Source organism: Tursiops truncatus, chromosome 13, assembly GCF_011762595.2.
Source record: "Tursiops truncatus isolate mTurTru1 chromosome 13, mTurTru1.mat.Y, whole genome shotgun sequence".
Taxonomy (NCBI): Eukaryota; Metazoa; Chordata; class Mammalia; order Artiodactyla; family Delphinidae; genus Tursiops; species Tursiops truncatus.
In genome coordinates, this window is record NC_047046.1 from 7648442 (window position 1) to 7931024 (window position 282583).

At 50.0% G+C, this 282583-nt stretch overlaps 7 protein-coding genes, 1 long non-coding RNA gene, 1 other non-coding gene and 1 pseudogene across 61 annotated transcripts in view; 5 read left to right on the plus strand and 5 right to left on the minus strand.

The window, feature by feature from the left end:
- Positions 1 to 5494: 5494 nt before the first annotated feature.
- LOC109552615 (uncharacterized) lies at positions 5495 to 29673 on the minus strand. The gene is made up of 4 exons (XR_012325110.1): positions 29563 to 29673; positions 27379 to 27569; positions 24483 to 24677; positions 5495 to 9192 (listed from the first exon to the last, which is right to left on the minus strand). It is a non-coding gene; the product is annotated as an uncharacterized lncRNA (long non-coding RNA).
- HPD (4-hydroxyphenylpyruvate dioxygenase) lies at positions 22097 to 31934 on the plus strand. The gene is made up of 14 exons (XM_019950574.3): positions 22097 to 22164; positions 22284 to 22310; positions 22847 to 22909; positions 23249 to 23353; positions 23985 to 24027; positions 24167 to 24249; positions 25236 to 25325; positions 26264 to 26367; positions 26761 to 26838; positions 27375 to 27537; positions 27672 to 27743; positions 29578 to 29700; positions 31375 to 31491; positions 31566 to 31934. Exons 1-14 carry the CDS (start codon positions 22162 to 22164, stop codon positions 31674 to 31676), a joined length of 1182 nt encoding a protein of 393 aa, XP_019806133.2. The 5' UTR covers positions 22097 to 22161; the 3' UTR covers positions 31677 to 31934.
- Positions 31935 to 36001: 4067 nt separating this feature from the next.
- On the minus strand, positions 36002 to 58890 carry SETD1B (SET domain containing 1B, histone lysine methyltransferase). The gene is given in 17 exon segments (XM_033836834.2): positions 36002 to 38669; positions 40746 to 40883; positions 40963 to 41082; positions 41169 to 41300; positions 42441 to 42607; positions 43473 to 44732; positions 46062 to 46535; positions 47091 to 47196; positions 47284 to 47624; positions 47711 to 47972; positions 48403 to 49230; positions 52804 to 54042; positions 55258 to 55370; positions 57465 to 57735; positions 58367 to 58465; positions 58716 to 58874; positions 58876 to 58890. Coding segments are annotated over 17 exon segments (5898 nt in total). The 3' UTR covers positions 36002 to 38495.
- An 819-nt stretch (positions 58891 to 59709) lies between these two features.
- Positions 59710 to 84224, plus strand: RHOF (ras homolog family member F, filopodia associated). Of its 16 annotated transcripts, none has more exons than XM_073790026.1 (10): positions 59710 to 60118; positions 60410 to 60452; positions 61850 to 61954; positions 63895 to 63985; positions 67529 to 69605; positions 70251 to 70420; positions 70710 to 70797; positions 81191 to 81300; positions 81388 to 81522; positions 82637 to 84224. In XM_073790026.1, the coding sequence occupies exons 5-10, from the start codon at positions 69290 to 69292 to the stop codon at positions 82799 to 82801; spliced, it is 984 nt and encodes a 327-aa protein (XP_073646127.1). In that variant the 5' UTR covers positions 59710 to 60118; positions 60410 to 60452; positions 61850 to 61954; positions 63895 to 63985; positions 67529 to 69289; the 3' UTR covers positions 82802 to 84224. The 16 variants fall into 16 exon arrangements, with proteins under 16 accessions (XP_073646127.1, XP_073646128.1, XP_073646130.1 ...); XM_073790027.1 differs by having other exon boundaries at positions 59710 to 59999; XM_073790029.1 differs by lacking the exons at positions 59710 to 60118; positions 60410 to 60452 and adding exons at positions 62059 to 62095; positions 66177 to 66246 and having other exon boundaries at positions 60629 to 61954.
- TMEM120B (transmembrane protein 120B) lies at positions 82168 to 144808 on the minus strand. 13 transcript variants are annotated; one of them, XM_033836836.2, is made up of 14 exons: positions 144116 to 144801; positions 139695 to 139782; positions 132633 to 132747; positions 109913 to 110031; positions 108018 to 108134; positions 103933 to 103992; positions 103214 to 103309; positions 97365 to 97454; positions 89814 to 89879; positions 89237 to 89298; positions 87912 to 88004; positions 86976 to 87040; positions 86551 to 86619; positions 82168 to 85855 (listed from the first exon to the last, which is right to left on the minus strand). In XM_033836836.2, exons 2-14 carry the CDS (start codon positions 139712 to 139714, stop codon positions 85769 to 85771), a joined length of 1059 nt encoding a protein of 352 aa, XP_033692727.1. In that variant the 5' UTR covers positions 139715 to 139782; positions 144116 to 144801; the 3' UTR covers positions 82168 to 85768. The 13 variants fall into 13 exon arrangements, with proteins under 13 accessions (XP_033692727.1, XP_033692726.1, XP_073646123.1 ...); XM_033836835.2 differs by having other exon boundaries at positions 82168 to 85919; positions 144116 to 144798; XM_073790022.1 differs by lacking the exon at positions 87912 to 88004 and having other exon boundaries at positions 82168 to 85919; positions 144116 to 144802.
- A 7471-nt stretch (positions 144809 to 152279) lies between these two features.
- MORN3 (MORN repeat containing 3) lies at positions 152280 to 166290 on the plus strand. 2 transcript variants are annotated; one of them, XM_073790061.1, is made up of 6 exons: positions 152280 to 153540; positions 157151 to 157308; positions 158825 to 158984; positions 162628 to 162812; positions 163050 to 163133; positions 164872 to 166287. In XM_073790061.1, exons 1-5 carry the CDS (start codon positions 153396 to 153398, stop codon positions 163125 to 163127), a joined length of 726 nt encoding a protein of 241 aa, XP_073646162.1. In that variant the 5' UTR covers positions 152280 to 153395; the 3' UTR covers positions 163128 to 163133; positions 164872 to 166287. The 2 variants fall into 2 exon arrangements, with proteins under 2 accessions (XP_073646162.1, XP_019806095.1); XM_019950536.3 differs by having other exon boundaries at positions 152282 to 153540; positions 163513 to 166290.
- A 1015-nt stretch (positions 166291 to 167305) lies between these two features.
- On the minus strand, positions 167306 to 181783 carry LOC101317509 (calcium release-activated calcium channel protein 1). Its single transcript, XM_004332666.4, has 2 exons — positions 181208 to 181783; positions 167306 to 168317 (listed from the first exon to the last, which is right to left on the minus strand). Exons 1-2 carry the CDS (start codon positions 181508 to 181510, stop codon positions 167709 to 167711), a joined length of 912 nt encoding a protein of 303 aa, XP_004332714.3. The 5' UTR covers positions 181511 to 181783; the 3' UTR covers positions 167306 to 167708.
- A 12557-nt stretch (positions 181784 to 194340) lies between these two features.
- On the plus strand, positions 194341 to 194441 carry LOC117307774 (U6 spliceosomal RNA; annotated as a pseudogene).
- Positions 194442 to 205480: 11039 nt separating this feature from the next.
- KDM2B (lysine demethylase 2B) overlaps positions 205481 to 282583 on the plus strand; it is a 122557-nt gene continuing 45454 nt past the window's right edge. For 2 of the 25 annotated variants that reach the window (XM_073790041.1, XM_073790042.1), the window contains exons 1-12: positions 206991 to 207020; positions 207687 to 207831; positions 210787 to 210865; positions 212056 to 212102; positions 231617 to 231795; positions 232082 to 232188; positions 242753 to 242846; positions 243845 to 243998; positions 251037 to 251152; positions 256841 to 256967; positions 259082 to 259563; positions 276391 to 276477. In XM_073790041.1, the coding sequence (XP_073646142.1) occupies positions 207006 to 207020; positions 207687 to 207831; positions 210787 to 210865; positions 212056 to 212102; positions 231617 to 231795; positions 232082 to 232188; positions 242753 to 242846; positions 243845 to 243998; positions 251037 to 251152; positions 256841 to 256967; positions 259082 to 259563; positions 276391 to 276477 (1632 nt within the window). In that variant the 5' untranslated portion in view covers positions 206991 to 207005. The other 23 variants (XM_073790043.1, XM_033836854.2, XM_033836855.2 and 20 more) reach the window with 23 other exon arrangements.
- TRNAE-UUC (transfer RNA glutamic acid (anticodon UUC)) lies at positions 213300 to 213371 on the minus strand. The gene has a single exon. It is a non-coding gene; the product is annotated as a tRNA-Glu (tRNA).

Below are 282583 nucleotides of genomic sequence, written 5' to 3' on the forward strand. Positions count from 1 at the left end.
ATCTACACGGCGCTTGAGGGTTTACAAAATAGATTCCTCATGCCCTGTTTCACAAAGCCTACAAGCTTGGGTTCAAATCTGGGCTCTTGCCTCTTACTGCCAGTAGTGACCTAGGTAAACTACTTCACTCCTCTGAGCCTCAGTTTCCTCATCTGTGAGTTGGTTGGGTATTGATAGCAATCTATCTCATAGTGCTGACATTTTGCCAACAAATATTTATTGAATGCCTCCTTTGTACCATACACTGTCCTAGGTACTGGAGGGGTAAAGTATTGAGCACTGGACTCAGTGCCTGTCTCATATTAAGGTCTCTATAAATTTTAGTACAAATAGTATTGATGATGACAGTAATAGTAATACTAATAATTTATCAAATACTTACAGTGCATCACACTGTTCTAAGGGCCCTATGTGTATGAATTCAACAACCTCATAAATGAGGATTATTATTACCCTCATTTGACAGCTGAGAAAACCATCTCAATAATCCACTTGCCCAACTAGAAAAATAAACAGCCCAAATTTGAACCCAGCTTAACCAAATGGTGAAACTTAACATCTTAACATGTCCCCCCTAAGATTTTGCACTGAAAAGGATACACCATCATCTATGTCGTAGTCAAACATGTTTGCCCTGAATCCGGTCATGAAAAACAAGCAGACAAACCCAAATTGAGGGACATTCTTCAAAACAACTGTCCTGAACCCTTCAAAAAGGTCATTATTGTGAAATATCCACACAGAAACTAGGCAATCACTTAGATTAAGGACTAAAGAGACACAACAATTAAATGCAATATGTGATCCTTGATTGGATCCTGGTTCCCTCAAAAAAAAAGAAACAAAAAAAAACACTATACAGAACATCCTTGGGACAACTGGGGAAATTTGAATATAGTACCAATGTTAAATTCCCTGATTTTGATACTCCTATTGGGTTATTTAAGACAATGTCCTTAGAAAATGCACCCTGTAGTATTTAGAGGCAAGAGAAGCAACTTACTTTCAAATGGTCCACAAAAAAATCTCTCTACATATGTAGATAGAGTTGTAGACAAGAGAATGAAAAGGTAAATGTGACAAAGTGTAAATCATTGGTGACTCCGGGTGAAACATATAGGAACATTCTTTGTACTATCACTGCAACTTTTATGTAACTTTGAAATTATTTCAAAATAAAAAGTTGCTAAAATAACCTTTACACAGAAAAAAGTAGAACTGATTACATTAGGCCTCCTACATTTTGTTCAATTATCTCTTTTTTTTTTTTTTTTCAGCCGCACCATGGCTTGCGGGATCTGAGTTCCCCAGCCAGGGACTGAACCCCAGCCACTGCAGTGAAAGCGCCAAGTCCTAACCACTGGACCGCCAGAACACCAGGGAACTCCTGCCTCAATTATCTCTTAAGTAAACATTTCTAACACTGATGCAAGAAAAGAAAAAAGAGAGAGACACAATAACTAGCTGCAACACACAATCTTTGAATTTTAAAAATAAAAAACTGGGCTTCCCTGGTGGCGCAGTGGTTGGGAGTCCGCCTGCCGATTCAGGGGACGCAGGTTCGTGCCCCGGTCCGGGAGGATCCCACATGCCACGGAGCGGCTGGGCCCGTGAGCCATGGCCGCTGAGCCTGCGCGTCTGGAGCCTGTGCTCCGCAACGGGAGAGGCCACAACAGCGAGAGGCCCGCGTACCGCAAAAAACAAAAACAAAAAAACAACAGCTTTAAAAGACATTATTAGGGGACTTCCCTGGTGGTCCAGTGGCTAAGACTCCACGCTCCCAGTTCAGGGGGCCCAGGTTCCATCCCTGGTTGGGGAACTAGATCCCACATGCATGCCACAACTAAGAAATCCGGCATGCTGTAACTAAGACCTGGTGCAGCCAAATAAATTTTAAAAAAAAAAGACAATTGGTGAAATTTGAATATGGACTTCATATTATAGTGTATGGTTATTAAATTTCCTTAGTAAGATAATGGTATTGTGATTATATTAGAAAATCTTATTCAAAGGAAATGAATGCTGAAGTGTTTAGAGGTTCAGTGTCATGATTTCTGAAACAAATTTGCAAGTTGCTCAGGAAAAAAAGCTATACACACATATGTATGTATGTATGTATAAAATGAGAGAGCGAGAAAAAGAGGCAAAGTAAAATTTGAAATTTATTTTTCCAAAAAAAAATTGTTTTCCTATACAGTCGGAAACCAGAGCTATTGTTTAAGTCACTATATTAAGTTGTTATTATTATAATGGACCTAGATCCTGTCCCTTCATATGCTTTCATAGCTCTCAAAGCCTTTCCATCACCTCCACCTCTGCTCTCATCTCACCACCCCAGATTTCCGAGGCCCCTCAACTTGTCTCAGCTGCCAGCTGCCGCTTCCATCCGTTCTCCACACAGCAGCCAGAATAACCTACCCAAGGAATAACATGGTCACTCCGCTGCTTAAAAGCTTTCAATGGCTTTCCAGCACCTTTTCTTATCCCTCAAGACCTTTCTGATCCCTGCTTGACTTTTGACCCCTACGCCCGCCCCCAACACACACACACACACACACACACACACACACACACACACACACACATCCAGCCACACTAAACTGCCAGCAGTTTCTGGCACATTTATTGCTCAGTCTCTCTCAGCACTGGGTCTTAGCACCTGCTCATCCCTTCTCTAGGACATCATCTCAGGTCAGGCTGGTTTCAGCTCCTCCTTTAAGATCCATCCAGCTCTGGACTTCCCTGGTGGCGCAGTGGTTAAGAATCTGCCTGACAATGTAGGGGACACAGGTTCTAGCCCTGGTCCAGGAAGATCCCACATGCCGCGGAGCAACTAAGCCAGCGAGTCACAACTATTAAGCCTGCGCTCTAGAGCCTGCGCATCACAACTACGGAAGCCCGCGTGCTACAACTACTGAAGCCCGAGCACCTAGAGCCCGTGCTCCACAACAAGAGAAGCCACCGCAATGAGAAGCCTGCACACCGCAACGAAGAGTAGCCCCTGCTCACCGCAACTAGAGAAAGCCTGCGCACAGCAACGAAGACCCAACACAGCCATAAATAAATAAATAAAAATAAAATAATAGGATCCATCCAGCTCAAACATCACCCTCCTGGGAATCATCCTCTAACCTGCTCCAAACCTGGACTGTTTACTGCACTTTCCATCTGGTATCATAAATGCATGTTTACCTGTGTGTCCCACGCACTGAGGACTCAGAGGCTGTGAACTGAGGCTTAGCTTCAGATATCTGGCTGAGTGTTTAATCAAGGATTCTAAGGGAACACACGGAGAGAATAATCTGCTCCTTCCCTATTCCGATTGTTCTGGTTCATCTTTTTTTTTTAATTTTTATTGGAGTATAGATGATTTACAATGTTGTGTTAGTTTCAGGTGTACAGCAAAGTGAATCAGTTATGCATATACATATATCCACTCCTTTTTTTTTTTTAGATTCTTTTCCCATATAGGCCATTACAGAGTATTGGGTACAGTTCCCTGTGCTATACAGTAGGTCCTTATTAGTTATCTATTTTATGTATAGTAGTGTGTATATGTCAATCCCAATCTCCCAATTTATCCCTCCCCACCTTATCCCCTGGTAACCATAAATTTGTTTTCTACACCTGTGACTCTACTTCTGTTTTATAAATAAGTTCATTTGTACCCTTTTTTTTAAGATTCCACATGTAAGCCATATCATATGATATTTGTCTTTCTGTGTCTTCAGCGTACTTCACTCAGTATGGCAATCTCTAGGTCCATCCATGTTGCTGCAAATGGTAATCTTTTGTTCTTTTTTATGGCTGAGTAGTATTCCATTGTATATATGTGCCACATCTTCTTTATCCATTCCTCTGTCGATGGACATTTAGGTGGCTTCCATGTCCTGGCTATTGTAAAGATTGCTGCAATGAACATTGTGGTGCATATGTTCTGGTTTGTCTTACCTGCAGTGGCCACAGGCAGGCAACATAGCCTTTGTTTTACAAAGCTACCAAGATGTAGGAGAACTTAAATTGTTTGCCTCTTCCAAACATCCATACCTTCCTCATTTTCATTTCAGAACAAGAAGGAGGCCAGGAGAAAGGGAATTGGGAAGTAGACCCGAGAGCTACCCACAAGACCTGGGCAGTCACAATCATATTCCCCGCCTCCAGCACCCTGCAGATCTTCCATATTTTCCCTCTGCCCTGGCCTACTGGGAGCCAGGCAAACTGGGAAGTCAATAACCCTCAGTACCTGCATCTATAAATCAAGAGGCTGGACTCCAAGTTCTTTTTTTGGGGGGGGCGGGCCACACCCCGAAGCTTGATCTTAGTTCCCCGACCAAGGATCAAACCCGGGCCCAAGGCAGTGAAAGCATGGAGTCCTAACCAGTGGGCCACCAGGGAATTCCCTCCAAGGTCTTAACTGGTGGCAGGTTTGTGTGAGTTGGCTCACTGAGAGTTTTAAGAATTTTAGTTGCCGAGTCAGTTCAGGGCCCCATCATGAAACAGCGGGCATACTCAGAAGGGTATTTAAGGTATGTTTAATGAAAAGGTTATTTACAGAGTCACCGGCAAGTTTAAGGGAGCAAATAAGGGATAATGAAACCAGCTAGGACTGGCAACAATGGGGTGGGCTATCACCCTCAGATCTGAAGGGGCAAGGGGAGGGAGCAGTTTGGGATCCCAGAGAGGGTCGTAGCCACCCATAGGAGTGTGGTCTTCAGTAGAGGAACACAGCTAACGTTAAAAAAAATCTGAGGACTTCCCTGGTGGTCCAGTGGCTAAGACTCCATGCTCCCAATACAGGGGGTCCGGGTTCAATCCCTGGTCAGGGAACTATATTCCAAATGCCGCGACTAAAGATCCCACAGGCTGCATCTAAGACCCAGAGCAGCCAAATAAATATTTAAAAAATAACCTCTGGCAGAGGGGGCTCCCCCACCCCCCATCTCCCCACTGCCAGTCTCCTCCCGTCTCCTCTCATCTGCTGGAGCCTCTGATTGCCGGAGAGCAAAGGGGCTTAGGGCGTAGAGTAAGACAGAGAGCGAAGAGCCTTGGAGGGGCACACAGAATATCCAGCACAAATGCCAATACTTAAACATTGGGGAAAGTAAGGTGCAGAGAGCCACATAGTGCATGATACTGTTTTCATACAACAAAGTCATTTCCCCCTTATATGTGCCCGTAATATGCTTGTATATGATTGCCTAAGCATGAAGCAAGGTAGGGGATTATACATGTGAGATCGTTAATATTTAGTAGCTGGGCAGAGTAGAAAGGGCAGGAGAGAAAGCAATTTAGAAAATAGGATATTTGCTAATATGAATTCAGAGTAATTTAACACAGGAATAATTGTTTAAGAGCACAGAACTGTAACTTCAAGTGAGATAGATCATTGTAGATGCTGTTTCTAATGGCAAGATTTTGGCAACAACCTAAACATTTGGTTCTAGAGTTGGTTAAAATAATCACGACACAGCCTTTCAAAGAAACACACCCACACTTATGATCAACACAGGTATTTATTACCATGAACAGTGTTTACAAAATATACACAAAATGTCACAGAAAAGTATCATATGTTTATACATTTTTAGAAAGTGGTCTGGGTGGATATGCCCGAATTGTCCATGGTGGTTTTCTGTGGTTGAAGGATTATGAATGGGTTAGTTTTCTGTACTTTCTTTTTCCTTTTTTCTCTTTTTTTCACTTTTAATTATGTGTATGTTTTTCTATATCAACTTGCATTAATTCTGTTACAAAAAACAAAATAAAATATATATCTGAGCTGGTTAAATAGGTGTGGTCAGTTTGTGAAAATTCAGAAAGCCATATACTTTTTGCATTTTTCTGTGTATTATTAATCTTTGATAAAAATACTTTCTATCAATATCAAAAAACACACTCATAAAAAATGTTAGGGGCTTCCCTGGTGGCGCAGTGGTTGAGAGTCCGCCTGCCGATGCAGGGGACACGGGTTCGTGCCCCGGTCCGGGAAGATCCCACATGCCGCGGAGCGGCTGGGCCTGTGAGCCATGGCCGCTGAGCCTGCGCGTCTGGAGCCTGTGCTCCGCAACGGGAGAGGCCACAGCAGTGAGAGGCCCGCGTACCGCAAAAAAAAAAAAGAAAAAAGAAAAGAAAGAAAAATGTTAGAATACAATTTTTTTTATTGAGATGAAAGCCACATGACATAAAATTAACCATTTTAAGTGAACAATTCATTTCATACATTCACAACGTCGTGTAACCACCACCTTTATCTAGTTCCAAGACATTCTCATCACCCCAAAAGGAAAACCCCATACCCATTAAAAGTGACTCCCCAGTCATCCCTCCCCCAAGCCCCTGGCACCCACCAATCTGCATTCTGTCTCTATGGATTTCCCTATTCTGGGTATTTCCTATTAATGGAATTAAAACAATTTTTCGGGGGGGGCACACCGCGAGGCTTGTGGGATCTTAGTTCCCCAACCAAGGACTGAACCCAGGCCCTTGGTAGTGAGAGTGCGGTGTCCTAACCACTGGACAGCCAGGGAATTCCCCAAAACAGAACAATTTTTAAATCAATGGATTTCACATAAAAATTCAAATTTCCAGCTTCTCTTGAACAAAATCTGGCCAAACTAGCCCACATCCCCACAGGGGATAACTGGCTGTAGCTGAGTAATCATCACTCTTGTCGACAAGGCGTGAGCCTACGACTCCACAGTTCCACCCAGCTCTTCTCTCTTCTACGTCACTCTCCTGGCTTCTGGGGCATTTGGGTTTCAAGACCCAGGACTAATGACTACTCAGAACCCCCCGCCTTTTTTAAAAAAATATATTTATTTATTTTTGGCTGCATTGGTTCTTCGTTGCTGTGCGTGGGCTTTTAATTTTATTTTTTATACAGCAGGTTCTTATCAGTTATCTATTTTATACATATTCATGTACATATGGCAATGCCAATCTCCCAATTCATCCCACCACCACCACCACTGCTGCTTTCCCCCCTTGGTGTCCATACGTTTGTTCTCTACATCTGTGTCTCCATTTCTGCCCTGCAAACCGGTTCACCTGTACCATTTTCCTAGGTTCCACATATATGCATTAATATACGATATTTGTTTTTCTCTTTCTGACTTACTTCACTCTGTATGAGTCTCTAGATCCATCCATGTTTCTACAAATGACCCAATTTCATTCCTTTTTATGGCTGAGTAATATTCCATTGTATATATGTACCATATCTTCTTTACCCATTTGTCTGTTGATGGGCATTTAGGTTGTTTGCGGGCTTTCTTTAGTTGTCGTGAGCAGGGTCTACTCTTTGTTGCAGTGCGTGGGCTTCTCATTGCAGTGGCTTCTCTTGTTCCGGAGCATGGGGGCTTCAGTAGTTGTGGCAGGCAGGCTCTAGAGCGCAGGCTCAGTAGTTGTGGCGCACGGGCTTAGTTGCTCCGTGGCATGTGGGATCTTCCCGGACCAGGGCTTAAACCCGTGTCCCCTGCATTGGGGGGCAGATTCTTAACCACCGTGCCACCACGGAAGCCCTCAGACCCCTTTCATCTGTAAAAATCTTGAAGATCTCCAGATGCAGGGAGACACACCAGAAAAAAATGAGAAACTTGGACTGGGAGTAGAGGGAATGAATCCCAACTCTACCACTTATAGTATGAGCCACTTAGCTTCTCCAAGCCTCAGTTTCCTTAACTGTAAAATGGGTATAATAATAACACCTACTTCATAGGGCTGTTATATTAAATGCAAAGCATTGGACACATGGTCACTTCTATTCCTGTAGGTACCAAAGACTCATAAGAGCGCTCCCTAATATTCAGAAATGGAAAAAGGGAGTTCAGAGAGGTTAAGCAATATGTTGAAGGCAACACAGCAAATCGGAGGCCAAAGCTAACTCCCCTATTGCCCTTGTGAAGAATGAAAGTCAGTGTTCCGAACTGAAGGGTGTCAGATGTTCAAAAGTTTAGGGACTTTGGATGGTAGGGACACAGGTTCAGTTCGAAAGGGATCAATGGCTGATCTTGAGTAACTGCACCCTGGGCTTATGCAAATAATGGAGCAACTGACGAGATAGTTGTTTGGCCAGAGAGGAAAGAGAAAACCCTTTGATGTGCCCTGGGCCCTGATGTCATAGCAGTTGCTCCTCCTCCAGGGCCACTGATGTCCTCTGCCCTTTCCCCAGTCATGGGGGCCTCCCGCCCCCTAAACCTCAGGCAAGCAGAGCAGAGCAGTTCCTACAGGCTCAGGAGAGCCCACTGTGAATTCTTCAGGAAGTTTGTAAAAAAATTTTTTTAAATACCAGATTACTTAAAATTAAATTACGTATATTAAAAATTACATTAAAAAGCAGAAAAAAATTAATATAAACTTACATCTAAATAAACTATCATGAAAACAAAGGTAATAAATGCTCAAATCTCATCATTTCCTAATTATTTCACTACATTTTAGTACTACCTAGGCTTTTGCCTATTTTTCTGTGTGATATGTTACTACTTATACTGTTCTCAACTCCAAGTTCAAACTACTTTACGTTAGTAGTTTGAAACTGGCCATAGGGGTACTTATACCACAGAATTCAGCAACTGCTACAAACTAATGCTTAATTGTTGTATTGATTGTCTAGGGCAGGGGTGAGCAAACTATTGGCTCTCTGTCCAAATACGGATGCTTGTCTGTTATTTTGGTTTTTTGCTCACAGCCTGGTTTTTGTTTAATTAATTAATTTTTAATTTATTTTTGGCTGCATTGGGTGCGTGCAGGCTTTCTCTAGTTGCGGCAAGCAGAGGCGAGTCTTCGTTGCAGTGCACGGGCTTTTTTTTTTTTTTTGGCTGTGTTGGGTCTTCACTGCTGCCCGTGGGCTTTCTCTGGTTGTGGCGAGCGGGGGCTACTCTTCATTGCGGTGCGCAGGCTTTTCACTGTGGTGGCTTCTCTTGTTGCGGAGCACGGGTTCTAGGCGTGTGGACTTCAGTAGTTGCAGCACGCGGGCTCAGTAGTTGTGGCTCGAGGGCTCTAGAGCGCAGGCTCAGTAACTGTGGTGCACAGGCTTAGTTGCTCTGCGGCATGTGGGATGTTCCCGGACCAGGGCTCGAACCCATGTCCCCTGCATTGGGAGGCAGATTCTTAACCACTGAGCTAGCAGGCAAGTCCCGACAATTTATTATTTGGGCAAGTCTTCATCTTATTGAGTCTCAGTTTCCTCACCTGTAAAATGGGAGAAATAATAGTGAGTTGAGAAGATAAAATAGGCACAGTGCTTGGGAGTGGCACACCCAGTGGGGAAAGGCAAGGGGTGCTGCCCACCCCAGGTGCAGGTAGCAAGGCTGGTCATGGAATGGGTTCTCCAGAAGCAGAGGCTGAGACAGAGTTTGGGGTACAAGATGTTTTTAGGTGTCAACACCAGTGAAATGAAGGGGGGAAGCCAGACTGGGGAGAAGGAGTAGTCAGTGGTGGAGGCCCAACAGGCCTTGGCCAACCCCAACCAGGGGCTCTGGAAACAGACTTGTGGGTCTGAGTTGTCCCCCACTGGGCTGAAAGGGCCACCTTTCCACCCCTGCCTTGTTCAGCCACCAGGTGTGGGCTGCCCTGGGAAGAGGCGACCGCGGGCAAAGTCCGTGCAGCTGCGGGAGATCCCATAGGAGCTGATAGCCAGCCACTCCCCCCATGCCCACCCCCGCACTTGGGCAGCAAGTCCTTCCTTGAAGGGAGGTGGAACAGAATATCTATCTCCATGCCTACCCCAGGGCTGCACTGTCCACAGAGAATTTTAAAATAATAATAAAAACTGCTAGAAGTCTGTTGACTTTATCATTTTGTGCCAGCAAATCTCAACAATATCAATGCCAGTGGCTGAACAGACAACTGCCACTGCCCCCCACCTTGCTTCCTGATATTGAATAAGTGCTCATAGACAGTGTTGTTGTTGTTACTATTATTCTTAGTCTTAGTCTCTTTGTGTTAGTCAGGATTAGTGGTTGTAAATACCAGAAATCCAACTCAAAGTAGCTTAAACAAAGGAAGGGAATTTTTTTTTTTTTTGGCCATGCCGCGCAACATGGGGGACCTTAGCTCCCCAACCAGGGATTGAACCCATGCCCCCCTGCAGTGAAAGCACGGAGTCTTAACCACTGGAGCATCAGGGAAGTCCCAAGAAGGGGAAATTTTGGCTCACCCAGAAGCATGCCTGAAACAGGTCACTCAGATATCAGGAATCTGTCTCCTTTTCTCATCCTTGCTTTTGCTGTGCTGGCTCTATACACAGGCACATTTGCCCTCCATGGAGTCAGACATGGGCACCACAGCACCATTCAATTAGCTCAGAAAACCCAGAGCTCAGAGAGAGGCTCTTTCTCAAGCAAAAGTCCCAGGGCAAACCCACATTGGCTGGCTGTGGTCAGGCACCCAAACCTGAACCAATCACAGAGATTCTCATTGGCCAGTCTTGGCTCACATGCCCCCAAACCACATGGACAGAGAAGGGAAAGGGATGGTTCCTCAAAGGAAAAGTGAGATGCTGTAGTTAAAGGAGGAATGGATGCTGGAGAGGCAAAACCAACAAAATCCAGGACACTGCTCAACGCCCCAAAGCCAAGCACAGAAGACAGCCTTCTGTCCTGGGCACATCAGACGCTGGGCACCCATTGCTTACACAGTTTGGGACACTGAGACTCAGAGAGGAGCTGGAAGTGGCCCAAGATCACATTGTCTCCAGAGCCCAGGGATCCCGTATCCCATGCCATCAACTCTCTGGACCCTCCAGGCCACCACTGATGCCTGGTGATAAAGCTGCCTGTCACCCCAAAGCTCAGGCACGTGGGCTCTGTGCCCCAAGAGATAAGAACCAGACCCACCCAGCTGGCCCTGCCCCACTGCACTAGCCCTGATAACAGCTGGGCACCCTGGCCAGCCCTCACACCCTCTGTTCCCCAACTGTTATTTCAGCCCTGTTGGGGAGTCTGTGGAGCCTGACAGAGGATGGGGAGGTTCTATCCACGGGCTTGTGCCTCTGAATCCTCATTAGTTCTGTCTGTTTGGGAGTCTGGAGTTGTAGATTCTAGGAAACAGGGCACAGGGCTGTTTAACTGTTTGGGGGTCCAATTTTCAAATGTAAAAAAAGCCTTTTGGTTTATTTATGTTCCTCAAATATAATAAAGAATCACAAATAGGCCACTGGGCCACTCCAGTCCAAGCACAGCAGCTATCCACAGCTTTTCCCTGAGCTGACCTTGAGCAGAAGCCTTTAAAGTCCTGATGATGTTGCAACTCTGCTATAAAATCTTCAAAAGCTCTTCATTCTCTCAAAGATAAAGCCCAAGCCCCCTAACCTGATATTTGAGACCCTCCCACATTCCTTATAATAATAAGCATAATCGGTAACTGTTAATGGAGTCTATCGTGTGCCAGGCATCAAGCAAAGCACTTTACGTACCCTAGCTCAGATGATCCTCGTAACAACCCTATGAGGGAGGTACTACTATAATTCCCATTTTACAGATGAGGAAACTGAGGCTCAGAGAGGTGAAGTGACTTGCCCAAGATTGCTCAGCAGGAGTCCCCACCTCTGCCTACACCAGGGCTTTGCTCCCCGCTAGCCTGTCCACAGAGCCCCCCTGCAGGCCTGCAGTGCTCCTACCTCCCTCATATCCCCTCCCTGCACCCCCGCCAAGCCAACCCTTCCCAGTCAGCCACACGCCAAAGGAAGAGGAAGTTTCTCCAGGGTCCAGGAGGCTGGTTTGCTCCTGCTGCTTGAAAATGGGATTGGGGTCATTCCCAAAGCATTTTCCAAAAACGACGACAGCATGGTGGGAAGTGGCTAGCATATAGACTTTGGAGAGAGTCAGGCTTGGGTTCAATTCTCAGTTCTGTCACTTTTTAGTTGTGGTCTAAAGGACACGCCTGTAAACCTCCATTTTCCAATCTGTAAAATGGGGATGATAGCCCCTATCTCACAGGGTTGTTAGAGGATTTAATAATTAAAGGGCATAGGGACTTCCCTGGTGGCACAGTGGTTAAGAATCTGCCTGCCAATGCAGGAGACACGGGTTCGAGCCCTGGTCCGGGAAGATCCCACGTGCCACGGAGCAACTAAGCCCGTGTGCCACAACTACTGAGCCTGAGCTCTAGAGCCCGCGAGCCACAACTACTGAGCCCGTGTGCCACAACTCTGAAGCCTGCGCACCTAGAGCCCGTGCTCCACAACAAGAGGAGCCACCGCAATGAGAAGCCCACACACCGCGACGAAGAGTAGCCCCTGCTCGCCACAACTAGAAAAAGCTCACGCACAGCAACGAAGACCCAACGCAGCCAAATATAAATAAATAAATTCATTTTAAAATAAAAAAAAGAAGAATCTGCCTGCCAATGCAGGGGACACAGGTTTGAGCCCTGATCCAGGAAAATCCCACATGCTGTGGAGCAACTAAGCCCGTGCACCACAACTACTGAGCCAATGCACCACAACAAAGAGTAGCCCCCGCTCGCCACAACTAAAGAAAGCCCACGCTCAGCAACCAAGACCCAACGCAGCCAAAAATAAATAAATTTATTTATAAAAAATAAATAAATAAAATAAAAATAAAGGACACAGCACTTAGCATGCTTAGTCTAGTGCCTGGCACATAAAACAAAGCGACCAGAAAATCTGAGTTTTTGTTGTTCTTATTATTATCTTTTTTTAAAGTGCTCTGCTTCCAGAGGTGACAATTTGAGACAGATCACACTCCTTCAGCTGAAGATCTTTTAAGTTAAAAAATCAGCCCCCCTCCTTAGATACAACACCAAAAGAAAAAATAGATAAGTCAGACTTCACCAAAATTAAAAAATTTTGTGCTGCCCATGATTCCAGCAAGAAAGTGAAAAGACAACCCACAGAATGGGAAAAAATATTTGCAAATCATATATTTGACAAGGGACTTGATTCCTGAAAAGGGAATACATAAGGAACCATTACAACTCAGTAGTAAAAAGACAAATAATACAATTAAAATGTAGGCAAAGGATATGAGCAGATATTCCTCCAAAGTAGGTATGCAAATTAAAAATAAGCACATAATAATCAACATCGTTAGCCATTAGGTAAATGCAAATCAAAACCACAATGAGGGGACTTCCCTGGCGGTCCAGTGGTTAGGACTCCGCGCTTCCACTGCAGGGGGCATGGATTTGATCCCTGCTCGGGGAACTAAGATCTCACAAGACGTGCAGTGTCGGGGGTAAGGGGTGGGGGAAACCACTTCAATAAGAGATGCAACAGCTAGAATAAAAAAGGTAGATGACAACAACTGTTAGCAGAGGATGTGGGGAAATTGGAACTCTCATGCATTGCTGGTGGGAATGTAAAGTGGTGCAGCCGCTGTAGAAAACAATCTGGCAGCTCCTCAAAATGTTCAACACAGACTTACTCTATGACCCAACAATTCCACTCCTAGGTATATCCACAAGAGAAATGAGAACGTATGTCCACACAAAAACTCGTATGCTAACAGTCCTAGCAGCATTATTCATGATAGCCAAAAATCAACTCACCAATTGATGAATATGGATAAACAAAAATGTGGTATATGCATATGATGGAATAGTCAACCATAAAAAGAAATGAAGAACTGGCACAGGCTACAACATGGATGCACTTTGAAAATATTGTGCTGAGTGAAAGAAGCCAGTCACATAGGACCACATATTGCATGAGTCCATTTATATAAAATGTTCAGAATAGACAAATTCATACAGACGGAAAGCTGATTAGTGGTCTTCTAGGGTTAGAGGGCAGGGAAACTGGAGAGTGACAGCTAAGGGGTATAGGATTTCTTTTTGGGGATACGGAGAATGTTCTGGAAGTAGGTAGTATTGATGCTTGCAGAACATTGTGAATATACTAAGTGTCATTGATAGTAAATTTTACATTATGTGTATTGCACCACAATAAATTGTTTTCTTTATTGAAAGATAATATCCATCCTGAAAGTACACAAATCTTAGGCACACACATCTCAATGAATGTTCACAAAGTGAACACACTTTGTAATCAATATTCCCAGCACCCCAGAAACCCTCATTGTGACCCTTGTGGTCACTGTCCTCTAAAAGGGCTTTAAGGGAGTTCCCTGGCGGTCCAGTGGGTGAGACTCCGCACTCCCAATGCAGGGGGCCCGGGTTCGATCCCTGGTTGGGGAACTAGATCCCACATGCCACAACTAAAGATCCCGCATGCTGCAGTGAAGATCCTGCATGCCGAAACTAAGACTGGGCGCAGCCTAAATAAATAAATTTTTTAAAATAAAAATAAAAGGACTTTAAGAAATAGAAATGACCTCCTTCCCTGCTCCCACACACCTCCCTCCTCTTCTTAGAGGCCATACTCATTTGGGAGTTTCTTGTTTTGTTTTCTGGACTTACCTACTCACTGACAGCTTATTATGAAGGACAAAGACATTTTTTTTTTTAAGAAAAAGGACTTTTTCACACCAACTTTGCGCCTTTCCACTCCCTGCTTCCATACAACTTATTTTAGTTGGGTTTCAATTGCTTTTATTGCTTTAAATAAAATTCTAGGGACTTTCCTGGCGGTCCAGTGGTTAAGGCTCCACGCTTCCACTGCAGGGGTCACAGGTTCGATCCCTGGTCAGGGAACTAAGATCTCGCATGCCTCATGGTGCAGCCAATAAATAAATAAATAAATAAATAAATAAATAAATAAATAAAATTCTGAAACTTCTGTTTGAGGTAACATGTTTCGAGAGCATAGCATAAACTTTTCTCTTTGTAAGATGAAGGAAAGTGTCTCTAAGCCCCTACTTTTTTTTAAGTTGCAAGTTTTTTAAAAAATAAATTTATTTAAATAAATTTAAATTGGCTGCGTTGGGTCTTTCGTTGCTGTGCGCGGGCTTTTCTCTAGTTTCGGCCAGCAGGGGCTACTCTTCGCTGCAGTGCACAGGATTCTCATTGCAGTGGCTTCTCTTGTTGCGGAGCACAGGCTCTAGGCGTGCGGGCTTCAGTAGTTGTGGCTCGTGGGCTCTAGAGTGCAGGCTCTGTATTTGTGGCACACGGGCTTAGTTGCTCCTCGGCCTGTGGGATCTTCCCGGACCAGGGCTCGAACCCGTGTCCCCTGCATTGAGGCAGATTCTCAACCACCAGTGAAGCCCAGTCCCTACTTTTATATTGTCTTGTAACCAAGACTCAAGTCTTGTTCGATTTGTCAGTCAGCTGATTTTAAAGAGTTAATAAGAAGTGTTAACAAACTCTGGTAGACCAATGCTACGAAACTCTTCTCAAAAATGAAAAGAAATACAGTCCACATAGAGGCATCAACATGGAGGACCCTCAAATGCATGATGTTGAGTAAAAGAAGCCAGGCTCACAAAGCTGCTTGCTGTCTGACTCATTTATACGACATGCTGGAAAAGGCAAAATTATGTAGACAGAAAATAGATCAATGGTTATCAGGGAATGGGGTGGGGGAGGGATTGACTATAAAGGTACACAGCGGTGAATGGGGGGGGTGGGTATGTTTCTGGGTAATGGAATTGTTTTATATCTTGATAGTGGTTGACAGTCACGTGACTATATGTTTTCAAAACTCATAGAACTGTACGCTGAAAAGGGCGAATTTCACTCTATATAAATTACACTTCAATAACTATGACCCTCAAGAAGCCATTTTAAAACTTCTGAAATCATGTAAATCATGCAAATATTTTGTGCTGCCGAACCAGAAGGGAAATTAGACATGAAGAGAAGGAAATAAACTACAGCCTGGGGTGCTCCCAAAAGAAGAGGATTCCAAAGGGCAAGGCTGAACTGGTTCTCTTTATTTAAATTCCATTTGGGACTGATTCACTTTGCTGTACACCTGAAACTAACACAACATAGTAAATCAACTATACTCCAACTACACTTAAAATCAACAAATACTTAAAGTTATAAAACTTAAATAAATTCCATTCAGTGGCTGACAATCAATGACATGTTTTACACTGTGGAAAATTCAAATAAACTGAAAGAACAAAATTTTAAAAGATCCATAAACAGTGGTTTTTTTCTACAAATGGTAAGTTATAAAAAGTTATAAAAGGCACTGTTCTGTGCCTTTTTTTTTTAACTTAACAATGTATCTTGAAGGTATTTCCCCACCACTAGATAGAAAGCTTCTTCATTCGTTTTATAGTTACTTAATGTTTCCTCGTATTTAACCAACCCCCTGTTGATGGACATTTAAGTTGTTTACAGTATTTTCGATGATGGCAGATGAACCAAGACAAATGAACAGGCTTATAAATGAGGGTGGGGATTCACGTGGGTAGTAGCTATAGCGTGAGATCTTATGCCTTTTTTTTTGTTTTTTTTTTTTGCCATGGACATCTTTGGAAATCCTGCGAAGCCTCTGCCTGGTACAATGTACCAAAACTCCGGACTCCCAGAGGCAAGCAGATGATCTGCATAAGCCACATTGTGGAGTTTAAACCTGATGAGCTTCTCTTCTCAGTAGTTTGTCAATTACTCCTCAATAAAGCTGGGGTCGGGGGGAACAGCAGCTTCTCTTCTGCTGTAGCAAAACCAGAGAGCTGTGTCCCAAGTTCAGGAGACAACCGAGGCCCTCCCATGCCCTTTTTGTCATGTTGGCCTTAGAACACAAGCTGAGTCCCTCAAGAATATGCAAGTCATGGCAAACTGTCTCTAAAGTCAGACGTGATTTCACAGGAGCTCATTAGCAACTAAAGACTGTTTCCAAACCTCAAAAGTGTATCTCCATTTAGAGATTGGCTCTCTTTTTTCACTGTCTCCTTTTTATTCTCAGAAGGATCCAATAGGCAAAAATCATAGTAATAATTGTTCTGTTTCCGATACTCAAAGAACTCAAATTCCAAGCTGCCCATGTGGCAAAATGCAAGAAAGTTTTGTCCCAGTGATGCTTTTTTTTTTTCTTGCAGCTCTCCCTAATGATGATCCTTCTCATACTTACGAAATTATAATCATGTAACATTTTATATCTGCTTTAATCGTACATCCATATGTAATAGCTATAAAACACAAAGCCATTAAAAAAAATTCCTCCCCCTTTATTTTCATTGCAAATCTATTTAAACCCCTAGCAATAAATTCAACATTCACGGCAGGGGCGGGAGGGGGGCAGGGGGTCGGGTGGGCGAGGCTGTGGCAGCAGCAGCTAGAGCATCCCCCCCTGCCCTTTTTTCCCCTCTGGTTTAACTAAAGCTTTTCTCCAGCTCTGGGAACAGATTTAACTTTTTTCTTCCCCCTTAGAGGAAAAACTAATGCAAACTTTCAACATCTGGGGGGCCACCTAAAGCTCACCTTTGGGAACGTTTGGGCTGTTCTTCCTCCTGTCTAGAGGAGAGAACAAAAAACCAAAGGCAACACCCACACTGGGCATTTCCCCCTCGTTTTGGTCTGTGCAGCCTGGAGAAACCACGGGGATGCAGCTAGTCAGCTCTTTTGGGGCTCCATCTGTTGCCGTCAAACCCCAGAGGTAATTTTTACCTCACAACAGGTTCGGCTGTAGTTAAGCTGCTATCTCACACTGCCGGCAACTCCACAACCACCCAGGCATCAAAGGCTGGTCAACCATCCCAGGAGGCCACGCAGGCCACCCGAAGGTCCCTGGCAGGTACTGAGTGCTCAGCAAGGTCTTCAGAAAGGAGCTCAGGGCCAAGGCCACCTTGGTCATGGTCATGAGGAAGAAGAGAGACAGTATTACACAGCTAGGAAACTCACATTCACATCTTAGGAAGGACATCCCTTGCAAATCCAACCTTCCTTTCCCAAAACAGTATTTCTGCCATCTTTCAGTGAGTCGAGGGTCTGTCAGGAGAATCCCACGGCTGCCACCACTGTGTCAGGGGTTCCCAATACCACCCCCAAGTCTGATGATGTATGAGGAAGGATCACAGGACCCAGCACATAGTCATACTCACGGCTAAGTTGTATTACAGCAAAAGGAGCAAACTCAGCCCAGGGAAAAGAAGTGTGGGTAAGGTCCAGAGGAAACCAGGGGCAAGATGCTAAGGGTCTTCTCCCAGTGGGGTCGCACAGGATGCACTTATTTCCTCCAGCAAGAGGTTATGAAGTGTTTACCAGGGAAGTGGGCCTGAGCCTAAAGCTCCAGGGTTTTCATGGGAGGCTGGTCACGAAGGCACCCACTGCACAGCACGCACCAAAGTCCCAGGCTCCCAGGAGACAAGCAGGTGTTCGGCAGAAGCCACACTGTCTGTACAGTTTAGGCCTCTTATCATTTCTGGGGATGGTGGGAACCTTCCTGAAACCCAAGTTCCTCGATGCCAACCAAGGCTCAACCTCGCAAGCAGGTCTTTCTACAAACAGCAGCCTCAAGCCTGCTGTGTTCACCCTGTTCTACACACCAGGGCACAGTGGAGGGTGAGTCAGTGAGCCCATCTGAATAGTGGGCTCCTTGAGCAAGGCCTCTGGAACCCAGCTGCTAGCTCAGGAGGGGCGTAAACTGGCCACTCGGGAACGAAGAGCCCAGACAGCCACACCCACCCGCCGCTAACCTCTTCTCCAACTGGGCCCAGCCTGAGAGGGAGCATCTGGGAGGGGACACGGGGTCTCCAAAAACTGGGTCCTGCGGGCCCCCCCTCCCCCACCCCTGCCCACAGATGGGGGAGGCACCTAGGGGTGTATCCCGAGCGTGACTGAGACCCACAGTGTTTCCGGGAGCAAAGTCCAGAGGGTAGGAGGGACAAAGACAACAGCCCTGGCCAGCTGAGCCGGACACTTGCCTTTGGCATCCAAGGCTGCTGCTGACACGCTTCCTTGATTCAGCAAACACTGACTGTGCCGAGGACACAGGCCAGGCCAGGTTCCGCGAGCGGGGGTTTGAGTCAGCTGCCGAGGTCCCCCTCACCCGGGACGGGAGGGCTGCGCGGAGACACCTGCCCACCGTGGAACCTTCTGGCCTGTGAGCGCCACTCTGGGCCACTTCCACCCCCATTTTCTCGGTTGGAAACCTAGACCCGGGAGACCAAGGTGGGCACTGAGGGCAGGCTGGCCCAACAGGGGCAGGATAAGGAGGTGGGGCCTCCTCGCCTGCCTCCAGATTTGCCCAGAAAACAGAGAAAAGGAAAAAGGTGTCTGGACTGCTGGAAGGGGATCCAGCTTCAGAAGCAAATAGGCCAGAGCTTGGATCTCTGTTCTTACCAGCTCCACAACCCCAGGGACATATGTTCCCTCTCCGAGCCTTGGTTTCCCCATCTGTCTAGTTGGGGGATCAATATCTCCCATTTGTCTAGAAGGCAAGACAGAGGTGAAAAGTGTGGGCTCTGGAGTTAGAATAGCCTGATTTCCATTCCAGCTCTACTCTGCCACTTGCTAACTGGGTGGCTTAGGAAAGTTCTCTGATTGTCCTGGGCCCCACCTCGGGGGTTGCTGACTAAAGCTGACCCATGGCAACTAAGCAGCTGAACCTCTGACCTGGGGCTGGGGAGTTCTGAGAGGGCTTCCTGGAAGAGGTGGAAACTTGAGAGTGGCCCAGGGGACCTAGCAGGTTTTGCTGAGGAGGGTGGGGAGGGGGACTCCTCCCTGCTACAAGCCCCTCTCTGCTCACTGGTTGGTAGGGAAAGACATGGGAGGCAGGGAGGGAGGAGGGGGAGGAAGAAAAGAGGGGAGTAATGTCAGGCACCTTCTTGCTGTTTGTCAGTTTTTCTCATATGAGAAATGAGAATGTTGGATTGAATGATCCAAGAGGTCATAACTTGCCAAGATTATGTTTTTCTGTATTAAAAAAAAAAAAAGGCTTCTCACACCAAAAGCAAAAGCAAAAATAAACAAGTGGGACTAGCATCAAACTAAAAAGTTTCTGCACAGCAAAGGAAACCATAAACAAAATGAAAAGGCCACTTACTGAGTGGGAAGAAATATTTGCCAATCATATATTTGATAAGGGGATAACATCTAAAATATACTGAATATAAAGAACTCATAACTCACTAGCAAAAAAACAAATAATCGGATTGAAAAATGGGCAGAAGATCTAGACATTCTTCCAAAGACATACGTACAGATGGCAAACAGGTACATGAAAAGATGCAGAACATCACTAATCGTCAGGAAAACGCAAATCAAGACCACCATAAGCTATCACCTCACACCTGTTAGAATGGCTATCATCAAAAAGACAAGACATGGGCTTCCCTGGTGGTACAGTGGTTGAGAGTCTGCCTCCCGATGCAGGGGACACAGGTTCATGCCCCGGTCCGGGAAGATCCCACATGCCGCGGAGCGGCTGGGCCCGTGAGCCATGGCTGCTGAGCCTGCACGTCCGGAGCCTGTGCTCCGCAACGGGAGAGGCCACAACAGTGAGAGGCCCGCGTACCGCACAAAAAAAAAAAAAAAAAGACAAGACATAAGCATTGGCAAGGATGTGGAGAAAAGGAAACCCTTGTGCACTGCTGGTGGGAATGTAAATTGGTGCAGCCACTATGGAAAACAATATGGAGACTCCTCAAAAAATTAAAAGTAGAACTATGATCCAGCAATTCTACTTCTGGGTATATATCAAAGAAAACAAAAATACTAACTCAGAAAGATATCTGCATCCCCATGTTCATTGCAGCATTATTTACAATATCCAAGATATAGAAGCAGCCTAAGTGCCCATCAATGGCTGAATGGATAAAGAAAATGTGGTGTGTATATATATACACAGTGTAATATTTTTTCAATATTTATTTATTTATTTTGGCTGCGCCAGGTCTTAGGTGTGGTATGCAGGATCTTTAGTTGCAGCACCTCAGATCTTTAGTTGTGGCATACGGGCTTCTTAGCTGCAGTATATGGACTCAGTTGTGGCATGCATGTGGCATCTAGTTCCCCGAGCAGGGATCGAACCCGCGGCCCCTGCAGTGGAAGCGCAGAGTCTTAACCAATGGACTGCCAGGGAAGTCCCATAAACTTTTTTTTTTTTTAGTTTAAATAAATTGGAAAGAAAACCTATGAGTTATTTATAATTAGGACAAAATAAATATTACTCTCAAAAGACAACAACAACAAAAACGGCTAATGCAGGACATTTAGGGAGCCAAAATGCAAGAGGGTGGGGTGGGGTTGGCACAGTCCCTGGCTGAGACTGCCAGCTTCAGGGTCTTGGAAGAGTTTCCAGGCAAAGAGGATAGTTGATGAAGTCAGTTCCCCAGGAAGATGTCTCAGCAACAGAGTTTCTGGGGACGGACATGGAGCTAGAGGCAGGGGGCTGTCCTGGAGCCCTCAGGTAAATGCCACAGCTGGCCAGCAGTTACCACTCCATCTTCCAGGAAAGTGAGCCTTGAGGATTAGGGTATGGGGGATGCTGGGGAGGAACCCAGGCCTTCCTCCTCCCAGGGCCGTAAGCTCCCCCTTCCCACCACTCTGGGCCAGGAGTAGGGCCACAACCTCTTTCCCAACACCCAGGCTGTGGCAACGCCAAGGCCTCCCTATTCTCCATCAGCCCCCCACGCAAAGCCCCAAAGAAACATAACTAATCATAACCAGCATTAACAGAGATCTTACTGTGTGCCAGATTCTATTCCAAAAGCTTATGTTTATCTCATTTAATGCCCTGCTACACTACTATTGTTCCCATTTTACAGATGGGAGACTGAGGCTTAGAGGAGTTCGGTAACTTTCCCCAGTCACATAGTATGTAGACCTCCAGGATCCAAACCCCCACACCCATGCCTCTAACCACTATTGAATACAAGCTTTTTACCTAAATATAAACCATACACTTGCTACGCAAACAAGTGGCTGGCTTCAAGACCAGTCCCTAATCCCCCTCAAATTCTCCCTGAATAAGAATGCTGGAGCCACCTCTGCACCCAAGCTGGCCTTGGCTTCTCAGCTTTGGATTCTGGAGGGCAAAGATCACAGTCCCAGCCCAGGGTCCTGGAAAGAATGTGCCCTTGGCTTCTGGCCCCGGCTCTGCCCCCAACTGGCTGGTGGCCTTGGGCGAGTCACTCCCCCTTTCTAGGCCTGACAGCATCACCCTGTCCAATGAGGCCGTGCCTGGATCAGAGGCTTCCAGGCCTAGGAGCTTCCAGGATCACCTCCCACCCCCAGGAAGGCCAGGAGGCCAGGGGCGGGACTTGCTGGGTGTTAAATATTTCTGTCCAGCACTCTGCTGGCCTCTCATCCCAGTCTTCCCAGGAGGAAGTGTGACCAAGATCAGTCATGGTAAGAGCCTGCCTGGAGCCATGGCAGCTTTTGCCAACGGCCACGGATCTGGAGTGAGATTTCCAGAAGCACCTTGTGTCCAAGTTTCCATGTCTTACTGTCCTTTTCTTTCTCCTTAGACGACTTACAGCAACAAAGGAGAGAAGGTAAGCAGGAGGGGAAATGTGGGGTCAGGGCCCCGGGAGACCGGGATGCTAGCAAAGAGCAGAAGAGGAATAATAGCTACAAGGGTTACGTGACGTTCTGGATGCACACTCAAGTTCATCTCTGCCCCCCCTGCCACGTCTAGACTGAGCTGGACTCAACCTTGCCCTCCTAAGAAAAACTTTTACCTCTTCTTAAATTCCTGCCAATCCCTTAATCCTGTCTGGAAGTTCTTTCTAAGGTCTAACTTAAATCTGTGTCGCTGCAGCATAAGGCTGTTTCCCCCTGTGAAACTTGGGCAGGCCTCCCAGGGGAGAGGGGGGCTCACCAATCCTGAGCCCACAGGAGCTCAGTTTCTACATGAGAAACCTTTCGAGGCTTGGCAAGCCTTCAGGGCAGCAGGGTGGGGCGGGCTGGCTTCTCCTCAGTTCTTGGATTGAGGGTGGGACAAGGGAGGTGGCTAGGGGACACCTCTCCACTTGCACTTTTCTAGACCCACTTCTAGGGACTAAGCCTTGCCCCTTCTCTTCTTCTGCAGCCTGAGAGAGGCCGATTCCTCCATTTTCACTCTGTGACCTTCTGGGTTGGCAACGCGAAGCAGGTAAAAGCTGGGCAAGGTGTTGGGAGTGGATAGAGGGCAGGCAAGGGGGCCTCTAGGACAAGGGCAGGTCTCCAGCTGGGTCTGTGATTGGGCCCTGGGACGGGAGGATCAGGGCCAATGTTGGGAGAGTCCCAGGATGGACAGTCACTCTTTGGATCCTAATTACACAATCAGGGCCACGGATCCCAGTGGGAAACTTACCTGAGATCAGCGTGGGCCAGGGAGCAGGCTTTCTTCCCAGGAGGATCTCGGCAGCTGGGGCAACAGGGCAGATAGGCTTGGGGGACTGGGGGCCTGCCCTTCGACCCTCACGGGCCCGTCTGCAACTCTGTGATTCAGGCTGCGTCGTACTACTGCAACAAGATGGGCTTTGAACCCCTAGCCTACAAGGGCCTGGAGACGGGTTCCCGGGAGACAGTCAGCCACGTGATCAAGCAAGGGAAGGTGAGTCTCCGCCCAGGACCCTACCCATCCAGGAGGGCCATCTCTCTCCCTGCTGGTCTCTGAGCTCCCTGACAGCTCTGGCACCTCTGGGTGCAGGAGGCCAGGAAGCCCTTCCTCCAGGCGGCCCAGTGCTCTTCCAGGCTGCCCGGTGTGGTTAGCGGAGCGTGCACTGAGGTCAGCCTTCACTGGGCCCTCCACCGGCACCTTCGTACGACATGCAACAGGGACCTTCTTGGTTTGGTCTACTTCTCGGCCTGGCCCGACGCTGGTCTCACAGACGTTCAGGAAAAGTTGGCAAAGGCCTCAGACGTCAGACTGGAAATCTAAGCAGTGCCCTGGTCCATGGATCCCTGGGGCTCTCCCCACTGGGAGGCTTGACTGGCAGCTCATCCCAAGGCCCCAGGAGGGTCTGTCACGGGAGAAGCCCCCATCCCTCAGGACCAGAGGGGAAGCTAAGGCTGAGAAAGGACAGGAACCCAGGGTCAACAGTCCTGCCTGGCTGGGAAGAGGGGTCTTGTCCTAATGTCCCACCAGGGGTATCTCACTGGTGGGCAGGGAGGGGGGCCGGGGATGCACCTCCAGAAGCTCACCTGAGCCACCAGCCACACCTCCCTTCTGCTCTACATCTTAGATTGTGTTCATCTTCTCCTCTGCCCTCAACCCCTGGAACAAAGGTGAGGGGGCCCCAGAGGGTTCGGGGTGCCAGGGAGTGGAGACATGGTTTTGTGGGTGGGGGTTAGGGACACAGGGGTGGATCAGGGTTCAGGGAGGGGCCATGACTCCAGCGCCACCTGCCTCCCCTGCCGGCCACAGAGATGGGCGATCACCTGGTGAAACATGGCGACGGAGTGAAGGACATTGCCTTCGAGGTGGAGGACTGTGACTACATCGTGCAGGTGAGGCCGCACCTGGGCTGGTGCGGAGACGAAGCAGTAAGGCTCGGCCTGCCCTCTGTCTGCGACAGGGACCCCCATCAGTCAGGGCTGGAGGACACTGCCACGCTGGAGTGATGTGCCCAGATGTTGGCTGACACACACCTGAGTTCCAGTGACACCCTGCCCCTTAGTAGCCGTGCAACCTCTGTCTGAGCCTCAGTTTCTGCATCTGTAAAATGGGGATAACCACCTACCTCGCTGAGTTGTTACAAAGAGGAAACGAGGTCACAATTATCATTTCTTGGGCCTGACTGTACCAAACGCTGTATTCAAGAGGCAGTTTAGATGTTCAGAGTGTAGATTCCAGAGGCAGACTGCTGGGTCTCTATCTTATTAGCTGTGTGACTTCAGGTGAGTGACTTAAATTCTCTGTGCCTCAATGTTCTCATCTATAAAATAGAGACAATTATAGTGCCTTTCATGTAATGTTGCTGTGCAGATTAAAGAGGCTAGTACTTACAACAGTGCCTGACATGTGATAAGCATAGACATGCAGTAATAAGGTTTTGCTAAATATCAAATACATGATTCATGCATGTAAGGCACTTGGCAGAGGGTATGACACATAGTAGGTGCTCCATAAATGTCAGCTTGTATTTGTCTTATCCAACCACCCTTTTTACAGATGAAGAAACTGAGGACTAGAGAGGGCGAAGGGCCACAGAGTGAGTTAGCACAGGACAGGCAGGACAGACCCCCACCCCCACCTGTTTTGTCTTAAATAGCCCCAGCTCTGGGCCTGGACCTCAGTTTCCCTATCTGCCAAATGGGCATGAGCCATGGGTGTCAAGGGCAACAGCTAAAGTTCGCTGGAGTTCCTGCCTGGGGCTGGAAAAACTGGAGGAGGCTGCGGTAGGACCACGCAGAGGGGATCCAGCAGCGGCAGCCAAAGGGTCCAGCACTGAGGGTCCAGCACTGACCACCTCCCCACCCCATCTCCTCTGCAGAAAGCCCGGGAACGAGGCGCCAAGATCGTGCGGGAACCCTGGGTAGAGCAAGATAAGTTTGGGAAGGTGAAGTTTGCTGTGCTGCAGACGGTGAGTTAACCTCAGTGCCCCACGTCTCCTGCTGTCAGCACCCACTTAGATGCCAGGACCCCCCTCCCCAGCCCCTGACTCCATTATACCATCCCACACTTGTGCCTCAAAGTGCAGACATTCTCCCTGGACCCTGATCTCCTGTATTCTTGGCTGGTGTGCAGAGGCTGAGGAGGGCTACCAGTCACGCCTCTGGGCTTCCCTTCCTCCCCAGTGGGGGATGATAGCATGGGGATGCAAGGAAGGAGATGCGTGGGTCTGGGGAAGAAGGTGGGAGGGAAGCCCCGCCCCACTCAAGCTATGTGACTTTGGGCAAATCACTTCACCTCCCTGGGACTCCGTTTAAATGAGCAAGTTACCACCTGCGTGGTCCACCTGTGTGATCTGCCACACGCTAATTAACCGTTCTGTGCCTGTTTCTTCAGCTATAACTCCTCCCACAGTCATTTAAAGGATCAAATGAGATGATTCGTGTATAGCACTTAGAACAACAGCGCTTGGCATATCACAGACACGCAGCAAAGATTACCAAGTCTGTTTAGCACCTGATACAATCATAGGTCCTTCCTCCTCAAGATTTAATACAACTCAAAGATTGTTAGAATGATTGAAAAGGCCCTTCCATATAATTAGATCCAACACCCTCATCATCTTCATTCAGGCAACACATTTTAATCGAGCACCTATTATGTGCCAGGACAGCATCATGAGCAAAACGGCATCCCCGCCTCCACAGAGCTTCCGGTCCTGTGGGGCAGACAGACTGTCAAATTCCCAAATGTCAGACTGCAATTCATTTTGGAAAGGGGAAGTGACTTGCCCAAAATCACACTTGGAGTTAGGGCCAGGTCTGGGTTGGAACCCAGGGCTATGTTGGCACCATGAAATGCAGCCTGGCCTCAGCAGGGGTGGGACCTCAGGCTGTTCGCCACCCACAGTATGGGGATACTACACACACCCTGGTGGAGAAGATGAACTACACCGGCTGGTTCCTGCCTGGATTCGAGGCCCCAGCATTCGTCGACCCCCTACTTTCCAAGCTGTGAGTGCCCCTTGGGGCAAGGGTGGGGTGCCCTCTCTTCCACGCAGAAGGGACAGAGTATCTTGGTCCCTGCTGGGGAGCCCCTGAGCATCCCAGGATGGCTTGAAGAGGCAGCATAGAGGCCAAGAGCCTAGGGTCTGGAACCCAACTGCCTTGGTTCAAATCCCAGCTCTGTCACTTACTAGCTATTTAACCTTGGCAAGTTATTTTTCTAAGCCTCAGTTTCTTCATCTGTAAAATGGGGCTAGTAACAGTGCGTGAGTTGATGCAGATAGTGTGTCTATAGTAAGTGCTATGGAAATAATGAGCAGTTACTGTTATTGAGGGGCTGGTGGAAGGAAGAGATTTAGGGAGTAGCCTTCTCCTCACCCCCTAACTGCCTCCCTCTCCCAGGCCCAACTGCAGTCTCGAGAGAATTGATCACATTGTGGGAAACCAGCCTGATCAGGAGATGCTGTCTGCCTCAGAATGGTGAGTCCCTGGCCCAAGCCCTTCCCACATGTGTGACAGGCCCACTCCCAGGTGTTGTCAGGAAATAGAGCACGAGGTGGGGCCAGGTTAGTCTGAGGTCACTGATTCATCTGTTCCCTGAAAAACTGTCACCATGGAGACCAGAGGATTTAAGGCCCAAAGTGACCCACCGGTCCTCCCTCTGAGGAACCTTGGGGAATCAACACAGGGGGTGTCACAGTCCAGGGAGGCTTGGAGGAAGGCTGTCACTACCCAAAGAGCACGTGTGTGCAAATTAGAAGCAAGTACCCTTTCTCAAAAGCACCTCCATCTGTTGGAGCGGTGCCATGTATACGGATCTTGTTATCAGATGCTTTACTTCCACCCAAAGGAAAATTGTCATAATAAAGGTACAAACCTATGATGTGCGTGATGTGAAAGGTGGTACCCTTTTTGGAGCCTGCTCAGGGAACAAATTCTGGAAGGTGGAATAGGGGCAGGGGGCAGGTCCCAGGCCAACATCAGAGCCATTGTGCCCTTCCGGCCACCCCCCACAGGTACCTGAAGAACCTGCAGTTCCACCGTTTCTGGTCCGTGGATGACACGCAGGTACACACGGAGTACAGCTCTCTGCGGTCCATCGTGGTGGCCAATTACGAGGAGTCCATCAAAATGCCCATTAACGAGCCAGCGCCGGGCAGGAAGAAGTCCCAGATCCAGGTGGGGCCTCCCTCGGGCCCCGGGGGCCTTGGCTGGGGAAGAACGAAGCAGGGAAGAGGTTTGAGGGCTCTTGCAGGGGCAGGGGTGTGGGTGACGGGGCCACTGACAATGGTTTCCTTGCTCCCCTCCCACAGGAATATGTGGACTATAACGGGGGCGCTGGGGTCCAGCACATCGCTCTCAAGACTGAAGACATCATCACAGCGGTTAGAAGCCCATTCCTGGTCCTAATTCACCTCCCATTCAGCTCCAAGCCAAACTCTGCAAACGGAGTCAGAGGCTGGGGATGGGGGTGACGAGTGGCAGTCCTGGGTCCCCTTCGTCAGCCCAGACGGCTGACAGGGCTCCCTTACTGGCTCGTGCCATTCATGTGCAGGCATATTCCCACCCTAGAGAGTTTGGTCTCTCTGCTACAGAAGTAGCAAGTGCCAGAGTAACAAGAAGCCTGGGCTCTAGACCTGGTTCTGCCAGTAACGTACTATGAGTCTTTGGGGGATTCAACCCCCTCTCTGGGCTTCAGTTGCATCAAATTGAAAATGAGGATATTAAGCTACAAGATCCACTAGGTCCCTTCATCCAAACTAAATGTCCTGAGTCTATGGCTCCAGCCCTTGGGGAGGCTGGGTCCTACCTGTTCTTAATGTGGCAGTACGACCAAGTGGACAAGAGCCTGGCCTGTCCCATTCAGCCCCAGCCCAACCAAGAATTCACCATGACCATGGCAACTTCATTCATTCATTCACGCAATAGATGCTTATTGAGCACCTACTATGTGCCAGGCACTGTTTCAGGTACTTGGGACACATTAGCCAACAAGACAATAGTTTCTACCCTTACGGAGGCACAAAACAAAATTAGTAAAATATCTCTGTTAGATGGCAGTGAGTGCTCTAGAGGAAAATCAAGCAGGGCCATGGGCGAGGGAGGGTGAAGGACATTTTTTTTTTTTTAATTTCAAGTTTTTCTTTTTCTTTTTTATTTATTTATTGTGGCTGTGCCAGGTCTTAGCTGCGGCACACGGGATCTTCGTTGTGGCACGCGGGCTTCTTAGTTGCGTCATGTAGGATCTTGTTCCCTGACCAGGGATCGAACCCAGGCCCCTGCACTGGGAGGGCAGAGTCTTACCCACTGGACCACCAGGGAAGTCCCAGGACTTTGTATATTTAAATTATGCGGTCACCAAAGTCCTGGCGCTAAGAAGGAGACATTTAAGAATGCAGAAGACATTGGGCTTCCCTGGTGGCGCAGTGGTTGAGAAACTGCCTGCCGATGCAGGGGACACGGGTTCGTGCCCCAGTCTGGGAAGATCCCACATGCCGCGGAGCGGCTAGGCCTGTGAGCCATGGCCGCTGAGTCTGCGCGTCTGGAGCCTGTGCTCCGCAACAGGAGAGGCCACAACAGTGAGAGGCCCGTGTACCCCCCCCAAAAAAAAAAAAAATGCAGAGGAGAGAGGAAGCAGTGGAAATCTGGGGAAAGCGCCCCAGGAATAAGGGACATCCAGGGTAGAGGAAGGTTAAAGGAACAGCTGGAACAGAATGAACAAGGAAGAGAAGGGTAGGAGATGCGGTCAGAAGGTAGGAGTGGGGGCAGATAGTGAGGACTTTAAATTTGACTCTGAGACACCACCGTTGGTAAGCAGAGGAGTGACATGATTTGACTTGTATTTTAGTAAAATCCCTCTGGCTCCTATGTTGAGAATAGATATTAATACTTAATCTCTCAATGCCTCAGTTTTCCCAGCTATGAAATGGGGAGAACAATCATCTAAATGTCTCAAAAGATTAGTGCATCGACATAATGAGACAGTACATAGAAAGTGCTCGAGAGAGGCACGTAGTGAGGTCCCATAAATGTTAGTGATTGCTGTTCTTCCATCGGGACCCACAAGGCCCAAAGAAGGAAGGGGATGAGGTCACACTGCATCCTGGCAGTTTGGGGAAGCTGGAGTAGGGACCCTGCGTCCTCCTGGCCCAGCACTTCCCCCTGGCTGGGAGTGTTGAGCATGGAGAGAGGATTGACCTTTACCCTGCTCTGAGACAGATTCGCCACTTGAGAGAGAGAGGCATGGAGTTTTTGGCTGTTCCGTCCACATACTACAAACAACTGCGGGAGAAGCTCAAGTCGGCCAAGATCCGGGTGAAGGAGAATATTGATGTTCTGGAGGTAAGGCCTCGAACAGGATCCTCAGTCAGCCGAGAACAAGCCCTGAGTTCCATCTTGCCTCACAAATGCTGTCTCAACCTTGCATCAGGCACTGGGATGCAGCCAGGAAAGCAGACCAGGTCCCTGCCATCATGGAACTTGCATTCTAGTGAGAAGATAGATGACAAATAAACAACACAAACACCATTGGAGAGAGAGAGAGAGTTGGTGCTGTGCAGAAACTTAAAACAGGCTATGACAGAGAGTGATCTGGGGCTGCTACATAGGAGGCAGTCAGGGAAGGCCTCTCTGAGGAGGTGACATTTCAGTGAAATCAAGATGATGAAAGGGAGTTGGCTGTGTGAAGACCTAGAGAAAGAGCAGTCCTGGCAGAGGGAACAGCAAGTGCAAATGTCCTGAGGTAAGAGCAAGCTCTGAGTATTTGAGAAACAGAAAGAGGGCCAGAGTGAATGAAAGGAAGTGTTTGAGGAGTGGCCCAGGTCAAAGAGGTAGGCAGGAGCCGATTCCTCTGGTAGGCTATATAAGAGTTCGGATTTTGTTCTTCTGTGGCCAGAAACCATTGGAGGTTTTTCTGGTTTTGTTTTTGACATCTTTATTGATATTTAAGGCACAAAACATACATCATTTTTTAAAATACACAATTCAGTGGTTTTTGGCTCTTCACTGTATTATGCAGCCATCATTGAAATCAATTTTGGAACATTTTCATCACTCTAAAAGGAGACCTGAAACCTCTTAGAAACCACCTCTCAATCTCCCCATTCCACCTCCTCACCCTCAGCCCTAGGCAACCACTGATCTTCTGTCTCTATAGAGCTGCTTTTTCTGAACATGTCATATAAATGGAATCACATAATCTTTTGTGACTGGTTTCTTTCACTCAGCATCATGTTTTCAAGGTTCATCCATATTGTAGCACGTGTCAGTACTTTGTTCCTTTTTATAGCTGAATAATATTCCATTGGATGAATAGACCACATTTTGCTTACCCACTCATCAGTTGATGGACATTTGTTTCCACTTTTTGGCTATCATGAATAATGCTATGATCATCTGGGTAACAAGTAGCTGTGTGGACATACGTTTTAATTCTCTTGGGTAGATACCTAGGAGTTAAATTCCTGGGTCGGTCATATGGTAACTCTACTTCTACTTTTTTTTTTGCCGTACGTGGGCCTCTCACTGTTGTGGCCTCTCCTGTTGCGGAGCACAGGCTCCGGACGCGCAGGCTCAGCGGCCATGGCTCACGGGCCCAGCCACTCCACGGCACGTGGGATCTTCCCGGACCGGGGCACGAACCCGTGTCCCCTGCATCGGCAGGCAGACTCTCAACCACTGCGCCACCAGGGAAGCCCCACTGGAGAGTTTTAAACAGGGGAGTGAGATGATCTGATTTTGAAAGACCCCTGAATGTGAGGAAGATGGATTGTAAGGAGGCAAGAGCAGAAGCAGGGAGAGCTGTGTGGGTGCTACTTGGGTGGTCCAGGCCAGCCTTGGGTGGCTAACACAGGGGCTGAGGCGGGGAGGTGGAGGTGTCTGGAACTGCTGCAGAAAAGGGTCTTTTCTTGGCTTTGGGGGTGCAGGAGCCCCCATGGCCTTTCTAAATATCCCACCATTTCAGGCTAGAGGGGCCAGCCAGCCTCCCCCTTACCCAGTCCCCTGTCTCCCACCTAGGAGCTGAAAATCCTGGTGGACTACGACGAGAAAGGCTACCTCCTGCAGATTTTCACCAAGCCCATGCAGGACCGGCCCACGCTCTTCCTGGAAGTCATTCAGCGCTACAACCACCAGGTACCACTAAGGACCGCCTGTCCCCAGCGGTTGGCTTTCTGGGTCCGCAGCTCACCTCCTTTCTCCCGCTCCAGGGTTTTGGAGCCGGCAACTTCAACTCACTGTTCAAGGCCTTCGAGGAGGAGCAGGACCTGCGGGGCAACCTCACCGACATGGAGACCAACGGGACTGTGCCCGGCATGTAGGCCGCTCTGGTGCCGCCTGACCCACCGAAGCCCCGCCCACCTGCCGGCGCACGGTGGGCCACGCCCCCTCGTCCTGGAACGCGCCCACTCCACAGGCCCTGAACAGCGAGCGAGCCCTCCTTACTGGCCGCTCCCTTTAGACCCCGCCCACCAGCCGCCTCCGGGACCTCCCACACACACAAGACTCCGCCTACCTCCTAACTCGCCCTCTCGGTTGGGCTGTTCAGTCTCCCGCCCTCCGGAATAAAGCGGACTGGGGTCCAAGGCGGTGTCCACGTGTTTGTGCCGGGCTGGAGCAGTGAGGTTCTTTGGCCGCCAGGGGGAGCTCAGGGCGGCAGCACTGTAGGAGACATCCGCGTTAGGAGTTCAGAGGCTGCGGGAGCCGAGGAGGCGCCGGGGGTTAGCGCTGGGCTGAGTAGGACCGCGCAGGTTGCGGGGAGTTCTGGAACCAAGAGGTGCAGAGGGCCTACACGCTAAAGGGAAAGACAGACAATAGCGTTTTGTAGAGTGGTAAATGCTATTAAGAAAATAAAGCGGGTGATGAGCTTGTGTAGAGGTGAAGGTGGGAGGAAGGACTAATGTCGATCGAGGGAAGGCCCCTCTGGGAGGTGACATTTGGGAGCCAGCCATGGGAAAATCTGGGGAAAGAGCATCCCAGGAAGAGGGTACAGCAAGGGTAAAGGCCCTAAGGTGGGACAAAGCTTGGCAGCATCCTGTCTGATGGCGTTCTGATCTCCAAGGATGAGCTGTACCCAACTTTGCTGCCCTGAACCCAAACCTCTGGACTTAGGAAAGTGTTAGTCCAGGGACTTTGGGTCATCATCCTCGCTCAGCACCCATGGCACATGGTTCCTGGTGTGAGAGCTGGTAGAAGGGATCTGCGCCCCTCAGCTTCTGCCCTCTACCAGCAGCACGGCAGACACCAGTGCCTACTCCCCCACACCCCCTGTGCAGCTCTACTCCCCCCAACCCTGCTCCAGACGTGGATTCCATTTGAAGAGAGCCTAGTTCATACTCAAGTGTGAATGGCCCTTGCAAAAAAGAGTGACACAGTTGGGAAAGGAGCTACTGGTCCTAAAACAGAAGGAAAATTTTCTTCAAAACTGGAGAAAAGGAGGTGGGGGCAAATAGGACCTCTTCTGCTTCTGATTTTGATTTTTTCTTTCTCTGCTTTTCTTTTTTTCCTTCGTTTTCTTTTCTTTTTCTTTTTCTTTTTTTTTTTTTTTTGGCTGCACCGCACAGCCTGTGGGATCTTAGTTCCAATCAAGGATCGAACCCTGGCCCTGGGCAGTGAGAGTGCGAAGCCCTAACCACCGGCCGGCCAGGGAATTCCCTACTTCTGATGCTTGACAACCCTCCCTGGGGAGGAGTCAACTCAGAACTAGAAGCAGATGGATCTCAGTGTAAGAAAAAAAAATCGGAGTTGTTGTAATGGAGGAATTGGGAGGAATTTTTCCACCCCCCTCAGGTTATAGAAATCAGGGCTTCTAGGATCATGAATTCAGAAATGAAAAGAACAGCAGTGAGAAACCAGAGGAACAACGGCAGGTCCCAGGCCAGTGCTGCTGGCCAAAGATACCCTCCCTCTATTTTCCCATGGTTCATGCAAAGAAGGGAAATTCTGTAACACAGGGGGCTGCAAACTGGTAGCTCACGGGCCAGATCTGGCTCACAGATGTATTTTATTTCGTCTGCCTGATTTTAACAAATTCGAGTCAACCTTTCAGAAGGTCAGGATATTTCACATACAAACTCTACGGTTCTGGTTCCACCTGGGACAACCAGGCAGTTCTGGCCTTGCCTTCCTGTGCAGTGACAACCAGCTGGCACAGGGCAGTAGGTGCCTCTTCAGATGGGGCATGGACAGAGCCGACCCTCATTAGCTGAACACAGACTAGGGAGCCCCACTACCTTGTCAGCCGCTTACTAGCTGTGTGTGGTCTTGGGCAAGCTACTTGATCTCTCAGTGCCTCGGTTTCCCTTGTCTGTTAAATAAGGATAATACCTCCTAGCGCTACTGTTTTTTGGTTGTTGTTTTTTGTTCGTTTTGTTTGTGGCTGAGTGGTATGCAGGATCTTAGTTCCCCGACCAGGTATCAAACCCCGGGCTCCCTGCAGTGGAAGCATGGCGTCTTAACCGCTGGACCGCCAGGGGAGTCCTGCACTACGGTGAGTTTGATATCAAAGATGTTTAAAACTGTTGCTGGCACAGCCTCAGTGCTATGTGTTTGCTCTTGTTATTTCTAGAGAGGGGCCTGGATGAGGGGCTCTCGCCCAAGTCTACCTGGCACCTGCCCCTCTCCAGCACAGCCCCGTCTGCTCTGACGCAGACGTGTTGAGTTGAGGCTTCGCTTTGGCCCCCACAGCAGAAGCAGTGAAGAGAGGACTTTCCCTGTGGGACTGAGGGACAGAGGGAGAGGTGGATGCATTTGAATACCGTAGAAGAACCATCAGCCTTGGTAGCTGGGGGAAAGGAGAAGCCCAGGATTTCCAGCCTTTGAGCTTAGGTAACCAGCGGCAGCAGTTGTGGGTGGAGGCGTGGGATAGAAACGCCATTGATCGAGGTGGAAAATACAGCAGCAGGTTGGAGAGGAAAGCTGAAGGAAGCTCAGATTTGCACATGTGTTTCTTTGGTGAGCCTTGGGCTGGACGCCCTGGGTTGTCCCTGTGCTGCCCTGCAAGGCTCTGCAGCGTTTGCCTCCCCCACTCCCCCACCAGGTCTACCTCTCAGAGCTCATTTGCTTTACTCACCCTTCCCCGTCACTCAGCTGCAGCTACACAGGCCTCCTTGCTGGTCCTCAAGTACACCGGGCAGTCTTCTGCCACAGGACCTTGGCACTCACTGTTCCTTCTGCCTGGAATACCTTTCCCCCAGGTCTCCACAGGCTAACTCCCTATCTCCTTTGACCTGGGTCTCCACAGGGCTGACTCCCTTTTCTCCTTTGAGTTTTGTTCACATGTCAGGTAAGTGGGCTTCCCTGACCACCCTGTTTAAAGTTTCGCCTCTCTCCCACTGACACCCACTTCTCATAGCTATTTTTCTCCTTATCATAGCATTTATTCTTCATGTTTGCCTGACTCACCCACAAGGACACAATCACCATGAAGACAGGAAGTACGTTTTCTCCACTCCTGTAGCCCCAGTGCCTAGAGGAGTACCTGGCACATAGTAGGTGCTCAATAAATATTGGTTGAATGAATGGCCAGCAGCTGCCCCTACCTTCTCTTTTCTGGCCCTGCCTGTCAACTCCTTTTCTGTTCCCACGAATCCAACTCTAGTGGTGTCCACCTGTCTGGATGGACAATTCCAAGAAAACAGCCCACCAATGAGACACCTCCCTTGCCTTCATTTCTTTGCTCGCAAGTAAGGCTGCAAAGAACGTCCTTGTACAGTATCCTTGCCTGCTCATGGCTCTCAGGTTCAATTCCTGACAGTGGAACATTTGGGCCAAGAGTTTATGTGCATTTTAAATATTGATCATTAACATGTAATTTTTCCTCCTAAAGGTTGCAGCAACTAATGCTTCCACTAACGGTGCGTAAGTGCCCCTCACCCCGCGCTCACCAACACTGGTATCTGCCACTTGACAGGGGAAGTGGTATCATGGTATAATTTGCGCTTCCTTAGTAAGAAGTGAACTTCTTTTCAGTCACGCTGCTTTTTGCTGAGGTTCTGAGCCTGTCCTTCTCAAAGATAAGTGGACATCGTCTAACAAACTCTCCGTGGGTCCCTCAGTTACCCCACCACTGGATCAGGCAGAGTTGAGACCTATGGGGCACAGAACCTGTGGAATACCCACAACACTGCATACATTTAATTCTTCTCAACTGGTGACTGTTTTATCAGCCCCCTCCTGCCTCACAGACCGGAGTGATGTCCCCTTAGTGTTAATCATTTCTGAGGAACCACCTTTCCAAGATCTTCTAGTAATAGAAATAGGATATTTGATCTTGTTTCCTTTAATTGTAGACCATTAGCAGTGTTAGATACCTGAGGCTTTAAGAAGAGTTCTAGAAGGAAAACTTGAAAGCTGTGGAAGGTCTAGTCTGACTATAACTTGTCCCAGTTCAAAGAATCCACCTACAGGCTTAGAGTTTAAGAACAGCTGGTCTTACAGTGCTGTATGTCAATTACAGCTCAATAAAAGTGGAAGAAAAATATATATAGGTTTTTAAAAAAGCAGATGGTCTGAATGTACCACACCCCACCTAGCTCCTTCCACCCCTACCCCTGACTACCGGAGCACCCACTCCTTAGCGAGCAGGGTGTGCCCCCAACAGAAAGAAAGAAGGAGGAGAAGAGAGAGGAGAGCAAGGGAGATGGCGTATCTGTAAGAAAAGTCAGTATATTTATGGTTTGCTTTATAAAAGTTACTATAATACAATGGTACATAGTATTGAATTCACAAAAATATGAACAAATATTTACAGCAAGACACACCCACAACGGAAACACTTCTCTTCAAAACAAGTTACGTACGATGAGAATCTATATGCACAAACATCCCTAAAACTTACGGGTTCTCTTCTTTGCTGGAGGAGGGAGGCGGCGGGGGGCAAGGACAAGAAAAAGAAAAAGCAGAAACCCCCAATTCTTCAAAAGCATTTTCATTTTTCAATGAAAATGAAGGCATTGAAAGAAAAATGAGTTGACACATTTCTGGCTATTGCAAGCCATTTCAGGGGTGGGACGGGGGGGGTGGTGGTTCCTGGGGACAGGGAGGGTCCAGGCCCTTGCTCGCCCGTAGGGAAGGCTGGTTGGGCAAGGTGAGGCCAGAGTGAGGGGTGAGGCAGGACCCTGGACCCTGGTTTCCTCACATTACCCCTGCCCCACTTCTTTTACGGGAGGAGGGGACAGACTGAAGACAGCCCCTTGGGGGCTCCAGAAGTAACTTAAATCGGCCATCTCTACAAACTACACATTTCCTCATGTGAAAAATAAATATTTCCTCAGTTGCACAATGAGGCAGAAAACCGCAAAAGGAAGAGAAGGTTGCCGCTGTGCCCAGGTCCCCCTCCGTGTCTTAATGCCACCGATTTCATGAAGATTGAAACCGGTGGGCATAGTCTCAAACAGAGAGGGCATGGGGTAAAGAAATTGTAAAAAAAAAAAAAAAAAAGAAAAACACAACAAAACCACCAACGACAAAAAAAAAAGAGAAAAATAACAATTCTTTGTACAGAATTTACATGATAACAAGCTTGACACAAGCTGAGATACCAGAGGCTCCGGGCCTGCATCTGCAGGGTCGGGGCAGCCCCGCCGGGAGCTCTCCCGTCTTGGTGAGGATGACTCCTGGTCACAACAGTCACTTTCCATAAATTATTTACATGCCTTCTTTGCTTTCTGGGGTGCGGGGGACTTGCTTGTGTGTGTGTGTGTGTGTGTGTGTGTGTGTGGTTTTTTTTGGAAGTACAAAGAAATAAGCAAAAAAGTCTTCCCACATGTTTCTACAAGAAACAATGTTCCCGAAAAAAAGTCCTTTATGGCAGCCTATGTACAGAAATCTGTTCTGAACTTCAAAAACCTATTTTTCCCCCTTTGTTTTGATTTTATACACGCACAAGAAAAAAAAAAAAATCCGTGGAAAGGAACTCTAAAGATGATGCCAAGGGTTAAAAAAAAACCAAAAACCTGTCAGACGTAGATCTGAGTTTTTAAATCTTTTCCAAGATTTTCCTTTCTCTGGGAGAAATAAATCTTCTCACTCTGAAAATAAATATGCTCTTGACTTCTTGGGGCGAGGGGCTTGCTGGCAGGGTGAGTCAGGCTACAGGCTGGGGGCGAGCGGGTGAAGCTTATAAGCAAACAAAAATACGCCACACGCGCATTCGGTCAGGCATTCGGTCAGACACCCGTAGTGGCGGGACTCAGGACCCGCCTGCCCTGGTGGGAGGTGCTTCTCTCCCCTGGGGGTGAAGGTGAGGGCAGGAGAGGGTAAGTAAACACAACCCTTCCAGCTCCCCCCAGCCCCCGCCCCCCCCGCTGGCATTCGAATGAGAAAGTAAACACTGAACCCAAGATTTGGGGGGTGGAGGGGTGTGGGGTGGCAGGGAGAGCCCCAGGGGAAATTCCTGCCTGGGACCAGCGTGGCTCCACCAGGGTCTGCTGGGGGAGGGGGGAAGGTACCCCCAGGCTGCTGGGGAAGGAACAGACTGGAGGGGGGTCGGAAAGAGGGGGGTCTTCTCACTGAGTCCGCCGCCGGCAGAGAGCGGGCCTTCCGTAGTGTTCTGAGGTCAAAGCCGCCTGGCCCGACCCCCCTCCTCTGCAGCACCTGGCCCGGCGCCCGGGCCCGGAGGGTTCCAGAACGTGGACCGACACACCATCAAACCACGCAGCCCCTGCCTGGGGTCCCCACTCTCTGATTCTGCCTTCACATTTCAATGGTTAAAGCGTCTTTTCTCATGAAGAAGAAGAAAAGAATGAGAAGACGAAAACAACGTAGCAGCATTCATGGGAAGAGGCTGACCGGGAAGGGAAGGCTGGACAGAGAAGACAGAGAGAAAGAGGTGGAGGAAGGGGAGACGCCGGGGAGGTAGGGGGGTGGGGGGAGACATTTACACCGGAAACCAAAGTCCCGAAAGGAGCATTTCTTTAAAAAAATGAAAGAGACATGGGCTGAGAGACAGAGAAGCCCTTTCCCACTGAGGGGCCGGAGCTGCGGTGGGTCCTGGGGGTAGTGTTGGGGGCGCCAGGCCCTGGCACGGCTGCTGGGTAGAGGGACAGCACCTGAAATGGGGGTGGGAGGTGGGGTCTGGCCCCGGGGCCAGGGGTCCACGCTCGGGCGCCGGGGGCGGCTGACATCCCCAGGCACCGGGCCTAGTTGAGGGTCCCCCGGCAGTTCTCGGAGCCGCAGAGGCAGGGGATCTTGACGTCCTCGATGGGGAACTTGTAGTCGTAGGTGATCTCCTCGTTGACATTGATGTGCTGCTTCGAGTAGATGACGATCTTCTTCTGCGACTCCACGGTGATGACCTTGGCGTAGCAGTTGGGCTGTGGGTGGGATGTGGGGGGGAGGGTGAGCCGACCCACCTGGGACCCCACCCGGGCCCTCCCTGACCGCAGTCCCCCAAACCCGACTGAGCCCCGTGCTCAAGGCCTGATGTACTGGCCCCATGACCCCACTGCCCACTGGCCACCTGCCCTAGGCCTCGGCTCCCCCATCTGGCAGACCAGGGCCCCCTGTCTCTGATATTAAATAAGAATCATGATTGTCATAATAATAAATTTTGCAGGGAAATATCCAATTTACTTTTATACCGCAGGTGATCCCCAAATTTATGTTTCTAGCCCAGGCCCTACTTCTGAGCTCTAGAGAAGGGGTCAGCAAACTCCGGCCCCCGGCTGCCTGTTCTTGAAAATAAAGTTTTATTGGCACACGCTCATTCACTACATATTGCCTATGGCTACCTTTGTTACAATGGCAGTTAAGTAGTTGCTATGAGATGGTCTGGGCCACACGGCCAAAAATACTTACTACCTGGTCCTTTACAGAAAAGGTTTGCCTGCCTGCACTCCAGGCCCCCAGATCCAACTAGCTGCTCCATATCCACCTTTTGGCAGCTCAAGGAGACAACTTTGAGTCAGTAAACTCAGACCTAGGGAGCGGCCATTCCACGCACCCAGTCCCCCAAGCATCTGCCCCCCGCCTCCCCTCTAGCAGTGCTGGATCCAGCCCACCACGCCCAGCGGCTTCTGCCTCAAAGGGCCTCTTGATTCTGTCATCACTTGCCTGGACTGCAGCGGCTCCCGCTGCCTCTCTGAACTCGGAATAACTCCTGACCCAGCTGCCAGGGAAATGTTTCCAAAGGGACAGCAAATCCCGTCACCCCAGGGCAATAGCCGGCCTCGGCTTTTAGAGAAAGTTCTCAGCTCTGCTTACAAGGCTGAGTGACCCAGCCACCACCAACCCCGCCAACCTCATCCTCTCACCCTGCCCTCTGCCCCCTACCTCATCCCACTGCCCCTCAAACAGGTGTTCTCCCTCCCTGCCCCAGGCCTCACCTCACTCAGTCATTACTGCACCCGGGTAATTCCCTCTTACCCCTCAGCTCTCACAGGAGACGCACAGCGAAGTCCCTACGGGCCCCAGGGTATGATCAAGTCACAGTCATGCGAGCTGGCACGTACTGAGCGCCCGCTATATCTGCACAGAAGGCCTGCCCTCGGTAACCCGCTTGGTCCTCCCAACACCCCTCGAGGAGGGACTGTTATCATCCCAGTTTTACAGATTAGGAAACTGAAGCACCGAGACATGAAGTGACCTGCCTACAGTCGCTCACTAAGTAGCGATGCCAAGACCTGAACCTACAGCCAGGGGTGCCTGTCCTCCATTTGAAGCTCCCCGTGCTTATATTCACGAGAGGACCACCCTTGTTATCAACGCCCAGACCTGTGCCATGTCAGCCGTCAGTAGCCGAGTGTGACTCTTTAAGTTAAATTAAACACTCAGTTTTGGGGGCTTCCCTGGTGGCGCAGTGGTTGAGAGTCTGCCTGCCGATGCAGGGGACACGGGTTCGTGCCCCACTCCGGGAGGATCCCACATGCCGGGGAGCGGCTGGGCCCGTGAGCCATGGCCGGCTGGGCCTGCGTGTCCGGAGCCTGTGCTCCGCAACGGGAGAGGCCACAGCAGTGAGAGGCCCGCGTACCGCAAAAAAAAAACACTCAGTTTTTTAGCCACGCTAGCCACGTTTCAAGCGCTCAACACCACACGTGTATATCAGTGGACAGCAAGGATGCAGAGCACTTCCGTCACTGTCGAAAGTTCTACTGGCCAGCAATACCCCAGAGGCATCGAAAACGCCCAGCACGGGGAAGGAACTCTGTTAATACCAGCTGTATGGACCATGTCACGAGCACCTCTGGTCTCATTATGCGCATTTTGCAGATGAGAAAACTGAAACTCAGAGGAGAACGGCTCCTTGGATAAGGCCTCACACCTCCACCTCCCTCCCCGCTATCCTTGTGGGCCCCGAGCTCGGGAAGGAGGCCGCGCCGGTTCCTGTGCCCTCCGGTTGCGGGTCCTCCTGGCACAGCAGCAGGGGCGGCTGCCCCGAGCCGGGCACTCACGTTGCAGCTGTGGTTGATGAAACGCGCGAAGTTGCCGCACTTGGTGGCGTCGATGATGGTGTCATGGTCCACCCGGAACATGTAGCTGCTACCGATGCCCTCGTCCTCGTAACGTTTCTCCCGCATGTCCGCAATCACCTGGCCAGGAAGAGGCCTCAGTCTGGGCGGGGCTGGCCGCAGCCCCACCCCGACACCTGTCCTGGCCGGCAGCGCTTACCTGGCGGATGTTCTGGCCCACGTACTCGATGACCATCTCGTCGGCTGCGATGGGCTCCATGGCGAACAGGCCCCAGTCGTGAATGTGACTCTTGCAGAATTTGAGCTTTTTCTTCCGGAACTGGGGGAGGGAAGGGGATGGGGGTGAGAGCCCTGGTTCCGGATTCTGTGGCCGCCCCGGCCGCCCCAGGTGGGGCCCAGCCTCACCTTGAGCTGGTTGAACTTGAGCAGGTCACTGTCACAGCTGCCAGTGAAGGAGGACAACAGGCGGCGCTGCTCGGAACGCCGCTCCGAGCCGGCCCGTGTGGAGGCGTGAGGCTGCGCTGGGATGCTCATGCCCTGTGAGGATGGGTACAAGGATGGGGACGGCGGGTGACGGATCAGAGAGGGGCGCAGCCGCCTGGGGGAGCTGGCCACAGGGAACCCGCATCCCCGTCTCATCCTTGGCAACCCCACCGTGAGCTCTGTGGCCCTAGCTTCCCAGCTTCCTTGCTCCGAGCTTCCTAATAGCCACCTCTCCTCTACGGGGTCCTTCCCGTCGGAATCTGAACGTGATCAAGTTCCTCTAATCTTAAGACGACGCAGCGTTCTCTTCACTCTTGCTGTCGTTTCCCTTCTCAGCTAGATTTGAAAGCATCTCCGCTTTTTGGACAGAGATGGTGGGTGTCTGTCTACCTAACACCCCGTGGCTTCATTCAAAATCACGGTTCTTCCCAGCAGCCTCGCATCCCTTCCCTCTCTTGGCCTCCCTCTTCCTCTGTCCCCACCATTGACACCTGGAGCTTCACTCCCCTCCAGATGTTCTCCCGGGTCGGCTCACCCCTGCTGTGGCCTTTGGCTAACATTTCCATCCTCATGATGCCCAAATTTAGGTCCCCAGACCAGACGTCCCTCTCCCAAGCTCTCTACTGTACCCATATATCTAACCGTCCGCCAGACCTCACGACCTGGATGTTCCACAAACCCCGAAACTCAAACCATCCCAAAGTGGGGGTCCCACCTTCCTTCTCACCTCAGTGCTTGGCATCCAGGTACGCAGTCCCCAAGGCCGGACCCAGCAGCGTCCCACCCCATTCTGCCTCCTGTAACCAGTCAGGCCCCCCAGTCCCATCCATCTGACCTTCTAATGTTCGAATATTCCTGAGAGTCTTTCAAATGCATCTTCTTTTTCCCACACGGCCCCCCATGTCCAACCTACCCAATTTATTTCCTTAATTTCAAGAAGAATGAAGGAAACTTCTGGAAATGCAACTCAACTCTGTTCGTATCCCTGATTAAAACCCTTCGGAGGCTCTCCCCTACCCGCCCCTCACCTCACCTCTCACACTTGAGCACCCAGGGGAGTGGCATGCTTCGTGCTCCATGCACCGGCCCCTCTGGCTCCACAACCGCTCCCGGTGCCTGACACCCCCTCCAGGAGGGCCCCACCCTCTGCGCAGCCCGGGAGGCTCCGGGGTGTCCAGGCCCCGATGGCCGTACCTGGGTGTCCGTGGGGGGCTCGTCGGTGCTGGCGCGGCTGCTGTTGAGGTATCTGAGCTTGTCCTTCTTGTCGATGGTGTAGAAGCCCTCACTGCGGGCGCAGCCTGTCACGTGCTCCCGGATGCCGTCGTCCCGTTTCTTCTTCTTAGCTGAAGAGAGGCTGGTGGGTGGGTGTGGGTCAAGGGCCACATGGACATTCTCGGAGAGCCCCTCCCAGTCCTGCCTGGAGACCCGCCCTCCCGGGCCTGGCCTCTCCACCCTCAGACCCATCTGCAGGAGGCCGAGGACGCCCAGCTCCACAGCCCACACCTACACCACTTCCCTGCACCTGCCCACTGGCCAACTCCACCGTGGTCAGAACTCTGACAGGTACCCAGCTGCATGGCCTTGGGTGTTTTTTTTTTTTTTAAAACCACCCTCTGCCTCAGTTTCCCCATATGCAAATTGGGGATGACGATGCCCCGTGGAATGACTACAGATGCTTAGGCTGCTTAGCAGAGTTCCTGACACAGAGTAAATAAACTCAATAAACTCATTTGGTACAACAGGGATAAAAGCAGCGCCAACTTCATAGGGTTGTGGTAACAACCGACTGTGGCGTGGCATCGTGGCTGAGAACGCAGATTCTGGAGCCACATTTGCCTGGGTTCAAATCTCTACTCTGCTACTTCATAGCTGTGTGACTTCGGGCAGGTAACTTAACCTCTCTGAGCCTCGGCTTCTTCAGATGTAAAATGGGAATAATAACAGCCCCTACCTCACTAGGCTGTTGGGAAGATTAAATTAGGCGATGAGAGGGAGCCAGGGAGAGTGAACCTTCTGTCAGCCCCTGCTTCTGTCATGTTGTACAATCACATTGTTACATTTAGCCCCCAGACCTGCCAATTCTGGCACAGAGGGCAGTGTTTAAAAGTGCCAGTGATGACTCTGTACAGAGCCTGGCACGGTGCCGGCATAGACACTGCTCCGTAAGTGACAGTGATGTGCGCTATCCTGGGAGGTGCAGCCCCCCCACCCTGCCTGGCAGGATATAGGGATGGTAGACCCAGAGCGTGTCATTGAGCCAGTCCATGCCGTTGTCCTGCTGCAGCAGACGCTCGTAGGTGACACACAGGAAGCGGATGTCCTCCTCGTCGATGCCGCCATTCCAAATGTCATACAGGATGGTCATCTCCTCAAATTCTGAGCGGGGCCGAAAGAGGGGCTGCGGCGGTGAGAGCTCGGGGGAGGCTGAGGCCACCAGGTCCTCGTGGCGCTTCTTCGGTGGCCGGCGCCAGGGCCCCCGCACCTTGGCCAGGTCCATGAACTCCTCGGTGATCTCGTCGCGCCCACGGGGACCCGGAGGGATGGCCTCAGAGGGCCACTGGTTCTCTAGCTCCTTAAAGGGCAGCTTGGTGGGCTCAACAGGTGGCGGAGGTGGGGGCGGAGGAGGCTGGGGGGGCAAGGGTGGGGGGGGAGCCGGGATCCCCGCGTTCCGGAAGTCCAGGGTCACGGTCCGGGGGTCGTGGGTGCTGGGGAAGACAGGGGTCTGTGGCTGGCCTGGCAGAAGCAGGAGGTCCCTGCCCAGGGGGGGCCCTCCTGGCGCCCGGACCAAGGGCCCATCCAAGGAGAGCACAGCCGGCGGGGATCGCCGGGGCCGGCCCGGCTTCCTCTTGATGGGGGGTGGGCAGGGGGCCAGCGGAGCAGGCAGCAGGGGTGGCAGCTGGGTGGGGGCCCGAGTCTGGGCCCGCAGGACGGGTACGGGCAATGCCAAGGGCAGGGGCAAGGGCAAGGGCAGAGGGAGCGGCAGGCCTGTCTCCAAGAGCACAGGGGAGGCCAGGGGGCCAGACCGGTCATCACGCCGGCCAGCTGGGAGGGGACAGACAGGCAGGAGCAGGGGCCCACCAGGCTCAGGGAAGGTGGGTGTGAAGCTGAAGTCCCGGCCAGGTGTCCTCGGGAGGCCCCCGCTGCTCAAGCCGGGGGATGGGGATGGGTAGGAGAAGGGGCTGCCTGGCAGCTGCGGGGAGCTCAGGGGCAGGCCACTGCTGCCCCCCGACGGCAGGGGCTCCCCACTCGGTGTGGCCGGCACGGCCTCTGCGCTCTGCGACTTGGCCAAGCTGCCACAGAGGCCTGGAGTACGTGGGGGCTGGTCCTCATGGGGAGGCTCCAGAGGGACTGTTGGGAGCGGGAGGTCTGGGGTCTCGGGCTCTGGTGGTGGGCTGGGTGGCCGGGGTGGTCGAGCGGGCGGCAACGGTGGCTGCAGGGGTAAGGAGAGCAGCGCGGGGGGTGCAGGCTCCGCTTCCAGGTTGTTCTCTGCAGAGAGGTGGGCAAAAACCAGACCTTTATTATTTGATTCAGATGTCCCTCAGCGCCCTACTCATGCTGCCCTACTATGCACTTGACACGTCTCTGGGTATGCACTCATACCCTCTGGGTCCCTAGGGGTTCTGTGAGTATATGGACTGTCCTCCTCCAGCTAAGCCGCTCAAGGACCGCTCAGCACCCGGCCCAGTGTCAGGCACACAGTAGGTGTCTGATAAATGTTGGTGGAAGTAAATCAAAGATGCAGGAGACATGGTTGTAGCCCTCAACACTGTCTTTAGAACGGTGTTCCTGTGAACCGGGAACATCCCATGGACCAAAAAAATGAGCTCTATCAAATAAAATCCAACAAGTCTCTTTGCTGCAGGACTTTTCAGAGCCTTTAAGGTTTTCTCTTAGCATTTATCTCTACTGTCACAGAATACATTTTCTAACTTATCTGCTGTCATCCATCACCCTGCCCCAGAGTGTAAGCCCCAGGTATTTTTGTCTGTTTGGTCCACTGTTGTATTATCAGTTCATAAAACAGTACTGGGGACGACAATAGAGGCTCAATTAATACGTTTAACAATATTCAAAGACCTGTGGTTCTATAGCCAAATAACACAGAATTAAACAAAATACAACGGGTTTCTTTCCTCAAGGACTATTACCGGTACAAACTAACCACATGTGGCTATGTAAGTTTATACTAATGAAAATGAGACAACGTCACAAATTCTGTTCCACAGTGGCACTCTCCACCTTTCAACTGCTCTTAGCAACACAGTGTCTAGTGGCTACAGTATTGGACAGGACAGAGAGAGAACGTTTCTATCACTGCAGAAAGTTCCATTGGACAGCGTTGTTAGAGCCTTTAACATGCTTTGTGCAGCTCCACCAAGATGGTGGAGGGGGCAGCGTCCATGGCCTCTTCTCAACTGGCCCAGCACCCCGAGGCCTTCTCTGCTGCTTTCTGTCACTGAAATGACCATACACACCTGCATGCACCCACACGCCCTCTCCTGGGAGCATCTCATGGGACTAATTAATGGTCCAAGGACTAAACCCCAGGGAAATACTGACAGAGGAATGGTGACAGCAGCAGACCCCTCTGGGATCTAACAGGTGCCAGGCTCCATGCTGGCACGTCATAAGTCATCTCACTCTGCCCTCCCATATGACCTCATAGGGGAAGCACAACACACGGATCCCATTTTACAGATGAGGAAACTGACTAGTTAAGGTGAAGTGATTAGTATAAAGGAGGCTGGGCTCACTCTCACGGTGAGGACATCCTGCTTCCATGCCCACCGCCCTCCCAGGGGCTGCAAGTGTTACCTGGGGTGGGCTCCGGGGATGGCAGGGGCCGGGCCTCCATCTCTCCAGCAGGGGGCTCTGGAGACAGCAACCTGGCCCCTTCCTGGTTCAGGCCTGGCTCGTCGGGGGGCTCCTTGCAGCCAGCCAGCTCCTCGACACCCACAGGCAAGGGAGGCTCTTCCAGCATTGGGGTCCGCGCCTCGGAGGCTTCGTCCTCAGCCTCGATGTCCACCTCCTCTTCTGGGACCAGCGACTCCGTCACGGGTGCTCCTGTGGCCACGTCCTCAAAGTCCTCGTCAGGGGCAGCGGGAGCCACGCTTTCTTCTGCAGCTGCCTCCTCCCCTTCCACCTCATCTTCCTCCCCTGCTGCCAGTTCTTCTTCATCTTCGGAAGGTGATGAGGAGGACCCGGAGCTTGATTCGAAGTCAGAAGACTCAGAGCTCTCACTGGAGGACTCAGCTCCAGCCTTGGAGGTGGCGATGCTCACTGTCTCCTCTGGGCGGGGGACACAGGCAGGGGCGCTGTCATTATCTGCTGTGCTCCAGCCAGGTACTTCACCAAACGTCTCACAACTGGCGGCACTGGGCTGAACATAGCCCTCAGGTGTGTGTGCGTGTGCGCGTGTGTGTGTGTGCGTGTGTGCGTGCGCGCGCGTGCACGTGTCGGTACTAACTAGTCATCACGTTTTTTTAAACTGAGGTGAAATCCACATAACATAAAACTAACCGTCTTAAAGTAAACGATACAGTGGTATTCAGTATATTCACAATGTGGATAACTAGCCCTTGTCTAGAAGAAGCCCGTTCCCTTTAGCGATCACCCGTCTATCCACTGTCCCCTAACCCCAGCGACCACTAGTCTGCTTTCTGTCTCTATGGATTGACCCCTTCTGGACACTTCACGAGAAAGGAATCATAGGCCATGCCCTGTTTGTGCTTTACTGAGTTCACACTTCAAAGTCAAGAGATCTGCCCCCAGAGTATAGCTGACTATTGCACGGGCTCTGCGCTCTGCAGAGGAACCCCGGGCTGGGCCGGGAGCCCCGCTCACCTCCATCTGAGTCCCCTTCTTCCTTCTCACTCATCTCCGACAGGGCTGCGTCCTCGTCGTCATTCTCAGACTCGTCCCTGTCGTCGCTGTCTTCATCATCGTCATCCTGGGGGGGGGAGGGACGGAGGAAAGGTGAGCCGAAGGGCCTCCTCCCCTGGCCCAGCACCCCAGGCCTCCCCAGCCCGAACGGTACCTTATCGGACAGGGATGAGGTCGAGGAGGAGGAGATCTGGCTCCTGGGGCCTTCCTCCTCCTCCTCCCCCTCCTCCTCCTCCCCCTCCCCCTCCTCCTCCGCGCTTTCTCGCTCCTCCTTGTCGGAGGCTGAGGATGAGGGCGAGGTTGTCGAGGACTCCGAGGACGAGGACGCCGACGACGATGAGGACACCGACAGCGACTCCTTCTCGTCCTCCTCCCCGCCACTGTCCAGCTCCAGGGGCCGGGCTGGCCGCCGCCGCACACCCACGCCCTTGGGGTCCCGCTTGGCGAGCTCACAGGGGGCATCCGCCATGTCGCGGTCCCGCTCCCGCTCAGACTCTGTGGGGAAGGAGGGCTGTCAGAGCTGGGCCAGGGGCGCGGGAGAGGAGGAGACCCCAGCACCCGGCGAGCAGAGGGGCGCAAACCTTCATCCTCCTCATCCACGGAGGCTGAGGGTCGCAACCGCTTCTGGTCGCCAGACGAGGCGGTGTCCGGCGGCTCTTTCCTCTTGACCTTGAAGGAGGGCAGGCGGATGGCCCCGCGCAGCCCAATGCTCAGGCCCAGGCCCTCGTAGCCCAGGCCCTCGCCCTTGCCCCACGACTCCAGCAGGCAGGAGGCGATGCGGTCCTTGGGCTTCGGCCTGTCTTCGTCCTTGTGCTCACCGGACTTCACCGGGGTCAGCGAGGCCTGGGGTGCAAGAGAGGAGGGGGAGGTGACCATGGTTACGGCGCTGCCACCAGCCCTGTCCCCTGAGCAGCCTGCCGTCCTCTCAACAGTGACAGCCACGTGGTAACTGGGCACTTCCTTTCCTGGAACCTACCTCATTTTGTGCCGACTACTCAGGACGCCCCCAGGGCCCCACTCTGCCTCCCTGACCCTCGGCTTCCTCACCTGCAAAGCGGCTACTACCGCTGCCCGCACCGGAGCAGGGGCCCTCGCGCTTTGGAGGTTGGAACCCAAAAGGAACGCATTGTAAGTACACACCTGTGTCATCGACACACTGCTTTCACAAAATAACACTCACACTATTCTGCTTTGGGGGTCTGGGTGGCGGTGTTTCCAGTACGTGCCTGGGGAGGAGAGAGGCTGCCTGGCCGGGTCTCTGCCGCCCACCCACCTTGGCCATCCGCTCCTTCTTGTCCCACCACTCGTCGAAGGCCCGGAAGGCCACCACCTCCACCATCTTGCGGTTCAGGTCCCGCTTCATGATGGCCTTGAGCTCTTTGAGCACCACCAGCAGGACACCGTCCACCGTGGCCTTGTGCGGGTCCTCCTGGCGTGGCACATAGCCTGGTGGTGGCACTGACGGGTCAAACTTGGGCAGGGGTGGCCAGGGCTGCCCGCGGCCGGGGCCAGTGTTGCTAAGGGAGAAGGGGCCCCGGTAGGGCGGCAGGTTGACGAACTGCAGCCCAGCGGAGGCGGCTGCGGCTGCGGCGGCCATGAAGGGCGGGTAGGGGCAAGCGCCCTGGCCCGTCATCAGACGGCTCAGCATTTGCGTCTGCATCTGGAAGGACATGGGCATGCCGCCCCACTGGCCGCCCAGCACATGGCTCATGTCCACCTGCATCACGGGAAACAGCCCCGGTGGGAAGGGCGGCAACGGCGGCAGAATGGGCGGGGGTGGGACACCGGGCGGTGGTGCTGGCAGCGGTGGTGGGGGCACTGTCACAGCGGGGTGGGCTGGGGGCGGTGGGGGCGGTGGCGGGGGCAGAGGAGGGGGCATGGGGAAGCCAGGCTGGGGCGGGGGGGGCGGCGGGGGCGGGGGCAGTGGTGGGAAGCCAGGAGGCGGGGGCAACGGCAAGGTCGGGGCCAGCACAGAGGGAGCTGCCACAGCCCCCGTCCCGGGGGTCACCACCATGGGCTTGGGGCAGTCAGCGCTGGTGATGGGGGCCAAGGGCATCTCATCATCTGAGATCTCCATGTCCTCCCCCGAGGACTGCTGCCCCTGCAGGGAGAGCAAGGAGAGAGAGGTGAGGGTGAGCCCGGGTGGCCCAGCAGGCTCCCAGATCCCCCTGCTGAACACCCGCAGGTCAGAGAAGAAGCCTTCTACAAGACAGAGAGAGCAACGTGGCTTCCGCAGCTCTGATCCTGGTCCCCTCCCTTGCCAGCCACGTGGCCTCAAGCAAGTGATTTAATCTCTCTAAGCCTCAGTCTCCCCATCTGCATGATGAGCACCACAGTACCTGCCTCAGGGGGTTATCATGCAGATTCACTCATTCATTCATTCAACAAACATTTGCTCAGCACCTGCTGTGTACCAGGCACTGTTCCAGGTGCTAGGAACACAGTGGTGAACAAGACAGACGAAATTACTGCTGTCTTGGAGCTGAACTTCTGGAGGGACAAGGCAAAGGATAACTAGGAGGAATGTGAAATATATAGTCCTTCATGGAGAAAAAGAAAGCTGGGAAGGGGAGTGAGGTGTGAAGAGGGAAAAAGATTGTTTCAATTTGAGAGACTCTGTTTCAATTTGCATTCAGAGAAGATAATACTAATAGTTGAAACTTCTCTAGCCTTTTCTACAGGCCAGGCACCTTTCTAAGCACTTTACGTACCTTAACTCAGTTAATCCTCAGAACAACCCTGTAAAGTAGGTCTGTTATCACCAGTTTTAGTGATGAGGAAGTTGGAACACTTGAGAGCTTAAGTAACTTGCCCAGGCCACACAACCACTAAGAGATGGAGCCCGGATTTGAACCAGGAAGTGGCTCACTAGCCTTTGTTCCCAGTTGGCCTGTAGTCTTCACTGTGGCAGAGAGGGCCTGGCAGAGAAGGTGACACGAGCAGCGGGGGCGTTTAGCAGTAGTGAGGGTGCACGAATAGGAGGTATGTCTTTACGTTTTTCCTTAGTTACTCTTTTCATATAGTCTTAGTACGGGCCGCGGTGGGGCTGAGTGTTGTCAGCACATAATATCTCGTATTTCTCATCCGCACCCTAACCTCACAACGTAGGGCTCTAGTCCAATCCCTTTTGACAGGTGAGGAAACACACTCAGAGAGCTATACATAAATCACTGGCCCAAGAGGCCCAGCCAGTCAGAAAGCGGGCTGGGATGCGAGCCCAGGGTGCCTGCTGAGCGAGGCGTCAGGGGGTTGTTGTGGGAATCCAGGACCGTGGCACCACGTGAATGGGAGGAGTCGAGCATGACCTGGCTGTGAAACGGGAAAGGACTTCTTTTCATTCAGACATGGGGCTTTGGGGAGGTGGATGCAGAGGCCTGGAACTGGAGGGGGGCACGGGGTCCACAAGGTAGAGGTGGAGCAAGAAGGCAAAGCAGGGGTAGGGCGAGGAGGGATGGGCTACCCCCAGGCTCTTGTGTCAGGACCCAAGGCGAGAAGGGGGCTCAGGCCCTGGCCTGGATGAACGTGGCTGGGAAGACAGAGCCTTTGTAGGTTGCCAGGGAGTGCATTTGAAGGCTGAGGGGGCAGGGTCTGTGCAGGCTGCAAGGTCAGAGGTCAGACGTACAGGTGAGGGAGGCTTCAAAGGGAAATGGGGGGCGGGGGAGAGAGAAGAGGAAAAGCAAACCTAAGGCAGAAGAAAGCCCCCGCTTTTGCTCTGTCCCCTCTACAGACACACACACTCTGCCTCTCGGGGTCCCACACACATGCTGAGGGAGGCTCTGGCAGGCTCAGCCTGATACTCAGGGACAGCGCCAGATCAGTCCTGGACAGCGCCCAGCAAGGCAAGCGCAGCACGCATAGGGTTAACGCCGCCACGGCTGCCAGCCAATCACAAGGAGACCCTGATCCAGCCCAGCCCGCGGCCCTGCCCCTCCCTCCGCCCCTCCCGCGTCCGGGGGCGGGGGGCAGAGAACCGGCGGGAACTGGCGGCTGAATATTCGGCATCAGCTCCAGCCTTGCTTGGAGCTTCCCAGGTGGCACCTCACTTAAACCGAGATTAGTGTGAGGCAGCTACTCTCACTATCCCATTTCACAGATGACGAAACTGAGACTCAGGCAGGGAAAGTAACTTCCCTAAGGCCACATGACCAGTAAGTGACAGGGGTGGGGCTCAAGACTTAAGGACTGGAGCCGGAACTTTTAACTATCAGCCTCTGTGAAGAAAGGGAGTGTCCCCCTGTGCTGCTCTCCCATGTGGTCAGCCTAGGCTGGGATTCCCTCGGGTTCAGGCCGGAGGAACCCGGGAGCTGCTCTCCCGACTGTCAGCAGGGGGCTCCCGAGGGCCATCTTGGAGGTTATCAGTACTCCCGGGCTTCCCTGGGCTGATGTCCCGGGGCATCCCCGACCCCAGCTCTCTGGGCCTCAGTCTCCCCTTTCCTACAGTGACACCGTGGGAAAGCTCATTCCCTCTGGCTCCTCTGGGCTTCCCGGCCCTGGATCAGCCAGTGAGCATGGTTAAATAAACATCCCCTAACCTCCGGCAGGAGAGGGAGGGAAGAAGGGAGGATGGCAGCAGGGCCAGCAGCCCCCCCACCTCTGCACACCTGTCAGCTCTCCCTGCCTGAACCCCTTAGCGCCAGAAACCACTTCCCCAGAACAGCCTGGAGGCCCCCAGGAGCCCCAGCCACCTGCAATCCCCTCCCAGGCAAGCCAAGTTCCTCTCTGTTCTTCCCTGAGGCGGCCACATCGGCCTAATCAAAGGACTCGGGGAGGAGGGACCCTCCTCCCTACCGCCCACGGGGGGCGTAGAGCTGTGTCTGAGCTCCTGCTGTTCATGCCTGCCAGGCCAGGAGGGCCAGGGCAGGTGCCTGGACCAGGAGGGGGGAGGAGCAGAGCCAAGGAAGATGACGGAATCCTCCCCCAAGGGAATGTGGCATGCAGCAGCACCCACCCCAACCCTCAGGCTGCAGTGAGACCCCAGAGGAGGATCTCTGGGTGGGCAGAGGGTGGGGGGTGGTCAACTCAGCCTGGTTCTGGCTGTGGCCCTCCCCCGGGCTAGCCCTTAACTCCTTCAGTCCTGGACGCAGGGGGAGAGGGAGGAGGAACATTTCAATGTCCTCCCTGCCCACCATGGTTTCCCATCTCTTCAGAGGGCACCAGGTTCTAGGAGACAGTGCTCCAGAGCTGCCACCTGACCTAGCTCAGCAGAACACTCTGGCTGATCCCTCTTCCCAAATCTGCCTGAGTGTCAGGACCAGTCCTGATCAGGTCCCAGCCTCCCAACAGAGAAGGAGGCCCCAAACCATCACCACAGTCCACCTCTCTGGGATCTCAGCAAACTCCAACCAAAGAAGCTCAAGTCAGAATTTATCCCCAGGAAAAGGTCTTGACTTCCCATACCTAGCAAGGAGAGCAACAGATCTAGGTCATGTTTCCCTTTTCACCAAAGCTGCTAGGGAGCTCAGAGCAAACCAGCTGCTCAGTCATAGCCCCTGGTGCTTTTCGTATCCTCTTTTCATTCTCTTTTTATTTGTGATCTGTTATTTTGGCTGCTCTAGCCCTGCTGCTTCTGTGTCTTAGCTAGTTATCCGACGGGGAGAATGTTTCAAGGAGGAAAGAGGGAGCCACAAGACAGACAAAACCAATCCCAGACAGAGATGGACAGACACCATGGTACCTCATCCATCTTCTCTGAGGTGGGGGTCCTGTCTCCAGCCAGGTCCAAGGCCACCTCAGTTGTCTGACCCAGAAGACCGGTAGGGTCTGGGGGGCCTGGCTCGGGTGGGGGCCGGGGCCCCAGGCCCAGGTCAAGCTCATCATCCTCATCCGAGTCGGGCAGTGGTGTGGGACTGATGTCCTCCAGGCCGGTGCTGGATGGGCGTGAGGAGGGTGGTGTGGGGCCTCGAAAGCCAGGCTGAGAGTTAGCGCCAAAGGGGGCCAGTGGGGAGAGCTGGGAGGAGGAGGAGGAGATAGGGCTGCCCTCCATCTGCAGCTCCGTGTCTGAGTCCTGCTCCCGAAGGAAGGGCAGCTTGGTGCGCTGCTCCTTCAGCAGCATCTCGATCCGTGAGTCCAGGCTGTCGTGGGGCTTCTCGGGCCCTGCAGGCGACGACTCCAGCGTGGGCGTACCAGGACTGTCACAGGGCTCAGGGCTCCAGCCGAAGGTCGGCCGGCCGCCCAGCTCCATGCTGTTGGCATCAGGGGGCGGGGGTCCAGGTGGCGTGCCTGGCTTCTCCTTTGTCAGGGGCTCAGTGGGCGGCAGGGGCGGGGGCACAGGTACTCTCCGGAACTCCCCACTGTCACGGGCCCCAAAGGGGGTTGCGGCAGCGGGCTCCTCAGGGGGCGGGGGGAAAGGGGGTACAGGAGTCTGATATGGAGAGAAAGCCGACTTGAATGTGACTCCAGGAGCGGAGGCTGCTTGGGTAGGCGGTGGAGTGTGGGCAAACGTGGCTGAATCCTGTGGCTGGGCCTTGAATGGAGGGCCACTGCCGCCCCCACTGCTGCTGACTGCCCCGAATGGGAGGTCCACGGAGCCCCTGAAGGTGGCTGTGGCCCCTGCCACTGCGGTGACTGCAGAAGAGTTGTGGACATAATGATGCTCGTGGCGGCGGTTGTAGGCGTCCGTGAACTTGCTCTCGTGGCGCCGAGCCTTGAAGGTCACTGTGGGGTCCTGGCTGAAGAGGTAGGAGGGCGTGGGCTGGCGGCTGGAGTAGCTGGAGTCCTGCGAGAAGGGGGTGCCCAGGCGCGGCGTGAGCGGTGTGCCCTGTCCGTAGGAGTTGGGCGTGTCCAAGCGGCAGCTGGAATAAGCAGTGTCCTGGGAGAAGGGTGTCCCACCACTATTGGGGGTGACAGAGGATGAGCCAGAGCCACAGCCTGCAGACAGGCCACCATCTTTGAGGCGCTTCAGGGCATCTGACAGCTTGAGAGAGAGAGAGAGAGAGGTCTGAGATCACTGGGGGGAAAACATGCAATAGAATGGGACTGTTTTCCCCTCTCACTCCAGCTACCGGGGAGCTCGGAGCCAAACTGGTCACTCTAGAGCTGCAGCATAGTGAATGGAAGCAGCGGTGGCAGAGGGAAGGGGGGAGATTTAAGAGGAGTGTCTGGATGGTCCTCACCTTCTCTAATCTTGGGGTAGCCAATTATCCTCAGAGAACCTTGAGGGTTTTTCCTAATCCCTAAAGCAGAGTAAAGATAAGACCCTGACATCTTGGTGTGAACTGGGATTTCCTTCCTGCCCCAGGCTGTCAGATATCAAAGACCTTCCAGGTAGAGATAGCAGAAGATGGTCTTGGAAGTGAGGGGGCGGCCAAGGGCCTTGTCCCTCCAACCTCTTGATGTTTTAGGGTTTAAATAGTGTAACACGTAGGGCTTCCCTGGTGGCACAGTGGTTGAGAGTCCGCCTGCCGATGCAGGGGACACAGGTTCGTGCCCCGGTCCGGGAGGATCCCACATGCCGTGGAGCGGCTGGGCCCGTGAGCCATGGCCGCTGAGCCTGCGCGTCCGGAGCCTGTGCTCCGCAACGGGAGAGGCCACAACAGTGAGAGGCCCGCGTACCGGAAAAGAAAAAAAAAAGTAGTGTAACACGTAAAGTGCCTGATAAACAGCTGACAGCTTACTTTGCAAGTAAGCAAAGACTGTTCACTCTGGAAAAGCTATTCCAGAGGGTGGCTGGGTTGATGCTGGGGTAGGAGCTGGGATGGGAACCTCCCCATGAGATGGTGGTCCAGGTGAGGTCCTGGGAGGCGGTGGGTGGGGAAGGAATCCATCTTGCTCTGGAAGGAGGGACTTGAACTCGGCTTTCTGGGGGCAGGGGTAGAGGGGTGCACGGGACACCAGAGACTAGGACCCTGGACACAGCAGTGTTTCAGCATTAACGTGGAAAGCACGTGGACTCTGGATCTCTGGGATGGGAATCCCAGCGTGTGCAGAGAGAGGGCTGGGGGCCGTGCCAGAGGACAGCTTTGGCAAACAGGGCTTTCAGACCCCCTGCTGGAAGCCTTGGTGGGCACAGCCAGGCTCCTTTCCTGGTGTCTGACACTGGAGATGGTGAAGTGGGGTGGGGGCCAGCCACATCAAGGGAGCTGGTGATGGGGTGGGGAGGCGGGGAAAGGACTGACAGCCATAAACCCACCTGCAGGGTCTCATTCACGATTGGAGAGACAGCATCCAGCTCGCCCACTGGGAGGGTTTGGGGTGTGTATCGGCCCGTGACCAACAGTTCGTAGAACCGCATGCGGGTTTCCCCTGTGGAAAAGGCAAGGGAGGGAGGACTCAGTGAGGCTCCAGGATGGGGCAGCCCGCACAGGTGGGCATCCTTGTAGGGCCCCTGTGCCTGGGGCCCCTGTGCCTGGGACCCCAGGCCTAGGGAAGCTAAGTAACCCTGACCAAGTTCCCACTTCTCTCTCTTTGTACCTCACTCCGGAGTCCGATCTGTTCAATGAAGCTCCTAAACTGTATGATTTTTCTGATCCTGAGATTCAGAATTTAATGCCTCGTGGCGCTGGGACTCCCCCAAATACAGAAATGCCAGCCTCAACACAAAGCCCCTTCCTGTCACCTGGGCCATGCCACCCAAAGAAAGGGGTAATCCCCATCCTCTCACCTTCCCACTTAACATCCAGGGCCTTGTAGCAAGTGAAGAAGAAACCCAGTGACACAGGAGTGACAGTTTTGTTGTTAACTCTCTCAGGTGCCTGTCAGAGTTTGTAAAATGCACTCTAGTACTGCGTTACTGTGAACTCCACAAGGTCCTCCCCCGGCCCACTGAACCACTCTGGTAACCCTCCACCCCAGCCCCACCCCCTGGCAGAGAGAGGCCTCTATAGACCAGGGGGCCAGATTATCTATATTTATAGAGCCCTCTGAGGCAGCTGCTTACATATGCAAAGGAGACGCATTCCTTGAGTTACTCTTTACCGGTCTCTTTCTTGAAATACAAACTTGGTGGCAGTCTCTAAGGGCCTTTTCTTTTTTCTTTTTTTTTGCAGAAATGAAATTTTGGTGAGGGCTGACTACTCCTTAAAATGGGCATGTGATGGGAGAGGGGCTCTACATTTGATTCTCAGGGAGAGGTCAGCCTGCAACCACCCAAGGGGTCTCCCCAACAGACTTGAGAAACTAGAGAAGGGGGGTGAAGGGCGCTGTGACTGGAACAGGAACCTGGCTTGTGCCCTGAGGAACCTCAGAATTAGGCACAGGTTTGGCAAGAGTTTATAGGATAACTGTGCCCACCCAGAAGCAGTATCCCTCCGCATCCCCAAGCAAGGTCTTAGAGACAGTCAATATGTGCTCATTATTAAAGGCAAAAAAGAAAGGATTACATTTTCCAGTCTTGGGTTTGGTGTGCCCGGGTTGCCCCTAAACCCCGTGCTCACGAAACCCTTGGAAGCCACTCACCTAAACCCTCCCATGCAGCGTCTCCCAGGGGACGTCCCAGGGGCTCTGGACCCAACAGTCCCTGCCCAGTCACAGGGCTGGCTGGGCCTCAGAGCACCGGGCACTTTCTTCTATATTGGTACGAACTTCTCTAGAGAGGTCACAGGCAAACTTTAGGGGATGCCCTAGAGTCCTGCCAGCCCCCCAGCCAGCACGGAGGAGAAGCCTCCCAGGACCCTGAGGGTGGGAGGTATGGCTTCCCCAGCCCGGCTCTCCCAGCAGCCGCTCAGAGGCTCGGTGAGCACAGAGCGGGATTCCGCTGCTTGGGAGGTGGTGCTGTCTCTTTAAGAGAGAGGAGGGAAGACAGTGTCAACCCTAGAGCACCGGGAGCAGCCCGCCCAGCTCCAACGGGAGCATTATCAATGAAACCACACTCTGGGCCCAGATTGGTTCCCACTTCCAAGGGGAAGGGGCGGCCTGTGGGGGAGGGGCACTCCAGATCCCTGGAGGACTCTCTTTTTAGTGGAGGGACGTACTCTTTGGATATTTAAAGGCGTTCTAGTGGCTCTCCGTCAGCGCCCCCACCACAAATAAACGAACCCTGCTTTCTCTCCTAACACAGACGGCAACACTGGGGACTGCCTAAACCCAGGCCACCAGGGCTCCGCGCGGGGCCCGAGGGGGTGTCAGCGGAGGGGAAGCCTCCGGGTGGTCCCTTGGGGTTCAGTGGCCAAGGACCGGCACATTTGGTAAATTACAGCTTGTCTCCTAGCAACAGACAACACATTTGGCTCCACGTGACTCTACCCTCAGGAGGGGGCAAAAGAAAAGGTTGTAGGGGGCACCTAAGGAAGAGTGAGGGGCTCCCCAACACTGCAAGAGGGGCTCTGGGAGAGGAGGGGGTCACACTGACAGGTCCTGTGGCTCCTCCGCGATGGCTGTCCTGAGCGGGCCTCCACTCACCTTTGGTGTCCAGCTCCACGTGGATGATATTGCCCATGACCGAAGTGCTGTGCAAGTGCTGAACCGCCTCCTTGGCTCCCCTGACCGTGGCAAAGACCACTTTGGCGATGCCCAAGTGCTTCTTGGTCTTGGGATTGTACAAAATCTCCACCTCCTCCACCTCCCCATACTTCTTGCACATGTCCCTCAGGAAGTTTTCACGGATGTTATCATTCAGCTTGGCAAATGTCACCTGCTTCGGAGGCACCGGGCCCACATAGAACTCATCGATCTGGCAGGGGACGAGGGGGAAGGGAGGTTGAGAACACTGAAACCGAATGGAAAACACAAAATTCCCCACTCGCCCGCCCTTTGAAAACAATGAAAGGTAAAAAATAAAAATTTTTTTTTGGAAAAAAAAATGCACGCGGGCGGGCCCGGGAAGCGGAGGATTAAATCGTTTGGAACGTGGAAGTCCTCTGGGTTCGAAAGGAAAGGGGAAAAAGAAACAGTTTCTCTTTCCCCACCCCCTACTCTATCCTCCTCTCCCTGCTGCCAGCGCAGGGTCGACCCCTTGGGCTAGGAAGTTGTACCCCTAAAGCCACAAGGCTGGGAAGGGGGGCGGGTCCCAGGGCCGAGCCCTTGGGCTGGCAGGAGCCAGGTGGGGACCCGGAGCCCCCAGCTGGGCGGGCAGGATACTGTATCAGCGCCTTGATTACAGTTTCACCGAGTGTTATTCTGTTTGCAGTAGCCGAGAGGGGACACCCCTCTCTTTGCCATCTCCCCCTCCCCGCCAAAACTTCCCAGGCCCCGGACGGCGGGAACTCAGAATCCGGCTGGGCTCGGTCAAGACTGGCGTTATTTTCGAATTCGGGGCTTGGGGAGGGGGGTCAGGGGCGCGGGGCAGGGGGGAGGGGCCCTACTTTGAATTTGGGCACCGACAGCTCCAGCTCCTTGTTTTTGGTCCAGATCCCGACGACCCGGGGATCTTCGACAATTTCCACCGGGCGGTTGCTGGACATCTGTGGGGAGGAAGCGGTGGGGGGGGACGTAATGGGTGGCCTGGTCCAACTCCCCAGGGACAGGGGCAAGCCCCCCCCCCCCCGCCCTTCTCCAGGCACTTGTCAAACTCCAGGACTACGGACCCGGCTGACAGTTGGCCGGGTGGTCAGGAGGGGGGTCCCCGGGCCGATCGGATCCTTCCGCCCCCACCCTCCTCGCCACGGCTCGGAGGGTGGGTGCGGGCGGCGGGGAGGCGCGCCGGCTACTCACCGCCAGGCTGAAATGCTGCCCATCGTAGCGGTACAGTTTATGATGCCCCTTTTTCAAAGCCGGGTCAATCATCAACTTGTAACTTCTCCAATGGTGGTTCCTCCTCTCGCCCGAAGGGCCGGGCTGCGGCGGGGGCTGCTGGTGGTGGTGGTGGGGGGGGGTGACTGTTCTCCATGCCGTTAACCCAACCTGAAAACGAGCAAGTTGTTGTCGTCTCCGCCGCGGTGGCGGCGGCGGCCGCTTCTACACACACGCGAAGGAATCAAATCGTCCAGCCCCCACCCCCTCCCACCTTACCAGCGCGCCCCAAAAGGAGCTGTCTCGCTGGCTCCCCCCAAAATAAGAATGGAGCGAGAGAATAACCCTTCCGGAGAATTAGGCGCCCGCCCGCTCGGCCACCATCTCGGGGCGGCTGCGAGGGGCTCCCGGGGGCCCTTGGTGCAGACTGGCGGGGCCCGGGGCACCCGGAGGACCCAGGCTCCGGCCCATGGTACCCGCCCGGCCGCCCGGCGTGGCGCTAGCTCGCTCGCTCCGCCCGGCTCGGGCGCGGGGTTCGCGGCAGGCCTGGCGCCGCCCGCCCGCCCGACCGCTCGGCCGGAGCGGGGGCCTGGGCCGGGGCTGGGGGCTGGGGGCTCGGGCCGCCCGGCTGCCGGCAGCGGCCTCTCCCTCCCCGAGCCGCGCTTACATCCCCGCCGGGCGCCGGCCTCCCTGCGCCGCCAGCCAGTACATGGTGTCCCCCGCGGGAACCGAGGCCGGGGCGGCCGGACTGGGGGCCGGGAGGGGGGAGCGCCGCCGCCGCGGCTGCCGGGCCCGGAGCTGCTGCCGCCGCCTCTGCTGCTGCTGCTGCTGCTGCTGCTGCCCGGGAGGCGGCTGGCGGCGGAGGCTCGGCTCCCAGTAGCCGCACATCCCACAATACACCGCTAAGGAGCCCGACCCGAGCGCTCACCCTCCTCCTCTTCCTCCTCCTCCTCCTCTTCCTCCTCCCCTCTCCTTCCTCGCCGCTTCCCCAGGCACTCTCCCGGCGGCGGCAGCTGCGCCGCCAAAGCCCCGGGCCCCAGCGGCCCCCCACCCCTCACTCTCGCGCTCCCACACTGCCTCCCCCCTCCCGGGGGGAAGGCCTTTTAATTTATTTATTCTGCTGGGACTTAGGTGGGGGGCTTGGCTGGCGGGGGAGGGGGTCTCCCCGAGCTCTACCTCCCGCGGCTGGGGTTACCCTCCGAGCCGCGGCCGCCGCGGCGTGCGCCTGGGGCCTCCAAAACTGTTTCCAAACTGCCAAAACCGGAGGTGGGCGCGTGGGGGCTCAGGGGAAAGGGCTGGGTTTTGGGGTGTGTGTCTGATTGTGTGTTTGGACGCTGGGAGCCGTGAGGGGCGGCAAGGAGGCTCCAAGACGAGTTGCAATCGAGGTATCTCGGCTCCGGCTTCCTCTTCTGCCCCGCGACCCCCTCCCCCCAGAGCGGAGCTGGGGAAGGGAAACCAGGATTTTAACCAAATTAGCATTCACATTCCTGGGAGGATGCAGCCCTTGCCTGGACCTGGGTGATAGAAGCGTTTTTCTGTTTTTATTTTTGGAGAGGAGCGCCCTGTAATTGTGAACACATGCTTCTCTCCCCGCACCCCCCCTTCCTCCAGTCACCGACGAAGGAGAGAGTCCCCCTTTTTTGCATTTATCTTTCCTTCCCCTTTCTTTATTAAAGGTCCGGGAGTGGCGGCGGCCAATCAGCGCGCGGCTTCCATTTTGTGAGTTCAACTCCAAGGCTCCCGGGCTTCGCGAGGACGCGTTTGTAGCCCCCTCTGCCTCTCCTGTCGGGCGGCCGAGGCGAGGAAGTCGCCTCGCTGGGGCTTCGTGGTGGTGTATTTCACATTGGGGCTCTTTTCGGGGTTTGTAATTTGGCCGTGGGTAGGTAATTGGCTGGAGCAGGGCGGCAGGGTGCGGCAGCCAATCAGCGCGCGGCTTCTATAGGGCTTGAGTTATTAGACGCTGCTCTCAAAACATCCTTCATCAGACACCAAGGAGAGGCCAACAGATGAGGGGAGCCATTTTTCTGCAATGGAATTAAATGGCCAAGTGGGTTTTTCCTTTGTTGCAAATGGGGAATGTTTTTCCTTTGACTCCACCATCCAGTTCAGGACGCCTCAGTGTTGTGTTTAACATTTGTCAACAGGCTAAAGGACTCACAATTGGAAGAATGAAGAAGACTTTTTAAAAAGATCTGGATTTTTCCTTATGACTTGGAATCCATCTTTGTCTTGTATAACTAGGTCATAGCACACCATTAATGTCAGCAGTTAACAATTTTGAATTCCAAAAAACCTAAGTAAACGACATATTTAATTTTTTTCCTCTTTTTTTTTTTCTTGGGTGGGTGGGGGGAGCTTGGAGCTGTCTTAATCTGTATTCTCTTGACTGAACAATAAATTTTTATATATATATAGTTTCCTCTATTAAACACTTAAACCTGGCCATCTTATTAACTCCTTCTGCTCTCTTTTTAACAAGGTAATGTTTTAAATGTATAGTTTTAGGACTAGCGAAATGGCAGCAACAAAAAATTGTAAGCAGTCGTTACTCTTTTAAGTTTTTTAAAAACCTTTTACATTGTAAGTACCCAGTCCATTCTGTCCTTACGCAGTGCAGTTTTCATTGTTAATGTTGCTGAGATGTCCTTAATTTTCTGAACCTTCATCTGCATGTATGTCTTTGTCGCTCTTGTCTAACATAAAACAGTTAAAATGCTTTTAGACGATTTTGCTTTTATACAGCTAGGGTTTTAGCTTTAAGCTTTTGAAAATGTTTATAGCAATAAATGCTAGTCAGCTTTCTTCCCAGTAACATGTACACTTTCTTTGAAAATCTATCTATTTGAAGAAAAACATCTCTGTTTTTCTCGTCTTGGTAGGGGGGGTGGGTGAGGGAAAGGAAGACCTCTTTGTGTAAAGAGACTAAAGCCGTCACAGGAAACTAGATTAAAACTGGAAAACAAGTCCTAGCTGGTTCGAGCCAAACACCATCGTTAACTCGGGGGTATTTTCTATGGTGGTTGGGATGGCCGGTGCGTCTTTTGCCTTTTGTTTGATTTGACTGTGTATTTTCGCCTTTTGTCTCTTAATGACGGTCACACCATTGCTATATCCAGAGCAGTAAACAGTCCTCAGCGAAGCCGCCTTTTGCCAACCCAACCCTGGAAAATTTGCAGAAGTGGAAGGAGCTGAAAATGCCATGAGAGTGTAACTTTAAAAAGGTAACAACAACAAAAAAGACACCACCACTACTCCAAATATTCCCAACTAAACAATCCCCCTAAAAGATATTTTTTACAATAACACCTCCAAAACCTCCGCCCAGCTTGATCTTCCAGACTCCATGGCACCGGGCTGAGCGGGTAAGTAAAAACAACAACAACAACAACAACAAAACTGCCTTTTACCCCTTCGAGGAAATGTTTTTTCGAGCAGGCCAAGGGCTGCAAATGTTTGGGAGCTGAGGGGAGAAGGTTTCAGGAGCTTCATGTTTGGCAGCCGGATCGGGAGGGGTGGGGGGGTGGGAACGAGGAGGGCTCTTCAGACCCTTTTGCCCCTTCTGCCCCGGAGGCGAGAGGAAGGTCTCCCCAGCGACGTGGGGCATCCACGGAGCCGCCTGCGCTCGTCCTCGCTTTTCTAGGTCTGAGCCTTGGGGGGAGAAGAAATTGAAGTGCTTTGGGGAATGGGGGCACAAAAGCCGAGGAAGCCTCTCCTTCCGGGCCTGGGGTCTCTTTGCCTTTTGATTGTGGGGGTCTCGCCCTCCGAAGCCGGCTTTTCGGGGCTCCGGGGTGCGCCTGCGCTTCCTGAGCGAAAAAGGACAAAAGGCCGGCGTCCATGTTGGCACCATGACGCAGCATCTCTCCCGCCTGCAGCCCGAGCGCTGCCTGTGCTCCCGGCCGCGCTCGCTCCTCCCTCCCAAACACGAGTTTTATTTTCAGGTTCAGAGCAGAGCCGCCGGCTGGGCCGGGGCCGAGGCCGAGGCCGGGGCAGGAGCCAGGGCGGGACTGCGGGTGGCTAATGGCGGCCGCTTTCTTCCTTCCTCCCTCCTTTCCCGGTTGTCGTTGGGAGCCCGGAGCAGGCGGCGGCCCCTCGGCCGGGCCGGGCCCCGAGAGCCCGCAGGACACAGCGCCCCGGGTCGAGGGGTGGTCACGGAGGCCGTTTTGGGGGCCGCAGGCCTGGGGGCGTCGCGCGCCGCGGCTTTCGCGCTCGCCTCTGCCGGGCGAGGCGGTCAGACGGGCGCCATTTCGCGCGCCGCCCGCGGCTCGGGCGGTGGCGGCCGCCGCGCGCCAGGCGGGAGGAGGGAAGGAGGCGGCGGGGCCGCGGGTGGGGGGAGGGGAGGCCGCCGCGGCGCCGCCCGCGTTCCAGGCCTCCGCCTGCGGGGACGCCCCTGGCCCGGGGAAACCTCGACGAAGAGCGCGGGTTCCGCAACGTCCTCGGACCCCGCTCCCGACCTGGGGGCCCCCGGGGGCACGAGGAGGCCGGCGCGGTCGCGGGGTCTTTTCTCTTCCCTCCCGCGCGGGAGCCAGTAGCAAAGGGCCACCGGGGCAGTCGGGGCCTCGAGGCCACCCCCTGACCCCGACCGGCTCCTCCAGAGGCCGTGGACTTATTCCCCGCGGCCCGGCCCTGATCCCAGGCCGTCCCTGCTGCCCACCCCGAGCTTCGGCGCCCACGTCCGGCTTCCAACCGCCCTTTGATAGCCGAGCCCGAGGGGCAGGTGGGCCCCTTTTGTCCCCACTTGGGGCGTGAGGCCCTCACGCTGGCCGCCGACGTCCCTAGGTGGCCGTCCAGGCACAGCCGGCCAGCCGGCGCTCTGGAAGGTGGGGTGGGGTTTGAGGCCTGGGAAAGCCGAGCGGGCCTTCCCCGGGATCCCCAGAGGCGGAGGGCTCTGGGGTAAACCCTCGCATCTCCGGCCCTTCCTGGGGGAGGGGATGCGGACGGGGCGGGCCTTTGGAAATGCAGATGAGCCGCCGCCTGCTGCTCGGCGCCCCGGCTGAACCTTGGTGATTCATCCACACCCCCCTCCTATTCATTCTGGAGTGAGGGCTGCCTTGGCAGCTGGGAAGGGGGGAGAGGCATTTGTAAGGCTCCCCTTCCCTCATGGAGACCGTATCCGGTTTGTGGCCATCGACGCCCTAAAACACCCTCCGATTTTTCCCCCCAGGATCATGACCGGAGAAGGGGCCCGGTACCCCCAGAGTGGACCGTCCTCCTTTGGACAGAAGCAGGCCTAGTTTGACAGTCCTCCCACCAAGGTAGGTGTGAGCCCTTTCCCAGCCTGCGAGAGATATTTGGGGGGCTTTGGCCTGGAGCCCAGGGAGGGCGGGCACCCCAAACCTGCTAGTCTGGTTCTGCAGCCCTTCCCCCCCACAGATGTGTGGGACTGAAATCGGCTGCCTGCTGGGCCTGCTTGGTCCATCCATCCCCGCCTGTCAGCTTCCGTTGTCAGGAGTTTGGGGCGTGCAATTCTTTGCCATATTTAGGAGCATAGGAGAGGCTGCACTTGCATGTATTAGGTTGGCCCAAAAGTTAGTTCGGGTCTTTCCGTAACATCGTACAAAAGCCCGAACGAACTTTTTGGCCAACCCAATATTTCCCAGTTGTGTGTTTGGTGGGTGGAGTGCCCTGGATGCCTCTTCTGAAAGACACAGGCAGCTGCCAGGAAACCGGGCCCGGCCCTGGCCCTCCCTTCCGGCCTCCGCTGGGGGCGTGTGGGGTGACTGTGTGAGCTGGCCTCTTCCCCTCTGATGTCTGGCTGCTAGGGAGGTGAAGAACAGAAAGACCTGAGATCTGGGCCAGCTTTCTTTAAGAAAGAGGTTTCTTGACTCTTCCCCTTCCAGGGAATTCCCACGATTCCACCTCACCCAGGCCCCCCCCCACCAAAAAAAAAAGAAAAGAAAAAGCCCTGTTTGTAGAACGGGAGAAACCCGGATTTGAAACCTGGCTAGCCATTTCACCTGCTGTGACCTTGCGTAAGCAGCACAGATCCTCAGCCCCAGTTTCACCATCTGCACAGATGGGTCAGTGATTGTCAAAGTTGAGTGTGCAGCCGAATCACACGGGTGGCTCATTAGAATCGACTCCGAGGCCCGGTCCTTGAGTTTCTCATTCAGTAGGTGGGGCCTGAGAGCTTGCATTTCTAACAAGTTCCCAGGTGATGCTGATGCTGCCTTGTGGAGACATTTTGAGAACCTTTGGGCCAGGTAACACCTGGGGTGTTGTGAGGATCCAAGCATGTGCTGTTGGAACCCCGAACTATTTCTTGGTGCGGAGGTGTCGCTTCGTAGAGATGGCAGCTCTCTCCTTATTCTCCTTACGCAAGCTGACAGCATGCAGTTTCCCATTCTCTTTATCTCCAGGAAGCTCCGCAGCTGGAGACAGTGCGGCCCTTGATCTCTGACCCCTCTCCCACGTGATCTTTAGTTTGTGATTACTTTGATGAGCCATTTGGGTCCAGGTGCTGCTGATTGCGCCGCCTCCCCCGTTCGGGCCGAGGCTTGACTTCCGGGTCTAATAGGCTCTGCTCACTTTTATCCCGTCCTTCAGTTTGGGGGCTGGAGTGAGGACTGGGGGAGCCGTAGGGCTTGACCCAGAGGTTTTGTTGGGGGCGTGTTGGTGCTTAATCGAGGGAGGCTCTAAGGCAGGCAGCTGTGGGTTTGACTCTCCCCTGTGCTGGTTGACCTTGGGCGAGTCTCCTGTGTAAAGTGATGATAATGAAGCCTGCAGTAAAGGGTGGAGGGCGGATTAAGTGCGATTAAGGGGGCCGGCCTCACAGGCTTCACACCAGTTGGCCCCCCTTCGGAGGTGGCTGCGGGGGGTGGGGCTGGGCTGTCCGAGAGCTCCTCCCCCACCAGCCCACCTCGTAGCACGTGGCACAGCCTCAGGGCAAAGGGGAAGGCTGACATTCTGCAGGCTGGGAGCCAGCTCCATTTTTACTCCAGTGTGTGAGTTGGGATGGTGGCTTTTCCTCAAGTCCACAGGCTGTTGTTCCATGATGGGTCATGGTTTGGGGGGTTCCCCCCACCCGGAGAGTAACGTGACTCACCCAAGGTCAGGAGGTCACCACCGGCAGTCAGGATGAGATTCCAGGTGTCTTCCAGCCCAGCACCTGTGTGCATGGCACCCCCTAGCCCCAGCTGCTGGGTTATTCTGGGCTCCTGCCAGTGCTAGCTGTCTGCTGGCGTCACCGCCTGGGAGCTGGGAAAGCTATTTGGTTGAAAGTAACCAGCGTGGTACTCTTAGGTCCTTCTGGCTGTCATGCCTTGGCGCCATGAGGGTCTCCAGATAAGCTGGATTTGGTCCATGCTGTCTTTTGCTGGGGGGCAAGGGGTGCAGCCGACCACACCTGGCACCAGACTCCCTTCCCCCTACCCAGGGTGAGCACGTTGTAAAAGTTGGCGAGGCTCACATTATTAGTATTATACGAGCCTTTCCCTCCTTCCACAGTCTGCCCCAATCCGGCGGTTTAAATTCGGCTCTGCCATTGATGAGTTCATTCAACTCCCTGGATTCTCAGGTGACCTTTCTGCCCCCTGAGGGTGTCCTGCATCCCTTCTGATAGAGCCCTTGGGGCTCCACGGGGCTGGGGTCTTTATCTCCCGTGGGCGTTGGATAGTTAAATAATTGATTTAAACCTCTCCCTCCCAGCAGCAGCTTGGAGGGTTACAGCCAGTTCCTCCACTCCCGCCCTCGGACCAATTAGGGAACAATGAGGCGCTCCATTGTGGTCCGGGTGTGATTCTTGGAAGGGAGAGGGGTCCCGATGACCTGGAAGGATCGTACCCCTCCCCGCTTCCTTTTTTCACCCCCTCTTTCTAATTTCTTTGTCTGGCACGCCAGTACCTCCTAGGTGAAGGGAGGGGCGGGGCAGCCTATCAGTCCTCAGACTGGTTCCTCTGCCGAGAGCGTGGCTCCACCCACCGGTCGCCCAGCAAGCTCGGGGCGGGGCTGCTCCTGGCGCCCAGCCGGTGGAGCCTGCCTGGAGAGGGCCACGCCAGCGGAAGGGCGGCCGGAGGTGGCCGGACCTGCCTTCCTACTGGACGCCAGGGGCCCGCCCCTTCCGGCCCGTTGGGCGAGAGCCGAGGCGTGGAGTACGACCTTTTGGACCCCCTGGGTGGAAACTGAACCTCTGCCTGGACTGTGGAGATGGGCACCCTGCCATCTCAGAGGCCGCCTGGGTCCAGTGCTGTCTCCATCTGGCCAGTGACCTCGATGAGTTCCTACCCCTCCAGGAGTCGTGGTCTCTCCTGTGAATCAGGAGGAGGACGTTGGCAGATAACCTTTGACCTGTCTCTCAGTCTGGCTTTGTGGAGGTAGCTCTTTGTACTCTGGTGGTGACTCCCCTGAGCCCACCACCACATGTTGAGCCTGGAGAGAGTCCTGGGACAGGGATAGACAGCCTTGATCCCCCAGGCTGCGCTGGGCCACCTCCCATCCCTGGGGCCCCAGAGGATGGTCAGTTACTTCTGTCTCACGTGGGGTGGATGACCCCTCAGGTGTGTAGTGACCTCCCAGAGTATGCTGAGGCACCAGGGAAGTGGAAGCCATTAGCATTGTCGTTAACGTCCCCGTCCTGACCTGTGCTGGCCAGACCTTGCCCTGACAAGACAGAAGTGGATCTGGCCCTACTTCTCTCTTGTGGTCAGTTGGCCTCACTAGATCCCAGGCCTAGATGTGAGCACAAATCAGTTCACCCCCGCAGATGCCACCTGCCAGCTCCCCTAGGCTTCTGTGTCTCAACAGCTTTGTGGCAAGAACCAGTTTAAAGAATTTTTTCTTACCCTCCTAAATCTCTCCAGGAATTCCTGGTGAATAGAAGAATGGCATGGGTCCTCGGAACATTTTGCAGGTAAGGGAGTAGGGCTCCCCGGGCCTGTGGGTGTTCCCAGTGCCTCAGCTGGCCTGCCCTGGCACAGCACCTCCAAGGAAGCTCCGAGCAGCTAGCCTGGCTGCCGGGTATTTTTAGCTACAGATCCAGCCCCTACACCACCACTGGAGCCAGGTCCAAATCAAACACGCTCCAGGCAGGGTGGGGCTGGGGCTCTGTGCCAGCCTCGCAGCCAGGCAGGGGTGGGTGGGCAGGCTGGGGCCAGTGTCAGCTGTCCTGCCTGGACCTGGGCCGGCCTGGGAAGACCTGCTTTCGTGTAAGTCATTTTTTCTGTTATAAGTTGAAATCCATTAGTTAGACAGAAAAGGTGGAAACCGAGGTCTGAGGATTTTGAGGAAAAGTTAAGTGCCCTCTCCCTACGGGCTGGAGCAGTTCCCACAGTTTGCTCAGAATGGGCAAACTCTAAGTGAGTTCTCTCAAGGCCCTTCCCAGATGAGGTAGTCTTACTCTCCCAGTCACTCCCTGAGCTTCAGGGTATCTGATGTGAGGTCAGGCCTGTGCCTGGCTCAAAGGTAAGTGGTCCTCCCCTCCCTCAAAGCCCTCTTCCGTCCTCCCTCTCCCTGAGTGATGGCTTCCTCCCCCTCCTCTTCTGCCAGCCCCAGGCTGCCACTGTGTAGAGATGGCCCCAGCTCTGTCCTCACCAGCCAATCACAGCTCCCCCCTGGTCACCGGAAAGAGCTTTGGCTGGGCTCCTCTGTTCAGAGCCTCTGTCTGACACCCATCTTGAGCCTGATAGCCAGGCCCCTGTGATCTAACCCTCACCACCTTGACAACCATGTCTGGCCTCCCTCCTCATGCCCCAGCCACCGCCAAACCTGATGGGGTTTCCAGCCACCATGCATTTACTCAGGCTGGGTACCCATCCTACTTCCACTGGCCCTTCCTGCAAGCACTGCCAAGCTTAGTTCATGTGTTGCCCAGCTCTCAACTTCCTCTGAACCCCACGGGGGCTCCGGTGTCTGAATTGTTCTTGTCTCGCAGACTCCTTTAGACTGCTTCCCCCAGGACTGAGTTCCTCAAAGGCAGGAACACAATTGCCTCTCAATAAACGTGTGCTGCAAAGAAGGAATGAATGAATTGCTGTATATTTGTCTAGGGGTGCTTGACCCAGCAGATGCCCTCTGGCCCGGTGACAGAGTAGGGCTTTCCGCTTAAGAACCTGGAGCTGGGTCTTCTCTTCCCAGCTCTGGGCTCTTTGGGGGCTTCCTGGGGCAGTCTCTGCTGCCATCTGGTGGTCAGATTATGCCTTGCAGTCTCTGAAAACGTTGACCTGGCATTTATGGTGCCAGGTTGACGATTTCCTTTCCGAAGTAAAATTTACCTGATCCTTGCTGAGTACCTGAAAGTGGGGAATCTTCTGGGTGGGATGAGGGCAAGAAGATCCTGAATCCTGCCAGCCCTTCTCTGAGGAAACTGTCAGATGTCCTACCCCAGCTGGGAAAGATTCTGCTCTCTCACCTAGCCATGTCCCAGTGCCTGCCTGGTACATGCCTGATCTTGGGGGTCCCTCTGCCAGTCCTGACCACTGGCCTGGTTTGTGCAAAAGACAGTCCAAGGGAGGGAAGGGGTGGGAGGCAGGGGTGGTTTTGCCCAGACGCCCTGATAGTACCTGGCCAGAGTGAATGCTCAGTAAATAGCAGTTTGGTTCCGGGGGTTGAGGAGAAAGCTTGGGATGAAGGATATGTGGCTGCTGGCTGGAGAACACAAATTTCTTGGTGGGAGCAGGGTTATCAGTCTCCAAAGTGGACGGAAGGGGGCCCAGCTGATCTCAACTAGATTTACCTTGACCTTCCCCTTCCCCTTCTCGACGGCGTCTTGCTTGGTTCCCACGCCTCTGGGCCTTGCTAGAAAGAGGTTCCCGCCCGCTTGGTTTGGGGCCAACCCTCGAAAGGGTTCTGGGGCCACTCACCTGTTACCAAAGTTGCCGCGCCGAGGCCATCGCTCGGCAGAGGGCGCCAGATCTCCACCTTTGGGAGGTGGGGTGATAGGTAAGCGGAACCGCTATTCCCCAACCCACACACGGGCTCACTCCCATAGGGCCAGACCACGTGGGCAGACAGGACCCCTATGCCAGGATCTTTCTTGGAACCACCGACGCTACCTTCTGGGGGAAAACAGGTCAGAGTGGACTTCCCCGAGGCCACATAGTTGGGGCGGGGAGAAGCTGGGGGGCTTTTCCCAGAGCTTGAGACCAAGGCTCCTCGAACCCGAGGGCTGGGGGGCAGTCCGCCAATCAAAGAGACCCTGCCCGATGGAGGAGGCCGAGTCGGCCAATCAGAGGGTCCCTGCCTGAAGACAGAGACTGCCAATCAAGGGTGCCAGGCGGGAAGGGGCGGAAACTATCAGATCTTGCTGGTTGGGGTGTGGGGGGCGCCGTGACTCGCAGGAGAGATGGGAGCTGCGCTTGCCGCTGAGCACTCCGTTTCTCAGTTGCCTCAGTTTCCCTGGGAATGAGAGGTGAAGACTCTGGGCCGAGAGCCTAGCAGGAAGGAAATAGTCTGGGAGGTCGACCCCGGCTGGCTGCCTGGCGGAGGAGGTGCCGCCTTCGAGGGCGGGGCTTCTCTTAGCCCCGCCCTAGGGGCCAGCCCGCGCCCCGCCCGCCCCGGATCGCTCAACCTTAGCGCTCTCCTCAGGGCGCCGCCGCCAGTGCTGCCTGCTCCCGGCTATGGACAACCCTGGGGCCCCAGCCCCGACTGCCGCCCCGGGCCCGGGCAAGAAGCAGCTGAAAATCGTGGTTGTGGGCGACGGCGGCTGCGGCAAGAGTTCGCTGCTCATGGTGTACAGCCAGGGGTCCTTCCCCGAGGTGAGGCCCGCCGGGGGGCTGGAAGCAGGCTGGGGGCGAGGGAGACGGGCTTGGGACCACTGGGGGTGAGGGACAGACCTCAGCCTGCGCCCCGAACCCGGACCCCAGGTCCCTGGCGTCCTGCGCACGGAGAGGCGGCCGTCACCCCGGGGCGCCCCCTCGGGAATTCCAGAGCCCAGCAGAGTGAGGGGGGCTGAGCCGGATGGGGTGAAGGTGGGGGTGGGGATCCAGTCGGACCCTGGGTCCCCGCCGCACCTCTTAAGAACCAACACTGCCCGTTCTCCGACAGCACTACGCCCCATCCGTGTTCGAGAAGTACACGGCCAGCGTGACCGTGGGCAGCAAGGAGGTGACCCTGAACTTATACGACACCGCCGGTGAGTGCGTCTGCGCGGCGAGGGTCCTAGGGTCCGCCAGGAGCGTTTCCCCTGAGGGGCATTCCCCGCCGGGCATCCCCGCCCGCCCTTCTGCCTCTCCCGGGGCCCTGACATCCCGTCACTCCTGGAGGCCGCGGAGGGGCGCTGGCTGGGAACCGGTTGACCACCGCCTGACTGGGTGGTGCTGGAGGCCGACAGAGGCGCCCCATCTGTAAAAGGAGGGTATTTGGAAGAGGTGAGTTCCTGAGCCACCCTCTTAGCGCTGATGTTCTGAGGGCTCACGGGTTCCTTCCTCTCCTATGGCTCTAGAAACCGTGGGCTTTGCTGCTGCTTATTATGGTTCCAGGATTTCGTGTTACATGCTGTGGTCTCTTAGGATTCCGTGGGCTGCAGATTTGAGTCCCCTGGTGCTAGGGTTCAGTGGGCTGCATTTCTGGGTCCTATGTTCTAGAATACTTTGGGCTATAGATCAGAGCCTGTGACTCCAGGATTCTGTGGCCAACAGCCCTGAGGCTCTAGGGCCCTAGAGCTACACATTCTGAGTCCCATGTGTCTGGAATTCCATGGACTATGGTGCATGACTCTGAATTCTATGGTCTATAATTTTGAGCCTGTGGTTCTAGGATTCTGTGGCTACAGTTCTGTTTCTTCCTGGCACTGAAGAAGGAACAGAGCTCTAGGGAATGTACGTTCAAAATAAGGTTCTCTCTGCCACCTGCAGCTCCTAAGGCAAGTGTATTTATGCTAATTGCGTCACAGTCATCAGCGTTCCTATTGTTGGGGGATGGGTGGAGGAGCACAGCCAACGGGAGGATTTGGGTAACACTGCTGGTACTGGTACCCTTGGGGAGCTTCCATCCTGCCCTGACGCCCCTCTGGGCTGAATCAACTTTGGGGAGCAAAGCTCAGGGTCCCAGCTGGGGCCTCACCCAGCCTCTGTGACTCAGTGTTCAGTAATTTGCAGGGGACTATGTCATCAGGTGTCCCTTCCCCTGTCGGCCAAGCCTTGTATGTATGAGGTCAAGTCTTCCAGCTTGTCTTGGATAGGGCCAAAATCCAGGACCACCCCCTCCTGCCCACCGCTCCATAAGGCTGCCAGTAACATCTCTCATTCCACTCTGGAGAGGTTCAGGAAAGGGCCTCTCCCAGCCCCAAACCCCTCCTTCATTCCTGACTTTGCCATATGGGTGTGTCCCCCCTATAGTGGCCTCTAAGGGCCCTCTCTTGTTGGATGAGGGCCCTGCAGGGCTGCCCCCAGAACAGGGCCATGCCTCCAGCCCCTTGAACTGGGAAAGCCAAAGGCGTCTGAGGAATTCCCAAGGGCGTGGCCACAAGAGCAGTAAAAATCGTGGTGTGTCTGGGACACTTTCAGTTTCACATGTTTCCTGTCCGGGACCCAGGTGGGGGCAGGTTCATTAACCCCACTTTGTGGGTGGAGTGCTGGTGGGGCAGGGAGAGTCAGAGGGAAGATTTCACTCTCTTCCTTCCTCTGCCCTCAGGGCTTCACCGCAGCCTCCCTCATCGGACCCAGAGTAAGGATCACTTCTGGTCTTTCTGGCCTCACCCAGAGAAAGATGCTCAAAGAACTTATCAGCGTAGATTGTCCTGTAGAGGTTCTGGAAAGCTTCTACTTGGTATAAGGAATGATTTTCACTAAGAGCTACTGTGGGAGGGATGGGGAGAGCTCCTTCCCAAATCACCAGGAGCAGTGACCACTCAGGGCGATGATTACCTGTCCACAGCTTCCTGCCACATGCTTTGGAGTCAGACCTGGGCTTTGATGCTGGCCCCCCTGGCTGCGTGTCAGTGGGGGCACCTAGGCCTCAGTTTCCTTCTCTGTAATCAAGGCTAAAATAGTTGTGAGGATTACATCAAATTCATGTGACATGCAGCACTTAGTGCAGGGCCTGGCTTTTGCAAAGGGCTCACTGTCATTGTGATTTTTTAACCTCCTGCCATTCAGGCCCAGGCCCCAGCCCAAGCCTATTCTTTTGAACCCGCTGCCTGCAGAGCTCTGTGCCGGCCCCCACCCTCTGCTTTCCCAGCAGGACTGTTCCAGGCGGCAGAAAAGCAGAGCTGGGGTTTGAACCTCTCAGTGGCATCCCTGGGGGAGTAGACTGGCCTCACAGTCAGCAGGACGGCCCAGGAGGGATATTCTGGGGGGAAGAAACGTGGCTGTTCCCTCAAGGGTGTCCCGCTGTGACTTGGGAAGCCCCACTGTCAGGAGGAGCATGAAGGAAAGCCTGGGTCACTCCTCTTCCACACGCCAGTGCCCAGCGTGGTGCTTGTCCTAGAGCGAGGCTTGTGGAATGAATGAATGAAAAAGAAACCTGGGTGCAGAGACACCCCTGGAGAAGGTCCTTTGTGATAAAGGTGATGAGATTCGTCTCTCTCTCTGGGGTGGACAGATATCCGAAGAAAGTGGCAGAAAGAATGGCCAGGTGATCAACTAGAAAAAGATAGAGACAGGGTGAAGGGAGTGGCCCAGGTAGAGATGAGTAATGGTGGTTTTATTTATTTATCTATCTGTTTATTTATTTATTTATGGCCCCGTTGGGTCTTTGTTGCTGCGTGTGGGCTTTCTCTAGTTGCGCGAGCAGGGGCTACTCTTCGTTGCGGTGCGTGGGCTTCTCACTGCGGTGGCTTCTCCTGTTGTGGAGCACGGGCTCTAGGCATGCAGGCTTCAGTACTTGTGGCTCGCGGGCTCAGTAGTTGTGGCTCACGGGCTCTAGAGTGCAGGCTCAGTAGTTATGGTGCACGGGCTTAGTTGCTCCGCGGCATGTGGGATCTTCCCGGACCAGGGCTCGAACCCGTGTCCCCTGTACTGGCAGGCAGATTGTTAACCACTGTGCCACCAGGGAAGCCCCAAGTCTAGTAAAGGTTATGGTAGAAGGTTCTAGAACCTGATGGGCTAGACCCTATGGTGGGAGGTGGGGGGCAGGGGAGCGAGCATCTTTCCAGCCAACCAGTGGTGCTCAGAGCTGTGGGATGGGGTGGCCCCCCCCCCCCGAGAGGCTGAATTTCTCCACACCCAGGACCTCAGCCACAGGGGTCCGTGTGGGAGGAGAGTCTGGCTACTTGTCTCCGTCCTGCGGAAGCAGTTACAGACACCACTGCGGCGGGAGGGTGGATGGAGGGGTGATGGAGCTCTCAGTGCAGTGCGCAAAGGTGAAGGGGGCGGGCGCTGTGAGCACCCATTGCCCTAGCAGCTCATCTGCCTGCCCAGACACCCTCAGAGGCAGGAAGCTGCGGTGAAGTCTGAAGTTTCCTGGGCAGAGAGAGGGGAGGTGGGGGCGAGGTGGGATGTTAAGACACCAACCGGAGACAGAGCTATCTGGGCTTTGGGGTGGGGCATCACAGGACTGGCTGGAGTTGCCCCGGGAGGTCAGGGAGCTGTGGTCCCCTTCCCAGCCAGAGATGGGAACAGTAGGAAAAGTGGGGCGCAAAGAAGTCGCTGAGACAGGAATCACGGACAAGAGGGGTGCCTAGGAGCCAGGAGCCCTGGAGGCGGGGGAGCTGACGCTGTGGGTCTATGGCGCATGCGTGGTCTGAGCTCCAGACCGCGGTTAGGAGACACAGGTGGGCGGGCCCCAGTAGCACTAGTAAAAGTGGGTTCCTCTTCTGGCAGCTTCCCCTTCTCACGCTGCCTGCACCCCTCCCTCCCCTGACCAACACCCCGGCCAGAGATGGGAACCACGTGCCTGTAGATGTCCTCTGGCAGATTTGGGGACCACTGTGGCCCAATGACACCCTCTCCTCTACCCGGCACCAGGTCTTAGAGACCATGCCCCCGGGAAGATGACTGTCATGGCAGAGCTTCCCACAAAGGAAATAACGCTCGCGTGAGCCTCACTTCCTCAGGCCCTGCGGCACCGCCAGCTTCAGGAAGATGGGCAGCTTCCGGGGGAGCTGTGGATCAGAAGACCTTTCCTCTCCAGAAGCAAATGTGTCCTTTTGCACATAACCCGAGGGGCTTTTTTTTTTTTTTTTTTTTTTTTTTTTTTTTGCGTTATGTGGGCCTCTCACTGTCGTGGCCTCTCTCGTTGTGGAGCACAGGCTCCGGACGTGCTGGCTCAGCGGCCATGGCTTATGGGTCTAGCCGCTCCGCGGCATGTGGGATCTTCCCGGACCGGGGCACGAACCCGTGTCTCCTGCATCGGCAGGTGGACTCTCAACCACTGCGCCACCAGGGAAGCCCTCGGGGGGCTTTTTTAACCTCTCAAGCCCATCTGCAGAGGCCAGAGTGGGACCCCTGTTCGCCTCTGGGCAGATGACTTTGCCCCCTTTAAGCCTGGGCATCACTGTGAGTAAATGGGGAGGGTAATTGTATCACCTAGTGGATGGGAGGCCTCCTAGAGCTCGTGGGTCCCAAGATCTGCGGTTAGAATCCCCCACCCAGGTCCCCATTCAGTTTCTATTTCAATAGTAACCGCAGGCCCACACCTTCGCCCAGCATTGCTCAGCCTACAAGTCCTTTACTTCCAATATCAAGGGCAGGATTATCACCCCCTTTTTCAGATAAGGAAACTGAGGCCCAGAGAGGGAAGGTGCCAAGATCATGGAAAATGAGTCTGAGTGGAGCTTGGCTCTCCTGACTCATAGGGGTGGGGTGTCCAGGACACTCCACTCCTCCCAAGGAGCCATGAGGTCGACAGCACCCAGAAGTCCATAGTCTGCAGGCGTGGTCCCTATGTGGAGGCTCACACTGAACTCCTGGGGAAAGCTGAGCCAGGCACAGTCAAGTCAAGAAGACAACTGGGGGCTTCCCTGATGGCGCAGTGGTTGAGAGTCCGCCTGCCGATGCAGGGCACACGGGTTCGTGCCCCGGTCCGGGAAGATCCCACATGCCGCGGAGCGGCTGGGCCTGTGAGCCATGGCCGCTGAACCTGCGCGTCCAGAGCCTGTGCTCCACAACGGGAGAGGCCACAAGGTGAGAGGCCGCGTACTGCAAAAAAAAAAAAAAAAAAAGAGAACTGGGAAGAGGCGATGGGATCTGGGCTGGCTACCCATCCTCTCCCAGAGTCCCTCCCTCTCAAGATCCCCTTGTTGGCAGCCTTTCCTCACTGGGTCAGGGTTGGGGCTTGTAGAGTGAGGACAGCTCCCTATCCTCTGGGGTGGATTGAGAGAGAAGCACCCCAATAGTTCTACCTATGGTCTTCTGTCCTTTATGAAGCTTCCCTTTGGCTGTGTGACGTTGGGCAAGTCACTTCACCTCTCTGTGCTTCAGTTTCTGCATCTGTAAATTGGTGATAACAATAGCAGTAGTGGGAATTCCCTGGCGGTCCAGTGGTTAGGACTCTGCGCTTTCACGGGCAAGGGCCTGGGTTCAATCCCTGATCGGGGAACTAAAATCCCACAAGCTGCATGACTCGACAAAAACAAAACAAAACAAAACAAAAACAGTAGCCAGTAGTGAGGAATCATAGTGAGGAGTGATGAGTCTATGCAGGTAAAGGGCTTTGAATGGGGCCTGGCATGTGATGAGTGAGAGCGCTGCCAATAAATATTGTTGATACTAAGCATTTTTACTGTTATTATCGAGGCTCACCTGCTCCTCACATACGCATTTCACAGATGAGGAAACTGAGGTCCAGAGATTAATTCCCAATTAGGAAGGCTTCCCGGGAGGACTGGAGCTTTTACAGCGTCTGGGCAGGAAACTGGCCTTGGAGCTGGGAACCGCGTTGGTGCTTCAGCTCACAGGGAGCCTGTCAGTGACCTTGAAACCTGCAGCCCCACCCCCAGCCACGTGGGCTCCTAACAGGAAGAACTTGCCTGCCCAGCTTCCCGGGGGGGGGGGGGGGGGGCGACTGCTTAAATTAACACGGGTGGGACTTCCCTGGCGGTCCAGTGGTTAGGAATACGCGCTTCCATTTCAGGGGGCACGCGTTCGATCCCTGGTCGGGGAACTAAGATCCCGCGCGCTGCGAGGTGCGGCCAAAAAAAAAAAAAAAATTAACGGGTGATGGAAGTGAAATGCCCTTGCAAACCTGAAAGCCATAGAGATGATTATTCCACTTTATTCACCGGCTCGTTTGTTCGTTCGTTCATTCCCCAAATGTTTATAGAGCCTGTGTGCGCCAGGTGATCTAACAGTGAGGAGTACAGAGATGGCCTGTCCTCAGGGTCTTACGTGCTCATGAGGGACATCTCCCCCCACAAACAAAAACAACTGTGATGTCAGGTAGTGATACTTGCTAGGAAGAAAAATAAAGCCATAGCTGGTCATGGGACAGACTGCAAAGGAGGCTCTTGTTTCAGAGCGGTCTGGAAAGTTCTCTTGGAAGAGGTGGCATTTCTGCAGAGACCTGAAGGAAAGGAGGGAGTGAGCCATGCTATTACCTGGGAAGAGCCTTCTAGAAGAGGGAACAGCAAGGGAGAGGCCCTGAGCCAGGAGCAGGCTTGGTCTGACTTCCTCATTCAACCCACTGCAGTCTGGCTCCGCCCTCATCAAGCTTGCTGCAGTCAGCACAGGCCCTAATTGCAAAGCCCAGTGGCATGTCTCAGCCCTCGTCTCTGCTAAGTCTGACAAGAGATGAACAACTTCTCAACCACCCACCAGCCAATAGTGACTGGACACCTACCCTGTGCCAGGAATGATTTTTAGACAGACATGGACCCTGCCCTCAGGGTGCTTACAGTCTCCCGGGAGACAGGCGGTAAACAAATGTGTGAGTACAGGCTGTGGATGGACTTTGCGTGGTGAGGGAAGGCCTCTCTGAGGAATCAGCCGGGCAAGATGGGAGGAGACGTCAGAACACCGTAGCCCCATTTTACAACTGCTTGTCTCCTCCTGCCGTGTTTCTAAAAGGGAATCAGAGTGTATGTGAGGCCAGAATTCTGAGCCGCATCATTACATCGTAGAGGCCCAGAACCTGTTTTTGCACACTACAGAGCAGAATAGAGCATTGCTGCGTATCAGCAGAAGGAACGCTGGCCTTGGACTTGAATGAATGTGGAGTCAGGCCTGGCTCTGATTCGGTGACCTCAGAGGGGTCAGTTCACATCTCATGTTTCTTTATATGTAAATGGGAGTATTCATAAGATCCCTGACTAGCACATCAGGCAGGTGGTTGTTGTCAAGGTTTCCTTTGTTTTGGCTGCGTTGGGTCTTTGCTGTTCTTTTTCTTTTCATGGGTCTTCGTTGCTGCGCGCAGGCTTCCTCTAGTTGCGGTGAGCGGAGGCTACTCTTCATTGCGGTTTGCAGGCTTCTCACTGCGGTGGCTTCTCGTTGCAGAGCACAGGCTCTAGGCACGTGGACGTCAGTAGTTGTGGCTCGCGGGCTCAGTAGTTGTGGCTTGCGGGCTCTAGAGCGAAGGCTCAGCAGTTGTGGTGCACGGGCTTAGCTGCTCCGCGGCACGTGGGATCTTCCTGGACCAGGGCTCAAACCCGTGTCCCCTGCATTGGCAGGTGGATTCTTAACCACTGCGCCACCAGGGAAGTTCCCGTAAAGGTTTCTTAATCATTTATAGGCAAAGGCACTCTAAAAAGTGTGATGGGAGTTCCCCAGTGGCCTAATGGCTAGGATTCTGGGCTTTCTCTGCCAAGGGCCCAGGTTCAATTCTTGGTTGGGGAACCAAGATCCCAAGGCCGCGCGGTCGCCAAAAGAAAAAGTGTGACGTATAAGGTGGCATTACCAGTAAGTAGTAGAGAGAAGGCAAGTATCTTGAAAAAGGAAATACTGTGGATGGTCAGTCTGAATGTTTAAAAATGAAATGCTAGGAAGGAAATGGGGGAAAAAATGAGGGAAAAGCATTCCAGGTGTGGCACAAGACCTTGATAGGTTTGAGAAACAGCAAGGAGGCTGCCTTGGTTGTACTGCAGCGAGTGAGTGGGGCAGGAGGAAGGGGGATGAAGTCGAGACTGGTGGGCAGCAGGGTCATGTGGACCACTGGGAGGGGCTTGGATTCTCTGCAAAGGGCAGTAGGGAGCCACTGAAGGTGTTTCAGTTGAGGGGAGAGGGGTGTGATTTTACTTGTGTTACCATCCATCCAGCTGCCAGGTGGATAATGGATTGAGGGGCAGCAGGAGGCCAGGGAGGAGGTGGCACAGAAGACTGACGGTGGCTTGGATGAGGATAGTGCCATGCCGTCCAGCAGAACTTTCTGCAATGATGGAGATGTTCCACACCCGCACTGCCCATTACGGTAGCCACTAGCCCCGTGGGGCAGTTAATTACTTGAAATGTAGCCAATGCAACGGAGAACCTGAATTTTTAATGTTAATTAACTCAAATAGCCACATGGGGCTAGTGACTACCCTATCAGAAAGATGTGGACAAAGGTCAGGAGAGGGGACATGTATGGGAAGGGGAGATGGGCTGGAAGAGCACGTTGGGCCGGTTTCCCACCATCTTACAAGGATCTCTCCAGCTTTCTGGTAATGAGGGCAGGAGGGCCTGAGTCTGCGGGGCCCTGACTACCCCTCACCCCTTCTCCAGTGTTGAGGGAACTTTGGCTGAGTGACAGCACAGACAGTCCTCCCGGCCCAGCCATCATGAGATCTGGGTTCCCAGTCACTGCACACCATCAAGGATCCCTGGGCTGAGGAGGGCCAGTGGGAAAGGAGATGGCGGCCGTGTCCTGTCATCAGCAGGGGTCTGGGAGCAGGATGTGTCCTGTTTGTGCTCTTGGGAGAGGCTGCTTGTCCTGAGAGGCCTTTGGCACGGAGGGATCAGAGGGCAGGTGGCACCTCCCTGGCACCCACAGGCTAGAGGAAGGGGCAGGAATTCCTGGGCTCTGAGTTCTGTGTTCCCTGGAAGGTAGTCACCGCCTGGGTCTTTCTGCAGAGGTGGCCAGGGGTCGCCATAGGGCCTGAAAGACTCTCAGTTCTCACTGTGGTAGTTTTAAACAAAAAATAGGGCATGACAACCACGCACAGTGTGTGATCCCGGGCCTGCTTCTGAACTAGGGAAAAAATACTACAGGACATTATTGGTGAAATCTGAATACAGCTTATGGATTGGATTAGAAGAGTACAATGTCAGTGTTGGTTTCTGAGTTTCATACTTGTCCTGAGTAGGTGAGAGGACGTCCTTGTTCTTAGAAAAACCGCATAGGAACTCTCCCGTGGGGGTGGGGGTGGGGGTGGGGGTGGGGGCGGGGGCGGGGGAGCCGAAGGTCTGCAGTTCCTTCTCACGTGATTCAAAGTGTATATATACAGATAAAGCAAGTGGGCAAAACGTAAGGCCTCGGTGAATCTGAGTAAGGGAGTTCTGTGCTCTCTGTTGTAATTTTTCTGTAAGTTTGAAATTGTCAATATAAAAAATTACTAAAAAAGTTTTTTTTTTTAAACCAACCGTCGCCCAAGCCCAGCCTTGGGTTCTGATTCAGGTGGTGCTGGGAGGGACCGAGTGTCAGAAGTTGTCAGTTCTTCCTGGTGAGTCTGGTATGCAGAGGGGTTGACAGCCACTGTGCCGAGTGGACCTGGATGGGCGCACGGTCTGTCACCTCTAGCATGCCCCCACCCTCCTCCTAGTGTTGGCAGGAATGGCAGGAGGAGCTCAACCAGAGGCCATGCACCTCTCAGCCGGCGGGAGGGGGGGCGGGGGGCGCACTCCACGGTTGACTGCAGTGTCCTGGGCCTACCCAACCCCACTGGTCTGAAACTTCAGGGAGGGGAGGCTTCACTTCAGATTTGGCTTCAGAGTCTGCGCTATTAACCTGAGCACCAGGGATAAGGATGGGAGGGAGGGGTGATCATCACTGGCATGATTACTAGCAGTTTTTCCAGCACTTACCCTGCAATCAGGCCTATCTCTGATCACTGCATGGCTATTTTTTTTTTAATATTTATTTATTTGGTTGTGATGGGTCTTAGTTGCAGCAGGCAGGCTCAGTTGCAGAACGTGGGATCCTTTGTTGTGGCACGTGAACTCTTAGTTGCGGCATACATGTGGGATCTAGTTCCCTGACTAGGGATCGAACCTGGGCCCCCTGCACTGGGAGCGTGGAGTCTTATCCAGTGTGTCACCAGGGAAGTCCCTGCATGGCTTTTATCTCGTGTAGGACTGCGGGCTGCCACCTCTGTTTTTTTTTTTTTTTTTTTTTTTTTGCGGTACGCGGGCCTCTCACTGTTGCGGCCTCCCCCGTTGCGGAGCACAGGCTCCGGACGCGCAGGCCCAGCGGCCATGGCTCACGGGCCCAGCCGCTCCGCGGCTCGTGGGATCCTCCCGGACCGGGGCACGAACCCGTGTCCCCTGCATCGGCAGGCGGACTCTCAACCACTGCGCCACCAGGGAAGCCCGCCACCTCTGGTTTACAGACGGGAAACCGAGGCCTAGAGTCTCTTGCCCAGGAGACCCCCAACCCCTCCTGCATCGGAGCCCAGACAGGGGACTCAGGTAGAGAAGTAAGTGGTACCTCCCTGACCTCCACCTGCTGTCTGGTTTCAGGGCAGGAAGATTATGACCGGCTGCGGCCCCTGTCCTACCAGAACACCCAGCTCGTGCTCATCTGCTATGACGTCATGAACCCCACCAGCTATGACAACGTTCTCATCAAGGTAAGGCCCCTCTCCCAGCCTGCCTGCCTCTGGAGGAGGGGCTACGGACGGGGCCCCAGCCCTGATGCCCGCCCTCTCCTTCCACAGTGGTTCCCGGAGGTCACCCACTTCTGCCGTGGGATCCCTATCTTGCTCGTTGGCTGCAAGACAGACCTGAGGAAAGACAAGGAGCAGCTGCGCAAGCTCCGGGCGGCCCAGCTGGAGCCCATCACCTACACGCAGGTGGGCCAGGGGCCCCTCCCCCGCCCCGCTCCGCTGCACCCCATCGCCAGGAGCCCAGGACACAGCCATGGCCAGAAAGCCTCCCAGGTCTTTGGCCTCTGCATTTGGTGTGCCTTAGCAGCCTTTCGGGAGCTGAAGCCAGCAGGATTCTAAAAATAATGATTTTCTTTTTTTTGCCGCCCCGAGCAGCTTGCAGGACCTTAGTTCCCTGACCAGGGATTGAACCCAGGGCCACGGCAGTGAAATCACCAAGTCCTAACCACTGGATTGCCGGGGTTAAGAATAATAATTTTTAGATATTAATAATGATAGGCCACTTGCCTGAGCACTTTACATTACTTACCTCATGTAATCCTTATAACCTTGAGGCAGGTACTATTAGCGCCCCCCATACTACAGAGGAGAGATGGAGACTCAGAGAGGTTAAGTAGCTTGCCCAGGGTCACACAGCTAACCTGAAGTGGAGCCAAGATCCCATCCCAGTCACTCTGGCCCCAGAGCCTGAGCCCTTAACCACCACCCTGTCCCATCTCCCCAGAGGCCTGGAAGGGCAGGCCTGCGTTGGAAAGCAGGGTTCCTTTCATGAGCCTGACCAAACCCTGCGGGCTTCTGGGTGAGGCATGGCAGAATAAAAGGAACACGAAGGAAAACTAATGAAGTTTAATAAAAAGGAACAGGCATTAATAAAGTTGTGTTAGAAATACTGTTTTTACTCTAATAGCCAGCTCAGTTGCCCTAACTGCGCTTTCGGGAAGAGCAGGGGAGAGAAGCACGTAGGAAGCCCTTTTGTCTTGAGGCCTTCAACTCTCCTCACAGGCCTGGCAGACACAACACACCACCCCAGTTCTCGGCTGAAGTCAGCCCCCGTCTCTGCCTGAGTTCAGGGGAAGCGTGGGCAGGAGGCCAGGACAGAGCTCCCAGCAGCTACAGCCCACAGGCCACACCACACTGGCCTTCATGGTCCATCCGCACACACTGGGGAGTGCTGGCCCTGGGGTGAAGCGTCCCCACACCGAGGCCTCCGCCCCCAGCAAGCCCCCAAATCTGTGAGGGGTCTCACAGGAGACCGCATGCTCCAGGCCCCTCGTCTAATCGCGGCCCCTCCCCCCACCAGGGCCAGAGCGCCTGCGAGCAGATCCAAGCTGCCCTCTACCTGGAATGTTCTGCCAAGTTTCGGGAGAACGTGGAGGACGTCTTCCGAGAGGCCGCCAAAGTTGCCCTCAGTGCTCTGAAGAAAGCACAGCGGCAGAAACAACACCGCCTGTGCCTGCTGCTTTGACACCTCCCGGCGGGGCCCACGGCCCTCACGATAGAACTGAGAGGACGCAGGTCCCCAGCTCCAGACTACTCCCCGGATCCTGCACCCTCCCCAGCTCTCGAAGGGCACTCGGAGTCGGGCGTCTCCAGGGCCTGGTGTCTAGAGCCTGTGGCCAGGCTCTTGGAACATTCTGGAACTCTCTCCTTTCCCAGCTGGGGCTCTGACCACGAGCTCCCCTCCAGCCTGCATGGTGGTGGTGAGCGAGGGTGCTGGACTCAGTCCCTCTGTACCCTGGAACTAGCATTTGTCCCCAGGACTCAGGAGTGCCCTCATCACTACCAACCCCCAGCTGTGTGTCCCCTTCTGCACACCCAATAGGTCCTCAAAGCCTGTGCTTGAGATGAGAAATGACGTCTGGTATGAGGATAAATGTGGACTTGGCAGCGTTCCACACGGCCCCCAAGCCTGCTCTCCCCAGTCACCCGCCTCCCTGGTTTCCTGAGATAGGCACGGCTGCATCCTCCAGCTTCTTGCTTCCTCCCTGCAGGAACTCAGGCACCAGGATGGGACCGAGGCCTATCACAAGAACACAGGCCCCAGCCCCAAACGTGGGGGGCCGGCACCAGCCCCCTCCCTCCTCCCTGCCAAACAGAGGACTTAAGTCTCAGCCCTCGGCTTGGCCGCCATCTTTCCAGAGCTGGACGCACATGAGGCAGAGAAGAACCTCTCTCAAAAAGCAAAAAGTATTATCTGGCTGATCCATGTGACGCTTGCTCAGTGTCTCCTCACCTGCAACCCCTCCGCTCGCCACTACTTGCCAGAAACCCGAGATGAAAAGTGACACCAGCTCCGAGTGATCTTGGGCAAGTCAGGTCTCTCTACAGACTGTCTGCAGAAGGACGGCACTGGCTCGTTTAAAGAGTCATCGAGCTCCCGTCTCTCACAGCCTCCAATTCTGCCAAGATGTGGAGATCTGGAACCAAGGCCATCCTGGCCTCCTGCGAGAACAGACTTGATTAACCCCCAGTGCAGATTCACTGAACCTCCTAGAAGGTCTGGGGTCAGGGGCCCAAGAGTTTTGAAACAAGTGCCCCAGGTGATTCTGATGCCCCAGAGGTTGAGAGCTGGTGGCTCCTGAGTAAGCCCAGGGATCAGCGTTACCTAAGATGAGATAATGGCTTCAGGTGGTCCTGCCATCCCCGGTATCTCCTGCCTCAGCCTCCTCCGTTGCCCAGTGCTTCAGCGCCCACTAGGCCTGAGAAAGAGACTTCTGAAGTCTACCCCACCCCACCTAGGTTCCCCAAGGCCCTGCCGCGCCCTGGGGAATCAAGAGAGCATTCGGTCCAAGGCTCCGTGGACAAATGATGGTCTTGGACAGAGGTCCACAAACCACAGTCTGTGGGCCAAATCTTTATTTTTATAAATAAAGTTTTAGTGAAAAACAGCCCATTCGTTTACGCGTTGGCTGCTTTTGCCCTCCAGTTGCAGACTAGACTAGAGTGAGAGACCATCTGGCCCTCAAAGCCTAAAATGTTTGCCATCTGGCTCTTCACAGAAAAAGTTCGCCAACTCCTAGTCTAGGGCAAACCCAAGTGCCTAAGGGGCCAGATGGGAGACCCAAATGAGTGAAGTAGGGCAGGGATGAAAGGGAGTGGTGGGGCCTGTGGCAAATTAGAAAGCAAGCACCCCACCCTAGACAAGGCAGCTCAGCCCAGCCAGATGCTGCTCTGTGGGAATGTTTCTAGATCTTTCCATTTCTCTAGGGAAAGTGGAAATCTGGATTTTTATGTGGAATCTTACTGGGGGGAGGGGAGGGGAGGGGAAATTTCATACTTTAAAAGTTTAAACCCCTTTGACACCCAGAGCATGATTAGGGACACCATCTATGTACTCTGGTCGACAGGGATTTCTAAGTAAGTCGTTAAGGACGGCTGAGGCCCATATGAGAAGACGCAGAAAATGTAGCCAAACTGTTCGCTTCTTCACCCTCCCCACAGATACAGAACCTAACGTGAGGTGACCAACAGACCTGCCCTGGCCTCTAGAGTGTGGCCGCCGCCTCGAAGTGAGCCTGCTCAGACGCCCCCCACGTTCCAGAAGCTCTGAGGTGAAGGGAGGAAGCCTAAGCGTGGGTGACCTCCACGCTGGCTTACGTCCCAACCATTGCCGAGGGGCTTGACCCCACGCCCTGAGTGCTCACGGAGAGAATCTGGGAAGGTGGGCTGAGGGGTGGGAGTCATGAAGCCCCCAAAAGTGGACCCAAACTTAGAGAGAAAAAAAACAATAGCCCTCACACCAGCCAGACGATGCAGGGGCGCCCTCTGGCGGTGACCCTCAGAAAACCCTCCCGCCTCAGGCCAAGCCCTGGGCCTGTGGGAGGCAGGGCCACCTGGCGGCCAGCAGGCTGAAGACTCAGGAAGCACAAAGAGTACGAGGCACAAAGACACGGACAGCGGTTCTCCGAGAACCTGAACACCCGCGCGGCGGACGCGCGGAGGCCGGGAGCTTACGGCAGAAGCGGTGCCCCGGGGAGGGCGGCTCCCCGGAACACGGAAGGGCTTCCTTCCACCCGCCTGGGACTCAGTAAGTAGCAGGTCAGCGGAAACCCAACCCCAGCGAGGCACGTCCGAAGCCCAACCTGAAGGGCTCAAACGACAGGATGGGGGACAGAGGGGGACCCTGAGGCTAAGCCTCCCCCACCCCCCAGGAAGACTGACGCAGTCTCGCGGAGAGCAGCGGGGTAAGAAGGCGGCAGATTCTAGGGAAGGGGGTGAGCCGATATTAAATATGTCATAAATAGGGAGGCTGGGGCGGGCTAATACTGCACGGACAGGTTGGGGTCACATTCCTCTTGTCCGGCCGGGGACCGGGGCCTCGGCTCTGCTCCCAGCGATGCCGCTGGCCCCTGAGGTCACTGCTGCCAGTGGCCACTGGCACTGGTTGGGAGGAACCCGGCAGCGAGGGTGTCGCCAGGGATCCCCTGCAGTCTCAAAGTCCGGGGGTCGAGGGGCGCCGGCCCCGTGGCTCACGGCTTCTTGGCCTCGCTTCTGTTCTTCTGGAGTTTGGTGTGCACGACTTTGAGTGTGGTCAGGAAGTTGCCGAGGAAGAGGACAAGGAACGTAAGCGCCAACACGAACACCTGGGCGGGCGGCATGCAGAGAAGGGGGTGCCCAGGGCAGGGAAGGCGAGGCAGAAAGCACAAGAGAAAGAAGGCAAAGGCCGCGCCGGCTTGGGTCAGCTCTCCTTGCTGAAATGCCCCCCGCGCCCCCCGGGAGCTCAGAACCCCCTTGGCACAAGAGAGATCTGGGCTAACTGGGTGAAGGGTGTGAGTCCTACGGGGTCAGGCAGAGTCCTGGGGGGCTCCTCCCGCGGCCCCCCTCCTAGCGCGAACCTCCTTGGGTTTCTCAGACCACTGAGGGGCTCCCTGGTCTCCCGAATTCCCTCCCACGGTCTCCCAGGCCCCAGTTGCAGCGAGCTCTGGACTGCAGGGCCCTACAGGGCAGGCAGGGGGCAGGGGGAGCTGAGGAAGGAATTCTCCCCAAGCGGCCCCAACCTTCCTCAGGAAACCCCCAACCAATACGCACACACGCTCCACACACACACCACAAAACACACACACACACACACACACACACACACACACACACACACACACACACACACACACACACACACACACACACACACACACACACACACACACACACACACACACACACACACACACACACACACACACACACACACACACACACACACACACACCATACCTGCCATTCTCTGCATTCCTCGTGGCTGGAGAGCTCAAATAACGTGATGGCATTGTAGAGCTGCCAGAACTGCAGAGAGGGGAGACAGGCACTGCTCAGCCCACCGGAGTCCCCTGGAGACCCACGTGGGAAAGCCCAGGGAGAGCGCCAAGCCCCGCAGCTTCTGCCGTCAACTGCCCTTGAGACACTGACAGCCCCCCCAAAATGAACCTGGGGCACCCCGCCTGGGGTTGGGCGTGCTGGTCCCGAGGGCCGATTCCGGCTCTTGCCTTTGGCATCCCTGGACACTGGGGCCGTCTCAGCCCCAGGACCCCGTGGGGCCCAGCTCGGGAATGGCTGGTGAGAGAGGGAGAGCCCTGAAGACCTTCTGTTCCCGGGAGGTCTGCCCAGTGTAGGGGATACCCACAAACTCCAGGGGGACTCACGTGGCCACAGAACAGGAAGGGCAGAAGGAAGGTGAGGCCTCGCCACATCCAGGACTGAAATCCTTCTGTGGGGAGGAAGGAGGGAGCGAAGGGCCCGTGTGAGGTGGCCCAGGCAGGCCAGTCACTCTGAGATTAGCCAGGTTCAAACGCACGGATGGGGGAGGGGCACAGCCCTCACCTCCTCCAGGTGGGTGAGCGCTCACTAGGAAAGTAACCCAGGAAAAAACATGCAGAACACCTGCCACCAGGCCTGACTGCCCTCACGCCTCAAGTCACCGTGAACCAAGTGGGCTGACAACTCTTACAGAACACTGATGTGCCGGCACTAGCTTTCTAGTAATTTCTTTAATTTGCACGGGATTTTGCATTTTATAATTGGCTTTTGCATGCATCACTTCAATCGAGTCTTGATGAAATAGAGCCTACTGTGCAGAGTAATTCGATGGAAATGACCATCTTAAAAGATAGAAGGTTTTTATTAACCACACTTTCCCCTGAAAGTTTAGATGAGGAGTCTCCGATTTTTCCTAATGGGGCACCCACCTTGCTGAGTGAAAGCTAAGCACACATAAATTGCATAAGTGTAAAAACACTAGCCTAAGATTATGTACATCATAAGACACAGACACAAAATATCCATTTAAAAAGAAGCTAGAGGCCAGCATCCAGGGCCTGGCCCACAGCTGGTCTCGCACTTGTCAGCTGAAATGGAATCCCACGACGAATTATGAAAAGCAACTGTGTTAGTGTATATATGTCAAACCAAAGAAAAAAAAAGAAAAGCAACTGGGGTGAGGTCGGCAGACTGGCTTCGCGTGTGGCAGGTCTTGTCAGGTTCTTACTGGCACCTGTTCCCAGTGAGGAGTGCAGGGCGAGGTCTGGGGGAGCAGGGAGGGCCGGTGCTTGCCCCTCCACCCCCCAGGCTAGGCTACTCACCCACCGTGAGGTCCAGGTGATTCCTCTCCCCTAGGGCCCGCAGCCGGTAGAGGCAGCCCCTCTGGTAATAATATTGCAGGAACTGGACACAGCCTGCAGGGGGAGCCCAGCGCCCAGCTCAGGGACTGGAAGACCCAGCGACACCTGCACTGCAGGCTGGCAGGTCTCCATTGCCCAGAGGGTACAACCTCCTCCCACCCGCAACACAGACACAGACACAGACACAGACACACACACACACAGACACAGACACACACACAGACACACACACACACACACACACACACACACACACACACGCGCGCGCGCGCGCGTCTGAACCTGCTTTTATTCCTTCAAAGAGAGCTCAGGTTATCTGAGACTGCAACTAAGCCCCAACTAGGCTAGAAACTTCTGGAGCTTTCCTAGGCATGCAGTTGGCACTCATCAGATGCTTGCTGGAATGGTGGCACCATGCTGGGAGCTGTGTGCTCCCAGCACCAAGACATGAAAGAGACAGTTCCATACAATGGGGTACTTTGTAGTCACTAAAAATTAAGGAGGCAGAATTCCGTGTTGACGTGGAAAAATACCCACGATAATTGTTAATAGAATATAAACTAGGTTATAAACAAAGCTGTGTAGAGGGATCCCATGTTTGTAGACTACACATAATGCAGTATATGTGTGTATATATATATATTTATGAATAAAAATGTTTGAAAGGACATAGATCAATTAACACCCTAAGCGTGGAATTATATGTAATTTTCCTTCTTGGCTTATGTTTGTATTTGCCTGTAAGCAGGGTTTTATTTAAAAATTAAATTGTATTTTTTGAATAGGTAATATGCACTTGGCATCAAATTTAAGGGGAACAAACAGTAAAGAGAGTAAAACTCTCTCCCTGTCCCCCAACCACCCAATTTCTGCTTCTCAGAGGTAACCCCTCGTTGTATATAAATCCAGAGCTATCTTAAATGAGAAAAAGAACATAAATTTCCATTTTGAGGAAAACAGAGTTAGTGCCCCCAACACCCCTCAGTTCCTGAAGGGTACAGTTGGTCCAGTTCTGATCCAGGGAAGAAAAAGGCAGTGGCTGGAGATCCAGGGCGTGGGTGTGGGTCAGACATTGCTCTCTTAAGGCCAGGGGCTGGGCAGCAGGATGGAGTTGATGGGGGGTGGATGGCTCCTTCTGGATTTCTGGGACCCTCCCCTGTCCCTGGCCGACCAGGGACTTCCCCCAGTCTCACCTCCCTTCCACACAAGACACACCCTTCACAAAACAGACTCCATCGGTGAAAGCCACACCAAGCCTCCCCTGAATCCAAGCAAGAGACACTCACTCTGGAAAATGGAGAACGCTAAAAACTGATCGCGAAACTTCTGATAAATCAGTCCGTTAGGCCTGCAGAGAAGTGGGGGAAAAGCAAAGATGAGCCCCCGCTCTGAAACCATTTGTTCATCCCCACCCCATCTCTCTTCCAACCAGAAGAGAAAAGAAGATTTAAAACCCAATTCTACCTTCTTTATCGCCATGTCCCTGGGGCTGGACCAGGTAATTTCCATCACTGCTTTAATCCATTCTACAACCAGGGGAGTGCAGGCAGGCATCTTGAAGCCTAAATTCCCACCGATTCCCCCTAACCCTCCATCAGTCACAGCCTCGTCCCTGTGCTTGTTCTGTCCAGACTCGCTTGCTGTCACCCCGGCCAGGAGGCAGACAGGACGTTCCTCGGAGAAGTCCCCAGCCGACTTGGGGTGTCCCTGCAGCCCCATCGTAAGCTCACGCTTTACGTCATGGCCCAGATGTCAGGCCATAAGGCCCCTGCATCTGGACCCCTCAGCCACCACCAGTGCTCAATTCACTGGCTCCTTGGGGAGAGTGAGCAGAGGCCCTGGGGCACAGCGGGGGACACTCACCAGGTCAGCATCACTCCAGACAGGAACGTGGACACGTAGTGGTGAGACACCCACCAGCCTTTGATTCTTAAAAGAAGAGAAAGAAAAGGAGCTCAGGCCGGGAGAGAAACGCAAGTGTCTCCCTGCTTCCCAGCTTGTGTCTGCGGGGGGGTGCCCTGTGACCCAGAGATAGCTCCTTGGAGGAAGAAACGTACCCACGCCAGGACTTCTCTCTTTCTGTCCAACAAGATGCACAATCACACAGAGACCCAGAGAGGCACTCGGGCCTCCAGCAGCTTCCCACTACCCTCAGAACACATCCCTAACCTCCTCATGACCCCAAGCCCCGCCTCCCCGTCCCCCCTCCCCCCACCCTAAGAGGCTCCAAGCATCCTTTTCTTTGAATCTGCCAGGCCCATTGCTACCTCGAGGTCTATTATGGGCTGAATTGTGTCCCCCCCGCAAATTCCTACGTTGAAGTCCTAACCCCAGTACCTTAAAATGTGAGTATATTTGGAGACAGGGCCTTTCAAGAGATAATTAAGGTTAAATGAGGTCATAAGGGTGGGGCCCTAATCCAACAGGGCTGGTGTCCTTAGAAGCAGAGGAAGAGACACCAGGGGTGAGCGGTCTCAGGAGAAACCAATTCTGCTGGCACCTTGATCTTGACTTCTAGCCTCCAGAGTCGTGAGAAAATAAATTTTTGTTGTTCCAAGTCCCTTAGTCTGTAGTATCTTTTCATGGCAGCCTGAGCAGACTAACAAAGTCTTTGAACTTGTTGTCCTCTCTGCTCCAAGACCTTGGCCTGCCTGGCTCCTGGTCCAAGTTCAAATTTCGGACCAACTGTCACCTCCTCCAAGAGGCCTTCCCTGACCACCTTATCTAAAACAGCTAGACAGGGGCAGAACAGGAATAAAGACGCAGACGTAGAGAATGGACTTGAGGACACGGGGAGGGGGAAGGTTAAGCTGGGACGAAGTGAGAGAGTAGCATTGACATATATACACTACCAAATGTAAAATCGATAGCTAGTGGGAAGCAGCCGCATAGCACAGGGAGATCAGCTCGGTGCTTTGTGACCACCTAGAGGGGTGGGATAGGGAGGGTGGGAGGGAGACGCAAGAGGCAGGAGATATGGGGATATATGTATATGTATAGCTGATTCACTCTGTTATAAAGCAGAAACTAACACACCATTGTAAAGCAATTATACTCCAATAAAGATGTTAACAATAAATAAATAAAACAGCTAGACAGCCCCGATCTGTAACACACTACCCTGCTTCATTTTCTTCATGGTGCTCGCGCTATCTGAAATTATTTTCTTCTCATTTGTTTCCTGAACCCCGTTCCCTGCTCAAAAGAGCAGGGATTTTGTCTGTTCATCTGTGACACCTGGCTCAGAGCAGGTGCTCAGTAAGCGTGTTGAATAAACACAGAACACTTGCACACGTTTATGCAGAGCTGTAGCTACCTACGTTACCCCACACAGATGCAGAAAGACAACGGGCTGTACACGCTGCATCTCGCACCATCCCCGACGCAGCTTCTCTCTGGGAGCCCCATGCCCTAGGCTCATCTGCTCCTCCGTCTACAGCAGGCCCTCGCCCCAGTCAGTCCAGAAGCTGCGGGAACCGTGCCGTCAGAGCCCAGCGGTCCCCCAGCTCAGGGCTCTCACTCCACAGCAGGACAGGGAGCCTGGCTGTCACCCGCTCCGCAGTGTCACAGGCAGCCTTTATCCTTCGAAGTCCCCGAGTGTTTCAGGCCTCTGCTGGGCTCCCCGGCCCCTCTCCAGGAGCTCAGTTATCGGAACATGATGTGGCAGCAATCTGCCCTGTCAAATGCACCCTGGGATGCCAGGAATTGGGACCCCCGAGGCATCCACGTGGGAGTAGCACTCAACCTTTGTCTTTCCAGAACTCTCTCGGGAGAGAACTGGAGTGCAGCCAAGTGGGGAGATGGGGTCCAGGGCGCTCCTGCTCACCAAACGGTGGCACCTGAGGGTCTGCTGGTTTGGGGGACGAGCTGCTGGATTAGACTTTTCTTTGGAACTAAAATCATCCTGCAACTTGCTTTCTTGTCTCGACTCCCAGGCAGCTATCTGTGGACCTGTCACTGACTTCTTAAATGCGACACGACATTTCAGGATGTGGCTCTGCCGTTCCTGAAATGTTGCTATCATGCTCCATGATGCCACGACACACTGTGGAAGCCCCCCGTGCGATGACGCTGTTTCTCCACGGCAGCTACCAGGAAGTACGCAGGATGGCTGGGTCGGTGGGCACGTGCGTGGTTACTTCTCAAATTACCCTCCAAAACGGCTATCCCCATTTCCACTCCCATCCTCAGTGGAGCCTGTCGAGCTCCCCAAACCCTCACCAATGTTGGATACCCAGTTTTAAAATTTCTCCCAGTCTTATTATGTGACGATTGGTGTGTCGTGGAGGCTTTAATCTGCATTGTCCTCATAAGTGGATCTGACTGCTCTTAAAACCTTCCAGCCCGAACACAGACATCATAAAAGCAGGAACAGCATCTTACCCCTGTCTTCTCTTTGCAGCCCTTCAACAGTTCTGGCCATTAAAATAAAAAGAAAGAAAGAAATGAAAGGGACCTCCCTGGCGGTCCAGTGGTTAAGACTCTGTGCTTCCAATGCAGGGGGCGTGGGTTCGATCCCTAGTCAAGGAACTAAGATCCCACATGCTGCAGGGTGTGGCCAAAAAAAAAAACAAGTTCTGGCCATAAACTGGGGGTTAAGGCAATGGCCTGTGGATGCTTGAGGGGCTGTGCTGACGAGCAAGGTTTTAGGTGGCTCTTTATTCCCACCACTAACAGCATCAGGTAAACAGTAGGTACTCAAGAAATGTTGAAACGAAAAAAGTGATGTCCAGGAGGTGCAGCTGGTCTAGATGCCACCAGCACAGAGGTGACAGGAGACTGATGCAGGTGCCACGGGAGTTCAGGGACAGGATGAGACATCCGTCCACTTGTTTGTTCCCAGTCTCCCCTTCCCTGTGTCCCTGTCTTGCCCGTCAAGAGTCTACAAGGACCCCTGGCTCTAATTTTCTGACTGAAAACACAGCTGGCCCCATCCTTAGCCTTTCAGCTTGAAGAGCTACCAAGAAGTTTCTGCAAGCCCCGGAGGCCTGGCAAGCCCCACTGTCCTTTGTCCTACCCGCAAAGGTCCCTTGAGAAATGCCCTCTCTGTACGGGAACGGCTGGAGGCAGACACAGGCTCTGGGCCACAAGCTTGGCTGGGCAGCAGCTTTTAATTTCACAGCTCACTGTGCCCAGAGCCCAGCGCTGACAGATACCACCAATAAACCCAGCTCAGCGGCATTGGGAGAGGCTAAAAATGGCCTCTTCCCAGCGTGCGCTCAGCAGCCCCATGGTCCATCTGCACACCCCAGGGTTCTGGGCTGGTTTCGTTCACATGTGTGTGTCTATACGACAGTCTTACTGTGATGTCATTCAGACACTGTACAATTCACCCATTTAAAGTATACAACTCAGTGGTTTTCAGTATATTCGGAGAGTTGTGCAAACACGACCACAATCAGTTTTAGGACATTTTGTATCACCCCGGACAGAAAGCTGCACCCGTTAGCAGTCACCCTCTGGCCCGTTCTGCCACAGAAACGAAGCCTGCAGCAGCCTGTGGGCTTTTTAAATGAGCAGACGGTAGATGCCCCAGGAAGGGTGGCACACTGCATGGCCAGCATGTAGGGACAGCATGTCCTGGTATCTGGGGATTGTGGCCGGAGAGCTCCCTTCAGGGCCCTTCAGCCATGTTTGCGTGTGTGCATAAGACCTGGGCAGCAGTCACTATTCAACCCCTGGCTGGCTTTGAGCTTCGGGTCAATCTGGGCGGCTGGGAGAATGGCTTCTACACGGAGGCACCCTCTTGCCCCTGCCACCCCTACACCTCTGTATCCTAGGAAAGGCCCTTATAAAAACCCATCAGATCTAGGCATTGGTGGGGTTGGCTTGCCAGAAAAGCCAGCGTGATTCCTGATTCATTATTCATTCTGGCCCGGAACTAGGGCAGAGGACATCTGTTTTGCCTGCCTGTCAATCACTCCCTATTCTGGTTCTCCCCCTTATCGTTCCTTCGGGGAATCACCTCACCCCCACACTCAGTCTGGGTGGCTCAGTGGAGCTAAGATAACTGGGCACATCACCCAGAGCCAGCCAATCAGGGCTCTGCATCCCTCCAGCCACAGTGATTGGGGCAGGGATGAGCATGTGACCTGCACCTAGCCAATTGGAAGTCTGTCTCAAGATCACCCCTAGGCCAGTAGAGGAAAGATGCTCTTTCCTCTCGGACTGCTGATCTGGTAGAATGCTGGCCTGGGCTGCTGGGAGCCAGTGAAGGAGATAACAGAATAAGGAGAAGGAGGGGGGCTGTTACATTGTTTGAGCCCTTCTGACCTCCTTGAACGATTCATATGCTCCCATAAATACCCCTCATGTTTACTCCTATCAGGTGGTTTTCTGTCATTTGCAAAATTTGCAAGGGAGGTTGACTTGCTTATTACACTAATTGAGCTAATGAGCTACATCTCACATGGGAAGCATCAGACACAAACCAAGGGTGGCTCCAGCCCATGATGGGGGGCATCCTCCCCACACCCCACCTCTCCAGGCCTTCTTCCCCCAATACACCCCTAATTCAGGTCTTGGATGCAACTGGGAACAGGACGAAAAAGGCCCCGTCAGGCCAAAACTTGGGCAGCAGGCCTTCAGGAAACCCATATGGCTCAGTTCCAGCTGTCTTTCGAACACAGGTATGGCTCCAATGACCTTCCCCTCATTGCAGAGCTTGGGTTCAATTCATTTCTACATAGACCCTGGGGTGTTTACTGGGTATCGACTGTGAGCTCCAGAGGTAGCCCTGAGATGCTTCAGAAATAAGAAAGGTAGTATTCATACCAATCCGGACCCACTCCCTCTTCCTCACTGTGCTTTCTTGAAAGGGTTTCTTAGCTATTCCCTAATAAGTGCCAAGTGTGAGGGGAAACCTCACAGGCATCTCCCTTGCCCGCCCCCAGGAGAGGAATCAGCTCTGAGAAGGAGCTGGGGGAGGATGGAGGCTGAATACGCAACAGATGTTGAGGATGAGTCACAAGTTTTAATCACCCAGATTCCATCCACCTGCCGTGCCTCCCTCCCCCACAAACTGGCCACAACTCCCACAGTCATTCCAGAAAACGAGACACCTTTACGGGCCCACCCCACTCATTCCACACTCCCACCACCAACACATCTGTTGTCCCATCAGAGCACAAGCCCTAGGGAGGCCCCAGAAAAGGCCCCATTAAAGTGTCAGGAAAGTGAGGGGGCTTTGGAACCCCACTTTCCCCCTTCAGCCCTCCTCCCTGTTTTCTGGGTGTGCCCCACACTTGCAGGCACCTCCACTCAGTCCTGCTCCCTCCTCTCGGGGACCACCCCCGCCTCCCCAACCACATCCACAGAAAAAAGTGACCAGGATAACTCTTACTAAAGTGTTAGTGACTGTTAGAGATGTAGCATGTCCCTGAACACTCTTAATATGAGTCCAGCAGAAGGAGGAAACTCCAAGGCCGACAGCAAGCCCAGGGATGCACAAAGACAATTAGTAACAAGAAAGCCTGGCCCATTGTTCTGGGCCCATTTCCCCACTATGTACTACTCTGAGTCCCCTCCGACCCCACCCAAAAGCTGGAAGACACTATTCACTACAATTAAGGAAAACTACAAATGTTATTTATTTGGTAAGATTTTCTACTTCAGTGTTTCCCAAAGCATGGGGCATGTACCACCAAGTTTTAGATGGTACCTGAGTGTAACACTAGATGGTACTGAATCACGTGGTGAGAAGTCATGTGTTCTGTTCTTTCCATTCTCCTGATTAAGTGAAGGAGAGAGTCTCAGTTAAATGCTAGGACACCTTTAATGCCTCTTGAGATCTGCTCATCTCCCTTTTTACACACATACACACGCTGAAGAGAAATAGCAGGCCTCAGGAAGGAAGATTACTGACTTCAATAAATTAGACAATGAAAATGAAAATCTATTTTTACACTATTTCCTCTTTCCTGCAATTGATGCTGCTTTTCCATGTATGGTGATGAAATAGTTTCCTTTTAAAATAAATTAATGTTTATTTAAGTAGAAAAAAAAAGGAAGGATGGATTTAAAATGTGAGAAAATTATCATCCAGGTGATATTGGACATGGTAAAAATGGTGTGCATGGGACAAGAATGAATGCAGTTTGAGAAACACTGATCTTTTCTAAAGGGCTACATGCTACAGGGCTGCATACCTAAGAACTGCTGTTCCCCTGGTCCTTACCTCTCGGCTCTATGTTCAGGGTAAGGCCCGGCAGGGCAGGGATATGCCATAAGAGACCACTGGGCAGAGAAGTAAGATGGTGGCAAATTATTTGGGGGTTTGGCAAACACCCCAATCTTTTTTTTTTTTTTTTTTTTTTTTTCCTGCGGTACGCGGGCCTCTCCCGCCACGGAGCACAGGCCCCGGACGCGCAGGCCCAGCGGCCATGGCGCGGCATGTGGGATCCTCCCGGACCGGGGCACGAACCCGCGTCCCCCGCATCGGCAGGCGGACTCTCAATCACTGCGCCACCAGGGAAGCCCAAACACCCCAATCTTAAACACACAGCTCCTGGCCGTTCCTTACCAGCCCCCAGGAAGGAGGAAGTGGGGAGGGGTGGGAGGTTGTTACTTTTTGTTTCAGGAAAACAGGGACAAGAATGGTGTGCAGAGGTTCAAATGGACACCCCCAAAAGGCATCCGACCTGTGGAAAATGGGTCCTGCAAGTGGCAAGTCGTGGATCTTAACTCAGTCCCGAGACTCTCATTGCCCTGTGAGAGGACCATCCACTTTTCTCACCAGAATCCATTCAACCTTCTGGTGACAGTACCCTGATTTTCCTCTGCGAAACCATTCCTCTCCTGACACTCAGCTTCTAGGCTTTCATTGACAGCCCTGGGGGTGGGCACAAGGCTCACAACCAGCCAATCACAGCGGCGCATTCGCTGGCCACAGCGATTGGTTCAGAGATGGGCACGTGATCAGTGAGTGCCAGCAGGACCCAGTGAGACTCTTGGAAGAGAGGAACGTGCCCTATTTTGCTGGGAATGCTAGAAATAAAGATGTGAGCCTGGAGCTGCCGGGGGCTCCTACCTGGAATCTGAGAATAAAAACAGCACAGTAGAAGGCAAAGGTGAGAGACAGAGAGACACTGGGTCCTGATGACATTGTCTGAACACCTGGATTAAGCCTTACCTGAAGTCAGTGCCAATGGACCCATTCCTTGATATGAGAATATAAATTTCCTACTGTGTTAAGTAGTGCATTTGAGTTAGGGTTTCTTGTAAGCAAGAGACTGAGCACAGCAAATGAGGTGCAGCAGCCGATACCGTTTTCCTCCTCCCTGGGTCTGAACGGTCATGAATACCCCACCCCCACAAGGAGGAAGGGAACGCAAGGCGAGGGTGACAGCCCTCACCTCCATGACAGATTTCCCTTTGGCTCCCCCATACCCGCCACAAAGCTGGGCCCCCAATTACCTCGAGCCGTTGCTGATGAGAATACTCTCCCGAATCGTCAGGGTGCAGTAATACCATACCAGCAGGAAGTTAAAGACTTCGTCTGTCACCCTGGCATAGAGAAACAGCGCCCGGGTCGGAGGGGGCAGGCATGAGAACCAGGGACGGCTGTCCCCGCCACCACAGCTGGACAGCAAACCAGGACGAGAACCGCCCACAGAGGCATGCCTCCAGAAACCCCCAGTGACCCCGGGAAGGCGGCGGCGTGTCTTCTCTCCACCTAGAATGCCCATCCCCCCGCTCACCTTTCTACATGAATCCTACCCGCCCTTAAGGCTCTAGCTGAGGTTTCCCCTCCTTCCTTGACCGCTCAGCCCACGACAACCTGTTTCCCTTCTAAATTTGACATCTGTCTGATATGAAATTTCCGGTGGGATGACAAGAGAAGGACTTTAAGCAGGAAACCTAATTTGCAATTTTAAACTATCTGCAGTGTTAACTCCAGTGTAAACTCCTTCCATCCCCTTAAACCGTCTGTAAACTTTGCTGCACATACAAAAAGATGAACTTAAGAACTCCCTGGGCTTCCCTCGTGGTACAGTGGTTAAGAATCCTTCTGCCAATGCAGGGGACACGGGTTCGAGCCCTGGTCCGGGAAGATCCCACATGCTGCGGAGCAACAAAGCCTGTGCGCCACAACTACTGAACCCGCGTGCTGCAACTACTGAAGCCCGCGTGCCTAGAGCCCGTGCTCCACAACGAGAAGCCACTGACCGCAACGAGAAGCCTGCGCACCGCAACAAAGAGTAGCCCCCGCTCGCCGCAACTAGAGAAAGCCCGCGCGCAGCAATGAAGACCCAACACAGCCAAAAATAAAATAAATAAATTAAAAAAACCCCCTGCCTCCTCTACAGTGGGCAGAACAGGCCTTAAAGGCAGGCAGAACATGGCAGCTAGAGTCGTGCTGTGCCCTGGTCAGAGGGGAGAGCCTTAGACATGCTGTGCGTGACCTTGACTGGCCTCAACTTTGCCATCTGTACAATGGGAAGGTTGACCCCCTCCATGAGCATTCCTGGGTGAAGGATCCTGGGACAGAGCCAGCAACAGACAGCCCCTCAGAGGGCTCCCCTGCCACTGGCTCTGTCTGACGGGCCCTCGATAAAGACTCTATCTTTGACCCCAACAGGAAGCAGCTCTGTACCTCCTGGTGTCACACAGATCCATTTGTCGTGGGAACAGAAATGACTGCATGGGGAGGGAGAACACCCCCGATCTCCTCCATTCTATCCCTGAACTGGGAGATCCTTTTCCCCAACTACAAAGGCCCTGGGAGGGAAATGGGAGGATACAACTTTAACAATAATAAAAGACGTTGGGAGACGTCTGGGAGAGTCTGTGAGAATGAAGATGAGAGACTCCTAATTACTTAAATGTGTAAAGTCCCCAAAGAAGAGATGACAGTTGAGTAGGGCCTTGAAGGTTAAATATACGGAAATGTGCTTTCATTAGTGTTGATAATAACTAAATTTGACCTGTTGAAATGGATACTTGTACCTATTATGCTCACTTATATTGTTCCACTTTTTATTTATTATGTACTTATTTATTTGTTATCTTTTGGCCACGCCGTGTGAGGCATGTGGGATCTTAATTCCCCGACCAGGGATCGAACCTGCGTGCCCTGCATTGGAAGTGTGGAGTCCTAACCACTGGACCACCAGGGAAGTCCCATGCTCCGCTTTTTATTTTGTAGACAATTATAGCACAAATGCTACATATTGCATAAATGTGTATATTAAAATATCTGTTTAAATCTTAGACCAAATAATCAATTTGATATACTAAATGCTGTCTTTAAAAAAGACATTGGAAGGTGTCTTTTAAGCTATGTGACCCTGTTTCATGGTCACAGATGACAGACTCTCAGCCCCGCTGAACCACTGCCTGCAGAGGTAGTCTCGGGAGGGTCAGGAACAGACTCTGGAGACACGGGGCCCGAGTTCCAAGCCAGTCTCTGCCTCTTCCCAGCTGTGGGACCAAGGACAAGTCAGTGATTCTCCCGTGCCGTCACCTCCCCATCTGTAAAGTGGGGAGAGTCACAGCACCTGCCGGGTAAGCTGCTGTGAGCATCAGCTGAATCTAGAACAGTGCCTGCAGCCTAGGAAGAGCCACGGGTGTCCCGTCATCATAATTCGGGAAGCACCACAGAGCGCCCAGAGTCCAAGAAATGAGTCCATATGCCTAACTCTGAGGAAATCAAAGGCCTACTTGACTTGAACAGGAAACGGGGGAGTGAAGATGGCCTCCCACTGCAGAGGGTCACTTAGATATCTCCAGACAGGAGGCAGCCCCAGAAGCGAGCGGTGGTTACCAGCATAGTTTCCACTGGTCCCTTCCTATATCAGTAAAGAGAGGAGTGAAAATAGTTTTATGGCCCTGGCACGTTAGGGACATGCTTGAGGTGCTGGTCTCAGTCTGCCCTGCCAAAGTGTTTGAGTTTCCTGTTGCTGCTGTAACAAATGAGCACATACTTAGTGGCTTAAAGGAACACATTTATTCTATTACAGTCCTGGAGGTCAGAGTCTGAAATAGGTCATCAGGTCAGAGCCGTGTTCCTTCTGGAGGTTCCAGGAGAGAATCCACTTCCTTGCCTTTTCCAGCTTCCAGAGGCCGCCCGCATTCCCTGTCTCATGGCCTCACATCACTCTGACCTCTGCTTCTGTCATCACATCTCCGACTCTGACCCTGCTACCTCCCACTTACTAGGACCCCTGTGATTACACTGGGTCGCCCGGATAATTCAGGAGAATCTCCCCATCTCAAGATTCTTAACTGAATCATCTGCAAAGATCTTCTGCCATGTAAGGTCACGCGTTCGCAGGTTCTGAGGACTGGAACACGCACATCTTTGGGGACCGTTATTCAACCTGACACACTAGGCGAACACTAACTACTGGGAACTTGCAACGCTGCAGGCATTTTACGTGGACGATCTCTCTGGACCCTTGAACAACCCCACAGGGCTGGCTCTCATGGCAGGTGCATGTACCCCACCCATTCCCATCTGCATGGCTTCCAACAGCCGGAACGTGCAACTCCTGGTGCGCCTAGAGGCTTTCTCAGGCCACCAGAGCTCACCCTGCTGGTGCCAGAGGCAGAGCAGGAGGGCAGAGGGATTAACACTCTCTGGAGTCAATCCTTCCTAGACTGACAGCAGTCGGAGGATAAATACCACCTGCTCCTTCGCCCCTCGGGTGGGATAAGTGAGACACATCCTTCGTTGTCCCACAGTTCCCCAGCAGCACTGAACTCCAGGTGCCCACAGGATAACCCTTCCTTGTCTCACTTCCATTCCCCTACCAGTGTTTCCTAGGATCACCTCCCAAATAAACTATGGGCACTCAAATACTTGTCTTGTGGGGGTGGTTTCTTCTGGGGGAACCCAAACTAAGACAGTACTACTTCCCATTTTACAGATGAGGAAACTGAGGTTCAGAGATGAGCTGCCCATCCAGGCCCCCTCGCCTGCCCTATTTTTAACCCACAGAAGGCATAGTGGGCTAAACAGTGTCCCCCCCCCAAATTCATATCCACCCAGAACCTCAGAATATGACCTTATTGGGAAATAGGATCTTTGTAAATGTAATTTAGTTAAGATGAGGTCATACTGGGTTACTTTTTTTTGGCCATGCCGCATGGCTTGCAGGATCTTAGTTCCCCGACCAGAGATTGAACCCGGGCCCTTAGCAGTGAAAGCGTGTTGTCTTAACCACTGGACCGCCAGGAAATTCCCGAGGTCATACCGGGTTAGGGTGAGCCCTAAATCCAATGACTGTGTCCTCATTAGAAGACCATGAGAGAGACACAGGGACGATAGCCACGTGACGACGGAGGCAGAGGCTGGAGTCAGTCTTAAACCAAGGGAACGCCAAGGACTGCCGGTCACCATCAGAAGCTGGGAGAGGCAAAGGAGGATCCTCCCCTAGAGCCTTCAGGGCGAGCACCGCCCTGCCAACTGTGATTTCAACCTTGATTTCAGCCTTCTGGCCTCCAGAACTGTGAGAAAATATATTTCTATTGTTCTAAGCCACACAGCTTGTGGTGCCTTGTTACGACAGCCCCAGGAAATGAATACAGAAAGGGATGGGAGACATGGAAATGCCAGGCCCTCAGTGAGCCTTAGATCTCGACAACACACCACAGGTTTGTCCTTTGAGGGCCCTAGAGGCCCCAGGGCAAGGCAATCTGGTTGCACATCAAGAACTTCTACCCCTTTCAGGGGGCATGTGAGCAGGCGTTACTGGCGTGAGCAGCCTTTGCCCTCCAGGGAAATGCGCCAGGTCTGAGGCAGCAGGCCGCCACGGGCCCAGGGCCTGAAAGAGCCTTTGTTTGGACACTCAAGTGGGCAGACCAGCAACTGGACTCCCAGCCAAGCGCCTGTCAGGAAATAAACCCTTGACACGTGGGCCAAATGCCCAAGCCACACTTGGGGAGAAAAGCCAGGGCCAGAGAGAGGAACGAAACCCCCGGGGCAGCGCAGCCTCAGCTCACTGGCCTCGTCCTATGCTAACAGAGCAGCCGGCACTCTCAACCACAATGCTGGGTGCCAGGCACTGGGCAGAGCCACGCACCGTGTTAACACACTGAATTGTCATGACAACCCAGGGAGGCAGGGCCTGGTGTCACCCTCGTTTTACAGATGGGGAGACTGAGGCATCCAGAGGAAGCTGCCCATGGCAACAGCCAGTAAGTTTCAAAGCCAGGATTCAAACATGGGCAGTCTGTGGTCAATCTATTTCCTTCTTTCTTTTCTTCCTTTCTTTTTATTTCCTTCCTTCCTTCCTTCCTTTCTCCCCACCCTACCCCCCACTGCCTTTCTCTTTGTAACTGAGATATAATTCACATACCATAAAATTCACCCTTTTAAAGTATACAACTCAGTGGTTTTCAGTATATTAACAGAGTTGTGCACCCATCACCACTATCTAATTCCAGAACATTCTCACCACTCCAAAATAAAAACCCATGTCGCCCAGAGCAGTCATTCCCCGTTTCCCCTCCCCGCAGCCCCTGACAACCACTAATCGGTTCTCTGTCTCTATGGTATCTGCCTATTCTGGACATTTCATACAAATGGGTTCATACAGTAAGTGACCTTTCGCATCTGGCTTCTTTCACTCAGCATCATGTATTCAAGATTCATCCATGTTATAGCATGTGTCAGTACTTCATTCCTTTTTGTGGCCAAATAGTATTACATTGTATGGGTGGACCACTTGGGCTCTTTCTTAACTACTACGTTAAAAGGTCGCTTCAGCAGCCGTTTAGTAGATACTTGTTGGACAGATGTAGGGCAGACAGGACTGCTATTTCCCATAAGAAATGGTCCTTCCTGGGCTTCCCTGGTGGCACAGTGGTTAAGAATCCGCCTGCCAATGCAGGGGACACGGGTTCGAGCCCTGGTCCTGGAAGATCCCACATGCCGCGGAGCAACTAAACCCGTGCGCCACAACTACTGAGCCTGTGCTCTAGAGCCCGCAAGCCACAACTACTGAAGCCTATGCGCCTAGAGCCCATGCGCCGCAACAAGAGAAGCCACCGCAATGAGAAGCCCGCGCACCGCAACAAAGAGTAGCCCCCGCTCGCCACAACTAAAGAAAGCCCGCGCGCAGCAACAAAGACCCAACGCAGCCAAAAATAAATATATTTAATTTTTTAAAAAATGAAAGAAAAAAAAAGAAATGGTCCTTCTTTACCCTACACCTTATCACACCAAAGGCTGTAGATGCAAGAGAGATCTTGGATCCCTCTCTCATGGCCCTCTCCTCACCCCCGTATGCCCACACACACACACCACCACACCCCATCACCTGTAGTGAAGGACAAATCGACATGCCACAGCACCCAGGAGCAGGATGATGGTCAGGTAGAGCTTGAACTTCTCATACTCATCCTTGTAGGCAAATCTGCAGAGACAGACACCCCCAGGAAAGGTCACATAACTATAGCCCACCTGGGGGAAGGACCCTGACCCCGTCAGATCTTGACCTGCTGATCACACTAAGGGAGAGACTTTGAATTAACGGTGATGATTAGTTAGGGAAAGAGGGCCAGTGTGCAAAGCTTCCATGTCCCTGGACTCCTGGTTTAACGTTCCAAGCCTGTGATGGGCAGGAAGCAGAGACAGGGTCTCCTCCCCCGACCAGCTACTTCAGTGGAAAAGCCACGGCTCCATTTCCCCTGGTAACTGATGGATTTGGGGTGGACAGGACTGGACTGCCTACCTCCCAGGAGGAATGTGTGTAACAAGGCGTGGAACGGAGCAGGGGCCATTTCTCATGGGAAAGTGGCAGTCCTGTCCACCCCAGGTATTGACTCTGTGAAAGGAAGGAAGGAAACCTCCCCCAGGTGGTCTACCCACTGAGGAAGAGACCTCAGAGTCTCGTCCAAAAGACCAAAGCCAGACTCCCAACTGTGAACGTTTTTTTATTTATGCAAAAATACTAGCTTGGCCCCATTTCTCCTGAGTTGCAAGAGCAAGATGCCTGGATTCTGTAAAGCCAAGTGGAGGGTTGTCTGGGATACTTACTTGGCCTGGTTGCTGAGAAGGGTCACATTCACATTGCCGAGAACCAGATTTAAGTAGAGCCTGGAAGGAAAGACCTGTGAGGGTCACCATGTTAACAGCCCCAGGAGTGGTCCCCAACCAAAAATATCCAAGCTTAATAAGCATAGCACTGAGCACCGGATATTAGAAAACAGGGTGCTAAGCTCAGCAGTAAAAGCCTCATGTGGAGCGAGAATGAAAATGATTAAGTAGAGAACGTGACAGCTGTGACATGACCTTCATGACTAACCCATTTCTCCCCATTTCAGCTGGCTTAGAGACCATGTTTCCTAGCCTCCCTTGCAGCTAATGTGAGCACGTGACTAAGCTCCAGCCAATGAGGTGAAGGCATGTGTACAGTTTCTAGGTCAATTTAAAAAGGGCTCTTCCTAAGCATACAAATCTTAAGTATACAACATGATGAATTTTTCAATATTTACATATCCACGTAACCAACACCCAGATCAAATAAAATGCTTCTAGCTCCAGGAGGTGCCCTCATGCCCCCTCCCGGTCAGTAAACCGCCCCCCCCGCAAGGATGCCCACTGTTGTGTTAGCTTTCCCTGTTTCTGAACTTCACATAAATGTATACAATGTATTCTCTTTTATGTCTGGATTCTTTCCCTCAATAATAAGTCTGTGAGCTTCATCCACATTGTCTGCATCAGTGGTTCCTTCTTTCCCGTTGTGTATATTATTCTATGGAGTGGAGGTACCACAATGTAATTATTCATTCTACTGTTGGTGAACATTTGACCTGTTTTCAGTTTTTGGCTATTATGAATAGAGCTGCTGTGAATGTTTTTGTTTTTTTTTTAACTTGAGATATAATTCACATGCCATAGCATTCACACTTTTAAACACTTTTAAAGCATACAATTTAAGATGAATAGATAAAAAAGGATGTGAGATATATATATATATATATATATATATATATATATATATGAACAATGGAATACTACTCGGTCATAAAAATGAAATGTCATTGGCAGCAACATGGAAGGACCTAGAGATTATCATACTAAGTGAAGTAAGTCAGACAGAGAAAGACAAATATCATATGATATCACTTATACGTGGAAACTAAAATATGATACAAATGAACTTATTTACAAAACAGAAACAGACTCACAGACATAGAAAACAAACTTATGGTTACCAAAGGGGAAGGGGTGGGAGAGGAATAAATTAGGAGTTTGGGATTAGCAGATACAAACTAGTGTATATAAAATAGATAAACAATAAGGTCCTACTGTATAGCACAGGGAACTATATTCAATATCTTGTAATAACCTATAATGGAAAAGAATATGAGAGAATATACAAATGTGTGTGTATAAAAATGAATCACTTTGCTGTACACCAGAAACTAACACAACATTGTAAATCAACTATACTGCAATAAAAAAAAATTATGATTATATTATGTACATATGTGTGTATGTACATATATATTTTCATCCCCCACTCCCTTCTAGAATGTAAGCTTTGAAAGCGCAGAAACTTTGACTTATTCAGAGCTTTATCCACTGTACATAGAATGGTGCTGGGCACAAAGTAGATGCTCATGAAACTTGTTGAATAAAATAAATATTAAAAAAATTTTTAAAAATAAAGTATGCAACTTAGTGGTAATCATTTTGTAATGTACAGAAATATCAACTCACTATGTGTACCTGGAACTAAAAAAAAAAAGAATAAATAATAAAGTGAGCTCATAAAAATTTTTTTAATTAAAAATAAATTATACAATTTAATGGTTTCTGATATATTTATAATGTTGTGCAACCATCAGCATCACCTAATCCCAGAACATTTTCATCACCCCCAAAAGAAAGCCCATACCCACTATCAGCACATTCCCCACTCCCCCCAGCCCCTGGCAACCACTAATCTACATCGCATCTGTATGGATTTGTCTATCCTGGACATTTCGTATAAACGGACTCATGAAATATGTGGCTTTTTGTGTCTAGCTTCCTTGCTGTGAACATTCAGCACTCATTTCCACCACACACACACACACACACACACACACACACACACACACACACACACACACACAACCAGGAGTGGAATTTCTGGGTCGTATGGTATGTATGTGTTTGGCTTCAGTAGGAAATGGCAAACATTTTTGTAAAAAGGGATCTGCTTGCCCTCTGCTGCCTGACTCTTCCCTGTTTCCTGAAAATGAGATGGTGTGAGCCGGCTTTGGCCATGTAGCTGAGGACAACTCCCCAAGCGGGGGTGAAGTAGTAAGTTGGAAAAGGACCCTGAGTCCCTAGGTGACCTTGGGAGCCCACCACTCTCGGCCTTCAGGAGTCCACTCACCTCTGGACTGTGGTGTGTAAGAGACAAAAACCACGCATGTTTGAGCCATTGTGCCATTAGGCTTCTGTTACAATAGCCTGTACTCTAACACACTAATAAAGGTGCAAATAAAGGGTTATGAGATCTCAGGGGAAGAAGGGTTAATTTCACAGAAGGAGAGAGAGGGGGTTGGAAAGGCTTCACTGAGGTGGTAACATGTGAACTGGGCTTTGAAGGATGAGTAGAAGTTTGAGAGGAGAAAAGGGAACAGGAAAGCCTTCTTTCTAGCTATGAGTAAATTCTAGGGGCATTTCCCATCTGGTGTACCTGGAGCAGAGGTGTGAAAAGACCATCCATTTTTCCCACCTAGCATATAGTCCCCACTTCCTAGAAGGGCAGTACAATTTCCCTTCAGAGAATCACTTTTCCCCTAGGCTCTAGGGTAAGGCACATGACCCAGGTTCAGCCAAGGTGGTGCAACTTCCCGATTGGGTCAATAACGATCATGTGACACAATCTAGGCCAATAAGAATCAGTAACAGGACGTTTCCCAGAACTACTAAAGAACAAAGAGGCATTCTCTACTGGATTTGCTAAGTGGGTAGGATGCAAACCCAGAGCTGCTGGGGCTAGCTTGTAGAGAAAGCCTGCCTAAGAATAAAACTCATACGCTGGAAAAGAGAGTGAAAAGAAAGCTAAATGAGGGACACAGCCTAACAGTATCATTTGAGCAGCAGGATCCAGCCATACCTATAGATACACCTGGACTTTACAGTTACAAGAGCCAATAAATCCCCTATTTTTAATTAAGCAACTCTGAGTCGGGTTTTCTGTCATTTACAGTCCAAGGACTCCTGACTAATGTAACATGCACAGAGGACTAGGGAGATTGGAGCTGGGAAAGTGGATCTGAGCCACACTCTAAAAGAAGGTTATGCTGTTTCATTCTGTAGAAAGCTATCGCCACCCAAAGCCTAGAGTTTTTAACCAAATACAGCAAAAAAGAAGACAAGAGGAAGGGCTCTGGTAGAAGGCTCTGACTTAGGGCTAGGCCAAACCAGGAAGAAAGTCAGGGTGCTTCCCAGGACGTACTTTTAGCTGCCCACGTCAAGTCATGATACAATACTGTAAGGATCTCTCTCTGGAACAGGGTGGCGGTGATGTCACTTGAGGAAGGAGATGGGACTTCTCTGAAGGAGGAAGATGGAAAGAACACAAGCTCTAGAGTCAGAATGTCTAGTGTTCACATCCTGGCTCAGCCAAACCCGGTCTGAGCCACCTGGGCAAGATATTCCCTAATGTCTCTTCTCTGAACCTTGAAGAATGCAGATTCCTGGACCTGACTCACCAGGTTGTTGAGGATGAAGTGAGTGACATCAGGAGAGCCCCCAGCACGATGCAAGGCATACAGCACGCTCTCCATAAATGTTTGTTCTCTTAAGAGAGAACACCTTTCCTCTGGAGCCCAGGTGGCATCAGGCATGTGGCAGATCCTGGGAACCAGATCTTTCATCTTGTTCCTTGAAAAAGCCCTTCCAGGAATGTCACTACCACACGGGAGGGGCTGAGGTCCCCTCCTGGGTCCATGGAGAGATGTGTAAGGAAGGTTCCTTCTCTTTCCTGCCCTTGTTCCCTCCTTTTCACCTCCAACTCAAGCCCCAACAGGGAGGCAGGAGTCACACAGACCAGGTGCTCCAGGCCGGGGCATCTGCCCACAGCGCTGGGGGTTGGGGAGTAGGTCCCCAGCTCCTACCCGTTCTTCTTGGGCAGGTAGGCCTCCATGTCAAAGAAGACGTTCTGCCGCTCCTTGACGTTGGCGCCCAACTGCTGAATGAGCTCTGCCTCCTCCCGACTGGTGTGGCGCTTGTACCTGTGGTGAGAGGTGTGGGCGTAAAGAGAAGCAGGGGCGTTACACAGACTGCAGGAAGAATCTGGAAACTCTGGGTACCGCCCTCCCATCTTGCCATCGCAATGCTTCTCACAACCTCAGTCCTCCACCTGTATTCTCTGCGTTTGATGCTGACTCCCTGCTAGTCTTGTGACCTTGGGAATGTCCTTCAACCTCTGTGCCTTATTTTCCATACCTCAAACACAGGGATACATCCCATCAGTCTTACCTTATAGACAATATCAATGTGAGAATAAAGTGAATAAGTGCAATGTTAAGCATTTAGAATACCGGACACAAAGTACAAGTTCAATGGATATCTACTGGCAGTACTACTTTCCAGGCTACTCTATAGGAACAACCTGAAGATTACTAAGAGTACAGACAGGAAGGATGCTTTGAAAGTATAATCAGTCAACCAACCAAGGTCTGACTGTTATTCTTTGGTGACACTTAATCTCAAAACCAGGAAAGCAAGTCATAGACACTCTCAGAATAGCAGGGCTCCTTGGTGTAAGAACATAACTCACGGGTCAACCTTCTAACTCAGTGGTTCTCAACTGGGGAAACCTGGGATGAGAGCACTTCCCAAACCATGAAGACACTGTCTGGGAACATTCTGGTTGTCAAGACAGGGGTAGAGGGTTCTACTGGCATCTAGTGGGTAGAAGCCAGGGATGCTGCTAAACGTCCGACCATGCACAGGACAGCCCCCAACAGCAAAGAATTATCAATAGTGCCACGACTGAAAAACCCTAGACAGATGAAAGACTCTTGAGTCCTGTCATCAGTAAGATGTGTTTTTCCAAGGGTGGTGATGTCATTACATGGAACCATCCACACGCTACACCATGATTAACGGGCCTCCATTTCCAAAATGGTCAGTCAAGGATAGGGGTATAATCAGTAACTGTCCCCAAAATTGTCCACCAGGGAAAGGAAGAATTGACCAGGATTCCAGAATTGTCACAAACTCTGGAATGGAGGCCCAGCTAAGTGACCTGGGACGAGCCACTCAGAGCATGTTTTCCTGCCTCCCTAGGGGGGTCACAGTATCCAGCGGACGCGTTCACCTGCAGGGGATGAGAGCACTTCTCAAGCCGTGAAGACACGGGATTAGGAAGTGAACAGGTGATCCTGGCCTCAGGAACTGAACTAAGTCATGAGCTCAAGCATATCCCCACCAGGGATGCCAGACTTCTCACCCCCTCCACCAGAGAGCCCGGTGAGGAGTGAGCTCCCACACCCGTGAGAAGGATACTTGCTATTTACCTGCCCAGTAGGACTTATTAGAACACCCTTCCTCTGGGGAACTATGCCTCATCCTCGCCCCATCCCGTAGGGTTCAAGTAGGGCTGTCCCATCCCCCAGGTCCATAAAGTGAACATATGACCGAGTCTTGTCCAACCAGAGTCTCAATGACTGGTTTGCAGACGGGTACGTGACCAATTCCAGCCAATGGGGATCATGCCCAGAACTTCTGCTGGTGTGGCCGAGCCAGTAGGAAGAAAGGCTGGAGGATAAAAGCCTGGCACTGTTGGTGGTCATCTCAGTGACCATCTCAGCCAAAGTAAAGCCAACCTAGAGGAAGGCAGAATTTAGAGGAAAAAAACAGATTCCTAAAAACACCCTTTGACCCCTGGATCCAGTGATGCCTGAAGCCACTCCTGGTTTTTTCCATTAAAATTTCCATTCTCTGCTCAAGCCAGGCCAGTTTTGAGTTGGGATTCAGGGGAGCCTTTGAGTTGCAGCCAGCCTACCTCTGGAGCGTGCGCTTCAGGTCCTTCAGTCGTGTCTTCTGCTTGCTGATGGAGCTGCTGCACGAAGTCTGGAGTGCGGTCAGCTCCTCCAGCTTCTGCCTGTAGATCCTGTGAATATCCTAAGGGACGGAGCAGCCCAGGTAGCGTGTGCAGGAGGACATAATGGGGTCATTTTTCAGTTTGCTTGTGTCTGGGGATGTGACTACAGCAATCACAGTTTCACAGTTAAGATGATACAACTATGGATACCAAGGGAGAAAGGGGTGGGGTGGGAGGAACTGGGAGACTGGGATAGACACTTACACATTATTGATACTACGTATAAAATAGACAACTGATGGGAACATACTGTAGAGCACAAGGAACTCTACCTACTACACTGTGGTAACCTAAATGGGAGGGAAGTCCAAAAGGGAGGGAATATCTGTATGTGTATGGCTGATTCATTTTGTTGGGCAGTGCAGGCTAATGCCACATTGTAAAGCCACCATACTCCAATAAAATTAATTTTTAAAAAAGAGAGAGGGAAAAAAAGATGATACAACTACACCTATCAAAGATGTGGCTTATAAAATTGGGACTGGATTTGGGGAAGGCAGCACAGCACAGCACAGCATTTCTGTAATAAGGAACTACTGTTTTTTCCTGCGCAGGTTCCATCCTTCCTGATGGGAACAGCAACCAAATATGCCTTTGAGAGGTCAGCCACCTCTTGTCAAGTTTTAATCCAGATGGTTTGAGTAGAGCTAACAGTTCCCATGCCAAGAGTGGTCATGTGATCCAGGCCTGACCAATCAGTATCCTCCAATCCCCTGGCAACTGATTGGTTCAGAGGTGGACACATGACTCAAACTGAGCCAATGAGAGTCAGCCCTGGGACTTTTACCTAGAAGTATTGGTTTAGTGATGCCTTCTTTCTCCTGGGTTTGCTAATCTGGTAGAAGGTACACCTGGGGCTGCTGAGTGGAGAGAGCCTGCCTAAGAATGAAGCCAAACGGAAAACAGAATTGAGACATGGTAAGAGACAGCATTCTCATAGCACCATTTCAGCCCCTGGAGCTAACCGAGTCTGAATGTAATGCTACCTGATACTCTTAGTTACAAGAATTAATAAATTTCTTTCCAGTTAGTCCAGTTTGAGTTGGGTTTTTGATCCTGGCAATGAAGAGAGCTCTTGCTAAGTCAACTAAGAAAAGGACACACCTCTTCCCTTAAAGCCAACCCTCCCTACCCCAGGCACAGTCACTCTAATACACTCAACATCTCATTCCTGGAAATAACCATTCAGGGCCATAAGGCCAGAGGAAATACAAGACACTTCACCCCAATGCAGGGAGAATGGAACACAGTAATTTCTCGACATTGCTGCCACAGCACACCTCCCCCCAAATAATGCCATATACAGGGAAACGACCAGTTTCTTCTAGAGTTTGAAAATCTAAGACAAATACCAACAATTTGGAGAAAACAATATGGGGAATGGGGACCATAAAATTAAAAACAATAATGCAATGAACATATTTAAAGTGGCTGTTTGCTTGGGTGGTGGAGAACTGTATTAGCAGAGAGACAGAGAAAAAGAGGACGGTCAGACAGGGAGGCCACAGCCTAAACTCTCATGTCTGTCAAGCAGGTTCCTAGATATGAAGGTTAAACCAGAAAATAAGGAAAAAGTGAAGGCCCAGAAGTGAACAGACAGCAATTCGGAGCCACATGGAAGAACGCTGTGAGCAAGACCCCCTCGGCCCCCAGAAGAGAGGGCTCAGTCCCCTGGACTTACACAGTTTCCTCACTCCTTCCCGGGCCCCAAGAGAGGAAAACTGTGTCTCTTTTTTAATTTAAGTTTTAATTTTTAAATAATCTCAAACTTCCAGGAAATTCCCTGGCAGTCCAGTGGTTAGGATACGGTGCTTCCACTTCAGGGGGCCTGGGTTCGATCCCTGATCAGAGAACTAAGATTCCACAAGCCGCACGACGTGGCCAAAAAATTTAAAATAAAATAAATAATCTCAAACTTCCAAAAGAATTGTAAGAGTACAAAGAACTCCCCTATACCTTTCGCCCAGATTCACCAACTGTTAGCATTATGACATATTTGCTTTATTTCCATGTGTGTGTGCGTTTATGTGTGTTGGGTGTATTCTTTTTCTATATCAGGCGACAGTAAACTACAGCCCACGGGCCAAATCTGGCCCCCTGATTTTGTATGGGCAGTAAGCTAGAAATAATTTTTGCCTGGTTGGAAAAGATCAAAAGAAGAATACTTCGTGACACGTGAAAAGTACATGAAATTGAAACTTCGGGATCCATAAATAAACTTCACTGGAGCACGGTCCTGCCCATTCATTTATATATTGTCTGTGACATCACAGTAGCAGAGCAAGAGTAGTGTGACAGAGACCACATGGCCCGCAAAGCCCAGAATCCTCACTACTTGACCTTCTTGCCAAAAGAGTTTGTCTACTCCTGTTCTAAACCATTTGGGAGTTAGTTGCAGACAACAGGCTTCTTTACTCCTAAATACTTTAGTGCATATTTCCTAAGGACATGACATTCTCTTATACATTCAGTTATCAAATACAGAAAATATAACTTTGATACAATACAATACTATCACCTCCAACACCAACCAAATTCAAATTCAAATTTGGATGCTAACTATCTCTTGAAGGCAATTTCCCCCCAGACCTGGACCCGATTCAGTTTGATGCCCTATATTACTATTCATATCTCTTTGGTCTCCTATAGTCTAGACCAGCTTCTCAACTTCCGTCTTTTGTGACATCGGCATTTTTAAAGAGTTCGGTCCAGTTGTTCTGGAGAATGTCCCTCCACCTTGGTTTGTCTGATATTTCCGCATGATTGAATTTTAGTTATGCACCTGGGACAGAAATGCCAGTAAAGTGACGCTGGGCCCTCAGCGTCTCCCATCACGAGGGACGTGGTGTCTGTGATGTTAACTTTGATTGCTTGGGAGAGGTGGTGTCCACCTGTCTTCTCCACTGTACAGTGACCAGCTTTCTACCTGTAATTAATAAGTAATCTGTACAGAGAGAGGCTTCAGTGCCAAAACAGTCCTCAATGTTCAACCAATATCTGCTGGTAACAAAGGAAACCCTCCAGAACTGGACGAGGAGGATGGGGGCAGAGAGACCCCCCAACTAAGCAGCCTCTGAGAATGTGGGGTCTTTGGACTGAGAGTCCCCAGCAATGCCAGCTGGGCCATGCCACCTCCTGGCACTCTTTGGTGTTGGGTCCCACCACAGCACGAGAAGACCAAGACTGGAACATCGGCAGCCCGATGCTTACCAGGCCTTCAGTTTAAATTAATATTTAATTTCACAAGTAAACATGAAGACATCATCCTCGTTAAAAATTAAAACACTGCAGTTATGGCTAGAGTCGGCTTTGAATATACCCCTATCCTGTCTTCTCCCACTTCTCCAGAAGTAACCACTGTTACCAGTTTCTTCTAGATCTTTTTCTACGTATTCTTCCAGACTGTATGTATCTATGTATTTCTATATTCCACATAGACCTATTTCTATATACACACACTTAACTATGTATACATATATATGAAAAATACACACTGTTGCAAAAACTAATTGCCCCTAATACTTATTCTCCTTTGCATCCTTTTAATAACAGGACCCTACTGAGTGATAGCCAGGCACGTGGCTGTCCAGCTACAGACATTTCCCAGCCTCCCTTGCAGCTAGGTGTAGCAATATGACCAAGAGTTAGCCACTGGGTTGCAAGCAGAAGTGATGTAAGTTCTGAACCACATTTTTTTTTTAACCATTACACCTGCCATTTCTAGCTATTCAGTTTTCACATGTCAAGCCAACATTTTCTGCCAAGAATAACTGAACCACATTTTTATAAGGAATGGCTTGCCCTCCACTCTCTCTTTCCCTGGCTGGCAAATGGCAACAATGGATCCAGTTACCTTGAAACCAGAGATGGAAGCCACATAATACAAATGACAAAGCCCACTGTACCCTCCTCAGCCAAACGAACCTGGATCCCGGGTGACCTCATGTGACAGGGCTTCCCACCTGTGACTGTTTTACAACAAGACCACCAAGCCTTTAGCACTCCTCACATAGAGAAGTGGGTTCTCTGTTCCCTCCCATTAAAAGTAGGCTTATGGCTGATTTGACCAATAAAATATGTCAAAATTACCCAAAAAGCAAACAATCTGATTAAAAAATGGGCAGAAGATCTGAATAGACATTTTTCCAAAGAAGCCATACAGATAGCCAACAGGCACATGAAAAGATGCTCAACACTGCTAATCATCAAATAAATGCAAATCAAAACCACAGGGAGATATCATCTCACACCTGTCAGAATGGCTGTCATCAAAAAAGACCACAATTAACAAATGTTGGCGAGGATGTGGAGAAAAGAGAACCCCTGTGCACTGTTGGTGGGAATGTAAATTGGTGCAGCCACTGTGGAAACAGTACGGAGGTTCCTCAAAAAACTAAAAATAAAAAAAAATTAAAAAAAAATAAAAATAAAAATAGAACTACCACATGATCCAGCAATTCCACTCCTGGGTATATATCTGAAGAAAATGAAAATACTAATTAAAAAAGATATAGGCACAGCAGCATTATTTACAATAACCAAGATATGGAGGCAACCTAAATGTCTGTCAACAGACAAATGGATAAAGATGTGGTATATATATATATATACAGTGGAATACTACTCAGCCATAACAAAGAATGAAATTTTGCCATTTTCAACAACATGGATGGACTTGGAGGGTATTATGCTTAGTGAAATAAGTGAGACAGAGAAAGACAAACACGGTATGATATCATTTATATGTGGAATCTTAAAAAAATAAAACTAGTGAATATAACAAGAACAGACTCACAGATACAGAGAACACACTAGTGGTTACCAGTGGGAAGAGAGAAGGGGGAGACGGGCATGATAGGAGTAGGGGATTAAGAGGTACAAACTGTTATGCATAAAATAAATAAGTTACAAGCATATATTCTAGTAGAGAATGGACTTGAGGACACGAGGAGGGGGAAGGGTAAGCTGGGACGAAGTGAGAGAGTGGCATGGACTTATATGTACTACCAAATGTAAAATAGATAGCTAGTGGGAAGCAGCCGCATAACACAGGGAGATCAGCTTGGTGCTTTGTGACCACCTAGACGGTGGGATAGGGACGGTGGGAGGGAGATGAAAGAGGGAGGAGATATGGGGATATATGTATATGTATAGGTGATTCACTTTGTTATAAAGCAGAAACTGACACACCACTGTAAAGCAATTATACTCCAATAGAGATGTTAAAAAAAAAAGGATATACTGTACAACACAGGGAATACAGCCAACATTTTATCATAAGCATAAGTGAAATATAACCTTTAAAAATTGTGAACCACTAGGCACTTCCCTTGTGGCTCAGTGGTTAAGAATCCGCCTGCCACAAAAACAGAAATATACATCAATGGAACAGGAGAGAAAGCCCAGAGATAAACCCACGCACATATGGTCACCTTATCTTTGATAAAGGAGGCAAGAATATACACTGGAGAAAAGACAGCCTCTTCAATAAGTGGTGCTGGGAAAGCTGGAGAGTTCCATGTAAAAGAATGAAATTAGAACATTCCCTAACACCATACACAAAAATAAACTCAAAATAGATTAAAGACCTAAATGTAAGGCCAGACACTATAAAACTCTTAGAGGAAAACATAGGCAGAACACTCTATGACATAAATCACAGCAAGATCCTTTTTGACCCACCTCCTAGAGAAATGGAAATAAAAACAAAAATAAACAAATGGGACCTAATGAAACTTAAAAGCTTTTGCACAGCAAAGGAAACCATAAACAAGACAAAAGGACAACCCTCAGAACGGGAGAAAATATTTGCAAATGAAGCAACTGACAAAGGATTAATCTCCAAAATATACAAGCAGCTCACGCAGCTCAATATCAAAAAAACGAACAACCCAATCCAAAATTGGGCAGAAGACCTAAATAGACATTTCTCCAAAGTAGACATATAGATTGCCAAAAAACACATAAAAGGATGCTCAATATCACTAATCATTAGAGAAATGCAAATCAAAACTACAGTGAGGTATCACCTTACACCAGTCAGAATGGCCATCATCAAAAAATCTACAAACAACAAATGCTGGAGAGGGTGTGGAGAAAAGGGAACCCTCTTGCACTGCTGGTGGGAATGTAAATTGATACAGCCACTGTGGAAAACAGTATGGAGGTGCCTTAAAAAACTAAAAATAGAACTACCATATATGACCCAGCAATCCCGCTACTGTGCATATACCCTGAGAAAACCATAATTCAAAAAGAGTCATGTACCACAATGTTCATTGCAGCTCTATTTACAATAGCCAGGACATGGAAGCAACCTAAGTGTCCATCAACAGATGAATGGATAAAGAAGATGTGGCATATATATACAATGGAATATTACTCAGCCATAAAAAGGAATGAAATTGAGTTATTTGTAGTGAGGTGGATGGATCTAGAGTCTGACATACAGAGTGAAGTAAGTCAGAAAGAGAAAAACAAATACCATACGCTAACACATATATATGGAATCTAAAAAAAAAAAAAAGATTCTGAAGAACCTAGGGGCCGGACAGGAATAAAGACACAGACGTAGAGGATGGACTTGAGGACGCGGGGAGGGGGAAGGGTAAGCTGGGACAAAGTGAAAGAGTGGCATTGACATATATACACACCAAATGTAAAACAGGTAGCTAGTGGGAAGCAGCCGCATAGCACAGGGAGATCAGCTCGGTGCTTTGTGACCACCTAGAGGGGTGGGATAAGGAGGGTGGGAGGGAGACGCAAGAGGGAGGGGATATGGGAATATATGTATGCATATCACTGATTCACGTTGTTTTACAGCAGAAACTAACACAACAATGTAAAGCAATTATCCTCCAATAAAGATGTTAAAAAAAAAAAAGGAATCCACCTGCCAATGCAGGGGACACAGGTTTGAGCCCTGGTCCAGGAAGATCCCACATGCCGCGGAACAACTAAGCCTGTGCACCACAACTACTGAGCCTACGCGCTAGAGCCCGTGAGCTACAACTACTGAAGCCCACGCGCCTGGAGCCCGTGCTCCACCACAAGAGAAGTCACCGCAATGAGAAGCCCACGCACCACAACAAATAGTACCCACCGCTCACCGCAACTAGAGAAAGCCTGTGCACAGCAATGAAGACCCAACGTAACCAAATAAATAAATAAATAAATTTATTTTAAAGAAAGTTGTGAACCACTATATTGTACACCTGAAACATATAGTACTGTTAAGTCAACTATACCTCAATTTTTTTTAAATGGCAGAAGTGACACTATAAAATTTCTGAGAAAAAGTCACGGAAGGCCACGTAGCTTCTGCCTTATTTGCTGGAACACAAGCTCTTGGAACAAAATGTTCAACTACCCTGGGGCCACCATGCTTCATGGAAACCCTAACCACATAGAGAAGTCACATGGAGGCAGCCTGATCAATAGCCCCAACTAAGACAAACCTTGTTATTCCAGCTCAGGTCCCAGACATGAGGGTCAAGAAATCTCCAGATGATTCCAGCCCCAGGCATGTGAGTTACTCCCAGCCATTCACGTCTTCCCAGCTAAGGCCGCTGACCTCATGGAGCACCGTCAAGCCATCCCCACCATGCCCTGCCTAAACTCCTGACCCACAGACTCTGTGAGCAAAATGCAATAACTGTTGCTTTATGCAGCAACAGATAACTGGAACACCACTCACCCTGGACCACATCCCACTCTGAACTGTTATGCGAGAAAGAAAGAAGCTACCTCATTTAAACCCTTTTATTAGGATACCTCTTTGCTACAGCAGCATAGCTTATACCCTAAAGCACATACTTCTGATTTTGTAAAATATATTAACAGTATCAGAATATAGATATGATTTCACAACTTTCTTTTCTCACTCAACAATATGTCTTATAGATCTACCCACGTAAGAATATATAGATGTATTTCATTTTTTTTAGACCTGTGCAGTACTTCATGCTGTGGACATACAACAGTTTATTTAGCCATTTTCCTATCACTGGGTGTTTAGGTTGTTTCCAGTCTCTGACTATAACCGACAATGCAGCACTGAATAATATCCTTGCACTGTCTCTCTGGGGAAATGTGCAAGTGTCTCTGGGGAAGAGAAGTGGAATTGCTGGGTCACAGGGTACCGGCTTGATTTTAGTTTTAACAGATCTTGGCAAATTGCCTGCAAAGTGACTGTGACAATTTACACTCCCACCCACAGCATATGACAGCTGTCCTCCACACCTCACCAAGCAACACTCACTGCTATCCCCACTGACTTTTTTTTTCTTGGCCACCCTGCACGGCCTACGGGATCCTAGTTCCCTGACCAGGGACCGAACCTGTGCCCTCTGCAGTGAGAGCACAGAGTCCCAACCACTGCACTGCCAGGGAATTCCCCCCACTGACTTTCTTATGGGCACTTTTCCGATGCTTCACTGGTGATATTTTCTGCCCAATCCTAAGGCATCAGACTGAGTAGGGATAGGAAGTCCATGGCCCTTCCCATAATTTTGTCCCTTGGCACATACAATCATTCCTGATCCTTAAGAGTTCTCCGTCTCTCTCTCTGCCATTGGCTAGAACCACTTCCCAAGGGAGATCTGATACTGGAGACCACACGTCCGGTCCACCCTGCCCTCGGCTCCAGGCTCAGGATTTGCCAGTCTTGAGGACAACGTGGGGTCTGGGGGGCTGGAAACAAGGCCCTTAGTGTGACATGCTCTCCATTCCCAGGGCACTCCTTGCCCACGCCCAGTCTCTGCTGATTCTACCTCATGCCAGTCCCACAAGCAGCAGGAAAGATTATCAACTCATTTCTTGGATTCTAAATTTTTTCCAGACCTGCTGTCTCTCAGTCTTTTTTCAACTGTGGCAAAAATATATAACATAAAATTTACCATGTTAATCATTAAATTTAAAAAAATTTTCTACTTGTAACAAAATACACATAAAATTTACCATCTTAACCATTTTATGTGTACAACTCAGTGGCATCTAATATGCTCACATCACTGAGTAACCATTACCACCATCCATCTCCAGAACTTTTTCATCATTGCAACTGAAACTCCAAACCTGTCACACAATAATTCAATTTCCTGTTCCCCGCCCAGCCCCTGGCAACCACCACTCTACTTTTTGTTCTATGAATTTGACTCCTCTAGGTATAAGTTGAATCATACAGTATTTATACTTTTTGTGCCTGACTTATTTAGACATATCATCATGGCTCCAAGGTCCATCCAAATTGCAGCATGTAGCAGAATTTCCTTCCTTTTTAAGGCTGAACAATATCCTGCAGTATGTATATACCACATTTTATCCACTCATCTGTTGATGAACACCTGGGTTGCTTCCATCTTTTGGATATTGTGAATAATGTTACTATGAACATGGGTGGATAAATATTTGTTCGAGTCCCTCCTTTTAATTCTTTTGAGTATATAATCAGAAGTAGAATTTCTGGATCATAAGGTAATCCACGTTTAACTTTTTCAAGGAACTGCCATACCGTTTTCCAGAGAGGCTGTACCATTTTACAACAGCTGTCTCTTTTTTTTTTTTTTTTGGCTGCGTTGGGTCTTCATTGCTGCGCGCAGGCTTCCTCTAGTTGTGGCGAGCGGAGGCTACTCTTCGCTGCGGTGTGCGGGCTTCTCATTGTGCAGCACGGGCTCTAGGCACGCGGGCTTCAGTACTTGTGGCACTTGGGCTCCGCAGTTGTGGCTTGCAGGCTCTAGAGCGCAGGCTCACTAGTCGTGGCGCACGGGCTTAGTTGCTCCGTGGCATGTGGGATCTTCCCGGAACAGGGCTGGAACCCATGTCCCCTGTATTGGCAGGTGGATTCTTAACCGCTGCGCCACCAGGGAAGTCCCCACAGACCCTCAGTTGGACTTGTGCTTTGAGATGTTTTTTTCCAGGAACAGGAGGATGAGCCACACTGAGGCAATCCAATCCTGCCTTTCATCCAGCCAGCCCTGTGTCCTTGAATGCAACTAGTCGCCAGATGGAAGCTTTCTGTTGTTTTTGCCAGCTCAGCAGCTGTTCCCTTTCTGGTTAATGTCCCTATGGTTTCTTTGGAGATCCATCCCTCCCCAACACTCAGTCCATGAGATCTGGCTAGGAGCAGGTTTACCCCAGGTTCCAGGGCAAATGACCCAGGCCTGGCCAATCAGAATATCAGCCTCCTGACCAGGCTGGCTGACTCAGGGACGAGCATTCAAAACCAATGAACCTCAGTGGTGGGGTTTTATCAGAACTGTTGGAAAAAAAAACAAACCTCTTTTTCCCCTAGTTCTCAAGGTAGCAGGTTCTCTACCTTAGCAGAGCTAATGGGGCTGCCTTGCCTGGGAATGAACCCAACTGAGAGGAAAACAGGATGGAGAGGCAAACAAAGGCTGAGCCCTGACGGTTTCATTTAAGCCCCTGGATCGGCTTATATCTGAAGGCGGTACACCTTTGACTTCCCTATTAATGTAAGCAAACAAATGCCATTTTATTCTGTTTGGCTTTTTAAGAGGCAAGTGTCAGAATCTAGATTAACATGCCAAAGAACAGAGCTTTCCATCTGGGCAAAGTTAACCACACCAGGTAAGAAGAGAAGCCATAAATCTTGGACTCTTTATTACCAAGCTCTTGCCCTGGTCACTGTCATTTATTTTTATTTTTATTTTTTGCGGTACGCGGGCCTCTCACTGTTGTGGCCTCTCCCGTTGCGGAGCACAGGCTCCGGACGCGCAGGCTCAGCGGCCATGGCTCACGGGCCCAGCCGCTCCGTGGCATGTGGGATCTTCCCGGACCGGGGCACGAACCCGCGTCCCCTGCATCGGCAGGCGGACTCCCAACCACTGCGCCACCAGGGAAGCCCCTAAACCATCATTTTTTAACAACTTTATTGAAGTATAATTTACATGTCATAACATTCTCATTTTAAGTGTACAATTCAGTGATTTTTATACATTTATCAAGTTATGCAACTATCACCACATCCAGTTTTAAAACATTCCATTATCCAGTAAGATCTCCAGTGTCTATGAGCACTCGCTCCCCACTCTTCCCTCCTCCCAGCTCCTGGCAACCACTAATCCACCTTCTGTCCCTATAGATGTCTTTTCTGGATACTTCATATAAATGGAATCATACAATATGTGGCTTTGCGTCTGGCTTCTTTCACGTAGCATACTGTTTTTGACGTGTATTTATGTTGTAGTATGTATCAATTTTTATTACTACTCAGCACTTATATCACATTTTGTTCATTCATCTACCAGCTGTTAGACATTTGGGTTATTTCCACTTTTTGGGTACTATGAATAATGCTGCCATGAACATTCATGTACAAGTCTTTGTGTTAGATACCTATTTTCCTTTCTCTTGGATAGATACCTAGGAATGGAATTGTTGGGTCATATGGTAAGTATATGTTTAACTTTCAAAGAAAATGCCAGAATGCCAAACCACTATTTTTATTTCTAAACTAGGCAGCAGTGTATTGGAGCAAGGGAGACACTCACTGAAAACTGGGAGTTGGGTCTCTGCACACAGTGCAAGGAGGACCAGCTTATTAAACATGATTGACTCCCACTTCAAGTTGCTACCTCCAAAAATAACCCAGAGTGCTGGGGGCACCAAAGCAGACAAGCAGCTATGGAAGAAAGGACTCTACTCTGCTGCCCGAAGCAAGTCCCAACCCCCCAACTATCTAGTTCAAGACCAAGCAAAGAAAACAGACACACTTAAGGAACCTCCATACTGTTCTCCGTAGTGGCTGTATCAATTTACCTTCCCACCAACAGTGCAGGAGGGTTCCCTTTCCAGCACACCCTCTCCAGCATTTATTGTTTCTAGATTTTTTGATAATGGCCATTCTGACCGGCGTGAGGTGATACCTCACTGTAGTTTTGATTTGCATTTCTCTTAAAAAACTAAAAATAGAACTATCATATGACCCAGCAATCCCATTATTGGGCATATACCCTGAGAAAACCATAATTCAAAAAGAGTCATGTGCGCTGATGCAGGGGACACGGATTTGTGCCCCGGTCCGGGAAGATCCCACATGCCACGGAGCGGCTGGGCCCGTGAGCCATGGCCGCTGAGCCTGCGCGTCCGGAGCCTGTGCTCCGCAACGGGAGAGGCCCATGTACCGCCCACAACAGTGAGAGGTCCATGTACCGCAAAAAAAAAAAAAAAAAAGAGTCATGTGCCACAATGTTCACTGAAGCTCTATTTACAATAGGCAGGACATGGAAGCAACCTAAGTGTCCATCGACAGATGAATGGATAAAGAAGATGTGGCACATATATACAACGGAATATTACTAGCCATAAAAAGAAACAAAATTGAGTTATTTGTAGTGAGGTGGATGGATATAAAGTCTGTCATACAGAGTGAAGTCAGAAAGAGAAAAACAAATACCATATGCTAACACATATATATGGAATCTAAAAAAAAAAAAAAGGTTCTGAAGAAACTAGAGGCAGGACAGGAATAAAAACGCAGATATAGAGAATGGACTTGAGGACACAGGGAGGGGGATGGGTAAGCTGGGACGAAGTGAGAGAGTAGCATGGACATATATACACTACCAAATGCAAAACAGATAGCTAGTGGGAAGCAGCCGCATAGCACAGGGAGATCAGCTCAGTGCTTTGCGATGACCTAGAGGGGTGGAATAGGGAGGATGGGAGGGAGGTTCAAGAAGGAGGGGATATGGGGATATATGTATGCATATGGCTGATTCACTTTGTCGTACAACAGAAGCTAACACAGTATTGTGAAGCAATTATACTCTAATAAAGATCTATTTTAAAAAAAAGAGACGCACTTGATAAAATATCTAAAGATGGAGCTTTGGAGGCAGGAGGAAAGAGTATAGTTATAAGGTAAATATTGTCAGCAAAGAATCAAATGCTGGACTTCCCTGGTGGCGCAGTGGTTAAGAATCTTCCTGCCAATGCAGGGGACATGGTTTTGAGCCCTGGCCTGGGAAGATGCCACGTGCTGCAGAGCAACTAAGCCCGTGCGCCACAACTACTAAGCCTGCGCTCTAGAGCCCTCGAGCCACAACTACTGAGCCCACGTGCCACAACTACGTAAGTCCACACACCTAGAGGCCCTGCTCTGCAACAAAGGGAAGTCCATGCACCACAATAAAGAGTAGCTCCCGCTCGCTGCAACTAGAGAAAGCCTGCACACAGCAACAAAGAACCAATGCAGCCAAAAATAAATTAATTAAAAAAAATTAATTAAAAAGAAAAATTTCTCGGGCTTCCCTGGTGGCGCAGTGGTTGGGAGTCCGCCTGCCGGTGCAGGGGACGTGGGTTCAGGTCCTGGTCCGGGAAGATCCCACATGCCACAGGGCAACTAAACCTGTGCACCACAACTACTAAGCCTGTGCTCTAGATCCCGCGAGCCACAACTACTGAGCCTGTGCGCCTAGAGCCCGTGCTCCACAGGAGAAGTCACCGCAGTGAGAGGCCCGTGTACTGCAACGGAGAGTGGCCCCCGCTCTCCGCAACTAGAGAAAGCCACGTACAGCAACGAAGAACCAAAGTAGCCAAAAATAAATAAATAAATAAATAAATATTTCTCTTTCTCCGAGAGAAAACGCAAGCATCATACACTACTCAATTCTTCAGTAAATGATATTTGCATGGTCATAACCACATAAATGACTGAGACTATTTTTTAAATAAATTTATTTATTTATTTATTTTTGGCTGCATTGGGTCTTTGTTGCCGTGCATGGGCTTTCTCTAGTTGCAGCTAGCAGCGGCTACTCTTCGTTGCAGTGCGCAGGCGGTGGCTTCTCTTGTTGCAGAGCACGGGCTCTAGGCGTGCGGGCTTCAGTAGTTGTGGCACGTGGGCTCAGTAGTTGTGGCTCGTGGGCTCTAGAACGCAGCCTCAGTAGTTGTGGCGCATGGGCTTAGTTGTTCTGCAGCATGTGGGATCTTCCCGGACCAGGGCTTGAACCCATGTCCCCTGCATTGGCAGGCAGATTCTTAACCACTGTGCCACCAGGGAAGCCTGAGCCTATTTTTTTTAATAAACCTTTTGGTACTGTTAGGTTACTTTTTGGTCTCCTGCTCATTTTATTATGAAATATTTCAGACATATTGAAAAAGACAGAAAATCATATAATAAAAAACAAATATAACATTAATACCCATATTCTCACCCTCAGTTTAAGAAATAATAGGGCCCAAAGAGTTGAGAGGCCCTATGTACTCTTTCTACGTGGTATTCCCATCTGCTGCCCCCAATGAGGGGAACCTCTATGCTGGTTATGTCCACCCCCACGCCCACCCCAGATCAATTCTGTCTTTCTCTGTGCCCTGGGACTGCATCTCCCAGGCTCCCTTGCCCTGCCTCCTACCTAGCCAATGGGATGCCAGGACAGAAGACTGGAGAGCGGGAGGAGAGAGAGGCTGGGGTATTGGTTCCTCCTGCCTCCTCCCTGCTTTGCTACAGCTTTTGACCACTGCAGCTCCTGTCCTGCAGCTCCCCTTTCCCTGCAACAAGCTCTGGTGACGGCCCCTTCCCTCTGCCCCTTAGGATGAGGACTGGTTCCAGCTCCAGGGACCTCGTCTTTAAACTGCCACACCTCTGTAAATAGTCCCTTCCTTAGACTTTTTTCAGTGACACCCATTTGGAAGAGTCATTTGCTTCCTGCCAGGGCCCTGCCCAAATCTCCACTATACTGAATCTGGCCCATATCACTCCCTTGCAAGTCTTTATATTTGTACTACATAGACATGTATCAGTAAGCAAAACATAGTGCTGTTTTGAATGCTTTTAACTTTATTATACATGTCATACTATACATACCCCTTGGCAACTTTTCACACAATGTTGCTGGGTTGTTTTTTTTTTTTTTTTGAGGTTTTGGTGGGGTTTTTTTTAACATCTTTATTGGAGTATAATTGCTTTACAAGGTTGTGTTAGTTTCTGCTTTATAACAAAGTGAGTCAGCTATACATATACATATATCCCCATATCTCCTCCCAATGTTGCTTTTCTTTTTAAAATATTTATCCATGTTGATACATATAGCTCTAGTTTATTCATCTGATCTTCATACCACACTCTATGGATGTTCAGTGGAATTATCCATTCTGATGGACAGTTAGGTTTCCAGTTTTCAGCTGTTACAGAATTCTTATACATATCTCCTATTTGAGTTTTTAACTATGTGGATATGTATTATTTATAAAAATGTAGAATAGATCAGAGAGAGACAGACACTAACATTGGCTCTGTAAGCTGAGATACCCATAGCTCCTTTCCTACATGTCTGATTACCATCCTTTTATACCATGTATGGGAGACACAAACAATTGAATTTCTGCTGGAAGATTTGGAGATCTGCCGCCTCTCCTGTCCTCTGAGGCCCCAAACTCTGCCCCACTGGGAAGATGAGGTTAATGAGTCCAGGTGCCAGCACAGCTGTGAAACATCTAGAGATGCCCTTTCAACACAGCTTGGCTGAGTCACAACTCTTGAGTAAACGTTTATTGCAAGAACTGCCGGCAATCAAGAATTCCCTGGTGGTCCAGTGGTTAGGAGTCCACACTTAGGAGTCCGAACTCTGCAGGGGGCAAGGGTTCTATCCCTGGTCGGGGAACTAAGAAACTGCAAGCCACGCGGTGCGGCCAAAAATTTTAAAAAAAGAAAGAAAGAAAGAATTGCCAGCAATGGAATCATATGCCATTTTCAGACAGGGCCCTGGTCTAGGAACATTGCAAGTTGGTGGGCAACCCAGCAGACTGCAACAGAGCCATGGCCACCACTAAAATGTGGTCACTTACAGGTGTGGCTGGTGCTAAGTTTTCAAGAGACTGCATTTATATAGTTCTCCTTCCAAGGAATCAACATCAAATAAAGATTTCTGAATGCTGAATATACTGAACTAAGACTCAGTATGCCATGGAAACACTACCAAAGATAGCAAGTTGACTTCACCTAAACTGTATCAATTCTATACTGGGAAAGATTCTGAGTCATGCGCCAGGATCGATTAGTAATGTCTGTTATAGGAGCAGTAAGTGAGGGCATCAGCATGCATGTCAGGCATTTGGAAGACAGAATAACATAATGGTTAAGTGATTAGGCTTGAGAGTCAGACTGCCTTCATGTCCAGAGTCTGCCACTTCTTAAGTTTCCTCAGTTGTGGAAGAGCTAGGGGATGAGCTATATGTTAACAGGCATGTACTGGTTTTTGAAAATCAGCTTTACAGGTAGAATTTACATACGAATTCACCAATTTTCAGGTATACATAACGAATTTTGGCAAATACATATAGTTGTGTAACCACCACCACAATCAGGACATAAAACAAAGGTTCCCAAACTTTGTTGGTTCACCACACCCTTAGCGTCTCAGTAAACTTTTCACAGAGTCCTTAAGCCAAATAATTGAAAAGTATTTATGTCCTACCAACTTAGTAGCCTCTTGGGGAAAAAAGAATACACAGAAATTGACAAAAGTATTTTTATTTCATTCAGAAGTAACCAAAATTATTTACGGATGTGTGTGCCTGTCGGGCTCTGCACAAAATCTCAAACCTTGGGAATAGATTGGACACTGTCATCCTCATTTCTTGTTCTAAATTGATTTTCACATAGTATTTGATTTTAATCAGCCCCCAAAACCCAACTTCACAAAGATATGACATCATTAAAAAGATGTGTGGGGCTTCCCTGGTGGTGCAGTGGTTAAGAGTCCGCCTGCCGATGCAGGGGACACGGGTTCGTGCCCTGGTCCGGGAAGATCCCACGTGCCGCGGAGCGGCTAGGCCCATAAGCCATGGCCGCTGAGCCTGCGCTCCACAACGGGAGAGGCCACAACAGGTGAGAGGCCCGTATACCGAAAAAAAAAAAAAAAGATGTGTGAAACATTCTTTTTAATGACAGATATTGTGTTTCCCTTGAAAATTTAAATTATCCCATAGTCCCCCTGTGAGCTTGCTGCAGCTCCTTGGAGGTGCCTTAACACAGTTTGTGAGGCACAGATATAGACTGTTTCTATTACTCCTAAAAAGATACCTGTCCAGCATCCTTCTCTGTTTTTTTTTTTTTTTTACTACCAGTATTTTGATTTTCCTTCATGGGACCACCCCTCCACCACTCTTATTTCACGTGGTTTGAACAGCACTTATTCCAGTCCTGGGCTCCAGGGGAGACATGTTAACCAAGACCCAGCCAATTAGTGCCACAGGGTCTGGTTAAGTAAGGGATAATCACATGATCCAAGTCGGGCCAATGAGAGTTAGCCCTGGGACTCCTGCCAGAATTACAGGAGAGAAGATGCTCTGTTTCTGAGGTTTGCTGAACTGGTAGATATCAGCCTGAGGCTGCCAATGCTCATCTTTGCCACAACATGGGAGAGACTGTTGAGAATGAAGTTGACATAGAGGAAACATACGCACACTCACACACACAGACATCACTGAAGCACCTGGATCCAGCCTTGCCTGAAGCCATTTCCCACTGGACTTCCCACTACATGAGCCAATAAAACATTTTTGTTTTTTGGCTTAAAGCTGGTTCAACTGGGTTTCTGCCACTTACCACTAAGAATCCTTACTAACGCATCATGTTAAAGCACCGTACAAATGAAATGAGTCCCCACAAGTCCAAAAGCTTCCTTCGAGAGCCAAGGGTCTCAGGATACTGTTGGAGCCCACTGTGTTAGGAACCCAAAAAGTATCTGATGGATACAGCAGGCCTGGGTTCAAATTCTGGCTCCTCGAGTTTCAAGTTACTTAACATCTCTTAGCCTCACTCTCATCTGTAAAGCCAGGCTGTCGTTTAGATTAAATGGAATAATCCATGTATCATACAGTCAGCTCTTATCGTTGCTGCTATTATTGTCAGCCTTTGTTTTCTAGATAAAGAAAAGCTCAGAGAGGCGGCTTGCTAAAGGTCAGATGCTAGGCAGTGGCAGAGTTCAGGCCTGAACCTAGGAATCCTGACTCCCTGTCTGGAGTTCTTTCCACAGAACCCACTTCTAGGGAAAGAGGCCCAGAAGGCAATGCAAGATGGGAGAGAAACAAAAGAGTACCCGGGGCACAGACCTGCCTTGGGTAGTAGTTAAGAGTATACAGGCCCTGTCATGGATATAGAAAACAAACTTATGGTTACCAGGGGATGTGGGGGGAGGGATAAGTTGGGAGATTGGGACTGACATATACACACTACTATATATAAAACAGATAACTAATAAGGACCTACTGTATAGCACAGGGAACTCTACTCAATACTCTGTAACAGCCTATATGGGAGAGGAATCTAAAAAAAAAAAAAAGAGTGGATATACGTATATGTATAACTGATTCACTTTGCTGTACATCTGAAACTAACACAACACTGTAAATCAGCTGTACTCTAATAAAAATTAAAAAAAAAAAGAGTATAGACTCTGATGTTCAATGCCTGGGTTTGAATCCTGAATCCAGTACTCATAAGCCGTGTGATTTGGGGTACATTTTTCACTCTGCAAGATGGGTATAACAGGATCTATTTCACAGGGTTTTTTTTTTTCAAGGGTTTTAATAAAATAATACTTATCTTCCTACTTCCACCCTGTCCGCCTCATGTCTATTCTATACACAGCAGCCAGAGGGATGCCCGTTTCATTGGTAACAAAAGCCAAAAATCTTACAATGGCCTACCCTGCATTTCTGTGAGGTCAGGGTTAGGGAGAGGCTTCTTCGGGCCACCTCCTTCCTGGGTGGAGAGGGACGAGGTTTCCAGAGATGCAAGACAGGAAATGCACATTAAATCACCTGCCACCACATCTGTAAGTGACCTTCTGTGGTCACACCACAGGCCACAGGGCCAAACATGCACTGGTCTCAGACTAATGCTCAATTCACCGGCATGGCCGAAACCGCAACCAGGCAAAGCCAAAGTCCTCACGGTGACTCGACCTTGCCCCCGAGTCCAGAGAGGCCCTGGCAGATGCAAATCACAGGCAAAAGAAAACAGATCCTTTCCTCTAGAAAGTCCCAGAGATTATGACTTTTTTAGGGATGGGGAGGAATTCCAAAGACCTTTCAAATCCTCTAGGATCTGAAATTAGATTTCCTCTTTCCTCCCTTCACTGGAAAAAGGGAAGAAGAGGTAAAACACAAAGATATTATACATCATCCCAAGAAAGACAGAATCAGAGAGATATGAACATGAAACCCACAAATCCCAGATTCTGAGGCAGATATAGGTAAATTAAGACAGGCCGGGATTTTCTGGTGAAAAAAAAAGAGCCTTCCTATTGTTAACCTTGCCCACCTGCCTACCTGTTGTGACCTCCCTGTTCCCCAACAAATGTCTCATATCTGAAAGTCCACCCAACACAAACATAATGACAATATATACCCTACTTATTATATGCGTATTTCCAGAGACTTTCATCTCAGGAGTTCAGAGCTCTTACATTTATTATGGGGGTTGGGGGGAAGGGTGAGAAGTCAGACCTAGTCCAGTCCAGTTCCCCCACTGCCGAAGACGTGAGCAGGGGACATCACGGTTTCCACCTGGTCAGTCCTTCTACAGCCCTTGCTGTGCACCAGGGGACAAAATCCAGGGTTAATTCCCAATTCCTCTCTGTCCCTCACACACCTGAGTCCCAGAGACACCAAGTAAGAACATAACAAAAAGTCAAAAGTCTCCTTTATCTAATTGGTGTTAAGTGCATTAATTGCATAGCTCTGAAGCACTTCCCACCCTAATACCCTCCATGGCTCCACAGCTGCACATGACCTGAGAGCCTAGCAGGACAAAGCGTTAAGAAATAGCTGAGTCTTCTCGATGGCAGTGGAGCCTGAAGGGTCCCCTGGGAACTGAGTGGGCCCTAAGCCCTGGGCCTGAAGGAAAGGGCACGAACCCACACATGCTGGACAGGCCAAGAAAAAGTACCCTTCTGGTTCTGGTACCTTACTCTGTGCTCATGCCTGAAAAAGCACCTGCCTTCCTGCTCAGTCTCTCCAGCAACCCTCTCTCTATTCACCTGGACCTACGACATCATATCTAGAAAGACCCATCACAGACACCCTTGCCAATCTCCCCTCCCCTCCTCTGGACACAGTAAGAGGCCAACCAAACTGCAGACAAGAGCTACATGGACAGAGAAAATGTCACTGCTCCAGCTGAGGACAGGAAGGAGCGGGCTGGGGTGTTCCATGTGATTTAAGGCAAACAGAGCCCAACTCTGGAGAAAAGAGACACAATCCGGTAGCTGCGGAGGGAACAGCCTCATCTCCAAAAATGGTCCAGGCATCCCTCTTGGCCAACCCTAAGGTTTCCTGAGGCGTCTTTAGTCACCAAGGTAGATAGCTGAGGCCTCTGCGAACCTCCTATCGGAAACAACTTCTCCTGCCAGGCCCGCGCAGCGGCAATGCCATTCTCTCAAGGGGTCTCTTACACCCGCCCTCACCCCACCCAGTGTAAGGCTCTGGGCCAAATGGGTGAGGGCTGGGAGCAGCCTCTATCACTAAGGGAGGCAGCCCAGCTGTCACAAGTGACAGATGTCATCCACAACGCCAAACTCGGCCTGCAGCAGCGTCGGAGAGGCGGGCACAGACACAGGAGCCCCAAAGACTGAGAATAGGGGTCTCTAACCCCTAAGCAAAGTCTACAGGTTCAAGGTGAATGGCTCCCAAGCACACCTCTCAAAATGGAGCTGCAGAGGAGACGGCTGGCCCGCCAGAGTAAAGGACGAGTGGAGCTGCCGAAAGCTGGAGGGCGGCGGTGGGGTCAGGGGAGACCCCTGAGGAGGTGGGCGCTGGGCTTTCTCTTTGAGTCCCCAAACATACCTGTCCCCTCCGGCCTCCCCCACATGGACACGCCTGGAACTTCCCCTCAGAGGCCATAGACCAACTTTCTGCAGCGAAGGAGGTGCGCGGAGCAAAGAGCCGGCGCGAGGGCGGGGGAAATGGGGAGCTTCGACTCGGCGCCCAAAGGGGATGAAGAACTGAAATACTGGGAGATGGGAGGGGGCTGGCTCACGCGGACCACCAGCCCCCAGGGCCTAGCCAGGGGCAACCTCTGGGCCCTAATGGTTCCCACCGCCCGGGCTGGGCAAGCAGGAAGCGGAATACCCTGCACATCAGGTAGCAGAGTTTCAGGACTAGGTGGCCCGGTCCTACCTGCAGTTCCTGAAATTCTCCCTCCAGCTCATGCCACTCGCGCTCGCAACGCTCCAGCTGGCCGGCCATGGTGCAGTGGTGCGAGGCGGAGGCGGTTGCTCCTGCAGCGTGGCGCGGCCGGCCACCAGCACCCCACGCCTGTCCGCTCGCCGGCCGCCTTCCGAGGCACCAGCTGTTCCTGCGCAGCGGGAGCCACGCGCGCACCTGACGTCACAGCCCCGGCCCTGGTGCCCGCCCCACCCCTCGCCGGGAGTCAGGCCCTGCGCATGCGTACGCTCCGCCCCGGCTCCGCCCCCGCGCGTCGGGGGCCTGCCGGGGGGTTGCCGTAGCTTTGCAGAACTTGGTAGGGTCTACGGCTGCCCCCACCTTGGGAATGCTTCTGCGCCTCCAGAATCTCTCTCGCCTAGTTTGGGTGGGGAACTTGTCCGCAAACCGCATTTGTAGAGCTTATTTTACTTAAATTGTGTGTATTGGGGGTGTCTGGGATCCGGAGGTAGAAGGGAGATTGCGGGGAGGGAGCATTGCCTTAACTGAGCCAAAGCCAACGACGGCCTGGAGAGAGGGCCCTGTCATCTCACATTGTTATTATTTACTTCAACCAATACATCCTAGATCCTGCCCTCTAAGACTCTAGGTGACTCTCTTGACAGCTGTTTCTGTCGCTCAAATGACATAACCACCTCAATGCTAATTGAATCCAAATTCCGTCACCTCCCGGGCGTGGTCCTGCAAGATCTATCCCTGCCTAGTTTTCGAGTCACATCTCCTATCTCATCCCTCTCGATAAGTACTCTCCAGCCACGGTTTTTGTTGGTTTTTTCTTCCTACCCTTGCATGGAATATTCTTCCCTCTAAATCTTCATATGGTTGCCTTTTTCTCATCATTCTAGCCTTAGTTCAAATGACACCTGTATTAGTTTCTTAGGGCTGCCCAAATTACAAACTGGGTTAAGTACCACAAACTGGGTGGCTTGAACAACAGAAATGTATTCTCTCACAGTTCTGGAGGCTAGAAGTGAGAAATCAAGGAGTCAGCAAGATCATACTCCCTCTGAGACTCTGAGTAGAATCTTCTCTTGCTTCTTCATAGCTTATGGTGGTGGTGGTCAACCCTCAGCATTCTTTGGCTTGCAGCTTCACCCCTCCAATTTCTGCCTCTGTTTTACATGGCCTCTTTCCCTACGTGCTTGTCTCTGTGTGTCCTCTCCTCTTATAAGGACACCAGTCTCCTTGGATTAAGGGCCCACCCTACTCCAACATGAACTCATCTCAGTTTAACTAATTACATCTGCAAAAACCTAGTTCCAAATAAGGTCACATTCTGAGGGAGTGAGTATTAGAACTTCAACATATCTTTCTGTGGGACAAAATTCAACCTGTAACAACAGCTCTAAAAAAAAACTGTTCCTGAACACCCAACGGGTCATGCCTCCTCCCAGTCACATTTCACCTGCTTTATCTCCTTCATACAACTTACCATTCTATGGAAGTGTTTGTCTCCATGTTGGTTGCATGTTTCCCTCCATGGGTATATAATATAATCTCCATGAGATCTTAGGGATCTTGTCTCTGTTTTGGTCATCATTGGATCCCTAAAGCACACAGTAGGCCCTCAATAAATATTTGTTGAAGGAATAAACATTAAAGATCATCTACTGCAGAGGTTCTCAACTTCTGGGGTTCATAGACCCCTCTGAGAACTCTGCATGGGGAAAATGCACAAGAGCACACAGAGAAATATTTGCAGTTCTTATCTGAGGCGTGAAAAAGAGCGTGACTTACTCAAGATTCACAGGTAATTAATGACCAACTTTGATTTATGATTCTCATCTCTGGGGGTTGGGACTTCAACATATCTTTTTGGGAGACAATTGAACCCATAACAACACCTCTCAAAAAGGGTGAAACAGGATTTTTTTGCCAGCCTGTTATCGTTGACTGGATGTCAGATGTTGTGAAGTCGACCTTGTTGCCTTCCACCTCCCTTTTCCTCCTCCTTCTTTTGTATTTTAGTAGTTCTAAAAAATATTCTTGAGCTTTATATTGGATGTGGTTATTTGGAAACCATTTGATTCTTTTGAATCTTGCTTTTTTTTTTTTTTTGGCTGCATTGGGTCTTCGTTGCTGCGCGCGGGCTTTCTCTGGTTGTGGCGAGCGGGGGCTACTCTTCGTTGCGGTGCACGGGCTTCTCACTGCGGTGGCTTTTCTTGTTGAGGAGCATGGGCTCTAGGCACGCAGGCTTAGTAGTTGTGGCGCACGGGCTTAGCTGCTCTGCGGCATGTGGGAACTTCCCGGACCAGGGCTCGAACCTGTGCCCCCTGCATTGGCAGGCGGATTCTTAACCATTGCGCCACCAGGGAAGCCCTGAATCTTGCTTTTATCACTTACCTGGGACCCAAAGAGTGCTCAGTCTGGAGCTAATTTTTCTCCACTACTGAGGCAAGACCAGTGCCCACGAATCACGAAGTTTTCCAGTCTGGCTGGTGCAGGAACAGGCTGTATTCCTGGGCCTATGTAGGTGCCACACACTCTTACCTCTGATCATTTCAGGTAGCTCTTTCCCTGGCCTCCGGTAGTTGTACTTGTAAGCATGGGTTGACCAGGGCTCAGCTGATCCTAGAGGGGACTCTTTGCAGACCTCTGGATTCTCCATGTGCAGCTGTCTCCTCTCTAGAATTCTAACCTCCTTGGTTTCCCTGGACCCTCAGTTCTGTCGTCTCAACTCAGGGGGTCTGCCAGGCTCCACCTGGGGTCCCCCTGCCCTGTACCATGGCCTGGAAACTCTCTCAAGACAGTAAGCTGGGGGACTTCCCTGGCAGTCCAGTGCTTAAGACTCCATGCTTCCAATGCAGGGGGCGCGGGTTCGATTCCTGGCTGGGGAACTAGGATCCCACATAATGCATGGCACAGCCAAAAAAAAAAAAGACAATAAGCTGGACAATCACAGGGCTAACCCCACTTGTTTCCTGTGTCTCAGGGATCACCGTCCTCCATTGACTGATGTCCACCGTCTTGAAGAAACACATCATTTCATATTTATTTTCTCCATTCTTTTATTGTTTCAGGTGAGAAAGTAAATCTGGTCCATATTACTGCATCTTGGCTAGCAGAAGTCAGCATGATGCAGTTGAGATTCAGATGATTATTGTACGTTTCCGTAATTCATTCCTTTTCCCTTTGCTGAGTGTATTTCATTGTATGGATGGATCCATTTGTTTATCCGTTCACCAGTTGAGGTAACTTTGGGATGTTTCCAGTTTGGCTGGATTATAAACAAAAGTTTTTAAATTAAGTTTTTAAATATAGACGTTTTAAATGTAAGTTTTTTTTTAATGTAAGTTTTTAAATGTAAAATTTTTTTAATTAAGAAAAAGATGACAGTTTCATATAAAAATCCAGACTTTTACTTTCTCTTGAAAAGTGGAAAGATCTGGCCACACTGGGCTCATGTTCGTGCTCGGCAATGGGCTGGACCAGAGGAACACATGTCCGCTTCACAGGAGGCTCGCCAGCTGCCACAGTCCCCTGCAGGCTCAGTTGTACTGCCCTAGCCTACTTCATGTAGGCCGGAGACAGCTGAGATTGAGACTCCTGATACAATGTGTCATGAAGTTTGCAAAACCAGATAAATCACTCACTTGGTGAAAAAACAGAAAATAGTTTATTTAATTGGGGTTAGTAGAATCAAAAAGGAAATCCAGGGCTACCCTGGTGGCGCAGTGGTTGAGTCCGCCTGCCAATGCAGGGGACACGGGTTCGTGCCCCGGTCCGGGAAGATCCCACATGCCACAGAGCGGCTGGGCCTGTGAGCCATGGCCGCTGAGCCTGCACGTCCAGAGCCTGTGCTCCGCAACAGGAGAGGCCACAACAGTGAGAGGCCCCCGTACAGCAAAAAAAGAAAAGGAAATCCAGGGCCTTGAAGGATGAATTAAATGTCACCAAGCAGAGGATTTCGGACGACGATCCCCCTTTACCTATGCTTGCAGCTGCTCGATCCTGGGCTGAAGAGGCTGGCCTTGCCCCCCAGGGAGAGCTAGGCAGATGTACCTTCTCTGCAAGCTGGCCAGCGGTCAGGTTGCAAATCTTAGGGACTGTTCTCTGTGGGGTCAGGACTTTACGTGCATTATTCACAAGCCTTTCTGTAGATGGCACAGGCTGGCCACCCCCATCAGTGCAGCTGCTTAGGTGCCAGAAGTATCAGATCTTACCTGGCTGCCACCCTGTCCCGGTTTCTGCCCAAAGAGCTTTCAGACTCACTCATCAGCTTCCTGGGGCTGGATGTGCCTCTTCTTAGGGATTTTGACCGTGATACGTGAGAATGGTGAGAATGTGCCTTGCAAGATTCCTCCCCCACCCCCTCCCTACACCACCAGGGGGAAATCTCTCCTATTTGCTTATTTTAAGGCACTCTACTTAGGGACCTACCAGCTGTAGAATTTGCTCAGTCAGCTGGGGAGAGTCATAAAAGTAGCAAACGGAATTCCCTGGTGGTCCAGTAGTTAGGACTTGGTGCTTTCACTGCCCAGGGCTAGGGTTCAATCCCTGGTCTGGGAACTAAGATCCCACGAGCCTCGTGGCGTGGCCAAAAAATAAAGGAACACATAGCACCTACTATGTGCTTGGCGTTCTTCTATGCACTTTATGTATATGTGTTAATGCACTATGTATATGTATAATGCACGACGACCTTATGAGGAAGGACCTTTATTATCCCTATTCGACAGGGAAGTACTCTAAGGCATGGTTTCTCCAGCTTTCAGTGGGCTTTAAACCACCTCCTGGAGATCTTGTTAAAATGCATATTGTGATTCAGTAGGTTCTAGGAAGGATCCGAGATTCTGTAATTCTACAAGCTCCCAGCCAATACTACTGGTTCAAGGACCACACTTGAAATAGCAAGAGTCCAAGGTACAGAGAGGTGAAAGAACTTTCCCCAGCTCATCCAGCTACTGGTAGCTGTGTTACTTATGCACTGCAGGATGCCAAGAGCCTATTCTAAAATAAGAGCAGCTGCCCAGGGAGAAGTGAAAATTCCAGGGACTTTTCCTTCGTCTGCTTCCCACAAACGCCCTTGCTCAAAATAGTCCCTCCCACAAAAAAAAATAGTCCCCAAGACTGTAACAAGCAATTTGTGCAAAGATGGTTATAGCAGCATTTTTCAGATCAGCCACACACTGGAAGCATCCCAAGTGCCCCACAAGAGGAAAACAGTTAAGTAAGCTGCAGTCTGTCTTGGGAATTCCCTGGCGGTCCAGTGGTTAGGACTGAGCGCTTTCACTGCGGTGGCCCGGGTTCAATCCCTGGTTGGAGAACTAAGATGGTACCGCACGGTACGAGGTGCAGCCAAAAAATTAAAAAACAGGAAAAAAAAAAAAAAGCTATAACCTGTCTATTTCATGTAATACTATATGGCTGTTAAAAATTATTATGGGAACTAAATGGATACCTTTAAACAGGTACATTAAAGCATGTTTAAGTAAAAAAGTAGATCTCCAAATAATGTATATATACTGATTAAAGTTATATGATCATTTGTGTACCCTGAAAGAGATTGGGTGAATTTAGTATAACAGAAATAGTCCAGCATATGGTGGGAGGGAAGAAGGAAGGAAGGGAATTGAAAGAATTTCTCTTCCAATAAATAATATTGGGGCAAGTGAAAAAAAAAAAAAAAAAGAAATAGTCCACCATATAAACTGATGGAATTTTCTTTTTTCTGCTAAAATAATTTTTAAAAGAAGAAAACAAAGCAACAAAAATTTATTGGTGGCACTAAATAGAGCAGTTTTTTGGTTTTTTTTGTTTTGCGGTACGCAGGCCTCTCACTGTTGTGGCCTCTCCTGTTGCGGAGAACAAGCTCTGGACGTGCAGGCTCAGTGGCCATGGCTCATGGGCCCAGCCGCTCCGCGGCATGTGGGATCTTCCCGGACCGGGGCACGAACCCGTGTCCCCTGCATCGGCAGGCAGACTCTCAACCACTGCGCCACCAGGGAAGCCCCAATAGAGCAGTTTTGATAGACGGAAAACGTAGAGGCAAAAGGGTTTTAATAGTCTGAACACAGTAGATTAAACCCAGTTTTTTTTTTTGAATTTTTTTTATACAGCAGGTTCTTATTAGCTATCCATTTTATACATATTAGTGTATATATGTCAATCCCAATCTCCCAATTCATCACACCACCACCCCTCCTTTAATGTTTTTCCTGAAATGTTGTTCAGGTGTTTGATAGAAATTTTAAACCCCTATCTTTCTGTTCACAGGTTTATAATGTAAACAGTATTATCTATAAAAATTTATTTGTTTAATATTTACTCTCCAGGTATCAAAATGTCCTTTATGTCCTTATTCAGTTATTTGCATTACTGGGCCTACCTGGGACTGTAAAGTCCTGGCTGGGGCTGTGTGATTTACTAGTCAGACAGACCTGAGTTCAAATCCCAACCCTGCCACTTGCCAGATGCGTGACCCTGAGTACATAATTCGCCTTCTCTGTAAGTTGGGGGTTGCTCTGTAGGATTGTTGTGAGGACTAAATGAGATGACATAGGTAAAGTGCCTGATATGTAAGCACCAGAAAGCACTAACTTTATATATTTGGGTTTTAAAGAAACAAACATTTTATTTTGGGATACTTTTTTTTTTGGCTGTGCCGCACGGCATGTGGGATTTTAGTTCCCTGACCAGGGATCAAACCCGCGCCCCCTGCAGTGGAAGCACAGAGTCTTTTCTTTTTTCCTTTTTAAATATTTACTTATTTGGCTCTGCTGGGTCTTAGTTGCGGCATGTGGGATCTAGTTTCCCAACCAGGGATCGGACCCGGGCCCCCTGCATTGGGAGCACAGAGTCTTAACCACCGGACCAGCAGGGAAGTCCTGGGGTACTTTTAGATTTACAAACATAACGGCAAAGATAGTGCAGAGAGTTCCCATTTACTCTCCTTCACTCATTTTCCCCTAATGTTGACAATTTACATAACCATGGCATCTTTATCAAAACTAAGAAATTAACAAAGGCATATTACTATGAACTAAACTCCAGAATTTATTCAAGTTTAACCAGTCTTTCTACTGATGTCCTTTTTCTGTTCCACGATTCAATCTGACACCACATTTAAGTATCATGTCTCCATATTCTCCTGGTCTGTGATAGTATCTCGGTCTTCCTTGTTTTTTTCACGACCTTGACAGTTTTGAACAGTAAAATGTATATATATTTAATAATAGCTTTATTGAGCTATCAAGATGATTAACTTTATGTCTCAACTGACTGAGCCACGAATGCTCAGGTATCTGGTTAAACATTATTCTGGATGTGTCTGCAAGGGTTTTTCCAGAAGCGATTGTTTGGATCAGTAAACTGAGTAAAGCAGCTTCTCTTCCCCAATATAAGAAGGCCTCGTCCAATCAGCTGAGGGTCTGAATAGAACAAAAAGGTAGAGGAAGAGAGAATTCTCTCTCTCTGCCTGACCCGTTAAGCTGGGACTTCAGTCTCCTGCCCTGGGACTGGGATTTACACCATCAGTTCTCTTGGTTCTAAAGCCTTCAGGCTCAGACTGGAGTTACACATTTTGTTTATCCATTCAACTGTAAATGGAAAATTTTTTTTCCACTTTTTGATTATTATGAATACTACTACTACAAACATTTGTGCACAAGTTTTTGTGTGGACACATGTTTTCTTTTCACTTTGTATTACACTTAGGAGTGGAATTGCCTAGTCAGATGGTACCTTTAACATTTTGAGGAAGCAATAAACTGGTTTCCAAAGTGGCTGCATTTTACATCCTCACCAGCAAAGTACTAGGGTTCCAATTTCTCCACATCCTGGTCAACACTTGTTATTTTCTCTGTTTTACATTTTAGCCAACCTTGTGATTTTGTGTGAAGTGTATCTCACTGTGGGTTTTTTTTTTAAATAAATGTATTTATTTATTTATTTTTGGCTGCACCGGGTCTTCATTGCTGCGCGCGGGCTTTCTCTAGTTGCGGCGAGCGGGGACTCCTCCTCGTTGCGGTGCGTGGGCTTCTCACTGCGGTGGCTTCTCCTGTTGCAGAGCACAGGCTTTAGGCACGCGGACTTCAGTAGTTGTGGCGCACTGGCTTAGTTGCTCTGCAGCATGTGGGATCTTCCTGGGCCAGGGATCGAACCCGTGTCCCCTGCATTGGCAGGCGGATTCTTAACCACTGCGCCACCAGGGAAGTCTCTATTTTTCCCATTCTGTGTGTTGATTTATATACATATACTTCTTAACTTATCCAAAAAATCTCAAACTTAAAGAAAAGTTGCAAGTACAGTACAAATAACTTACTTTTCAAACCCATTCAGCATAGATTGCTCATCCAGTTCACCCCAGCACTCCTGAATACTTTACTGGGCATTTCCCACAATCAAGAACATTCTCCTAATCAACCAAAGTACAAGCATCAAAATCAAGAAATTAACACTGATACATTACTCCTTCTAATCCTCAGACCCCATTCAAGTTTCCCAGTTGTGCCAAAAACGTCCTTCATAGTAAATGGATCCAATCCAGGCTCACCTGCCGTGTGTAGTTGTCATGTCTCTTTAGCCTCCTTTCATATGGAACAGTTCCTCAATCTTCCTTCATCTTCCTGCTCTTGAAATTTCTGAACAGGACAGGACAGTTACTTTGTAGAACTTTCCTCACTTAGGGTTTGCCTAATAGGTCCTCTGATTAGACTGAGGTTAGTATCTTTGCTGGGACAACCGCAGAAGTGATGCTATTTTCTCCTCACTGCAGCTCAACAGGTGGCACAGAATTCCAATGTGTCCCACTACTGACGACGTTCACTTTGCTTAAGGTAGTGTTTTCCTGGTTTCTCCCCTGTCAAGTTACTCTTATTCCCTTTGCAAGTATTTTATGGGAGATACTCTAACTACGTAAATACCCTGTTCTTCATCAAACTTTCCATTTATTTATATCAGCATGAACTCATGTTTTTTATCTTAGTCAACGAGTTATAATCCATTACTATAACTATTTTGATGCTCAAGTTGTCACAGACTTGGCCACTGAGATTCACTTTTAGCTGACTTCTGTCTTTTTGATAGATCCCCAACATTCTTCAAGCATTTCCTTACTTTTTTTTTCTAATTTATTTATTTTCTATTTATTTTATTTTTGGCTTCGTTGGGTCTTCGTTGCCACGCAGGTTGCGGTGAGCAGGGGGCTACTCTTTATTGTGGTGTGCGGGCTTCTCATTGAGGTGGCTTCTCTTGTTGCTGAGCATGGGCTCTAGGCACGTGGGCTTCAGTAGTTGCAGCACGCAGGCTCAGTAGTTGTGGCTTGCGGGCTCTAGAGCACAGGCTCAGTAGTTGTGGCGCACGGGCTTAGTTGTTCCGCGGCTTGTGGGATCTTTCCAGACAAGGGCTCGAACCCGTGTCCCCTGCACTGGCAGGAGGATTCTTAACCACTGCACCACCAGGGAAGCCCGCATTTCCTTACTTTTTGACACAAAAAGATGTTCCAAGCACATCTTATACTTTCCCGGCTCCAACTCTGAAATCAGCCATTTCTCCAAGCATTCCTGGTTCTTTCCAGTGGAGAATGGCATTTAGAAACCAAGTTGGATTTTTTAATTAATATATTTATTTATTTGGCTGTTCCAGGTCTTAGTTGTGACATGCGGGATCTAGGTCCCTGACCAGGGATCAAACCTAGGCCCCCTGCAATGGGAGTGCAGAGTCTTAACCGCTGGACCACCAGGGGAAGTCCCACCAAGTTTGTTTTGTTTTGTTTTTTGTTTTTGGCTGTGCCATGCAGGATCTTAGTTCCCTGACCAGGGATTGAACCCAAGCCCTTGGCAGTGAAAGCGTGGAGTCCTGACCACTAGACCACCAGGAAATTCCCTAGAAACCAAGTTCTGGGTACTAGATGTGTGTGTTCATCACTATGGGATGTCACTATTCTCTTCTCTCTGAGGACAGATCTAGGGTCTATATTTATATATTATGCATGTATATATGTACACATTTACACCTTTATTTATAACTCTATTTATAAATATTGAAAACCATGACTTCACACCAATATCCAATTCCAGTCCACAGAGTTCATTCTAGTTTGTCCCTTTCCAGATTCACTATTCCCCTCTCCAGCAGTGGGAAACCTGGCTCCTGTCATCCTTAATATATTTACTTATCTGATCATTCCTCCTCATATGTAACCAATCTCCCATGGCCACCACCATCCTGTCCCCAGCCCTCAGGCCAACCTTGCCCCAAATAAATCTTTGATTTTTTAAAATATTTATTTATTTATTTGGCTGCACCGGGTCTTAATTGCGGCGTGCGGGATCTAGTTCCCTGACCAGGGATTGAACCCCGGCCCCCTGCATTGGGAGCGTGGTGTCTTAACCACTAGACCACCAGGGAAGTCCCCCAAATAAGTGTATCTTAATGAGAAGGATGATGAGTACGTTGATCTCTTTCTTTGGCTTAGTGTCCAGATTAAAACGTCTTTTTTTCTTATGTGAAAACTTACCCAACCTCCAGTGGCCATTATCAAAGAGATGTGAGTGGAAGGAAGTGCTTGATAAAGATTTAGAAACTGAACACTTCCTAATTCGTCTCAAAAGCCATCTAAGAGGGCTTCCCTGGTGGCGCAGTGGTTCACAGTCCGCCTGCAGATGCAGGGGACACGGGTTCATGCCCCGGTCCGGGAAGATCCCACATGCTGCGGAGCGGCTGGGCCTGTGAGCCATGGCCGCTGAGCCTGCGCGTCCGGAGCCTGTGCTCCGCAACGGGAGAGGCCATAACAGTGAGAGGCCCGCGTACCGCAAAAAAAAAAACAAACAAAAACAAAAGCCATCTAAGAATGTTTGAGGAATGTATTTATTATTAGACATCTTTGCTGTCCTCATTTGTTGCAGACACAAAAAGCGCTATATCCTGGGTCCCAGTCAACCCTGTTATTTTGGAGGCTCTCTGTCAAGCAACAGGGAGAAAACATCCAGTGTCTTCGATGCATTTGAAGAATTAGGTCTGACAGTTCCCTAATGAAGCCATATTTACCAGGTTCTTTTGTATAATGGTGGATATTGGAGGAGGATTGTAGGTAGTGGGAAATTCACCAAAACGTTTTCCAATCACCAGGGGAAGTGTTGGCTGCTTTTTGGTTTTGGTTTGGTTTGCTTTTGTGCCTGCAAGACTAAATCTTATTTAATTGCGCCACCTGCTGGCAACTTCACAGAATTTCTTTTTCTTCCAACAAAAGGCAAAACTCAACAAAGATTCATTCACAAATAGTCTTTTTTTCTTTCACCTGAAAAACTACTACTCACAGAGCTGGGGTGGTGGAAATATGTCAACATTCTTCATCTTTAGTAAAAAAAAAATTTGCTTTCCACATTTTCAACAATGAGACTATATTACCTTTTTATGGTGACATATAATGTATACAGAAAAATGCATAAATTGTACGTGTACAGTTTAAATAGTAATCATAAAGAGAATCTGTGTGACTAAGACCCAGGTCAAGAATAAGACATTGCCAACAACAACAACAAAAAGAAGACATTGCCATCACCTTAGATAACCCCAGACCCCTCTTCCCTGATACTAACCTTCTCCCTCCCTTCCCCTAAGGTAACCACTATCCTGATTTGGGGGATAGTCATTTGAGCATGAATTACTTTTAAGCAGAAAACAACTAAAGTATTAAGTTTAAAAAATAATATAGGGCCTTCTCTGGTGGTGCAGTGGTTAAGAATCCGCCTGCCAATGCAGGGGACACGGGTTTAAGCCCTGGGCTGGGAAGACCCCAACATGCCGTGGAGCAACTAAGCCCGTGCACCACAACTACTGAGCCTGAGCTCTAGAGCCCGCAAGCCACAACTACTGAGCCCGCATGCCACAACTACTGAAGCCTGTGCGCCTAGAGCCCATGCTCTGCAACAAGAGAAGCCACCGCAGTGGGAAACCCGTGCAACCGCAATGCGGAGTAGCCCCCGCTTGCTGCAACTAGAGAGAGCCCGCGTGCAAAAATGAAGATCCAATGCAGTCAAAATTAATAAATAAAAAGTTATTAAGAATTTCAGAACAGTGACAGCAGAATATTAAGCCAAGCACAAGGCACTTCTGAGCATGAGGCCCTGTGTGACTCCCCTGTGAGGAGGGTTGTACTAACTGGTGTATTTTGAGTCCATTTAAGGGTTTCCTTGTTTGCATTTTCATTATTTTTCTGTTCTTTATGAGGTACCTATGAAACAGTTCATTCCTTTCAGGGCAGGTCCATTCTTGGCTTGGGACTCTTCTAAGATGCTCTGTCTCAAGGAGAAAACAGTTTAAAGAGAAGGTGGCTACCCAAACGAGAAAAGCCCAGTAATTGTCTGAGCAACTTCCTAAGGATACCTAAGAATCACCTTTCCTTTCCTTTTCATGGTTTGCATCCTTAATTAGAATTCATAACTTGGCAGTTGGGGAGGTTTTACTGCCTGCCAGGTTGAGACTTTCTTAGACAGTTTTCCCAACTTCTCCCTGTTCAACCAATCACTGTGGTCAAAAAGTCACCTTCTGCCTCATCCCCTGCCAGCACAGCAAGTTCAAGAAAACACAGTGGTTCCTGGCCACTGGATTTGGAGCCAACCTTCCTCAGCCTGGCATCTGGACCTCCTCACTCCCAGTCTACCCCCACTCTGTTCATAGGGCGTTCAACACGATCTCCCATGTTGTGTGAGGCCATCCTTCCACTTTGGTCAAGACAGTGTCCGGAGTCACTACACTATCATGCTTACCTCCAGGACCTTGCCCAGGGTATTCGTATCCCTGAACCCTGCCGTCCTTCCTTTCTGAGTGTGAACTCGTCAAGGACAGGGGCTGAATTATATTCATCTTTGAATCTCCAAAGATAACACGTTTTCCACAAGGAATCAAGTTGATGAACTGACACAGGGGACTTCCAAAACATTTCTAACTTTTACGTCACAAAATCACACTTACCTCTATGCAGACTTGTTTCTTTTCTGGCTCTTATTCAACATCTCTTCCTAATGATTTCCTGACTGGGATTCCTGACGAGGACCTACTTTTATGTGGGCGAGAAGGTGTGCCTTATTTTTTTTTTTTAAATAATACTTCTTTTCAACCTGGCACATAGTCACCCAAATGTGTCCTTATTGAGTCCTGAAGTCTTTCAGAATATAAGAATTCATGGTGGGACTTCCCTGGTGGTCCAGTGGTTAGGACTCTGCACTTCCACCGCAGGAGCCCAGGTTCCATCCCTAGTGGGGGAACTAAGATCCCACAAGCGCCGCGGTGCGGCGGAGAGAGGGAAAAAAAAAAGTCATGGGGAAAAAGAAAACAGGGAAAATTCTTTCAACCTAAAACCTTTACTTAACACACATGTAAAAAAGAATAGTCTTGTAAAACGTTTCTAAAATCGAAAATTAAGTTCCAGTGATCACATCCTGGCCTTACATTTCTAGTTTCCGTAATTGTGCAGCAGGGCATCCGGGCGGTCCCGAAATTCAGCTTTCCATTCAGCCACTCTTGCCGCGCTTTCTCCCTCCGCCCTTTCGGCTTTGGAACACGATCCCGCCCACTTCCGGCAGAGGCGTCCACAGCGCAGGCGCAACTCCTGGAGCCATTCACCGACCTCCTGGTCTAGTGCCGAAGTACGCGCATGTGCAAGAGAGGGGCGGGGCTGGTTAATTGGGAGGGAGAAGGCAGGTCCACGGAACTCACGTGACTGTCTCCGCCCACCTAAATAGGCAGGAGCAGCCGAGAGCCGCCTCAGGGTTAAGACAGCGCACGCGCACTGAGTGAGGAACGTGGCGAGTAACGAGGGCAAGCCTTTACGCACGCTCATTTAAATAAGGCAAGCAGCTTCTCGCGTCAGTTCTTAACCCGCCTCCTTTCTGTTTTACCCGCCTCTGACTTTTAAAGGGCCAAAGATCTTTTTCACCGAATTGCTTTTTAAAAAAAAATTTTTTGAGAGCCTTCTGTGTGCCGGGCCCAGCTTACATTGTCTTCTGTGTGCATTTTCCAATTTTTCCTTTGTAATACGTGTCATAATTACTTTAATATGTATATTTTTGCGTAAATTTCTTTCCCCGCCCTAATTGTACCATTCCCTTGGAGGCAATTCTCTGAAACGGGAGGCAATGTGGTGTTCTGAGCAGGTCTTCCTAGGTCAAAAAGTCTAAGATTGAATCCTGGCTCAGCCACTTATTTTGCTCTTTTACTCTGGGTATCTTCCTTAACTTTTGTGAACCTAAGAGTTTGCAGATTTTTAAAATGAAGGTAAGGCTACCTACCTCCCTCATAGAATTGTTGTGAAAACACACGTACATTTTTTTAAAAACTCTGTAAAGTACCAAGTACTGTGCCTCATACCAGCTATCTATTAAATATATAGTAGTAAGTAGTCGTTAAGTGGAATTAGAAAATAGCTTTATAGTTTCTGTAACATGGTTCCAGATGGTTCTTCAGGAGGATTTAACTAATTGCCAGGATGGCTAGTGGTAGGTAATGGTGCATTTTTCCCCACAGTGTTGGCAATATCACAGTCCATGATTTTTACACATTTTTCTAGTCTAGACAGTATGTAATGCATGGCAGGGTTATTTTAACTTTCATTTCTTTAATTGCTGGTGAGGTTGTGCATATTTCCTTGGGATGATTTATTAGCTGTATTTCTTTGCCTAAGAACTATTTTCAAACACCATAATTTCCCCTGGCTTATCCCGGTAGACATTATGTTAGGTTCTGACAGAGCATTTCCTTGACCAACTTTAAAAAAAAAAAGGATGGGGAGCTGTGGGCAGTGAAAGGAAACCTTGCAAGGAAGGGATAAAACGAGATCAGAGCTCATCCCTGAAAGCAGCACTGTCCAATAGAACTTTCTATGGTAAAGGAAATGTTCTGTATCTGCGCTGTCCCCTAGGAGAGCCAGTTGCCACAAGGGCCTACTGGATACTTGGAACGTGGCTAGTACAACTGAGGAATTGACTTTTTACTTTTATAAAATCCTTTGATGGCATAACCCTAGAGATTAAGAAAGGAGAGAAAGGAGAGGAAAAGAGGGGTCCCATAGAGTCGCTCAGAAGTGACCTCATCCTGTTTGGGGAAGGAAAAGCACCTCTTACTGAGGAGGCTGTAAAACATTTAGGATCTAGTCTCTTATGGTCTTACATCTTGACCTTACGATTGATTTCTAGTACTACTGTGCTGTAGGTAAGTGGCTCAGTTGAGCACAGCTGTATTTGAACAACTTTGATCCCCTAGTGTGGTAAATGGACCCAGAGGTGACCATTTGTAAAAAATTTGAAAAAATATTTCCATTGTTCCACTTTCAAAAATATTGCTTTTGTTAAACCCAATGTTTAGTTTTTCTTGTAATACATTTTGTTAACCTGTGTAAAAGGATTAAATTTCATTATGGTTTTTAAAATGCTATTTTTATGTGAATTTAAGTGCAGCCACATATTGTTTCTTAAAACCATATGGTCTACCACTAATTTCCCAAAGTTGCAATAAACTCTAAAAAGAAAAAAAAAGGTGGCCTCATATATACGATGGGACTCAAATTTAGACTTTTGGCATCGTTCCCAAGGGAGAGTCCCAGAGAGTCAGTCGTGACAAGAATGGTGTGCTCAGTTTGCAAAAATCTATCAAGCTATGCACCGAGGATATTTCCACTTTTATGTATGTATTTTATACTTCAGTAAAAATTTAAATAACATTTTCTGCACTTTGTGTTACCCTCTTTAGGCATTTCTCTGATTTTTAATTTAGCAGAAGTCTCAAAAAAAAAAAAAAGTGGTCTGTGACTCTCTCTGGACATCTGAGAGCCCCTAGAGGGCGCTCGTTCTGCACCGGAGACTTTTAAAAACAGCTTTATTGAGAGAATTCACCATACAATTCACCCGTTTAAAATGTACAACTCGATGGTTCTTAGTATATTCACAGAGTTATGCACCCTTCATCAAGTCAATTTTAGAATATTTTCATCACTGCAAAAAACAAACAAACCTGCCCTTTAACTATCACCTTCCCATCTCCCCATCTCCCCCTTCCCAAAGTAACCACTAATCTACTTTCTGTCTCTATAGATTTGCCTATCCTGGACATTTCATATGAATGGAAACAAACAACGTATGACCTTTTGTGTCTGGTGTCTGGCTTCTCTCACTTAGCGTAATGTTTTCGAGGTTCATCCATGTTGTAGCCTGTGTCAGTATTTCATTCCTTTTTATGGCTGAATAATATTCCACTGTATGGATAGATGACATTTTTTATCTGTTCCATTCTCTTTTTTTTTTTGTTTTTTGGCCATGCCATTCGGCTTGTGGGATCTTAGTTCCCTAACCAGGGATTGAACCCGGGCCCCCTACAGTGGAAACATGGAGTCTTAACAACTGGGCTTCCAGGGAAGTCCCAATTCTAGCCATTCAAATCTGGCAAGTGATTATCAGAAGGGTGTACGGGACAGAAGACCTCAAGCTTGATGTTCCTGGCACTTCGGTATTAAGGAGTGGCCAGTCCATAGCACCTGCTCAGGAGCTTGTGAGTTATGCTACCAAATTCTGACTCCATAAGGAGAATAATCTCATAGATTTGTAACCTGCCCATCCAGATTGCCTGCCGAGGCAGATAAACGTTAACCTGCCCCAGATTCTTCTCTAGGGGACAGTCCTTGCTTCCCCTGAGCCAGGGTTTGATTAGTGGTTGTAAAAGGGCTTCTTGGAGGGGTGGGACTGAGACTTGAGGCTGTGTCTTAGCCTGGCCTTGGGAGAGAGAAAACTAGACCATTGAGGTGCCACTCAGCGGGTGGCAGGGCAGCTCTGGACAAAGCCACAGCACAGGGATGGTTTGCACCAGGATAGAACCTGCTGGAACAGCTGGCCAGGTACGTGAGTAGGAGAGGAGAATGCCTTGAGGAGAACCACAGCATCTGCGGCATGACTGGCCCTGGGCAGACTCCAGACCCTAGGTGAGCCAGTCATGAATTTGGGATTGGAATTTGGAAAGAGCCAATTAATTTCTGTGAGTGTTTGGAACCGAACTGAGGTGGAACCATGAGCATGAGAAAGCTGATTGGCAGAATGAGAAAGATGAAGGAGACATGGAGAGAGAGAGAGAGAGAGAATGGCTTTGCTGTTGGCAGCTTTCCAACATTCTTGTATCCTTAATAAATTTCCTTAATTAGATAGTGTGAGATGGTTCTCTACCTGCAACCAAAGGAACCTTGGATAAGGCATTAAGATACACTGTATAGAGGGGTGGGATAGGGAGGGTGGGAGGGAGGGAGACGCAAGAGGGAAGAGATATGGGAACATATGTATATGTATAACTGATTCACTTTGTTATAAAGCAGAAACTAACACACCATTGTAAAGCAATTATACCCCAATAAAGATGTTAAAAAAAAAAGGTACACTGTATAAGGTCTATGTCAATTACCTTCTAATGAGACAGAGAGACACCCAACAAATTAACTATAAATAATGTGATACATGTGGAAATTAGAGCAAAATTCCCATTCCAGTGGGAGTGAAGAGCAAAGCAGTGAAGGGGAGCCCACTGGTAATCAAAGAAAAGCCATCAGAACAAGACTTTTTTCTATGAGATGGGTAAAGAGCTTTAAAAATAATACTCAATGTGGGCAAAGGGTAAAGATGGGGGAAAAAACAGACACTCTTCTATTCTGTGTATGGAACTGATACAATCTTTCAGGAGGGCAATTTGGTGACATATATCAAGAGTTCAAAAATGCTCACACCCTTTGACCCACAATTCTGTCTCTGGGAATCTTTCCTAAGGAAATAAGCTGCGATGCATAACCACATTTAAACGGAAGGACATTCATCAGATCAACATTTACAATGGGGAACATAGGCAATAAATCTGATGCCCATCACCAAGAGACTGGTGAAGAAACTATCCAGGTGTTAAGATGATGTTCTTGAATGAATCTCATCATGGAAAAGCTGTGCCATTCTCTGGGTCCGTTGTGTTTCTTCTATGGTCACAAGTTGGCTCCAGTTTTGTAAAAAAGAAAAAATGTATATATAATATTTATATGATTTGTTAAGGAACTGCTTCCAGTAGAAACTGGCTAATAGACGGCGCGGGGGGGCGAGGGGGCAGGGGGTAGTAAGTTAAAAAGCCAAGTGAGTGCAGCCTGATCCTGAGGGGAACTCTAGAGCAAAAATTATACCTTAACAAATATTCTGGGAATTCCCTGGTGGTCCAGTGGTTAGGGCTCCACGCCTCCACTGCAGGGGGCACGGGTTCAATGATCCTTACCTTGGTCAGGTAAGATCCCTGCAAACGGCCTGGCACAACCAAAAAAAAAAATTTTTTTTTTTTGGCTTCAAAGAGAGACAATAAATAAGGGGTGTGTGTGTGTGTGCGTGTAGTGCTACAAAGAACATGAAACAGGAATGAGGTTGGGAAAGAGGAAAACGTTTCAGAAAGTATATATGGAGATTCCAGTTTTATTTTATTTATTTATTTATTTATATTTTTATAAATTTATTTATTTTTGGCTGCGTTGAGTGTCCGTTGCTGCGCGCGGGCTTTTCACTAGTTGCGGAGAGCGGTGGCCACTCTTCGATGCGGTGCGCAGCCTTCTCATTGCAGTGGCCTCTCATGTTGCGGAGCACGGGCCCTAGGCACGTGGGCCTCAGTAGTTGTGGCATGCAGGCTTCAGTAGTTGTGGCTCGCGGGCTCTAGAGCACAGGCTCAGTAGTTGTGGCGCACGGGCTTCGTTGCTCCGCGGCATGTGGGATCTTCCCGGACCAGGGCTCGAACCTGTGTCTCCTGCATTGGCAGGCGGATTCTCAATCACTGCGCCACCAGGGAAGCCCGGAGATTCCAATTTTAAATAGGGTGGTCCAGACACTCGTACTGAGGTGATTTGAATAAAGCCCTGGAGGGCAGGGCTTGATCCAGGCCGCTATTTGGAGGAAGGAATGGCCTGGCAGAGGGCACAGAAGAGGCAAAGGCCCTGAGGCAGGAACACGCCTAGCATTTTCCAGGAACCACAAGGAAGCAAGTGTGAGGCTAGAGCAGAGTGGGACTGGGCGCACAGAGTAGGGGACAAACTCAGAGAGGAAAGGGGAGGGAGGTGGGCAAATGACGCAGCGCTTTGAAGACACTGTAGGCACTGTGGCTTTTACTCTGAGTGGTAAGGGGAACCACTGTAGGGAAGTGAGCTGAGGAATGACTTGGGCCGACTTGTGTCTACGTAAATCATATGCATCTTCCGGTGTGTAGGGGCAATATAGCTTCCCTCAGATTCTCAGAGGAGTCTAATAAACCATCACAAAACAAAGAACACGCGTAATGTTGGCTTTCCCTTTAATTTTGTCCCTCTGTCTTTGCAACAAGGCAGAAAAGGCTTTGACACTTTCCTGCCAGCATCGGGCGTGGTATTTGCTCTGGGGAAACCGGGACGGGAGAGAAGCGGGGGTGGGGAGGGCAGTAACCTCCCGGGGCACACCGTGGCCCAAGCTCCGCGGATATCAGGTCTCCCGGGCTCGCCCACCAGCCTTTGGCCACCGGGCCGGTACACCAGCCAGTACTCGACCTCCGCAGGCCCGAAGACGTCCTTCCTCTTCGCGGGAGGATCTACAGCCTTCCCCACACGCGGCCCCGAGCTCACAGTCTCCGCAGGAAGGGGCGGGCCCTGCCGGCTGGCTTTGCTGGGGCCCCGCGTTGCCATAGGGACCCTGGCAGGGCTTGGGACGCCGGAACGCGCGCTGCGGACGATTGAGGCTGGAGGCTGCGGGCGGCGACTCCACCGCTCTCGGCCCGGGACTCCAGATGCAGGATCCGCCCCGCAGGACAGCGCAGGTGAGCCGGCGTAGGTGTGACGAGGCGCGGGCTAGCGACTGACCGCCGGCCGTCTGGGCCCTGCTCCTTCCACTTTCCATGGTGGTAATTATTGTTATTCAGTATCAAAACAACACGAGTAGAGTACGCGCACCGAGTGGCAAAGCCTTCTTTCCCCCCCCCTTTTTTTTTTTTTTTTTTTGTGGCCACGCAGCGTGGCTTGCGGCCACGATCTAACTCGCGCCCTGGCAGTGAAAACGCCTTGTCCTATCCTAACCACTGGACGGCCAGGGAATTCCCCAAAGCTTTCTTTCCCTATCAGGAGCTCTATGTATTAAGACCACAACCTCCTCTAGGGTAGCATCTACGTTCCTGAAAGTGTGGGACAGAGGTTGAGTTACACTGATGAAGCATTAAGTATCACCCAATGACATCGTAAGAAAGTTATTAGATTCTGGGTTCTCTTAACGGTTCTGAGTAAACCAAGGAGAAAGTGTCAGTTTGGGGCTAATATGGCATTAACACCTTTCTGAACATTTGCTAATCTCAACTGTAAGCCCCAGTGTCTAGCTAAGACTCAAGTAATGTTTGCAAAATCTTCCTTGGATAAATGTATTGATGTTTTAAGTGAATTAACTTCAATGTAAAGATTAATCATAGTACACATGATACATGCAAATGGGAGAAAAAAGAAAAACATTAAATTTAGGACCTGAGACTGTTTCCCTCTGCCCAGTTTTCACCCTGGCTGTCTTCCTTGCCTGGAGTGACTTTCCCAATTCCTAGGCATGACTGTCAAAATACATACTAGCCAGTACAGTTGGCCAGCTTAGTCAGAATCACTGAGGCCCCTGCTGTGGCCCTACAGGGAACTCCTTGATAAGCAGGGCCCAATGCAAAATGAAAATGTGAGGCAGTAGCTCATACAGTATTAAGAATTTCAAAACGGCGACAGAGCCGAGACCAAGTACACGCCCCTCTAAGGACCAGGCCCTGTGCAACTCTTCAGGTTGCACACCTGTGATGCTGGTCCTGGGTGGGTGGATGCTTGGGACACCAAGATCTCCTGAAACCTGCTCAGCCCCGAGGTCATTCTCATTGGTCAATACCTCTGCCTGGGAATTCCCTGGCAGTCCAGTGGTTAGGACTTCGTGCTTCCACTGCAGGGGGCCTGGGTTCTATCCCTGGCGGGGGAACTAAGATTCCGCAGGCCAACACGGTGCGGCAAACAAAAACAAAAACAAAAAAGACTTCTGCCTGCTGATGGTTAAATAGTTCACTCTAGTCCCCCACCCCCATCCCCTCATTCCCCCATCCCTCCACTCCTCCACCCCCATCCTTGGCTGCTAGCACTGCTTGAGTGTGTGTGTGTGTGTGTATTTCCCAACTATGGAGCAGGATAGATGGTACCTGCTGAGGGGAAACAGAGATCTCCAGATTTGGAGACCATCTTTGTCACCTTGCACAAGTCCCCTGGAGAGAAACACATAGACATGAATGTCTGCACTGGGGACATGAAGAGCATAGACGGGGGGCTCCCAGTCTGGGGAGAGACCCAAACCCCACCAGGCAGGGTGGAGAGGAGAGCCCTGGTCTGATGAAAAACACCTAACCAGGCAGACAGGAAGAGTACCTAGGCAGAGGGCAGAGGGCAGAGGGCAGAGGGTGATCAACCATCCTGGTGTGCCTGGGACTGTTCCAGCTTTAGCACTGAAAGTCCTATGTCCTAGGAAGCCCCTCAGTCCCGGGCAAACCGGTACAGGGGGTCTCCCAAGAGGCAGTCTCTTCAGTTGAGGGGCTCTCCTGACAGCTCACAAACCCCTGCCAAGCCAGCCCCTAGGCTTTTCTACCATCCCGTCCACCAGGCATAGGGGGCGGGACCCAGGGGGCTAAAGTGTTGGGTGTTGAGCCAGTGGCGGTAGCGGGGGTGCCCCTGTGGGCTGTGTCATCACGGCTGTCTGCCAGCCCAGACAGAGTGGCCTGGCTAGGCCCCAACTCCCCAGAGTGGGTTGTAGTGTTCACGACTGAGGGCTCCAGGCCCGCATCCACGCTGGTTGGTCATACTGGTTATTAAATACGTGACTTTCACCCTCTCCCCCGGGGCAGCTTCTTGCTGATGTCATCACAAACCCCTCTGCCCTGTTGGTTTCCCTGGGTTCCCATCCCAAGCAATTGTGCCATCAGATCCCCCGCCCCAAGGGGCCCCTGGAGAGGCAAGGGAAGAGAGAGCCTCCCAGGGGGGTCAGTCCAGCACAAAAGAAAACTCCTCAGGGGCTGCTCATCTGCCCTGGGGACTCAGAACACACGTGACGCGTTCCACTTGACCTCAGACAGGTGTCTCCCTGGGAAGCCCCAGGATCCCGGCATTACTTACGGCAAACTGAGCCCCTGATGTCCCTAACCCTTTGCCAGCACACCCTGGCCCACAGAAGCAGCCACCATGCCTATCTCCAAGTGCCCGCCAAAGTCGGAGCCCCTGTGGAAAGCATGGGACCGGAAGGCCCAGAAGAACGGACTGAGGCACCAGGTGTTCGCTGTCAATGGCGATCACTATGTGGGCAAGTGGAAGGATAACATGAAACACGGTAAGTGGGGGACCTTCGGGGGCTCAGGTGGTGGGTCTGGGCCATGGTGGGCAACCGGGGCCAAGGAAGCAGCTTGCATAGCTCACTGGGGATATAACATGTATCTCTGAGGAGTGAATGCTGACTTGGACCAACCAGGGGCCTCCTCCTGCTGGGGTTCTGGAACCCAACTCGGCCCTGGCTTCAGCTGAGCAAAGGGGCCAGTAGGGGACAGAGCAGTCTTTAGGCACCAGCCACAGCCTCAGCTGGGACTCTCAGGACACCAGCTCATTCTCTACCTCTGACACCTGGGCTAAGCATGGGGCTGGCTAGCAGGAGGAAAAGGTGGCCCCCAGAAAGCAGCTTGCAACTGGGATTCTGGTCTTCAAATTCAGCCCTTCAAACCAGTAGGGGGCGAGGGAGGACACCCGCTATCCCCCACCCCCTACCCCCCCACCCCCTATACTTCCACCCCCCACCCCAAGTGGCTGGGGCTCTGACTTTAACTGGGCTGGGCTCAGTTTAACTAGCAGGAAGTATGGGGCTCTTTGTGATACAAACTAAGCCCTGAAAAAAAAAAATAAGTTTTTATTCAAAAGAGGTGTTATGGCTTCTCAGTCCAGTCTTGCAATTCCAGATTCTCTGCTCTTAACCATTCTTCTCTCCTGCCTTCCTGCGTTAAGTGCTTGAGCCCATAAAGCTTGGTCAGAATCTCAGCTCCAGTAACTATGACCTTGAGAGATCTACTACAGTACTCCGAGCCCCAGTCTCCCCATTGTAAAATGGGAATAATACCTATCTGTTAAGAGATGACATCTATCAAGTATTTAGCCAAGAGTCTGTGCAGAAGGGAACTTCTGGAGTGTTCTCGGAGGGCTGACCATGGCAGGGATCACTACTTAGAGCTTCCTTGTCCAAGAAGGCCCCCAAAGTTGACCTCACCCAGTGTGTAACACAACACCCACCCTCAGCACTGACTTAAAGGCCAGGGTTTAAGCAGCTGCTTGGAGCTCTGTGTGCGGTTAAAGATGTCTGCCTGCATGTTTCAATCCTTGTGGGCAGCCTGTGGTGTGGACAGAGCCCTGGACTTGGTGTCAGGACCCTGAAGTTCTGAGCCTGGCTCTATTACTGAGTAGCTGTGTGACTTTGGGTAAGTCATTTCCCATTCTCTGGACTTGGCTGCCCTGCCTGTGATATGACCTTGTGGGCTGGTGTGGCCCTCTGAGTCCTCCCGTGTGAGCCCTGCCTCCCCTCAGACCCTGGAGGCATAGAGCTGATGGGGCTGGGGCTGCAGAAAGCAGATCTGTCAGAGAACCCAGGTCCAATGCCCCCTCTCTTGACTCACCTTTCGACCACGCTGAAGTGGGTTGCTGTAGTATAAGCAGGCTGGAAGCAGTCAAGAGAGCCGTCATTCAGGGCAAGGATAGGGTGGCCCCAGTGGTTACCCAGACCACTCACTCCACTAATACTCATTGTGCTCCTAGTCTGTGCCAGGCCCTATACCGGGCATCTGGAAGAATCCCAACACTCAGGGTCCTTCCAGTCTCACTGACAACCTGCACAGTAGGTAATGTTCCATTTTACAGATGAGGAAACTGGGGCTCAGAGAGAGGAAGTGACTTACTCAAGGCCACACAGCTAAAAGTGGTATCATCAGGATGTAAAGGGGACCAGAGAGAAGCCACGAAAGGAGCCATGAGAACATGTTTGAGCCGAGCCCAGAGGATGCAAATGATTAGCCAGGCAGGGGGGAGCATGTCTTCTAGATAGTGGAATCAGAGATGGGGGGGTGTTTTTCACTATTACCTCTTGTTCAAGGAACGGACTGGAAGCCAGTGGGCTGGAACACAGAGAAGGAGGGGAGAAAGGGGCAGGTTAAGAGGGCCAATCGTTTAGGGCCTCTTAGGCCTTGGTAAGTTCTGCCTTCATCTGGGAGACAAACAGTCTCATTGGACCAACTTGGTCACATGCCCTTCACTGAACCAGTCACAGAGGCCTGGGTGGATAGAATACACTGATTGGCTAGGCTTGCCAGGAGGAGAAGTCAGCCCCATGCAAACCTGAAGGACTGAGAGGGAGGGCTGTGTCCCCAAAGGAAATAAACTAGAAGAAGAACAGATGTAAACAACCCTTCATCCCCTGCGATGTGACTGGACCCCACCTCAAGGGCAAAAATCATTGATATCATCTTTTCTATTTGCAGGCATTGTCCTAAGTGTTCTACATAATATTAATGAATTTAGTGAACAGAACAACCCCATGAGATACTCTTATCCCCATTTTGCAGACGAGGAACCTGAGGCCCAGAGAGTTAAGTTACTTGCACTAGATCAAAAAGCTCACAGGGACAATGTTGGATTTGTTCCTGAGCTACCAAGGACCAAGACATGAGTTGGCGTGCATAGGTACTCCGCAAATATTGTATTCATCTCTTTGTTCAACAAATATTGGTCACCTACAACATGCCAGACACTGTTCTTCCGTGCTGGATATAGAGCAGTGAACAGAACAGACCAGTCTGTGCTCTTGTGGAGCGTACATTCTCCTAGAAGAGACAGACAATAGACAATAAATGATAAATAAGTGAATTATCTATTATGTTAAGAGCTGAGAAGTGATATAGAAAGAAACAGAACAGGGTAAGGGATTAAAAGAAGCTTATATGGAATAATTTTAAACGGGATGGTCAGGGTAGGCCTCATTGAGAAAATGAGATTTCAGCAAAGACTTGCAGGAGGTAGGGAGTGAGCAAATATAGAGGGAAGAGTTTTCCAGGCTAAAGGAGAAGCAGGTACAAAAGCCCTGAGGCGAAAGCATAACAGGTGGGTTCCAAGAACAGCATGGAAACCACAGTGGTTGGAGGGCAGAATGGAAAACGGGAGTGGAGGACACAGAGGGGTTGGAGTAGTAGGAGATGGGTCTCCATGTGTGTTCAGGAGAACTGAAGAGATAAGCAGAACATTTTCTAAAAATCCTGACCACCTGGTGTATCCATTCAGTATTATTAAAAGATGAAGCTTGGGACTTCCCTGGTGGCACAATGGTTAAGAATCCACCTGCCAATGCAGGGGACACGGGTTTAAGCCCTGGTCCAGGAAGATCCCACATGCCATGGAGCAACTAAGCCCATGCGCCACAACTACTGAGCCTGCGCACCACAACTACTGAGCCCGTGTGCTACAAGTACTGAAGCCTGCGCGCCTAGAGCCCGTGCTCCGCAACAAGAGAAGCCACTGCAATGAGAAGCCTGCACACCACAAGGAAGAGTAGCCCCCGTTCACCACAACTAGAGAAAGCCCGCCCGCAGCAACGAAGACCCAATGCAACCAAAAATAAATAAATAAAAATTAAAATTTAAGAAAAGACGAAGCTGAAACACTGAAGAGGCAGATTTCTACTTGGGGTCTGCTATGTCAGTTTGGCTTCAGGGCAAAGGGCTGTAGAAATAGAACTTTTGGGGGGTTTTCCTGGGTGTTGGGGGTCTGGAGACCGGGCACAGACCCTGACCCAGTTCTTGAGAATTGTCCAGTCTAGGGGCCCCTGAGGCCCAGCAGACACAGCACCTGCCTCCCGGCATCCCCAGCCCCATAAAGGCCATGTCTACCATGTTGGTTCATCTTTGTGTCCCTAGGGAAAGGAACACAGGTCTGGAGGAAGAACGGAGCCATCTATGAGGGGGACTGGAAATTTGGGAAGAGAGATGGCTATGGCACCCTCAGCCTTTCTGACCAAGAGACCGGAAATTACAGGAGAGTCTACTCAGGCTGGTGGAAAGGCGATAAGAAATGTGTGAGTGGTTCCCATCATGCCCTGGGGTGTGGGCCAGGCTGAAAGCAGGCTGTGTGTGTGGGGGGGGGGGGAGCAGTCAGAGAGGCCTGGGAGAAAAGGGTGGGGGGATCTAGGGGAGGAGAACAGGGTTGCTGTGTGGGTGGGAGAAGGAAGGGGTGGGGGAACATCAAGGCTTCTCAGAACAAAACCCAGGAAACAGGAAGCAAGAGGAGAGGGCCCAGGGAGGAGCCCATGAAACCCTGTGGCTACAAGAAGCCAGCCAGGCTGTGAGGGGCCAAAGTCTCCTCCCAACCTCCCCACTCATTTCCTGGCTTTCTTTTCCCCTGGCATCCCTTTCTGAGAACCCCCCTTCTGTTGGGACTGGATAAGAGGTGGCAGCGGGGGTTTGGAAGAGTGGGAGCAAGAAAGAAAGCAGAGGCCACACCTTTGGCCAAGAGAGGAAGGTCTTGAGGGATAGAAACCAGCCAGAGGCATGCCCCCAACCCATCAACACCTGAATCCTCACCATAGGTCATGGAGACAGATAATAATACAGTATTGCTATGGAACAACAGCTACCGTAACCCTGGAACATGATATATTGTAAACTCTCACATCAACAAAACAACATCATCATCATCATTATTATTCCCGTTTTACTGATGAGGAAACAAGCTCAGAAAGGCGCAGAAGGTGAAGTGCCTTGCTTGGGGTCCCACCACTGGCAAGTTGTAGAGCCCAGCATTTCATGATCTCTACTCTCAAAATGTTTATTGGCCAGTGGGGATAAAGCTCCCAAAATAAATATTTTACATATAATATGGTGCTAGGATAGAGGTTTTTACAGAAAGTCCAGAGGCAGTTCATTGAGAATTCAGGGCAGGCTTCCTGTAGAAGGTGACACCGTAAGATGCAAGGAGTTAGGGAGTAAAAAAGGAGAAGAGGAAATACCAAAAGGAAGGATATAATAAACAGCAAGGTGTGTCTGCCCACAGGGGTGGGAGTGAGGCCTTGAAGGTTATGTAGGGGATGAGGATGTTGAAGAGTAGACTTGGGCTGCATAACCCAACCTCTTCAGGTGTGATCTGCGGGGAGTTTGTGGTGATTCTCTGCGGCTGCATGATAAGTGATTATGTCCATTTTTCTGGGGAGAAAGTCCGTAGCTTTGATCTGATTGTCAGGCATCTGCGACTTTTAATAGGATCAAATCAGAGTTGAGGAGACGGGGCAAATGTGATCGGATAGACAACGTAAAGATCTCCTAGGAGCTGTATGGCAGATGCATGGGGTCAGGGAAGAACGGGAGAGTGGAGGAGGTAGACCAGTGAGAAGGGATGAAATGATGGTGGGCTGCAGGAAGGCATAGAGGAGAATGGACGGCCTGGGAGATTTTTCGATACACGACCGTCAGCTTGGATGTAGGGCGGGGGGAGGAAGCAGGGGAGAAGCCCAGGTGTGTGGCTTGGGTGCCAGGGAGGATGGTGGGAGTTCCTAGTGGTGTGGGACGTCGTGAACAAGGACACCTTCGTGCTTTCAGGGCTATGGGATCCAGTTTTTCGGACCCAAGGAGTATTACGAGGGTGACTGGTGTGGCAACCAGCGCAGCGGTTGGGGCCGCATGTACTACAGCAACGGAGACATCTACGAGGGCCAGTGGTGCAACGACAAGCCGGAAGGGGAGGGCATGTTACGCCTGAGTGAGTGCTTAGCCCCACCCCAAATGGCCTGTGGATCACGCCCACCCGGCCACGCCCTCAAGTCACATTCCTCTGGGCCCCTCATGGCCACGACCCATCAGGCCAAGTCCCCGCATAGACCTGTCCCGACTGGGTTAAGCTGAATGACAGGACCCGGTCCTTGCCCTCAGGAAGTTTATACTCTAAAAGGGGAGCCTAACAATAAATATAAACAATTAAGACATTGTCTTATGGTCGTAATAATCATAGCCTACACTTATACAGCCCTGAGCTCATTTAATCCACAATGCAATCCTATAAGATAGGTGCTCTTACACCGCACTTTACAAATGAACAAAGGCACAGAGAGGTTAAGTCATTTGCTCAAGGTTACGCAGTCTGTTCTGAGGTCGGAAGTGCTAAGGAATTGCCCTTGAAAACAGGAAGACGTGTTGGAGAATGACAAAGGAGTTGGGGTCAGGGCTGTTTAGATTGGCTTCTGGTCAGAGACCGCCTCCCTGAAGAGGTGTTGTTTGAATGGAGAATGGAAGGAGGAAAAGGAAGCGGGATATGTATTGCGCTGGGGAAGAACATTCCCAGGCAGAGGAAAGAGTTCTGAGAAGCTCGCATTTGTATCAGGACTTAATCCATTCTCTACAAAGCAAACAGAGCCAACTTTTCATAAATTGGACCTTGTCACTGCCTTGCTTTCAACCTTTCCATAGCTCCCTATTGCCCTCAGACTCCGTTCAGAGGCCTGACTGTGGTCTGTGGGGCCCAGCATGATCTGGCCCTGCTCACCACTCCAGTTTCACCTCCCCTCTTCCCCTGGACTCCCTTCTTTTTGGCCATACTAACTTTCTTTCAATTGCTCCCACTTTCTGCCTCAGGGCCCTTGCACTGCTGTTCCCTCTTCCTGGAATAGAAAGAAGATTCCCACAGGGACTTCCCTGGGGGTCCAGTAGCTAAGACTCCACGCTCCCAATGCAGGGGGCCTGGGTTTGATCCCTGGTCAGGGAACTAGATCCCACATGCTGCAAGTAAGAGTTCACATGCCACGACTTAAAAAAAAAAAAAAAAAAATTCCCGCATGCTGCAACTAAAACATCCTGCATGCCACAAGGAAGATCCCGCAGGCAGCAACAAAGATCCCATGTGACACAACTAAGACCTGGTGCAGCCAAATAAATAAATATTAAAAAAAAAAGAAGATTCCCCCAGATCTTTGCATTTGTATGTTCCACCTAAAGCACATTCTTCTCAGCGCTTGCTTCCTTTCCTTCTTAGAACTAGGTGTATAATCTTGGGCGAACTACTTTGCATCTCTGTGCCTCAGTTTCCTCTCCTGTAAAATGGGAATAATGGCAGTACCCACTTCATAGGGCTATGGGGAGGATTAGATGAGGGAGTCTGTGTAAAGTGCTTAGAACAGGGCCTAGCACGTAGTAGGCTGTCGATAAAGCTAGTATCATTGCCCCTCCAGACTGTGAGCCTGCAGAAGGACTGGGAATGTGTCTGTTTTGTTCCCCACTGTTTCCCCAGTGCCTGCCATGTAGTAAGTAGGTACTCTTGGTGAGGACACAAACCAGAGCCCAGTCTCCTGAAAACTCAAGATTCCAACTTCCAAAGAGATTTTTTTTTTTTTTTTTTTTGGCTGTGTTGGGTTTTCGTTGCTGCGAGCAGGCTTTCTCTGGTTGCGGCGAGCAGGGTCTACTTGCAGTGCATGGGCTTCTTATTGCAGTGGCTTCTCTTTTGCAGAGCACAGGCTCTAAGCACGCAGGCTTCAGTAGTTGTGGTGCGCAGGCTCAGTAGCTGTGGCACACGGGCTCCATGGCACGTGGGATCTTCCCAGACCAGGGCTCGAACCCGTGTCCCCTGCACTGGCAGGCGGATTCTTAACCACTGTGCCACCAGGGAAGTCCCTCCAAAGAGATTTGACTAAACCAAGGCATTGGGCAGCTGGGGAGGGTTAAGGGTAGCCACTCTGTCATTCTCAATCCCCCGTGCATCCGCCTCCGTGCCTGATTTCAGTGTGCATCTCCTAGTAGTAATAGCTTGCTTTCAGTGAGCACCTTCTGTGGCCCGCACAGTGAAGGAGCTCTAAGTGCACCGTTTCTAAGGCTTGGACTCTGGAGCCGGCCAGCCTGGGTTCAAATTCTAGCTCAAGCTCTTACTAGTTGTGGGAACTTGGGCAATTAATTTCTTTACACTCTCTCTGCTTCATTTTTCTCAACTGTAAAGTAAGGAAAAAATAAAGCTTAACTAGAGTTATTGTGAAGGTTAAATGAGGTTTATATTTGTAAAACGCTTAGCATGACACGGAATAGTAAGTGCTCAGAATCAGTACATCCTTGTATGAGCTCAGCAAACTATTGGCCAAATCCAGCCCAACACATGTTTTGTAAATAAAGTTTTATTGGCACACAGATGTGCTCGTTCAGTTACGTATCGTCCACAGGCTGCTTTTTTAAAAAAAATTAATTTATTAACTTTATTTTTGGCTGCGTTGGGTCTTTTTAAATATAAATTTATTTTTTTTAATTTAATTTTGGCTGCGTTGGGTCCTTGTTGCTGCACGCAGGCTTTCTCCAGCTGCGGCGAGCGGGGGCTACTCCCTGTTGCAGTGCGCAGGCTTCTCATTGCGGTGGCCTCTCTTGTTGTGGAGCACGGGCTCTAGGCACGTGGGCGCATGGGCTCTAGAGCGCAGGCTCAGTAGTTGTGGCGCACGGGCTTAGTCACTCCGCGGCATGTGGGATCCTCCCGGACCAGGGCTCCAATCCGTGTCCCCTGCACTGGCAGGCGGATTCCCAACCACTGTGCCACGAGGGAAGTCCCCACGGGCTGCTTTTGTGCTGCAATGGCAGAGTTGACCATGTGCAGCAGAGACCCTATGGCCCGCGATGCCGAAAACACTATCTGCCCCTTTGCAGAAAAAGTTTGCTGACCTCTGACCTAGAGTTCATCCAATACTCTTCTAAGTCCTGTCTGTGTATGGACTCATTTAATCTTCAGAATAATTTTATGAGTGAGGAGCTACTCTTGTCCCTGTTTTACAAATGAGGAAATGAGACAAAATGGTTCAGTGACTTGCTCAAGGTCACACGGCTGGTAAGTGTCTGAGCTGAGACATGTTGGCTTTATTATTATTATTTTTACACCACCACCACCGAGATCCAGTGGGAAGTGGAATTGATTCCCGATTAAGAGCCGGGGCTCCTGATATGAACAGGATTTGGTTTGAAACCCTGCCTCTGCCACTTCCTAGTTCTGTGACCTTGTGCAAATCAGTCAAATTCCTGGAGCTTTTCAAGTTCCATGTATAAAATGGAATCCTTCATCCTTCACAGAACTGTTTTTGTGAGACGTGAGGTCAGAAACAGCATGGAACCAGGCACAGAGTAAGTGCAGGAAGAACATTGCCTGTCAGTATTATTCGCTATATTTTTTACAGCTAGGAAACTATGGTGCTCATCTAAGTTCCGGGAGGTAGTGGAGGTGAGATGTGAACCAGGTCTGAAACGGGAAGTCGCTCACACCCCAGGGCTCTATGGCTTTCTGGTGGGCATGATGTCTGGCCCGGCAGTGGCAAGGGTCCAGCCCGGGTATATGTAGTCTGGCCTGGTTCTGTGGGCCAAGACCCCTGACTCCCTGTTCTTTCCCCCAGAGAACGGGAACCGCTACGAAGGCAACTGGCAGAGAGGCATGAAGAATGGGTGGGGGCGCTTCTTCCACCTGGACCATGGTCAGCTGTTCGAAGGCCTCTGGGTCGACAACATAGCCAAGTGTGGCACAATGATTGACTGTGGCCGTGATGAGGCCCCCAAGCCTACCCAGTTCCCCATTCCTGAGGTGGGAAGCTCTCCCGGATCCTGGGGCCACATGCAGCCCAGGGAGAGACAAAACAGCACCCACAGCCACACCCAGCCTGTCCAAGCCCAGCCCGGCCAGGAAACAGACACGGTTTTGTTTTCAGTCAGGGCGGCCCCAGGGAGGCTGGCAGTACCCCCCCAAAGCAGGGAGCGCCCTGAAGGCTGGCAGCCTGGGCCTTCCATGCTCCCCAAACCAACCCCTGCTGCTTCCCTCCAGGTCAAAATTCTAGATCCTGACGACGTGTTGGCGGAAGCTTTGGCCACGTTCAAGAAGACACAGGAAGAAGGAGATTGATGCCAGGTGAGAGGCGGGCACACCTGCCACCCTCTGATGTGGTCTGGGTAGCTCCTGGGGTCTCCTCTGGCCTAGGGGCTCAGGGGCTTGACCAGAGAGGGTGGGTTTCTTGCCTCCCGCAGTCCTGCTGGTCGTTTTTGCTTCCTCCCCTTCAAAACTCTTTTCCCTGCAGAAGTCCTGCCAAATCCTCCCATTTGCACCCTGGGCTTAATCGGATTGGAGTCAGGTGGTCTGCTCGCCCTGGAGGGCCCTGGGCCTCCACTTGCCTATCTGTCTTGTGGGCCCTTGTTTAGTGCTACCCCTCCTGGTGTTGGTAATAAGTGGGGTCGAGGGGGGAGCATTGATACAGCATCTTGGAGACACCAGCCCCGCCCACCCCACCCAGCTTGCCCCTGCAGAAAGAACACCCGCGCTTCAGGAGGAATTCAAACCGGAGTCACCCAACTGCTTGGACCGGTGCAGCTCCCACTGGTAGAGCAAAGGGGGACTTGGGCACACACTCGGCACCCTCCGAAGGCACCCTGCTCCTCCCAGCACTGAATCATTCCTGACCAGTAGGAGGCCAGTGCTCCTCTCCCCTGCTGGCCTTGGGGACGCCTTTATTCTTGGACCCCATCCCTGAGCACCCCAGAATAAAGGAGAGCCTGGCAGCGTGAGCCCGGGGCCTGTGGTGGGTGGCCGGGGTGCGAGGGAGCCTCAGGAGGGGTTTCAGGTAGAGAAGAGGGGTCCCCATGGGTTGCATGAATTTACCTTGGGGCAGAAAGGGGTAGGTGCCTCCAGGTCTCTGATCTCTGAGATATTCCGAGAAGATGGAGTCTGCATCTGGGTACATTGGTCACTAAGATTTGGCATTAAAATGTGACCTGGCTTCTCAGCCTAACACAGGGGCTCCCAACCTTGGAATCCTGTGGGAGATTTAAAAGCTAGGAATGTCTGGATCCCATGCCCAGAGATTCTCATCTGTCTGGGGTGAGGCCTGGGCCTTCAAAAAGCGCCCCAGCTGACTCTCTGCAGCTGGGGCAGAGAACCTCTGACTTACTGGCTTTGTGATCCTAAGTAAGTGACCTCAGTTGCCCCATCTGTAAAATGGGACTTCAGATATCTCACAGAGGTGTTTTGAGGATTTTCTAGCAGACGTAAAAATAACACGTACTAAGATTAGTTGTAAAGCAGATTTCTGGGAAGGGCTTTCTATAATTCTAGACAACATTCCTGCAAGATAAGAGGAACTCTTACATAATGGGTAGGAACAGGAGTTCTGCAGTGACTCCTTGAGTGTGAATCCCAGCACTGACTTACTAGCTGTGTGTTCTTGTGTATGTCACCCAACCTCTCTGTTCTTCCAAGTTTCCTTTCCTCTAATATGGGACAATAACAGTACTTACCACCAGGGGTTATTGTGGTTACTGGAGAATGATATAAGGTGTGGTTCTAACCCGAGGGAGGGTGGTTTTGTCCCCCTTCCTTCCCCGGGAACATCTGGCAAAGTCTGGAGACATTTTTGGTTGTCACAGCTGGCAGGGAAGAATTCTACTGGCACCCAGTGGGTAGAGGTTGTGATCCTGCTAAACATGTTATGATGTAAACACTCTACAGAAGAATTATTCAACCCAACTTCAACGGTGTAATACCATGAAATAACCCTGAAATACCACAATGTTCATAAAGCCCTCAGCAAGTACCCGGCATATAGTAAAGCGTTCACTGATACTGACGTTCTCTCTGCCATCTAAATGCCAAGCAGGTGGCCCGACCCATGGCATCGTTCTCAGTCGGTACCTCTGAAGCCGGGAAGCTGAGCCTGGCTGCCTCTGGACACATAACCAACCACAGAGCCACTCAGTGCTAGGCCCAGCACTGACAGCTTTACACGGGTGCTCTCCCATGACCCTTCAACAACCTATGAGGTGTCCTGCTATTATTCGTGTCATTTTAGAGGAGGAAACTGAGGTTCAGGGAGGCTCACAAGTCACCAAACTAGAAAGTGACTGTGCTTAAACTTAGGCCTGTCTGCTCTTAAGGTGAGAACAGTGGCAGTGCGTATAGAAAACTACCATTTTTTCAGAAAAGGTAGGATGTGTACTTGTTTATGTATAAAATGTCTAGATGGGAACAAAATAAACTGGCAACAATGGTTGTCTCTGGGGAGAATTGGGAACCTGGGAACAGGGGAGGGACAGCAATTTTTCACTGCTGTGTTTGGAACCTTTGAATGTATTATCTACCCAGGTCTCTGCAGAAGCAGGGAGGTGGGTATCTTAGGGGAAGGATGAAAGATGCCTAGGTTTTCTCTGGCGAGCAGTGGAGATTTTCACACAGGGGCACCTGCCCCACCCTACTCGGTCCCAGTCAGAGGGCCTTCTGGGGACAGGGGAGGGGTGGGTCCTGGTGTATATCATGCAGGACGGAGGCAAGCTGCAGTAGGATAAAGGGGTCCCCCTCCTCCACTCAGCCCACCAAGCTGCTGTGGCCATGTCCAAGTCTGCACAGAAGGACAAAAGCTTAAGGCCACACTTTCCCACAACCAACTCTCACTTCAGCCAGAGCACTTGTGTTTTTATAAAACCACTTTCTGTATCAGGTTTAGGGGACAGAATGAGCTGTCAAACACAAATGCCCTCTGGGGCCAGGTGAGTAACATATGAAGCTGGGCTGGTGTCATACAATAGGGAGTGGTGGGGACTGTGGCAAATACATCTCCTGGGTAAGAGGTAGCTGCAACTCAGCTCCTGTTCATTGTTGCTCTGCAAGAAGGCAGGCCCAGTAATGCTGCTGCTGGATCTTCCGATTTCTTAAGCAAAGCCAGAATCAGTCTACATAAGATTTTTTGAGTGTCTAGGCTCTGAGCCAGATTTCCAGGCTCGAAAACATCCTCTTTGGACATCAATTTTTGTCATCTGCAAAATGGAGAAAAAATTCCTTCCAAAATGCATAACCTGATCATACAGATGAGGAAATATCAGAGAAACAAGACAGAGGCAGCATTCTACAAAACCACTGGCTCACGCATAGCACAGGGAGATCAGCTCAGTGCTTTGTGACCGCCTGGAGGGGTGGGAGGGAGGGAGACGCAAGAGGGAAGAGATATGGGAACATATGTATATGTATAACTGATTCACTTTGTTATAAAACAGAAAGTAACACACCATTGTAAAGCAATTATACTCCAATAAAGATGTTAAAAAAAAAAAAACACTGGCTCAGACTCTTCAAAAATGTTGATATTACAAAGGACAAAGAAAGGCTGTCCCAAATAAAAGGTGACTAAAGAGACATGACAACCCAATGCAGTGCATGATCCTGGATGGAAAAATCACTACAAGAAAGGACATGATTAGGACAAAGAGGGAAACTGAAAATGAATGTTGTTGTATTAGATAATAGTATCGCATCAATGTCAAATTTCCTGAATTTGATCATCGAATTGTGGTTCTGTAGAGGAATGTCCTTGGTTTAAGGAAGAAATCTGTAACTAATGCATATGGCTCAGGGAGAAAACATACTGTCATTCTCATTACTCACACTTTCAGTATTTGCAAATTTGCCTACTTGCTGAGGTCAAACAAGGTGACCCTCTGCCTTCTTTCAGCTCATGCTGTAAACAAGTATCCTTTTCACAGTCTATTTAGTGCTATGTTTTTCACATTTTGGTGCTTTTTGTTGGTGATTTCACTACTTAAAATGGTCCCCAAGGGTAACAATGAAGTGCTGTCTAGTGTTCAGAGCACAGGAAGGCTGTGATGTGCCTTACGGAGAAAATGTGTGTTATGTAAGTTTCAGTCACAAGTGAGTGATAGTGCTGTTGTGATAGCAATAGCGTGTAAGTTCAATGTTATATGTAACATATATTAAGGCGTCTTTAAAAAGAAACACACAAAAAACAAGGCTGTGTATTGATTGGTTGACAAAAATGTTGTGACCAGAGGCTTGCAGGAACATAACCCCATATTTCTCTTAGGAGAAATACTAATTCAGTGTTCTGTGACTATAGAACAGAACCACTGCGAATAAGAATTGACTGTATATATATTTCAGTTACTCTTCATGGAACTTTTGGGGGTAGGTTTGAAATTTCCCAAAATGTTGAAAAAAATTTTTTTGTTTAGAGGCTCACCTATTGGGGCACCAGGAGAAATACCAGGCAGTCCAGACCCAACAAATACAGACACAAGAGGAGGTGTCCCTTATGAGTATATTTCTGCGTTCGCACACGCACACACACGCACACAATCGACACTGAACGGGGAGGGGGGTCAAGACGGAAAGGACAGGAGGCACCCAGGTGGCACTGGCACAGGGGAGGAGGAGGGACAAAGGGAGCGTTTGTCCCCTCTCTGGCTCCCACCGGTGGCTTCAGAACAGGAGGTGAACCTGGAGCTGGAAGAACAGGAAGTGCTTATTCTCTTAGAGGAAAGTTTCAAAGTGCAGTAATTTCTCTTTAAAAAAAAGCCTCTTCCCTCCACTCTCTGCCCCCTGACAAAAGCCCAGCCCCCTATACGGGCTGTCCTTGAGGCTGGGCCGGGACAAGGTCGTGGGGAAGGGCGTAAGGCCAAAGCTCCGAAGTGCCCAGCCCAGGAGGGCTTAGGCATAGTGGCTGCCGGGGGTCAGGGGGTGGTCCCCTCTGTGGTCCAGCTGGTCCTGCAGGCGGGCAAACTCGGCCAGCTCATTGAGCTCCTGGAACTGTCGGTCCGTCTTATGGCTGACCAGTGAGCGGTAGAAGTGGACAGCAAAGACGATAAAGATCAGGCCGAAGGGCACCATAATGGTGGTGGAGGCGATGGCGGCGGCCTGTCCTGGGGTGATGCCGCCGGTGCTGCTGCTGACGTTGGCGGCTGCGCCGCTGGCCGGGGTCTTGCTGGTGGGCCGCACCTGACCCGGCTGTTTCTTGAGAGGCAAGAACTTGACCCAGCAGAGCAGCACGACCTCAGCCAGGAAGAGCAGCGTGCCGATGACAGTGGAGAAGGCCCAGGCCAGCTCGATGTGGCGGTGCATGCGCTCGTGGGGCGACTCTTTGACCGAGTTGAGGTTGTGCACGTTGCTCACCGCCTCGATATTGGGCAGGATGCAGGTGCTGATCATGAGCGCAAACAGGTGCACGGCCACCAGCACCGTGGTGCAGGCACTGAAGGCGATGAGCAGCCCCGGCGGGTAGTCGTGGTCAGCGTCCAGCTGCACCTCCACCATCGCCACCTGGGGTGGGGGGGGAGGAAGAGGTGGGCTAAGTGACAGGATAGTCATGGCTCAGAAGCTCTCCTCCCATCAAGCTCTGGGACCCTGGGTAAGTCACTTAGCCTCTCTGAGCCTCAGTGTCCATATCTGTATAATGGGGATAATAAGACCCACCCACTTAGGGTTGAGAAGCGGCAGGAAGTACTGGTAGAGGGCGCAGGCTTGGAGCCCGGGCTGCCTGGATTTGAATCCCAGTTCTGCCACTCACGAGCTACGTGTCCTTAGGAAAGTCACTGAACCTCTCTGTGCCTCAACTCTCTTATTTGTAAAGTAGGGATATGGTATCAGTTAACAGGATTATTTTAACAATTAAATGAGAGCTCCTGGTAGATGGCAAACACCTCCCAAATAGTAATCATCACAAATGGTTAAAATGGTAAGTTTTATGTAAATTTCACTATGATAAAAAAGTTTACATGAATGAAAAAAGGCTCCCTTCCTGTTGGCACCACACTCCCAATTCCCAAGCAGAGGTTTCTTATTGAAAATTATTCTATTTTTTAAAATAAATTTATTTTATTTATTTTTGGCTGTGTTGGGTCTTCGTTGCTGCGCACAGGCTTTCTCTAGTTGCAGAGAGCAGGGGCTACTCTTCATCGTGGTGCGTGGGCTTCTCATCGCAGTGGCTTCTCTTGTGGCCGAGCATGGGCTCTAGGCACGCGGGCTTCAGTAGTTGCAGCACGCGGGCTCAGTAGTTGTGGTACATGGGCTTAGTTGCTCCGCAGCATGTGGGATCTTTCCGGACCAGGGCTCGAACACGTGTCCCCTGCATTGGCAGGCAGATTCTTAACCACTGCGCCACCACGGAAGTCCCAAGCAGAGGTTTCCTCATGCCCTGCTCTGGGGACAAGGAGAGGGGTGGGGTGAAGGGATGAAGGCCCTCCCAGGTCATGCCTGGGCCCTTTCTGAGAACACAGTGCACCAACCAAGAAGGAATTAAGAGAGGCTTCCCAGAAGAGTTGGGCTCTGGCTGGGTGCTGCGGTGCAGTCGGCAAGCCCCAGGGCCATCTCCTCCTCCAGCCCCAGTGCTGGGCTCAGGGCCCCAGGGCTGATCCCCAGTTCCTGGAGACCTGTGGATCTGGGGTCACCAGGGGCATGCTCCAGGCCCGCCACCCACCTCCTGTCACCTGGGCCTTGCAAATCACCCCCATGTGAAGAATCCAGCTCATCAGATATGGGCCGGGAGAAGCGGGCAGTGGGCACACTGCCAGGGTCTGTCTGCAGAGGCTGGAGGGAGTGGGGAAGCAAGTGCCAATGGCAACACCATTAAGGAGAATGACCCTTCATAAAGGGTTCGCTGTGTGTGCCAGGCTCAGAAGGGGGAGGCTTGATGCTGAAATGTACCCACGAGCCCCACACCTGCCCCGACCCCTCCTTACTCCGGGGGAGGGGGTGGGCTCCTTCCTTCCCAGCTTTCTTGTTTGTAAGGCCTGGCCCTGTTTGCTTTCATTTCTTGTACCTCCACAGGCTTCCTAGGCCTGGAAAGGCAGTGTAGGGCAGTGGTTAGGAGCACAGGCTCTGGAACCAGGTTGCCTGCTTTGAGCCCTGACTGCTCTGCCCTTTATTAGGCTGTGAGGCTCTGGCAAGTTCCTTTAAATTTCTGGGCCTAAGTTTCCTTATCTGTAAAAAACAGAATATTGGGGGACTTCCCTGGGGGTCCAGTGGGTAAGACTCCGCACTCCCAGTGCAGGGGGCCCAGGTTTGATCCCTTGTCAGGGAACTAGATCCCGCATGCCACAACTAAGACCCAGATCAGCCAAAATTAATCAATTAATTAATTAATAATTAAAAAAATAGAAAATTGGGGGAATTCCCTGGCAGTCCAGTGGTTAGGACTAGGTGCTCTCACTGCCGGGGCCCAGGTTCAATCCCTAGTCGGGGAACTAAGATCCCACAAGTTGCGCGGTGTGGCCAAAAAAAAAAAAAAAAGACTGGTACATCACTCAGAGTTGTGAGGACTGAGTTAATCCCACATTAAATACTCAGTGCCTGGCACAGAGTAAACCCTCAATAAAAGAGGCTTTACTATTATTATTGTTATTCAGTTTAAAAACCTCACCCTCAATCCCAGTGTCTCTATATGAAACCCGCTGGGTTTCTATCCTCCTGTCCAGCCTGAGAAAACCAAAGCCAAATTGGCAGCCCTGGGTTTTGGCTCCAGAAACACCCTTGCTTCCCTGGGTGACCTTGGTCAAGACCTTCCCTGTTGTCTCTGAAAAAGGAGGGTATGTGGCAAAATTAAGGTCGCTGTCTAGAGCTGATCTGGGGTTGGACACTTTGAGAATTTGGTGAAAATACTGGATACGCCTTAAGACAGCCAGGTATATACAGTCATATGACTTTGCAGACAATTTCAACAGGAGTCACAGACTTCTGTCTTAGCATTCCCACAACTGATGATTGTATAAACTTTTCATCCCAGGAGTCTGTAAAATGTTTCAAGCCCATCTAAATCTGGGGCAGTGCCATGAGGATTCTGACCATTTTTAGGATCACTCACTGGTGGCCTAAGGCCAACGCTGAGATTGCTCAGCACACGCGGGTGAGGGATGCAGGGCATCCGGGCAGGCCACCAGGGCACGGCAGGTTAAGGGCTGCACCCCGGGCTCCCTGGTCTCTGTCCCCGGGCCTGACCACACTGGAGAAGGGGGGCACCTCCGGCAGGGCGTACCTCCTGCCACGTTCCCCCCTCCCCAGCACTTCCTCTTCCTGTTTTGGCCTGCTGCCCCGGAACCTGAAACCGGAGAAGGGACCAGCAGGAGAGTCTGTTGCTTGACTGCCTCAGGTCCACTGGCTACTAATTCACTCACCTGAAATGTCCAGACCCATTAGGTGCATCAGGCCCTGAGCTGGTTGCTGGGGGTCTATACGGCGGCAGGGGCAGGGGGAACGACACACACATATACAGGTATATGTTCTCTTAAGCCTGGTATCTCTACCTCTACAGAGCCATTAGGAGTGAACTGGCTCCTCCACTTACAAAGCTGGTAACCTCTCTATGCCACAGGTTCTACATCTATAAAATAGGGGCTGTTATGAGGGTTCAACAGATTAATGAATACAAAGCCCTTAGCACAAGATCTGTCATATATATATATATGCTTAATAAAGTGTCAATGATTACTAGCAACATTATTATTACTTTTTTACAAATGAGGAAACTGAGGCTCTGTGCAAAGGGGGTAATACCATTTTCCTCACACCTGCTACTACAGACCGAATGTCTGCAAACCCTCTAAATTCATATTTTAAATCCTAACCCCCAAGGTGATGGTGTGAGGAGGTAGGGCCTTTGGGGGTGATTATGTCTTGGGGGTGGTGCCCTAGTGCCCTTACAGGAGAGTTGCCCCCAGCAGAGACCCCCTCACCACTCCTGCCAGGTGAGGACAGTAGTCAGTGTCTATGAACCCGGAAGCCAGCCCCTCACCAGACACTGAATCTGCTGGCACCTTGATCTTGGACTTCTAGTCTCCAGAACTGTGAGAAATAAACATCTGTTGTTTATAAGCCACCCAGCTTGTGGTATTCTGTTATAGCAGCCCAGACAGACTAAGACAATCACTGAGGGGATTAAATGAGGTCTTGACAGGGGTTTAACAAAGGGCCAGCCCCCAGAAGGTACTCAATAACTCTTAGTTAAAAAGAAAAACGCGGGGCTTAAAGTGGAAGACGAACAGTCCCTGCACGCCCTCAGCTGAGGCTGCTGGGAGCTGACCCTGTGTGCCCGTGTTCTGTTCCCTGGGGAGGGTGAGGGGCTCAGACCCCCCACTCTGGGCCTGGCCTGCTCCAGCTCCAAACCCTCGGTACAAGGAGAATGCGTGCCCCACGGCACAGCTGGCCAGATGGCCACCTTGGCAGGACAGGGACCACCTTGCCGGACCCTCAGGCTCTAGAGCCGTACACACAGCTGTTGGGACACACCTGGCCTGGGGACACCAGAATTTCCCCCGAGGTCTTGGGCTGGTGGGGAGCCTGGGCAGCTCAGCCTGTGACGCTGGGCCTTCTGAGGAGAAGGGGCCTTGCCGTGCTCCAGAAGAAACCCCATCATCCTCGCCGGACCCTACAGTTCCTGGAACTTGGAGCACGCTGGCGGGCTGTGTGTACCGTTCCCACATTGGGGACCAAGCTCAGTGTCCTGGGGCTGCGTGAACGAATGGCTGGCACAAATCATGGCTCCTGAGGAAAACTGTTCACAGGAATAAAAACTACTGCTTTTTTCAGAATGCGTCCCACTTTGGAAATCTCCCCAAGGGCAGGGAGGGTAAAGCCAGGGGGGGCCTCTCGGAATCTGGCAGGCAACTCCCAGGGCCCCAGCTGAGTCCCAGAGAGATCAGATCAGATTGCAAGCAGCTTCGCAAGGTAAATATAGCCAGAGTGCTGGGCCGTTAACCTAAAATAAACAGCTCCCAGCCAGCCACAGGCCTGCTTAAACCTGGCCATATGGGTCCTAAAGGGTGAGGAAGGGCGAGGGACGGCCAGCCCCACCTCACTCTGGTCCGCGGACCTCTGACACCACCACCCCGCCACGGGGACACCAAACCTCAAGCACGAGCCAAGAAGAGGCTCCTGAGAAGGGCAGGGCCTGGCTGGCCTCGCTGGGTGTCTGCCCACCACGCCCGGATGCCAACCACTCTTCTCACTCCTGTTGGGCTCCATGGAGACCCCTGCCACCTGGCGCCGAGGCCAGGCCCTTCCAAGGCAGCCTTCCCATGCCTGGCCTGACCCGGGCGCCCAACAGCTGGAAGACACAACTCTCCTTTCCCAAGCCTGGGCTTCTCCTGTTCACTGGAGCCGCCATGCCACAGTCACCCTGGGTCACCGAGCGCTGCCTGAGCCTGCTGGCCCCCCCTCCGATGCAAACTATCTATTAAGAGAGGATTGAGGGCTCATCCAGTAATTTACAAACTCTTTTGACCACCATCGACCAGTATTCCAAAGGTTTCCCTAAATAGACACAAACCCATTTATAACAGAAACAAGTTTCCCCAAACAATAATTACCCTGAAAGCGTGCTAACCCAGCCTCCTCTTACACGTGACGCATGCTGCTGCTTTCTGTTTCATTCCACTCTTATTCCAAAAAAAGAACACACAAAAAACCTGCCGGTTGCAAATCAATGTCACAAGCCACTAACAGGTTGAACCTGCAGGTTGGGGGGAGGGGGTAGAGAACAGGCCTAGCCTTTCTATTCATCTGGCTAATTTTGACGTCCTCAGGTTTTTACCTTCCAAGTCACCCCTGTTCCATGGCCTCCCAGGTGAGGACAGGGCCATTCATTCGTTCATGGACTATTTTTTTTTGTGGCTGCGCTGCGCGGCTTATGGGATCTTAGTTCCTCAACCAGGGATTGAACCCCTGCCCTCAGGAGTGAAAGTGCAGAGTCCTAACCACTGGACCGCCAGAGAATTACCCTCATGGACAACTTTCATTGAGAATTTACTATGTGCCTTAAGGATCTTGTGGCTCCGCTGGAGAAAAAGCAGGAAGACAGCAGAATCCCTGCCCCAGGGAGGATGACAGGTACTAAACGTTTAGGCAAGTATTTTCAGACGGTGGTAAGTGTCCCTCCACCAACTCTCCTCCACCGCTACGCTTGCCAAACACGTTCTGAAGATGTAATGACACGTCTGGTTTCCTCCACTCTACTTCCCTGTTTCTCTAGCTTCCAGCACTGGGCCTTGTCCCTCTAGGGGCCTCACTAAACGCATATTAAAGGCAAGACTTGACCTTTGGATATTTCAGCCCAGGGTTTCTAAAGTGTCCAAAGACAATCCTATGTAATCCATCGGAAACCCTAAGAACTCTCATGACATTCCTTTTTCAGCTCATCCTTTCAACTTTTCAATGTTTTTTGTTTTTTTTTTTTTTTTTTGCGGTATGCGGGCCTCTCACTGCTGTGGCCTCTCCCCTTGCGGTACGCACAGGCTCCGGACGCGCAGGCTCAGCGGCCATGGCTCACGGGCCCAGCCGCTCCGCGGCACGTGGGATCCTCCTGGACCGGGGCACGAACCCGTGTCCCCTACATCAGCAGGCGGACTCTTAATCACTGTGCCACCAGGGAAGCCCTCAATGTTGTATTTTTATGTACTTTTTTTGTTGTTGTTTTGATTTGTCTTTATGTACTTTTTTTTTTTTTAATTTCTGGCCACACAGCTTGTGGAATCTTAGTTCCCCAACCAAGGACTGAACCCGCGTCCCTGCAGTGGAAGTGTGGAGTCTTAACCACTGGACCGCCAGGGAAGTCCCCTATGTACCTTTTAATACTTATGTTTTATTAGCACACACATCATTCATTACCATACATATACGTATACCTATATACATAGGGTGCATACACATGTATACAAATACTGAGCCTAGTGTTGACAATATTTTGAGCGGGGTGTGCACTCAAAAAGTTTGGAGACCACTTAAATCAGGGGTCGCCAAACTGGCCTTCAATGTACTTCTTTGCAAATAAAGTTTTACTGGCACACAGCCATGCCCACTCATTTATCTAAGGTCTGTGGCTGCTTTTGAGCTAAAATAGCAGAATTGAGTACAGGTTTCCCCCTATAATGTACCTCTGAAACCTTTTGTAAGGTGAAATGGCCTAAAGGGATGGAGCAATTACCTTAGGAGACATCTTACTAACAGATGCACAAATAAACCGGGATTAAAGCACAGATGCTAAAAGACACAGCTCAAAGCTCTGGCGACCTGATGCCGAGATGCTGAGTGCGGTTCCGGGGAAGGGAGTTTGGTGGTGCCAGTCTCACCCCTTGGGGTGCGGCTGCCTCTATAACGGCTCACTGCAAATGCTGTTTTCGCTTTTTACCTTTCTTTGGTAAAAGTAAAAATTCTCTTTGGGTTTCTTTCAGGTTAGTGAAAACAGGTACTAACGTAGGTCTTTCGTAAAAGCGAGGTGGTGTAAAGCGAACTTTCGAAAAGTAGGGGACATCTGTAGTTATCACTGAGACTGTGTGGCCTGCAAAGCTGAAAATATTTACTTTATAGAAAAAGTTGGTCCGTTCCTGGGTTAGACCAATGCTCCCAAGAAGGGCTGTCAAACCACAGTCCCAGAAGATTCTCCTCTGAAGAGTTTGTGGTTCCATCCGTTTTCTTTTTGTTTTTTTTGGCCATACCGCACAGCTTGCGGGATCTTAGCTCCCGGACCAGGAATTGAACCCACGCCTTTGGCAGTGAAAGCATGGAGTCCTAACCACTGGACTGCCAGGGAATTCCCGTGTTTCTATCAGCTTAAGGCATCCCTTCTGGGGAGCATATTCAAGGCCTCCCAGAAGAAGTTCCACCAGAGAGAAACTTGCTCTTGTTTAAACTTTCTCAGTTTCATTTCTCCAGGGAATCGCCTTCCCAACATTGATTACCACAGTGCCACCTTGGGAAGCCCTAGAGCTCTCCTTCATCAGCCCTGGATCCAGCAGAAATCAGCAGAGCTCAACAGAGACCCTGGCTGAAAATTCCAGACACGTGCCACAGGCACTTGTGAAGTTTTCCAAAAGGCTTCTCAGCTAGGCAGGGAGTGCCTTCCCCTTGGGACATTCAGCAAAGTTCCATTTGTACATGGCCCAGAGTGCAGAACTGCACATCTGGAAGACTTCAAAGGCCCAGTTTTCAACTAACAGCAAGGGACACGGTGAGAGGGTGGTTGAGTAGAAAAGACTCCAAGTCAGAGGGACTGGGGCTTGAAATCTACTAGCTGGGTGATCAGAACCTCTGTAAGCCTCTGCGGAGGTGACAGTACATATGTTTAAGAGCTGTTCTGAGGATTAAGTAAGAATGAAAGAAAAGGATCCAGGCTCTTGCCTGGTGTTCAGTAAATAGTAACATCTTCAACATTATTCAAGAATTCATCATGGAACTCCTCTGCTCCAAAACCTTCCATGGCTCCCCATTGCCGATACCAGAGTTCAAACGTCCCAAACAGCAAGTCAAGGCCCTGCACCATCTAGTCTGGCTAGATTCATCTTCCTCTACTATCCCCAACACACCCTCAACTCCAGCCACACCACACTCTCTGCCTTTTCCTGGAGACCCTATAATTCCTCACCTTAGTAACTGTGCTCCTAATACTTCCTCTGACAAAGGGTTCTTCCCTAAGCCCTAACTCTACCACCCTCAAGGCTAGGCTGGAATCACATTCTTCTAAGCCATTTAACCCTTATAAAAGAAGCCCTGGGAATTCCCTGGTGGGCCAGTGGTTAAGGTTCAGTGCTTTCACTGTCGTGGGCCCGGATGCAATTCCTGGTGGGGAAACTAGGATCCCACATGCCACAGCATGGCCAAAAAAAAAAAAAGCAGTCCCAACATCATGGGAACAAGGGTGAGAGAGTTTCCGTCGTACCTGGGCCAGGTACTTTTCTAAGTGCTTTGCAAATACAAATGAATCCTCACACCAAGCCTACGAGGTTGGTATTACTATTACCCCCATTTTACAGAAGAGGAGGCTGAGGCCCAGAGACATTAAGCAATTTCCCCAGGATCTCACAGTTATAAGTGGTAGAGCTGGGGTTTGAACCCAAGCTGTCTGGCTCCAGAGTCCCGGTTCTTACTCTGCTCTACAATACGCGAGCCTCCCAGCTCTGTCCTCCCACCACTCTCTCTGATGCTTCCTCTCCCGTAGCAGTGGGGCCACACCACAGTCACAGGGCCCCACAGCTTACCAGCCAGGTAACCTCGGACAAGTCATTCACTGCGGAACCACACCTACCCTCACTCCCCAGGCTGTGAAAATCACAAGAGATAGTACAAGGAGCATACTTAGTACAACGTCTAGCCTATTCCAAGAGCCCAATCAACAATGGCAATGATTACCATGAGTAAAGAGCACCAGGACTTCCCTGGTGGGGCAGTGGTTAAGAATCCGCCTGCCAATGCAGGGGACAGGGGTTCGAGCCCTGGTCCGGGAAGATCCCACATGCCGCAAAACAACTAAGCCTGTGTGCCACAACTACTGAGCCTGTACTCTAGAGCCCAAGAGCCACAACTACTGAGCCCACGTGCTGCAACTACTGAAGCCCGCGTGCCTAGAGCCCGTGCTCCGCAACAAGAGAAGCCACCGCAATGAGAAGCCAGTGCACCGCAATGAGAAGCCAGTGCACCGCTCGCTGCAGCTAGAGAAAAGCCCGCGCGCAGCAACGAAGACCCAATGCAGCCAAAAATAAAATAAATAAAATAAAATAAAGAATCTGCCTTCCAAAGCAGGCGACGTGGGTTCGATCCCTGGTTGGGGAACTAAGATCCCACATGCCATGAGGCAACTAAGCCCACACACCAAAACTACTGAGCACGTGGGCCACAACTAGAGAGAAGCCCGCACGCCACAGTGGAGGATGCCACGAACCGCAACTAAGACCCGATGCAGCAAAAATAAAATAAATAAATAAATAAATATTAAAAAAGAAAAAAAGTAATGAGCACCATGAGTAATTTGTTCCTCATCTCCACGCCCCCTGAACTCGGAACGTGTCACAGAGGCTCAATAATGCCTTATGATTTGAGCCCTTCCTTCCAACTCATTTTCAGAGAAATTCCAAGCAGCTTCTGAACCCACTCTGGAACCTGGGAACAAAAGGGTGCTGGCAGGTGGAGAACTTGAGGAGGCAGATAATCCAAAAATAATTGATCCCAGGTCACAGAAAGCATTTTGTTTACCCTTCCCAATTATCTACTGCTTAGGCTAACGTTACAGGCTGCCCTTCCCAGCACACCACGATGGCTACGTGTGCTCACCGCGGCCCCAAGGGGACAGGGTCAGGCCGAGGCTGGCTGCCTCTTGCTGAGAGGTAAACTGAGGCACAGATGGCCCGAGTCATGGCACCCTCGGCTCAAGGAGCACTTGCAGGCTGCTGATCATGTGCTACATCCAGGGCCCCTGGTTTTAAGAGTCTGGGTGCTGAGCCCAGACAAGTTCTGCCGTTTCTGGAAATGCCATCAGGAACGGGAATCTTGTCTGAAGATAATTCCTCAATCCTTCGTGGGCCATCGGACCTTGTAATGACTCCGCATGCAAGTCCACGGGAGAACAGAATATGTGCCTCCTTTGCACACATGAGAAAACTGGCCCCGAAGAGTAAAGCCGCTGTCTGAGGTCCCACGGCCTCAGGGCACCTGGCCAGGCCCTTCCACCCACGAACGGGGAGTCTCTCCATCCCCTCCAGGCTCTTGGGAGACCCTCCCTCAATCTCACCTTGTGCGCAGGTGAGTCTGGCATCTTCACCAACTCTCCCACCCTTGGAAATCAAAGGTCACATCATGTCACTTCTTCTGGTGTTCCAGGTCTCTAGGAAGGAAGCCCTCTGGGGGCAGGAAGTTGGTTGTGCTGACTCACAGGCCAAGGGAGAGTAGTCCAGGAAACCTGCTCACTCTAGTTTCCATGGCGCTTGGCTGTGTGGCACCCCTTCCTCTCCAAGTATCCTTCACGAGGCTGGGTGGCTTTGGTGGGATCGGGATGCGGGCAGACCTGCCCTGCTGAGCACCCGCTCTCCACCCTAACGCCATCTCTTCCACTCATTTCCAGACTCATGGCAAATGCACTCTCTTGTAACTGCTTCCCCAGAACAGAGGCTGGTTATAGGGTTTAGCCTTCCCGGCTGGCAGAATTTTGGGGATTTCATCAGTGGAGCCAGGAAGCCTTCTCCACCCTGACTGGGTAAAATAAAGGTCCCCAAGAAACAGCCTGGGTGAGTCAAGGCCCACCAAGTGCCTCTGGCCACCCCTGCTGCCTGACTTCCCCACACTGTTTTTAGCAAGAGGAAGAGGGAGATGACATCTGATTAGGAGGCCCGGCTTCTAAGACACGATTCAAGAAGGCAGGAAAGCGTCACCCTTACTTCTCCTGGAGTGGGAAGGGGCCTGGGCAGCTGTGAATTTATGACCCCAAGAAAAAGAGGAATAGGCAGGGCTTCCCTAGTGGCGCAGTGGTTGAGAGTCCGCCTGCCGATGAAGGGGACGCGGGTTCGTGCCCCGGTCCGGGAGGATCCCACATGCCGCTGAGCGGCTGGGCCCGTGAGCCATGGCCGCTGAGCCTGCGCGTCCGGAGCCTGTGCTCCACAACGGGAGAGGCCACAACAGTGAGAGGCCCGCGTACAGCAAAAAAAAAAAAAAAAAAAAAAAAGAAAAAGAAAAAAGAAAACAGAGGAATATAAGCATCCCACCATCTGAAACCCAGAGAGCTGCTGTGAAGAGCCGACACCCACCCCCTAACTGTAACATTTTATTTTGCTTAAGAGAAGTTTTTCTGCTCTATTTCTCGTTCCCTACAAGGCCTGGTCCTAACAGGTCCCTGGCAGGACATGGCTCAAAGCTCCATACACCACAAATGGTACAAGTGTCCAACAGAGTTCTGGATGTCAGCCGTCCTGGGTTCAAATCCCGCTCCAGCAGTGAGCTGTGTGGCCTCGGGAAAGTCCCATGAAAAAACTACCTCAAAGAGTGGTCGAGGACTTAGTGCATAAGTTAGGGAACCTACACAGTGCCAAGCACCTAGTGGGTGCTTGGTAAGTGTCAGCTATTCCTAGGACTTGGGGCTGATAGGACAGCACCCCTTCATATAGACCTAAATTAAAAGCTAGAGTGACACTTCTTACAAACACACACATTCTCTCCTCCCCTCTCAAAGGCTTCCTCGATTAAATTCTGAAAGTCAGAGAAACTCAGTAGCAGCCTTCATTCACCAATTCAGAAACCGAGGCCCACATAGGGATTAGTCTGAGGGCGCACAGGCAGCAAGTGGCAGAGCCGGGAGAGCTCTTTCCCAACCTCAATCACCTGGCCTTTCCACCGTGGCCCCAGGGTGCTCTGGGACTGCTAAGGGCTTCTAAAAAGTTCTTGCTCCCGTGCATCGCCCACTAGTTTGAGGAGCACAGGGAGAGTGCCAGACACGCTCCTTTCCCAAGAAAACACGAAGGGTGCAGCCACCCCTCCCTCAAGGCCAGGGAATTACCTCACTCACTGGTGAGGCAAGAGTGCTCTGGGCTAAAAACCTTGGGGGAGGGGGAGCAGACCCCATTCATGCAGGCTGAGGTCACTGAAAGTGATTATCAGGGCTTGTTCTGTAGCTCCCTGCCCTGGGAGACTCCAAGATCCCCAGCATGAAGGCATCCTCGGGGCCACTTCTCAGCCCAACTTGCAGCCTCACCTACCCTACTCCCCAGAGGCTGGTTCTCACTCCGACCCAGCCCGAATGGGGAGCGGAAACTAAGTCCACCAGCTACATCAAGAAAGAGCCCATTCAACGGGAACATGTCCCATGCTGCTCCCCCACACCCAGTGACTCACTGGCAAGTTTCTGGAGAAGAAACTGAGGTGGGGAGCGGTTGTCAAACCCCCAGGCTGAGGCCTCGGAAAATGCCATAGGAGACAGGGTGTCGGGAAATCCCCTCTACCAGGTAATAAAAGAACCTGGCCTCAAGTGTGGGGGAACTAGGGAGACGCCTCAGGAGTCCTTTACCTCCCAACCTCCTGATACCTGCTTCCAAAGAGATCAGTCCACGTTATGTCTTTCCTTTCCCCCTGAACATCTGTGGGAATGTCTTCTTACAGATCTACGTCGAGGATCCTGCTGTTTCTCCCTCCTTGCTGCATCAAGCTTGCCCATCTGAAGGTATCTGAGCCCCCCAACCCTGGACATGTGTATGATACCGCCTCCCACATCGGGTGTCACGTGTCGCCCACCTCTCATGTCCAGCACCTCTGGACCCCTCCCGCGTCCACGACAGCTTTCTCCCAGCTCTTCCCTTCACCCCCAGCCCGCCTGGCCCGCCCAGCCAGCTCCCCTGTGGGCCCCGTCAAGTCTGCGGGTGACAGTGGCCAGACCTGAAAGGGGGCAGGGCACGGCGGCCCGAGCTCACCATGGCGAAGCCGGAGAGCAGAGCCGAAGTCCGGCTGGAGGCTTTGAGCTTGGCGCGGCTCAAGTAGAGCTTGCGCCAGGACAGCGCCTGCATGGAGTGCTCGTTTAGGCTCATCACCTCCGAGTAACTCTGGCCGATCCAGTCCGGGTAGGTCACGGCGGGCGGCGGGGGCGACGGCGACCCCGGGGGCTCCCCGTCCCCGCTGCGCCGGCGGCTCCGGCGGCTGCCGCTGGTAGTGTTGCCGCAGCTGAGGGGAAGCTCAGGGCTGTTGCTGCTCGGGGGCGGGGCGGGCTCCGGATGCATGGAGCACGCTGAAAAGGCGCGGGCCGGCCCAGGCGCCTGCGAAGGCAGCGGCCCCCACCACCCCCCGCACCTCCGCCTCCGCCTCCGGCTGAGGCAGCCGCCGCCTGGGCCCCTGCGCGGGTCCGGCCTGACCCGGCCGGCCGCTAAAGACGAGAAGGTCGAGGAAGCGACTACAGCACAAGCTCGCAAGCCCGCCACGCCGCTTGCAAAAGCCCGGGTCTGCAGAGACGAAAGCCTGCGCGCGAGGCAGCGTCCCGGATCCCTGGGCCCCGGACCCCCGGCGCGCACCACGATTGGCCGCCGCTGCGGGCTGATTTGCATGCTCCCCGCCCACGAGGGGGTGGGCGTGGCCTGCACGAGTCAGGTGACTCGTTCCATCGGACGGTACCGCCCACAGTCCCTGGCCCCGCGCCGTCAGCGTCCGCGCCTCTTCCTGGAAGTGCCCCAGCGCCCGGGCCTCACGGCTCTCCTGCTGCCGGCGCCTCACATCTCCACAGCTGCTCCAGTGGCCCTTCTTCCAGAGCTCGGACTCCTGGGTCGCGCCACCTGAAGTCACCTCTGGGCGCCTCCTGAAGCCCGTTTCCCCCTTGGAACAAGGTGACTCAAGGTCTGCAGAAAAAAAGCAGACTGTGATCTGGAGTTCATTCATTCTCTATTTATTGAGCACCTGCTGGGTGCCAACACTGTTCTGGGCACTGAGGGTAGGGTGGTGAACAAAATGGACAAAATCCCCTGCCTTCGTGGAGCTTACTTTCTAGTGGCGGAGACACGCAAACACCGAGGAGTAAATTATAATAGTTTAGAAAGTGATACATGTATAGAAAAAAATAAAGCAGGGAAAGGGGGCACTGGTAGTGCGGGGGCTGCAATTTTAATTGAAAATGCTCTGGACAAGGTGTTTTGTTGTTGTTGTTGTTTTAGGGCAGGGATTTTTTTTGTCTGTTTTGTCCAACTCATTCACTTACAGTTCACTGTCTTCTGAAACAAGCCGGGGTGCAGGATCATAAACCCATTCAGTAAGTTTACTGCGCGCCTATCAAACGCTAGGCTGAGGGATTCCAAGAAAATGGTAACTTTCATGGAATCTTATAGTTTAGTGAAGAGAACAGGCAAACAACAAACAAAATAAGTTCACATCTTTCTGACTTGGTCACTTTTGAGCTGAGACCCGAACCAGCAGTGCAAAGAAGCAGGGACTTGCTTTCCAGGGGTGGAAGGGAACAGCAGATGCAAAGACGCTGAAGCAACGATATCTGCCCGTTGGATCATTAGGAGGCCAGTTAAGCTGCAGAATACTGGAGGGCAGAGGGGCAGTGGGGGTAGAGTAGTGAGCTAAGAACTGTTCCCTAGGGTATCGACTCCAGGAGGGCAGGGACCTTCACTGTCGGTTTCACAACTCTACCCCCAGCATCTAGAGTTATTGCTTGGCACACTGCTCAGTAAATATCTGTTGAATGAATAAGTGCGGGAGAGAAAGGAATGAGTGAAACTCATAATTAGCCCAGAGTCAAGTCACAAGCATGCGGCATTCCAGGTCAGCTATGTGAAATTTAACTCTTGTCACCACTAGAGGGCGCCCCTCCACTCACCCACATTATGGGCTAAAACTGAAGGCCCCCTCCTCCCAAAAGTCTCTGGGATTCTCCCAGAGACCTTTGTTTTTATGAGACCGGGAAACTTGGAATTTTAAATCTCACCCCATTGGGCTTGTTTCTTTGGTGGCCTTTGTACTTGTTACCTCTTTCACTTACCATCTGTGTCTCAGCTCAAATATCACCTCCAAAGAGAGACCTTCCTTCTCTGTTTAAAGTTGCCCCCGTTTCATGTTCTGTCCCCTCGCCCTGTTTTATTTCCCTTATAGTTCTGATCACTACAGTATCTGAAATCACTTAATTTATGTACTGACCTGTTTGGCTGTACTCTCCTCCCTCCGCCCCCGTCCCGGCTCCCCCAGGAGATGAGTGTCTGAGAGCAAAGTTCCCCTCTGTTTAAATTACTTCCTTATCACCCAGGGCCTCTCACAGGATATGGCGCACCGGAGATTCCCAATAGGAACAGGTTCAATGAAAAAGATAATGAAATGTCCTTGGTTCTAAGAGCCCCCCAACTCAGAATTGGGTACACACAACGTTTTGAGGGCCCATGGGGGCTGAGGGAGGCTAGCAGGTCTGGAAGGGAAGAGCCTGGAAGCTGGGAGGAAAGATTGGGTGATTAAGGAGGAACAAAAGAGGTGGGAGTGGCAGCTCAGCAGGGGGCTTTGGGGTGGGGATGGGGCCAGGTTCCTTTCTCAAGATCCTACATCATACCCCTCCCACTCTCCTAATTCTGTGCGGTTTGAGACCTACCATGTGCACAGAGCAAAAGAAAAGAAAAACAAAAATACTATCAAGACTTGGGTTGGTGGCTTGGGAGAGGGGTGAGCATCTGGGCAATTCCTGTTTCCTGCTCTAGGGTCCTAGAGCCCTGAAGGGCCAGTGGTTAATAACTTTTCCCCACTATTGTTAGAGCTAGTCGCGCCGTGAGATACACCTACCCCATTCCTAGCCCCTACTTAACAGAAACTGAGGCCCCAGAGAGAAAGCACCTTCCCAAAGAACACCAAACAAGCCAGTGGAGAATGAGCCTTGGAACCCCAGCTACCCATCCCAGCAGTGCCTCCAAGCACCATGTATGGGTCCCCTTAGTGGCTAGAGGGTGTGTGCTCTCAGCCTTTTGGGGTTTGTATTTGAAAAAGCCAAATAGAAATTTTCAATCAACTCTGTGTATGAGGGTATAGAGATCCAGCTGAAGGGACTGCTGCAAACTGCTTCACCACTGTGGCCAGTGGGCACAGCCTGGGGCTGACCAAAGATGGCAGGAGCTGCCTTGGGAGGTAGCAAGCTCCCTATCACATGGGGTAAACAAAATATTTAGCACTTAAGTAGTACTTATGAATGACAGGCACTATTCCAAGTTCTTTATTAGTAAATAATTTATATACTTATTTTAAATAAATATATAAAATATATTAATACAATAGAATAATTGATACATTTATTAAATACATTGTTATGTTAATATATCTATATTATCTTGTATTAAATATGTTAAATTATTTTGTTGTTTATTATTATTTTATTGTATTGAATATATTATATTGAACTCGAGAATTCCTTACAACAACCTGTTGTATTAATATCACCATTTGAAAAAATTGAAGTGTAGTCGATTTACAATATTGTGTTAGCTTCAGGTGTATATCACCATTTTGCTGATGAGAAAAATGCACAGAGAGCCAGTAAGTAGTAGTACAGGACATTAAACCCAGTTGGTGGGTCTCCAGAGTCTGGGGCTCAACTACCACCAAAGTCACCCCTACCCCTGCATCAGAATCTCCAGAGGTATTTTTTTAAATGCAAGTTACTAAAACCCACCAAAACAGTTTAGTTTTAGCAAGTTTTTTGGGTAAAGTTTGAGAAGCACCAAACTAGATGAGCTTTAGTTTTTAAGTACTTTTAGTCTTCTGCAGTGGTTAAGGTTGGCTGTTCCCTTGGCCACTCAGTTGCAGTGTGACCTTGGGCAAACTACTTAACCTCTCTGAGCAACCAATACCCTTAGCAAAAATAAAGACATCACAAATACCTATTCATGGACCCTGGACACCCAGAGTCTGGACACCCAGTCACCTTCCCGAGGCAGATTTTAGGAGGGGTAAATCTGATGCCCAGCTGAAGAGGAAATCCCTTGCCCGTTCCTGCCCAAAATGGCCTCAAAGAATTCCCCACTTTCAGTTTGAAAAGAGAGCATTCTGTCAGAGCCCATCATGGTTGCTTGCCTCTATTTCCTTCCCCCATCTCTGCCTTACCCTCTGATTGCTCTAGGTTTGAAACCCCTAAATTAATAATAATAAAAGAGCCATCATCTCATTTATTTATATTTATTTATTATTTTTGGCTGTGTTGGGTCTTTGTTGCTGCGCGTGGGCTTTCTCTAGTTGTGGCGAGCGGGGGCTACTCTTTGTTGCAGTGCGCGGACTTCTCACTGTGGTGGCTTCACTTGTTGTGGAGCACGGGGGCTTCAGTAGATGTGGTGCGTGGGCTCAAGTAGTTGTGGCTCGCGGGCTCTAGAGCGCAGGCTCAGTAGTTGTGGCGCACGGGCTTAGTTGCTCTGTGGCATGTGGGATCTTCGCGGACCAGGGCTCGAACCCGTGTCCCCTTATTGGCAGGCGGATTCTTAACCACTGCGCCACCAGGGAAGTCCAGAGCCATCATTTCTTGAGCTCGTGCCTTTATAGACCAGTGCTTGTATACCTCTGGTGATGGGAAGTGCCCTCCTTCTGTACCAGTTATTTCTAAGAGTTCAAAAGTTCTCCTTCTGTGGAGCTGGTACAGGCCTCCCTGTGACTCCTTCTGTGTGTCACACAGAATGTGTGAAATCCCTCTGCTGCCCAGCCCTGGTGCCACCTCCACAGGACATCTGGAAGGCAGCATTAGTAAGTGATCCAGGGGCTTTCAGAGTCAAAGAATTGGGTGATGGAAGCAGGGGACTGGTTACAAGATTCAGAATTAGGGTTTGTGTTGATTTCAAAATGACTCTCTGTGCCTGAAGCTCAGAGACCATGTCCAGGGGAACCCCTGCCCTGCCTCCCTGCTCCCCAGGCCCTGGGCTTTTAGGGCTCACTCTTCTCCCTGGTCAGAAGCCGTTGCTGGGACTGTGTGTTTGTGCTCATGCCTTTTATGGTTAGTGCTTTTTCTGTCCTGGCTAAGAAATCTTTGCCAACCCCAAGGTCAGGGAGATATTCACCTATGTTTTAAAATTTTTAAATGTAGATTTTTAAAAAGCTTTAGAGGGACCTCCCTGGTGGTCCAGCAGTTAAGACTCTGCACTCCCAATGCAGGGGGCCCGGGATCAATCCCTAGTCAGGGAACTAGATCCCGTATGCCCTAGATCCCACATGCATGCATGCTGCAACTAAGACCCAGCACAGCCAAATAAATAAATTAATAATTTTAAAAAAGTTTTAAAAAGTATAAAGCTTTAGAGTTTTTCCTTGTATGTTTATGTTTACGATCCATCTCAAACTGATTTTTGAGTGGAGTAAAATTTCCCTATTGAAATGCATGGATCATTCTGTCAAAAATCAAGTGACAATACGTGAGGGTCTGTTTCTGGATTCTCTATTCTATTCCATTGCTCTATTTGCTAATATGCCAATATATACTTTCTTGATTACTCTAGCTTTAAAATGTGTTGAAGTCAAGTAGGTTAAGTCTTTCAACTTTGTCCTCCTTTTTCAAAATTGGTTTGGCTATACTAGGTACTTTACATCTCTCTCTATATTTGGGGGTAAAATGTTGGGATACATTTTGGAATACATACATGACTTGGGAATCATTGCATCTCTTAAAGGGGTGGGGTCTTCCTGGAAATCTAGCATCCTCCATTAGAAATACAGGTCCGGGAATTCCCTGGCAGTCCAGTGGTTAGGACTCTGCGCTTTCACTGCCATGGGCCTGGGTTCAATCCCTGGTCAGGGAACTAAGATCCCGCGAGCTGCGCCGAGCCGCCAAGAAAAAAAAAAAAATAGGACCAACTAGGTCACACTGTAGAGACTGAGCACCTGGGTCAAGAAGGACTGTTATTAGTTAAATTGTGTCCCCCCCAGTACCTCGGAGCGCGATCTTATTTGGAAACAGGGTCTTTAGGGAGGTAACCAAGTTAAAATTAGTTCATTACAGTGAGCCCTAATCCAATATGACTAGTGTGCTCATAAAAAGGGGAGATTTGGACACACAGGCAGGCCCAGAGAGAAGATGATATGAAGAGACACAGGGAGAAGACGGCCATCCACAAGCCAAGGAGTGCCTGAGGCTTCCAGAAGCTGGGAGAGAGGCCTGGGTCAGAACTTGCCATGGAGCCTTCAGAGGGACCACAGCCCTGCTGATACCTTGATTTCAGACTTCTGGTCTCCCAAAGCATGAGACAATAAATTTCTGGTGTTCTTGGCCACCCAGTTTGTGGTACTTTGTTACAGCAGCCCTAGGAAGCTCATATACTTGCCCTAGAGTAAGTTGAGGTGGGATCTTCAGTCAGCTAAGGGACTTGAGTTCTAATAGGTTTATCAGGGAGTTGCAAGTGTGTTCAAGATGTCAGCAGAGATTAGAAAAGGACAAGCAGATTTTTGGAGCTGGGAGCTCCTCGAATCCCAGCTTTGTCAGTTTATAACTGTACCACTTTGGGCAAGCAACCCAACCTCTGTGAGACCCACCTGTCAAATGGGAATAGTAATTAATGGGGTTTGGCAGAAAGGGCTGCTATGAGTGTTCCACAAAAGAACATTTGTCTGGCACTGAGCACAATGCTCAATAAATGGTGGTTACTATTTTCCTTTTTGTGGGATGTGCTGTGCTCAAGGAGAGGGAATTGTTTCATTCCGAACCTGATGAATTGACTACTCTGTGAGTATTCACGAAAGGCAGAAAACCAGTGAGAATCCAACCAGGAAAAACAGATACTAGAATAGGGGAATTTATGCAAAGAATTGCTTCCTAGGTAATGGAAGAACCATGGAAGCACGCAAACAGGGGAGGGAGGGTAAAGAACCTACAGATTAGCGACAGCAGGAAGGCCAGTACCACCCCTGGGATTGGAGGGACCAAAGGAGGAGGTGGTGTTTCTGGTACCCAGGAAGGATTGAGGTCACCAGACAGAAGGTGGACCCACAGTGGGCCTGTCTGATGGGAGGTGGAAACATAGGAAATGTAGCTGCTACTGGAAATATTATCTGAGGCAGAGAGAGGGAGAAATACCCAGGCTTCTCCCTTCCTCCTGCCCACCAGGCTCCTATCACTGACTCCCATTGGTCAATCTATACAGGAAGTCAGTTGATTTGGCAGCCTGCAGAGGTTGGCCTTCCTGTGATACAGAGCTAAACAGAGGAAGGGCAAGGAATGGATTTGAGGGCAAACAAGCCCAGGCCCAACACTGGGGAGCTAGAGTTATATTTAATCTCTCTAAGCCTCAGATCCCCCATGTAGAAAATGGGGATAATGATATCTATGAGTATCAACTCACAGAATAGCTGACTGCATAAAACAAGACAACACGGAGAAACAGTTGAACCTGGTGCCTGCCATATAGTAGGCAGTACCCTGTAAATGTGAATGAATCATCTAGTTAGCTGTTCTCTGCTCAGAGGATGAAAGGGAAGAAGAGGACAGAGGCCTGGGAATAAACTCAAGGTACTGGAGCAATGCTGGTGCTAGTGATATTTTTATCTTGCAGACGTGCCCATCTGTCCTCTTTCTGTTCTAAGCTGGTGACTGTCATTCTCCTTTTAGAAACCCTGAGTCAGGGCTCACCACACCAAGTTCAGGGTAGTCTCTCCACTCCTTCAAAAGGACTTCAGTCCACTAGGTTTTTAGTTGGTGTCTCTGCATCCAACCGCTGCCAGATTTCTTTTACCTCTCCCGGCCTGGGGTTGAGCTGTTTCCGGGATCTCTCTCTGTATAATTAAAAAGAAAAATAGAACAGCAGATGTTGCCAAACACATATTTAAAGTCACACCCTGGGTTCAGGGAGTGAAAAATAAAAACTTTTAAGGTTTAGATTAAAAGTCTCCATGCCCAGCTGTCTCCTGACCTTGGAATTTCTCCTCAGCCTGGCCGCCTTTAATCTCTTGCCCTAGCTTGTAAAAGCCTTTTAGACCGAGGGCATTTATTTCCCAAAGAACTATTCTAGCCTAATCACATAAAAATGCCCAGCATCCCAGGAACGGCTTGTCAAGTGCAATGTGGTTCTGCGGTTCTCTCCAGAGGCCCTGGAGAAGGTGAGGAAATTGGGGCTCTGATCACCCTAGGAGTCATCCCTGAGTCTTTGCTTCCCTTCACTGTGCCCTTTCTCCATCACATCTAATCCATCAGGAAACCCAGTCGACTGTAGCCCTTCACATTTTCTTAAAATCTGAGCTCTTCTTGTCAGCATCGCCTCTTCCATCTTATCCAGGCCACCATCATCGCTCGCCGAGAGGTCTGCAGTAACCTGCTCCCTGACGTCTCTGCTTCTAAAGCCATTCTGTAACAGCAACCAAAAAAAATCTTTCTAAAACAAATCTGACCCTGTCCCTTCTCTGGTTGTATTATTTTGCTGTAACAAAACTGCTGTAACAAACTACACAAATTTGGTGACTTAAAAACAGTACAAGTGTATTCTCCTACACTTCTGGAAATCAGACGTCCAAAATGAATCATAAGGAGCTAAGATTAAGGTGATGACAGGGCTGGTTCCTTCTGGAAGCTCTGAGGAGAAGTCCATTTCCTTGCCTTTTTCAGCTTCTGTACTCCTTGCCTTGTGACCCCTTCTTCCTTCTTCAAAGCGTATTAGTCCACTCTCTGCTTTTGTTGTCATATCTCCTCTCTTGAGCCCTCCTGTCTACTTCTTTTTTTTTTTTTTTTTTTTTTGCGGTACGCGGGCCTCTCACTGTTGTGGTCTCTCCCGCTGCGGAGCACAGGCTCCGGACGCGCAGGCCCAGCGGCCATGGCTCACGGGCCCAGCCGCTCCGCGGCATGTGGGATCTTCCCGGACGGGGGCACGAACCCATGTCCCCTGCATCGGCAGGGGGACTCTCAACCACTGCGCCACCAGGGAGGCCCCTGTCTACTTCTTAAAAGGACCCTCGTGTTTACATTAGGCTCATCAGGACAATTCAGGATAATCTCTCCATCTCAAGCTCCCCCCCACTTTGCTACACGCCATGCAGGATCTTAGCTGCCCAATGAGGGACTGAACCTGTGCCCTCTGCAGTGGAAGCGTGGATTCTTAATCACTGTACCACCACGGGAAGTCCCTCAAGATTCTTGATCACATCTGCAAAGCCCCTTCTGCCTTATGCGTAATGTATTCGCAGGTTCCAGGGATTAGGACGTGGATGTCTTCATGGGTCATTATTCAGCCTACCACGCCTGCTTAAAGCCCTCCAATGGCTTTGCATCTGAGTTAGAATAAAACCCAAGCTCCCTACCCTTGAGAAAAGGTACGAGAAAGCTTCATCTGACCTAGTGCCTTCCTATTGCTCCAGCACCATGCTCTGCCCCATCCCACCCCTTTTAGCTTACTTGCTTCTCACAGTTCTTCCAACAGCCAAGTCTACTCTTGTCTAAAGGTGTCTCTGCACATGCTGTTCCCTCTGCCTGATTGCGTTCCCCCCAGATCTTCACATGGCTGGCCACTTCCTCCCTTTTAGACTTTAGCTCAAGTCTAAAGAGACTTCTCAGAGAGGTCTTTCCCAGATTAATCCATCGCACCCACCACTCCCTGCTGTCTCTCTTATCACCTAAGTATACTTAATGTCAACATAAGCACTTAATGCTACTGTTTCGTTGTTGTTGTTGTTTTTAAGTTGTTTACTTATTTATTGTCTTATTTATTTAATTTATTTATTGTCTTTCTCTTCCATTAGAATGTGAGCAAATGAGAGAGGAAAACCTTTCCTTGCCTTGGTCGCTGCTGTATCCCCAGTGACTGGTACACAGTATCCTTGATAAATGTGTTTTGAATGGATGGATGGATGGATGGATGATGATGATGGTCTGGATGTCCAATTTGGTCTCAGGGCTTCAGTGTCCAGGATTCAGGCTCAGGATGGAGGCAGATGAGAAGGGCAGGAGGGTACTTCCTGTGTGCCAGGCCCTGTGCTAGTCTTTCCTTTATGCAATTCAACATTTATTGAACACCTACTGTGTGCCAGGGCTGGTGCAAGTTACTTATTCATGCATGATTTATTCAATTCTAGGAGCATTTGAGTGCCTACTGAATGCTAGGCAATGTACATTTAATAAGCCTCTACTGTATACCACCTGCCCCAAATTAGTGCCTGGGTACACAGTAGTTAAATAAATGTCTGAATCAATGAATGCCCTCAAGGAGTCCCCAGTCTGCCTGCTAAAATGGCCTGTAAATAAATAACTCTAACACACAAAGATAAGCCTATAACATGGGTGTGTTCAGAGTGCAGAGGGGGCCCTTATCACCTTGTATTGGCAGGTACCTTTCCCAGTCTTATCTTCTCACCTGGGAACTAGCTTTTTGAAGGTCAGGTAGACTCACCCCTCATTCACCTGCCTGTCCATCCCCTGGGCACCCAGGAAGGATCTTGCCTGTAGCACGTGCTCAATCAATGCCTGTTGTCTGATTACTGCTGATCCCCTACTGGCAGTTGTTCCTTCATTCATACCTCCGGCAAGAGGGCAGCAGCTCAGTCCTAACCCTGGTGCTGCTGGCAGTGAGCTGGGAGCCTCTGACAGGCTACCCACCCTCCCATTTGGCCTGACTTTTCCAGCCATCAGTGAAGGATTTGGTCTCCTTCCTTGGTGTAACTCCTTGCCTGGACTTCTATATAATCTATTATAAAAATTCAGGCAATGCACAGAAATTGTTAAAGATTCAAGTACTCACCATAAGGGATTCCCCTGGTGACCTAGTAGTTAGGATTCCAGGCTCTCACTGCGGTGGCCTGGGTTCAACCCCTGGTCGGGGAAGATCCTGCAAGCCATGCAGTGCGGCCAAAAACCAGAACAAAACAAATCCTCACCATAGTCACAAGACTTTGCCTGATCTGACACTTTCCTTCCCTCCTTCCATTCTTCTTTTTTAAAAAAATAGTGGTTAGGGGCTTCCCTGGTGGCGCAGTGGTTGAGAGTCCGCCTGCCGATGCAGGGGACACGGGTTCGAGCCCCGGTTTGGGAGGATCCCACATGCCACGGAGCAACTAGGCCCATGAGCCACAACTACTGAGCCTGCGCGTCTGGAGCCTGTGCTCCACAACGGGAGAGGCCGCCACAGTGAGAGGCCCGCGCACCGTGATGAAGAGCGGCCCCTGCTTGCCGCAACTGGAGAAAGCCCTTGCACAGAAACGAAGACCCAGCACAGCCAAAAATAAATAAATTATTATTATTTTTTAAAATAGTGGTTAAAAAATAACATAAAATTTACATAACATAAAATTTACCATTTTAACCATTTTAAAGTGTACAGTTCTGTGTCATCAAGTACATTCCCACTGTTATGCCACCATCACCAGCATCCTGCCCTTCTTTTTTAATAATAATTTAAAAATGCACTATTTGCTCATCGTCTTTTATTGGGGTCTTACAGTTAATGATCAGTTTCTTTGAATATTTACAAAGATAACTTTAATAATGTACCAATTGTTTTGATAAGAAATGGCTAATATGGAGTTTGGCGTAGTAAAATGAAGTTGTGAAATTACTTTTTGGAGTTACTGGCATGCAAAGTAATAAAGATTGTGCCACTGTGAGCAAGTATAAAAATGAAGAAGAATACTATGCAGTTCTAAGCTTAAAAAAATAGGAAATAAACATATATATGGTTTAAAATAATAATATATTATTGTTATCAATTTAAGAAATAAAACTTTACCACTTTCACAGCAGCATTATGCACAATAGCCAAAAGGTAGAAACAATCCAAATGTCCATCAGTGGATGAATGGAAGAACAATGCGCTATATACATACCATGGAATAGTATTCAGTCTTAAAAAAGAAGGAAATTCTGACACGTTACAATATGGATGAAACTTGAAGACATTGTGCTCAGTGAAATGAGCCAGTCACAAAAGGACATATATGGTGTGATTCCACTTATGTGAGGTACCCAGAGTAGTCAAGTTCATAGAAATGGAAAACAGAATGGTAGCTTCCAGAGGCTGGGTGGATGGAGATTTGGGGAGAGTTATTTACTCATTAGGTGTAGAGTTTCTGTTTGGGATTGTTTGGGCTGAATGTTTACTTCCTCCTGAAACACTTTTTTTTTTTTTTTTCGGTACGCGGGCCTCACTGTTGTGGCCTCTCCCGTTGCAGAGCACAGGCTCCGGACACGCAGGCTCAGCGGCCATGGCTCACGGGCCCAGCCGCTCCGCGGCATGTGGGATCTTCCCGGACTGGGGCACAAACCCGTGTCCCCTGCATCAGCAGGCGGACTCCCAACCACTGCGCCACCAGGTAAGACCTGAAACACTTTTTTAAAATGAATTTATTTATTTATGGCTGCATTGGGTTTTCGTTGCTGCACGCGGGCTTTCTCTAGTTGCGGCGAGTGGGGCTACTCCTCGTTGCAGTGCACGGGCTTCTCATTGTGGTGGCCTCTCTTGTGGAGCACAGGCTCTAGGCACGCGGGCTCAGTAGTTGTAGCTTGTGGGCTCTAGAGCACAGGCTCAGTAGCTGTGGTGCACGGGCTTAGTTGCTTCACAGCATGTGGGATCCTCCCAGACCAGGGTTCGAACCCATGTCCCCTGCATTGGCAGGTGGATTCCTAATCACTGTGCCACCAGGGAAGCCCCTCCCAAAACTCTTATGTTGAAGCCCTAACCCCCAGTGTGATAGAATCTTTGGAAGGTGATTAGGTTTAGATTAGGTCGTGAGAGCAGGATCCTTATGATGGGATTAGTGCCCTTATAAGAGGGGGAGAGAGAGAAAGGTCCCTTTCCACACACATACCGAGGAAAGGCTCCACGAGCACACAGGGAGAAGGCAGCTGCTTACAAACCTAGAATTGAGTCCTCACTGGGAAATGAATCTGCTGGCACCTTGACCTTGGACTTCCCAGCCTCCAGAACTGTGAGAAATAAATGTCTGTTGTTTACGCCACTCAGTCTATGGAATTTTGTTATACTGGCCCAAGCTAACTAAGACAAGGATAATGAAAAAGTTCTAGAGTTGGATGGTGGTGACAGTTGCACAACAATGTGAATGTACTTAATGTTACTGAACTGTACACTTAAAAATGGTTAAATGATAAATCCTATGTTATACGTATTTTGCCACAATTAAAAATCAAAGTGCTCACCTCAGTCTACTAAAGTTGGAACAATACAAAGGTTGGCATGGCCACTACACAAGGATGACATGCATATTTGTGAAGTGTTCCACTAAAAAAAAAAAAAGAAAAAGAACAATAGTAACAAGAAAAACCCTAACATTACCAGCATTTCTCATTGAAATTCTGCATCGCCCCATCCCAATCTCCTCCAACTCACTCCCCAGAAGTAACTACTATCCTCAGTTTTGGATTTATCCTTTACTGTAACATTGCTTTTCTATATACACTGTTTACTTTGGCCTGTTTTTCAACTTTATATAAACTTTACTGTGTGCCTACTTCTGCAGCTTGCCTTCCAGTTCAACATTTTTTGGTCAGAGTCATCTTGTAGACACAAGGAGCTCTAGGTTATTCTTTTTCGCTGCTGCACAGTATTCCACCTTACAAGGTACCTGTCACAGGCTTCTTCAGAGCCTTTCCGCCTCCCCTCTCAGGTGATTTCCTTTGGCCACTTGTTTCATCCTAACCATTAATTACTATGTTGACCGATTCTGCGTGGGCTCTGACCAAATGGCCTCCATCTGGGCTTCCCTGTGTGACACGGAGTGACTGCCTAGGTGCTCGCATGTGGGTAATGCTGAAGAATAAGGAAGTTTACACCCCATGGGGCAAACCTTTGATCAGGAGCCAGTAGATAATTCTTCTCCCTTCTTCCTCTCCCCAGAACTGTCCTAAGTTGCCATAGTAAATATGGCCTCTTCTCAGTACTCTCATTCACTCACCCTCTTTCCCTGCCTCACGCCCCCTTTTCTGTACTCTTGTTTCCTTGGACTGCACTTCCCAATAAAGTAGTACTGCAAACTTTTGATTCAGACTCCGCTTTCTGAGGAACCCAAGAAAGACATATCTGTAATGTGTCCACTCCCCTGTCGATGCACGTTTGAGTTGTTCCAAGTTTTCTGAGATTGCATACAATGCAGCTGGGGCTACCATCCTTGTTCATGCTTCCTGGTGCACTTGCGTCTGTTTCTCTAGAAGGTTCCTAGCACAGAACTGCAGGATCATAGGCTGCATGTTCCTTCAGCTTTATCAGATACTGCCCAATTAGTTCTTAAAGTTCCTACTTATTTTTCCAGTTTATTTCATCCCTAACCCCCACCAGCAGCTCACTACATTTGGGTCATATGGGCCTTTTTTCAGTTCCTTTACTGTATGTGCTCCCCCCATCATGAGGCCTTTGCATCTGCTATCTTTTCTGCTGAGAACACTTCCCCCACACTCAGCCTAACTCCTCAGAGCTCAGCTCTGTGCCTCACTTCCTTGGAACAGCTCCTTGATTTCCTCCTCAATCCCAGCCTGGGTCAACCCTCTCCTCACCCTACCCATATTATATATCTCGTAGCCTCATATACTTCTCTGCTGTGATTCACTGATCCGTCGCCATGTTCTATCTGTGCAACTGTTGGTACAAAGTCTCCCCTCGGCTAAGTTTCACTAGCCTGAAAGTTGTGACCACCATGTTTGTTTCAGCTCGTTGCCGTATCTCTAGCACCCAACACCATGCCTGGCACATAGTAGGCAATTGATATTATTATTCTAATAGCTATTCTATGTTCTCACTCATCGAGCTCAGTGTGTAATTTTTCCAACATGTTTTAACATTAATTAGCATCTACTGGGGGCCAAGATCATGACAATGTAAACAAAATCCTGTTCCTTGAGGAACTCACGGATAAAGTTTAACAAACATTAATTGAGCTTGCTGGACCCTTACCTATTTTAAGTGCTTAGAGCTAAGCACTTAAAACTGTTTAATTGGCTCAGAAGTTACCCCTAGTCTGCGTGTTACTGTAATGAGTAATGATGACCATTGTTTATTGAGCACTTATTATGTGCCAGGCACTCTACTAAGTGCTTTGCATTTACCATCTCATTCTATCCTCACATCCTACCAGGGAGGTAGTATTATTACCTCCATTTTACAGATGAGGAAACTGAGCCTTAGTAAGGTGAAGCTACTTGTTCTAGATCACACAGCTAGTAAATGGTGCAGACAGATTTCTCAGCCAGAATGCCTAACTTCCTATCACAATGTTAAACTTCCCCTGTCCCAATTACGATGCTTTCAATTAGATTCCAGAGACTGAGTTCTTAATCAGAATGGTAAACTAACGATAGCTACCGTTATGGGGCAGTTATTGGGTACTAATCTCTTTATATCCATCCATTTATTTATTCAACAAATATTTACTGAAAACTTACAACATGCCAAGCTCTGTTTGAGAGGCTGGGGGTACAGAGGCAAACAAAACAGAATAAAATCCCTGCCTTGCAGAGTTGACATCCTAGTGGGAGGAGAAAAAAAACTAAACAAAATAAATAAAATATATGATAGATGGTGATCAGTGCTACAGAGCAAATGGAAGCAGAAAAAGGAAATGTGGAGTGTTATGGCTGGTGGTTCTATGATCTCATTTCATCCCCCCAACAATCTATTATTTTTCCCATCATAAAAATGAGATTCAGAGAGGTGAAGTCACTTTCCCCAAAGGCACACAGCTCACAGGCTAAGTCTGAACTCTGGAAAAACACAGGAACCCATCATGCACTTTTTGCTGTGCACCTACTGAGTGCCTCGTGTTGGAAACAAAAGGAGCATCAAACTTTGTTCCAGTTCCAAGAGTTGAAGATCTGGAAGGCTGGTAAGTTAACCCAGGTGAGTGGAGGACTCACAAAGCAGTATTCAGGTGTCTATGCTTTGCTGGGGGCAGACATTAAGCGCGCAATTGCTTGTGGGACATGCTAACGTTGAGACTGGAGTCGAGGCTCAGGCTGACGAATCGATTTTAGAGATTAGGAGCAGAAGATGAAGGCCGCCTAGTTCATTTTGGGGCTGTTGGTGACCCAGAGGCCTACCAGTCCTTGCCCTGCCCCCAGAGCTGGCTCTGCACTCCACTCGCTTCTGCCCTAGGTCTCCAGCCTCCAGGCCATCAAGCTGAGAGATTTAGAAAGTGGCTAGTGACAGAGTGCTACCCAACCCCACCGAAAGCCACACTCACATGCAAATAGGGCCTCCCCCACCCCATCCAGCATTACCAGCTTGAGGGGCCTCCCACACTCTGAGGGTCTGGGGTCTGGGGTGGGATGCGTGTTTGCAGGCCTCAGCTGCCAGCGTTGACAGCTGGTCCCCTGCCCCCTGGTGGCCCAGCGGCTCGGTTTCTGCCCAGCAGATCTCATGAACCCTGAACCCGGGAGGCAGTCTGGAATAGAGTGGAGAGCCTGGGCTTTGGAGCTAGAAAAGTGTAGAGCATTGCCTCCCCCAGGCCACCACCTTGTCTGTTGCACTTCACGAGGGCCTCTTAGAACCCTTGCATCTTCTTCAAAGAGGTACACTTTAAGGTTTAGTTTATCAAGCTGAAAACAGACATATTTTGGAGTTTGTAGGACTCATTCATTCAACAGATGTTTGTTGCGTATATTTTATGAGCCCATCCCTAGGGGTTGAGGATAAGCAGTGAGTGAGACCAAGTCTCAGAGACTTCTCCTTTCAGTGAGACAGACAGACAGTAGACTATTAATACGTGAGCATTTTATTATAATTGTGAGAAGTGCTCTGGATGAGAAAAGGTTTTGTGCTAAGGTAAACTGGGCAAACTTACCTGCTCTCAATTTGCAATGGGCAAGATTTCTCTCTTCAGGCTGGGGATAAGAGCCAACGGTCCATCTCATTTCAGAACATCCTAGCCTCACCGGGATAAAAGGGCTGCTCTCAGGCATAGATAGGTGTTGCGGGGTAAAGAAGAGGGTTTCCTAGAAAGTCCGCTCTGTGTATGAATCTAGGAGGCACTTAATAAATAATTGGTGAATTACTGACTGTCATTTCGAGGAGGGTTAAAAAGGCATCTGCAAAGGGTGTTATACAATGGATCGCTAGGAAAAGAGAAAATCTTAGTACTTTTATTCCTAGCTTTCTGAAGGGGAGGAATTTGGGGACTAGCGTAGGAAAATTAGGGGTGCTGGACTTCCATTAGACACTTTTAGAGTAGGTGCTGGCACTGTGCTACCGTGAAGATACATCAATGAATGAGAGAGACGGGGTCCTTGCCCTCCTAGGGCTCACTGTCTGGTGAGAGCATAAGCAACAATGAAATAATGTCATAAGCATTACGAGGGGCCAGCAAAGAGAAGCCATCTCGGATGATGCCAGGAGGATAAATAAGAGCTATTATATTATTCTATTCTAAATATGAGGAGGAGGGCTGGCAGGAGAGAGTGCTCTGAGTGGAGAGAGCATAGGCCAAGGTCTGGAGGAGAGAAAGCAGCTTTATTCAAAGAACTCAAAATAGTTCGGCGTGTTCAGACTTTGAAGGAGACCTGTTGGGGAGACAAGGAATATTGGAGAGAAAAGCAGGGCTGTTGCACTCATCTCAGGCAGCCTTCCTCTTGGGGGAAAACTAAATTTCTTCTTTTTTTGGCCTTGCCACGCGGCTTGTGGTATCTTAGTTCCCGGGACCAGGGATCGAACCTGTGACCCCTGCAGTGGAAGGGCAGAGTCCTAACCACTGGAACGCCAGGGAATTCCTGAAAACTAAATTTCTTTCTTTTATTTTAAAAATTAATTAATTAAATTTTGGCTGTGTTGGGTCTCCGTTGCTGCGCGTGGGCTTTCTCTAGTTGCGGCGAGCGGGGGCTACTCTTCGTTGTGGTGCGCACGCAGCCTTCTCACTGCGGTGGCTTCTCTTGTTGCAGAGCCCAGGCTCTAGGCACGCGGGCTTCAGTAGTTGTGGCACACGGGCTTAGTTGCTCCACGGCATGTGGGATCTTCCTGGACCAGGGCTTGAACCCGTGTCCCCTACATTGGCAGGTGGATTCTTAACCATTGCACCACCGGGGAAGTCCACTCTTTCTTTTTAAAAAAATATTAATTATTTATTTATTTGGCTGCGCCAGGTCTTAGTTGCGGCAGGTGGGATCTTAGTTCCCTGACCAGGGATCAAACCCACGCCTCCTGCGTAGGCAGCGCGGAGTCTTAACTATTGGACCACCAGGGAAGTCCTGAAAACCAAATTTTGATTCCACAACTAGTTAGGGTTATGAAGTCCAGGTGGTCGCCTTCATTTTAGTGAAGACACACCATTTACTGACCACCCTGTTGCAGAACTTTGGCTCATTCAATTGTCATATTATCTCTTATACATTTGATATCATGACCCCCATTTTACAGGTGGGATAACTGAGGCTCACCTTGGGCCCTTGGTCCAAGGTCATGTAGCTCATTACATCTGGGAATTTATTTTATTTATTTATTTGGCTGCGCCGGGTCTTGGTTGCGGCACGCAGGATCTTTGCTGCTGTGTGTGGGGATCTTAGTTGCGACATGCAAACTCTTAGTTGCAGCATTCGGGATCTAGTTCCCTGACCAGGGACGGAACCCAGGCCCCTCTGCCCTGGGAGCGTGGAGTCTTGGCCACTGGACCACCGGGGAAGTCCCACATTTGGGAATTTAGAATGTTCCTTTATGTAAATACTTCTGTTCTAGCAGTTTTTTTACATGAGGTAATGCATGTAAAAGCTTTTTTGTAATAGAACCATGTAAACATGAAGCATTACTTTTAGTTTTGCTGGATTTCTGGCTCCATCCAGTTCAGCCTGCAACATTCAGGGAGTCTAGGAAGGGGCAATAATGAAAACCAAAAGCCCCAATGGCCTCTCTTAATATTCCCCCATGTCTATTCTGGTTCCCTCTCTGGGGCACCTCCAGATGTTACCTTCTGCCAAATAGAGTTTGTTTCTCAGAAGTTACAAGACGTGGGAGGTTAAAAAACAAAAAACAAAACTAGCAGCATCAATAACTATAAAAACCCTTGCAGCAGCCTGAACACAAAGGGTTTGAATTTTGAACAAAGGGCAGGGTGAGACGGAAAGTTAATGCTGACACATCCTCTCTCCAGCTGTGAACTGGGGGGTCTGAGGGCTGCTGCAAAGGTCATCTGTCTCTACATCTTTGGGCAGGAAATGCAATTCAATCCTCTCAATGACTGATTGCTCTGTAAGATTAATGGAATCATCTCCAGCATTGGTCTCCGTTCTGACAGCACAAAAAGTGAATCAAACTTCTCTCTCCTCCCCTCTCCTCTTACTAAGCAAGGTCAGCTGATTCTGCATTTTAAAAGTTCAAAACTTTTCTCCAGGAAATTTGTCCCCGGGTGTTTCTTTGCAGGGCGAAACTCTTTCTTCTGGGGTGAGAACCGAAGGTGGCACTTGAAGGTTTGGGGAACTTTCTAGGCTTTTCATCTGTCCCTGCTTCATCTTTCAAAATGAAGTGAATGCACAGGGCATGATCGTCCCTGAAAGGGTTAACTGCCAGCCCGGCTGTCCAGCCCTCTGGGATTGCCAACCAATGATAACTTAACATGATGAAGTAATGCTTGCATTTTGAGTTCCATTGGTTAATACACTTGTCCATCAATCCAAAGATGCAAGTTTTGAAAGTATCTTTGAACTTTCATGACTCTCTTCCTGGCGTTAACCCCTTGGTTAACTCACCTGTTATTTCCAAGATTCCTTCCAGTTCTCACGCAGGAAGGGAGATATTAGAATATGCAAAACTCTAGACATAAACCTGTCTTCCCCAAATGACCAAAGCCCGACACTAAGGCCATGTGTAATTCTGCTCTTTCTTACTCAGATACTTCAATCCACAAGGACTGAGGAGCAAAACAAAAACCAAAACAAACAAAAGTCTCTGGGAACTACAGCCACTTTAACTGTAATAGTGTGTGGTCTGTTGTCCCAGAGTACTTATTGAATTGCAAAAATAACACAAAATATGGCAAAACTCTAAGGTTTGGAAAAGGTAGGTGCTGGATACACAAATCCTTGCTATATATATATTTATTTTCTCTGCATTTCTTTATGTTTGAAATATTTGATAAATTTAAAAGGGCATAATGGTTGTTAAAAATGCAAGTAATATATAAGTATAGACTATATAACCCCCTCAAAATTTTCTCCTCTCCTCAGAAGTTATCAAACAATGGTTTGTTATTCTATTCAAGCCTTTCTCTTTCTCTCTTCCTTTCTTTTTCTCTTTTGCATATCTATACGTTACCTATATATAGTTTGTTTTAACATAAATGGGATCATTACATACATGTTATTCTGTGACTTATTTTGATTCTTAACCAATCTTGAATTTTTCTGTATCACAACATTCAGATTTACCTCATCCTTAAATATTTTAGAATGAGGCAGTTCTACAGATCACATTAAATGAAAAAGGAAGGGGAAGGACAGTGTATATTTGTGTGACACAATAATGAAAGAAGATACATGTAGATGTTCGTAAGAGCATAAACCATTTCTAGGAGGGTACACAAGAGACTTGCTAAGTTTTCTGGGGATGGGAGTGTGGAGAGGAGAAACTGGGGGTGGGAGAGAAAGAAAGCAATTTAAAAACAATTTTTAAATAGTGGAACATTTCATAAATACAATCGAATTTATAAAATATTTATGTACTCTTAAAGAATTACACTCAGCTGTCCACCATCTAGATTAAGAAACAGAAAATCACCAGTACCTTTCACTGTTCATATTCCCTGCCCCAGAGTTGAGTTTTTTCCTGCATTTTGTGTTAATCACTCCTTTGCTTTTATTTATGCTTTACCACTTATGTATTTATAACTAAATAATATTTATTTGGTTTAGATTGGCCTGATTTTGAAACTCATAGGCTCAAAAAGCACAAATAAAATGAAATTCAATTTTGAGTAGGTAATACATCTATATAGTATAAAATTCAAAAGGTACTGCAACATATAAAATGAAATTAAATCTATAAGGTTCAAAATCAGGCAACACTAATGCATATACATGGTAAAAGTTTCACACTGTACCAAAGAAAAAGTTTTCTTCTCTTTTCCCAGTTCTTTTCCCCATTCAAAAATTGTATTTCTTTCCAAGGAAAATTTTCTGTGCATATAAAAAAAAATGTAGATATAGATATATCCCCTTTGGTTTACATAAGTGGTCATCACAATTTAGTATCATTCTGCACCTTGTTTTAATTTAAGGATATCATGAAATCATTTTACATCAGTATATATAGAGCTACCTTATTCTTTTTAATGATTTGATAGCATTTCATTGGGCAGATAAATGGTCCAAGAATTATTTAATCAGTTCCCCAACTTTTAGATCGTTTTCAATCTTTTCCTGATGGAAACAGGGCTACAATGAACTGCATCTTTGGGTTTGAGTCTGCCAATAGGATATATATCAGGAAGTAGTTATCCATTTCTAAGGCTTCCTGCCCCATCACCAATGATCTGTCCCTGAGAAGTTTATTGGTCAGATCTGGGTAGGTGGGACAATTTTATATCCGACTGGCATCCCCAGGTGCCATGCTCTTGCAGGCACTCAGAATGGGTGGTTTAAGGGCTAACACTCCAAACATTCACATTGTACCAGATGGCTCCTACTAGAAAAACTTTGCAGATATTCCTGGCCTCCTTCCCCCGAGATGAACTCTGGAAAACACTCTAAGGTTGCACTGGACTAGTGTCCAGTAAGATAGACACTAGCTACATATAGTTATTTAAATTTAATTAAAATTAAATAAAATTCAACATTCAGTTCCTTTATCCCACGAGCCACATTTCAAGCGCTCAACAGTCACATGTGTCTAGAAGCTCCTATATTACACAGCACAGACATAGAACATTTCCATCTGCATGTTCTATGGGGCAGCCCTGCAGGGAGTTATAGTGAGAAGCCTGTGGGCTCTGGATTCCTACAAGCCCTGGGTTCAAATCCTGTCTTTGCTATTTCACAGCCCTAAAATGTGGGCAGGTTACTTGACCTCTCTGTGAGCCTCAGCTGTAAAAGTGGGCAATTACAGACCCTCCCTCAGAACTTTGACGAGTTTTCAGAGATAGCAAATGTGAGAGGCTTTGCTCAAAGACATAGTTAGCTCTCAAAAATCAGCAGCTATTGTAATTATACATGAATATGACAGCTTCAGTTTCTAACAGTGTGAAAATGCTGGATTCTAAGAGTTCCATAGAGTATCAGCCCTTCCTAACTTGCTTGGGAAGCTGGCGGCCCACCCCTTGCCCAGCCTGGAGTAAGTCTACAATCGGAGCTGGTTTTTCTACCTTCTGTCTTTAGAGCACAGAGCCGCTCAATCAACCTTTGATGAATGAAGAAATGAATGAATGGGGCCAATACAGCCAGGATCTGACTGGGCCTTTTGTAAGAATGAGCAAGAGGCTCCAGGAAGTCATTATTATTATGCTTCAAATACAACTGGCCTGGTCTTTTTTTTCCTGCAAGAAAAGACAAACAAACAACCCTCTCCTGGGGAATCACCTTAAGCTTCCCTCTGCTCTCTCACCTACAGTCCACTCCTCGGGGACAATTAGCCAAGGAAGGAGCTCAAGGGTCTTGGCCCTTCCCCCTTCGGCCCAATATAACCTCCTCCCCCCACTTTGAGCAAATGCCTGGGATTCTTTCAACAGGAGGACAAAGCCTTTCATCTGCCAATTACTGATAAAGAGAAAATGCAAATATTGCTGGGAAGGTGATCCATCAAGGGCCCAACATTTATTGAGTGACCACTTAGTAGCGGGCGGCAGGGTAGGCATTCTGGGGGCGTCAAAGGGGAACAAACCCCCGGCTGGCCCATTCTTCTCTCTGGTCTGTGGTTTCCTGGCGGTTTGTAGAGGGAGGGGATTAAATTAGGTGACTACTCAACCCCTTCCCACTCTGACAGGCCAGGAACTCCCCATCGGGGTGATATATGGACTTAACTGTTTTTACACTAAGGTGTCTGCCATTGGGTCTTTTCCTGATACCAGCTTTTGGGGACACCATGAGACCACATGGGGAGGCTGTAGGGTCTTTGGGAGGAAAGGAGAATTAAGACCAAGTGTTTTATTTCACAGTTTTGCTTTCCTGCACTTAACTCATGACCTTCCAGCCCACTGCACCCTCCTTTGAACAGGTTTATCTCATTATGTGGGAGCAGTGAAGATGGTCAATATCCAAAACAAGGATGTGATGGCAGAGCCAGGCTCCAGTCTGAGCCCCAGCAGCCCCATTTATATAAGCTGTGTGATCTTGGGGATTGGCTTTCCCTTTCTGAGTTACAGTTTCCTCATCTGCAAAATGAGGAATAACAAAACTATTTCCCTTAAAGGGTTCTTGCAAAAGAGAGAAGCAAATACAACGGTCCCTGGTTCTTGACAGAGGCTGAAGGCAAAACCCCTCTCACGCCCATTAAGCCAAGGTGGGCGATTTCAGTTTGGAAAAAAATTTTGAAGTTCGCCAGCTAGTGGACTTGGATTAAAACAGACTTCAACGAGTAGTCTTTGGAGGGTGGGTGGAAAAAAACACAGAAAGATAGGACAGGAAACTTCAAGGTGAGTGAGGGGGAAGCTGTCTCTTACGCTGACGGCTCACATCTGATCTCTGATGGGGAAGCCACTTCCTCTCCACTTATCTGTCTGATCACTGTGTTGACACCGGGGAGGATATGAGGGTAAAGCAATCAACCAGATTCAAAACTTCTCTGAGCCTCAGTTTCCCATCTGCAAAATGATTTGCTCCAACTATCCCACAGAGTTCATGAGAGAAGTAAAATTAAAAGTATGGGAAGTTTGTTTGCAAAGCCTGTTATGAGCAGGTATAAGGCTCTTTTACTGTAGCCCTGGTGCCATGTCATCTCATCGTGATCTTTACCTCCAAGATCAGGCCTAGTTGGGCTGGAAGAATGTTTAGGGCCAGCTTTTCTCACAACCAAAGTCGACCTGACTGTTGTTCATGATGGACTTACAGGATAACACGTTTAGGATTCCAGTTTTGGGGGTGGTCACAGTGAATGAGGTATGTGGACAGCATACTGAGATCTAATGATACTCCATATTTGTATAGAGGGTGCCCATACCTCCGCCAAGAAGCGCTGTAGGCTTAATCAAGGGGTGCCCAAAGTTCCCCGCGCCCCATCCCAGCGCCTTGCACCTTTCCACCGACATTTCTCCTGTAAACCGCCAATAAGGGCTTACCCTTCGCATGTTTGCCAGCTGCGTTAGGAGGCGCCAGATCCGATTCTCTCGGTAGTTCACTCCTGAGCATCTATTTCCTCCGCTTGGCGAGCGCAGGGACCTTTAAAAAATGTCCAACTTCTCTTGCAGGGTTTGTCGCCTAGTAAAGGACTCCACAGACGCGGGCAGAGTGAATGAATGAAAGGCAACGTCTTCCGGTCAGCTCGGGTCTTAAAAGGCTTTGGTCTGGCTGTATTTCCTGTACCTGTGTGTATGTGGATCCTTATCTTTGAGTCCAGGAGTTTAAAAGCTATGCAGTCCGTACAGGTATGGAGCTGCGCTAATTTCTTCCTGAGCCCCCAAATGCCTCCTCCGTATGGCAGGTCCGCTTATGGGGATCTAGAGAGGATCCCCCAAAAAAAGACGTAGTAGAAAAGAAAAAAAATTATATATACACAAAATGTTTTGAATTTGGGTCGGCCACGTAGGTAACGAGGTGGGGTGAGTGAAGGAAGAGGAAGAGGGGTAGCCCGTGGGGGCCGTGGGCAATGGGGGCAGGGATTGAGGTGGGAGGTCGTTTTTGGGGGGTGCCAGGCCCCGGGGGCTTTCACTCCAGCATGCTCGGCTTGCATTTCCGCGCCTCCCGCTGAGGCCAGCCGTGCAAATCTGCACCTCCCTCCCCACCCCCTCCCTCCTTCCCTTCCTCCCTGCCCCGCCATCTCCGGGATGCGCCCGCCGCCTGCAACTCAGCCCTTCCAAAAGTCAGCTCTGCACACAACTCCCGGGCGGCGGCGGCGCCTGCGTGCAGAGGCGCACTCGTGACCCAACAACAAAACAGCGATGCCAGGGCGCTAACGGCGCCCGGTGCCTCCCGGGCGCCCTCCCCGCCCCACACCTCCTCAGGCCACCGCCCCCGCCCACCCCCATCCCGGGCCGAGTGCCCCCCCCAAGCCGGGCCGCGGGCTCGGAGCGCGATCGGCAACAATGTTTACGTTCCGGGGATTATGACGTCGACGCCTCCCCCCACAACTGCTGAAAATGGTTTCCTAGGACTTTGCAAACGGATCTGCTTAAGTGTTGGTGCAAAACTTTGTAGATCTCGGCTCTGGCTAGCTTTATTTATTTATTTTTTGGTTTGTTTTCTTTGGTCTTCCCTCCTTCCCCCCTCCGCCAAAATGCAGGGGGCAGGAGTGTTGACAATTAATTGGTGAACTCTCCTAAAAAAATGGAGGCAGAGAAAGACTCTGGAAGAAGATTGGTGTGTAGCTTTTTTTTTTTTTTTCCAAATCTGTATCTGGTATATGATAGATCTATTTTTTTTGTTGTTGTTTCTTGCTGCCTTTTCTTTCCTTTTCTGTATTTTGCAAGAGGACCGGAAAAAAATATAATAAATTGCATGCAAAAGGAAGCAAGCAGCTTACTCCTCCAGTCCCTTGTGAGGCTCAGAGTCTCAGACACTTAAGTGGGGAGGTGGTAGCGGGGAAAGGCGTGGAGGGGGGGCTCAGCGGGCTCGGGTTCGCCCGGAATCTGGGGGGCTGCGGGGCTGGGCGCTCGGCGGTGGAGGGAGGAGGCAGGGGATGCGGGGAGTGGCGGGGGATTCTCCTTAGGAAGTGAGTGTGCGCGCGCGCTTGTGGGGAGATGAGACAGCTGCTGGTGCGTTTTGGGGTCTCCGATGGGAGCTTTGTGGCGGGCCGTCTGCCTCTCCCCCTCCCAAGCCCCGAACCCCCCCTCCCATCTCTTCTTCTTGCACTGGCGGTCGGTCGGCGGGGGCGGCTGGGGTCTCAGCCCTTCCATTTCAGCTTTCCAGCTTCCCCCGTAGCTCGGGGGCGGCTCCAGTCTTAGAAATGCCGCCGGCCCCCGGTTCCGGCTTCCCGGCTCTGCCGCTGCGGCCGCCAGGGCTGCTGTTAGCGCCGAGCCGGGCGCTGCGGCGGCTCCTCCCGGGGCCTACAAATGCCCCGCCAGCCCGTGCGCCGAGCCCCCCTCGCGGGTTACATAACCAGGCTCCCGGCCGAGTGGGCAAAACCTAACACCTCTCGGGGGTGGGGGGCAAGGGAGACTCCCCCAGATATCCCTTCCATGGCCTCCAAAGATGCAGGAGGGGAGTGCCCTGTTTAGGGCGCAGCTTGACCCTGGGGGCGCTGGCCCCTCTCATTATGCCCATTTTCAGCATCTTTGGCTTTTGCGCAAAGTTGCTCCGGTCGCAGTGGTGGGGTGCAGGGGGCGCGCGGCTCCTGCACCTGTTCGAGCTGGGCCCAGGGTGAGAGGCGACCCCCACTTCCCCCAGTAATGTCCCGGGCTCTCTGGTTTGGGTCCCTGCAGCGCCCGATTGACCGCCAGAGATACGACGAGAACGAGGACTTGTCGGACGTGGAGGAGATCGTCAGCGTCCGCGGCTTCAGCCTGGAGGAGAAGCTGCGCAGCCAGCTGTACCAGGGGGACTTCGTGCACGCCATGGAGGGCAAAGGTGAGGCGCCCCCTCCTCGGGCAGTCCTCCGCGGCGCGGCCCGAGCGCACGTGGGGAGGGAGCTGCCGGTGGCTGGGTTCGTATTTCGCGCCCGCGTCCCCCATTCCAGGGGATCCGGTGACGAAACGAGGCCGAGCACTGGGGGGGTGGGGTGGGCTGGGTGGCGAGGGAGGAGGGCAGGCGGGAACCGGGGCCGGGCGTGGGCCTAGGCCCGGCCCGCGCCCACCACCAGCCCCAGGGTGGGTAGAGCCAGGGGGCCGGCGGACTGAGGGACCTGGGGACCGACGGGCAGACAGATGGAGGGCGGGTGCGCCGCGTTCTACCCCTCCCGGAGCCGGCCCAGCTCCTTGCGCTGCACGAGGTGCAGCCGATGGGCTGGAGCGGGGCTGGGGCACCCCAAGGGTATTGGGGTGGGGGACCCCCAGGCCTGTAGTCTCTCAAACCCCGTGACATTTCGGGCCCTGCCAGTTAGGACCTGGCGCTGGGGACGCCCCCGGTCACTTAGTGACACCTCCTCAGGCCTGGGGTCTGCTGAGCTCCATCACCTTGTGAGCCCTGCTAGATGGGAGCAGGGTGGGTGACCTGGAGGTGTTGGCTGGATCCCGCTTAAGCCTGAGGTCTCTAGCCCTGCATCCTTGATGCTTGAAGTGGGGACTGTGGGTAAGGGGGTTATCGCCCCATCAGGCTTCAGGCTGCCCCCTGGCAGTTTGAGGTGAAGAGTTGGGGCACCCCCCTGGGAAACAGGGTCTCTTCCCAGGGCTGAGGCCTTGAGAGCTCTGTCCCTCTTGTGGGCCCTGCCAGTTTAGAGCAGAAGTTGGAGAAGCCTCTGGGGTTTGGGAATGTCACCCTAGCCTGAGACCTTCAGGGCCTACCTCCCTGACCCTGGTACTAGCAAAGTGTCTGGGAGTGTCTTCCAGACTTTGAGTTTATGCTCTGTCTGGCTTGGGTCTAAGGCCTGCAAGGCCCCCGGTTTGGCCTGTGGGATTGGGGTTTTGGATTTGCCCTGCCTACTTAGGCATCTCCCTATGCCCTTCTGGGGTTTGTAAGTTCATTTTTGCCCCTCAGACATTTGGGTTTCCTTTACATTACTCTGTTCCCATTTTGTTTATCCCCTTCCCCCTTGGAAAACCCTCCCATCCCTCAGTGAGCTGATAACTGGGAAGCGCCTCCCGCCTCCAGGTTCCGGTTGAGTGGCTAGGGCTATGGGGTTAGCTCCTAGGAGAGACCGCCTAGCTTTGCATTTTTGAAGTTTCTCTTTTGTGCCCATTGCTTCCTGGAGTGCCGGGCTTCGGTGGTAGGGGGTAGTTGTGCGAGGAGGGAAGAAGAAATTTCTTCCAGCCTGCCAGGTCTTAAGAGAGCCTTGCACCCAGAGGCCAGACAGTTCAGGGGTCTAGTCTCAACTACATTTAAATTTCCTTAGCACAAATGGGGTTTTAATTCCTCTCCTTCCCCATTTTTCTTGAGTTGTTTGGCGGATCGGAGGAGAAAGCAGTATGCAACTCTTCCTGGTCATTGGTGAGGAATTCTCTGCCCAGGATCTCAGTGTTTTCTCAGGCTCATTTGAGGAAGTTGAAGCTGACCCTGGGGGTGGACTCTGGGTGTGTGTGTATGGGGTGGGCTGGGGGTTTCCAGCGAGGGAGAGCCCTTAAATCTGCTGTCCAGGCTCCTTTCAAGAGAGAGGGCTCTAGGGTTTTTGGTTGTTAATTCAGATCTTGCCCCAAAACTCGAGGGAGGAGCTGAGAAACAGAAGGAGCCCTTAGCCTGGATTCAAAATAGAAGCTTCTTAAACTTCTCTGCCTTTAAATCCTTAGGAATCCCCATTCACTGGGAGCTCCTGGGGATCTGAGCTGCTAAGGTCAGGACTTTCCCCGGCTCTGGTTTTGTTCTCTCTCCTCTAAGCAGAGTTGCCTTGGCCTCTCCCTACCCCCACTCCCCCAAGCTGCCCTAGTGAACTGTTCCCTGGGGCAGGGGCTTCAGTGGCCTGGGATCTCCTCTATCTCCCTTCTGACTGGCCAGGGAGGGCTTGTGCCTTTGTGAATTGCTTCAGTTACCTGAGGATTTGGGGATATGAGGATTTATCTCCGCCTCCCTCACCTCCATATTTAGGGATATGGTTGGGTCAGATCCCCTACTTTTGGAACTCAGGAGGATGGAAGCTAAGGCTTCCTTCGTGCTCTAGGGCTTTGGATAAGGATGTTGGGGGTCTACACTAGACAAGCGTCAGTCAGACAGGAAAACTACGCGGTGAGTTTTCTTCAGGCCTCACTATGTCCCCTTCACACAGTCTTCACCTGGGGAGCATGCCTCTTGGTTATCCAGCTGAAGCAAGTGTTCTGATGGCTGCAGCAGAATTTCACTATTAAGGCAGCAAAGCTGTGCCCAGTTCCCTAGTTATTTTGGCACCAGATACACAGTTTCCAGGGAAACCGGCTTTTCCCCCCTCCCCTTCACCATGCAGGATATTACAATAAGATCTTCCCTGATGCTCGGCTACAATGAGAACCCTCCTCCCAGCCTCCTCTCTGGGGCTTCAGATCCTCCCAGGTGGCATTCTTCAATTTTGCAGTTCCTTTACTTTCTGAGCTCAGCTTGGGATGTGTTTCTCCATCCGTCCCTCTCTTGCAGTGATAACTGGGCTGTGTGGGGCTCTTTCATGAGGCTCCCTCCCCAGTTCTCTCCAGCCTTGGGCTGTTCATTGACAAGTTCTGACCCGTGGGGCATGCAGGCAGTGACTGAGTAGGCAGAGGAGCTGATAGTTGGCATGGCTTCTCTTGGGCTTTGCCTAATCCATTTCCTTGTCATTTTCTAGGGAGCTCTTGCCCTTTGGGCTGGTGTCTGCGTCTAGTATAACCCCTGCCCCTTCCTCCATCGTTTTTCTTCCCCTAACCAATGGATCATGGTTCATTTGCTCCTTCATGACTTAACCAACCTGTTTTAATTCCAATCTCCAAACAGATTTCAACTATGAGTACGTGCAGAGAGAAGCTCTCAGAGTTCCCCTGATATTTCGAGAAAAGGATGGCCTGGGAATTAAGTAAGTTGCTGAAACCAATTGCTTCTTCCCCTGTCTCTTTCCCTAACACAGTTTGTAGCTTGGGATGGATTTCTTCCACCCTTTTCTTTACCTCTCATCACTGAGAAGGATTTTTCTTCATTATTTGGGGATTGTATCTCCTTGTTCAAGGCCTGACAGAGGGGAAAAACTCTTTAAAGATGAGTCTGGATTTTCAGAGAATTTGGATGGAGAGGTCACAGGGTACTTAAACAGCGTGGACTTTTTTCCCCCGACCCACCCCAATTACACACAGTGACTTCCTGAAGAGAATTGTGTCCTCCCCCTGAATCAGGAAACTGAGGCAGGGCCTGAGCTGCAAAGGGATTGGCCAGCTTCTGGGCCCAGAGGCAGGACGCCTACATGCATATTTTCTACTCAGACTTGCACTATGTGGGAAACTGGCCCTTTTCTGTGGAGGGTGTGTTTCCTAGGATGCTAGGCCCTCGTCTCCCCTTTCGGCTTGGGCCCCAGCACCTGCCTCCCGTGGTGTCTTGTCTGGTTTACATTCTCTTCAGAGCTTCCATCCGGAGGCTGGCTGGAAGAACAGGTTTCCACCCCTTGGGCAGGGGTGGGGGAGGAAGCTAAGGGCTTCATCACAGCCTCCCTCCCTCCACAGCATCTACTGCCAGTCATTCCTACCAACAGAAATTAAACCTTTGGCATCACTATTAATTAATAGTGAACCTCATCACAGTCATCATAGCCAGTGTCACCAAATCCCTGGAATTGGTGCGATATTTTTTTTTTCCTCTAAACTTAAAAGGGGTCCCTCCCACCCTCCATACAACTCCTTATGGAGAGTATTTTCTAGAAGAGGAGCCACAGAGAGGGCTGCCCACCCTAAAAGAAAGCAAGCGTTTGAATGCCCAACTCTGGCGGCACACTTCAGTCTTCCCCGGACATGTGGCAGGGGGTCGGTGGATGTCCATCCTCTTCTCTGTAGCTGTGCTGAGTTCAGGTGTCAGGGAGAGTGAGGGTCTGGTTTGCCGTTGAGGTGAGGAAGCTGCTGACCGGTTTGGGGGGTGACCCTCCCGCTGAGTTATCCCATTTTGGACTCCCAGCATGAGAACCAGGCAACTCTCTTGGAAAAATGGCCTCCCTCTGCCCCCATTGTTGGGTCTAACCCTGTTATTTCTTCTCATCAAATGTCTGTGTTCCTCTTTTTCGAGGATGCCTGACCCTGATTTCACAGTCCGAGATGTCAAACTCCTAGTGGGTAAGTTGCTGTGTGTGTGCGTGGCCCAGAGATGCTGAATTGGGGGGGCGTGGTAGTGGCAGGGGACGAGGCTTATACCACCTGCCTCTTTGGATATTTAACTGCCTCTGCAAAGAAAGTTCCCATGCGAGGAGGCAGGAGCAGGTGTGAGCTGCAACCATCTCATTCTGGAGAACGGGTCAGATTGCAAAGCCGTAAGAAGCTGTTTTAGAGGGTGTTTGCCAGTGCAGTTGTATGAGGCTGATTTGGACCCTAGCCTCCAGCTTCGGTGTCATCAAGGCAATCTTAGCTCTCTCCTTTGCGTTTGTTTGTGGGTTGCTGGGTAAACACTGGGTGCTGTGTGACCCCTAAAAGACTTTCAGAACTTTCAAGGGGAGGGATCATTCTTCCTGCTTCTTCAGGGTTCCAGACAGGTCTAGGGCAGGGCTTGGCGCTGAGCACCTGCAGAGCTCGGCTGGACTCACTGAGTGCCCCGGACTCCTGACCAGGTAGTGGGCTGCCTTTCAGATTTTACAGGAAGTTGGTCGATACATCCATTCTTTCCAGAAGTGTTTCTCAAGTAGCTCCTACGTGGTACACTAATTCACAGCTGTGAGCAGGACAGACAAGATCCCTGCCCTCTTGGTTGGAGTGACAGGCAACAAAGAAATAAATAGTTTAAAAAAAATTTACGTCTTTTCAGAGGGTGATAAGGGATATGAAGAAGTAAAGCAGGGTAATGGGGTGGAGCTTGCTGGAGCTGTGTTTTGTTTTAGGTGGGGGGTGGTCAGGGAGGGCCTCTGGGTGGAGGTGATGAGGACGTTTGGACAGAGACCTGACTGATGAGAAGCCAGCTGTGGGAAAGAACATTCCAGATGGAGGAATGAACAAGGGCAAAGGGTGGAAGGAGTGAGGGGGGGAAGTAGTAGGAGAGGTGGGAGAAGTTGCAGGGCCAGGCCCACATAGGACCTTCTAGGCCCTGGTGGGGAATTTGGGTTTAACTGCTTGGGTGATGGGAGGCCACTGGGGAGTTTTAAAGTGTGGTGAGGTGGGTAGCTTTGTGATCTGATTATTTTCTTGGGGGGGGAATTAAAAATATTTTTTAAATTGAGATAGAATTCATATACCATAAAATTCACCATCTAACCATTTTAAAGTGTGCAATTCAGTGGTTCTTTTTTTCTTTTTGGCCACGTTGCATGGCTTGCAGGACCTTAGTTCCCTGACCAGGGATTGAACCTGGGCCACAGCAGTGAAAGTGCTGAGTCCTAACCACTGGACCGCCAGGGAATTCCCCAGTGGTTCCTAATATATTCACAATGTTGTGCAACCATTACCACGAACTAATTCCAGAACATTTTCATCACCCCCAAAGTGAGCCTTGTACCTCCCAATTCCCCTCTCCTTCCATCCCCTGACAGCCAGTCTGCTTTTTGCCTCTGTGGGTTTGTCTCTTCTGGATTTTCCATAAAAGTGGAATCATAATATGTGGTCCTTTGTGTGTGGCTTCTTTCACTTGGCCTCATGTTTTCGAGGTTCATCTATGTTGTAACAAGTCTCAGTACTTTATTACTTTTTAAGGCCGAACAGTATCCCATTATATGGATAGACCACGTTTTGTTTACTCATTCGTCTGTTGATGTACATTTTAGTTGTTTCTACTTCTTGGGTATTATGAATAATGCTGCTATGACTATTCATGTACAAGTTTTAGTGTGAACATACATATTCACTTCTTTGGGGTATATACGTAGGAAGGGAATTGTTGGGTTATAGGGTAACTACATTTAATCTCCTCTGACAGTTACCAAAGTAGCTGCGCCATTTTAAATTCCCATTAGCAACATACGGGGGTTCTAATTTCTCTACATCTTTACCCACACTTGTTATTGTCTGTCTTGTGTGTGTGTGTGTGTGTGTGTGTGTGTGTGTGTGTGTGTGTGTCTGTCTGTCTGTCTTTTTTTTTTTGTTTTTTTTTTGCGGTACACAGGCCTCTCACTGTTGTGGCCTCTCACGTTGCGGAGCACAGGCTCCGGACGTGCAGGCTTAGCGGCCATGACTCACGGGCCCAGCCACTCCGCGGCATGTGGAATCCTCCTGGACCGGGGCCCGAACCCGTGTCCCCTGCATCGGCAGGTGGACTCCCAACCACTGCGCCACCAGGGAAGCCCTGTCTGTCTTTTTTTAAATTTTATTTTATTTTATTTATTTATTTTTTTCTCTCTTTTTGATGCTAGCCATCCTGGTGGGTGTGAAGTAATGTGATCTGATTTAAGCTCTATAAAAGCTGACTCTTGTGGTTGTATGGAGAATGAAGGCAGCTGACCAGTGGGTGTGCAGAGATCCAGCTTGAATTATTATTATTATTTATAAAATTAATTAATTAATTTTTGGCTGTGTTGGATCTTTGTTGCTGCCCGCGGCTTTCTCTTGTTGCCGCGAGTGGGGGCTACTCTTCGTTGCGGTGCATGGGCTTCTCATTGCAGTGGCTTCTCTTGTTGCGGAGCACGGACTCTAGGCATGCGGGCTTCAGTAGTTGTGGTGCACGGGCTCAGTAGTTGTGGCTCGCGGGGTCTAGCGCGCAGGCTCAGTAGTTGTGGTGCATGGACTCAGTTGCTCCGCGGCATGTGGGATCTTCCCGGACCAGGGCTCGAACCCATGTCCCCTGCATTGGCAGGTGGATTCTTAACCACTGCACCACCAGGGAAGTCCCCAGCCTGAATATTGACCCAGAGATGTGTTAACTCAGAAGGGAGAACCAGGGACTTCCTTGGCGGTCCAGTGATTAAGACTTAGCACTTCCACTGCAACGGGCGCGGGTTCCATCCCTGGTTTGGGGAACTAAGATCCCGCATGACATGTGGCGGAAAAAAAGAAAAAGAAGAAGGAGGACCAGTTGGCTATAAGGAGGTGCTGCTGTTGACAGAAGGATCTCAGTTAACTGGTGAGGGCTTGCTCAGGAGATAGATTTTTTTTTTTTAAGCTGGATTCTAGAAATGCTGAAGGAAGTGGACATCAGAACAGAAGGAGGCAGCCTTCCAGCAGTGAGCAGAAGATGGGGTGATGGACCCCGTAAATCAAATCTTGGCACAGGTGACTCTCTCTGGTGCCTCAACCCACCCCCAGCCTTTGTTGTTGGGACTCAGCTCTGCTACTTGGCTGAGTGATTTGGGGCAAGCTACTCCTCAGCTGCAAAATGGAGCTAAGAGCAGAACCTGCCTCAAAGAAGGATCCTGTAAGAGAATGAATGAATGCTTAGCATTATGGCGGATGACGAAATGGTCCCCATTATTATTCTAATGGCAGAATGTGGATCCGATGAAGTTCTCTTTATGGACAAGGATTAAAGCCAGATTCTCAAATCTGGGGATCAGGGAACATCACAGTCTCAGTAATGTTGCCCTCACGCTTTTGAAGAATTTTCAAGCCCTTTGTAGTTTTGTTATTCTCTGGTTGTATCCAGGCTGCCTCTTTCCTTGAGCCTCATTCTTCTCATTGTGAGAGCGAGAGGATTCAATTAGATGGTCCTGACGTCCTTGCCGGCTCTCAGAAAAGTCTAGGATGGCAAAGAAAGCGGGAATAGTGAGACTTCCCTGGTGGTCCAGTGGTTAAGACTCCTTGCTCCCAGTGCAGGGGGCATGGGTTCAATCCCTGGTCGGGGAACTAACTAAGATCCCGCATGTCGCACAATGCAGCCAAAAAATCCGCCCAAAAAGTGGGAATAGTAGTAATACCTGCAGCCTATGTCTCTTGGCATTTCTGTAATGATCGAACGGATTGGTGAATTTTCATGCTTTGTAAAGGTATAGCCCCGTGAGGGATGCCTGTAATGGCAGTTAGCAGCGGGTAGGATTATTCCCACTGAGAGTGCACACAGGCTTCTGGAGAGTGGTGAAGGGGAAGATTTGTCATAGTGACATAAGTGACAAATGTAACTCAATCTGTCCTAAGCAAAACAGAATTCAGCGGTTTACGTAATAGGTTCAGGATGTGACCTTAGGCATTTCTAGATCCAGGTGTGCCAAGAAGATCTCAAGATCTTGGCTCCTACTTTTCATTTTTGCTTCCCTTTTTTTGGCTTCCTCTTTCTGCTTCATTCTCCGGCAAGTTTCTCTCCACATGGCAGCTAAAATGGGGAGCAAAATCCCACACCCAGCCTAGCTGAACCATGTGGACTGAGAGTGGGGAAGGAGTGACTCCCCAGGGTTGCTGGGTGACGTAACCATGTCCCTAACACAAATGGGATTTCTTTTTTGTTTTTCGCCATGCCACATGTCTTGCGGAATCTTAGTTCCCCGACCAGGGATTGAACCCATGCCCTCGGCAGTGAGAGCGTGGAGTCCTAACCACTAGACCACCAGGGAATTCCCACAAATGAAAGTTCTGCTGTGGATGGCAGAGTATGGGGGAGGCTGGACCATCCCTCGTAGTTAGTGGGGGATCTCAGCCTGTCTTCTAGCCTCTTGTCCCCTCCCCAGGCCCTGTATCTTGGGAGGCGACTGTCTGAGAAGCGGGTGGTGCACAGCCAGCTATTAGGGCAGACTCTTCTCTAATCTCCTAAAATTGGGCTTTTTTCTGTCAGCCCTGTTTATCTGCCTGCTGGAAGACCGGCACCTAGCCTCTGTTTTTAGCTCCTCATCTCTAAAGAACCAAAACAAAAAGTGGTGGCACTGTGCGCTTAAAATGAAAGCTTTTTTCTTGAAGTCTAATATGCATACAGAAAAGTGCACATATAGTAATCCTGTTGTGAAAATTTGTATAATTTTAACAAATTGAACACACCAGGGTAATTGGAAGCCCAGGGTCAAACCCCCCTTGAATTCCCATCCAGTCACTCCCTCCACTGTTGTCCTGGCTTCTTCTAATAGTGTGGATGAATTTTGCCTGTTTTCATACTTTGTGTTAGTGGAATCATACAGGGTGTCTGTCCTCTTTTGGTTTTGGCGTTTTACCACTCAACCTTGTGTTTACGAGATTCATCCATATTGTTGTGTGCAGTTGTAGATGATTTATTTTCATTGCTATATAGTTTTCCATTATGTGATTATTTCACAATTGATTTATTCATTCTATTAGTGGGTACTTGGGTAACTGCCAGTTTAAGGTTGTATGCATAGTGCTGCTATGAACATTCTAGGCATGATTGGTGAACAAATGGATGCATTTCTGTTGGACATATACTTAAGAGCAGAATTGCTTGGGTCAGAATTTACATATATGTTCAGTTTTAGTAGATCCTGTCAAGTAATTGTCCAGCGGATTGTTCTGGTTCTGATTGCACCATATCCTTACCCAGAGTTGGTGTGTTCATCATGTTCATTGTAGTCATGCCTCCATGCTGATGGGAGTATAGTTCTATTTCACTGTGTTTCACTTGTCATTTTTCTAATGATTGACGAAATTGACCTCCATTTCATATGTTTATTTGCTATTTGGATATCTTCTTTTCTTTTTTTTAACGCGGGCCTCTCACTGTCGTGGCCTCTCCCATTGCGGAGCACAGGCTGCGGACGCACAGGCTCAGCGGCCATGGCTCACGGGCCCAGCCGCTCCGCGGCATGTGGGATCTTCCCGGACCAGGGCACGAACCCGTGTCCCCTGCATAGGCAGGTGGACTCTGAACCACTATGCCACCAGGGAAGCCCCTGGATATCTTCTTTTATGAAATGTTTGATCAAGTCTTTTCTTCATTATTTTAGAGGTTGTTTCTTATTTAAAAAAATTTTTTTTATTGAAGTATAGTTGATTTACGTTGTGTTAGTTTCATGTGTACAGCAAAGTGATTCTGTTATACCTATGTGTGTGTGTGTGTGTGTGTATCAGATTCTTTTCCATTATAGGCTATTATAAGATATTGAGTATAGTTCCCTGTGCTATACAGTGGGTTCTTGTTTATTTTATATATAGTACTGTGTATCTATTAATCCCAAATTCCTAATTTATCCCTTCCCCCACATTATCCTTTGATAAGCATAAGATTGTCTTCTATGTCTGTGAGTCTGTTTCTGTTTTGTAAATAAGTTCATTTGTATCATTTTTTTAAGATTCCATGTATAATTGATATAATAATATTTGTCTTTGACTTACTTCACTTACTATAATAATTTCTAGGTCCATCCATGTTGCTGCAAATGGCATTATTTCATTCTTTTTAATGGCTGAGTAATATTCCGTTGTGTGTGCGTATATATTATATATATATATATTACACACACACACACACACACACACACACACACACACACACCCCACATTTTTATCCATTCATTAGCTGATGGACCCTGAGGTTATTTCCATGTCTTGGCTATTGTAAATAGTGCTCCTGTGAACATTGGGGTACATGTATCTTTTCTAAATAGAGCTTTCTGTCTTTCGGGATATATGCCTAGGAGTGGGATTGCTGGATCATATGGTAACTCTATTTTTAGTGTTTGGTTTTTTTTTAAATTAATTTATTTTTTGGCTGTGTTAGGTCTTCGTTGATGCGCGTGGGCTTTCTCTAGTTTCAGCAAGCGGGGCTACTCTTCGTTGCGGTGCACAGGCTTCTCATTCCAGTGACTTCTCTTGTTGCAGAGCATGGGCTCTAGAGCACGTGGGCTTCAGTAGTTGCAGCACGTGGACTCAGTAGTTGTGGCTCGTGGGCTCTAGAGCACAGGCTCAGTAGTTGTGGTGCACAGGCTTGTTGCTCCACGGCATGTGGGATCTTCCTGGACCAGGGCTCAAACCCGTGTCCCCTGCATTGGCAGGCGGATTCTTAACCACTGTGCCACCAGGGAAGTCCCTTTTTTTTTTTAAGATTTTTCTCTTTTTTAAAATAAATAAATAAATAAATAAATTGGCTGCATTGGGTCTTTGTTGCGTGCGGGCTTTCTCAATAGTTGCAGGGAGTGGGGGCTACTCTTCATTGTGGTGCACGGGCTTCTCATTGAGGTGGCTTCTTTTGTTCCGGAGCACGGGCTATAGGTATGCAGTCTTCAGTAGCTGTGGCATATGGGCTCAGTAGTCGTGGCTCCCGGGCTCTAGAGCACAGGCTCAGTAGTTGTGGCACATGGGCTTAGTTGCTCCGCGACATGTGCGGTCCTCCCGGACCAGGGATTGAAACCGTGTCCCCCGCATTGGCAGGTGGATTCTTAACCACTGAGCCACCAGGGAAGTTCCTATTTTTAGTATTTTAAGGAACCTCCATATTGTTCTCCACAGTGACTACACCAATTTACATTCCTACCAATGGTGTAGGAGGGTTCCCTTTTCTGCACACCCTCTCCAGCATTTATTATTTATAGACTTTTCGATTCTGGCCATTCTTTTTTTGCAGTATGCGGGCCTCTCACTGTTGTGGCCTCTCCCGTTGCGGAGCACAGGCTCCGGACGCGTAGGCTCAGCGGCCATGGCTCACACAGGCCCAGCTGCTCTGCGGCATGTGGGATCTTCCCGGACCGGGGCACGAACCCGTGTCCCCTGCATAGGCAGGCGGACTCTCAACCACTGTGCCACCAGGGAAGCCCTAATCTCCTCTTCTTATGAGAACACCAGTCTTACTGGATTAGGGGCCACCCTAAAGACCTCATTTTAATTACCTCTTTAAAGACTTTATCTCCAAATACGGTTACTTACTGAGTTACTGGGGGTTAGAAGTTCAACATATAAATTTGGGGGGACACAATTCAGCCCATAACATAAAGGTTCTTTCTGTATTCTGGATGTTAGTACATATTCCAAAATCATCTCCTACTTTTCACACTCTTAAAGATGTCTTTGAACTAACAGACAGTCTTCATTTTAACATAGACCATTTAGCGCTTTCTGGTCCATTAGTTTGTTTTGTGTCTCATAAAATTAAGAAAATTTTGCATACTCTGAGATCACAGAGATATTCATATGTTTTTCTTGAAAAGCTTTGGTGTTTGAACTCTCACATGTACATATGTAGTTCATCTGGAATTGATTTTTGTGCTTGGTATGAGATAGGGGTCAAGATCCTTTCTTTTTCCTATATGGATATCCAGTTGATTAGTACCATTATTGAAGAAACACCCTCTCCCCATGGCACTGCATCAGGTGACTTTGTTGTGAATCAGGTGACTGCATCTGTGTGGGTCTGTTTGATGCTGTAATCTGTGCCCCCCACCCCCTGGATCGCTAGGAGAGTTCATGTAAAAAGACTGGGATATTTTCACATCTATGGGTTGGGAGTTGGGGGGATAGGGAGATTGGGGAAGAGATAATTCTTGCTGTCTCTGAAGGTGCTTTAAACCCTCTGAGAAAACGTATCCATAAAGTACAGTGTCCCCACTCATTGTCTGTTCTTATGTTACTGAGGGTTGGGAGGGCCCATGGCTATGGCGAGACTTGCATATTATCTCTTTACTGTATTTCTGTCTAATGAGGGTACCCAAGCCAACTGATGCTTTCTTTGGCCCCTTTTCTTAAAAAATCTTCATGACAAATCACCTCATTCAGTATTCATTTATTCATCCCATTAGAATAGTAATCACCTATCTTTTACTGTATGTTTACCATATGACCTCATTTTGTCCTCACCAATAATCATAAAGTAAGTGTTATGTTCTGTTTTCCAGATGGGGGATCTGAAGCTCAGAGGGAGCTGCTCACACAGCTAGTGGGCGGTGGAGACAGGATCCAAACCCAGCCCCGGGTGCTTCCAAAGCTCATGCTTTTGCTTTATGACTTCCTACTCTAATCCTAACCCTCCTCCATTCCTTTTTTTTATAAATTATTTATTTATTTTTGGCACTGGGTCTTTGTTGCTGTGCGGGGGCTCGCTCTAGTTGTGGCAAGCGGGGGCTACTCTTCGTTGCGGTGCACGGGCTTCTCATTGCGGTGGCTTCTCTTGTTGTGGAGCACGGGCTCTAGGCATGCGGGCTTCAGTAGTTGTGACACACGGGCTTAGTTGCTCTGTGGCATGTGGGATCTTCCCGGACCAGAGCTTGAACATGTGTCCCCTGCATTGGCAGGCGGATTCTTAACCACTGCGCCACCAGTCCATTCATTCTTCACTCACAAATTTACCAGGTGTCTGTGTTGTGTCTGGCCCTGCAGGAGGTGCTAAGACTCGTCAGACATGGGCTCTGCCCTTGACTGGTGGTATTTAGGGAGAAGACTAAATTATTACTCCTTAGAAATCAAAGGTAGCTGATTTGTCCCCAGACCTTATTTTTATTTTATTTTTTGGACCCTTTTTTAAAAAAAAATTTATTGGAGTATAGTTGATTTACAAGGTTGTGTTAATTTCAGGTGTACAGCAAAGTGAATCAGTTATATGTATACATATATCCACTCTGTTTTAGATTCTTTTTCTCATATAGGCCATTACAGAGTATTGAGTAGAGTTTCCCTGTGCTATACAGTAGGTCCTTATTAGTTATCTATTTTATATAGAGTAGTGTATATATGCCAATCCCAGTCTCCCAATATATCCTTGCCCCCCCAGACCTTATTATTATTACTAATATTTATTTTTAATATTTATTTATTTAGGTTGCTCTGGGTCTTAGTTGCAGCAGGCAGGCTCGATAGTTGTGGCATTCAAACTCTTAGTTGTGGCATGAATGTGGGATCTAGTTCCCTGACCAGGGATCAAACCAGGGACCCCTGCATGGGGAGCTCAGAGTCTTAACCACTGTACCACCAGGGAAGTTCCTAATCTTTTTTTAAAAATTGAAGTATAGTTGACTTAACAATATTGTATTAGTTTCATGTATATAGCAAAGTGATTCATATATATATATACATTTTCCATTATAGGTTATTATAAGATATTGGATATATACACTACCAAATGTAAAATGGATGGCTAGCGGGAACCTGCTGCATATCACAGGGAGATCAGCTCCATGCTTTGTGACGACCTAGAGGGGTGGGATAGGGAGGGTGTGAGCGAGGCTCAAGAGGGAGGGAATATGGGGATATATGTATACTTATAGCTGATTCACTTTGTTGTACAGCAGAAACTAATACAGCATTGTAAAGCAATTACACTCCAATGAAGATTAAAAAAAAATAATAAAAAAACACAAAAAGCAAGATATTGGATATATTTCCCTTTGTTATACAGTAAATCCTTTTTGCTTACTATTTTATGTATAGTAGCTTATATCTGTTAATCCCATACTCCTAATTTGTCCCTCCCTCCTTCCTAGACCTTTTAAAGTTGGTTTAAAATCATAGACTTCAAAAAATTTTAGGGAATTCCCTGGAGGTCCAGTGGTTAGGACTCTGCGCTTTCACTGCCGAGGGTGCAGGTTCGATCCCTGGTTGGGGAACTAAGTCCCGCAAGCCCTGTGGTGCTGCCAAAAAAAAAAAAATAATAATAATAAAAAAATTTAAACTTTGGAAGAGTTTTTAGAACTCGCCTAGTCTTGCTTTCCCATTTCACAGGTGAGAAAAACTGAGGCCTGGAGAGAAGTTACTTGTAAGTTGCCCAGACAGTAGATGGCACATCAGATTCAAACATAGGTTTGAATGTCAGCAGTTGGGAAGTGAAGCTTGTAACAGAATCCAAGAGGAAATGTAGACTTGGGTGGGGTTAAAGATGAGTTCAGTTCTAGACACTTTGAATTTGAGCTCAGTAGTGATGTTAAGGTTGGACAGATATGTGGGGGAGGCATCCACCTGACAGGACAGATAGAAATGCTAGGAGGGGAAGGTACATGAGGTCAGGAGAGCTGAGAATCCCAAGGGAGGAGGGTTTCAGAGGGGTTCAGTTATGTTCTCAGGTATGTATTCTCTCTAAGAGAAATACCCGCCTCATTGATTTGTTCTGTTTCCCTTTTCCTAGAAATCTAGTGCTCTGTAATCAAAATCTTGATTTTGATTGTGCTAGGGGCCTAGGGAAACTGTATTTGCTTCTGTCCATTATTTGCCTAATAGGAATCACTCCCCTGTGGGGTAGCTCCTCAGAGTGTAAATAATAGTGTTAACTACTGTTTACTAAGATCTTGTTATAAGCTGAGAATCTGTCCTATATTTTTTTGTCCAATCACATAAAACCCTATTTATCACTAGCCCCATTAAAAAAAAATAAATTTATTTATTTATTTACTTTTGGCCACGTTGAGTCTTCGTTGCTGCTCATGGGCTTTTCTCTAGTTGCGGCGAGCAGGGGCTATTCTTCGTTACAGCTGAGGGCTTCTCGTCGCGGTGGCTTCTCTTGCTGCGGAGTGCGGGCTCTAGGCACATGGGCTTCAGTAGTTGCGGCGCATGGGCTTAGTTGCTCCGCAGCATGTGGGATCTTCCCAGACCAGGGATCAAACCCGTGCCCCCTGCATTAGGCAGGTGGATTCTTAACCACTGTGCCACCAGGGAAGTCCTTGTCTTGGGGATAATTTTAAAAGTTGAGGGGGTCAGAAGATATTAGTGCTTAGGGAAAGCCTGCAGACCTTTGCAAGCATCCTCTTATTTCACAAAGAGGAAACTGAGGCCTAGATCTGGGAAGCGATTTGTCTCAAGTTGTGCAGTGACTCAGCCCTGTGTCCTCTCTTTCCTGTACCCTTGCACCTTCAATTTGGGACAGCGTTTTCACTAGGATCCCCACTTTTAAGTTTACAAAGTGCTTCCAATAATTGTGTGAAGCCACTAGGGCGGGTCCTATTATCCCCACTTTGCAGGTGAGGAAACAGAGGCCCAGAGCGGTTCAGGGATGTACCTAAGGCCTCACTCCACTGAAGTAGTGGAGCAGTATTTGAACGATGGCCAGTGCTCTTGATAATAAACTCTGGCTCTATGAGGTGGTTGAGGAGATATTCCCAAGGAGCAGAAAAAAACCAGTCCAGAAGCTTGAAGATGATAGAGAACGTTCCAGAACTATGACGTGGGACACTTGTGTGCAGTCTCTGAAGAGCGGGCTCAGTGGGGGTTTGGAGTCAGTGCCCGTGCATGCTTTATGTTGGCCTTCAAGGTGACTTTCCACAGCCTCCTTCCGGCTCTGAGCCCGTGGCTCTTGGAACTGACTGATGGAGCCTTCAAAGCAAGGGCCATGGGGCCACGGATTAATTTCTGCAGCTGGAATTTGTTGGATGTGTGTGTAGCCTGTGAGCTCAGAGAACCAATGAGGAGGGGAGGGGCTGCTGCTGAGCAGGTGGCCTACTTAGGAACTCCAGGCACCGCTCTGATGTGGAAAATTTCTCCTGTAACCCCTTGACTTCAGGAGCCTGAGTTTCAGCGCTGTGGATCCCTTGCAGGCTCCAAAAGGCACCTTGTCCCTGTCCCCTGCCCTAGGGGTGGCTGCTCCCCAGGACTTGGAGTACCACATTCCCTTCTTAGCACCCATCTGTCCCTTCTGTCCCTTTGGGCCACTTGCCTCCCGCTCGGAGACCCAGCGCTTGTGCCCAGCTCCCCTTTGCCACCAGTGGCAGACCGGACTGGAACCTGAGAAGATGGAGGCCCGGTGCTTAATCTCCCAGCTCAGCCTGGAAGGGACTGGCAGGCCTCAAGCGTCCCCAGTGACCCCTTGGGCGAGCGTCTCCATCTCTTCCCTCTTCCTTCCTTCTCCTCTGCCCAGTTCATATTTAAGGGATATGATCTGAGTGTTTAAGAACTAGACTACACAACATTGTAAAGCAACTATACGCCAATAAAAAGTACCTAGAAGAAAAACTAGGCTAAAAATCAGTGTGTTGGCCCTGGAAGAGGACCTAAAAATGACCTAACCCAGTGGTTTTCAAAGGGAAATCTCAGGAATCCAGTTCTGAACTCCTACCCCCTTCCCACTTCAGCCTGAGCTGCTTGTTTTTATTTATGTATTTGGCTCTCATCAAAGCTTCTGTTTGAAGGAAGAGATCTGCGGCAATGAAAAAAAAAATTATAAAGGCCGACTTCTTCCTGCCTTTTCATGTGAGGCAGCTGAGGCCTAGAGCAGGGGCAGTCAGGGTTGCTGGGACTAGGGCTCAGTCCAGGGCTCTTGGCGCTGTCCCAGGGCCCTTGAGGCTCCCACTGCTCATTCTGGGGTCTCCTGTGAGCCATCACTGATGGAGAAACAAGCCAGGCACCTGTGCCTCCAGCCTGGCTCTTCAAGTGAGCATAACGAGCCTGGTTGGGGCTGTGGCTTCAGAGCTGAAATTGGTCTCTCTGAGAAGTCCACATGGGGGAGAAAGAGCTCCCTTTCACTTTCTGTCTGATTGGGACCCTCTTCACTTTGTTTTTTGTTTTGTTTTTCTTGTGGTACGTGGGCCTCCCATTGCTGTGGCCTCTCCCGCCGCGGAACACAGGCTCCGGACGCGCAGGCCCAGCGGCCATGGCTCACGGGCCCAGCCGCTCCACAGCATGTGGGATCTTCCCGGCCCGGGGCACGAACCCATGTCCCTTGCATCGGCAGGCGGACTCTCAACCACTGCGCCACCAGGGAAGCCCCCCTCTTCACTTTGTATTCAGAGCCACATGGATATTTCCATACCTGCTTAGTAGCTGGTGGGTAAATGTGTTGCAGACCCTACCATGTGCCAGACATGGTGTTAGCCTCTCTTACATTGAAGGGCCCGTTTTACAACTAAAGACCGTCCAAGTCTAGAAAGGGTAAGTGAGTCCCTGAAGCCATAGAGCTAGTAACAGCTGGAATTTATAAAAATACTTCTGATTGGAGAGGATTTTGAAAAGTAACAAGAGTAGACAGACGGGGTGGAGTGGTGGTGGTGGGATGAATTGGGAGATTGGGATTGACATGTATACACTCATATGTATAAAGTAGATAACTAAGAGAAAAAAATTCTATTAGATCACAAAATCTAAAAAAAAAAGAATAGACAAAGTATAATGAACTTCTGTGTACCCATCATTCAGCCCCAATACCCATGAATCTGTGGTCTTGCCCCTTCCGTCCCCCCATCCCCTTCCTCTTTTTGTGCAATGTTTGAAGCGTATTGAGACATCATGCCATTTCATCCCCAAAGTTTTCAGTATATAGTTCTAAATGTATATAGTATAGTTGATTTACAAGAGCAGGGGTTTTTAAAAACGTAATCACAATAGCATTATCATACCTAGCCTTTTTTTTTTTTTTTTTCCTCAAAAAGCTTCATTGTTCCCATTTGGCCCAAGGCTTGGGAGAGGGCTCCAAGATGGTTAGAAAGCTGCCCAGTGGCTGCATTGAGAGGCTTCAGGCAGAAGCCCTGACACCAGAGGGTCTCTTCAAAGGCTGCTTCAAAGTCTCCTAGTCCTGCTTGAGGGTGAGCGTGTCAAAGAGATCCTGGCCCAGCCCAGCCTGGGGACCAGCCAGCCTGCGGAGGTCAGTCAGGTGGTCACCCATCTTCTTGATGAGTTTCACCTCCTCACTTAGGGAGTGGCTCCGGGGAGTCACAGAGGTGGGGGGCTGCATGGCCAGAACCCAGGGCATACAAATCCAGAAGGGCCTGGTTCAGGTTCTCCATGAGAATGGTGGCTTCCGTAGCGTCCTGGGTTTTACCCCACTCATCTTGGGGTGGCTTCTGCACGCTGGTTTTGCGTTTTCAAGAGGTGCTTGGTGCCCTCGTGCTTTTCCTCTGCCAATTCGTGGAAAAAGTGGCCCACGCCCTCCAGAGTCACCCCCTGGCACATCGTCACCGTTGAAATAGAAGCCCAGAGAGAGGTAGGTGTAGGAGGCCCTCAGATGCATGTTTACCAGGCGGTTGATGGCAGCCTCCACTGCGGTGGAATATTTCTGACGCATCCGGGAGCTCACAGTTGATCGGTAATAAGGAGCTAAGCGCAAAAAATGATGTTGGCTGGTCCTGGAGGCCCCTGATGCCTGAGTGGTTCGTTCTGAAGGTTACCACTGGAAAAATGGCTGGAGGGTGGTTGGAGGCTGGGGAAATGGGCGTCCCTGGGTCTTTTCCTTCCAAACATTGTTGAAGCAAGAGACGGATGCTCAGGACCATGGAGTGCACTCTCACACCTAGTCTTTTAAAAACTAGGAACCTTAAAAACTAAGGAATTTAAAAAATTCCTTAAAATGAGTAAATATACATTGTTCAAATTTCCAGTTGTTTCATATATAGCATAAATGTTACTTTCTTTTTTAAAAATATTTATTTATTTATTTAGGCTGCACCAGGTTTTTAGTTGTGGCATGCGGACTTCTTAGTTGCATGCATGCGGTCTAGTTCCCCGACCAGGGATCCAGCCTGGGCCCCCTGCATTGGGAGTGCGGAGTCTTACTCACTGGACCACCAGGGAAGTCCCTACTTTGTTTTTAAAGTGGTCTTTATTTATTTATGGCTGCATTGGGTCTTCGTTGCTGCACGCGGGCTTTTTCAGTTGCGGTGCGCGTGGGCTACTCTTGGTTGCGGTGCGCGGGCTTCTCACTGCGGTGGCTTCTCTTGTTGCGGAGCACGGGCTCTAGGCGCGCAGGCTTCAGTAGTTGTGGCTCATGGGCTCTAGAGCGCAGGCTCAGTAGTTGTGGCGCACGGGCTTAGTTGCTCCGCGGCATGTGGGATCTTCCTGGACCAGGGATCCAACCTATGTCCCCTGCGTTGGCAGGCGGATTCTTAACCACTCTGCCTCCAGGGATATCCCCCTACTTTTTTTTTTTTAACAGTTGTATGAGTCAGAGTGTAAATAAGGGTCTTGCATTGTGATTGGTTGAGGTGCCTTTTCAGTCTCTTATTAATAATCTCTGGGCTCTCCCTCTATCTCCCATTGGATTGTTTGACCTGTAGAATTTTTCATTGCCTGGATTTTGCCTTGGAGTAGCTTAACATGCTCTTCCATTCTCTGTTGTTTCTGTAAATTGGTAGTTGGATATAGATGCTTGATCAGATTCACAGTCTGTCTCTCTCACTCATTCATTCATTAGTTCATTCATTTTATTCTGACTGCCTCATAGATCCATCAGGAGGCACATGTTAGGTTCTCTCTCTCCCTCTCTCTCTGTTGTTAGCAGTCATTGATGTCTATTTCCATTATTTTATCAGGGGCTGCAAAGTGGTGATGGTCTAATTAATTCTGTCATTCCTCCCCCCGCCCACCCCCATTTTTTGGGGGGGGGGCCATGCCATGCTGCATGCAGGAATCTTAGTTCCCCAGTCAGGGATCTGATTAAACTTGTGCTTCCTGCAGTGGAAGCACAGCGTAACCTTTTTTTAAAAAATATTTATTTATTTATTTATTTGGCTACTCTGGGTCTTAATTGCGGCACGCGGGATATTTAGTTGCGGCATGCAGGCTCTTAGTTGCCGCATGCAGGATCTAGTTCCCTGACTAGGGATCGAACCTGGGGCCCCAGTATTGGGAACGTGGAATCTTAACCACTGGACCGCCAGGGAAGTCCCTCCTTTGCCATTTATTGGCTGGAATATATTTATGGAGAGAAACTTTTCCTCAACTGCTGTTTGCTTCAGAGCTGGCCTTTATCTCAGATTCGTCAGACTCCTAAGCCAACGGTCACTTCAATCCGTATTGTTCTGCTTCCCTAGGAAGTGTGCTAATGTTCCTGCATTTCTCATCCTCACCTGTGGGCTGGAACCCAGTGGGGTTGAATCGGGTTACTGGTGCACTTGCGTTTCCCTGGAGGTTTATGGAGCCCAGGCACCCAGAAGAACCGACTTCCCTTCCTCCTCCCTCTATTCCCACTCCAACTCCTCCCACCAGCTGAGGCTTCCAGGACACCTGGGGAGCCGGATGGAGCTCCCTGCACACCGAGGAAGCTATTCTTAGAAGCGCTCCAGATACAGCCCCTCGGCCTCTCCCACCCCCAGGCCTCTGCCCTCCTGTCCTGCTCAGCCCCAGCTGCTCCTCACGGCTCTAACCACTCCAAGTCCTGACTTCCCTTTTTGGCTGAGGGTGGGGCAGGCCGAGGTGGGTCAACTGGGGACCTGTACCTGGCTAGGAGCAGAGTGGGGCGAGTGTGCACAGGGAGCCCTGGGGATTGTGTTGGGGAGAGGGGGTCTGGAAACCTTGTTAGTGCTCAAAAAAGTAAAAAACAGGCCTTTTCTACCCACATCCTTCTTCTGTTCAGGAGAAGAATTGCGTTAAAAAAAAATTTATTGAGGTGAAATTTACATAACATAAAATTAATCATTTTCCCGTTTTCTTTTTTTAAAAAAATATTTATTTATTTTGGCTGCGCCAGGTCTTAGTTGCAGCATGTGGGATCTTCGTTGCGGCCTGCGGGATCTTTAGATGTGGGCATGTGGGATCTTTTAGTTGCGGCATGCAGACTCTTGGTTGCAGCACGTGGGTTCTTTTAGTTGCAGCATGCAGACTCTTAGTTGCGGCATGCAGGATCTAGTTCCCTGATCAAACCCGGGCCCCCTGCGTTGGGAGCGCAGAGTCTTACCCACTGGACCACCAAGGAAGTCCCAAAATTAATCATTTTAAAATGTACAGTTCAGTGGCATTTAATACATTCACAGTGTTATGCAACCATACCGTCTGCTGGTTCTAAAACATTTTCAACACCCCGAAAGGAGATTCACACCCCTTAGCAGTCACTCCCATTCCCTCACTCCCAGCCCCTGGCAACCACTCACTTACTTTCTGTCTCTGTGGATTTGCCTATTCTGGACATTTCATGTGAATGACATCATGCAACATGTGACCATTTGTGTCTGGCTTCTTTCCCTTAGCATCATGTTTTTGAGGTTTATCCATGTGGTAACATGTATCGCTACGACAGATCTTCCTCGACTTATGATGGGATTACATCCCAATAAACCCATTGTAAATTGTAAGTTGAAAATGCACGTAATACACCTAAGCTACCAAACTTCATAGCCTCACCTCGCCTACCCTAAATGTGCACTTACATTAGCCTACAGTTGGACAAAATGATCTAACACAAAGCCTATTTTATAATAAAGTGTTGAAAAGCTCATGCAATGTATTGAATACTGTACTGAAAATTAAAAAACAAAATGGCTGTAAGTGTTTTGGTTGTTTGTGATTGTGGTTGACTGGGAGCTGCGGCTCCTTGCAGCTGCCCAGCATCACAAGAGAAGATCATATCACTAGCCCGGGAAAAGATCGAAATTCAGTATTCCAAGTACAGTTCTATTGCATGTGTACCGTTTTTGCACCATCTTAAAGTCAGAAAACCTAGGTTGAACCATGGTAAGTCGGGCTCCATCTGTACTCTCCTTTTTATGGCTGAATAATTTATATTTTTTATTAGGTATGTTTTAAGTGGATAGGAGACTTTTGAAAGAAAAAAATATTTTTTAGAAAAACCAACTTTGTTGGTCATTTAGTGCCTAGTGTTTTTGTTTAATAACAGCTTTACTGAGTTATAATCCACATACCATACAATTCACCCATTTAAAGTGTACAAGTCAATGGTTTTTCATTTGTTCACAGAGTTTGTGCAGTCATTGCCACAGTCAATTTTAGAACATTTCCATCGCCCCTCATAACCCGCCCCCCATCCCCCCCATTAGCCATCCTGATTATGTTTTAAGATGGTAAGTGGTCAGTCCTTTTGGACTGACTGGCAGAGATTTAACTGGCTCTGATTTCCCACCATGTCACTTTCTCCACCTGTAATTATAAATGAAATTGGCCAGTTAGGTAACACTTCCTACTTGCAGGCACTTCTCAAGAATGTTTCATGTACATTATCTCATTTAAGTCACAGGACAACCCCATAGGTTGGCTGCCATTTTTGTCCCATGTTACAGATGGGGGGAAACTGAGAGATGCTAAGAGGTCTGAGGTCCAGCTGGGGTTCAAACCCACAAAGTCTTAGCCTAACCACTGTATTGTACTGATGGGGCAGCTGAGCTCCAGGCCTTTAATGCCGACTTGCACCAGCCTCTAGGGCTGTGATTCCCATCACCTACCTGCTCAGCAAATCCCCTTCCTCAGGGGGCTTTGCAGATGGAACCCTGAGCAAGGTGAGGGAGGAGAGACAGGAGGAGAGGCAGGGGAGGTGGAAGGCTGGAGGCCAGCCAGAAAGCGGAGGGAGCTTGGGGGCTTGTTCTCTTCCCCTCCCCCACTCTAACATAGCAGGTTCTCTGACAGGTGGGCTTTCCAGAACAGCTGAGCAGAGCCCACCTGTTCCAGGAGGCCTGGTAAGGAAGGAGCCGGCCCTGCCCAGAGCATGACCAGAATTTCCAGGAAAGTTCAGGGATGCCCCCTGGTGGATTTGCACTCCTGACTCAAAAACAAAGCGGTTCTCCAAGGCTTCCCTGAATCTGTGGGGTGACGAGCCAGCCACTGAAGGCGGGGATCATTTTTCAACCTTAGCCTGTGATCAAGATTCAGTATTGCAGAGGGCAGAGGTGGGGGTTGGGGGTTAAGAATTAAGAACCTGGGTTCTAGCATAAGATGGAATTGGCTTCAAATCCCAGCTCTGCAGCTCGGTAACTGAGCATTTTGGGGCAAGTTAGTTGTGGTGGAGGGAAGCAGATGGACTGGGGAGGGATTCATTTTAAGATTGGAGAGTGACTTGGTGAGGAAAACTGATAGGACCAGGTAACTGAGCAGACAGGGCGTAGGGTGAGGCATATGGGGGATGCTAGGGCGGGGCAGGTTTAGTTTTACGGGGCCTCCCAAGTAGGATCTGCACCCCCAGCTGGCTGGAGCCACCAGCCTGTGGATTCTGCCCCCAGGTAGCCGGCGGTTGGTGGATGTGATGGACGTGAACACCCAGAAAGGCACGGAGATGAGCATGTCCCAGTTTGTGCGGTACTATGAGACGCCCGAGGCCCAGCGGGACAAGCTGTACAACGTCATCAGCCTTGAGTTCAGCCACACCAAGCTGGAGCACTTGGTCAAGCGTCCCACCGTGGTAGGCGCCCCCCCACCCCCGCCCCGGCTGCAGTCCCCTCCCCGGCCAGTGCTGGCCAAGCGTCCCACCGTGGTAGGCGGCCCCCCCCACTCGGCTGCGGTCCCCTCCCCGGCCACCCTCCGCCTCCTCGTCTTGCGCGAGCGAGCCAGCCTGCCAGCCTGCGCTGGCCCAGGGGGAGGGCGGGAGGCGTTTGGAAGCAGGGAGGAGGGTTGAGGTGTGGTGATGGGGTCCAGCTTAAGGGCACTCGGAGCCAGGAAGCGCTGACGGTGGCCTGGCTGGATTTCAGGTAGACCTGGTGGACTGGGTGGATAACATGTGGCCCCAGCACTTGAAGGAGAAGCAGACGGAAGCCACGAATGCCATTGCAGAGATGAAGTACCCGAAAGTGAAGAAGTAAGACTGCCTGGCTGGTGGCGGGACCTGGGAGGGGGTGGCTTTCAGCCTTGTGGGGGGCGGGGGCTGGAAGTGAGCCTGGGCTGAGACCACGGCCCTGCGGGGTCGCTGCTGGGACGTGAGGGCTGGGGGTCCTTGGTGTGGGCAGGTTGGCATCTTGCTTCCCTGGAATGCAGGGGCTCTGCATTCTGCTCCGGGTCTGGATTCTCCATCCAGATAGTTCTTTGGCCTCCCTGCCAGCTCTCCCTGGGGGGATGTGATCTGAAGAGGAGGAAGAGTAATGGGAACCATGTCTGTGTGCATCTGTGTGTGCGTGTGTGTGTGTGCATGTGCGTGTGTGTATGTGTACTTGTCAAACATTCGTTTTCTCCCTCCAAGTGACAGCGTGTCCTGGGAGTGGATTTTTAGGGGTCCGCCACGGACCCTTTACTTTTGACAAGGGCTGGGTAGGGGTCTGGTATTTTTTGCTTCCCGCTGTTGAGACCTGGGACCTCTGATTGAGAAGAACCTTTCCTGAAAAAAGCCAGGGGCCACTTCCTCACCAGACATTCCTTAGAGAGACGGTGCCCTCTAAGCGGGAGGTTGGTGGTGGGCTGGGAAGGTGGCCACATCTAATTGGAGGGACATCACTACATGTGGTGTGACCATCAAGTCCTGAGACTGATTATTTAACATGGGCAGAGGTAGCTACGAGCACCTTCCATGTTCTAGGACTTGCGTGGCGGACCCTTGGGATGAGAAAGTCACCTTGGGGCCCGTACCATCTCAGGCCCTCTGTGTTTCCATCTTCAAAATGAGAAGGAGATGCTGGTGGTCCAGGCAGAACTATTGCTTTGGGCTTCCTAGAAGAGTTGGCTCTGGTGACTCCAAATCCATTAGTACCTCTCTGCTCAGCCCCACTGCCAGGAGTGACCCCAGGAGCTTAAAGGCTGTGAACTTTTCATTCACTCAGCCCTTCATTCAGTGCATATTGAATGCAAACTCTGTGCCAGGCTTTGTAAGGGAGGCCAGCATGCTGGCCCTGGGCTTCTCAAGGTTTTGCTTTCAAGCTCTCTCTCTCTTTAATTACCTCTCAGACATTTTTTTCTACCCTCAAAGCTGAAGCTCCTTACACCCCTTGGATCTGGGCTGCCTCAAAGGGAAAGATTGGGCTCAAGGAGGGGTTGGTAGGAGGGTTTTCAATTCTGTTTTGTTCCGATCCGATCACATCAAAACTTATGGAGCCCTTGGAACAGGGAAGTAAAAGATGAACAGGACTAAAAGCCCCTACCTTCTGGAGAATGTGCCATTAACATGAGGGTAAGGTGCAGCTCTCATCCTAGGCAGAGGGAAACAGGTTCCCAGAAGGAAAATGGGGAGAGAAGGAATCCTTTTGGGCTGCTGGCATCAGGAAATCATCTTGGAGAGGATATTGACCTGGGCTTTAAAGGACAGAGGAGATGGGACGGGAGTTGGGGAGGGATGGCAGTAGGCAAGTGCCAAGGTCCTCGATGGAATCACGGAGGCAGAGCTTGAGGAAAGAGTGTGAGATTCAGATTAGTGAGAGGCAGATCCTGACCCTCGTTGATTGAGTGATTGATTGATTCAGCCTATAAACTGAACATCTGATTGGTGTTGGGCACCGGGAATAGAGCAGGGAGAAAACCAGATGAGCTCCCTGCCCTCATGGAGCTTACAGTCTATTCAGGAGACATGTTAATCCAACAGTCAGAGAAACAAATGGAAATTTGCAGCTGTGATGAGGCCACAAGGCAGAGACCCTCGGTGCTATGGGAGCGTGTACCAGGGGATTCACTGGGTTAGGGAGGGCAGGGCAGGCCACCCTGAGCTGCAGTCTGAAGGGGAGAAGAGCTACTTAAGTGAAGAGGCCTGGGAAGAGCTTTTCTGGCTGTGTGCAGAGAGCCTGGAATGGTGGGGAGGGCTGGGGACAGGACGGGGCTGAAGGACTTGCCAAAGAAAGGCCAGTGGGGCTGGAGCAGATCAAGGGAAGGTCAGTGGTGCAGGATGCGGGGTGGGTCAGGCTGACAGGGCCTGACAGTGTCATAGTAAGATGTCTGTATTTCTCCTAAGAGCAGTCGGAAACCTCTGAGATTTTAAGCAGAGAGAGGTATGTGTTCAGATTTGTATTCTGCAAATTCTGCAGCTGCCGTGTGGATTGAAGGAGGTGGGGGCAGACTGGTATGAGGAACCACTGCATCATCTAGATGAGGGTTAGAGGAGAGCACAGGACAAACAGGGCATGTATTTAGGAAGGTAAAATAGACAGCCTTGGGTGACAGATTTCAATTAATATCTACTTTGTCTCTCTGAGATATTCAGTATTCTACACTTTATTGAAAGATTCCTTTAAATAGTAAGTTCTGTTAATACGTTGAGAATTCTATCTAATTACCAGAAAAAGGCTCACACACAATTTTCTAGAACCACATGTCTTGGACATATTGGTTGGACTATGTGGCAAATAGATTTACAAACCCTGTCAGTGGCCGTGGGAACTTGTTATAGGATTTGAACCTTGTTAGGAAGGAAATTGTCACCTTGGAAGTGGTCCACTTTGTTCGGCTGAAAAGAATGCTGATTTCAGTTAATAAGCAAGGTAAAAATCCCATGATGATGAAGTCCTCTGGGATCATAGAATGGTTCTTTGGAATTTAATTAAAACGACACTTTCTAGAAATCACAGAGCCTCCATGCTGGAGGTGCCTGGAGAGTGGAGACAGCTGAAGGGCCACCTGAACTGAAGGTTTGCAGGGGGGACGAGAGGAGGGTTACAAACCCATGACTGACTTCTCCCTGGTTCCAGGATTTATGTCGTTTGATCATGGTGAGGGGGTTAGGAATTTTAATGGGTTTTGGTTCAGTTATTTAAGACAAGGGGTGGAGACAGTTGTCGAAGGGGTAGTTGCAACTTTGTGGGAGACAAAGATTTCTAAAGAGTATACTAGTGTGGGAATTCCCGGGCTGTCCAGTGGTTAGGGCTTGGTGCTTTCACTGCTGTGGCCCAGGTTTGATCCCTGGTTGGGGAACTGAGATCCCACAAGCCACATGGCGTGGCCGAAAAAAAAAAAAAAACAAGAAAAAGAAAGAGAGTATACTAGTTACCTCTTGCTGCATTTACTTTGTATTTTGTGCAAGACACTCTTCTAAGTCGTTGGTAGAATACAGTGAATAAACAAAGTCCCTCTTCTCATGGAGCTTGTATTCTGGCTGGGAGAAGAGACAGGCCAGCAAACAAGTGAATAATATAATTTAGGAGGTGATAAGTGTCATGAAGAAGCAGGATAAAGGGAAAAGATGATGACAGGGTAGGCTGAATATCAGCTGTGCCAATGCATTTCTGCCACGGCCTCCCCCCAACCCTGCCCCTAATTGCTGCCCCACAGAAATGTTTTGGCTGTACAGAATTATTTGTCTTGGAAAATTCCATAATCGTACAAACAGTGACAATGATTTGGAAGTACCCCTGTATTAGTTGTTTACTGCTGCATAACAGGTTACCCTAAAACTTCACAACTTAAACAAATTTATGTCTTAGCATCAGCTCACAGCTTCTGTAGGGCAGGAATCTGGGTGTGGCTTAGCTGGGTGATTCTGGCTCAGAGTCCTGAATGAGCTTGTGTCAGAACTTAGACCTGGGGAGTTCCCTGGCTGTCCAGTGGTTAAGACTGTGCTTTCACTGCCGAGGGCCCAGGTTCAATCCCTGGTCGGGAAACTAAGATCTCACAAGCTGTGCGGCACGACAAAACAAAACAAAACCCAAAACTTAGGCCTGGGCCTCAGTTCTTCACTATGTAGGCCTCTTCATAGGGCTGCTTGAGTGTCCTCATGACATGGCAGCTTCCTGCCCTCCGCCAGAAATGGTTTGAGAGAGAGCAAGGAGGAAGCCACAGTGCCTTTTATAACCTAATTTTGGAAGTCACATACTGTTTACTTCTGCCATATTATAGTAGTTAAAAGCAAGTCACGAAGTCTAGCCCACACTCAAGGGAGGGAAATTTGGCCCTGTCTCTGGAAGGGGTGGGGAGCTCTCAAAGACTTTGTGGACAGGTTTTAAAACCTCTGCAATCTCCTGGGTCTATGCCATGGGCACACCTTTTTCACTTAGGACCGTTGGGTATTTTAACACATTCCAGAAAGAAATTAGTGAGTCTTTTCTGTTCTCACCTGCTCCTGTAGCCCACTGGGCTTGCAGAAATGAGGTTTGCTGGTGTATTAGAGATATACAGTGGACTGAAAGAGCTCAAAAGCCCAGCCAAAAGGGGATCCCGTGTAAAGCCTACATTTGGCCCCCCAAAATTGAAAATTGACTGCATTTTCTTCCCATGTGCTTTCTGGGGGTACGCAGCTGAAACAGGATGAAGACAGGCACTGGGATGACCAAGTTTCGGGGCTGCCTCTGTCACTCCCTGAGCTATGGCAAAGCTTTTATCTCCTCTTAGAGACTCAGTTTTCCCTCCACAAAGCGGTGATCCTGTCATCCCTGCCCTGCCTCCCTCCATGATGTGGGGAAGATGGAGCCTGCAGTGGATGTGAAATGTGGTTGGGATAAGATGTTTGTCTACGTGGCCTCCTGTAGACACACAGGGGCTGCAGCTGCCATTGGAATCCTGGCATCCTCTGCTTTTTAATCTGCCTTCCCTCGCGTTTGCATAGGGCATCTCTACAGCCGATATTTAATATTTACCGGCTCACTCTCATCAACCGCGTTTGCTGGCATCATAAATGATCGTCCCTGTGTAATGTATCACGTAGAGAAACTGACCTAGAGAGGCTGCTGATGTCACATGTGGGCCACGCCCCGGGCCCTGGTCTCTGGATTCCTGGCTTTTCCCTTCTACCTCGAAAAGAAGAACAAAGAGAGCCAGCCTTTCCTGTGGTGCCAGGTATGGCCCCAGGTGCTGTGTTAGACCCTTAGCACCCAGATCTCAATGATACTGGAAGCAGGTTACTATCCCCATTTAACAGACAAGGAAGCTGGAAATCATAGTGGTTCAATGCAGTAATGGATAGAGCAGCTGAGTGTAAGACAGTAGGGGCTGGTGTGGCTCTGGATAACTGGAGAGGCAGCCTTTAAAAAACATTTTTTTTAAACGAGTGCTGGCCAGACCAAGCATATCTAGGGCAGCTGAGTATAAGACAGTAGGCAGACCAAGCATATCTAGGACCTGGTTTGGTCTGTAAGGGCCACCAGTTAGAGGGCCCTGACTAGTTTTAACAAATGAGATGCTGAGATCCAGAGGGGGGAAAGGATTTGGTCCCATGTCACATAGCTGGTTAGAATAATTATAGGGCTGTTGCTGGGTACTGCACTTACACAGATGAATCTGGTGTGGTCCCTACTCACAAGGATCTGGGCATTTGTGACTTAAAAAGTAATATGGGGGAGTTCCCTGGTGGTCTAGTGTTTAGGATTCGGTGCTTTCACTGCGGAGGCCCGGGGAACCAATCCCTGGTCGGGGAACCATCCTGCCTGCTGCGTGGTGCAGCCAAAATAAAAAATAAAAAAAAAGAGAAAAGTAATATGTCTCCCATGTGGACAGCCTGATCCTGTTGTCAGGGCCTTCTCCTCTCTGAGTTCATTTAATTCAATGACTGGTGCTCAAATCCAAGGTGGGGATTGTCTTTGTCATTACTATCTTTTCTTTTAAATAGGCAAAGCATACATAAGGTAAAAAATTCAACCAATTCCAGGGAGTTTACAGTTTAACCTCACAGCAGGCCATCAGGGAGGTACTAATGGGTGAGCCATCCAGTAAATGACACAAGGAAGCAACACCCTGGGCCAGGGCGTTGACCACCTTTAAATGGCTTAATGTTCAGTTCCCTAAAATGGAGATTATTAGGTTGTTTTAAGGATAAAATGGTATCATGCCTGTAAGCAGATATTATTATGAGCACTTGATAATTGGAACCTATTAATTAATAATGCTGGGTAGCCCAGGGAATGGGATTTGGCCAAAGAATCGAGAAGTTTGATTTCTGCCCCTGCAGACACCATACCACCATCTCCTGGCCCCCCTTGTGGTTTATGGGGGAAGGGTGGGATGGGAAGAGGGCTGTGGTCCTGATGAGCGTGCCCTGGAGGGGGGACTTCTGATGTGAGCTGGACTGACTTCTTCAGTTAGTGGTTGAGGTTTGGCTGTAACCTGCACACTCTGCTTCTTGAGATCTTGGGATTTATCAGGGACACCTGGGGAGAAGGGCTGAGAAACTCTGAGACAGGCTGCTTGGGTAAGCACCCCACTACGAGGGTAGTGATCAGGGTGAGTCACCACCTCTGAGCCTGTCTTGCTTTCTCATCTGTAAAATGGGTACAGTCCCGCAAATGACCTTACAGGGCTGTTGTGAAGATTGGATTAAGTAATCAAAGTGTTTATCTCAATGAATTGCCACAATAGTTCTATGATGTGGGGTTACACAGCTCCTAAGGGGGCAGGTAGGGGCAGGCGCAGGAAAGAGCATCTTAGATTGCAGATGAACGTCAGGTCACCTCCCTGCCCCCAGGGCAAGGAAGCTGCTGAGAGAGGGGAAGTGGTTGTCCAAGGTCACAGCTAGTCTGTTTTAGGGCCAGAGCCGCATCCCTGATCTCTGGGCTGCCATACCCGGCATCAGACAAGCCCTCCACCCCCTGGCACTGGTCCTTTCTATAGCTTTGCCCCGAGGGGTGCGTTTCAGGAAGGTGGTTTTGCTGGGTCGTCGCCTTCAGCAGCAGGACGGCGTCCACCCTCCCTGAAAACGGGCGTGCGGGAGTCCCCGAGCGCCTGCCAGTAGAACGGAGGTGGGGAGAGCTACCCTCGTGCCCCCACCCAGCCCGGGCGAGGGGGCGGCCGTGGGCGGCGGCGTCCCCTGGCGCTGGTCGGGCGCGCTTCCCTGTCGCCGCCGCGGCCTCCCTCCGCCTCCCTGGCAGCCGCCGTGCCGCGCGGGTGTTCAGTTTCTGAGCGGGGATGAGCGCAGGCTGCGCCCGGCTCCCCGAGAAAAGAACGAAGCGAGCGAGGGCTCCGCGGTCCTCGACAGGGGCCTGGCAGCACCGTGGAGGGGGCTCGGCTCTGGTCGCCGGGGCCGGACGAGTGTCGAGCCTCAGCCGCCAAAGGGGACGCCCGGGAGCCGCGCTGCAGTCGAGGGTAACCGCGGGCGGGGCTGGGCGGGCGTTCCTGCGCTGCGCCCCGCGGGCCCCGGGCTGCCCGGGAGCCCCTCACTCCTTCGGGGCGCACCGGGGCGGGGTGTGGGTCGCCTCCCTCCCGCGGGCTGCACGGCCGGCGTCACGGAGCCGCTCTTTGTGTCTCCCGGGGCTGCGCGTAAGTGTGTAGCGTGTGTGCACGCGCGCTCGGCGCCTCCAGCCCGGTCACCCGGTGCCAGCTTTCCAGGTCCCCCCGCCAGACCTTTGCCCGAGGGGACGCCGCCTGGGCTGCCGGGGGAGTTTCGCTAAGTTGGAGGGAAAAGGGCGGAGTGGGGCTGCCCCGCCTCCCAGACCCGAGGCAGCGCCCCAAAGTTGGTGCTGCAGGTGCAGCGCCCCCTCCTACCACGCTCCTCCCCAGCCAGCCCCGGCCTTGGGAGGTGGGAAGCCCCCAAAAGCTTAGGTCGCGGGTGCGGGGTTTTCAGGCGCCAACTTGGAGGGTGTCCTACACAGATGCCGCCTGCGCCGTGAGTGGGGGTGTCGAGGGGCGCGGCTTTCCGGGCAGGGGGCGGCCGAGGCGGAAACCAGGCCGGCTGGCCGGCCGCGGTGAGAGCTTAGCGGCCGTGGCACCGAGCCGGGGTGCCCATGTGACTGCGGTGTGCTTTGGAAGAGGAAGCTGTTAGAGGTCAGTGCAAAGGCGTCACGCCAGAGCGAGCGAGAAGCAGGAGTGAGGGGGGAAACGCGGAATGAGTGCGGGGCAGGCGAGGAGGCAGGCGGGGTGACGGCTGCAGGGGCCCGGGACAAAAGCCGCCCCGTCCCAGCTCCCCTGGCCACCCTAAAGCGTGCACTTGCCCGGCAGGAGGGGCGGTCCAGGCCTGGCAGCCAGGAAATGAGGGACATGGGAGGAGGGGCCTTTCATGGAAAGGCGGGGCTGGAAGTGGCTCCCCCAAGCTCCGAGGGGCCTCGGAGGGTGCTGGAGGGTGACTGGGAGGGCAGAGCAGACGCAGGCTCAACTTGGAGAACTTTCCCTTGTACGCAGCAGCCGCAGCTCGCAGGGATTCCGTTTCCGCGTGTGCTGGGGAGGCTGGAACTGCGGCAGGAGATTGGCAGGTTGAAGGTGGACGACCTGTTTGGCCAGGACGACCTGTTTGGGGAGACTTGGGTCCTGGAGCCCAAGAACCCAAGAGCCAAGCTCCTCTCCTTTCTGCTTTGGGCCCCTGGGTGGGTATCCAGCTGCAGACTGAAGGAAGCACCTCGCCTTTCTCCACCCCACAAACACTTAAATTGTTTCCTCCAGACTGTGTTCTGCTCAGGCCTGGAGGAGGTGGAAACCAAGGTTAGATTAAAGAAAGAGAAGAAGAAAACCGAGAGGAAGAGTGGTTTTAGGAAAATGAGGACTAATATTTTGAAGTGGTGCTTGGAGAGAAGAGGCCGGCGTGGTCCATGGGGGTGGGGTGGACTAGGGCTTTAGCAGGCCCCCTACCCCTCCAGTTCCTTGGAGAGAAGAGAATCACCCAGGCCTTCAGAGTGGGGACCTGGCTTGGGTGGGCCGGGAGGAGGCAGCAGGGTGTGGAGGCGGAGCCGGAGCCGGAGCCGGAGCTGGGACTTTAACAACCCCAGCGCCAGCAGCACAGCCCGCGCCTGTCTTCGTGACAGGGCTGCGTCCTGTGCTGTCAACTACACCCCTCCGATGGGGTTGCTAGGCAGCGGGGCTCTGATGTGCAGGAAGGCCTTCTGATTTGTCAGCCTCCTGCAGACACATGGTTAAGGCTCCTTCCAGCCTATCCGGAGGAGGGACGCGGGGCACGCCGCGTGCATACTGCCGAGCCCCGGGTCCACCTGAATGTGAGGTGCAAAAGGCAACCAGAGGGAGGGGGCGCCTGGAACCCTCCAGCCTCCTAACCAGCTCAGCCCACGTCCCCCCTGGCCCCCACCATTATCTCCTCTCAGGCTGCTGGCTCCTCCCTGCCCGACCCCGCCCCATTCCTCTCCTCTTCCCAAACCATGGAAAAGCAAAGTGCAGCGGGGAAAAGCGGTCAGTGGGGTAAGCGTGTGTATGCGGGCCTCCGGAGGTGCGAAGGTGTGGGAGCATGAGCCGTGGGGGACTGCCCCAGCCGTGCTCTTGTGGCTTTTGGGGGAAGGGGTGGGTGAGAGGGAGGGGGCCCTGGCACTGCCGTCTGCCAGGCCGGGACCTGGAAGCCTGTCTGTCCCCCCTCCTCCTAAGCTCTGCTCACCCCTAGGAGGGCAGCAAGTGGAGGGAGGAGGGAGGGGACGGGTGAGTTCCTGTAAGGAAGGGTGGGTTGTCTGGCAGTTGCTAGAGCTTAGAAGGGGGGCTGCTGGCAGGTTTCTTCTCCCGAATGCCCTCCCTCTGTCCAAGCCGCTCAGGGCCGGGCTCTCCCTCTCTAACTCCTTCCCTCCCTGACTCCTTCCCTCCCTCTCTGCCACTCCACCCCCACCCCCACCCCGAGGGTCTTTATCGCTTTACTTTTTTTTTTAGCAGCTTTATTGAGGTACAGTTCACATACCATTCATCCACTTAAAGTGTACAATTCAATGTTTTTTAGTATGTTTACAGAGTTGTGCAACCACCATCAATTTTGGTACATTTTTGTCACCCCACAACGAAGACCTGTACCCATTAGCAGTCACTCCCCATTTCCTCCCAATACCCCCAGCCTCTGGCCACCACTAACCTACTCTCTGTCTCTGTAGATCTGCCTACTCTGGACATTTCATACGTGGAATTATACACTGTGGTCTTTTACGGCTGGTACCCTTGTACTTCCAGCTGCATTGCTTACTTTGCAGTCATTTGCAGTTTGCCTTGCCATTTAACTTTCCCAGGGTCATGCTCCCTTAAGAGTGTTTCATCCTTAATGGCAGGGGTCTTATGCTTTTCTCTAAGTGCCATGCCTGGCTCTGGGCTGGACCACTGGTTGGCTCTCAGTACATGATTGTTGAATGAATGAGGAGATGAATGGGGACTAGTAATTGGCAAGCTATGCAGGTGGTTTACAGCTGAATTCCAGAGGGCCCAGTTGCTGCAGAGGGACCTGGCAGCTTGGGAGAACTGCAGGTATAGGAGCTGGAAGGAGCAGAAATGAAGCCTCTTGCTTGGGTAGGAGGCAGGGGTGGGGCAAGAGTAAAAACCGTCTTCGAGGAAGGAACCAAGTGGCCTGTGGGTTGCCAGCTCTCTCTCTCGGGAACCTGAAAACAAAAATGCCTCTCCCAGCCTTGGGGGCAGGTAGCCAATGCTTGAGATTCGCCACCTGATCACAGGGGCTTCCCCCATGGGGAACTCCGATTAGATTTGGGTCTAAAAAAAAAGAAAATTCCCCAGTGTCAGCGTTTATAAAAGGGCAGCAGGTCAGGCATCTCTGAAGCTGTTTGCTCGCCTCCTGTGATTCAGGCATTGAATTGTTTTTCTGCTTCCCCGCCTCTGTGCTGCAGGTACTGTCTGATGAGCGTGAAAGGTTGTTTCACTGACTTCCACATCGACTTCGGAGGCACTTCCGTTTGGTACCATGTTTTCCGGGGTGGGAAGGTGAGTTGAGTCTCTTCACATCTCTGTACACACCTGGCTGTTTGTGCATGGAGGGGCTTGCTCGCCTTTCTGCTTCTGCCCCCCGCCTCCAGCCAGACCCCACCCTGTGAGGACTTTCTCACTCTCTGTCTTCTTCTGGAGGGAAAGGTCAAGGTCAACTCCTTTGCATCACATCTGGTCACCCTTTCACACCTGCTTACCCAGTCCAGTGTCCTACGCATCTTGGGCCAGATTAGAACTCCAGATGTGGCTCCCAAGAACCTCCAGCATTTCATTTCCCCCAGCTGTAATTTCAGCTCCAGCACTGGGACCTTTTAACTTAAAAGTCTAGTTGCCTGCAAGAACAGTTTACATTAGGGACAGACATCACCCAGAGAAAGGGCGTGAGGCATGTGTTCAGGGTGCTCCTGCTGTGTCTGCTCCTGTGTGCATGCCCACGTGGGGACGTAGGGGTCCCTGCATGGAGGTGGGTGCTCCTTGAGAATACGTGTGTGCTGCCCTGCTCCTCTGGGTCTGCGTGTGCATTTGTCTTAACCGAATGTGTTGGAAGAAATTCCGGGTAGGAAGTCATCCCTCTTGGTTCCAGATGTTTTTCCTCCTTCTCCAGAGCCAGCACAAGCTGGTTTTATTTATTGGGCCATTTTATCCTACAACTTAGGAAATTCCCCTTCTTTTCCTTCCCCCACCTCCCTGACAAGCCCACGGCTCAGGAGAAAGAATGTTCCACTCAGTCCAGGAAGTCTTCCCACCCTGGTGTTTCAGCTGGAACGGAGATTCTCTAAAGGCGGGCAAGGGGTGTCCCAGAAGGGCGGTACAGCCTTCTCTGCCACCCCAGAGACCCTTTGGGCCTGGTCCTGGAAGGGTGTCCGGGGATGTGTCCTCCCCCATCCTCCCTGCTCCCAGGCAGGTGGGGCTGTCTTCTGGGTTGTGGCAGAGCCTGGAAGAAATCAGAGACTTTGGCCTGGATCTTTAACTGATTGCTTCTTTTTCCTTCTAAGATCTTTTGGCTGATTCCTCCAACCTTGCACAATTTGGCACTGTACGAGGAGTGGGTGCTGTCAGGCAAACAGAGCGACATCTTCCTGGGAGACCGTGTGGAGCGATGCCAAAGAATTGAGCTGAAACAGGGCTACACGTTTTTCATCCCTTCCGGTAGGTTCCCGCGAGGCTGGCGCTGGGCTCTTAGCAGCCTCCTGTTGGCCGGGTGGCCTCAGCCAGGCGTTTAGGCCAAGTGATGGGGTTTCTCTGGGCCTCCTTGCCCTTGGCAGTCCCTGAGAGAAGGAGAGAAGCAGGCCTCAGGCTGCAGGGAAAAATAGCCTCTCACATCTTACCTGTTTTTTCCTGCCTGTGGGCTAGAATTCTCTCTTGGGGAGAAAGCCTCCTGAGGGCCCTCCCTCAGGGGAAGTTTGAATGCCTTCCTCCAAGATGTCCTGCTGAGATTTCTGAGGGTGAGGATGAGGGTGGTCCTGTGGGGAGGGGAGGGGCAACTTTATCCTGATGGCTGGGGAGGGGGGAAGGGGGAGTTGGCCCAGGGGAAGAGGGTAGAGGGGAATGCACCCAGAGTGGCAGCTTCCTTCCTGCAGAACAAGATGAAATGTAATTGGGATCAAGGTCAATTTCTGTACTTGGACTCGCCCCTTTAAAAAAAAAAAAAATTAACTACAACTATAGCAGAGGGCAATAATTAAGAGCATGGGCCCTGGGGCCAGAAAGCCCCGCCCTAATTCAAATTCCTGCTCTGCTGCTTACAAGCCTGACTTCCTGGAAATGACTTAATCTCAGTGCCTCAATGTTCTCATCTGTAAAATGGAAGACTTCCCAGGTGGTAGTGAGGACTGAGTGAACCGAGACCTATTGGCCTACAGCTCCTGGGAGATGGGCTGAGGGCTTTTGGCCAGTTACAGGCTGAGTCACTAGTGGATGTGGCAGATGACCTGAGAATCTTAGGCTGCATTTCAGTGGAAGTGTTTTACCCAGCATGAGGGAGGTGACAGTCCCACTGTATAGAGTGAGAGGGTCAGGCCACATGTAGGAGACTGTGTTCCTCGTGGGTTGTAATGACTTACCCTCATGGGTAAGTCAACCTCGAAAGAGAGAAGAGTCTGGATACCACATCAGGTGAGGTGAATTTGAAGGAGGAATTGGGTTGTTTTACCCAGGAAGTGAAGGTGTATGGTAATGGCCATCGGCCAGTTGAAGGATCATATCTTGGAAGACAAGGTATAGCCAAGTGGTATTGGAATGAGTTGCTCTGCTAGGCACTGAGCTCCCCGTCACTGGAGGTACACAAGTAGAGGCCATATGCCAAGGAGCCTGCAGGGAAATTGCCACTGAGTGGAAGCTTGGATCTTAGGGTCCAAGGCCTCCTTTGAGGCCACTAAGATCCATTGGATGGAGAAACTGGTCACACTTAAGTTGGACTGGAGTTGGCCTTGGGTCTGGACATCGAGTCAGTGTCAACTGAAGGGGGAGCGGTTGTGGTAGCAGTTCCCACCATGGGGATGGGACCTGCACACGCGGGCTCTTCTAGAAAGTTGGGCAGAGATTTCACTATTGGGGAAGTTTGGGATTTGGAGGTGGCGGGGTTTAGTGGGGGTGACTTTGTTGTCAGAGCCCCAGGTGCATCCTTGGAGCTGCTTGACCCCGGGAGGGGAGGGACTGCTGCTTGGGACAGGAGGGAATTGTAGTTGGTGGACAGCATTTATGGAGCACAGCCTGGAAGGAGGTGGTATCCTGCAGCGTGTTCAAGGCCACTGCAGGTGTGGGAAGATTGGCCCTGGTAGATTCAAAGGGAGGCTGGTGTGCGCTTGGCCTTGCTGCCGTCTTTGTGACTTTGGGCTGATCTCTTCTCCTCTCTGGGCCTCAACTGTCCCATCTCTACAGTGGGGGCAGGGTGAGGCTGAACTCTGGGATCCTCAGGCTCCCTCCCAACTCTGTCCCGTGAGTGCAGGCCTCCTTAGCCTCCTTGGAGGACAGGCGTTTTTCTCGCAGGGCCTTTTTCAGAACCGAGAGGTGGCCCATTGCTTTCCCCCGATCTGGGATGGGAAGGGTGTTCATTTTGGTGCCTTAAGCAAGCTGGAAAAGGTCTCAAGAAGCAGCATCTAAGCCCCAGCAGGGGTGTGACTGTGTGTTGAAGGCAGGAAGAGGGGACGTGGATTTGAACTGCAGCTGGTAGGAGTCTATTTAGAATTCAGCAAAGACTTTTGGCCCTAACAGTCTTGAGTGAGACACCAGGATTTTTTTCCTGGATTTTGGGAAGCAAAAAAGGGACAGTTGGAATTTGTCACCTTCTCAAGGGCAGGGTGTACATGTGGTTCCCAGACATTGATTTCATGAAGTTAAAAAAAAAAGGTGGGAACTGATATCAATGTTATTATCTTGTAGTTTTGCTAAATATGGGCACTAATTTAAAAAAACAACCTGTCAGCTACTTTTGCTGATGTTTCATGAAAGGAGGACTATTCCTGACACTAAAAAAGATGGGAGTACATAATTCCAGAATAAAGGACAGTCACTACTTGAAATTTGATGGGTTTGAGTTTATGAGAATCTATGCCATCTTCATTTTTCTTATTTTGTTGTCAACCAGTGAAAAATAAAGGACCAGAGTTTTGGAGTCACTGAACTAGCTGAGCATCTTGGGTCCTCACACCCTCTGAACCAGACACACATCTGAGATTTGTGGTAGCTGGGATGTGGCTTTGGGGAGAGAGCCTTGGGGAATCCCGCCACTGCACATGAGCTTTTGGGTGTGGAAAGTGGAGAATCTAATTCTGGTATTTCCCACCTCTGATCTGGGTTTTCACCTCCACAGTGTGACCTTAGATGTGCCCTACCTCACGCTGGCCTCAAGCTTCCCCATCAGCTCTGTGAAAGCTCGTGGATGCCATTGGGTTAGGAAGATTTTAAGTGTCACAGTATCTTTGTGAGACTTGGTTTATCTTTTTCTTCTTTTGTCTGAGGGTGAAGGGGTTGGGTGCTAGCTATGCTTCAGAGGTGGTGGTTCTTCAGGCCTTGGGCAAGTCTGAGAAACAGTAACTCCTAGCTATTTAACAGTATAAATAGGACCTGATCTCTTGGACCTGAGATGATCTATCTGTGAAATGGGTACAGAGCAGAGACGGGCTGGCAGTGAAGCAGGCTGAGGTGGAGGTGCTCTGGGAAACTGGGGAATTGCTGCTCGGCTCCAGCCAGTTAGGGCTGGAGGGCCTGGTGGGCCCAGCTTCTCATTTTTCTGGAGAGGAAAGCACTTCAGATAGCCTTGTGAAATTTCCCCATTTTTTTTTTAAACTTTATTTATTGTTTTGTTTTTGTTTTTGGCCACATTGGGTCTTTGTTGCTGTGCGCAGGCTTTCTCTAGTTGCGGCGAGCAGGGGCTACAGTTTGTTGCGGTGCACGGGCTTCTCATTGCGGTGGCTTCTCTTGTTGCAGAGCATGGGCTCTAGGCACATGGGGTTCAGTAGTTGCAGCACATGGGATCAGTAGTTGTGGCTCGCTGGCTCAGTAGTTGTGGTGCACAGGCTTAGTTGCCCCGCGGCATGTGGGATCTTCTCGGACCAGGGCTTGAACCCGTGTCCCCTGCATTGGCAGGCAGATTCTTAACCACTGCGCCACCAGGGAAGCCCGAAATTTCCCCATTTTGATAACACAGGTGGGTCAAACTGTACATGCCCCTGGGTCTGATGCAGCCTGTGGCCTGGCAGTTTGGGCCCCTGGTACCAGCTATGAGGTCCCAGAGAGGAGAGGCCATCCTGGCTTCATCCTGGCAGCCACAGTGCCCAGCCCCGGGCCTGGGCCAGCACAGGGAGTTCATGGATGCTCCTGAGGGCTGTGGGCCTCTGTGAGGCACCCCTGAGTTCTGGGACCTTTGGGTTTATCCCTGCAGCAGCCACACAAATGTGGGTCAGGGGCCTTTTCATTCCGAACCCTGAGCGTTTGGGCGTGGGTCAGACACCATGTGCCCCCGCGGCCTTCTCGTCCCTTCATGTCCCAGAGAATACCTGTCAGTTGGTTTTGTGGGTCGCCTGATTTCCTTTTGTGGCTGGATCTGTCCCTTGTCGCGTGGCCTGATAGCCTTTGTTGTCGCCTTCATGTTGTTGGAGACTCTGGCCTGGAAGCAGGAGGCAGATGCCAGCATCCTCGGTGCAGTCACCAGTCTGGGAAAACTTGCTCTCTCGTGCTTCCTGGGATGCAATGAACGAGTATTGGGAGGGTGGATTCAGATGGGGCTTCTGAATGCTTTATTTCCACTCCCTGGTTCTTCCGGAGGCAATTGTTTATTTAAAAAACTTTTTTTTAAAAAAATCTTTTTATTTTTTTTAATTTTTAAAATTTTTTGGCCGCACTGCACTGCATATGGGATCTTAGTTCCCCCACCAGGAATGGAACCAGCGCCCCCTGCGGTGGAAGCGCTGAGTCTTAACCACTGCACCACTAGGGAAGTCCTAGAAGCAAGCGTTTAAGTAAGTAACGGAGCGGATGTGAGGAGGGCTGGGGGCAGGGGCTGGGCAGTGACTCTAATCCAGGCCAGGCTGCCTGACCTACCTGCGAGGCACTGGCCTGGGGAGGAGAGGAGAGTGGAGAGAAGCTTCTAGAACCCCTGGAATGTCAGTACAGATTCCCTGCCCCTCTCCTTGCAACAGCACCTCTCACATCAGGGGAATAGATGTAAGTCAAGTGAGTCTGCGTTTCCAGAAGGGAGAGTCCGGGGCTGATGAATGCAGATTCACGAGGGTGCCGTTCTTTCCAAAGCCCTTGTGATGGACGGGACTACCACGAATATCAGCGGCAGTTGCTTCCATGGTTTGAGTTCGTACAAGGGAAGCAGTGGTCTTCTTCATTTCACACGGGCACGTGGAGGCCAGGAGAGGGGACAGGCAGGTGCCCCAGGCCACGTGGTGAGTCAGCACTGGGGACAGTCTCCAACCCGGGCCCCCGGACGTGGGCGTTCATAGGTATTAGGTGGGCATGCGAGGAGCGTAGGAAAGGGACCCAGGAACCTTTGTCCCATTCAGGCTTCACCCCACCATGAGCATGTGCTTGAAACCCGGCTGTCCTAGGTCCCAGTCTTAGGAAATGTTGCTTGAATAATGCTGATGGTGGTAACAACAATAGTAATAGACAGTGTGGCTCCGCTTGGTAGAAACAAAAAAATGTACAGTTGAGAATATCAGCTGGTACACAGCTGAGGCGGAGAGGCTGAAGCAGATGTGGAAAACGGGACTTGTTTTTTTTTTTGGCCTCGCTGCGGGGCCTGCAGGATCTTGGTTCCTGGACCAGGGATAGAACTTGTGCCGCCTGCAGTGGAGGCGCGGAGTCTTAACCACTGGATCGCCAGGGAAGTCCCGGAAACCGGGAAACCGGGACTTTAGAGGCGCAGCCGCACTGCTGCACGGGGCGGGGCGGGGGGCAGGGAGGTGGTGGGGAAGGAGCCCAGGTAGCTCCGCAAGGGCACGCCTGGCGGGCAGAGCAGCGGCCAGAGCTGTGGGCGGGTAACCGCAGAAGCAGGTTACATAAAGCCTTCGCTCCTGTGCTCCTGGCTGGCGGGTTGCCCCTGCCCTCCCCTGAGCACCACCAGCTCTGTCCCACCGATCGTCCCCAGCAGGGGAGGGCCCGCCGCCCAGAGTGTTGACACAGATGCCAGCAGTGGCCTCGCAGCCTCCGAGCTCTCTTCCCAGGTGGCAGCCCGGCTCCCGGCAGCCGTGGCCACCCGTGGCTGCCCGTGACTCAGGGCTGGCGTGTTCGGCTCACCGAGGAAAGAGGCTGTAACTGCTCCCGCTCGGCGTGGGCGGGGAGGCCTCTATACTTTGCCTCCAAGCGAATGAATTAGCCTCAGGGTTGTGGAGAAGGCTTGGGATCTCAGGTTGCCCCTGTCTGTCCCCTTTCCCCTCTGCTGACCCTCTGTCTTTCACCGTGAGTCCCTTGGCCTCTGCCTGTCCTTGTCTTCGCTTCTGTCTTTCTTGGTTCCCTTTTTGCCTCCCCTCCGTGTTCGCAGGCCTGTCTCCCGGGACTCCCAGGCCTGTGCTAATAAGCCTGTGATGTAGCGGCAGTGCAGCGTGGCAGTTAAAAATGGAGCCGCTGTCACTCACCTGCTGCGACATCATTCAGCAAGTGACTTCCTTCTCGGAGCCTCGGTTTCAGCATCTGTAAATGGGAGTGGGTTATAATGCCACCCCTCCCCTCGCTCTGCACTGTCCAGTATGGTAGCCAGGAGCTGCACGGAGGACTGTTGAGCACTGGACACACACGTTCAATCCATCATTGAAGGAATTAGGCGGCTTGCTTTGTCTCTAGCCTTCATGGACCAAGCGGAGGCCAACTCCCTGGGTCCCAGTCCTTACAAGTGACTTCACTTTTCTGTGGCTCAGCCTTCTCGTCCGTAATTTGGGGGTGAATGTCGCGTGTACCTTGGAGGGATCTTGTGAAGATTAAATGAGAGCAGCCCTGTAAAGCCGTCAGACTAGTGCCTGGCACAGAGGTAGTCCTCGGTTATCCTTCTCATGATTGCAGTGCCAGCCTTCGGGCCAGGAGCTCAGGGAGGTGAAAAAGCCGTGCTCCAAGGTGCTAATAAGCTGCAGTCAGCAGGAGAGAGACTTGGGGCAGAGCAGGAGCAGAGCTTCTGCAGGTGTCATGTGGCAGAGGAGACCGCCTCGAAGTGGGCCTTGGAGGATTTTGATGGCAGGGGGTGGCTTCGGGCAGAGGAGGCATCTGGGTTCTGGCGGGATGTCACGACCCTTAGTTGTGGCCCCGAGCAATCCTTGACACCTCCTGAGATGGACGGTCGCTGGGATGATGAGGAAAAGGCTTAAGGACACATGAGTAGCCTGAGTGAGGGGTTTTCAGCTCCCTGGCCTGCAGGGGAGAGGGACAGGGCCTGCCTCTCTGTTGGCTGCTGCAGCCAGGTCCATTGTAACACTTCATCACCAAGGTCTTCAGGACAAGGGGGTTGGTCTGCAGCTGCCCAGGACCGACTTGAGCTAGCCAGGGGTCACTGCCAGCAGCAGTCAGTGGGGCTGCGGGTCTGGGTCCTCTAGGCCAGCCAGGACCTCAGCCCTCTGCGTCAGGCAGCCCGAGCATCCTCCCTCTGGCCCTGGGTGCTCACCTGGGCCTCCTGCGCCCTCCTGCATGTGGGCATAATGGGGGCCCCCAAAGGGCCAGTGGCTGACCCTCTCTGTGCCCTCCCCACCCCAGGCTGGATCCATGCAGTCTACACCCCCGTAGACTCTCTGGTGTTCGGCGGAAACATCCTGCACAGCTTCAACGTGCCCATGCAGCTGCGGATCTACGAGATCGAGGACAGAACGCGGGTGAGGCGGCTTCCTTTTCTTCTCGTGGCCACACCGGCCCCCGAGCTCTGCCTGGTGCTTGGGGCGCATGGGACGGTCATTCCGAAGTCCTTCCTGGTCCCTTGTCCCTCCTGCTCCCTGCCTCAAGCTGGGTCTTGGTCCTGGTTCTGCAGGGCAGGGGGTGCCCGCAAGAGCCCCACCCAGAGCCCCGGGAGTTTCTGTTCACCTCCAGGCTGGTGACAGCCGAAACCCCCTGTTGAAGAGGAAGTATCTCTTGAGAAAGCACCGTGAGATGTCAGGAACTGTGCCTCTTCCTTCTTCCCACGTGTATGAAGGGATGTGAGGGAGTGGGGGGATTTCATGGTTGTTGTGGTGGTGGTTTGGAGCGGGGGGCGGGGGCTGGACCTTGGAAGGTAGATCAGGTCTTGACCATGTGGGGGCCCCAAATGTGATGTAGGACCCCGAGGGAGCCAGTGTCTGTGAGTCCCCCAGGGACTATCTGAGTTCTGCCTCAATGTCTGCTTGTGGCTGGCAGGGGGGCGGTCTCCTTTTCTCCTTGATGGTTTCTCAGACACTGCATCCCACCCCCAGCCCCATGCCCTAGGAGCAGGGGCCAAGGCTCAGATACCTGACAATGGGCCCTCTGCCGTGCTCTGTTCCGTTCCATGAGGTTCCTCTGAAAAGCACTGGCTCTTCCTTGCTGGAACTTGACCCAGCGTCCCCAGGCATTTGAGACAGGTCTGAGAGTGGGAAACTGGCGAAAACAGGGCCTACTTCTTCTTTTCTCTTATAGTTCTTCAAATATTTCTTCTCTTTCTTTTTTTTTATTGAGATATAATCCACATACACAAAGTGCACAATTCAGTGGCATTGAGCACATTCACGGTGTTGTGCAGCCATCATTTCTAATTCTAAGACATTCTCATCACCCCAAAAAGAAACCCCATACTCAGTAGCAGTCGCTCCCCATTCCCCCCTCCCCAGCCTCTGGCAGTCACTGGTCTGCTTTCTGTCTCTGTGGATTTGCCTGTTCTGGATATTTTATGTAAATGGAATCATATAAAATGTCCTTTTGGTCTGGCTTCTTTCACTTAACATCGTGTCTTCAAGTTCATCTACGTTGTGGTATTTGTCAGTGCTTTGTTCCTTTTTATGGCTTAATCATATTCCATTGTATGGATAGACCACACCTGGTCTTCTTGGGCTTTGCCTTGGAGTTGACTTTTTTCCCAGAGAGGGTTGTCATGCCCGGACCCTAAGGAAACATCTCATAGAAGCAGATGCTCTGTGCCCAGGGTTCATGCCTTTCTTGGTCTTGTTTCCAGGCCTTGGTCTGCATGGAATCACATACATGAGTCAAAGTCTTAGCCAGTGTGTATGCATCTGACCTTTTTAATAGCCCCAGTGTTGAGGGACCTCTTCCAAGAGTTTCCTGGGGACCACTTTGAACCATATTCAGTGGGCAGGTAGGTGTGTTAACAAGGTCAAATGCACATTCTTCAGATAGGCTAGTTTGCTGCTGGGATGCCCAGATCCGCGGAGACTGGGTCTTGCTTTGTGGATTTTTGTGCCTCTCTTTTCTGTTGCCTGCCTACCATCCCTTTCCCTGTCTGGTGGGGAGGCCAATCCCTGCCCTGGTCTGGGGGATGCTGCCCTGTGGCGTTCTAGAGAAAGGCACCATTTGGGTATGAGTGGTCATCTTATCATCTGGGTCAAGTGTTGTCTGGGACTCTGGCCAACTGTTCTTTGGCCAGCCCTGAAGAATGGGCCAGTTTGTGTGTGAGCAGACAAGTAGGTGTGGGATAGAAAAGGAGAAAAAAGTCAAGCCCACAACTTTCCAGGCAATTCCTGAAAGCCAGAGTCAGGCTGGGATTTCTAAAGGCTTCAGCAACTCACTTGGCAGCCGTCCCCCTCCCCCAGGGAATCTGGATCATACATCTCAGTGGATTTGGGCCCCATCATTCCGTTAGGAGCCCGGATCCCCTCCCCTGTCTGTGGGAGGTGGGAGGGAGGGTAATGGAGTAGAACCCCGAGCACCATGCTGAGCTGCCATGGAATATCACACCCACGTGGAGATGAGTGTGGCAGCTCCCCCTCCCCCAAGGCCCACTGTCCCTGTTGTCTCAGTGGGCACCCCATCTGGTTTCCTGAAGCAGGTGGACGGGCCGGGGGCAGGCGGGCAGGCAGGCTGGGCGGGAACCAGCGGCAGGCTGTTTAATCTGCTTTGATTTCTGGTCTTTGGAGAGGGCTTGGCTACAAGGCCCAATTGTTTATGTCTTAGGAGCCAAGGCAGACAAAAGATGCTGGGAAGAGAGAGCACTGGAAGCCAGATAAAATGCCAGGGCTCCGTGTCAGCTCGCTACAACTTAATTCTTTATATCCCTGCGAGCTTTCTTAAGAAGGTTATGGCCATTTAAAAATAGCTTTTCAAGAGTCCTAAAACATGGCTTTGCTTGGAAACCAAATGCTGAGGGTGGGACAGAGGAAACTGTCAGTCTCTAAGCCCCATGGTGTGGGTTTGTTTTAGAAAGATAATTTGCTTTTGTGGCCCAAGGTGGGGGACCTCCCCATAGAGACCAGGGGAACCCCAGTGTTCTCCTATGTGTAGGAAGCATGTCTTGCTCTCATGATTTGAATTTTTCTGGGCTGCATGATAGGTGACTTTACCCTGCTGTCCATAAGGCAAGCACGCACAGGTGCAGGCATTCTGGGACTGGGGGGTTTTTCATTTCCTGACCCCCTTTTGTAGATTAAATCTTTCCCCTCTCATTCTAAAGATAAGCAGAGGGGTGAAGAGCTACACCAGAGAATGGTTGTGTTGCATGTTTATTATTTGAAGATAACATCTCGACAACTCTCACTACCTATTTTTAACTCCAGTTAGCTTGATAAGGGATAGGAATGGTCCAATTGATCATTAAACTGCCATCTCTCTTATATTTATCTTTTTTTTTTTTTTTCCCTAATGGCTCTAGTGAAAGCAGCCTTCTCAGGAAAGGTAATGCCAACATGCCCTATTCCCTCTCAGCCAGTGAATCTATTTGGAAATTGCAAATAATTTACCCTTCCTCTCACCTTTCCCCTACCATTGGATTTTTTTTTCTTCCATTGACTTTTTTTTTTTTTTTTCCAGGAGAAAAACAAATTTTAAGACACTTCCCACCCACCCTGATATTTTAGTTTTTCAAGTCCTTGAGACCTGGGAGTTGTAGATGCACCAAAACATCTTTGGTTCTGATCTCCTAAGGTCACTCAGCTCCAAGAGGAAGGGCTTAGGCCAGGTGCCACTCCAATGAACCTTGGGGAACTCAAACTGACCCCTTGAGACCCACTGATAGATTGATTACCCACCCCCAGGCTGGGAGCATGGCCTGCTTTCTGACTGCCTTGCCTTTCGGTGAACAACTCAATTTGATGAGGCTCTGAAGCTGTCAACAAATAATGTTGAGCAATCGTGTGTTTAATGTTCCCAGGCATGTGGCTGAAACCTTTTGAAGGCGAAGGGTGGAAGGCGACAACCTGTTTGTAAGTCAATTCTTTGCAAGTTTTGTTCCCTGTGGTGCTCTCTTGGAAAAAAAAAAAAATTCAAAAAAATAAAACGAAAAAGAATTTGAATTCCTTCATCAGCATTTGTTTTCACCCAGCTGGTTTCCCTTGGGTTCAGCAACAATGAGGGGAGACTTATCTTCCTCTCCTGAACTACAGCCAAAAAAAAAAAAATTTTTTTTTTTCCTAACCTAGAAAGATTCTCAGGCGCCATGGTGCCCATCAGGGCAGATTGGCTCAGACGGTTTCCCAAATTTGAAAAGTCAAAAGTAACTTGAGTGTTTTACCAATCAAGTCGGGAGATGTGAGTGAGGGTCTGAGAAGAGGCAGGCCTGCCTGTCCTCAGCCTGCTCTGTAGGTTTTGATGATTTGTTTCAAAATTGCTTGGCCCTTGTTCTGGAGTGGGGGTGGGGCTGAGAACTGCCCCCTCCCCAAACTCTCTTCACAGGAGGACAGGGTCTGCCTCAGGCCAAAGAGCCTTTTTCTCCTTTTCAAACTCTGGAGGACCCTGATTCAATGACTGGAAAAAGATGAATACTCTCCCAGCGATAAAACTGGGGTTCTCGGGAAAGTAGCTGGAGCCAAGGAAACCGCTCGATGATGTTCCCAACTCCATGCATCCCCCCGAGGAGCTCAAAAGCATGTGGCGGCCAGGATCTCATTCCAAAGCGCACCATCCACCAGAGGCAGGGAGGTCAAATGGACCCGGGACGCAGATGGGAGACGCGAGGCGCCCCCAATGTGGGAAAAAGGCCTCGCAGCTGGAAACTGAGTCAGTGGGGCCTGGGGTGGATGGGGAACTGGAGCTGAGACTCTCAGAGGGCAGGGTGGGGGTCTTTTCCAGGTGGGCACTGAGAGACACAGGAAAATAGTATTTTAGGGCAGATGGAGCACCTCGGTGAGCTTGTATTCAATTCGCCTTCCTCCCAGATGTAGAATGTCACCTGTTGGTTGTGAGCAAAGCAAGGTGGGAGAGTGTGCTTCCTTGACATCCAACTCCCTGAGTTCCTGGAGGACAGGAGAGGTGAGGAGGGGTATCTGGCTCCTGCACAGGTCCCTCAAGGCAGACCCACCCTTGGTGAGAGGGTCCAGGAGTGAGTGTGGACATGTGGGATCCATGTGTGGCCTCGCAGAAGAGGGCCCAGACATGGGAGACAGGGACCACCTCCCACCACCCGTGCCTGCTTGGGATGTAGTTTCTGAAAGGCTGTTCCTGTGCCAGGGCCATCAGTGGTATTTCTTCCTCCCCATGTCTTGCTGCCATCTCATCGGTGTAGACCCCATGCTGCCACCCATCAGAATCCCCCTGGGGCTGGGCCTTTTCACAGCTCTGATGCACAAAGCTCTCTGCACCTATACCTCCTCCCCTGTAAGAAACAGCCAGAAGGGGATCTCCAGCTGGACTGCTGCTCCAGACCCGGGGTTGTGTTCCCCAGTGTTAGGATGGTCCAGAGTCACACCAGGAACTTGTGTCAGAGGGAGTCATCTGTGGAGATACAGGCTGGAAGTGCCAGGTGTTGTGGGGGAGGAGCAGGAGGTGGACCCCTCTGAGGCCCCACCCCTGTGGTAGGAGAGGCCACGCCCCCTCCATCCTCATTGGTCCGCCTCCTGTGGCCTCCCTCTTTGGGTACTGGATATGCTTGACTGCCTGTCTCTGCAAATGGGTAAGGTTTGGGGTTTGATTTCTGTTTTTCAAGGTGGGAGGGAGGGGTAGTAGAGTCAATGCAAGAATTTTGGAGAACCAGCAAGGAGCCTGTACCTGTTGTAGCTAGAATCAGGCAGGGGCTCGCATCCGCAGGTACCGCACCCTCTGTCAGCAGGTCAGGGGACAACTCTTTTTCTCTGCATCTCACAGAAGCACAAAGTGGACCCCGTACAGCTTTCCCTGTGCAAAGCTCAGGGACCTTTGAAATGATGCTCTTACATAGGCCTCTTCACCCGCTCTTCCTCCTCATTTGTGCATGCTGGTATCTTGCCCCTTCCAGCACTTCCCTCCAGCCCACCCCCCATTTTTCCTTCCCATCATTTGTGCTCTTGCTAAGATTATGAAAATAACTCCCACCCCCAGGAACTTTCCCCTCCCCCAACCCCAGTGCCGTTCTCTCCCTCCTTTCCCCTCTGCCGTCCAGAAACTGACCTGTGCACCTGGATCTTTGCTTTCAGGTGCAGCCCAAATTCCGTTACCCCTTCTACTATGAGATGTGCTGGTATGTCTTGGAGAGATACGTGTACTGTGTGACCCAGCGGTCCTACCTCACTCAGGAATACCAGAGAGAATCAATGCTTATTGGTGAGTGAGTCTTGCAGTCCGACTGCCTTGACGGCTCAGCTGGGGCAGGAATAATTCTTTTCAGTGGGGCTTTGGGAGTCCTGGGTTCTGGGAATTCTTTTGAGCCTGAGTGTCAGCAGATTCCTAGAGACCCTTGAGGAGGAGAGGGGAAGCCATCCTTGTCAGTTTCCCACTTGGAATACAGAGTCGAAGAGAAGGAAATTGTGACCCCAACAGAGTCATCTTGGGGGCCCCCAGGTCTTGCTAGTTGACTATGCAGATGTGGGGTGGGGCCAGTCCTGGGCATGGTTGCTGAGACAGGCTCCCTACAGAGCAAAGAATCCTGGTTCTTTTTTTGAATCCCTCCCTGGACACCAGCTGATTCTTTTTTCTCCCTGTGTTGGGGGTTAGGTTTTTGTCTATATAGAAGCAGGCCTAAGAGATGCAGCCAGTCCCTCAAAACCCAGGCCAGCTATAAGCCAGAGGGAGGGGTGACCAGGGCTGGGGATGCAAGCTTGGCAGAGCAGTGGGTGGTTTTGACAGAGGCAGGGAGAGAGCGTTTATAAGCCACAGCTGCAACGCCCTGCCCTGCTGCCATTACTTAAAGGGACATCACCCCCCCAAAATGGCTCAGTCCTTGAGTCTTGACTCACAGGCACCCGCCCTAAAGTTACATCTAGCTGTGACAGCCCCGAAGAGCGATCTGTAGGAAGAACATGCTTCTTCCCCTCTGCCTCTGCGCTGTTACTGCCGAAGGGTTTTCCTGGATGCTAGAGTCACGGTGCCTCATTCACTGCATCTTTCTCATCATGGGATAGAAAAACGTGACTGGTCTGCCTCCGTTAGGGTCTGCACGATTTTTCCTGCAATCTCCAAGAGTTTTAGATTCTTTTTTTTTTTTTTTCTCACTCTAAGCCTCTTCCTTCCTTCCCTTGACTCCCCTCCTGACTTTAGGGGTTTCAGGGCAGACATGTGATGGGGAAATGTTTCTCCTGGGGTCTTTACTGGGGAGTGCCTCCTGGAAATTCAGTTCTGTTGGCTGGGGGTGGGGTGGGGTGGGGGTGGTTCTCTTGTGAGTTTCATTCCTGTTAGATGATTCAGGCGTTGAAAAATACCAAAATCCTACAGCTGGCTCTTCTGAAGTTTCCAGCCGATAGGAGATGGGAAATGACTGTGAAGTAGTGTGACAACCTCTGTTGTTGCAGTAGCTACACGTTCCCGTGGGGACCAGAGGCTTGATTTTGTGGCAGTCCCCAGGACCAGGAAACTGAGGGTCACTTCTCTCATTTGGAAATTTAGGGCCATAGAAGAAAGTTCCCGATTTCATTCCAGGCTAGAGAGGAAATGTTGAGGCAATGCTTGGGTCATTGGTGCCCACTTTTTTCTTAAATTTTCTTGCCACTGTTTCCCCCTGCCTCTCCAGTCCATCTGCCAAAGAGAAGGGGGGACGTTTGGGAGACACCTCACTTTTTTTGAGTGCTAGTTGTGTGCCAGGAACTGTGCTCTGTGATGCCTTATTTAATCTTCACTACAAGCCTTCAGGGGAAGTATTCTTTGCCTATATTTTGAAACAGCATTCTTGGGATATAGTTTATATATCATACAATTCACCCATTTAATGTGTACCATTCAGTGGTTTTTAGTCTATTCCCAGGGCTGTGCAAACATCAGCACGGTTTTTAGAACGTTTTCATCGTCCCAGAAGGAACTCTGTACTCTTGAGCTGCCACCTCCTCCTCTCACCCCACGCCCATGCCCTCGGCCCTAAGCAACCCCTCATCTACTTTCATTCTCTATAGATTTCCTCCTGTTCTGGACATTTCATATGAATGGAATCATACAATATGTGCTCTTTTTGCCTTATTTTTACACACTGAAAGGTACAATGCCAGGTGTGTTCAGAGAGGTGAGGCAACCTGTCAGGGTACACACGGCTGGGGAAAAGCAGAGCTCTGACTGACCCTAGCCTTTCTAGAGCCTGAGGGAGGCAGAGGCCATTAGAATTGTCAAAAGAGCTGATCTGCAGGGTAAAGGGGAGGGGTAGTGCGTGGGGGTCCCGGTTACTTCCAACAGGGAGTTTGGGGTGTTCATCTCAGTCTTTCTTGTGACATTCTCCCCCCCTTCCCACCCTGTAGATGCCCCAAGAAAGCCCAGCATAGACGGCTTCTCATCTGATTCCTGGCTGGAGATGGAGGAGGAGTCCTGTGAGCAGCAGCCCCAGGAGGAGGAGAAGGAGGGGGAGGGGGAGGAAGAGGAGGAGGGTGCAGATAAGACGCCCAAAGCTCCCACCGATGGCCCTGCCTCGCCCGGCAGCACCCCCTCCGAGGACCCCGAGGCCCCCGGGAAGAAGCCCAAAGCCCCTGCCATGCGGTTCCTCAAAAGGACTTTGTCGAATGAGTCAGAAGACAGCGTGAAGTCCACCACGGTGCCCATAGACTACCCCAAGACGCCCACCGGCTCTCCCGCCACCGAGGTCTCTGCCAAATGGACCCACCTCACCGAGTTTGAACTGAAGGGCCTGAAAGCTCTGGTGGAGAAACTTGAATCCCTCCCGGAGAACAAAAAGTGTGTTCCTGAGGGCATCGAGGACCCCCAGGCACTCCTGGAGGGTGTGAAGGTGGGCAGGGGGTCACCTCGGGCTGGGCAGCTGAGGAGGGCCGGGCAGGTTCCTGAGGGCAGCTCAGCTCCGGGGGGCTTGGTGCAGACTGTCCTGGGGGTACGTCCATGTGCGGAGAGGGGCCTTTGGTCTAAGCAAGCCCATCTAGGGTGTCCCAGCAGAGGCCACTGTTGAAACTTGCAGGGGGATCTCATGGTGGAAGCTGGCTCTGCAGTTGACAACGAACTTTCTCTCAGGACTTGTTGAAAATCTGAGGCTTCAAGGGAAGTAGGCGTTACTGCCGACAGTGCACCGGTGGTGCTGTTGTTGGGCCTGGGGACAGACTCCTCCATCCTGGTCAGGAAGACTTGCTGCTCTGGGCTGGCTTCCCCCGGAGCATGCTTCTGTTTCATGTGAGCAGGTTGTACATCCTGATCGTCTTGTAGGTAGCCAGTTAAGAGCCACCTGGCCACCCAGGATTCAGAGGTCTCCAAGTAGAGCCTAATTATTGAGCAAACTCATTGAGCACCAGCTGTGTTGGCCATGGGGGAACGGGAAGCAGGCAGATAAAGAAATCAGGAGGGAATTCCTTGGTGGTCCAGTGGTTAGGAATTGGTGCTTTCACTGCTGTGGCCCGGGTTCAATTCCTGGTTGAGAACTAAGATCCTGCAAGCCGTGCAGTGTGGCCAAAAACAAACAAACAAAAAAGGAATTAGGAGACAGGGAATTGAGTGCCACAGTGTGTACCCAGGGCATGGGAGTGGTGTGAGGGGACACTTACTGGCCACACCAGGGGCCAGGGCTCTGGGACAGTTATGCAGTGAGGATTTGAGTTGGGCCTTAGAGACTGCGTAGGAGTCCTCCAGATGGGGAAGGATGTTCTAGGCAGAATGCAAATGTGCAATGTATTTAAGAAACAGAAAATACATTGGGAGGCCTTGTCTTGTGGTAATCATAACATTTGTTGAAAGCTTAGCACCTGCCAGGTACCAGTGCTAGGGAAGTGGTAGGTACCCATATCATCTGCACTTAACCAATGATGAAGTAGACTTAGGGAGGTTAAGGGACATGCCTGAGGTGACAGAGCAGGTAGATAGTAGGGCTGGGATGAAGCCTCCAGAGTGCCTGTGTGGATATCACTACTTGAAACTAACTGTCTCCTGTCTCAGCATTGGTAAGGCTTTTTGATGTGAGGCCTCAGAGACATTTGGGCTTCCTTCTCCAATGTCTGATTCTCAAGACATTGGAATCCAGCTGCCTGTTGTGGTTGGAAACTGAATTTGTCTCTTCTTTAATGGCTGCAGACTCAACCGAGGACTTAATTAGTTCATTTGTATATTTGTTTGTTTAGAAAACATTGTGTCAGGCCCTGGAATCTAGAAATATTAAGACTGTTCTGCTGCCCTTGAGGTGTTCAGTGATCAGGCACTGAACTCTTGGGGTCTAGTGGAGGGGAGACCTGGGGCCCAATCAGGTAGCTTAACAGGTACCACCAGCAGAGGGAACTGGTGTACAGGATCTTTAATCCAGGTTATGTCTTACTTTATATAGCAGGTGTACCCACTATAGGTACCACAAAATTAAAATCTTATAATCTGGGAAATTGCCAGGTACAAGAACAATGTCCCGACAAAACAAATCTTTACTTTCAAATAGGTCTTTTTCATTGACTGTTTTGGAGGTTGCTGACCTCTCTTGAGAGTTTTGTGAAAATACGCTTATACACACAAAATTTTGTGTGCAATATCAGGGGGTCTTGGACTCCTGAGCCTATTCCTGGACCTCAGAATAAGAACCTCTAATCTTGTGGAATGGAGTTTTTGGGTTTCCTAAAGGAAATATTGGGTTTCCTAAAGGAAACCTTAGACTTCTGTCATGTGGCTACTTTTTTCTTCCAAGATCCTATAAAGTGAAAGCAAGCTATTTTCATCAATAATAAAATCACTAATAGCATTAAGTTTCCAAAATGTTGTAAATGAGTTAAAAAAAAACTTTCATCTGAAGAGGAAATGTTGTTCTGTGCTTGTGAAGAGCCTTTTTTACTTTGTTATGTTTATGTGCAGTGTTCCTGGTTGGTCAGATTTCTTTCTAGGGATAGGACTCAGACCCTTGTATCCCTCACCTGTACCCACCTGATCGACCTCTGAGACTGGATTCAGCCTAGGCCCCGTGATGGTGTGAAGGAGGCCTAGGGTAGGGGCTTAGACAAATTTCAAGGATCCCAGTCTGCATCCTCCCCAACCGCCACCATGGGGTTCAGTGGCAGCTCATGATAATATGTGGTAATGAATCTCAATTACTGTCTGTTGTTGTAGATCTTTTTCATATATAAACTCATTTAAACCTCCTAGCAATCCTCTGTGGTACTTTTGTTACCCCCATTTTACAGATGAGAAAATTGAGGTACAGATAGGTTAAGTAACTTGCCCAAGGCCACACATACTGGTCGATGGGGGAGTCCATGCGCTCACACACTAGACTGCTTTTTTGGCCGCTATAGAGAAAGTGATTTTCTCTCTTCTCAGAGGTGACTCTGAATTTAGGGGGAAGGTAATAAGGTGACTGTTTGGACTTCCTTTACAGAACAAGCAACAGATCTGTTTGGTCCTGGGACTAAAGTTGTAAATTGGCAGTCCCAGGGCCAAATCCAGCCTCTAGGCATTGCATTTGGCCTGTATAGTATTGAACATATTTTTGTAATTACTTGCTAACATTAAAAAATCAGGAGAATAAATTAAAGAAAAGTCAAGAAAGTTATATAAAATATCCTGGCTATCCTGGCTCATGTTCCTGACTGGCTACAAGCAGCAGGAAGTGAGTAGCAGGTGATCTCATACACCCCAGTCCCCACCACTCCCTATTGTCTCCCTAATGTCTACTTACCATTTGGCTTACACATCTCTTTTTAGTATAATCTAACCATTTAGCTTACTTATTGAACTTACCTGTCTCCAGAGATATCTATGGTCTTGAGCCTTGTCTGAGGAGGGCCTTTTTCAGGCTAAAGAGCTTGTAAGCTGGGTGGACAGGTCTCCTTAGAGCCCCATGAAAATTGGAGCCTCTGCTAGCACCTCTGAGTGCTGTGTGGCCTGTATGGGGGAAGTGGACAACTCGTCTTTTCCAGAGTAGGTAGATAGAGCTACTTCCTTGCTCCCTGGCCAGGCCATTAGCCCCAGTCCCTCCCAGTCCCTGGAGACCCAGAGGAGATTTTGAACCCAAGACTGGCCTCTAGAGTGAGTGTTGTCCCAGAAGGCGAGCAGCTTCCTCCTGGCTGCACGCTTAGGTCCCTTCGTTCACTCTTCTCAGATGTTGGGGTTTCTTTTACACTGGCTAAGAACTAAAAGTCAGCTCAGGAATGTGGGTCCAAGACAGAATTCTTAGCCGATGCCCACTGCCTCCACTACCGTTGAGTGATTTGTGTTTCTCACCAGTGGTGGTTCACCCTTGACGGTTGATCAGTTATGATCTTTGGCTTGTGTTGCAAAAAGATGATGTCTTTTTTCCTTCTCTCTCTTTCTCTGGGACCTGAGAGATTGCTGCTAATGGTGGCTCACGGTAACCAGAGCCCCTGGGATTAGAGACAGTCCCCAAAGTAAGTCAGTCTCCAGATGGCTAGGTTTTAGGTTTCATCAGAAACCTATTTTTTCCTTTCATTTGTAATGTATGGTTTTGGTTTTTTAAAAAAAATTATTTATTTATTTTTGGTTGCGTTGTGTCTTCATTGCTACGTGGGCTGTCTCTAGTTTTGGTGAGCGGAGGCTACTCTTCGTTGTGGTGCGCGGGCGTCTCATTGTGGAGGCTTCTCTTTGTTGCAGAGCACGGGCTCTAGGCATGCGGGCTCAGTAGTTGTGGCTCGCGGGCTCTAGAACGCAGGCTCAGTAGTCGTGGTGCACGGGCTTAGTTGCTCTGCGGCATGTGGGGTCTTCCCGGACCAGGGCTCGAACCTGTGTCCCCTGCATTGTCAGGCGGATTCTTTTGTTTTGTTTTGCGGTACGCGGGCCTCTCACTGCTGTGGCCTCTCCCGTTGCGGAGCACAGGCTCCGGACGCAGAGGCTCAGCGGCCGTGGCTCACGGGCCCAGCCGCTCCGCGGCATGTGCCCAGGGGACCGGGGCATGAACCCGTGTCTCCTGCCTCGGCAAGCGGACTCTCAACCACTGCGCCACCAGGGAAGCCCCTGTCAGGCGGATTCTTAACCACTGTACCACCAGGGAAATCCCTATGTTTTTTAATTGCGGTAAATTATATACAACATTTATCGTATTCATTAGTTAATTAATTATAATTACCAGATCACCAGTTTAGAATCTTGAAGGAAGAAACATTTACCATTTTAACCATTTTTTTTTTTTTTTTTTTTTTTTTTTTTTTGCGGTACACGGGCCTCTCGCTGTTGTGGCCCCTCCCATTGCGGAGCACAGGCTCCGGACGCGCAGGCTCAGCCGCCATGGCTCACAGGCCCAGCCGCTCCGCAGCATGTGGGATCTTCCCGGACCAGGGCACGAACCCGTGTCCCCTGCATCGGCAGGCGGACTCTCAACCACTGCGCCACCAGGGAAGCCCCATTTTAACCATTTTAAAGTGTACAGTTTAGTGGTATTAAGTACATTCACAATACTGTGCAACCACCACCTCTATCTAGTTCAGAACTTTTTCATCACCTGAGGCAGAACCTTGTACCCATCAGCAGTCTCCATTTCCCCCTCCCCCACAGTCTGCTTTCTGTCTTTATGGATTTACTGATTCTGGATATTTCATCTATTTAAGAGTTTTAAGTGTAGGGAGTTACCTGGTGGTCCAGTAGTTAGGATTCAGGGCTTTCACTGCTGTGGCCTGCGTTCAGTCCCTGTTGGGGAACTGAGATCCTGCAAGCTGCGTGATGTGGCCAAAAGAAAAAAAAAGAGTTTTAAGTGCAATGTTGTTAAATGATCAGTGTAAAAAAAAAATAAATAAATAAACATTATAGGCTAGAGGATAGAAAATGTCCCCTTCCTCAATTCTCACATCCTGGAAAATAACCTTTGTTAATCACTTACTGAATGTACTTCTGGAGCTTTCCCCTCACTCCCATGTACACAAACATATATAAATTTGTTTTTAATTAGTTCATACTTGCTTTTGTCCCTTAAAGCTTGCTTTTTTGTGTCTGTTTCTATAGGTCTAGTTTACTCTTTTTTGTGGGCAGGACTTTTGAAAGTTGAGTTTTTCCTTGCAGCCATGCTAATGAGAATACCTCAGTGACCCTATGGTTTAAGCAAGACCAAGTGAGCTCAGTCGGACCTTGAAAACTTGACTGGGAGTGGGGGGGGTCTTGATTTAGATTCAAGTCAAAATGACCATCTACTTTTTTGCTTTTTGACAGGAAAGGAGATGCCAGCATCCTGTAAAAATCTAAGAAAGCCATTTCCTTCCCCATCTTTGTGAAACCCTTTGGGATTTGGCATTAAGGTGCCTTAAGTGACTCCCTTCTTTTAAGACAATTATTCTGTGGAGAGTGCAGGATACTGGCTTGTGCGTAATGGCAAAAACAAGAAATCAGGACACGAGAGATGCTTGAATTCAATTTCAGTTTCTGTTCTTAGCTATTTGCTGTGTGGCCTTGGGCAAGTCATACCACCTTTCTGTTTACCTGTATGTAAATCTAAGATATTAGACTAAACGTGCTTTGTCCTTTCAGGGATCAGATTCTGTTGGTTCCTTGGCCATTCTTAAGTGTATAACTGATTGAAATCTGAGTATTCTCACTGTAAAATGGGGATAATAACAGGGACCTAGGTCACTGAATTATTTTGTGGGACAATGAGGTAATGAACACTTAGCTCTCCTAGTAAGTCCTTGGAGAAAAATTAGGTATGCTTAGGTAATGGGCAAAGGAGAGTCAGACTGGCTTTGACCAGCTCCCCACCCTTCCCATGCTCTTTCACCACCTTTCAGCTTCCCCCATCCCTGTTTTAGGTTAGCGATTACCGTCTGTATTAGTTTCCTAAAGCTGCTGTAACAAAGTACCACAAACTGGCTTAAAACAACAGAAGTTTATTGTCTCACAGTTCTGGAAGTCGGAAGTCTGAAATCAAGGCAATGCTCACTCTGAAGGCTCTGGGGGAGGATCTTTCCTTGTCTCTTCCAGTTTTTCTTGGTTGCTGGCAATCCTTGGAGCTCCTTGGCTTGTAGCTACAACCCTCCAGTCTCTGCCACAGTCTTTACATTGGCACTCTGTGTTGTCTGTGTGTTTCTTTGTGTCTTCTCTTCTCATAAGGATAATGTCTGGATTAGGGCCCACTCTAATCCAGTATGACCCATTTCCCAATAAGGTCACATTATGAGGTTTTAGATGCACTTGAATTTTGAGGGGCTTACTATTCAGTTCATTTTTTTCCCCTTTTATCTCTTGGATTGGCAATCATTAATCGGTGGACAAAGTAATTCCTAGTGAGATGGGAGTTACCCTGCATGCTGTCCCTCCTAGAGGAGTCTATACTTTCAGCTAGAACTCCAGAGAGCTGAGGCTCCTGATGGGAGGGTAGGAGGGCATGAGGCCATTTCTCTAATCATTTGTACATGACTTGAAAATAACCAGATGCATTACAAGGTTGTGAAGGCTTGGGCCTAAGTGCGCAGTGACCACCGAGATAGGAAGTGGGAGGGTCTTTGTCAGATATACATTTGCAAGGTGATTCTGCAGCTGTCCTTGTTAATTAAGATAATGCCAGGCTCTCTTTCCTATCATTCCATGCTCTTCTGGCTGCCAGAGTGTCAGCCAGGGGTGGAAATGCCAGCTCACTATAGACAGCCACCTTTCTTATTGCATGGAATTATGGGGCCTCACAGAATTATGGGACTGATGGAATTGTGAGGCCACATGGAATTGTGGGCCTGCATGGAATTATGGGGCTGTATGGAATTATGGGACTGCATAGAATTATGAGCCACATAGAATTGTGGGGCAGAATGGAATTAGGGGGCTGGAAGAGACAGTGAGGGACCACTGCTTTCAGATGTTACTTAAAAAAAAACACAAAACCCACTAAAAAAGAGATCAATTGTATTGTTCTTTCATTAAAACCCAAATAGGAAAGAAAATAATGCTAAATTAAGAGTACATCACCCAAACAAGTGTTATCTTTTAAGACTAAAGGTTGTGGAGCCAGGCTGACTCCCCTGTACCATCCATTAACCAGCTGACTGCTCTGGGGGAATGCAGTAAAATGGGGATAGTAAGAATCATGCCTCATCGAATTAGTGAGGGGACGTGGATAAAGAAAGAAAGCCTTAGCACAGGGCCTTTAAGTGCTCAGTGAGCTAGAGCTGATATTATTTCAGACACCGTGGAGTGAGAACAGGCCCATTTAGGGTCAAGTGTGAGAGTCTGTGAAACCCATGACTGTGAAAGGAAGGTGTGTACAGCTTTTCTCCCTTGGGATCATCAGGTCTGGACCCCAGAACACACCTGCTTATCTAAGTTGCCCTTTCTGGGTCTTGCTCTTTTGCAAAACAGTGAGGCGTAGAGCCCAGACCTCCAGCACTGTCAGCTTTTTAAAAATCTTCACACCCCTCCTGCTTCAGAGGAGCCAAAAGGCGGGAAGCCAGTGGGAGGGCTGCAGCCTGGCTTTCTCACACCCTGAGGATGACCCAGAGCATAGAAAACAGGGAGCAACCAGATTCAGCCTGGCCAGGGGGGTCAGGCCTCCAGAATTCACCAAGGCTCTTCTACTGGGGGCTGCATGTAATATTGAGCCCTGTGTTTGGTATTTTTGCTGGGCTGTGAGTGGATAGAGGGTTGATACAGGGGTGAATCCTGTTACCTAAGGAGCCAAACAAGGTACGTGTTATTCTGAGTCTGCTGCTGGTACCACCTCAGGAGAACGAAGGAGAGCAGTGAGGGGCCAGAGATCTGAGTTCTAGACACCTGTGCAAACTCTAGACTTGGAAAGTGGGTGGGTTGATCCATGCCACTTGGGGTTCCTTTTAGCCTAAAACTGACTTCTGGGTCCCTGAATCACATTTTTATCCCCACTAGTTATATAGCTAAATCAGCTTTTAAACTGCCCTTCAAAATTAAATAAACTTAAAATTTTTTCCCTATGCTTAGAACTTGTTAAATGGATGAATTCTGCAAACAGAGGATGGGGACTGTGTATCCCAACAGGAAATATGGCATAAGCCAAAAGGGATCGGCTGACATTTGTTGAGCATTTTCCACATGCCAAACACCTTCCATGTATTATGTTGCTGGCAAGGTGGGGACTGTTATTATTCCATTTCTTAGATGGGAAACTGAGACTCAGAGAGATGTGACTCGCCCAAATCATGTAGCTAATAAGCTTTTTTTTTTAAAAAAAATTTTTATTTATTTTATTATTTCTTTTGGCTGCACCAGGTCTTAGTTGTGGCATGCGGGATCTTTAGTTGCAGCTTGCGAACCCTTAGTTGCAGCATGCATGCGAGATCTAGTTCCCTGACCAGGGATCGAACCCAGGCCCCCTGCATTGGGAGTGCGGAGTCTTACCCACTGGCCCACCTGGGGAATCCCGTTAATAAGCTTTTGATCATGATGCACTATGGCAAGTGTGGTCTGTTAGTTTCCCGTGACTGCCATAACAAATGACCACAAACTTGGTGGACTGAAACAACAGAAATTTATTCTCTAACAGTTCCAGAGGCCGGAAGTCAGAAGTCAAGGTGTTGGCAGGGCTGTCCTCCCTTGGAAGGCTCTGGGGAGGATCCTCCCTTGTTCTTCCAGCTGCTGGGGGTTCCTGGTGTTCCTTAGCTTGTGGCTGTGTCACTCCAGTCTCTGCCTCTGTCTTCCCATGGCCTTCTTCCTTATGTCTGTTTGAATCTCCCTCTCCGTTCTCTTATAAAGACACCAGTCGTTGGATTTAGGGTGGACCCTAAATCCAGGATTATTTCATCTCGAGATTCTTAACTAATTATATCTGCAAAGCCTTTTTTCCCCCCCCGGAGTAAGGTCACATTCACAGGTACCAGGGATTAGGACTTGAACATAGCTTTTTTTTTTTTTAATCTTTTTTTTTTTTTCTTGGCCACACCATGAGGCTTGTGGGTTCTTAGTTCCCCGACCAGGGGTTGAACCCGCAGTGAAAGCACGGAGTCCTAACCACTGGACTGCCAGGGAATTCCCTGAACATAGCTTTTTGCGAGACACAGTTCAGCCCAGTACAGATGGGTTTTTACAGGCAGGCACAAGATGGTTGGGCTGGAGTGGAGGCAGGGATCTTGGGAGACCTAAGGTGCATTGATGCCTGGTTGCAGGGGTCCTTACCTCTGGCCAGGAGGGACCCCTGAGACTGCTGGGTTCCCTACAACAGCAGCGCGAGCTGCTCTATGCCATGTTACTCTCCCTCTACTGGCCTGTGGTTGGTGATTCTTTCCTGATACCTGCTTCTGCTTTATTGTCACAGTGTTGGTATTTTTAGTCACAGTTATAGATGGAGTTTCTAATTATTAATGCCCCATTCTGGGGAGCAGTGGGGCCTGAATCCAGTGTTAACTGATAAAGCTCTTTGAGAGAAGTTGGCATAAGGAGGAGCAGAGGCCCAGCACATCCATTGTCTGTGGTTATCTTGTTAAGTCAAAAGCAGGGCAGTTTGCATCAGAAAGGGCCTGGTGGCCCCAGTCTTTCTCTTATAGAAAGCCTGCCCTATTCATTCCTACTCAGAAGGGTTGTATGGTATAACCCAGAGTGCTGGGCTGTTACAGGCACCCAGGCTTCCTAGTCTCTGCTTCCAAGAGCCCCAGGGAGTGTATAAATGCTAGCAGAGCCCAGGGAAGACAGTGACAAGATTCCCTCCCTTCAGCACAATTTATTTCTCAGAGAGAAAATCTCCAATTAGAATAATCTCTTCCTGCAGCCTGTCACATACAGAAGAAAAATACTTCCCTGTGGGCCAGAGGCCAGAGTGCCCCCTGGTGGCCACTGACAGCCACACATGGAGAGGAACTCTGCTTCCTTCAGGAAGTGTGTGTATGAGCTCCGAGACTCAAGGATACTTGGCGAGGTCTCTTTATTAATTTTAATTATTATTTATCATTATGTATTAATTATTAATAATACTTATGCCTTCAGTAATAGTTTTTTAAGGGTTTTTTAAAAATTTAATTAATTTATTTTGGCTGTGTTGGGTCTTCGTTGCTGTGCACGGGTTTTTTATTGCGGTGGCTTCTCTTGTTGTGGGGCACAGGCTCTAGGCACGCGGGCTTCAGTAGTTGTGGTGCACGGGCTTAGTTGCTCCGTGGCATGTGGGATCTTCCCAGACCAGGGCTTGAACCCGTGTCCCCTGCATTGGCAGGCGGATTCTTAACCACTGCACCACCAGGGAAGTCCCCAGTAATAGCTTTTTTAACCAGCCATTCCTCTAAAGAGGCCTTACTTCAATGCTTGTGAGTTACTGACACCAACTCTGATACTGAAATGACAGGAAATCTTGAGACAATTCAGAAGGAAACTCAAAGCAAACCAAGGCAAGTGGGCATTATTTTCAGTCACATGCAGAGCAGTGTTTGTAAACTGGTCACCCATGGCCCAGGCCAGCCCACAGATATATGTGGCTCACAGTGTTTTTTTTTGAAATTTTCAGTCAGTTGCCAACATTTGAAATTGGAGAGATTTTGTTTTATTTTATTTTTAAGATTTTTTTTTTTTGATGTGGACCATTTTTAAAGTCTTTATTGAATTTGTTACAATATTGCTTCTGTTTTTTTTTTATGTTTTGGTGTTTTGGCTGCGTGGCATGTGGGATCTTAGCTCCCCGACCAGGGATCGAACTTGCACTTCCTGCATTGGAAGGTGAAGTCTTAACCACTGGACCACCAGGGAAGTCCTGAAATTGGAGAGATTTTAAATAAAACTCTGTATCTTTGATTTCTTCTGAAAAACCAGAGATCTGGTAGGGTTCATTTCCACAGGAGATTAATAAGTTGAAATTGAGAAGCATTTGCCGTCTTTAAACTGGGCACGTGGTCTCTAGTTTGCCATACGCTGCACTACTGTCTATCACTCTAAGAGTCCATTTATATTTTCCTGCTTGGTTCCTGGAGGCATTTGAGTTTGTTACCCCCCAGCATAGAGTTTGAGATTGGGATAAGGGGGCAGAAAATCCTGTGGAAGTCCTCTGCCCCCCAACCATAGGGTAAGATATATGTATATAGCTTTGGCTAGACATGGAGCATCTTCCTGAAAAGCTTTTTTCTTAATGATTGGTGTGTGTCGGGGGCAGGAAACATTATTTTTAGAAGAAAACAAACCCTGATGTATTGTGGAGGAGGGTGTGAAATTCATATGGGTTATTAAGAACTATGAAATGTCAACAAAATTTCATTCCTGTGCAGGCCCACTTTGGTCACACGAGCCTCTTCTGTGATGGGGGGGATGTTTCAGAAAGGCTTTATAAAGGTGTTAGTGGCTGAATGGTGTTAGTTAGTCCCTCTGTCTGTTTTGCAAGGAATAGGTGGGGATGATTCACTTCTGTATTTGTGAGTCGAATGGTAAATATGAGCCCAGATTGTCTCTTGGGTGTCTTTTTTTTTTTTTTAAATTATTTATTTATCATTTTTGGCTGCATCAGGTCTTAGTTTCGGCAAGTGGGCTCTTTGTTGTGGCGCGGGCTCTTCGTTGCAGCACACGGGCTTCTCTCTAGTTGTGACGCGCGGATTCCAGAGCACATGGGCTCTGTAGTTGGGCACGCAGGCTCTCTAGTTGAGGCACGCAGGCTTAGTCGCCATGCAGCATGTGAGATCTTAGTTCCCTGACCAGGGAGCGAACCTGCGTCCCCTGCACTGGAAGCCAGATTCTTTTTTTTTTTTTTTTTAAATAAATTTATTTTATTTATTTATTTTTGGTTGTGTTGGGTCTTCGCTGGGCGTGGGGGCTTTCTCTAGTTGCAGCGAACGGGGGCTACTCTTTGATGCGGTGCGCGAGCTTCTCATTGCGGTGGCTTCTCTTGTTGCAGAGCACGGGCTCTAGGCACTCGGGCTTCAGTACTTGTGGCACACGGGCTCAGTAGTTGTGGCACGCGGGCTCTAGAGCACAGGCTCAGTAGTTGTGGTGCGTGGGCTTAGTTGCTCCATGGCATGTGGGATCTTCCTGGACCAGGGCTCGGACCGTGTCCCCTGCACTGGCAGGCGGATTCTTAACCACTGTGCCACCAGGGAAGCCCAAGGAAGGCGAATTCTTTACCACTGGACCACCTGGGAAGTCTCCTAGGTATCTTTTTAATAGTGGGGTAGGGATCAGTTGGAGACATTGCTGACATGGTTTCCTGAGGCTTTATCACTCAGTGTTACTGGTTAGGTTCGTTGTCAGATGGACCAGGTCAATGCCAGTTTTCACCCACCTCTCAGCTGTGTGACCTTGGACTATATCACTGAACCTCTCTGAATTTTACTTTCTGCTTTTGTGAAATGGGGAGAATCAGCCCTACCCCACAGATAGGATTATTTTAATGTCTAGAGCAAGCACTCAACAAATGTTCCTAAGAATGGTCATAAAATCACATCCAGCTTCATAGCCTACAATCAAGGTGTAGATGTCACTGTTCTACTCCCAGGACACACAATAGGAAGCTGTGGCTTACCCGAGGTGACGCCGGTTGTAAGTTGTAGAACCTGAACCCAGATCTTCTGAGTCTAGAACTAGTGTTGTCCCAGGCAAAACAGCAGAAGTTTAACTAGTGAGATAGTATGTCCCCAATCTGTACTTTCTGGAACCTCTGAATCCATTCCTTAGGGAGGGACTGCCTTGCCCCACTCCTTTCTCCCCTTTTTAAAAATTGTGGTAAGATATACATAACATAACATTTATCATTTTAACCACCTTTAAGTGTTCAGTTCAGTGTCATTAAGTACATTTACATTGTTGTAGAACCATCACCATCCATCTCCAGAACTTTTTCATCTTCCCAAACTAAAACTCTGTATTCAGAAAAAAAATAAAATAAAAAAGTAAAAACACAAACAAGAAAAGCCCCTCTATATCCATTAAATAATAACTCCCCATTTCTCCCCTCCTCCAGCCCAGCAGGCACCCTTCTACTTTCCGCTTGTATGAATATACTGCTTTAGGGACCTCATATAAGTGGAATCATATGGTACTTGTCCTTTTGTGTCAGGCTTATTTCACTGAGCGTAATGTCCTCTAGGTTTATCCACGTTATAGCATGTGACAGAATTTCCTTCCTTTTTCAGGCTAAATAATATTCCATGGTATGTATATTATACATATTATTTATCCATTCATCCATCGGTGGACACTTGAGTTGTTTCTATCGTTTGGCTGGTTTTTGTTTTTCTTTTAATTTTTTTTTGATGTGGACCATTTTTAACGTCTTTATTGAACTTGTTACATTATTGCTTCTGTTTTATGTTTTGGTCTTTTGGCCATGAGGCATGTGGGATCTTAGCTCCTTGACCAGGGATCGAACCCACACCCCCTGCACTGGAAGGTGAAGTCTTAACCGCTGGACCACCAGGGAAGTGCCCTGTTTTGCTGCTGTGAACAGTGTTGATATGAACATGGCTCCCTTCCCTTTTTCAGAGATGGGCCGAATGATGCAATCGTTAAAGAGTCTTCACCCCTTACTGGCTGAGTGGTCTTGGACAATTCCCTTCATCCCTTAAGCCCTGCTTTTCTCATCTGCACTGTGGAAATGATGATAGTTCATCCCACAGGGTGGTCAGGAGGATTGGGTGAGAGCGTAGATATGAAACATTTAGTACGGTACCGGCCACAAAGCAAGCACTCAGTACTTCTTACTCTCATACGTTCATTCAACAGAACATGTGCCTGCTCTCCTCTTGACGTTGACAGTTACCCCTCACCTGGCTAGTCTCACCTACCCCAAGTGTTGACCAGGTGGGTAGAAGGCCGTGGGAATGACCCACTCAAGTGCAAGTTGTGAGAGGTACAATGTCCGCAGTGCATGTGAAAACCATAATGAAAGAACAAAGCTGATAAAAAGTTGGTTTGATTTTGTCATCATCAGGAACTGGCAATTCCAAACAATGTCAGTGATGAAATACTTCTTCCTCCAGGCACGATCCAGGGAGCGATCGTTGCCAATGCTCCCAGCCTTTGGTTGCCTCATACACTCCATGTGAATTCCACACCTGAGTTGCATTTTGTCTGTATACTTGTTTCCTTTCTGTTGTATTTCTTTTTTTTTTTTGCGGTACGCGGACCTCTCACTGTTGTGGCCTCTCTCATTGCGGAGCATAGGCTCTGGACGCGCAGGCTCAGTGGCCATGGCTCATGGGCCCAACTGCTCCGCGGCACGTGGGAGCTTCCCGGACCGGGGCACGAACCCGCGTCCCCTGCATCAGCAGGCGGACTCTCAACCACTGCGCCACCAGGGAAGCCCTGTATTTCTTTTAAAATATGCTGCATAGGTGTTAGAAAAATTGGCAACCTAACAATCCTGTTTTCCTTTATTGTAGCTGTTTCTACTGTCTGATAGGCATTTTAAAAATTATTTTTTATTAATAGACTTTATGTTTTAAAACAGTTTTATATTTTCAGAAAAATTCTGCAGATAGTACAGAGTTTCCACATAACCCCCACACTCAGTTTCCCCTGTTATTAACATCCTATGATAACAGCGTGCATTTATTACCTTTTTAATATATATATATAAATTTATTTATTTATTTATTTTTCGCTGCATTGGGTCTTCGTTACTCTGCACGGGCTTTATCTAGTTGTGGTGAGTGGGGGCTACTCTTCGTTGTGGTGCGCGGGCTTCTCATTGCGGTGGCTTCTCTTACTGCGGAGCACGGGCTCTAGAGCGCAAGCTTCAGTAGTTGTGGCACTTGAGCTCAGTAGTTGTGGCTCACGGGCTTAGTTGCTCTGCGGCATGTGGGATCTTCCCAGACCAGGGCTCGAACCCGTGTCCCCTGCATTGGCAGGCGGATTCGTAACCACTGCACCGTCAGGGAAGGCCCTGCGTTTGTTACTTCTAATGAACCAATACTGATACATTATTGTTAACTAAAGGCTATCGTTTATTCACATTTCCTCAATTTTTACCTAATGTCCTTTCTTCCTCCTTTTGTCTGCGATAGTTTCTCAGAGTTTGCTTGTTTTTGTCTCCCTGGACAGATTTAAGATGTACGGGTTAGGCATTTTGTAGAGTCCGTCTTCGGGGATTTGTGGCTTTATTTAAGTTATTTACTGGAGACTTACTGTAGGTTAGTCATTGTGGGAAGCTGGGGATATAGCAGTGAACCAAGACATTTTATAGATAGCATTTATAAATCATTGACATTGACTCTGGGACTTGGAGAAGGTTGTACATGCTGAGAATTGAACCCAGGCACCCCCAGAGGCCAAACTGTTGACCACGGTGTTGTTGGCCCCCTTCTGTGGGGAGAGGAAGGAGTTGTTCAGGTGGGTTTGAGGTAATAGGCACGTTTTAAAAATTTTTATTTATTCATTTTAAAAAATTATTTATTTTACTTTTTATTTTTACTTATTTATTTTTTTGCTGCCGCACAGCTTGTGGGATCTTAGTTCCCTGACCAGGGATCAAGCCCGTGCCACCTGCAGTGGAAGTGTGGAGTCTTAACCACTGGACCGCCAGGGAAGTCCCAACATTTTGAAAAATCGGGCAACCAAATGATGATCATAAAAGTAGGAAAATAAGTAGATAAGTTAGAAGTGAGTTAGAGTCTTTCTGGTGAAGATTTGGGAAAGTGAGTTAAAATCATCTTCACCTACATTTATCTTCTGAGCTCTTCTGCTCTTCCTGTTAAGTGCTACTGTGCAACTTACTCTGTTCTTAAATGTCTCTGCAGGAATGTTTTGTACAATCCAAAAATTAATGGTCGAGGTAGGCCAGTAACGAATAGGCCAGTAACATATCTGTGTCCATCCCTAAACACCTTTTTATGGCATGCTGTGGGTGCAGCCAAAAAACCCATGTGTGACATGGTCATGCGGCAGGTAGTCTGGTGCCAGAGAGCAGGGTTCAGGGGCTCTGTCCTCCTGGTCTGGGGCGGCATCAAAGTCCTTTGAGCATTTCTGAACCTTGGTTGCCTCACCAATAAGTTAGGGATGATTCAGTGGAGTGACATCTTACACCTTGATGAGATTCTAAAGTTAGCAGCACACAAGGCCAAAATCTGGTAGAGTCAGGATTACCCTGAAAAACCTTGAAACCACCCACAAAGGAGTGAACACAAAGTGCCTGTGTGGGAGACCCTCACACAGTCTGGCAGTATGTCCATCACAGCCCATTTTTCTGCCAGCACATGGCTAGCAGACTCCAAGCTTAGTCAGACCAGATTGAGTATCTACTTGTGTTTAGGGCCCTTGATACAAAAAACAATGACATGTCTTTACACACCAGGGTGAGAATACACATGGCTTGCCGACTGATGGAAAACCAGAGGCAGGGCTCATGGGTGAGACCTCGTGGTTGCTTTTGTTTCTCTGAGTACGTAGCTGAATTGTGTACATTAGAGGATCAGTTGGGTCACTGCCCAGCCCCCTCCGAGAGGACTTGGTAAGGATTAAATGAGGTTGGGTCCATGAGAGTCCCTGGAGCTCTGGACCAATGTTTGGTGTCAAAAGTATGATCAGTGAGTGATACATTCATGCAAGTCATAGGGAGGTATGTGATTTGCTTTTAAAAATTTTTTTGGAGAAGGGAATGTTCTGTGTTTTGTGGATGCTGGGGAAGCCTGGCTGCTTGGTTTCTATTGAGTGTGTGGGTGTTGGTGGAGTTGGGGGGACAGGCAGTGACTCTGCAGAGACTCTGCTGGGTAAGGTGCAGCCTCCAGCCCCCTTCAGAGACATCCCCTCTACCCTAGGCTAATATGGCTGCTTTGTTTTACCACAGAATGTCCTGAAGGAGCACGCGGATGACGACCCCAGTCTGGCCATCACTGGGGTTCCCGTAGTCACTTGGCCAAAGAAGACTCCAAAGGTAAGACACAGATCGCTCACAGCTGGGAGACCATAAATCCACTGCTTTTTCACATCTCCTGTAAGATGAATGTTGGCAGCCTTTCAGGGGAAATTCCTGGGAGAGGGCACCCCATTTAAGATGAATGGTGTTGATGAGTTGTTCATTGCAACTTTTTTTTTTTTAAAACGGATCATTTTCCCTAGCTGTGGAAACTGCAGGCACTGCCCCCTGGTGGTCACTCAGAAAACTGGGGAAGTGATGCCTCACCTTTCTTCCTTTCCTCCCCTCCTTTATTCTATATTTCCTTCCCTTGACCTCTAGCTGCTTTTTGGGCTGTTTTCTCCTCTTCTGAAAGTAGTTTTTTTCTCTTTCTAAATGGGTTGATGCTGGGGAATTCCCTGGCGGTCCAGTGGTTAGGACTCCGCGCTTCCACTGCAGGGGGCACGGGTTCGATCCCTGGTAGGGGAACTAAGATCCCACATGCCTTGCAGTGTGGCCAAAAAAAGAAAACAGGGTTGATGCTCACCATGAAAAATTTGATCAAACAGGAAAGGACAAAGATGCTGGGAAGAATAGTAGTGACGTCACTGAGAACTTACCAGGGGCAGGTTGCCTTGCCTAGTACTCTGCATCCCCTGTCTTATTTAGACTCCAGCAATCCTGTGGGATAGACACTTGTGATTTCTTTTACAGATGAGGAAACTGAAGCTTAAAAAGACGAAGTTACTTGTTAGGTTACTTGGCAGAGCCAAGGATGCAAAGGTCAGTCTAACAGCAGAGACCAAACTTTCAACCAGTGCCCTACCTCGGCTGCACCACTTTCTTGAGCAAGTTATATAAGCTCCCAGAACCTTACTTTCCTCATTTGTAAAAAGGGGTTATACCAGTACGTACTTCAAATGGTCATTGTGAGGACTAAACAAGATAAGGCATGCAGAGTCCGTAGGACAAGGGCTGATTCATGGTAAGTGCTCTAAGTGTCAGTTGTAACCTAAGCAGCCTTCCTGTTGATGGGTATTTTGCTAATTTCTGATTTTTTTACTATTATAAAAAACACTGAGAGGAACTTTCTAGATCTCTACTGTCCAAAAGGGTAGCCACTAGTCATATGTTGCTATTGAGCACTTGAAATAAGGCAAGCCCAAATTGAGAGGTGCTGTCAGTATAATATACACAATAGATTTCAAAGACTTAGTACAAAAAAGAACAGTGCACAACACCAATTTAATTTATTTATTTATTTATTTTTTGCGGTACGCGGGCCTCTCACTGTTGTGGCGTCTCCCGTTGGCGGAGCACAGGCTCCGGACGCGCAGGCTCAGCGGCCATGGCCCACGGGCCCAGCCGCTCCGCGCCATGTGGGATCTTCCCGGACCGGGGCACGAACCCGTGTCCCCTGCACCGGCAGGCGGACTCTCAGCCACTGCGCCACCAGGGAAGCCCTAATTTATTTTTTATATTGATTGCCTGTTGAAATTAGGGTTGCCAGATTTGAAAAGGAAGCCCATTTAAATTTGAATTTCAGGGCTTCCCTGGTCTTGCAGTGGTTAAGAATCCGCCTGCCAATGCAGGGGACACGGTTTGAGCCCTGGTCCGGGAAGATCCCACATGCTGCAGAGCAACTAAACTCGTGCACCACAACTACTGAGCCTGCGCTCTAGAGCCCACGAGCCACAACTACTGAACCCACGTGCCACAACTACTGAAGTCCGTTTGCCTAGAGCCTGTGCTTCGCAACAAGAGAAGCCACGACAGTGAGAAGTCTGCGCACTGCAACGAAGAGTAGCCCCCACTCGCTGTAACTAAAGAAAGCCCCCGCGCGGCAACAAAGACCCAAAACAGGCATAAAATAAATAAATAATAAATAAATTTATTAATTAATTTGAATTTCAGATAAACAGCAGATACCTTTTTTTACTATAAGTATATCCCATATAGTGCACGTGATATACTTATGCTAAAAAGAGTTTTTGTTCTTTATCTGAAATGTAATGGTGCATGCTGTATTTTTATTTGCTAAATCTGGCAACCCTAGTTGAAATGATCAAATTTTGGATATATTAAACAAAATGGATTATTAATATTCACTTCACCTGTTTCTTTTTACCTAGTAAAATGTGGCTTCAAAAAAATTTTAAAGTACATATGTGGCTCACATATTTCTATAGGACAGTGGTGTTCTGGGTTATTCATTTCACTTTTGTTTGATTATCTTCTTAGGGTATATTCTTTTTCTTGGCCACGCTGTGCGGCTTGTGGGATCTTAGTTCTCTGACAAGGGATTGAACCCGGGGCCACGGCAGTGACAGCACCGAGTCCTAACCACTGGACCGCCAGGGAACTCCCATTAGGGTATATTCCTAAATGTGGGATTGTTAATGGGGAAAGTATTTGTGGGTATTGAATCTAATTCTCTTTGAAGCTTAGTGGGAACTGAGGTGGCCATAGGAATGAAAAGGAGTTGCCTGCACATCTGCCTTTAGCTCCCCAATCTGTGGATGTTGAGTGGGGTTCTAGAGTTGACTTTCCCCTACATGGGCCATAAATAAATGTCATTTATCAGACCACAAACCATGCTTGCAGACACAGCAACTTGAAATAGCCCAGCCAGGTCCCATGGCTGCTTTGAACCTGCAGAGGAAACAGTGGCTTTGCCTTGCTACCGCCTGCTTCCCTCCTAGCTGAGGAATTGCTCCACAGGACGGATTAGGGTTTATAGAGGGCATGGGCTTGGCTTTTTTTTTTTTAATTTAAATTTTATTTATTTTTTTATACAGCAGGTTCTTCTTAGTTATCCATTTTATACATATTAGTATATACATGTCAATCCCAGTGTCCCAGTTCATCCCCCTACCCTTCCCCCCGCCACTTTCCCCACTTGGTGTCCATACGTTTGTTCTCTACATCTGAGAGCATGGGCTTTTAAAGAAACACACTTGCCACTACTCACTGTAGTCTCAGAATTAATGGAGGGGTCCAAACCAGCCTCTGGGGGAAATCACTTCAGGACCACAAATGTGCCCTGTCTGGAGTCACTTAGCCCACTCCTCAGGGGCTTCTAGGCATTTTTTTTAAAAAAAGAAAGCTCTGCCCCTTCTCCTCCCAAGGCCTGGAAACAGGAAGCTGGCTTCTGGTGGGAGTAGCCCTTATTTAAGATTCCCTTGGAGGACTGGTTTATAAGCACTGGTCTGTACATAAGTTGGGCGTGGATGGTATCAACACTGGTGGGAGAAACTGGAGGCCTTAGGCTGGTTGGGAGAGAGTGGGGGAGGGAGAAGTAAGAGCCTTTGACGTTTAACAGTGCTTGTGCGGTGCCAGGCTTTTTTTTTAGACACCTTATAATGAAACAAATAGAACTCACATACCTTACAGTTTTCCCACTTAAAGTGTACAATGAAATGTTTTTAGTATGTTGAAAATATTGAGAGTTGTGCAACCGACACCACAGTCTAATTTTGGAACGTTTTCATACCCCCTTAAAAGAAGCCCCATTAGCGGTCAGTTCCCACTCCCCCAAGCCGCGCCTCCCCCAGCTGCTGGAAACTTTGTCTCCATGGATTTGCCTATTCTGGACATTTCATATAAATAGAATTGTACAGTATGTGGCCTTTTGTGACTGACTTCTTTTACTTAGAAGAACGTTTTCAAGGTTCATCCAAGTTATATATCTTTCAGTATTTCATGCCTTTATAGGGTTGAATAATATTCCACTGTATGGATACACCACAGTCTGTTTAGTCATTCATCTGTCAATGGGCATTTGGGCTGTTTCTACCTTTTGACTATTGTGATTGATGATGCTATGAACATTCATGTACAGGTTTTTATGTGAACATATGTTTTCACTTCTCTTGGGTAGAAACCTAGGCATAGAATTGACTAGTCAGATGGTAGCTCTACATTGAAGTTTTTGAGGAACTGCCTGTTTCTCAAAGTGGCTGCAGCATTTTCTATTTCTCCCAGCAATTATAAGAGTTCCAGACTTCTCCACATCTTTGCCAACACCTATTATCTGTCTTTTTTTTTTCAAAAGCACATTCTCTGCATTCAAATACCTTATTCTTTTTTTTAAAATTACTAATTAATTTATTTTTGCTGTGTTGGGTCTTTGTTTCTGTGCGAGGGCTTTCTCCAGTTGTGGCAAGTGGGGGCTACTCTTCACTATTGCGGCCTCTCTCGCTGGGGAGCACAGGCTCCAGACATGCAGGCTCAGTACTTGTGGCTCACAGGCCCAGCCGCTCCGGGGCATGCGGGATCCTCCTAGACCAGGGCTTGAACCTGTGTCTCCTGCATTAGCAGGCAGATTCTCAACCACTGCGCCACCAGGGAAGCCCTATCTGTCTTTTTGATTAGAGCCATGCAAGCACAATCATTTTCTTTTTAATTTAGTTAGTTTTCTATAAATTATTTGAAGTTTATTGTATGAGTTTGCAAGGGCCGCTGTGACAACGTATCTCAGACTGAGTGGCTTAAATGACAGAATATTAATTTTCTCACCGGTCTGGAGGCCAAAAGTCTGAGATCACGGTGTTAGTTGGCAGGATGTATTCCTTTCTTTCTTTCTTTCTTTCTTTCTTTCTTTCTTTCTTTCTTTATTTCTTCCTTCCTTCCTTCCTTCCTCCCTCCCTCCCTCCCTCCCTCCCTCCCTCCCTTCCTTCCTTCCTTCCTTCCTTCCTTCCTTCCTTTCCTCCCTCCCTCCCTCCCTTCCTCCCTACCTCCCTTCCTTCTGTCTTTTTTTCTTTCATAGAGCTGAAGAGTCTTTTTTTTAAAAAATTATTTATTTATTTATTTATGGCTGTGTTGGGTCTTCGTTGCTGTGCGTGGGCTTTCTCTAGTTGTGGCGAGCGGAGGCTACTCTTCGTTGCGGTGTGCAGGCTTCTCATTGTGGTGGCTTCTCTTGTTGAGGAGCATGGGCTCTAGACACATGGGCTTCAGTAGTTGTGGCACGTGGGCTCAGTAGTTGTGGTACGTGGGCTCAGTAGTTGTGGCTTGTGGGCTCTAGAGCTCAGGCTCCGTAGTTGTGGCACATGGGCTTAGTTGCTCTGTGGCATGTGGTATCTTCCCGGACCAGAGCTCGAACCCATGTCCCCTGAATTGGCAGGCAGATTCTTAACCACTGCGCCACCAGGGAAGCCCGGCAGGATGTATTTCTTCTGAGGACTCTTTCCTTGGCTTGTAGATGGCTGTTGTCTCTGTGTCTTCACACGGTCTTCCCTTTGTGTGTGTCCTAATCTCCCCTTCTTATAAGGACACCAGTCATAGTGAATTTGGGCTCACCCTAACGACCCCATTTTAACTTAGTTACCTCATTAAAGACCTGTCTCCAAATACAGTCACATTCTGAGGTGCTGGGGGTTCAGACTTCAACATATGGATTTTGGGAGGACACAATTTAAGCCCATAACATGTATTATAAATTATACAAAAAGGAATAAATAACATAATAATGAATACCATGACTCCCCCCTGCCCCGACTCAGCTCTAGAAATAAATTATTGCCAGTATAACCAGAACCCCCCTGGGTATTCCTTCTAAATGTATGCAACAGTTTTTAGATTTTATTTAATTCTTACATCGAGGCTGGGAGGGGGTTAGGATTGTCTTCATGATACAGCTGAAACTGGGGACTCAGAGAGGTAGGCTGGTAAGCCTGGGGCCACACAGCTTGTGAATCTAAGGTGTTCATCCCCAGATGTGTCCCTGCGCCTGAGGAACTCAATGAAACGTGGTGGAGGGCAGGGGGAGGGGAGGCTGGCTGCTATATTTATGCATTTCCTGGCTGGTGGGGTTAAAAAGTTAACAGGAAGGGAAGAAGTAAGTAAACGACTGACTGCCTGGGCCGCCCGGGGTCTCTTGATTCCCAGGTTTGCAGTCGGCTTCCTCCCAATTTGATGCAGGTTGGGTTGAAAGATCAAGGGTGCTCATTGAGGCTGTCAGGATGCAAAGTCGGGATCGGTACTGGGTCTGGCTCAGGTTACTTAAGCAATTAATGCTAAATGATGATTAGCAAGAAATGCTTTGATCTCCCACCTTGCCTCCCGGAGAAGAAAGTCCCTTTCTGGAACTGATTAGGTGCCGTTAGGTCATTTCTGATGTGGTGTCTTTCAAATCAAAGATGCTACT

Coding starts and splice junctions, on each gene's coding strand:
- TMEM120B (XM_073790016.1), bottom strand. CDS start 139,714: ATGACAACTACACACGGCAG. Junction 89,299..89,813: donor TCTGGAGTGATGCTGACCTG/GTGAGTGTCCCC, acceptor ACTTCTCTGCAG/GCCTAACGGACTGATTTATC. Junction 88,005..89,236: donor AGCGTTCTCCATTTTCCAGA/GTGAGTGTCTCT, acceptor CTCCCCCTGCAG/GCTGTGTCCAGTTCCTGCAA.
- RHOF (XM_073790026.1), top strand. CDS start 69,290: ATGAAGGATATGTGGCTGCTGGCTGGAGAACACAAATTTCTTGGTGGG. Junction 70,421..70,709: donor GCCAGGGGTCCTTCCCCGAG/GTGAGGCCCGCC, acceptor GTTCTCCGACAG/CACTACGCCCCATCCGTGTT. Junction 81,523..82,636: donor AGCCCATCACCTACACGCAG/GTGGGCCAGGGG, acceptor TCCCCCCACCAG/GGCCAGAGCGCCTGCGAGCA.
- LOC101317509 (XM_004332666.4), bottom strand. CDS start 181,510: ATGCATCCGGAGCCCGCCCCGCCCCCGAGCAGCAACAGCCCTGAGCTT. Junction 168,318..181,207: donor TGCTCTCCGGCTTCGCCATG/GTGAGCTCGGGC, acceptor CCCCCACCCCAG/GTGGCGATGGTGGAGGTGCA.
- HPD (XM_019950574.3), top strand. Junction 22,910..23,248: donor GGGTTGGCAACGCGAAGCAG/GTAAAAGCTGGG, acceptor TCTGTGATTCAG/GCTGCGTCGTACTACTGCAA. Junction 27,744..29,577: donor CTGAAGACATCATCACAGCG/GTTAGAAGCCCA, acceptor GCTCTGAGACAG/ATTCGCCACTTGAGAGAGAG.
- MORN3 (XM_073790061.1), top strand. CDS start 153,396: ATGCCTATCTCCAAGTGCCCGCCAAAGTCGGAGCCCCTGTGGAAAGCA. Junction 153,541..157,150: donor GAAGGATAACATGAAACACG/GTAAGTGGGGGA, acceptor TTGTGTCCCTAG/GGAAAGGAACACAGGTCTGG. Junction 162,813..163,049: donor CCCAGTTCCCCATTCCTGAG/GTGGGAAGCTCT, acceptor GCTTCCCTCCAG/GTCAAAATTCTAGATCCTGA.